Below are 237,169 nucleotides of genomic sequence, written 5' to 3' on the forward strand. Positions count from 1 at the left end.
CGACAGTGGGACCCCTTGAATCAATCAATCGGGAGGCTATGCGCGCCATAACTTATCTTCCTCGTATCACACCCATACCCATTTTGCAAGAGTACGCTCAACTTAATACATTGAGTGAACTTATCGACCAGCGTGAGGCAAACAGAGCACGCAAGATGTCGCTTCAGCTTCATCGTTTACAGACTCTTCCCCCATGGTTATACTGTCAGCTCACAGACAATCGCCCCTCTGCTTCGATGCCGATATCAGCCGCCCATCTTTCTTCAGGGTGCATAATATACACCGATGCATCACACACAGCAGTGCAGGAAGTTACTGCAGTTTACAGTCCCTCACATCCTCATCTCAACTCCCGCGCTACATATAGCACGGATACTTGCTCCCCCCTGGCCTTGGAGCTTCAGGCGCACAAGTGCAGTCCGGAAAAAACCTTCAGTGCAGGCCGCGCTTTATTCAGCGCCGCTCGCGCTGTCGTCGATCCGAGTGATTTTACTCATCATCCTATCATCAGCATCGTCAGGGAATTCGAGCTCTTGCATCCTGTTGTTATGCTGTAAATTCTTCAGGCAAACAGCATGTGCGCAAAAAATATCTGCCGCCGGCACTGAAGTTCACTAGGCTCCCAAGCAGCGCTAGCTAAGACCGCATTCTGTCTCGTCCTCAGCCAGGGTTCGGACGCTGGGAACTGACCGTGCCCTGGTAATCATTCCAGGTGCAATCCTTTCGAACAATCGAATTACGTAGAGTCGCTGTTTCGTTTCGTCCTCGTGACCACTCAGCGCCTTGAAGCTGCAGACCAATACTGTACCAACTAGCCAGTTTTGTAGCCTTGATAACATTAAAATATTGTAGGGCTTTAGCTTAGTTAAACCGAGCACACGTGGAAAGCAGGAGACACTTAAGTTCTGACTTCAACGGCTTTAGTGGGGTAATGCGCATATATGCAGAATGGATCATTTTGTTCTTAATATTCATAGATCACGCCGACTCCTTGTGCAACTACCGCCGCAGTGGGTAAGCGATGCGCTACTGCACTGGCGGGTGGCTGTTTCCCTCACAGCCCCCGGTAGGAATTCTGCGACCCATGTTGCTCTTCCGGAGCGACCTAGCTCTCGCACTCAATCATTAACTTAACTGCCACCTGACTCCTATTGGCTAAAGCTGGCGACACCCTCTTCCAAACTTACCCGAGCTTTCTCTCATGGCTGAAGCTTGCGCGACGTTCCTCAGACGAACCCGACCCTTACAAAAATTTTTAGTAACATTCTTTAGAAAGTCTTTCAACAATTGTTAAAAGAACCTATCAACATTGAACAGAAAGTCTTTTGAACGTCTTTATACATTGTAGTAACAACCTATCAACCGTCTTCCGACAATTGGCCACCGATATCCAAAAGACTCAAGTACATAGAAAGTCTTTACACTTCCTATGATCCCCTTATCGACAGTTTCTACACTTCCTATTGACCCCTTACCGACCATGTCTACCAACACCCTATCAACGGTCTTCCGACAATTGGCCACCGTTATCCAAAAGACTCAAGTACATAGAAAGTCTTTACACTTCTTATCAACCACATACCGACAATGTCTACCAACACCCTATCAACGGTCTTCCGACAATTGGCCACCGTTATTCAAAAGACTCTAGTACGAAGAAAGTATAATTCCTACATCAACGTTTGGAAAAGTGTGTCTGAACTACACAGTACAACACTTTTACCAACATAGTGTTATCACTTCAAAATCATTTTGTGAACACTGTATCCTGGACTGCTTAAAGAATAATAGAAGCAAAATGCAAATTATTACATTTATTGTCCAATTGTCCACAAGTGTACATACGCGCTAGAAGATATGCATGATGCATCAAAATATTTCATGGAGAACAATACAGGAACAGAATATTGCCTTCGCCACAGTTCCTCTCAGTTCCCTCTTAGTAACAATGACTGACACATAGAAATTGAAAAACATAACAGGTTTTAATTCACGATGTTTCGGCTAGAGGACCAGCCTTTTTTCGAGTATAGTACAGCATTCAGAATAAAAGCTGTGTGCTTCAAATGCTATAGTATAGTACACTTGAAAAAGGCTGGCCCTCCAACCAAAACGTTGTGAATTAAATACCGTTAGGTTTTTCTTACATATATACGAGGTGTTTCACGGAAGACTAGGTAATTTTCAAAAAACAGGTATTTTGAGATGAATATATGGCTTTTTCAGCATAGTATTACCAGTGTTGGCAGGCACCAGAAAACTGGTGAATCGTCTTACCTAGTAAGCTGGTTAACTAAGTTTTATTAATGAACCTTTTAACTATCAGAGTTAGGTGTCTAGTTGCAATTAGAAATTTGCAGCAGTTACATGAACTGGACGGGTTGCTCTCCCTGTGTGCTTTCAAAAGCGCATGCATGTATTTTCGCACGATGCAGCCAAATTTTGTCGAGCCACAGCGGCAAAAGTAATCATATTTTGTACATTCTAAAAACTGATATGGCTACTACTAACGACTGGCTAAAAGTCTCTAACTGCAACCATTTGCAAACCTGTGTTAGTTAAAAAGTTAATTATCAGAAATTAGTTAACCAGCTTACTAAATACATCTCACCAGCTTTCTGGTGTCTGCTAACAATGGTAATACTATGCCGCAAAAGCCATATTTTTGAAAACTATTTATTCTTCCCTGAAACACCTGGTGCATATAAATACTGCTCACTTTCCTGTACAACACAGAAATGAAATATTTTCTTCTGTAACATAAAGGTTCCATGAGCCACATAACAAACCCGTGGAAAAAAACTGTGCATGCACACACACACCTCTCCAAAAGAGCTAAAAAATTTAACACTGTGAAACAACGCTTACACTGTCTTAAGACCAACACTAAAGGCTGCAAACACTAGTCAATTAAAAGTCAAACAGGATGCCAAACATATGCTAAATGTCCACATGGATGTATATATCAAGCTATGAGCTGATTTTAATAAACATACATCAGCCCAGAAATGCTTAAGCAACTTTGTTGATGCGCTATCCTGACACTTGTCCTGAATATCAGGCAGCCTGCTTGTTCATCATCATATCAGCCCGACTACACCCACTGCAGGGCAAAGGCCTCTCTCATGTCTCTCCAATTAACCTGTCGTTACTTGTCTGCATCACCAGCGGAAGAGGTAGCGCCCTAGTGATGAGACGTGTGCACCAATTAACAGGCAGCCTCCTCCATGGCGGAATGCAGCAAGAGAACTGCAAAAGAAAACATTCAACGTATACAGTTATAGTAACTTCTAATAGAATCAAACAGAGAGAAGCAATAATCAGTTAAATGTGCACAAAAAATTTCGCACTCCGAGTGAGTTTGATAAGGCTGCTGAGTAATAGCATAAGCAGCAGCCACAAGACTAGAACTAAATGCAATGCTTCCTTGAACAAGAAAAAGCTATAACATGCTGTTGTGTTCAATTCTGCCCCCACATTCAAAGACTGAATGATATTCACAGGAACTGACATTAACGTGTTACGTTTAATTAGGCTACCACAAAGAGCTATTTAGCCATTCCAGTCATGTGAAGATAAGATGCAGGCCATCAAATATGAAAATTGTTTTGTGTTTCTGATTTGTCTGTACCAAAATTCAGGCAGCTTTTGTTTTCAAAAGTGATGGCACAAACACATTGCAATATAACGCATATTTTTCTTTCCCTTAGAGCGGCTAGGAGGGAGTAACTCAACTTTACTTGCTGTTCATTTTATTTACCAGCTTGTAGATAACGTAGCATCATTTGGAGCTATGCCAGGTGTTAGGGGAAAATGTATGAAAAAAGAGTACAGATGTGAGCAAGTTCTCAGGGCAAGAGTGGCACACTCTAAAGCAAATGAATCAAAATATTAAGGCACACACGGCGCCAGATACAACACTTGTAAGTAAAGATGCATAGAACTACAAGCTATAAAAGCCTCAGGAACGTGCCCCTAAGGGAGCAGCTGGACTGGAAGTTTTTTATTTCTCCCACAGTACACCTCTCCAGTGCTCAGGCCTGCTCATATCTGTTTAAGTTAAGAATACAAGGGAAACAAGCAAACAAGTGTTCCAAAGGAGTACTTAGGTTGTTCTTTAGGAAATTACCTGTTACTAATTGCAGCAATAAATACCTCGAGAAAGTAAATTAAGTTATTTACACAGCTTATTACAAACCTTGATGGCACGGGAGAGAGTCAACATCAAAAGCATTGGTTCAAGTACAGCAAGGGGTCATGTTAAGGTCACAGCAATATTTGTTGACTTAGGCTCAGCTAGTGTAATGGAACCAGTAACTGAACTTCGATATGAATAAAAATAACAATGCACCAATACTCAATTCCAAATGCATTTCAACTGTACAGTGCCGTCGGTTGTGACAAAGGGAGTGTGAAAGAAAACCTCAGCAATGCTCATGACATATCGAATAAGCACCTTTCTTCTGTACAGCTTCAATATAAGCTTTACAGGGTTTCATGTAATGCAAGGATAATCTGGTAAGGTATCAATTATTGATGCCAGCAACACCTATGCTTCTAAAGCAGAGTGCTCCACTTGAACGCTAATATTCAATTATGCAATTATGCCCGTTAGGCTATGCCTGGCATACAGTTACCGCACCACTGGTTCACTTCAAATATGCCATACCTTGTAAGAGGTAGGTACTGCTGAAGTAAACCTATAAAATTTATTTGCTGTTTTTAGATTACTGTATAAAGGTCATAAAGCAGATAATTGTTTTAATTTGGTCTATACTATGATCAATATTCCCAAGCACGAGAGGCATGAGGGAAAAAACTATAAAAAAGCATTTCACACAACACCATGCGCTTGACTAGGGGAGTGCTTTTATGACGCCCGCAATATATTTTCCCTTTGTCTTGGTCCTCTTTTAAAAGATGAAAAAAAATGAAAGAAAGAGGGAGCCTGGACCAGAAGATTCTTGTCAGGCTAAAAAAGACAAGGAAAAAATACCCACTCGTGTACCTATCCTTCTACAAGTGGCACATGCTTGATATCCAATGTCAATGGCTGACAGGCTGCACCAGCAGGTATTGATGTCATTTGCCTCCGGTTGAGGTAGCACTGGCTCGATGACAGATTAAAGCTTTTGCAAAAGTAGCGTGATGATACCGGTGGAGCAGCTGTACAGAGCTTGACTGCGGGCACATTTGAAGAAAGGCTGTATTAGAGCCATGCTTTCATAAACATCATCACAGAAGCCACATCCCATTACAACCTCCAGCTGTTCAGTGCAATGTGTTAAGGAGTGGAGGCTAACGATTAATTGCCTACGTCTCCTATAGTTTGCATAAAAATGGTTTACAAAGCTAGTCATACTTTTCTTAGAGCTATTATTCGCGAATCACGTTATAATTTATCACTTAGGGCTGAAAATATGGGAACGACATGAATGTACTGAATGTAATTCAAATAAAATGACAACAAACTTTCCACTGTGAGATTACCTCAGCTGCACTGCAAAGGAATGGTTCTGCTATTCTTAATCGTCGTTACGTTGACCAGAGGTATTAAGAACCACAGCACTTGACGTGACTGAGATGTGGAACGGGCAATGCTCCACATCCAGTAAACACTCAGACAGCAGAATCAAAAGACGCACGCCGATACAAGCACTTTTCGCTCTTATGGTCTCCTTTTCACGCGCTGCTCCTGTTCAGTCGGAATAACGAATCAAGCAGCACCCCATAGTTCTCAGCGTGCAACCAAATTCTATCACATAACTTCTCCGCCGAGGAGCGGACGCAAATAGCGCAAGGCGGCGGGTTAAAAGTTGCATAGTTGGCAAGCGAGCGTGTCAGAACACCTTCTCTCTGCAAACGATCGCGTGGTGCTCGCATTTTGCATCTCACTGCGAATAAGACGTGAAGACCAACCCAAATGCATTCGCAGCCCTCATGCATCCCCCCGACAGATCGCAGAAGTCACTTTCCAGTTCTGTACTTACATTCGTCAACGTTCGCGGCAAGCCGTTTCTTCTATCGGGCATCGGGAGCCGTCCGCTCTCGGCGTGGTTGGGTGCAGTACGTCAGAGCAGTTTTTGAGCACTGCATGCGCGTAAGAACGTCTTCCGCAGCACTGGAGCCATCTGTCACCTTCCGGGTTCAGTCACACTACTACAACACTAACGAGGCCGCATATTCAACGCAAACAAACCGAAGAAAGGCGCCCACAACCTCATAACCACCGCACCCGTCAACGCCGTCAACAAAGAGTCGTTTCAGCGTACTAAAAAAGTAGTGTAGCGCGCGGCCAACATGAGACGCGCAATCCGCCGCCAGCGAACGAAAAGGGGGCGCTAAAATCGCCTAACGTTACACACTTAAAAAAAAAGCACTGGAAAAGCATTTTTTCTCACATACTTGTGCATTAAGTGACAAAATATTTTGTTTCATTTACAAAGTCATCAAATTCATAATGATTTAGCAGAAAAAATGCAACTATTCACAACCATCTGCTTCTGGCGGCGCTGCGAACGAAAGCTCGCAGAGGCGGGTAGCTACAGGCGACGCAGCTGGGCTCATGCGGGAAGCCGCAGCCCCTCCATGCCGCAGCCGCTACATGGCTGCACTAACTACTTATTTCTAAGACTATAACCGAGCTCCCCGCAACTGCGTCGCAGAATCAGGAATGATGATGATGTTGGCGAACGCTAATGGTTTCGGTTTTGATTTTCTCTTATTGTGTCGCTTAGTGTACAGAGCTTGGCTCATGCCATGTAGTGTAAGTACGTCTGTGTGCCTTGGGACCGCGAGCGTTCGCACGCCGCTCTAGCGTGATTGCGAAACTTTCAAGGCCGCGCTGCAGCATCGCCTCTGTTTTGTGTGTGTTTATATCACGCCATTGGACACCTTGCATGCTCTTTGCTCGAGGGAGCCGCGCCGACAGTCGCGCTACCATAGTATTTTTGTGTGCTACCTTGATTGATTTTTGCCTCTGCCTTTCGCGGTCCTCGGCTCGGCCTCACGTCCGCTGATGCCAGTAAGAAAAGGCGAAGAATGAACACGTTTTCGCGCGTCTGCTCGGTATGACTACGTTAAAACCCAACACTTTATTCCAGGGTTTCTTAATCATTGCTAACGGGAAGATAGAAAATACAGCTATCGCCACGTTCTCCCTCGCCACAGCTCCGTACCGTGTTTGTGTTGAAGGAGATGCAAGTGAAGATGCGGAAGAGGCACTTCGCCGGTGCTTTAGCGGTGCTCAAAGCGGGGGCTGCTCTCACTCTAGCTTTTTCCATACTGGAAGCTCCTCTGTGGCTCAGTACTAGTGAAAAATGTAACAAATCAAGAATGAGGGCTTATAGTGCTCCAATTGCCGTGCACCTTCCTCATGCAAAGCCCTTGTTACCGGAGTTGAGTACAGCGGGTCGCTGTTACCTGTTTTGTTTCTCTATACTTCTCTTTATAGTATCGGCCGCCGAACATGAATAAAAATTAATATTGCATTGCGCTAAATTTCGCATGTACAGTCGCTGAGGAACGAAGCAGTTTGAGTTCTCGAAGCTGTAAGCCTGCACACGTTACACAGAATTTACTCAGAGCGCGAAGCGGTGCGGCCCTTTTCGCGCGGGGTTTTCAGTCCCGTGCGATCAGCCATTGCTGGTCGCTCGAGGAGGAGGGTAGTGAGAGGGTTTAAATTGGGCGCTCCCCCGTGGAGTGGCATAAAGTGTACCGGGCACTTTTGCATGGCGGGCAGTGTGCAGGGTATTGTGAGGGGAAGAAAGTGTGCTTGCGGTGGAGGTTCAGGAAGGAGTTCTCCTGAAGATGGTGATATAATTTGGGCGCCTTTTGAGCGAGCGAGAACGTGTCATTCAATGAGTGTGGAAAGGCATCGGTGCAATGCTAAACTTGAATTTTTTTCTAGCTCGCAACAATAATCTCTCTGAAACCTCAGAGCGAAACGCTCTTACCACTAGTGTGTTTTAGCACCGTCGTACGGTACATTACTGTTCGACTGCACGTTAAAATATGACCTATCAAGAATTGCAACAATAGCAACACCATCGACTTATCGAATTGGCAGAGTGGTTGTACAGCTCTGCAGAAACTCTTTGTTAGTTCTGAAATGTTAAATCTGATTAATAACTGCCTGAGAATGTGATTGCAAATTTTTGTTTTCTTTCGTCTTCAAGGTTAGTTTAGTTGCCGCTTTGAAGTTGTCGGCTACAGTACTTGATTATTTTAGGCTTTTATTCGCATCACCAAAATCCTTTCTTGGTTTGTAGTATATTTCTATTCACAGCAGTATATAAGCAGTAAGAAAATTCTATGAACTTTCTATCAACAAATGTTGATAAAATATGCCCGGCTAAGAAAATGTGACTGCAAATGTTTGTTTCGTGTTCAAGGTTGCTTTAGTTGCTTTGACATGTTAGGCTAGAGTGCTTAATTAATTTAGGTATTTATTCCCATGATAAAACGTTCTGTCGGTGTCTAGTATGTTTCTACTGACAGCAGTACATAGAAAGCAGTAAGGAAGTTGTATGAACTTCCTATCATCGAATGTTAATAGAATATTCTCGGCTAAGAGAATGTGACTGTAATGTTTGTTGCGTGTTCAAGTTTGTTTTAATAGCTTTGAAGTGTTCGCCCACGGTACATGATTTGAGGCAACTATTCGCATGACCAAAAATGTTTTGTCAGTTTATAGAGTATTTCTGCTCACAGCAGTCCGTAAAGTACATAAAGTATTAAAATGGAATATATCTTCTGTTTTAAAACGTTTTCCCATATCCTGATTTGATTCCAAACGCATTTGCTGCGAATAATGTTGGTCACTTTTCGATATAGTGAAATTGTTGACTAGGTGCAACAGATTCCACCATGCAATCAGGTAAGATGTCGTCACGATTATGCGAACTAGATAGTGTTAATCACCTCGAACACCATGCAGTTTGTTCATTTATTTCTCTCGATGTGTGAAACTGTACCCAGATTTTCTAGTAACTTTCTATTGACAGGAGTAAATACAAAGAAGTAACAGTCTACCAACTTTGTATTAACAAAGGTGCATAGAATGTAAAAATTATTTTCTAGTAACTTTCTATTGACAGGAGTACATACACAGAAGTAATTTCTACCAACGTTGTATGAACACATTGTTGATAGAATGTAAAAGTTAATACAAGGTTACTAGAGTCAATAGAGTGTTAATACAAATTCTAAAAAAGTTGATATCCATTTTTGTAAGGGCAGCCACGGGCGGCGGTCTTGTTGCATCGGGCCTCGTCGGCAGCACTATCGGGATATGTGTCCGCTCATGCCACAGCGGTAACACACTGGTGCAGGGCTCCAGCGGTCAACGTATGGTGCCTGTCAAGGTGGGTCAAAACGTTGTTTGTACTCGGGTCGAGGCTGCTGTCGCGCGAAGTCACCGCCTGTGTAGGCCCGCCGTCTTCCCACCGACTGGGAGGCGGACCGTAAATCGCAGGGTCTGCGGGCGGCGAAGTTCTGCGCACTGCCAGCTGGAACCCAAGAAGTGGATGGTGTCGCGGGCTCTGCCTGCAATGCGCAACCTTCCTGCTGGGCGTCATCACGGTGCACAGGTTCTTGATGCCGGAGGAGTTCCTCGCGCACACTTTGTCGAATCATGTCAGCCATCGGCACTGGAGCAGCGAAGTCAACGCTGGCGACGGAGGTGACATTGGTCAGGCGTCCAAATCTCGGGACAATACGACGAAGCTTCAGGGCCTCGAACGTTCTGCAGTGCTTGATGACCTCGGCAGTAGACTTCACGCTGTCTTTGCTAATAAGGAAGTTGTAAACATCTTCTGCGATCCCTTTAAGTAAGTGCGCAACCTTATCTTCTTCAGACATCCATGAATTCACTACCCGGCACAGTTTTATGATGCCTTCGATGTACATGGTGCAAGTCTCACCAGGTAATTGGGCCCGTTGAAGCAGCGTTTGTTCAGCTCGTTTCTTTTTGGCAGATCCATCACCGAAACACTCCTTTATCTCTTCTGTAAAACGGTCCCACGTGGTGAGGGAGTCTTCATGATTGTCAAACCAAATCAGGGCTGTCGCTTCCAAGAACAATACGACGTTGGCTAGCTTCCCTGTAGCATCCCATCGGTTGTACCGGCTTACCCGCTCGTAATTAGTGAGCCACTCGTCGACGTCTTCATCGGACCTTCCAGCAAAGGTGCGCGGTTCGCGGTGATGCTGCGAGTGGCCCGCCGCGGGTGCTGCTTGCTCGGTGTCGCCGTCCCGAGGCATATCCAAAGGAAGGGGTGGTAATCCAAGAACTCTGCGGCTGCGTCGAGGAACAGAGGGATCCGTGTTGGTACCCCGCAACGTCCACCACAACTGTTACGTACTCAGTTGTCACTGAGCACGTCTGGGACGTCTTTTCGAGAGGTTTGTGACGGGGCGGAGAGCTCCAACCAGCCAGGCCGACCAGCTTCGTTTTCCTCTACTCTCTGATCTCCTCCGCTTCGTCGTCGACACAAAGCACGTTACATTATGTAGGACAACGGTTAAGCTTCTTGATAACCCGCAAGAAGTCATGCACACTTACCGTGGAACCGCCTAGTTATTACTGCAATTTATAAACTTAGCAAAACTGCAGAAACTATGAGAAAAGTGCAGTTACATTAGAGAAGGAAAAATAAAGCACTGTGTTCCAATGCTCTCCATCGTTTTTTTATGAACGCTCTTCACAAACACTTGGGCAACATAATTTTGACGGACACATCAGCGAACAAGATGGGGACATGCGAGAGATATCGGACAAACCGTTAACTTGCAATTGGATGTTATTGACCACACGGCACATTATAAATACTTAAGCGAGAACAACAAAACAAAGAGAAGAAGAGCCGCCGCGGTGGCTCAGCGGTTATGGTGCTTGGCTGCTGTCCCGAAAGACGCGGGTTCGATCCCGGCCGCGGCGGCTGGAATTTCTTTGGAGGAGAAATTCTAGAGGCCCGTGTACTGTGCGATGTCAGTGCACGTTAAAGAACCCCAGGTGGTCGAAATTTCCGGAGCCCTCCACTACGGCGTCTCTCATAGCCTTAGTCGCTTTGGGACGTTAAACCCCATAAACCAAACCAAACCAAAGAGAAGAAGAACGCAACTCATGCGTGAGCCAATTCCGTACAGGGACTCCATTTGTTATCCGACAGATGAATGGACGATGTACTAACGCACTCCGCTGCCTTTTGGCGAATCATTCTTGCTTCTGCATGTGTCGGTCTTTGCTCTTCGCATCAGCCGTGCTCTCACCGAACAAAGGCTCGCAAGTTTTTCTGAAAGAATCACGGCAGTGCTCCAACAGGCGACCGTTTCCTGCTTGTCCCACATTAGGCTTGTGTTCAGCTTCTCTTTCATTTATGCATCTGCCAGTCTGTCTGATGTGCACCCGACTGCAAGTAAATTGAATGCGATAAACCACACCTTTTGTGCTTTCCGCAAACTTCCTCTAATTGTTCTCTTTGTACCCACTTCGGCTGCTGGGAAAGAGGTTGGTTACCCTACACAATTTCCACTGCTTATCTGGGGCAGAAAGAACCTTACATTTGCTCTATTGGCAACGCTCTTAACCCTGTGCGAAATGTCGTGCACGTACGGGATACCGCCGTCTTTCTTGCTTCGGTGTACTGCTTGGATCTGCTCTTTCTACACTTCAATAGGCCTTCAGCGACTGAAACCAGCACATCCTTACGATAACCAGCCGAACAAAGGAGATTGGCTTGCTCCCTGATGCTGAGGGGGATCAGTAGAGGGCGAACTTTTTCATAGCGTTGGTGAAGCCCATATTCACTATTGCCCTTTTGACAAGCCTCGTATGGAACAAATAACAATGCAGGAGTGGTTTGTTGTCCCTGGGCTGGTAGTACCAACTCGGGTGGGTAACCGAGAATACAGTCGTGTCCCGTTATTAGGACCCCCGGCATTATAGAGAACTTGAATTATCGACATTCTTTCTGAGGACGAAAATTTTCAATGTATTTACGCCTCGTTAATATGGAAACTCGCTGCCCGGACAATGGCCAGGGTGAAAATTTACGAAGCCCATTGGAATCCATGTATTTTTGTCGCGTTAATACGGACAGCGATGAGAAGAAATCCCCATTTCCTCTGCCAGATGTTCTGGCCGTTGTATATTTAGTGCAGAGCACCTGCAAAAGATAGTGCATACGTGCATATGCTGTAGTAACAGCCTTTTTGTCAGTGTGATTTCATGTTTTACAGCAGCAAGGTGCCTGATAGACGCGCCTTATCATTTACCGCATCGCAAGAACGGATGAGAAAAAATTGTTTCTATGCGCTACCTTGAAAACCACAGCCAGCAGCTGTCAACCGAGTGAGTACATAGTTCTTGGGAATTCTACGGTCGCCGCAGGAGATATTGCATCACATCAAAAGGCGCCATAACGCGTCTCATGGATCACTAGGGGCTCCAAACGGGCTAAATCCGCACCGCATGATTTTAACGAGAGTGAGAACCCGAACAATCACCTTTAGCTTCCATTTTTTCCAGATTTTCCCTGCACTACCTGCCAATATGCAGAGAAGCAGTCTGCAGCCGTAAGGCATTTCTACAGAACTTATTTTTCTTGATGATTCTTTATTACGGACACGACTTCCTTTATAGACACTGTTGCTCGGGAACCAAAGTGCCCATTTAACGAGGCACGACTTTATTAACACTAAATTTAAAAACTGCAATCTGCTGTCAACCGGTAGATTGTGGGTGAACTCAATGGACTAAAACACTGGTGGAAAAGCCTTAAAAGAGATGTAACGTACCGTTCAACGCTAGTTGGACTTGTGGGGACTTACCTCCGCGTCTTCCCCTTTGGTTGGGTTCCCCGTGATGCACCCTCCTTAGCTTGGTTAGTTACTTTAACAAAGGAGGGCGCCGGCGTCGCAGCGACACGAGCGCCACGGACGGCGGGATGGCTGCGCGCGCGCTTGTGAGACGGCCTTCTTCGGCTTGGGATTTCGCCGCGTACGGACGTGACGACGCGGTACCGCTCTTCCCCAGTGGGCTGGAGGCCTCGTAGTGGGAACATTCTCCTGCCAGCTCGTCCCATCTGGCTTCGGAGTTTCCCCCTTGCCTTAGCGGAGACGAACATTCGCTGATGACCTCACCAGTGAGTGGGACGTCCTCGATTCCTTGCCATATTTTGTTGCTAGCTGGCGTTATTGCTGTTCTTGTAGCAATAAATGCCTCTTTGAGTCAGCCAGAGTGTCGCTCCTTTGTTCCCTCAGTGCAAGGCCCGCCTTGGTCAGCGTGCGTTCGGTCGCGTACACGCGAACACGGGGTGGGGTTTGGTGGTCTTGAACTGTGTCAGCCGGGGTTAAGCGGGAAAACGTATTTATCTCCCCAATTAAAACCCCATGGACTATTGTGAATGGAAACTAAAAAATCGCCAACATATCTAAAAACCTTTAAAACCTGGAATTTCTGTAGATTCTGTCACAGTCTGCTAAAAACTAATCGTTAAGAACCGGTCTATGCAGGACCCTATACAGACACCACTTTATTGTCACCTCGTCACGTGGTAGCTGGTTGCTGGCTGAGCTTGCTTAGCCGAGTAGAGGGTTTCTGCTCAGAGACAGAGACCGCTACCCGCACACGCTATTAGCGTGCCTGAGAGTGCGCGCTACAATGGCAGAAAGGTGAGATTTCAGGCGTCCGCGCCAGGACGTTCGGTGCTTTGCAAGCGCAGAGGAGGGATGAAGATTTGGAAGAAGTTTACGCAGACGTCGCAAATGAGCGTTTAGCAACTGAGGGATACTGTGGGGTGCCACAGTGAGGAAGTTAGGTGAGGTTAGCAGATCATACCAGATTTTTCAGTAAGGTGGGATTAGGTTTAACGCCGCTTTAAATATTTCTGGCAGGTTACTGCAACTGAAAGCAGACCGACCGATGTAGGTGCCACGGTCACTTTTCTCTATAATTTCTATTGTAGAATGCATATCTTTGATTAAGTAACGAGTGCCCAGCACATGCCAAGTAAAAGAGGAGCCGAGAAAAGATAATAGCGCAGGAGCCTACCTTCCGCGGGCATACCATCCAGTTAATCACCTTACACACTTGCCTTATGCCCATAAAGTGAAGCGCATATCCTGTCAGGGGCCCTGAGCTGGAAAGAAAAATTCGGCAGAGACTCTTCAGGCTGCTTACGAGGGGGAATGCGAAAGCATTACTCTGCCTGGGGACACTGATACCCATTCAGACACACAGCACTCAAGTTTCTGCACCATGTCCCCTTTGGCAGCTCTTTATTTTACTAGCAGCGCGCCAATGGCTGTTGATGCCTATTGCGATACAAAGTACTGCGGCTGAAACAAGAACTGCGCTGCAAAGAGTTTTCAGGTTTTTTTCATAACAGCGTGCGGCGCGTTGGAAACTACCGTGGGAGTAAGGCATATTTATTTCAGCGCAAGGTGAAGATCCTTTAAAAAAAAAGCTCGCACGTGTGCACACAAAAGCTTGGCCCGGAAAGTACAGCGGACGGCCGGGAGATATTGAAATAAGAACCGGCCCATGCGCCCAGAAGAGTAAATATTCCGGGCTAAGTCCGGTTACAGGTTATTGATGTCTACAAGCAGACATCGGCGGGAACTTCGTGGACCAAGAAAAGGTGTCCGGTATGCATCCCATGTGTAAGGCCGCTATCGCGAGCACAAGGTGTTTGTAGCGCGCGCACCTAAAAAGAAGAGAAAAATAACTTTCTCTAACATCCCCGATGGCGCGCGCGGCGGTAAGCGCATCCCATCGCCGGGCTCAGGCCCTGCTCCCGCTGCAACCTTAGCGAAGCGGGACATGCGCGGGCAGAGTTTAGAGAGATTTGCAGCCCTCTCGAGAGGACAGGGGGAGGGAGACGTAGCTTAACGTGTGCTGCGACGCCTGCTCCCTCTCTCTATCAGCGCCCTCCCCCTATGCTGGAAATTTCGAAGTAGATAATTTAGAGCGTGCTGCATCATGTTCTGTGGTTCTAGGTCAGGTTTGCCCAGCGACGCAGACAAGCCCCAGCTATGGGCAAGCCGTCACGAGTGAGCTTGGGGCTCGAGTGTTACTGTTTATTTATTTATTTGTGATACCCTCAGGGTACAAAGTACATTTCAGAGGGGAAGGGCAGTTGATAACAAGAAGAAGTAAACAAAGTCCAATTCATAAAAACTATAGAACAACTGAGGCAAGATAAAAAGAAGTGAGCAAAATTAACTCGGAACAGATTAATAAAATAGTTTAAGAACAATACTAGCAGGTAGAGAACACAAAACTACAATAAAATACAAAAGCGATCATTATGTAATCAGAGTGGTAAGTATTCTAAATTGAGTTGTATCAGTGATGCTAGATAATGATGCGGGTAGGGAATGCCATTCTTTAGAGGTTAGCGGAAAATAGGATTGCTCACATATCACTGTGTTACAATGAGGCACTGTGACCTTTTTTGTTGATGGTCACGACGCTGAGAAATGAACGGTGCCGGTTGAATCCATCGAGAGCGAAGTTGAAAATTAGAGTAGAAAATCTTATGGAATAGGCAGATGCGGAAGTGCTTACGGCGGGTAGCTAGTGGCAGGAAGTTTAAAGACCTTTTCATATGGGTGACCCTAGATGTACGATGGTAATTGCCTAAAATGAATCTAGTTGCACGATTCTCGACAGTTTCCAGAACCTGTGTCAGTGAGACCTGTCCAGGGTCCCATATGGATGAAGCGTATTCCATTTGCGGTCGTACGTAGGTCGTGTATAATAATGATTTTAACGAAGATGGAGCAAGTGTAAAATTTCTTCGAAGATAACCTAGCGTTTTGTTTGCTTTAGATGCTATGTGTTCTATATGAAGTTTCCAGGACAGGGTGTTAGTTATATGTATGCCAAGATACCGGTACGATCTTAAGCTTTGAAGGAGATGACTATGAAGAAAATAAGGAGGACAAGTAGTATTTGACCGTGAAACTCTCATAGATTTGCAGTTTTTAAATATTTCGTTCCGTTTTCCAATTATGACACCAGTCTAGTATGTTATTAAACTCGACCTGGAGAGAGCGAATATCGGAATAGTTAGTTTTTTTACGGTAAATCACGCAGTAGTCGGCAACAAACAAATCCTAGAGTTAACAGTAGCAGGCAGATCATTAATATCAATCAGGAACAGTAAAGGGCCAAGGACAGATCCTTGAGGAACCCCAGAACCAACTGGCACGGTAGAAGAATTAGTGCAATCAACATGCACAAACTGAAGGCGAGAAAAAAGAAACGCGCGAATCCAGTTCAGAACTGAAGGGTTAATATTTAGAATGCTGAGTTTATATAGAAGTAATGGATGGTTAACTTTATCGAATGCCTTAGCGAAGTCGAGAAATATGCAGTCTGTGGAAAACGTGGAGTCTAAGTAGAAGTGCAGATCATTAGTAAAGGGAATTAATTGAGTTTCACAGGAGAAACCTTTCCGAACGCCATGCTGAGTCAGAGAAAAGACGCTATTATCTTCAAGAAAATTAACAAGGTGAGTGAAAATTATATGTTGCATTATTTTGCACGGTATTGATGTGAGAGAGATGGGTCGATAGTTAGATGGGTTCTTTTTGTCTCCGGCTTTATGTACAGGTATGACCTTAGCAGTTTTCCAGTCCTCGGGTAGTACGCCATCATGGTACGGCTGTGAGAATATGCTTTCCAAAATGATATAGCTATATTCAATAGTATGCCAAAGAAATTTGCTTTTAATGCCATCGATTCCGCTACAAGATGTTTGTTTTAAATTGTTGATTATCAGTATAATGCCATGAGAGTCAAACACAATTGGATCCATACAGTAGTAGTTACACGATTGGAGTTTGGGATGGTGGCGATCAACGGATGAGGAAGAAAATGACTGGACAAAAGAGTCATTTAGTGAAGTGGCAAAAAGATGGTCCGGAATGGGATTTCCAGTTGGTAAAAGTAAAGACACTCTGTCTTTAGTGGTAGGTTTCATTATGCTCCAGAACCGTTTAGGATTAGACTTCAAGATGTTCGGGAGGGTTACATTAAAAAAAAGAAAATTTAGTAGTCTTTAGTTCATGGGAATAGGCTAAGGTAGGTGATTTATACGCAGTCCATCGCTCAGGTTTTAATGAACACCTAGCAGTTGGAAAAAGTCTCTTCTTTTTTCTAGAAAGGTGGTTTGGATATCGATTATACCATGGAGCTTGGTTATTCGAGTAGACGCGCCGAAGAGGAATATGTCGGTTAATCAATTCAGATACCTTATTTCGGAACATGCACCAGTTAGTTTCCACCAAGCGCTCGAGGTAATTAGGTAAGATTATGTCTAGAAAAGAGCTCAGTTCGTCATTAATAGCAAGAAAATTAGCCTTCTTGTAGTCTCTTATATTTTTGCAGCGGTTTGATGAAGGTGCGTGTTCCCGAGTTAACGTGAAATGTAAGACATCGTGGTCGCTAAGGCCAGGCATATGTATTACAGGCGATGTGCAATCTTCTGCAGTCGTTAATACAATATCTAGAAGAGAAGATGAATTTTCAGTAACACGTGTGGGTGAAATGACGATTTGTGTCAAGCCAAAGTCTGTGCAGATGGTGATAAATTGGTTAGTTTCTGCGCTCGGTCGGTTAGAAAAAGGGAACGTGTGTGACCAGATAATGTTGGGATAGCTGTGATAGCTTTGGTAGCTGAGTGGCTATAGCTCCTGTTTTTTTGTATTTGTTTCTGTACACTTTTTAAGCGTTATAAAAGTATAGTTCATTTGTTCGTTCGTAGTGTCATCGTGTGTACATCGAGTGGCTGCCTGCCACCAGTCTAACGCCATATAAACGAGCACCTGGAAGGAAGCGAGGTGTGAAGGAAGAACTTATCATCTTTACTTCCAGGACGTCCTGAGCTGGCCACCGACGTTCGCATGTGAACCGAATGTCCCCCGGATATTGGTGGTCTAATGAAATAGGACGTGATTTCTACCCGTCGGCAATGGAAAAGGTCTGCAAAGTGACTTATTTGGGTTGCTCTGCCTTTATATCTCTAGCCACTCTGGGAAATCGATTGCATGTGGGGCAGGCTGGTTTACTTTTTTATTCTAGTTTTGTAGTCTTCAGGCACGCTGAGGCTTTGGCAGGAGAAGATAAAATATGCGCAAAGAACTAGTAAGGACTGTCGGGCAGCGCACGCCCGCTAACCGCGGAGTGACTCAAGGACTTGCCCGTGTTGTGCCGGCGCCCACATTTCGCTGGCTGGCCTCTCTGGAAACCAGCGCCGCGCGCTCGCCGTCCCGCAAAGCAGGCCCAGACTCTCTCGGACATGTCGCGGCTTGCTGCGTGAATCATCCCGCCTCGCCGGCGCCCGACGCGGACCCTTCCTCCTCCCCCTCCTCACCGTCGGTTCGAACACCTACGACGCTTCGCCGGCCGCCCGTTCAGACTGCAAGCCTTCAACGGCCGGGCGCCTCTCGACCATTCGTCCAATTTGAACGGTGGCCAGTGCCGTGACCTGAATGGAGGATTTGAACTGCTGGCTGCCGCAACGGACACCGGCGGCTATAAAAACGGAGCCGCGCTGAACCCGAGCAGGAGACGGGCAGCAGAGGAGCCATCACGCCGGAGCTACGCTCGCCGCCGGGGCCACCCTTCTGCTTTGTGCTAGCCCGTGGTGCTCTTGGCCCTTGTATCGTGTAAAAGCCCTTATACATAAAAGTCCTTTGACTAACTGTCGCCTCGACAGTTTCTTGGCTCGGAGGCCCAGTCCTAATACCCGCCACACCCATCCTTATCGATCCGTGAAGCTCGCATTCTTCGCCGAATACAGTTTAATCTCCTACACACACGAGTGTCACGAAGTGGGATCACGCCTCCAATGGGCTCCACACTCTCTGTTACCAATTCTAGGGGAGGACAGACAAACACCTCCACCCAGGTGCAAGATCTTAAGCCGGACCGAGTGGCTAACCGGCGATAGCTCCAAGCCTGACCAGCCGCTGACCGGCGGCACTACACAGGAGTCGGGAATGAGAGTGAATAGAATTTATTAACAAAGAGAACAACACTGTCACCAATTCATCAACAATAGCACCGCGTAAACACAGGACAGACGGAACAAATTTTAGCTTTGACACACAGTATCAAACATGACAGGCGAGAGTAAATACAAATACAAGGCACTTTTAAAGGAAATAATTTAGGATGTAGTTCGTAAATGTAGGAGTCGCGGGGTCTTAGCTGTTCGGGTGGTTGAGGTCCGGTCCGAGATAGGCGTCGGGCTGTCGATGTCGGGTCCCCGGAGTGGCTACTTGTTGCCCAGACACTTCGCGACGAGCCGACCACCTCTCGGCTGACACTTCACACACACGCGCGGTTAGCCAGCTCACCGCCACATACAAGATCTCCACCTCGACTGCCCTCCGCTACATTCCACAGTCCCCCCGTAGTGTCCCCCTCTCTTCCTTACCATCCACAGACAACCCGGGGCCCGGGACCGACGAATCAGAGGCGGTGACGAAACGTAAACTATCGTGCCGAAAGGTCCCGCGCCGAGCCCCGGCTGGCCCCGCAGACGCCCGAGCCGGAATTCCGCGTACAGGAGGTCACTGGCCAGACAACTGCTTTCTCACCGTCGGAGATCAGACGGCTAGAAGTGTGTGCGTGAGGAAGGGGGGGGGGGTGCGCGTGGGGATGCTTAGGACGGAGTCCCCGCCGACGGGCTCAACCACCGCTGGGGAAAATCGCAACTGGCGCGAATTCTGTTTCACCACCCCCGCGTCAAGAATGTTATTGCTGTTAACATTCAACACTGCAAAAACAGAGGTCGCGCATGCTTCGCCGTATGCGATGCAGGAACATCCCACTGAAATCATAGTACAGACACACCAAGATAATACTACGAAATACAAACATAAACACACTGAGGTAATACTGCGGAATACAGGCGCGCACAAGCAATATGTAGACACACATTGAAGAACTGACTCCACACACCAATAAAAGCGAAAACTTCTTGATCCTTAGTTATCAACATCAACTTGTTGGCGAGCGCTGGGCTCTGAAACCCGGCTGAGGTAATCAGCACCGACATTATCTTTTCCACGTATGTTCTCTACCGCGAAGTCATACACTTGCAGCAAGAGAGCCCAACGGAGCAGTCCCGAGTTCATGAACTGCGCCTCACGGATGTACTTGAGTGGTTGGTGATCGGTTTGGAGGGTGAACTTTCGCCCATACAAAAAAAAATTAAATCGCTTGGTTACCCAAACGATTGCGACACCTTCCTTCTCGACTGCTGAGTTGGCTCGCTCTCTCTGTAGCAACTTCCTACTTGCGTAGGCGACGGGGTGCAGCACCCCCTCCTTGCTCTGGAGGAGCACTGCCCCAAGACCCTGGTCGGAGGCATCTGTGCGAAGCACGAAGTCTTTTTGGAAATAAGCCACCTGTAAGATGGGTGTCTCCGCGAGAAGCCGTTTCAGTTCTATGAAAGCGTGTTCCTCCCGGTCCCCTACTTAACGGTGTTAGGCATTAGCTTCTTAGTCAGGTCCGTCAAGGGAGCCGCCATGGTGGCATAGTTTGATATGAACTCCCGGTACTAACCCGACAGTCCCAAAAACGCTCGAACTTGGCGCTTGGTCGTCGGCCTCGAAGCATCGCGGATCCTGTCCAAAGTGGCCTTCATTGGACCCAGGGTGCCCCGTCCGATGGTGTGTCCGAGGAAAGAAAGTCCCTCAAAACCCAGGTGACACTTCTTCGGATGGATCGTCATTCCGGCTGCCCGTATTCGTTCTAGAACAAGGTTGAGTGCCGTCACGTGCTCCTCCAAGCTTTCCGTCGATACCAAAATGTCGCCGTAATAGTGGTAGACATTGTCAATTCCTTCCAGCACTCTCCTCATTAATTTTGCGAATACTGCCGGTGCCGTTTTGATGCCAAATGGCATGTTCTTGAACTGGTAATGCCCACTTGGTGTTGAAAAGGCGGTCTTTTCTTTTGACTCTTCTTCCAGAGGCACTTGCCAATATCCCTTCGACAAGTCCATTTTAAAAAAGTACTTTCTTGCCCCAACTTCGGCGCTTAGGCAGTCCGCGCGAGGAATAGGTTCCGCGTCGGCTATCAGCACATTATTTAGTCGCCGGAAATCTACACAAAACCGGTAGCCACCGTCCGGTTTCTTGACCAAAACGACCGGGGCGTTGTGCGGGGACCGCGATTTTTCCATCACTCCCATCTGTATCATGCTGGACACCTCCTTCTCGATTGCTTGCTGGACGGCATGAGGTAGTGGATATTGCTTCACATAGATGGGCTTATTCGCCGTCGTCGGCAAGGAGAATTCAGCCCATGTCGTGAAGCGTGGCCTCTCCGTGAAGACATCCCGATAGGTTAACGCAAGACGTCGCAGTTCCTTCACCTGTTGCGGGGTCAGTTGGTCCGACACGGCGACGCTTTGGGGCCCCACCTGGTCATCCAATGGCCACATGAGCTCGGTGCACTCCTCGTCCGCAGCCACCATGGCGACGGTCGCCACTGAGTGTTTCGGTCGCGTCTCGCGGGCATTATATTTCTTTAACATGTTGATATGAAATGTCTTGGTAATGCCTGCGACGTCGACAACGTAATCCACTCCGCTTTTTTTTCCAACGACCGGGTAAGGTCCCTTCCATCTCATGGTTAGTTTGTTGTGCTCAGTGGGCAATAGCAGAAGCACTTGGTCTCCCTCCTGCAGCTGCCGCGGTTTGGCCCGATTTTCGTAGTACGCCTTGTAACGTTCCCTGCTTGGCTCAGTGCTTCGTGAGCGATTTGGCACGTCGTCTCCAACCTTTCTTTAAGGTCGATGACACACTCGTAAGCTGTCTTCACCTCTTCCTCAATCTTACTGCCCGTCCACAGCTCTCGTAAGATGGCGAGCGGCCCTCGGACATACCGCCCATAAAGCAGCTCAAATGGAGAGAAACCCGTGCTCTCCTGGGCCACCTCCCGGCAAGCAAATAGTAAAGGTTCGATGAATCTGTCCGAGTCCTTGGGCTGTTCAGCACACATCCGGCACAGCATCTTCTTCAAGGTGCCATTCATTTTCTCCACCAGACCATTCGACATGGGGTGGTAGGTGTCACAAAATTCAGCGCATTTTAGAAGCAAAGAAAAACCGCCGCGCGCACGGCGTCTCGCCGGCGCGAGCCGAACGGGAGAGAAGGAAAACCCCCGCTTAGCGCCTAGCCTGTGAGCTGGCTCCCTCTCCCTTCCACCACCGCTCACCGACACGGCGTGCGCGGAGGGTATGAGTCATCCATGCCGAAGATTTCTCTGGAACATCCGAGTCCTTTCCACAGCTGACGGGGGGAAAAGGGCGTAGCCTTGCGTGCACTAAGACACGTCCCCCTCGCCCGTCGGCGGCGGCGCCACGCCAGAACTAGCCCGAACCTTCGCGAAACGTTCTCGACTCTGACCAATGGGGACGCGCGGCCAGTGAGAGAAAGGAAGGGAAACTATACGGGAGATACTGCGTGTGTGCGCGCGCCTACTTTGGCGCGTACAGCAAACAGACGGGAGAAGGAGACTATAAAAGAAGGCGTTGACCGCTATCAGATTAGTCCGGACCGCCGTTTAAGCTTCATCGAAGCGCGCCCGATCGACTCCCGGGAAAACACCACTCGGGCCTCGGCCAGCATCGGACCAACGAGGCAACGTTCGCCAGTCTGCGGGACGGCATCGTCGTGGAACTCTGGTCGTCGGACTGCCGCAGTGCCCGGTGAACAAATTGTGTTTTGTTTGTTTACCTCTCTCTCTTGTTTGAGTGCACTCTAGGTGCAATATTGCCTTTGTACGGTAGTCTCTCTCTCGAGTTTAACTTTGTCCGAGTTGCATTGTTTGTTAATCACTTTGTATGTGCTTGTACCAGTGATTGTGTAATCCTCTGTATCGTCTCTTTGCTCCATAAACTTTGTTTTGTTTGTGAACCTTTGGCTCCGACCCATTCTCTGGGTTGCGGCCAGCGGAAGCTGGGCACCGAACGCCCAACAACCTCTTGTCACTTGGTAGCTGGTCTCCGCTGAGCTTGCCACGCTGAGTCGAGGGCATCTCCTTGAGTCCGAGACAGCTACCCCCACATGCTCTAAGGGTGTCTGGGAACTTCCCACGTAAAATTGCGCGAAGTGTGGGCGACAATATATTCTGGCGTCCGCGACAGGACGTTTGGTGTTTGTAAGCGCAGGAACGGCGAAAGAGTCCTAAAGAGTTTGCGAAGAGGTCGTAAACGAGTGGTAGCAGCAGAGCGATATTGTGAGGTGCCGCTCCGAAGCGGTTAGTGAGGTTCACCGTGGAGAGGTATTCGTTGCGTTGAGTACAGAGTTCGGTCTCGAATTTTTAATTTAAAGGAGCTTGTGGAGGCCGGCACCCAGATGGGATTGTCCGGAGCCGGTATGCGTAAATGCGTGGACCACGAAACAGAGAAGGCCGAGAAAGAAAGAGAGAGGGCTCGAGTAGAAGCCAAAAGAGAGAGAGAGAGAATTGAAAAAGAAAAGCAGAAGGCTCGAAAAGAAGCTGAAAAGGAGAGAGAAAGAATCGAAAAGGAAGGACAGAAGGCTCGCGAAGAAGCCCAGAGAGACAAAGAGCGAGAATTTGAACGCGAAATGAAGCTGGTTACCGCGAAGCTGGAACTGCAACGTGGTGCGAACCACTCAGCTGTAGTTCACAGCACTAGAGAGGAAGGTAGTAGCTTGCGTATTGATTGCAGCAGGTTGCTTTCAAGATTTGATGAAAAAAGAGACGATCTCGACGCATTCCTCAAGCGATTCGAAGGGATCGCAGTGAGCCAGAATTGGTCAGACAGTGAACGCGCTACCGTTCTTAGCACGTGTTTGAGCGGCGAGGCACTAGGTGTATTCGGGCGACTGTCTCCTGAAGATGCAGCCAGTTATAGCAAGGTAAAGGCCGCTCTGCTGAAACGATTCCGACTAACCACCGAGGGATTTCGGGAAAAATTCCGGACAGGAAAGCCCGCAGACGGCGAAACCGCAACCCAATATGTGGCGCGATCAAGCCACTATTTCGATCGGTGGACAGGGCTGTCGGAAATAGCCCAGGAGTACAGTGCACTCCGCGAGCTGCTTATCAAGGAACAATTCCTGAGCAGTTGTCACCCGAACCTGGCGCTATACCTTAAGGAGCGAAGGGCCAAGTCTCTCTCCGAAATGCTAGAACTTGCCGACCAATTTCTTGAAGCCCAAGGAGCAACTAACCTGAGTAAAGTTAAGAATGTAAATTCTGAAAGCGCAGAGAAATCCGACAGCCGCGATACTCGATCCAGCCCAAAGCCTCCACCGAAGTGCTACCTGTGTAATAAGACAGGCCACTACGCATCTAACTGCCGCAACAGCGCTGCGAACGGTAGCCCGACAGCTTGTTTTAAGTGGGGCCAGAAGGGGCACAAAGCGGCTTATTCCAACCCGGGCAAGTCCGTCCCCAGGTATCGTGCGTGCGGGCCTCCTCAGGTGATCACCTGGAGGAAGAAGACGAAAACGGCTTTGTTGAGCTGAAGAACGGGAAGAAGGTGCCCGTCGTGAACGCCGTAGCGAACGCGCGGCCCGAAGCCGGAATGCACAGGATGCCTGTCTCGGAAGGGAAAGTAGGGCCGCAAAGAATTTCAGTGCTGCGAGACACAGGAAGCAGCGCGGTCATCATAAAGTGAGGCTTGGTGCAAGATAAGGATCTCACTGGAACGAAGAGTCTCGTGCGGCTAGTAGACGGCTCATTTAAGCGCTTACCGGAAGCAAGAGTGCAGGTGCAGACTCCCTACTACAGCGGAAAACTGACTGCACTTTGCATGGAACGCCCCATATACGACCTCATATTGGTTAACGTCAAGGGGGCAAAATTTCCCAAGGACCCAGACGGTAGCCGCGAGGGAGGAAAATGCGAATCCTGCACGTCGGAGCGTCGCAGTGATCGACAGGAGAAAAAGCGGCTAAGGAAGCGCGAGCGGGCTAGCGCAAGGAAGGAAGCAATACAAGAATCACCCAATAAGGAATGGAAAAATATAGCGCAGGAACGTTCCGCGCAAAAGAAACCCTCTACGCAAGAAACAGACGGGAACGAAGTAAGCAGCTGTGAGAAGATGGCGGATAAGCCAGTAAGTGGCCGCAGCAGACCAGGAATGCCGAAGGAAGGAAGGAAAAGCGAAAGAAGGACACGCGGAAACAACGTGTCTAGAATTTCTGATCAGTTCAGCGCAAGACACACTCTGGAAATGATTCTCGTGCTGATCGGCACATTGCTTCGGCTGTTTTCTTGCCGTACTGTCGAATTCGGGAAGGTGACCAAGAATGTGTTCACACCGGTTCTTATCGTCAGCCCCTGCGTTGTGATGCAAGTGCCTTGGAACCTGTCGATTGTTTTGTTCGCAGTTGCATGCCGCCCCGAGACCTTTTTGTATGCGTGGGATATGAAAGAATTTCCCAGGGCGCAAAGGCTGGAGGCAAACATTGACAGAGCGAAAGAGTCGCGTGGGAAAGAGAGCCAGGAGTGCTCCCGAATTCTGGAACAGGGCCAGTCTGTTCGGCGTGAACTCAGTAAGACGAAATTGGGAGTATAGGCGAAAGTGTGCCTTCTACTTGTTTGCTCCATGTTTGCAATGTTGTGTTAATGTACTGCCCAATCGCGGTGTGTTTTTATGTCCATTGTGAACATTGTACTGTGCTGTGCATGCGCAAACATCATTGTATTGATGTATGTACTTTGTCATTCGCCCTTGACATTGTGAGCGCATGCATGTGCGCGCGAATTGTACCGCCGAAGGGCGGCTTGTTTTGAAGTGCAGTCTGCCCATTGCACTGTGTTATGTATGTGAAAAGCATCATGGTATTGTAGTATGTAATTTGGCATTCGCCACTGACTTTGTGAGCGCATGCATGTGCGCGCGAATTTTGTGTTTTGTGAATATTGTTACACAATATTCTTAAAGGAAGGGGCAGTGTCACAAAATTCGGCGCATTTTAGAAGCAAACAAAGAAAAACCGCCGCGCGCACGGCGTCTCGCCGGCGCGAGCCGAACGGGAGAGAAGGAAAACCCCCGCTTAGCGCCTAGCCTGTGAGCTGGCTCCCTCTCCCCTCCACCACCGCTCACCGACACGGCGTGCGCGGAGGGCATGAGTCATCCACGCCGAAGATTTCTCTGGAACATCCGAGTCCTTTCTACAGCTGGCAGGGGGAAAAGGGCGTAGCCTTGCGTGCACTAAGACACGTCCCCTTCGCCCGTCGGCGGCGGCGCCACGCCAGAATTAGCCCGAACCTTCGCGAAACGTCTCCCGACTCTGACCAATGGGGACGCGCGGCCAGTGAGAGAAAGGAAGGGAAACTATACGGGAGATACTGCGTGTGTGTGCGCGCCTACTTAGGCGCGTACAGCAAACAGACGGGAGAGCGAGACTATAAAAGAAGGACGCTGACCACTGTCAAGTCAGTCCGGACCGCCGTTTAAGCTTCATCGAAGCGCGCCCGTTCGACTTCCGGGAAAACACCACTCGGCCAGCATCGGACCAACGAGGCAACGTTCGCCAGTCTGCGAGACGGCATCGTCGTGGAACTCTGGTCGTCGGACTGCCGCAGTGCCCGGTGAACAAATTGTGTTTTGTTTGTTTACCTCTCTCTCGTGTGTTAGGGCACTTTAGGTGCAATATTGCCTTTGTATTGCATTCTCTCTCGAGTTTAACTTTGCACGAGTTGCATTCTTCTGGTAATCACTTTGTATGTGTCTGTACTAGTGATTGTGAAACCCTCTATATCGTCTCAATTGCTGTATAAACTTTGTTTTGTTTGTGAACCTTTGGCTCGGACCCATTCTCTGGCTTGCGACCAGCGAAAGCTGGCCACCGAACGCCCAAAAACCTCTTGTCACTTGGTAGCTGGTCTCCGCTGAGCTTGCCACGCTGAGTCGAGGGCATCTCCTTTGAGTCCGAGACCGCTACCCCCACACGCTCTAAGGGTGTCTGGGAGCTTCACGCTCAAAGTGCTCGATGTGTGGGTGACAGTAGGGAGTCATCGTTTTCAGCCGCAGTGATAAAAGGCGCCCAACCTCAGCCATTAGCTCGGAAGTAAAGTTGGACCCTCGATCGCTGAGCATCTCTTCCGGAACGCCAACCCGTGCAAATATGTGTGGAAGTGCCTCGGCAACCCGCTCTGTCTGAATACTTGGTAGGGCTACTGCCTCTGGAAATCGGGTAGCGTAATCTACCTGCGTCAGAATGTAGCGGCTGCCTCGGTGTGTGGTGGGCTGAAGGGGCCCTACTATATCGACCATGACTTTGCTGAAGGGGGTGTCAACGAGAGGCACCCGCTCCAAGGGAACCTTCCGCACTGTGCCGCGCGCCACGGTCTTCTGGCATATGTCGCACGATGCGACAAACCTGCCCACCTCCCCATGTAATCCGGGCCAAAAGAAGTCTGCGAGAATGCGATCGGTTGTTTTCTTTCTACCGAGGTGCCCTGCCATCAGGCCCCCGTGTGGCAACTGGAGAACCTTCTCGCGGTGCTTCTGGGGCACTACTAGCAGGGTCGTCTTCGCTCCGGTGTCCTGAACGTACTCTCGGTATAGCAGGCCATCATGAAGACAGAATTTGAACGAACCGCCTCCCTTGCACTGTGTCCTCTTTCGCCGCTCGTACGCCTCGAACGAAACCAGGAGGCTGCTGTCGTCTCGTTGGTCTTGCGTCATTTGGTAGGGGCTGACGTCAGGGAGAGTAGTTGGCACCCGTAGCTTACGGAATCCCTCTTTGGATTGTCGGGCCGCCTGCTGGCGGGTCGTGACCGCCGCCGTGGGCATGGTAACCTGGTCTGGGCCCTTGTCGCGTGGATCATGATGCTGACTTGAAGGAGCCTCAGCCCTTTCCGAGTCCTCGGGTTTAGACTCAGTATCTGGTGCTTCTGGGCATCGTACTCCTTCAATAATTCCGAGAACAAGGTCGAAAAGGTGCTTCTCCATGCAACCCGCTATACCTTCCCCCTTGTAGTATGGGGTGTTGATTTGAATGCCGGCCTCGGGCAGCAGCTTAGCGGAGCGGTCTACCAAATAGAGGACCCGGTGGTCGCCGGTCATTTCTTCTTCCTTCACGAAGCTGCGGTTGACGATCACCAGGTTACAACCTGTATCCCTCAGCACTCGACCCTTTCTTCCACTGATCAGGCCTTCTACGACCGGCAAGTCGGGCGTCTTTGCCAACGCAGTCATATTCACGACTGGGACGCGCTATCAATCCTTTAATTCTAAATAGCCATCCTGGATACATGCAGACATGTTCCTGGAGCTGGGTGGCGTCTGATTCTTTTGCACTGGAGGGCCACGGTTCGCCCTGCACTGGGCCGCAATGTGCCCCGGTCGCGAACAGATGTAGCTCCGTGCAAACGCCCGCGGGCCACGCGGCTGTTCGGCCATCTTGACTGCGACGAGACTCTCTTTCTTGGAGTCTCTTCGGCCGAAGTTGACGGTCCTTCGTGCCATCTAGAGATGTGAAGGCCTGAAAAAAACACTGCAATTTTGGAAAAAAAACCGTTTTTTTTGTTTTTTTCAGACGAGAGAAAATGGAAAGAAACGTCGAAAATTTCACAATGCAATTTCAAGGTTTTATGATTGCATGCTTTCAGTTTAGGGGCTTTTGTTTTGCTTAGAAAGTGTGCATCGTTGACCGATTGGAGAGCAGTCGTCATCGCCGGTGCCAGGTAGTGATTTTAAAACGTTCTGCTGGGAGTACGCGGGTTGAAGGCCAGGCACATCCAGGCTTGACTTAAAACCACACTAATACTTGAACTCACGGCTGAAGTAGAACAAAATGGCTGCAAATGCTACAGCGCGACACACACGGCATAAATACCATATGCTGCTGTGCACGTAAGTGGTTTGTTTTAGCCATATACAAGCCTAGCGAAAGTACATATAAACAGCGCTAAACGACAGGACTAGAAGAGGATAGACAAACACTGCGCTGAACTTACAAGTGAATTTATTGGAAGGAAAAAATTTCAATATATACATACAAAAACGCGCACACGTGCGCACAGTCAATACATCAATGTGGAGATACAATCAACAAGCCACGATGGTCACACGTGTTGTACCTGCCTTCAAGCTACCCTTTGTGCAGCAATGCCATTTCTTTCTTTGACAAAGCTAAAGAAGTATTGCTAACGCAACCTTTTGATTTTCTAGTGATATCGAATGCTTCTGCGACTTCTCTTCTAATCTTGTCAGTATGAAAAAATAACAATTCTGTATCGTCAAAGAACGGCACGCATTTACATACACTGCAATGACTTGACAAGTAAGTATCTTTTTTTTGCAACGAATTGGCATGCTCCATAAGCCTAACATTAATGCATCGGCCTGTCTGGCCTATGTAAGTGCGACCACATGATAATGGAATCTGGTAAACTACCCCCATCTTGCAATTAACGAACTTGTTCACATGGTTAACTTTGCAGACAGACTTACGTTTGGCACCTTCCTGCTTTCTCTGAACTGCTGCTCCTAACCTACCCAGTTTATTAGGAGCAGAAAAAACCACCCTCACGCCATACTTGGCCCCTACCCTTTTAAAACGATGTGACAACGCGTGCACATAAGGCATGACAACTGTTTTCTTCCCCTCAGCATTTTCTTTAGGCTGACCCGAACATTTCAGTGTTCTAAGAACCTTACCTGCACCAGCCACTAGTACGGAATCAGGGTACCCAGCCTCCCTACATCTCTGGGCTTGGACTGCAAGACTAGCAGACATTTGATGCATACAAGATTTTTTGACGGCCATACCAATACATCCTGTCACAATACCGAATTTCACAAGCTTGGAATGGAAAGACGCGTAATTAACAAGAGGCTTTTCACTCCTGGGAGCATATCGCCAGCATACATGGTTCGGCAAGAAGGACAAGCTCAGATCTAGGAACTGCAAGGCGTTCCTTTGAGGGATCTCATGCGTAAACCGCAGTCCGGACCCATGCTGTGAAAAAACATCAAGTACCTCAGACACACACTCAGTACCCAAAGACCTAACTAGAACCAGGAAGTCATCCACATACCGAAAAATTCTAATGCACTTTCCATTTAAGTCACTTTCTACTGCTCTGTCAACATAACTGAGAAAAATGCTGCTAAGGATTGGCGCAATTTTGGCTCCAATACACACTCCCGACTTTTGCTTAAAAACTATACCTTCCCACGTTACATAGGTATTCTCTAAATAAAAGGATAAAAGTTCCAGGAAGGACCCAACGGAAATGCCACAATCATTTTGAAATACGCACTCATCGTTCTGTTCTGAGATGCAATTCCGAACACAATGCAAAAGTTGATTATGGGGAAGAGAATAAAATAAATCAACCACGTCTATGCTAAAACCAGAGCACGAAGCCGGGTTCTCTTTCAAGAGAAAGTTCACAATTTCCTCCGAATTTGGAACAACAAACGGGTCAAGAACGGAGAGTGATGACAAATGCTTATTAAGGTATGACGAAACCTCTACTCGCCCAACTACTCGCCCAACACCAACTCGCCCAATCTACCGTTCTTCTACAAGCCTAGCTTCTTGATTTTCAACGTAGCAGAGTACAGGACATCCGCAGGAATTTGATCCAGGACAGGGGTCTGAGACTCAGCGAAGCACGTGGCCCCATCTACTTGGTGGCAAGGCCTTTGCACCAACCAGCCGCTAACTACTCTGGCTTGTCGAGTGGTGCAGATACCACAATCAACCGCCAGCTGCGAACGAAACTGGTCACGTTTTGGAAACGTGCGAACAAGGATTCGCAACAGGCTTTCAGGCGAACGCGTTCGAAAGCTTGTGTATGTGGAGTCGAACCTAGCTGTGGACACAACTTCAATCCATGCTGCTGCGCGTAGTGCCGCATTCAGCGACAGTTACTCTGAGTTCGATATGGAGTGACTTATAGATCAATTTTTATGTTCTCTTTCTCGGTGCAATAAAACAAGAAGTTCGTTCCAGAAATATGATATTTATATCTCTATATTCGCCTGAAGTGCAAATCATCATTTATCTTCTCGGTGCAACAGAACAAGAAGTTAGTTTCACAATCTGACATCTATAACTGCATATTCGACTGAACTTCGGAGCATTATTATTGATCGTTGTGCTGTTGCAAAGAAATCTGTCTTTAACACGTTTCGCAAAATTTCCAATTTTTCATGAAAAAAACCCTGAAAAGAATGTTTTTTTTTTCATGCCATTCAAAATTTCTTGAAATTTTGCATCTCTAGTGCCATCACGTATTCATCTGCTCGCTGTACCAATTCTTTGAGGTCCGTGGTCCGCTTTTCTCTAATAAACGTGACCATTGCAGGCGCACAGTTTTCTAACAACTCTTCGGCTAAAATTAGCCCCTTCCCTCCCTCGTATGACTTCTCTGTTTTCGACAGTTCTATCCATCTTCCCCAGTAGTTCCCTAGTCGAGATACAAACTGCGAGGGAGTCTCGTGGTCATTAGGCGTTTCGTTCCTAAACTTCTGACGGAATCCCTCTTCTGTCAATCGAAATCTGAGCTTTAACATAGTCATTCGAGTCAGAAGCTGGCATTCGGCCAAACACATTCAGGGCCTCTCCCGTGAGGCAAGTGCTCAGCGCAGTGGCCCACTCCTCCCGTGGCCACTGCTGGGCTTCCGCCACCAGCTCAAACCGCGTCAGATATGCGTCGAGGTCATCACCTTTTTCGTTAAATGGGGCCATCAACTTGTGTGGACTAACTCTGAGAACTCGGGTTGCCATCGTCGACGAGCTCGGTTCGCTGACCAAACTGCTGCTAATATTGGCACCCGCCCTTAATTGAAGGAGTGCCATCTCTTTCTCAATCTCCTGGAGCTTTCGCTAAGAGCGCCCCTTCTCCCGCGCATCGCGCTCCTTCTCACGAGCATCTCGCTCTTTCTCCCGCTGGTCTTCCAGCTTACGCCGCTCGGGTTCCGCTGCTCTCTTTTCCCTCAGTAACTCGTGAAGCTCTGCTCCCTCCAAACCCAACTCCTTACCGAGTATGACTAAGCGCTCGACTTCTGCCATCGTGTCTCACATTGGCAATCAAACTCAAAATGTGCGTATACGGCTGTGTCGTTGTCTCGCGGTCAGAGCAAGTCGGGGTTAGCAGAGGGTCCTGTCGCGGACGCCAGTTTGTCACGAAGTGGGAGCACGCCTCCAATGGGCTCCACACTCTCTGTTACCAATTCTAGGGGAGGAGAGACAAACACCTCCACCCAGGTGCCAGATCTTAAGCAGGACCGAGTGGCTAACGGGCGATAGGTCCACGCCTGTCCAGCTGCTGACCGGAGGCACGACACAGGAGTCGGAAATGAGAGTGAATATAATTTAATTAACAAAGAGAACAACACTTTGACCAATTCATCAAGAATAGCACCGCGTAAACACAGGACAGACAGAAGAAATTTTAGCTTTCACACAGAGTACCAATTGTGACAGGCGAGAGGAAATACAAATACAAGGCACTTTTAAAGGAAAGAATTTAGGGTATCGTTCGTAAATGTGGGAGTGGCGGGGGCTTAGCTGTTCGGGTGGTTGAGGTCCGGTCCGAGATAGGCGTCCGGCTGTCGATGTCGGGTCGCCGGAGTCGTTACTTGTTGCCCAGACACCTCGCGACGAGCCGACCACCTCTCGGCTGACACTTCACACACACGCGCGGTTAGCCAGCACACCGCCACATCCAAGATCTCCACCTCGACTGCCCTCCGCTACATTCCACAGTCCCCCCTAGTGTCCCCCTCTCTTCCTCACCATCCCCAGACAACCCAGAGCCCGGGACTGACGAATCAGAGGCGGCGACGGAACGTAAACTATCGCGCCGAAACGTCCCGCGCCGAGCCCCGGCTGGCCCCGCAGACGCCCGAGCGGGAATTCCGCGTACAGGAGGTCACTGGCCAGACAACTGCTTTCTCACCGTCGGAGACCAGACGGCGAGAAGTGTGTGCGTGAGGAGGGGGGGGGGGGGGGCGTGGGGATGCTTAGGACGGAGTCCCCGCCGCCGTGCGCAACCGCCGCTGGGGAAAATCGCAACTGGCGCGAATTCTTTTTCAACGAGCCAAACTTTATCTACACCGGCACACTTCCACACCTCAGTGCCCAAACTGTCTACACACATATGCAGACATAGAACACTGCCTTACACAGTGCCGCGCAGCCTTCCAGTTCCCCGCCTATCCTTCCCCCCCACCCTCACCGTGGCCCATCTGGCTCGCCTCCCTGAGTCTGAAGCTGCAACGTGTCCTCGTCGCCTTGGCCCAGGATCTACTGAATGCCTAATAGAAAGGATGTTCTAATAAAAGTTTCGCACCACCACCACCACACCAAGGACGAGCAAAACGGCCAGACAGCAAGGGAAAAAGTTTCCCGGGTTTATTCCAGTCGTCATTTGAGCACAGCAGTGATGACATCATACTACAGGTATCGGCGGTTGCTCGTGACTTGCACGTCGACCGACTTCTGTTATCAGTCACGTTTGGACGCATGCCAGCACATCCCCCTATAAGCCAACATCAGAAATGTCTCATATGAGAAGAAACTCTTTAAAAAAATTCTAGAACGGGTGACATCTACAGCTTTAGTTGTACTTAGAAAACAATCAGCATGGCTCATGCGGTATACTTAAAATATTTATTATGCCGCCTGCCAATACGTGGACGCCCCACTTCTCGACCTTGTCACTGTGAGAGTAGTCGAGGTTTGCCGCTGGCTGACGAGGCCCTGACTGAAAAACACAACTCCCGCCGACCGAGTTCAGAAGCAAACTCGTAGCTTCATTCTTGTTTCCGACAATCTTGCAAGTGGTTTAGGATTGGTGGTTTAGGGCGCAGCGTAATACCTCCGCCAGTTCGTACCACGAAGGACCGGGGGGTAGCTGCCGAAGCAGCTACAGTGCCTTGGTTTTTATGCCCGGAACCAAGACACGATCGCTGACCTGAAACTAAAAGAGATTCGTAGAGCGATGATGTGTGTTGCCGGATTGCGTTTGCAATTTCCTATTCGAACGATATATGCCTGCAGCATAAGAAAGCCGTTTCTGTACTTGGGTCGCGTAGCTGTAGTGCCATTGGAACACGTGGTCCAATGCTTCAACTCCTCAGGACTTCAGCAGAGCTGTAGATATAAAAAAAATTTCGCACCTGGTATGAAGCACATTCCTTCAGTTGTGTAAGATCCACACATGTTCTGGCGTTGCAATCCGGCTTTACCACTGATAATATACCAGCGCACTAGCCTGTAGGTCCACCTACCTTGCGAATTACATCATTTTGCTGTATTTTTTCAGGTTTGAGCCTAACGACTTAGCTGAGCGGAATAGAGACTCTACGCGGCATAGTTATGTCCGTACCTGGTTGTAGCAATATCCTCTATTCCTCTGGCATAGTACCGAGATTATGAAAACCTCGGAGCCCGGCACGTTACCAGTAGGCCTATTCTTTTCAACTTAGAGAGAAAAATGCACAGCTCCTAGTGCTGCGAGTGCAGGCCAATCAAGAAGGACATGCCGGAACGGGCTGACCGCGTAGCATGTATGCTGAGAACATTTCCTTTCCAGAATATTTCCGCCTAGAACTCTCCCAGAACTTTAAGACTCCGCGCCTGTGAAAACACCCTCAACTTTTGTAAGGTCTTAAGGAGATCCGGGAAAAATGAAGTTTACCCCTGTATGAACTTCCGCACTGACCACAACAGAGTTCATACACATTTGCTCCCAGGAAACTTTGACCAGTGCCCGCTTCCACAGAAGACAGACCTACTTTCGTATGTTGCCTGACGACATCTTGACGCAAGTTTTAGCAAACTGTCTCTTTACGCCGCATTTGTTGCACTTCTGTGTCCTCGCTGGGCAAACAGTTCTGGAATGCGGGCTGCCTCCGCAGTAGATGCAATGTCGGCCGCGATGAACCGACGAAGATCTGATGCTCTTGCGTTGAGGCTTCTGGTGACGCCGCAGCGTGTCGACCATTGCTGCGGTGTCAATTGGCGCTTTCTCTCACGGCTTAGGTGCCCTGGAGTCTTGGAGCGGAGTTCAATTGCGTTAGAATTCCTGCTGCTGAACGCTTACCTTGAGGCGTCTTTTCGCAAAGGCGGTCGCAAGAGACATCTTGGGGTCCGTTTTCAATGGATATGAAAGTCATTCGTTTCGAAAGCAAACGAAAAATGGCTCTTTGATGAACAGCTGGTTGAATTCGCCAAATTCGCACCAGATCCCCAAGGGGTGGAACGCTATCAAGAATTGACTGGCTGTATCCTAGGATTAGGCGGATGCTGGCTCAGAGAGGGAGTATTTCAACGAATGTTTGGTTTATGCAGAAGAAGAGCCCAATACTCAGAGTGAGAAACCTTATTGGATGCTTGTATTGAACGAGCCCGCTAACATGGAACATTTATGCTACGCAGCGTATATAGAATCTGCTGCTGTTTTCGTTATGCTGCTGTATTGTCCTATTTGATTGTTTCGTTGTTTTGTTTTTGTTCGGAACTAAGCAGCCAAGGAAGAAAAAATTGAAGGAGGCACTTAATCTCTGCCTTGAGAATGTGAGTCGATAGCTTTAATGGGTTAATGCCCATATACAGCGTGTACCAGAAATGAACGCGCGCCGTAGAATGCTTCTTTGGGTTAAATTTGTGAATTGTTCGCGCTCAATTTTCGCACAGAAATGGCACTTCCTCGGCAGAAGCGCTTTATGCTACATTTGTTTGGAATACTTGCCTGAACGAATAAAACATAAATTTCGAATATTCGCATCTCCTGCTGCGACGACAAAACATAAAAAGCCGTTATCTCAGCAATTGCACTGGTAACGCCGTCGCGCTTGTTGGCCATGGCGGTTCAGCAAAAAAGGGGGGTGAGCGGGGGGGGGGGGAGGGATTGAAGACACTTTTTCACGTGCTTAATCAATGATCACAAGAAAATTAGTTGGCCCAAAACTTCACAAAATGGCAAGTCGTTCGTGAAAAGCGTCTGCAAACTTCCAGCAATGCAGCTGCAACCCATCTTTTGCCGAATCTCCACGGCCTACTAACGAAATGGCACTACGGGTGTAATCACTGAGATAACGGCTTGTTTTGTTTCTTCGTCGGTCCGACGACGCGAATATCTGACTATTTTGATTGATTCAAGGAAGTACCCCACACAAATGTTAGGTTGCTGTTTGAGGAAAGGAATTGGCGCAGTGTCTGTTTCACATCTCAGTGGACACCTAAACCGTGCCGTAAGAGAAGGGACAAAGAAGCGAGTAAGAAAGAAGAAAGGGAAAAAGAGGCACCGTAGTGGAGGGCCTCTGGGATAATTTCTTGCACCTGGATATCTTTAATATACACTAACATCGCACAACACACGGGCGGCTTTTTGTTTCGCCTTCATCGAAACGCGGAAGCCGCAGCGAGGTTCGAACCCGGGAACTCCGGTTCAGTAGCCGAGCGCCTTAACCACTGAGCCACCGCTACGGGTCAAACAAATGTAGCATAAAACACTTTTGCTGAACAAATACCATATCTGCGCGAAATTTGAGCTTAAACAATTCACGAATTTAGCTTACAGAAGGAATCCATAGCGCGCGTTTAATTGCGGAGCAGTCTGTATGCGGAATTCGTATTTTTATACTTAACATTCTAGGCTGCGGTGAGTCCTCATAAGCGATGTGCTGGCATTTGCTGGCAGCGGTGGGGCTTGTGAGAACCAGAATGCTCTTTCCAAGAAACCTCGCGCAACCGATCATTAATTGAACTGCCACCTGTCACAGTGAGCGATTTTCTCACAACCTGGTGGGTAGACTAACAAGTTGTATATTTCTGCACATCAAGGCCAGACCAAGGACCACATAAACTGGTAGACAGTGGCTTTTCGACTGAGTGGAAGCCTTAATTCTATTCCTCCTAGCACAGTGGTGCAGCGGTTAAGCGATGCGCCACAGCCCTGCGATGGCAGGTGCTGACACCGGTCGGGCTTGTGCGACCCTGTTTGATCTCCCCAAGTGACCAATCATGAATTTAACGGCCACCTGCCGCACTGCACAGTTTGCTCACAGTCTGGGTGGGGAGGTTTCGATGACGCCACCAGCTTACGTGACATAGGCAGCCCATGTGCCTCCTAGATTGCTTCTGTGGTGCTTTTCGTGGATTTGTCGTTCACGGTCAATGCTGCCAACGTCCATGTCAGATTTTCTGCAACACGACCTCCTCAACGCTATTGCTTTAAAATCAGCTCTTCAGAGCCTTTAGGAGCGCTTTCCTCTGATTAATTTTTCAACCGCTGCCTCTTTAAGGCTGCTGCTCATCTCTGCAGGCTTTTTATTTCCTAGAGTTAAAGTAGTCCGTTACGATGTTTAAGCCTTTGCGGTCCCTTCATCGCCATCCTGGTCACAGAGCTTCGGCGTCCTGCGCCTGCTGTGGACGTCGGCCGTGAGTACCTGGTCCGCCCCGCACGGCCGTGCCCCAGCCCGCCCCACCTGAACCGACCTCGCTGCTCACCCCAGCCCCGTCCCCCGCCCGGTCCACAAGACCCGACGAACTGACGACGTTGCCGCGACCATAATGACCCGACCGACCCAAGACCCTGCGCACACATGAGGACACCGCCCCCCTGCCCCTGCCGTTCGGTGCGTCCAAGGACCTCGGCCGTCAGCTCCTGGCACCCTACGGCCCGGATGCTTCGTAGACCGGGACTCATTCGCCTATCATCTCATCCACCGTGGCGGCCAGCACTTCATCACCTTGCCACTTCTTTTCTGCCCTGGAAGTCATCGCTGAATCACGCATACCTTCGTCCATGTCTTCTTCAGTTTACGATCGGAACGATCGCTCGGTGGCCCCGGGTAAAGTTACGAAGAAGACGAAGCTGTCAGTGGCGCGGGACGGAGCGCTCGCGCTAGGCCAGCGGCCATTAAATCCTCTCTTATACATCGTTCATCACGCCTCATTCTTCGACTGGCAGCCACGTAACAATATTTAGCGCAGAGCTTATAAACTATGCTTAGCTTTAATTCCGAAATTACGAACGGGATGATAATTGCTTTTATTAATAATGTGTATTACCCTTCTAGGTCAGCCCCTGAGGTGCCTATGGGTGTGCATTGTCAGTTGCAGCGGTTCTAGGTATTTCGGCTGTACGGGCTGCAGTTGCGATTGTTGCTTTTTTAGGCTTCATAGAAGCACGAGTTAAAGTTGGCGAGTACGCTCCTGAGTCGAGCTTGAAGTCGTATATAGGTGGTGAGCCTGTCGGCGTTAATTTTGCTTACGCATTTTGTTAGCCTGTTAGTTTGAGGACGCTTCGCTGTCGTCCTCCGCTGACTGGTTTCGCGATAGTGGAGGATTTCTTGTTGAGGTTGCGAGTAAACGCAGTTCCTCAGTCTATAACACGAACTTCTTGGGCGCAGTGACGAAGGAGGATGGTTTCCATAAGGAACACCGCAAGTTAACTGCGCTACCGCGCGTAGCATAGCGTTAGCTCCAACGTTGGACACCAATTACAAATGGCCCCCACCACTATCAACTTGTTACCGGATGTCGACACTGTGAAAGGGCCAAAAACATCGATGGAAATTTAATGGAAAGGCCTCTATTCTGCCTAAATGGGCTTCAGAAAAGCTTTCTGTCTCTTTGGCGGCATTTTATGGCGTTGACTGTCGCAACACGTCTTGGCTTAACGCGCGAATGCAGCTAACATATGTAGACAGTGTTGCTTATCTTGAATTCGGTGAAGGGTGATAGTAAACACCAATATTCTTCTTGCAAAATGTTTGGAATTCCCCCTCGAATGTTTACAGGGGGTAGATGGCACGCAGCTTGAACAGGACTGATATTTTTCTTGACTAGGATGCCATTGCGCAGGCAAAAAGATAATTGGAGAAGATTCTACGCGACAAATGATCTGCGCTCTATGGCCTTTTTTCGCGTTCTGTATGTACACATAATCTGTCAATGGGAACGCTTGAACAGCAATTTTATAGCATAGCTCACACTCTAATTTAGTTATTTATTGATTCGCACTATACAGCTTCTGCTCTGGTACATACGTAAAGCTTTTGTGGCATTTATAACCCTACAGTTGTCTATTCTTGACCCTGCTGGTAAAAAGAAAAGGTACAAAGAAGTCGGTGAACACCGCATTCATTTATTCATTTTTTATGACAGAGAAGAGAAGATTCAAAGATTTACATGAAGTTCAGTAGGTCTCGTTGAATTTGAGCCATATTGATTCGGGCAGTGATGTCGTGATAAATGCGCTGCGCAGTTGGATGAGGTTCTGCGGAATAAAGACATCAGCACACTTTTCGGTTTGGTTTGGTTTATGGGGTTTAACGTCCCAAAGAGACTCAGGCTATGAGAGACGCCGTAGTGAAGGGCTCCGGAAATTTCGACCACTTGGGGTTCTTTAACGTGCACGGACATCGCACACTACACGGGCCTCTAGAATTTTGCCTCAATCGGAATTCAACCGCCGCGGCCGGTATCGAACCCTCGTCTTTAGGGGCAGCAGCCGAGCACCATAACAACTGAGCCACCGCGACAGCTCAGCACACTTTTCATTACGGAATAACATGCACACATGCCCAAGTGTGTGCGCACGTCTTCATGCACCGTTATAGTCGGATGCAAGTCAAGAACAACGCGGTAAACGCCCCTTCAAGGCGATCATCCAGCCAATGGCGCCAACGGATTTTCATGACTTCGTGATTAATCCCATTGAGCCTGCCACTGTGAAGTCATATGGGTGGCAGATGAAATGGGATTAACTATGGCTTGATTGGTTTAACCGCCTTGTCGTGAAAAATTGCTGGCAGGAGGGCCTCATTTGAGGGACATCTGCCACTTCCTATATGAGCTGTTTCCGACTGTAGTTACTTCGATTAAGAAAAAAAAACGGTTCTCCACCAAAATTGTACTGCTAGTATAACGAAAATCATCAGTGGGCAATACCTTAGATCTATGTGCAAAATTTCATAAAAACTGTCATTCGGGATGGTTAGAAGTTGTAAAATACAAGGACCAGGATATGCGGGGCTTTTAATGGGGCTAGCTGGTCACTTAATACACATATAGTAACCAGCGCAAAAAGGCACAAATAGAAGAGACACGCAGAAGCTTTCAGGTAAAAATGCGAGGAATTGTAAAATCGCTTTTTGTTTCTGTGATATAGACAAAACACAAATAAAAATAGATACTGCTGGCAAACCTCTATTAAAGAATATAGCGGAGAATGTGCTGTTGAGCTTGCTGCTTCAAAGAAATAATAACATAGTGCCTTCCCTACTCGGCACAAAAAATTACCCTATTTCCAATATAAATGATGCTAAATTTCTCTGAAACAACGAAAGGGAAAGGAAGAAATGGAGGCAAAGAACTATAAAGGGATCGCGTTTTGTCGTTAAAAAGCTTTACCATACCCAACAATTCTGGACAAAAGCATTATTGAACGGGAAACTGTTCATGAACGCAATTTTATCATACGTAATATTTCACTACAACAGTCAATATATCTGCACGTCATCCGATGGTAGTCTTGCAGTTTTTTCTGTTAGAGTTTTCATATCATTTTAGCGTTAATCATTCATTTTTTATTAGTCTTCACTGTTTGATGCGATCGATGGAAACGCTTCTAAGGAAAGATTGTGCACCATATTAGAAGAATGGACCATTACCTTCAATATTTCAGTAACAGGCCCTTACGATTTTTCAATTTTCAAAATTTTTGGCCGAGAATATTAGACATGTTGGCTCGTTTAACGGCTGACGCTCAGGAGAGACACAAACAGACAACCTGAACAAATCTCTTCCGTCATTTCTTTGGTAAATTCGCTGGCACTTGCTTTCTTCTGGTATTCTTCGAAATATTTTGGTCGTAGGGTCCTCCATTTTAACTACGATAGAAAGACTCGATAGAAGCAGGAACCAAGTAATCATTTCTACGAAAATAGTTCTAAATTAGTCGGACACTGCGATTACAGGAGTCAGTGCACCTACAATGCTTTAATCGGTTATGAACTGCGCACACGAAACCTCTGCAAAAACAACAACAACAAAACACGAGGTCTTGGTTTGTCTTCCGCACGTGAAAGCGTATTATAAGTAAATCTCGCTAAAGAAGGTGACAAATATTTACAGCATGCTGCGTAATGCGGGAATCTAGCAGTTTTTGGTATGATGTGCTGAGTAGCGCCTCCCTCCCCCCCCCTCCCCCCCCCCCCCCCACACACACACACTTCTTGCTTCCGCGACATCTCTGCCTCTCTTGCCGCACCACGATGCAGCTGCGTCCCTATCCCTCCTACCCTTTCTGCGCAGCGCTGGAGCTGCTATACCCCTCGCCATCTACGCAGCGCATCGATGCTGAAGAGCTTCCCACACGCTCTCGCCGCTCAGCGCAGTGCCGCTCTATCACCCGCTGTGCCGTACCAGCTATTTCCACCATCTTCCTACACCTTGTCCAACCACTCATATATCCCTTCTACCACCTCATTCTGTGGACGTCTAGGCTAACGATCTAATTCGATTCGATTAAAAATATTCTGATATGATTCGCTTCCGTAAAATGTGTACGTTGCAGAATACCTTCAAAAGCTGTCTTCGCCGTGACTTCTTCGCTATCTGTCATTAATTGCCCGATTAACTCTCTTGCACCGACTACCCCTTTGTTCTCGCCAAACCACAAGCGATCGATCTCTCGCCACTCGAGAGCACCTGTTATTGTCTAGAAGGGCTCAAAACGCTAGTTTTAAGTATGAGGTTCTATGAATGCAGTACAGCGCGGGTTGAAGTAGCCCATTGTTCTTGGCAAGCAGGCACTGAGAGCCCGTCATCCAATACGATAGACGGTGTCATTGCCATTGTGTCAGTGGAGATAGTGTCATTGCCTGATTCCTGATATTTTAGCAAAATACCTACTGACAGGAAATATTTAAGAGCAGCCTTTAAACTCATTTTGCATTGAACTGAGAGCAACAAATGTGTTAACGGGCGCGAACAGCCAAAAGAGAGCTGATGCCACCCACCTCGTGGCGTTCTTCGTCCACGTGCACCCTGAATCTTGACAGCAAAGTAGCGAGAGCCACTTTGACGTTGAGCGTTGCAAACGCGCGTCCGATACAGGCGCGAGGACCATGTCCGAAAGGCATAAACGAGATCGGGTGGATGTGACACTTGTTCTCTTCGTTAAACCTGGCACGGAGGAAGGACAGGATAGGAAGATGTTTACGATGGAGCCCTAGGGACTCAAATTGCCACCGAACGGTTGCATGACAAAGTGTGGCCGCAAATTGAGTGAACATGAAGAAATATTCTGAGAGGGCGAGGAAGTGGCAGAACCCGCAACTTTCGTCCTTCACTATTCCTATAACCCGTTTCCTATAACCCGTCCTTCACTATTCCTATAACCCGTTTCCTATAATTCCTATAACCCGTTTTGTCAGAATATTACATCCCATCTTTAGAGCGCATCCTTACCGATACTTACGAGGGGTGATCAGGGGAGCCTCACTGGGGCCGCTCCCCTGGCTCTGGGTCGCTATATTAGCTCCCCCCCCCCCCTTTATTCTATTTCTTCTGGTGGCAAAACATAAATCTACCCTAGGGCTTCCTCTTGTATCTTATAAGTGGCTTAAGCCTGTTGTACGTACACATGGTACAGGCAGAGACCATTGTTTTTCATTCTTTTGGTTGCCAAGCCTACTGAATGTCCGATGTGCCTGTGGCGCGACCTGGGAAATTTTATTTTAACCCGAAGTGTAGACATTGTCTTTTCTGTTAATGGGAACCCAATCTCTTACAACGTTTTAGAGCGAAAACACTTAGTCTACGCTCACCAGCACCGACTAAGAATCTTGTCATCGTATGCACTTACGTACGTTCTGTCGACCTTGTGCCATTGCCTAGCAACGGTGCACCTCGCTGCTACCCGAGCTTACACGAGTTACTCGGGTAAGCTCGGGTAAGTTGGGAAGAGCGCCGTACCAGCTGCATGAGAGGTTGCTCGGGAAGAGCAACACGTGTCGCACTATCCCTACGGATGGCTGGGATAGAAACAGCCATCTTCCAGTGCAGTGCGCATCGCTTAACAGCTGCGAAAGGAATCACCGCCAACTATAAAAGGTAAGTAGGATGTCCAATTCTTCATGTATGGACATCAGCCCACCAAACATATTGCGTCATACCCTTAAGGTGGAGCTTAAGTGTTCCCTCAATTTGAAAAACGAACACCTGCTTTCGTACGTCTACTCGCTTCAATTTCAGCTTCAATGATATTGCGGCATACTCTTAAAGTGGAGCTTCAGTGCCCCCTCCATCTGAAGAATGAACAATGGCTTTCGCACGTCTACTCGTTTTAACAACGTGCAACCCGTACTAATTTTTTGTGTCCATTTCATTCTGCAGCTAGCCCCTAGAAATTCGGGGACATCAGCGGACAATGACGTTTGCGCAGGCTATAAGTTCAGTACTTTTTTCGCCGAAATGTAGGTCCACAATTGTGCTGTTAGGTTCACTTTTCTAAAAGCTATGTCCATATAGGGCATTCTGCACATTGTCACTGGCATTATCAAGATGTTTTTTTTTAGAGAGATGCATTTTTTTATCCCGTTCCTGTGTTCCGCGTCGTAGTCGTCGGCGTTGTTGGTGCAGTCGGCGTAACATCCCAACTGACAGTCCCATGCCACCCTCTCGTATGACAGGTGATAGGTAGAAGCAGTGCGAAATGCCACCTGCCACGGTGAAAGCGGAGGGATGGACAACTGGAAGGTGGTGGCCACCGCAATAACCCGGAGAGTGGCTAGCAGCGTGACACGCCACATGCCGGCTATGGAGTGAAAATACATGAAGAGCTACGCTCCAATTTTCCATTACCGGCTATCGTAATCGTCTGTCCATCTTATTCGTCACAACATACCTAGTAGCGGGTTGGTAGCACTACGGCTTTACATTACATAAAGAATGTCCAGTGCGGTACGTTCCATGTGTGTGTAATAAAGGAATGCAAGAAATTGAGGAGCAACCAGAAAAAGGAGCTATTTACAGGGCTATATGCGATGTTCTCAAGGGTTTAAAGAAACCGGCGAAAGCAAGCCACAGCTTTACCTTTATGGTTCGCGTCGACAACACGAGCAGCCGACAACTTCTCTATAACGTTTGAGCCTCATAAACACTTCTTAAAATCTCACTTATTGACTGGGAATAATGCTACAGTTTAAAATCCTAATGTCGTAAGGTGCAGCGCTGTTGCACGAGTACGCTCGTCTTCATCATCAGCCAGACTACACCAAATGCAGGACAAAAACCTCTCCAATATTTCTTCAATTACTTCTGCCCTGTGCCAGCTGCGCCTACCCCATCCAGCAAACTTCTCAATCTCATTCGCCCACCTAACTTTCTACCGCCCTCTTCTATGTTTCCTTTTCCTCAGAATCGAGTCAGCTACTCCTGAAGACCATCGGTTACCTTGCCTTCAAATTACATGCCCTGCGCAAGCCCATTTCTTCACTTGATTTCGACTAAGAGTTCATTATGCCTGACCTAGTCTGCTCTCTTCCTGTCTCTTAACATTAATACTACCACTCTTCTTTCGATAGCTTGCTGCGCTGCCCTTAACTTGAACCCTTTTCGTTAGCTTCCACGTTTCTGTCTCATAGGTGAGTACCGGTAAGATACAGCGGTTGAATACTTTTCGCTTGAGGGATATTGGCAAACTGCCATTCATGATCTGAGAGAGCCTGAAAAACGCACTCCACCCCATTCTTATTGTTCTAGTTATTCCACTCTCGTCATCCGGATCTGCGGTCACTACCTTGCCTAAGCAGCAGTATTCTCATATCACTTCCAGTACCACGCTAACAATTGTAAATAGATGTTCCCTTCCGAGACTGTCGAATATTAAGGCGGAAGCCTTTATTGTCTCATCGTTGTAAGCAGCAGCTGTCGACAGAAAATGTCACGCTTTTCAATTGGTGGAAATGGTCGTGACGTCACAGTGCGCGAATTTCAAACGGGGCCAATTGCACTTTGGCTAGTAACCATACAACCAATTGAAGGGATCGTATAGTGATGCTCCAAGTAAGTGGGACTGAGCTTAGTTAATTACTTAATTACCCAATTAGCCTGATTAGCTTTACTAGTCAGGCCATATAAATAAATAAAAGCGATTAAGAAATTGGTTGAGCTCAGGAATCGAACCCCGGTCTGCGGCGTTATAGACGAGCACGCTATCCACTCCGCCATGCCAGCTCGATGGTTTGGAATGAGCAAAGGCGTGTCTAGTGAATACGGTGTCTTCACATACTGCCATCCTCCTCCCTTCTCTTCCGGCGAGGTTTAGGTATCCACCGAGATATGAGAGACAGATACATTTCCTTTCCTCAAAAACCAATTTACCGACGAGTGAGGCGTACAACCGAATGGGCGATGGCGTTCTATGGACTCCTTGGCAGCGTTGCAAGACGCTGTCGCGTTCCACTCTTAGGGGCGAAGCTTAACATCTTAACCACACATCAGTGACCACACTTTAGGTCAAAAAAATGCCCCCCCCCCCTGAATTTTGACGGGTGTCCACCGAGATATGTGAGACAGTTGCTGCGTAATTTCCTTTCCTCAAATACAATTTTCATTTTCTTCATTACGGCTCCTCTCTATCTATCTTCTTTCACTCCCACCTCCCTTTCTCTACGGTGCGGTTCAGGTTTCCACCGAGATGACAGAGAATTACTGCGCCATTTCGTTTCCTCAAAAAGCGTGGCGTTCAAACGGCAAGGCATCGCGCCGAACGGGTGGTGGCGTTCCGTGGACTCCCTGGCAGCGCTACAACGCGCTGTCGCATCCCACTCCTAAAGGCGCAGCTTAAGCGTCATTAATTAGCAGTTAATTAGTATTCAGGCATTAATCAGTAATTAACAATTAATTAGTGATTTGCCATCACTTAGTAATTAGTACTCAAATATATGTGACGCCACCAGTGCCACAGAAACAGCGAAGGAGGTGCGGAAAACGCTTCCGCCTCTACCCACTTTAGACAGTCAAAGTGCCCCCTGAATTTTTACTTTAGTTTTGTGCATATTAATTTTTAGCCCACAGTACTGCTCTGCCTGTCTGATTGGTCATGTTTTGGAGTTCATCTCTAGAGTGACTTAGCAAGGCAATGTCATCAAGGAATCGCCGAATGCTAAGGTATTCTCCGCGAACCCTTATCCCCAATTGTTGCCAATCCAGGCCTCCTGCAAACAGGCGGTGATTAGCATAGCCGAGATCGTGTGTCCCTGCTTGAAACCCTTTCTTAGTAGAATTTTATTGCTGTACAGCATCTATAGATATAATCCTGTATTTTTACAGAAGGTTACGTGGTATCGTCATGTTATTTTGGGAGCTTATGAAATGCAGCAGTGCGTAGACGCCTGATTGTCGGTAGGACAGGCAGCTCAGGCTCGAACAGTGAGACGATTGGTGTAGACGATTATTGGCTGGGAGCTCGCTGCAGGAAAGGTTGGGAGGTTCTCATGTACACATTAGAAGAATTTATTCACAGCCGTTAAAGGCGAACACACTGAAACTGGTAAGAGTAAACGGCTAAATAACACTTGCAACACATCAAAAAATGGCAGAACAGTAACTAAACTAGAGCTATGCTTACGATGGCTCTAAGGATATCTTGGTCCGCACCAAGTGTGTTCTCTACTTCGCTCTTTTTCGTTTCGAATGTTGCGATCGCGTTCCAGAAAACGCTCCAAGGGCAACGAATATTTCGAACTTCAACACTGAACGCTAATTGCTCCAGAATTCTTTCTTATAACGTCGGGAGGACTGGACCCTACCGCTCCTTGCGTGTTTCAAAGACCAGGCAGCAAGGCGGAATTTAAAAGTTCGCCTAATCGAGACCCAATCGAGCTACTTTATTCCCTAATTGTGTGGGGCCGTATAGTGGTTGTTGATTCCCACAGGCACTCTGTGACCTGTGAGGGCTTTCCTGGAAGGCTGAGTGGCGCCGACCAACAAATAAGTTTAAAAGTTTAAGGGTGGTTTATCCTGGCAACATGGTGTAGATTCTAGTGTCTGCTGTCAGAAGTTGAAAAAAGCTGTGAAAGAGACCGGCTGATTTCTGATCTGATGCCGAATGCATACTTATATAAAATGAAACCTGAGCCATCGGCTCAAATCCGATGTGGCGAAACCGTGTTTCACATGACTCAGGGCCTGAAAAACGTAGCACACGTGTAATATATGATACAGTATAAAGATCTGCCGTGCATGAAGAAACAATGAGGTCGATAAATTGTTGCCACAGGTATCGCTTTATACACTGCAGTACAAAGGTAAAAATTCCCCACCTTTCAGGATCAAACAGGGTCGGATTGGTCCAGATAGTTGGATCTTGGTTTAAGCAACTCGCAGCAGCCATGACACTGACACCCTTAGGTATCTTGACTGATTTGTATTCGAAGTCACGTGTAGCGCGTCTTGTCACAAACCTGCGTCGGTAGGAAGCAGAAATGACCTCAAACTGACAAAGTACGAGAGCAACCCGGGCACTTTGGTTCAGTAGCCCCATGCTCTAACCGGTGAACAACTATGGCCGGTCATAGCTAGAACCCTCCTTCCCCTGCCGAAGCCGCCAAGAGTGCGCGCCACCGTTAATAGTTATTGTAAAAAAAGGCAGTGGAGCACTTACTTTGGGCGTACACCTTGACCGTTATGTGAGAGAAGGCATTAAACAAGTGGCGAAAAGGGTAGATACATAAGAAAGTGACAGCGTTTTCGCAGGCAGTTGTTCATTTACGCAAATAGTGGAAGAAACGTAAATAGAGCATTTTTTTCCGGAAATCTTAGGCAGAACTACAGCTACTTGCCGATTTTTTCGATAGCGCATTCTATTATTTCAGTTTTTGCAGAGTGTTTTTGTGGGTGAAAAAACTTAACTATGAGCGCTCATTTCCTTCAGATGATAACGCGATATATGTTTCGGTTGTTACCCTGACAATTTCAAAATGATGGACTTCACCTAGAATTTTATTCTTTATTCTTTAATTGTATTTATTTATTTGCTTAAATTACCATTTGCATGCGCATCATTCTCGCGTTCGTGCGTAACGGGGCCAGATATCCTACTGCGCTAAGCAAACATTGAAATTGGGAGTGTTTTTTGATACCAACACAACTGGACCTCGTCAGTAAGGTTAGTGCTTGAAACAATGACTTCATCAGAGGATGTTAAGTCAGGACGCGTAGTCTTTTTGCCAAATTTTTGCAGAAATATTACATTGCCCCTTCTTCACGGCACTCCAACAGCAGGGTGTAAATGTAATAACTACGGACTCCGGGCTGCCTGCGGTGAGCTCCTCTTTCATAAGTTGCCGCTATTTCCAGTAGCGGCAACCTCACATTTGAAGCCGCCCACTTTTCCTCTGCTAGTAGAGTGCTTCCAACGGATCGTATAGACGAATTACTTTGCCATTCAGCGGCGCCTAACTGCCGACATCTGCGGTGCGCCTGATACAACTCTGGTAACAACAGCAGAGTTCTCGTCGTCGTGCTTTTTTTCATTGCCTTGCTTCTTTGTGACCTATCAGCAAATAATAAAGCAGCTTTGTTATTGAGCGCAGCGCTCTCTCGGTAGAATTCTGGTTTTTCAAATTTTTTCACGAAAGGTGTACCAGGTGGGATATTGGACAACATCGTGTTCTGCCTGAAAACGAAGGGCCCTACGTATGTGCCAGCTGCGTAGGAACCTTTTGCAGCGTGAGAGCACTAATCTTAACGTTCTTCTTTTCTTCAACGTGAAAGGCTTGAATGCGGAGCGACCAGTGTGCTGAAATGCTATACATCAACAAAAAAAATCTGTCCTGGGCTGGAATCCACGCCTTATTGGCGTCTATTCATTCGCCTTCTTGCGGAGGCATTCGGTGAAACAACGGGTGGTGAATTAACGTTTACTAATTTGAAGTAGAGAAATTCTCCCAGTGTGCAGCCAATACTTTGAGCTCATTCCAAATGGCAACGACACACTACTTCATGGGCCGGATATTGTTGGTCGGTGTGGGCTTAACCGAGAGCCTCTGCACTCAACAGACAATATTACTAATTCAAAAACACTTTGAATAGGGTTAACGTTTTTTAACTAGAAGGTCTCCGTACTGCACAATGAATTTCAAAGAAGGAGCAGATACTCACCCAACGTTGTGGTAATAAAGACGCATAGACTCTTTCATTACCATGTCGAGGTACTTCAGTTGTCCTATTGTGCGATAGTCGAGTTTTCCCTGCTGAAGAACATGAAGAACGGCAGGCCGGCAGTGGGTACCGAGCATCCGCAAAAAAAAAAAGAAAAAATTGCTAGATATGCACGTTTTTTTTTTTTTTTCAATCGCGAAATTAAGCGAGAGCAAGCCTAAGGGTTGCCTGTTTTACAGCGCTAGCTGTTTTTACCTGTTTAATCAGCTTCGCGTCGCGAGCTTCGGCGTCCGCAAGTCCACCGCCAGGCACCCACAGGTGAAAATGCAAGTCCAACTTCCGAGCCTAGCACCTCCCACCAAGCACATCACGCGTACGAGGCGAATTTTCTAACCAAAAGGCCTCCTGCGACTAACCATGCGATGGCCTCCTTAGCCTGATCAAAGGTCACTGCCATCGTTTCAGAGGTTGTATCTTACTTCGTTGAGATCTTGCGGCCCTGGATCCTGATCCATCCTTGTGATGGGGACTAAGATTCAGGCGAGCAATGCCAATTTCATAAATATAGCGCGCGCTTATGTTACAACACCCAATCGACGCGAAAGCAGTCACCACAAACAACCAAGAAAACATGCATAGACCATATGTTTAAAAAAAGGGATCTAATTAAATGTATGCAACATAAAACACAACGCATTTCAGTGAACACGAAACCTCTACGCTACCACAAATGAACAGTGAAAACTCCATCAAATTACAGCTCGTAACAAAAATTGATTCTGTGGCTCTTTTTAGGTACAGCTGCAACGGAAAAAGAATGACACAAGTGAATCATGACCGGAGCGAAAAAATCGCGACACGCGGCGCTATTGTGGCCGAGTACACCGATAGCGAGAGTGCCAGGAACATTCCATTTCCTAAAGCGGGGGTGGCCGGCAGAAAGCAGCCCACCTAGATATTCGCCCATCAGAAATGCAACATCTTAAACGAATGCCTGTAGGTGTCTTATCAGCCAAACCATGTGCTAAGGTGGCTAAGCACATATTCTCGTTTTATTTTTTTTTATTTTTTTGCGCTGGTGTAGCGAGCAACGTTATCTTTATCACCGTTTTCCTTTAAAAATGTGCTGGGGATGCACTGTCAACAGTAATGTGTGGCAGTGCCTGCTTTCGGATGGTGTAAGGAGATAGCGCCACCCAGCGGCGTTCGTGAGGAGAAGACAAAGCACGAGGAGCGCGTGCTGAGGGGTATGCCGGGAGAGGTCGAACAGGATTACGTGGCAGAGAAGAGAAGAGCGCGGTGGACGACGGACGTGGACGAGTTCTGCTGGCTCCCCGAGTTACGGGCTTGGGCCTTAGCCGCAGACGTCCGGGCCACCAGACCTGGACATCCATCGTCGAGAGCCTCAACCACCAGGCCCAGGCGCCACTCTTCTCCGACCCCCCGTCAGCTGCTCCACACAGGCCGCCTCTGGCGCCTACGTGACCTTTTCCGGGATACCAGGCCTGGGAACCGTGCCGGGAGCCCACGAACGCTGACGCTGCGGTAGCGTTTCATCGACGTTGGAACGCCAAGAGACTCCTTGACTGCCCGACACCCAGCCAGTCCTCCCCGCTCGTTGCTCGAATAAGACAAGTAGTGTGAACTTTCCTCTTTGACTCTTTTTCCTGCATTTATCATAAGCACTTTGTTCTGTTCCCCCGTGTGTTTTTCCCGTGTATTGTTGTGTTGTTCTCTTGCTCCTTTCCTTTCTTCTCGCTCATATTGTAATTGGTTTCCTTTCCGTTAAAAGCCGCCTCGTTTATTGTTTGTACTTTGGTGTTTGTTGAAAATAAGACCTGCAATCATCTCACAGAGTCCTCACAAATTTGGCGTCCACTACGACAGGACGAGGTCGGTTTTTATTTATTTGCCTGTTGTGTTAATTTAGGAACAATATGAGCGCTTCAGAGTTGGTTGCTTTAGGCGAGCGCATGGGCTTGTGCGGCGCGGAGTTACGAGCGTGGGTGGAGGACGAGCTTCGTAAGGCACGGGAAGAGAGAGCCGCGGAGCGTGAAGCTGCTAAGCAGAAATTGGAATTAGAGGCACGGAATTTAGAGGCGGAGCGTGAAGCTGCTAAGCAGAAATTGGAATTAGAGGCACGGAATTTAGAGGCGGAGCGTGAGGCTGCGAAGCAGAAGCTGGAGTTAGAGGCACGGAATTTGGAGTTAGAGGCACGGAATTTGGAGACGGGGCGTGAAGCTGCGAAGGAACGTTTGGAGTTAGAGGCGCAGAACTTGCAGCTACAAATAAGGCTCAAGGAGGGTGGCGCAAATCCTCCGAGTGACCGTGGAGAACGTAGCGTCTCATCGGCCAGCTCCATTAACCCGCACAGCCTCATACCACAGTTCAATGAAGCGCGGGATGACCTCGATGCCTACTTAAAGAGATTTGAGCATGTGGCCACGGGGCAGGGTTGGCCAAAAGAAAAGTGGGCAACGGCGTTGAGCTTGTGCCTTGGTGGCGAAGCACTTAGGGTCTTCGGTCGGCTCTCGCCTGAGGATTCCGTGGACTATGACAAAGCGAAGCTTGCCTTGCTTCAGAGGTTTAGGTTCACCGCGGAAGGTTACCGAGAGAAGTTTCGCCAGAGCAAGCCCCAGGATGGAGAAACGGCCTCGCAATATGCTGCCAGGTTGTTTAGCTTCTTTGACCGTTGGGTCGAGATGCGGGGTGAAGGCCGCACTTTTGAGGTGGTTCGCGAGATGGTCGTGAGCGAACAATTTCTGAACAACTGTCATTCTCGTTTAGCCCTTTTCTTACGTGAGCGGGAGGGCAAGACAGTTGCCAAGCTGGCGGAGGCTGCCGATCATTTTCTTGAAGCACAGCGGCAAAATAACTTGTTGTTCTTCAAAGAACAGGGGGAGCATACGATGAATAAAGCCAAGGACGAGGTTCCAGGTTCACAATCTCGCCTGCGGTGTTTTCTTTGCGAGAAGACTGGGCACAAGGCGGCGGATTGTCGGACGAAGCCGAAGCAATCGTATTGCACCTGGTGCCGCGAGGTAGGACATGATGCCCAGTCGTGCAAAGCCAAGAGGCCAGGAGACCGTGAGGAGTCCGCCTGTTGCATGACACCTCGATATTCACATCCCGATAGCACTGCAGTGGTAACGCGCGTAGAGGGCCAGTTGGGGGAGATGGTCTGTCCTTCCAACCCGGTGGAAACTGCTATGCCCGTGGCGCACGGTGAGGTGTTCGGCCAGCATGGTTCGGTATTACGGGATACGGGCAGCACCGGTATTGTTGTGCGTGAGTCTCTTGTACCGCCAGCGGCACTAACAGGGAAAAAGGCTACATTATTCTTGGCCAATGGGACCCGTGTAGAAGTTCCGGAAGCGGAGGTGGTGATTTCTTCTCCATATTTCTCGGGTAAGGCCATCGCGCGCTGTTTATCTACACCCCTGTACGACATCATAATAGGCAATGTCCCTGGCGCTAAACCTCCATTCCCGGTTGACCCGCCAGTTCTCACTGATCAGGCAGTTTCCCTTGCCATGACGGGTGCGGTCGATGTTCCTTCCCTTATGGTGACAGCAAAGGTTTCAGAGAGTAGTAAAAGCCCCACTCTGAACACACTCCACTTGTCACGGCCGGAGTTTCGCCTCAAACAGGAAGAAGACCCGAGCTTAGAGGTGTGTCGCAGGAAGTTGGGGCAAATATTTCGTGGTAAGGGACAGACCGCCCACTCCTTTGATACAGATGACGGTGTTCTTTTCCGGTCGTACCAAGTGTGTCCCGGCCAAGTCGTTGAGCAAGCGGTGGTACCGAAGGGCTTACGCACGCAAGTTCTTAAGTTGGCACATAAGAGTGCATTATCCGTCCATCATGGAATACGGCAAACAATAGCTAGGGTGCTCACTGAGTTTTACTGGCCCGGTGTACAGGCTGACATTAAGAGTTATGTCAGATCGTGTGATATGTGTCAGCAGACTGTGTCGAAGGCAAGGGAGAACAGAGTGAATAACATCATAGGACGGGAACATGTAAAATCATGGTGGAAACCGAGGTCGGTTTGGAGAAAACGGTTTCACAAAGGAAAACGGAAGTACTAGCCGGAAAAGTTCTCGCGACGGTGAGGTGGTTTGATGTGAACAATGGAATACGGAAGAATGTAGCCCACACCTGTTCTTGTTGGAATTGTTTTTGTTTGTTCATGTTTGTTTTTGAGTGTCGGCTATCTACTTTTTATGCCTTCCGTGTTTCTTCGCCCTCTATGGACGCTTTACGTTGACTTTCCATGTGCTCTCTGTGCTGTGTGTGTGAAGGTCTGTGAACGCTTCGAACATTGACGACCGTCGTATTGTGTGTGGTGTGTAGTGTGCGCGCTGTGGTGCGGTGTTCTGTGTTGCGATCGTCGAACGCGTCTGGTGTCGCTCTCCTGAAGTTGAGTTCTTTCCCTTGGAAAAAACTTCCGAAGAGGGGGCCTTCTGTAAGGAGATAGCGCCACCCAGCGGCGTTCGTGAGGAGAAGACAAAGCACGAGGAGCGCGTGCTGAGGGGTATGCCGGGAGAGGTCGAACAGGATTACGTGGCAGAGAAGAGAAGAGCGCGGTGGACGACGGACGTGGACGAGTTCTGCTGGCTCCCCGAGTTACGGGCTTGGGCCTTAGCCGCAGACGTCCGGGCCACCAGACCTGGACATCCATCGTCGAGAGCCTCAACCACCAGGCCCAGGCGCCACTCTTCTCCGACCCCCCGTCAGCTGCTCCACACAGGCCGCCTCTGGCGCCTACGTGACCTTTTCCGGGATACCAGGCCTGGGAACCGTGCCGGGAGCCCACGAACGCTGACGCTGCGGTAGCGTTTCATCGACGTTGGAACGCCAAGAGACTCCTTGACTGCCCGACACCCAGCCAGTCCTCCCCGCTCGTTGCTCGAATAAGACAAGTAGTGTGAACTTTCCTCTTTGACTCTTTTTCCTGCATTTATCATAAGCACTTTGTTCTGTTCCCCCGTGTGTTTTTCCCGTGTATTGTTGTGTTGTTCTCTTGCTCCTTTCCTTTCTTCTCGCTCATATTGTAATTGGTTTCCTTTCCGTTAAAAGCCGCCTCGTTTATTGTTTGTACTTTGGTGTTTGTTGAAAATAAGACCTGCAATCATCTCACAGAGTCCTCACAGATGGGCTGCTTTCTGTCGGCCACCCCCACTTTGGAAAGTGGAATGTGCCAGGCACTCTCGCTATCTGCGCATACGGCTACAATAGCGCCGCATCTCGCAATTTTTCCGCTCCGGTCATGAGTCACTTGTGCTAATCTTTTTCCGTTGCAGCTGTACACTCGAAACAGAAAGGAGTGAAGAGTGAGCAAGTAGTTCTCTAGCGCGCTTCCTTTTATGGAAAGGAAGTCTGCTTTAGGACAGCCCAGTCCCTTTTATAAAAGGTAGCGACCTAGAGGACAGCCTACTTCCCTTTAGACTTTCAGGGATCTAATTAAAGGTATGCAACGATTAAAGGTATGCAACGAAAAGTATGCAAAGGTATGCGATCCCGCCTCACACACAGTAATGAAAAAGGCTGCACTACCCTCCCGAGGCGTTAATCTGATTTTAGGATAAGCCTGCTCTGACTGACTGCACGAAGCGTGAGGTTCCGCGTACATGCAGAGAATAGCCACGTGACCTCGGATGAGAGCCTGCCCCTCTCGAAGACGACGAAGGTAGCGCTTGGTGGCTCTCCTCTTGCGCCGTGTTTTCCCTTACTCTGGGTGCAAAGAAGAGCTGGGAAGTGCTAGGCGTGACTGGCGAAGGAAAGTGCGCCATAAGCAGCAGTCCCTATACTAGGAGAGAGAAGTTACCTCTTTGTCCAAGGCGGCCCGAATTTCCTTTCGAAGGCTCTCTTGCGCGCCCTGATTCAAGGCCAGCATATAGAGAGCCGCCGCTATTGCATGGATTGTGCCATCCAACCTGAAAATTAGGGACTACATTGCAGCTCCAGAAATGACGAAGACTAATTAAGCCAGCGTAAGAAAAAAGAAGCCGCAGCAGGACCGGCGCCCGAACCTTCTTTGTGCCATAAACTACAGGAAATGAAATAGGTGTTTTACTATCGCGTTAACCCGTTACCCATACCCTCAGTGGCTATCCAGGACGGTCGTTGCCACATGCACCGAGGTTATTTGTAAACATAAATTCCCCCTAAAGCAGAAGATCTGACAGCCGTCGCCGTAGCTAAGCGGTAGAGCACCAGACGCCTAATTCGGAGGTCGTGGGTTCGGATCCCACCGACGGCATATGGTCGTTTTTTCTTCTGCTTTTCTAATCAATTAGGTTTAAGCGACAACATATTTAGTAATATTCGAAATCGAACAAATAAATGAATTAAGAAATCCCCTGTGTCCTTTGGTTTCTGTGGCTGTTGGCTTCTTTCATATTGATAACTAGCCCCTCATTCTCCTTCCCTTGTTTGCTATATATATATATATATGCCTAGCAACCTGACCACCGAGGAAGGCGACAGCACATTTAATCACGAGATGCTTTTCGGGAAGAACAATCTGGGCCGCAACACAACCGAAGCAATTCAAGACCCACGGATGGTAGTGCCAGCCATATATGAGCAATGGCAGATCTCTTAACCGCTGCACCACTGCGCTAGGAGTGATAGAAAGACTCCCAGGGAGCTATGAATGGAGATAGTGACAAATTCCGCATATATGGACATTAAGCCATTATCGCTATCCGAACAACTGCTATCCGTCAGCACTGGATCTGAACACCGAAAGTGCCGTCACGATGGCTCAATGGTTATGGCGCTCGGCTGCAGAACCGAAGGACGCGGGTTCGATCCCGGCCGCGACGGTCGAATTTTGATGGAGGCGAAATTCTAGAGGCTCGTGTAATATTCGATGTCAGTGCACGTTAATGAACCCCAGGTGGTCGAAATTTCTGCAGCCCTTCACTACGGCGTCCCTCATCGCCTCAGTAGCGTTGGGACGTGAAATCCGAATAAACCAAACTGAACCCCGAAAGCGAAAGGAAAACCGAACTGCTAGCACACCTAATTCGCATTTCACCTAACTGCGCGCATTGGACATCAGTTTTCTTACCTTTTAACGGTAAAGTTTGTCACTTATGCTAGAACTCCAATTTAAAATAAGTAATACTGATAACATGTTATGCTTTAAAAGAAAATTAATAATTGCAAGCGGGGGCCATGCTCCGCTGAGAAGGTAGAGGGCGTGTTTTCCTCTATTTAGCTTCTCATCTTCTGCCCCAGAGAGTTGTTGCGGGGTGTCGTGGTCTCTAAACTTTACCATCTCTTGTGGCAACCGAGAATCCTCTTTGCCACTGAACTCGGAATCACTGCACCAGATTCTCTGTCGGCCCCGATTGCGACTTTCGTCATTTTAGTATCCGGTCGGTTGCTTTAAGAAATCTCGGTTTTGTGTTCCGCTCGTTTTGTAGCCTGGTCAAACTGGTTCTTCCTTTGAACTATATTCCTCAACACGTGTTGTGAAATCTGCGCGCTGCTTCTCAGGTCTGATGATGTTGATGTAAATACTTGAAGCGCTGACTTCCCATCTGAGTATAAAAGCCATTTGGCACCGCTACGGAAACCATGTTCATAACATTTGTAAAAATGGCGTTCGTACTGGAGCCAAAAACCTCTTTACATTTTATAAAGTGCTGGGGCTTGAGGCCTTTCAGCCGCAATTATGCCCGACAAGAAGGGTTTTCGTTAAGCCCTGGATTTCATTTCTCAACTTTACTCGTAGTATTGTTTCCGTAGCCCGATGTCCTGTCTACACTTTAACCTGCAGACTTTTCGCTAGCCTCCACAATGCAGCTGCATTGGTGAACCATGGCAGAATTCAGTTCCCAATCCTGGGAGGGTTATTTGCGCGGGACCTCCCATGAGCTCTCAGCAGACGCGTCTTTAGATCGGCGTTAGCATGGCGTCAACATCGTGCGCGGCGCAATGGCGGCGGCGTCGACAGCTGAAGCGTCTTCCTTTTGTTTCCGAGAGAAAGGTTCTGGTTTGGTTTTAGGTGATCTGACGTCACAAAACGACTCAGGCTATGCTGGACGCCGCAGTGAAGGGCCTCAGATAATTTCGACCGCCTGGTTACGTCCACTTACATCGCACAGCACACTACCCTCGAGCATATCGCCTCCGTCGATATGCGACCGCCGTGGCAGGGGTGGAATCCGCGTCTTCCGGGTCAGCTGGCGAGCGCCATAACTACACAGCCACCGCGGCGGCTGTCTCCGGCAGAAAGGGTTAGCACACCTGTAGCACTGGCAATGCGGACGCTGCGTTGCGTGACCACTAAGGGCTGATCGCGTCGGTGGGGGAAGAAACCTTATCTGCCTTGCGGAACAGTGGAGGCGAAAGGAGGAAGCCAAAGAATTCCCAGAGAGCAGGCTTAGCCAAAGTCGGTGGCCTATCAGAAAAGCGAACCTCCCTCTTCCCTGAACTAACGACGGCGGCAATCCCCCATCATCTCCGTGAAGAGCCAGGGTCCTGGCCATGGTACTTGTAGTGAACAATGGTCGAAGACAGGCGCAAGAGGTACTGCTATTCATGATGCTGAAGGTCTATCACCAGCAAAGCAGCTGATAAGTTGTGACAGCATCGACATCGCTGCCGGCAAAACGAGCCCTCGCCACCGGAATCGCTTCGAGATGGCAACGGTGCGGCTCCTGTGGTGGGCGGCTCGCCAAGTCGTTTTGAGAGACTCTCATTGGCCATGGTTAAGGTACGGAGCTTCCCCGGCTAGGGATCAGGGGATCTCGGGTTGTATTTAACCAGCCGGAATGCGTGTGCGCTAGTAGAGTTCTTCTCACTCACTGGTGCTTGTTTCTTTCAGAGACTCCTGTAAATAAGTAAAGTAAACCCGTAGTTTACTCCTATCCTCGAAACCCGTCTCTCCTTGTCACACCACAGCAGCCGCCTTTTGAGACGGGACCGTGGACCTCAACCTGGCCGAGACAAAGGCCCACCTATAACAGTTGTTAGAACAGATGTTTGGGGAAGCTGGTGTACCATATTTGTGCAGAACAGCGCCTGTACTCGTGTATTGTCTTCGTAGATTACGTTTTCGTCCCAAATGCCTCCAACAATAAATTTCCGGGATGCCGGTGAGGTACTATAGTCTTAACATTAGCGTGCGCGCCGAGCGCTTTCGAGCCCAACCTCACAATGCTGTTAATTTCGTTGCCATGATTCAGACCAACGATCACTACATGGCTCAAGTAGACGCACTCTATCGCTTCTCGCCATGCACCAATATTTATGGTAATGTGTTCTACCTTTCCTGGAATGACGAAGGTAATTGGTGAATTTTTGTGCCTGTCCCTGATTTTCCTCCCTTTAAAGGGTCCCTGAAACGGTGTCCATGTAGGCAAAGAGAAGTCGAAGTATTGATAGACATTGAACGATCCATCATCCTACCGCAAAAATTTTTGATCTACCTTGTGCGGAACCAGAGGTAATGGATATTAAAAATGACCACCAGCCTTTTCCCTCTCAACTCGTACACCGGAGCGAACCATAAAAAAATAAAGATTACAGGCCGGGACCATGCTCCGCCCACAAATACGTCATCGACGAGATCGGTTTGTTTACTTCCGGTTGACGCGCTCTTTCGCTCGATCGCTCGCTCGCTCGCTTTCCCGCTGTCTAGCTGCTATGTTCACCTGTGTCTCGCAACCGTCGCTGCGGCTTCTCTCGTACTATAGACCCCGAGCAGAAGGAACGACTTTTGCGGATGAGTGCCGAAATGGGATTTCAGCCTTAAGGCGGGGACACATGTGCGAAAAGTGTGTGCGATTCGCTGCGGCGCGCCGTTGTGAACGACGTCGTAACAACCGATCGCAGCTCGTCGCCTGCGTCCAACCTGCTGGATGTCTACGACAAGCCGCGCGCGGAAAACGCAACGACGGGAAGCGGGAGCCAATACGAGTGCGGAGAGCGGCAGCGTCATGATGCCGTACAGCGCGCTGCTCAGGGCGCTCGGGGCCGAGCCACGCCGGACCGGCCTGCCAGCCTTGATGCCGGCCACCGGCGACTGAAAAACGCGCTAGTATTGTTTGTTCTCGTCCATAGCAAGCCCTTGGATAGATGCATGTCAAAAATGCATAATTTCTGACGATCGTTGGCCAATACCGAGTTGCTGGTAAAAGTGATGACTGCGATACAAGCAAATTTCATCCAACAGCCGATTTGGTGCTGCTGCTACTTGGTGCAGTTCGCCTACCGTCTGCTAGCTCCGTTGCTGAAGGCATTGTGGAAATCGAACATATCTTTTATTATGGGACGAGTTCGCAGTAAAGCGATGTGAATAGTAGGCATTTTATTATAGCGCAGGCAACTTCCGAAGCGCCGTCAGCTGCGGTTTCAATGCGAAACCAGATAGGCCTAGCGACGACTAGGGCAGCCTGGGACCAGCGTGCAGTTCGTCGCGCGGCGTTGCCGCAGGCGGTGTCGTTGCCGAAAGATCCACTTTTGCACAGACATATTTTCGTTGCTCGAATCTAGGAAGCATCCTCGCTGGTATCATGGCTGTTTTGCATTTTCTTGTGCGAACGTGATGTACGTCGAGCATGCCGGCCGGCCGGCCAGCCTGGATCCCGTCTGCCGGCGACATAAAAACGAGCTAAAGTGTGTTCTTGACGTAAATAATAAACCCTGGGATAAGAAATGTGAAAAATGTGTCATTTTTGAGGATCGCTGACCGATACTGAGCTGCTGGTAAAGGTAACGACTGTGATACGAGCAAATTTCTTGCCACAACCGTCTCGCAGCTGCCGCTGGCCCGACGTGGGGTCCGGCTCGCCTGGCGCCCGCTCGCTTCGCTGCAGAAGGAGTCGCGGAAAGTGACCATACTATTATTTTATTGTGAGATGATGCTGTTGACTGCAAAGCGATGTGTAGAGTAAGCCTTGTATTATAGCTCAGGCGACTTCCGAAGCGCCGGCCGCTGCAGCTTCGATGCCAAAGAGGCAATAGGCCTAGCGACGACCACGGCAGCCAGGCAGCAGCAGAGCTCGTCGCCCTGAGCGCCCGCGAGCGGTGCCGTTGCCGAAAGCTCGCAACATACGCAGGCGTGCTTTGTCGCTGCTCGAGAAGTATTTCTGATAACAAGGCGATCTTGCCTTGTGATATTTGTACACCATCCCAAGCAGCGCTCAGGCATTGCTGCACGGCGGCGAAGTGCGACACCGGTTGTGAGCGGAGCTTGGGTAGGGCGGCGCAGCGATGTTCACCGCTCCGTGTCTCCCTGCTTGTAGTGGGGCGGCAGTTCGCAAGCGACGATCGGTGCAGCGCGTCGGCCAAGCTTTTAAGGACACGCCGTTCAGAAATCGAGCGCTGAATCCTGACGACGACGACGGCTCGCTCACTTCCATCTTTCGGCAGACAGTGCCGAAGGGCAACACCTTGCCGAACCCTGGCTTTGCAACCAACGACACAGCACGGCCGGTCCATTTCGATTGCGCATGCGACGGAGGTCGCGACAGAAATCAGTAGTGCGGTGACTCCAAATCGCACCTCGATTCGGAATTCGGTTCGACGGCGGCGCCGGCGGAGTGACACAAGCGGCACGAGCAGACGAAAACATTGTAAACCGGAAGTGCAGTACTAATTTCTGACACCGAACACACAGTAACTGCGTAAACATGCATATAAACGACAACTCTGCTTGCTGAAATGCGAAATGTTTCCGAAAAGAGTAAGAGTGTGAAGTATCTAGAGCTTCTAGTTTGTTAAATGCGTGATTTCACGTTGGCACCGCGAACCAATCATAGCGCAGCACTTGTGACGTAAAGAGTACAAACTGACGTAATGAGTACGGATTCGGGCGGAAGTTCACCGCCGCTGGTCGCCGCGAGGCTCGGGAGAGGTAGTTTTTGAAAATGTATTATAAATTATCTACTCGCCTTTGATGTATTGTACGCGGCATGAACGTTCAGTGGCCTACGCTCTACATAATGCAACTATTTGTTTGCCAACCTCAGACACCCCTTTCAGGGACCCTTTAAGTTTCCCAAGCAGAGTTTGAGATTCATCCCTGAATCACTTTAAAGGATGAAATGCTTAAACATCTCATTCTCGGCAAAATTAAGGTTAAAATACCCAGAGCCCGTAGACCCAAGCTTATCTGATGGGTTCCATACTTTTCTGTCAGAATAGTAGGCAGCAGAAAACAAATTAATGGCGACGAACTGTACTGATGCGGAGGAAATGCTTTACAATTCTTCTTTCACTCGCCAATCTATTGCAGTGCTGATTATATTCCAATCGTGAGTCCGCTGTCTTTCACTACATAGTCAACTCCAAATATAATGCCATTCCATCTGTAGCTACGCAACTACGCAAAATGTGTCACCTTGTTAGATGTCGGCGAATCCTCATACCACTCTACCTGAGCAGTGGAGCAGCGGTTAAAGGATGCGCCACTGCACCGGCAGATGGCTGTTTCAAACACCGTCCCCGGCGGGGCTTGTGGGGCACAGGTAGCTCTTCCCGAGCGATGCGAGAAGGAATAACGCGCTCACGGCTCATTCTGGCATACATAGTTCTTCGGGAGGCTGGGTAACATGCACGCAGAGCGGCAGCCAGCTGAGTAATTTTCTGCTTAGTAATTTTCGTATTTGCCGAGTCATTCTTCGTCCGGCGTCTTAATACTCTCCGTCGCAAGTGGAGGGGAGGAGGGTAGAGGAGTGGTGAGAGGATTACGGTTGACAGGTGGCGCGTAAAGAGAGGCAAATTCCCCCAAACGCCGCGTAGCAGGAGGAGGCTTCACACCAAAGCCGACACTCGCGAACTGTTTTCGCTTTCATGGCCCTGCTAATGCTGCCGTATTAAAATATTTTCACCGCTCTCAAAGTTCCGAGTGAGATTCAAAAGACGCAAAGAAGGCAGCTTCGCTTTCCGATGCCTTCGCCGCACTCTATATTCACGGAGGTTCTCGCGCTAAGTGTTTTAACTAGCAACCTCTTGAGCTGCACGTGGGAAACTGTCGTAATCGTGATCTACCATCGTTATTTCGGCGTTTTTGAGTGCTCACTGCATGGCCGCCAACGTCGCCTTGCAACTGGTCAGATTGACTCATAGAGGTTCGAGTATGCCGTCAGAGGCGTGTAGTTTCGGGTATTTCATCTAAGAAGTCCTGAAATTTTTAACAACAGTTTTTTTTTAGTCAGAAGCATGCCTTTATCGGCATAGAATTTCCAGCAGTGTAGCACATTAGAATACAGCTAAAACCTGCTAACTAGTAGGCTGGTTGATGAATGTTGACAAGTTAACTTTTTAACCTCTGGAGTACGGAGTAGTCGGCAAGTTGGTTATGAATTTGCCATACTGAAAAACAGCGCCAAAGACGACGAACTAGAAGAGGCGACAAGATGCGCTGTGTTTGTCTCGCCTCTTTTCGTCCGTCGTCTTTCGAGCTGCTTTTCAATGTGGTAACTTTTGAACTATTACTGTTAGTCACCTTTTTTATTGAGAGCCGTGTAGCCCTACCGCATGTAATATCTATATCAGCTTCTAGAATTTAGAAAATGCAGATGCTCCAGGAAATGTTGGCTACTTCAACGAATTAGTTGTATAGGAGGGGTTGCTATGCTGCAAATTTTTTGAAAGCGCGTATGTATTCTGTTGCGATGTAGCCAAAATTTCATGGGTTGCAGCGCCGAGGTTAACTGGGCTTTTGAAATTCCAAAAACTGATATCGATACTACTTACGACCGGCTCTTGTTACTCAAAACGCTATTTTAAAATTGCAGGACATCCATCTTCGGCGAAACGCGCTGTAAAGGTGCTAACGCAGGTGAGGAATTAATTAACTCGAAGCTAAGGATGAACAAAACTGGACGAGCGCCAGGGTGCACCAAACAGCGAATGCAACAAGAGGGCATAATTTATTACAGGACTGTAGCCAACTCACCCTGCAAAGACGTACATGCAAGCGTTGTACAAGACTTCAGCGCGCGATAGGACAGCCTTAGCCGGGTTTCCTGCGATTAAGGAGACGTGAGCAGACGTAACCTTTTCTTGCTTGCTTTTCCTGACAAATGTGGGCTGGTAAGATTCTGTGCTGCACTGCATAACTTCTTTACAATCGATTTAGAGCTGGTATGGCAGGTGCTGTTTCCTGTGCACACGCACGCGCGTTTTTTTTATAGATTTTTGTGCTAGAAAGTTGTCACAGCTGCTTGTATGCAAAGGCCTTTGAAGTCCTTCGCATAAGCGGAACTAAGTTACTGCGGAACTAAGTTACAAGTGGTTTTGAACTGATTGCGTGAAAGGAATTGTTACGTTATATGAGCCTTTCAAGAAATAGAGGCCAGAATAACAAGCATGAAGCTCTATACAATCACTTGTTGTTAACTTACACGGCACGAAGTTAAACGCCTTTTAACTTGGACCATACGGTGTAGGTAAACGAGAGCAATGACAAGAAAATATTGAAAATGTGAGCATATATACGGTGCCCTCTTGTGCGATAATGCAGAATTTTAAAAGAAGTGGGTACGAGCATAAGAAGGCTACGCCGATTTCGGACCTTCTTTGTTGAGGCCGATTTCTCGGTTCAGAAGGAGCTGCAAGAGATCAGCCGGCTGTCCCTGCAAGGAAGAGGAGAAAAATGTGAGATGAAGTGTTATTTCTGCTAATTTATACGCTGAATAAAGAAAAATGCAGATGTCCAGTTTGGTGCTGTTCAGGCGTTTGTCGGCACGTCCTAATTTCCCATTAGTTCATTTCTTTTTTCTTCAATGTAGCAACATCCAAAACCCAGCCGACTACTGTTAACACATCCTACTGCACGTCCTGATGTTCCGGTTGTGTACATTTGGCTAACAAAATATTAAAGGCGGATTTTCTTCCCTAGAGGATATAAAGGACTAGTTCTCGCTTCAGGACATTTCAGTTTTTTATGTAATGAGCTCTCTTTATAGACTTTTGTGATGGAAAACTCGTTACATCAAGCTCTCCGACTTCCCAATACTATGCTTGATGAGTAGTTGCCAGCATCGCTTGATCACCTCGAGATTCTTAGAGTTCTCCTCTTTAGATAGATTTCTCTTCTTCTGAAGAGTGCAGGTAGGTCGTGAATGGCGGTGGGTGGGAGCGCAGCCTCTATCTAGGTAAACAAGTAGATAGTGCTTTTCTGGAGGAAAGCTGCTTTGCCAAATGAGTCCTTGAATACGATTCCATCGCCACTTTCTTGTCGCACTACTGTGCTGATTTGTGCAGGCCTTACAAAGGACGTATGAGGGTGGTTTGGTGGTGGATCGCGCTGGTGAAGATTGATGGGTGGATGCCGGATGACGTTCTGGTGGGCGGGGCTGCAGTGGAAGCTGGATAAAGCAGCCTTCCAACCTAGCAGCCTTTGAAAATCGAGATGAATATCGAGTATACTTGCTTCTCCACCCCACGTATCCGGAATGCCACTCGCGTAAGGCGGGAGACGACATTCAGCATCGACTGATAGTCTGTCCAGTTTCTAAACCTACAAGAATCCGACTCCTGGCGATCGGATCTTTCGCTGGGCTGTTCTGCATCTTATTATGTTTGAACGAGGGCACCACATTATTGGCCGCTCCAAGACTTCATTCAATCAGCCAACCACTTTTCATTGAACTAACCAACCCCATTGTTTGATTCACGTAACCATTTGAAATTTATTCCCTCCAGCGGTACAGCCCGCTCATAAAATGTACACACATTCTGTCTCTCTCACAGAGCTCTCGTTTTCTTGCTTCCGTTGCAACTACTTTCCTTGTGTTTAGTTCGACACTCACAGTGCATAACAAGTTCTTGGAGTGCGCTGGTTAATAAAATATCTGTCGTTTACAGGAATAAAGTAAATTGCTAATCTTGAAAGTATAATTGCGATTTATCTTCATGTAAACGAATGCTTTCGAATAGACAAGGTCCGTGGTGTATCGACAATTTTATGGCAATAAAAAATACAAAACTGATACTGGAATGGGAGTAATAGAAATTTGAGTTTTAAGGTCATTACTGAGTGAGGCTGAATTCTTATGAAAGGCGCATTTGTGAGTCCACAAATTTTTACTTCCATATTTGTGCCCCTAAAGCACGATTAAAACTTATGACAGCATGCAGCGCGGTACAAACATTAAGCTACTTACGGAATCAGATTTGCGGCGGTTCTCGACGATTGGTGTCACTACTGTCCGGATAAGCTGAATCAAACCATCAGTAAAAAGTGATGCCGTAGACACTAGCCACCTGAATAAAACATTAAGTTCCGGCAGGCAGTCTAGACGCAAAGTGAAGAAAAAAGAAGAGAATTTTTGTTTAAATTCCTGCGCTGAGTGTAGTTTAAATGGAATAGCATTCATGGCATTCTGGACGTTTTATTCTGACGCCGGAGGCCTAGTTACGAGTAAAAACCTGGGAAACGAAGCGAGAAGGAAGAGGGCATCGACGGACATGATAAATTCATGCTATGCTACAGCAGTGAAATTTGACTTTCGAGGTACTACTGCCTATGTCACTCGCTAAAAGCCGGGCTGCCACCTCCTATGTGAGTGCCATTGTAAGCAGGTGCTCAAAGCGGTTTGGTCCTAGCCCTTAGGTCCGCCGGAAAAATAGTACCGAGCTCATTACCATAAGTATCAACAGCCAAACTTCGTTTATTGAAGCACAAAGGCCTCTACCATAATGACCTTATTTATTAAAACTTACGTATTTCCAGTCTCATTAAAGAAAGCTATGATTATACCTACTTCTAAGAAAAGAGATAGGACTTCCGTTTCCAACTATCGTCCCATATCGTCCTTTAGCTAGATAGATTAGAAATATTTTAACCGTGGTTGAGTAAGTACTTGTCAACGTTCAGCATTTTATCACCTCACCATTCAGATTCCTATCAGAATTTTCTGGTAATCTTCCTCTACTGTCTTTTGTTAGTAAAATTAAAACCGCTACGATAAGGGAAGTTTTGCTGGTTCGGTATTTTTTTAGTTAACTGAGGCATTTGACTCAAAAAACAAATTTATTTTATGAACTAACCTTAAATGAATTAACACTGCAGGTCTGGAATTACCTTATTAATAGCCACTTATCTGAACGACAAGAAGCAGCTTGTATCTCTAACGTGCTTTCGGGTTTTTTTTTTATCATGCATAAATGCACTCCTCGAGGTGTGTATACTAGGACCACTTTTATTCCTGGCTTAAGTTAAAGACTTGCCCGACTGCATCGCTTATTCACACGCCCTTTTTTACCCGGCGTTATCGCGATACAAACCATTGACTCAAGACTGAATTCTTTAAACTAGAAATTTATCATTGAGAGTAACAACAGCCTTCTCCTGTGCCGTCGTAACTGTGAACAAATAATTCGTTGTCAATACTGTCAATAGATAATTCGAAAACAACATAAATTGCCTTCACAAAAATCACAAGACTCTGCTACACAATCCTGGAATTAACATGTCTTCTGATCTATACAAGCCGTTAACCAATGAACATTTGTTTAGGTTGTATTCGATTTTCATTTGAACTCACAAAATATATAGCGTACCTAAAACGAAAATGTTCAAATGGCATTCACATGCTACTAAAAGCTGTACATTATTTTTTCAGAAGAAACATTTTTCCCTGAATTTTGCTTTCATACATAGCCCCATTACATATTGAATTGATGGGGTAACACCTATGAAACTCGTTTAGCTTTCTTACAACGCGCAGAAAATCAAGCCAGCTGCACCATAAGTCTCAGCTCAGACCGCAGCAGTGCATTTCTAATTTATGATGATCGCATACTGCCAGATCGCTTTTTGGTGAAATACAAACGTTCAATCATCCTTTTTAAAGCCGTTAAGAATCCTGTGCTATTCAGTTCGTTTGACACTTCCACCTCACAAATAAGACTTTAACAAGATTCTCCGCTAATAACAATTATTTGCTCCCAACAGCAGGTACTAGTTTAGTTGCGGCAAAAAATATGCGTTTTTTTCTGCATTATTTCGGTGGAATCAGCTTCCTACTTACATAAGCGTTCGTCATGTTTGGGTATTTTAAAACATGAACTAAAATATTTTTTTATGGCCTTGCCATGATGAACTTTTGATACTGTGTAACGCATATTGTTGTGGTCTTTCTTTCCTTTATGGCTGTTCGTTTTGATTTTTCCGCCTTTCACTGCGGAATGCTGAGGCTGATGTGACCTACCCGAAGATGATACTTTTGAAAAGAGCCGCAATCAGCAAAATCCAAGAAGGAAGCATAGAGGAGGTTGCTACCGACCTAGGCGCTGCCGACCTAGGCACGAGGGTGGCGCTGCTGAACGCTCTTGAGGTTAGGCTACGTGCAACGTGAATGCACTCGAAAGTAGAAGGGTAGACAGAAGCCACCATTGCTCCGTTGGTTCAGCGCAGTACACGAAATGCGGATCTTGTGGGTTCGGATCCCACTGGAGGTATGTAGCAGTTTTTCCTTCTACTTTCAAATGAAGTATTTCTCAGGTAAGAAGTCATGATACTAATAATTTTTGGCTGATCAACAGCACAAATTAAAACAGGAACAAATATCTCCATAAGCTTTCACAGGTTTTCCTGACTGTTGGCTTCTGTGAAATGCATAAGTACGGATTGAACCTTTCGGTTTCAGCAGAAAAAAAATCGATAAAAGTACGCCGAACTCTATTTTAAAAAGTCGGTCTCAACCTAAAAAGGCCAGTATTGTTTAACATACACTTCATAACAAACTGGCTATTGATAGGAGTCACACTCAGACAAAGGAGACATTAACGGATTTCGGAAGACAGGGCCACGGGGAGGTGGAGGTATGGATTAAGTAGCGCATTTGTGTGTTTCCAGGCATTGCTCCGCTACTTTACACGCGTTAGCAGACCACGAGGCCCCAGCGGCCAAATTGATGGATCCCTGTGCACAGTGTCACAAAACAGCACATACCCGGACGCCGTTAGCTCAGTGCTTCTTGTAGATATTTTTTAGAGCTCATTGTGCAGGCCCCACCCCGGCGCATTCCGAATGGTTTTTTTTTTTAAAACAGACGCTGCAAGCTGCAGGAATGGCGGTTAGCCTAGTGTGAAAAGTCACGGCTCTGGAAGGTCACTCTTCCTTCCCCCAAGGCACAGCCTACACGAGGCCCCTCGTTCTTGGAGAGAGAGGTGAAATGTGAACGCTGACCAGTACATTGCGTGACGAGGACCAGGCGTCTGAGAGACGGGAACCAAGGTGGGAGGGAAGGGGGGGGGGGGGGGCGCGCACGGAGAGTGCAGTACGCGCAGTCCAAGGCTGCGTGCTGGCTCCTGTTCGGTTGTCGCTGTCCTATCGTGTGAGTGCGTTGTAACTGTGGTGAAGCGAATTCGTGGAATGCACATGGTGCTTACGAGTAAAGAACATCTTGGGCGCCGGCGCCCTATTGGTAAGGGATCTTTTGGCGCCGGAAGTGCTCGGTTCTTGGTTATGTGATGGATGATAGTGCGGTCAAGGCCACGCTCGACGCTGGCGCTGCTCCGGAATACAAGGAACCGCTACTCTTTACGCTTCTTAGGTCTGTCACGCGGACAGGGCGACGTGAAGAGCGAGCTCCGGCTTGACGTTCTGATGATAGCGACCACTTTGCCAATTCGTAAAGAAGTTGTGAGTTCATTGTGCTGTATATTACTGTATACTCTCCGACGACGTTGTCTAGGCCGTTCCTGCAGTGTGTCATCGTAGCACCCAATCATCAGAGGCCTCCTTTGGAACATCGAGGACAACATTGTCGATGAACATTGATCAAAATAAAACTCCCGGTCCTCGCAAAACACCGCCTGCTAGCGAAGCCCTGTTAATTGCCATCACCCGCTTAGAGTAGTTGCTTAGTGAAGACGGCTTCTCCACTGCATTAAACCACATTGGCGTTAAGCCATGCATAAGCGGAAAAAAAGTACGTTCTGGCTACCTCGATGGTTATACCGGCACTTTCGTCGGTGGCATCAGTGGGCAGACTAAGGCCCGCCCTCTCGTTCCACCAAGTGCGCAAGACCAACGTTAAACTGAGAACCTAACTTTTAGAAACCAACCTACGTGTTTTTGTCTTTTGGTTCTATCAGTCATCTTCCGTTCATGCTTTTTAAAAGGCTACGGCATTTCTTTCTACAGGCATTGCTCTAACTACTAGAATGTTTGACGTAAGTACTGTTAAATTGAAGGATAGGGCTGACAAAAGGTAAACAGAGATTCTACGTCACTTTTTACAACACAGGAGCACCGCACTATATCACCAGAGAAACAAAATTCAGTAATTCATGCATAGCATATATTAGTGAAATAAAAAACGATAAATGTGTTTCGAAATCAATGACGAAAAAAGTCAGCCGAATTTCCAAAGAGTAAAAGCTGTTAAGTCAAACCCCTATCATAGCAAGCTTCTTGCATCCTCACTCTTGACTGCTTAATTAATGAGCCGAAGAATGTTGAACCGACACCTGCTGCAAATCTTCCTTAGACTTTGATGCCTTTTGCGCACACTTCTACAGGCATGACATGGCTTTCACAGCAGGAAAGCCCCGAATAAAGCTGATAGTATACAAGTGACACAAAAGACAGTATTCTGGCACTCACTGGATATCAGAGTGATTCCCTGTAGACAGAGAGACTGCAGCAGTCGAGGGCTCGCTGCTGTAAGCCTGTCGTAGATACTGCCATGTGCCGCCTTCTGGACGGCCAGGTCAATGCCGAAACCAGCCTTAAGCGTGACGTCCAGGGTGTACCTCCGAAGAAGAAACATGACGTCTGTCGATCTTCCCTCTTCGGAGTCTTTCGCAACAATATCTGCCAGTGTTTCGCTACCAGTCTCAAACACGGGAAATATCTGCGAAATGACAAAGAGTAGGTTGCAGCTGACACGTCAGGTATCTATCGTCATGAGTAACAAATTTAAAGGACAGAGTAGTGAAAGGTTCAGTGGATTACATCCACGGCTTTACTATCTCTTCTACATCATCTGTGTTTCATGTGGAGAAAAATACAATTTTTATTTATTTATGAGCACTAATCTTGAGTTGAGGGCCACTGTATTACGGAAAAAAAATCAGGCATTGATAAGACAGCATCAAAAAAGCGTTACCAGTGGAACAATTCGATTGTTGAAACTGTGGTTCTAATAATCACAGAAGACACGCTTTTAGCGTGTCAGGTGCAAAATGGGTTCTCCTACATAGAAGAGAAACAACACACACTGCGATTTTGTTAATTTTTTGAAGTGTATCTCTCAAATACACAGCTGAAGTTTACTCCAAAAATATGGTTATTAAATGTCATGCAGGCCATTGGCTTCATCTTTCCTGGCGCATGCTTCAATTGTCTTCGCAGATAGCGTAGTTAGCGATCGGTCTTTGTGATGCGCCACCAGCGCTCTTCATCACTAGCGGCGGCCTGACGCTCTCTTAGGAAAGAGACGGAAGGAGAGGAAAAAGAAGAGAGACGCGGCGCGTGACGCAAGCGAAGCGAAGAGACGAGCTTGGGCAACGGACCAGGCGAGGTCACGGCTGAACGGCTGCTTGAACACGGGTGACCAGGCCTGGGGAAGCCATCCTCGCCCAGTTCCGCGCCACCAGGAGCCTGCGGTCTCCTGTCTCCTGCCTGCCTCTCGCTGCCTCGGAGAGCGGACGCCGTGCCGGGCACAGGCAGGTTCTACCTGCCCGGAGTTCCTGCCGGCCTTGCTGTCGGATCGCGCCTGCCGTCCCGTGGCTAGGACCCCCTGCTGAGAAAGGGTGCCTTTCTGGACGTGCCCGGGTGTCCAGACCTGGGCGGCCGTCTCCTCTCTGGTGCGTCGTTAGCGCCACTGGTTCTGGTGCTCCGCGCCCGACTTCCGGCCGCAGGGAGAACAGCCCCGCGGAGGTACTTGGCCCCGGCGCCTTTCTGGCGACGGGCAGCGCAATCTCACACCGGAGCCACTCCTCGACCCTCGGTCGCACAGCTCCATACCCATTAGTGATTGCTCTCCCGTATTAAGTAAAACCATTTTTGTTACATCTACGGACGTGCTCGGTCTGGGACGATTTTTCTGGATCCTCCGGGGCCCCACCTCGGAGGACGCTCGAAACTGCTGGGGGCATTTTCCCTTAACAGTCTTAGAGGAGACCTTATTCCCTTGATGCACCAGCACAGGTCACGACGAAGAATGGCTCTTAAGTACTTAAGAAATAAAAAAACGTGAATTTACAAATGTTTTCACTAACTTTATAGCCAAAGAAAAGCCCAGAATTTCTTGTAGAACAAATAAAGATTAAATTTGCAATTATTTTCCTTCCCCTCTCTATACACCAGTGTTAGTATTCCTGTACGCTGTCATTTGAATATCATGTGATGACTTGTATCTGCTTCTGGAGAATAAATTAAACTGTCGTCGGTGAAAGGTTTTTTTTTACAGTTTTTTAGAGAACACCGGAACTCGTTTTAATTTTTGGTTTTGTGTTTTTCGCTATACATAATATGAAGACAGGCGTGGGAAACACTGCACGAGGCAGTTGCGAATACCGACCACCCCGAGTTACTTATGGCAGCACTGGCGACCATGCAAATGTATTTGCGTGCCCAAGCTAATCTGAAAGACAAATGATTTCCAGGGCATAATGAACAGTTTTTTCAGTGCAGCCAGGAACGAAAGAAGTGGAATGAAGTGAACATAAAGTACCACACAAACCAAGTCATTCACACAGAAACACGCACTGTCCTCGAACAAACAATATTATTTCCAGGAAATGGTTTCGCACAGGTGTTTTATTGATGACACGTGAGCGTTTTGTGCGTCCAGTTTGCTCTGATGATGCGGCAATGTGTTTTTCAATAGCGTGGATGGAGCGTTCCATGAGTTTAGTTTTTAGAGTTTGGTAGGTTATTTGCTTGTGCGACTAGCAAGTTTGTGTAGGTTAGCAAAATTTTTTAAGGATTCTTTCACATACGCCTCTATTTGTAAAAACTCAAAACAGCAAAGCCCCTAACACTGTAGTCGGATACAACTTAAGAACGAAGCGGCTTTTCCCCGTCAAAGAACCCCCCCCCCCCCTCCAGCCAATGGCGTCGGCCGATTCTCGTGAGCCTGCTAGTGTAGACAAAAGGAGGTAGTCCTCTCTTTCCAAAGTAGAGGATAGACCCCTCTCTCCATTGTGGCATCGCTCCCTGCATTGTCACCCTAGCAGGGTCATGAGAACCGGCCGACGCCATTGGCTGGAGGGGGTTTCTTTAACGGGGAAAAGCAGCTTCGTTCTTAAGTTGTGTCCGGCTATAACCCACGAAAAACAGTGGAAAAACTTATACTGAATAATAGAAGCATTACGCAAAACGCACGGGTCGTACACGAGCACTCAGATACTCTGCAATCAAGTTCACAATATCTCAAGCACCTGCTTGCCTAAGCTTAAACAGCAATTTTCAATGTAGAGCCGTGCTAAAGGCATTCTCAGCTTTTATGCAGATGCCGTGAATTCGCTCTCGAGCGTAGAAAGGTAAATAAAAACCATAATCCGCGTCTTGGACCTAAGTACAAATCGCTAAACAACTTTGGAATCCGTGACGAGACGAACAGAAGTGATTCGCTTAAATGAAAGGCTGCATATGCTTTGCTACAGTATGCATTGGTGGAAACTGGACAATATTTACTTATGCCTGATAGCCGGATTTAGGAACTGGGGACACAATAGCGCTGTGACAATTTTGAGGCTTTGCAAAGCAGGTCCGCAAGAAGCTTCTGAAAATTTTTGTAAACTAAATGATACCCACTCTGCATATCGTGGCAAAAATTAGCTAGGAATGCCGTCTGGTACACTTCTATTTTTACAAGTGTATTTTTAAAAGTGTATTTTGACAAGTGTATTTTTAAAAGTGTGTAACTACTCGAAGCCCAACGAGCAATCACATACTTCGACTAACCCGCACAGAAACTGGCCAACAGCTCCTATAGCATCGAAACCTTCCCCCAAGCGCCTGATCACCTGCCCCCAAATGGGAAATCATCCCACGTGACATGCAGGGCCAACTGCGCAGCAAACTTTTTCGTTAAAATATGAACCCGGAGCTCTACAGGGGCAGACGCCAGGTCCGAGCTGAATATTACACCAAACATTACAGAGGAAGAGTCGACACCCTCCACGTGGACGCGCCTCAACACACCCTACCAGGATTTTATACCGCTGTCGCCGCCTACGAGGATGGCACCATCAGGGCCGCAGCCCTCCGCGCCAACAGCCCTACGGAAGCTGAGGGCAAGGCCCACGCCATGACGTTCACACACAGTACACAAGATCGCAACATTACAGAAATATGCGCCAACTAATCTGCGTACCATCACTACCAGAAAAGCATTATCCCACCAACCGCCCGACGTATTCTCGCATCCCTTAATCAAAAAATAACCCTCACATGGCTTCCTGGGAATACCTCGACCCCTGGTAATCAGCGCTTTCATACGGTGACTCGAGAACAGGGCCTCCGGAGGTCGGACACCCAAACCGTCGCAAGAAACATCGCGGGTTCTGCTCATATACTACCAAATCATCACTCAATACAAAAAGAGCCGCTTCACACGGCCACCACCTCACCGTTCACTAGATTCAAAATGCAGCGCGGTCTGGCGGCAACTGCACTTCCTTCATCGCAACCCCCCCCCTCCCCCTTCAATCTCCCACTCTGCTCAACATGTGAAGCAACCAAGGACACCCTCAGACACTACCTGTGGGAATGCGCCTACCGCAGGCAGTGCCCCCCATGCCCAACCTATCTACATCCTCATGGGAGGCCTCTCAGGAAGTTGCTCAAACAGCTGACCAACACAGCCAGTAAGCAGAGCTCCCCGTGAAGCCCAGGCCCTTCGACTCTTGGACAAGCAGGAGCCCATCCTTTACGAGCTTTTGTTGCAATAAAGTTGTTCCTCCCCTGCTCCCCTTCAGCCTATGGTCGGAGGGTAGTTTTTATTTCTGGTACGTACGGGCTACCATAATATGAGACCTTGATATGCCGGCTAAAACAAGCCAAGATTGGATATTTCAGACACTTTTCTTCTTCAGAAAAAGTGTTTATTAAGCGCAAGAAATGAGCTTCGGATGGTGTCATAAAACGGAAAAATTATGAAGCAGGCAACAAAGTTGTAATCTTTTAATTTATTATTCCATTTAGACATCTGTAGCTAGGGGAGTAATACTAGCACCTACTTAAACTCCGTAATGCAAACAGGACAATGATAAGCACGGTCTGACGAGTGATACTAGTTTTCAGAATACTATCACCTTCTTTTCCTTCCTGGTTACTACCGGTTATCGAATCAGTGAAGTCGCTCTCTCGGTCGCTGCTCGCTCTCGAGGGTTCCTAATAATGGAACGCGACGCGCACTTTTCCGATTGAAATGGGCCTCTGGGTGTGCTGCTTGCGTTCCCCGGCCCCATCGTCATTTTTGTGCGCAAGCATTATATGTCGGATTAGCATAAAAGCCGGCGTCCGTCGGCATCCACGGCACGAAATTGCTAGTGACGTCGCCATATTCTCTCATGACGTCAGCATGCAGTAGACCACAGGTTAGAGACGACTAGAGCAAAGAAGAAAAAAAAATCCACCGAAGGTGTGGCGACTTCAACCAAGGATCTTCAGATTATGATTCGAGCACGCCACTTATAGGCCACAAAACCGCGTTACTTCTTGGCGGATAAACGCGAACCTAGTGTATGCGCTTCATTACGACCGTATGCTAGTGAGTGGTGTGTCATTAGAAAGGAAGGAATCTTTAATGAACCTCGCAACAGAGCTCCCGATGAGACAGTGCTTTCGCATTGAAAGCACGTAAGCAGTCTTAAGTGCACTCCGTAATTTTTTCAGACGTCGGGAGAGAGCCTGAATCTTTTGTCGTTCAGCACCTAGGGAAATCAGTTTGCAAATTCAAATGAAGTCGTGGCTATTGTCAAAGCATGAGTTTATTAGTTCTTCAAGTCAAGTACCTGGCATGTTTACAAAAATGTGACGCCTTTAGAACCACAGTGGCAAACAATTCATACTTTAGCACCAAGGAGGGTATCTTTGCACAGTAAACATGTCAGACATCTCATGAAAGGTTACAGCAGACGTAAGAAGACACCGAATCGTTGCTTGGCTGAACACATGTCGCAGCAGAGAAAACTGACAACTGGCCCTTTACCAAGAACTTCTTAGGAATACCTTATTCAGCTTGCTGGTAGTAAACGCCGGGCTGATTGTCTGCCTCAGGTCTCTCCAACGCTCCGCCGTTGCCATAAAAGCCATTGAATCAGGTTTTACTGGAGCTGGGAGGACACTGAAAAGTTCCTGCAGAAACAAAAGGGCGCATTCTTTACCTGTGCTTAGAGCGACAATTCTATCTTTCCAGATCATGGAGCAAGAAAAATGGTTTATGGTTTATTACGGTTTAACGTCTCAAAGAGACTCAGGCTATGAGAGACGCCGTAGTGAGGGGCTCCGGAAAAGGGAGAAATACTCCCGAAACAAAGCCAGAAGGAATCAATGTTTTAGCCTAAATACATACGCGGAGGCTGCCTTTCTTTCTAATCGTAATACAGCTCTAATACAAGAACTACTTAATTAAGCAATCGTTAATAGCCGGGACTTGGGGTTTAGCATCCCTAGGCAACGCATGGGCTATGAGTAGGAGTTTAACTTCTGGGTTTAAAAAAACGATAAAATTATGCCTGATTCAGTTTTCGAAGATCTTTTTCGCGGAAAAAAGTCAGCATTTTTGGCTTGCAAGGCACAGCTAGCTGGCTGCTGAATAGGAGTTACACTCAATTAAAGTTGAAAATTACCTACGTAGGGGAGCCGGAGGCATGATGCGATGATGGTATCGTGGGATAAGCAGCTGAGTTGTACCATTTAAGCTATTGTTCCGCTAGCTTCCACGCCCCTGCAGAACGGGAAGCATCATCCACTCACAGTCTTCTAGCTGACAACTGTTTACTCACTATCATCGCCTGCTATCAGCAGTAAGACGCTTAATTAGATTAATCAAATGCATGCAGGTCATTGGCACGAAACGGGGAATGGACATCACGGAAAGTATGTTTTGGCTACCGCGACGAATGAGCGGCAGATCCACAGCTCTCATCAACACACGCACTTCGTGATGTCCCGCACTCGCGCTCAACGCAGCGTGGCATCCCAACTATAACATGTCAACCTAGTTCTTAGAAGCGAACATCCACTTCCGGTTTTGTTTGGCGGCTATCTCAGTTAAGCTGAGTTACTCTTTTAATGAGGTTAGGAATTTTTTTCTACAAACACAGCTGCAAGCACTACCGTTTGCATGTTAATTACTGGTAAATAAATGGTTCACGATGACAAAAATACCGAGAAAGACTATAAATAACTCTTCACAACTCAAACAGCGACACTAAGTCATAGAAAAAACCGAAGGCAGCGGCCTGAAATAAAAACCATAAAAAGTAAGCCCAGTGTTCAAAAAGAAAAATTGAAAAGTACAGACTCTAGTTATGAGGGACACCGAAGTGGATGGGTAGGGATTTATTTAAACCGAAGGCGCACATGGGCACGTAAACAGGACGCTGCTTATACTGTCTACAGTCGTCATCATCACCATTTTCATGATCAGCCTGACTACGCGCACTGCAGGGCGAAGGCCTCTCCCATGTCCTCACCCTGTCCTTCGCCAGGTACGGCCTCCGAACCCCCGCAAACTTCTTAATCTCGTCTGCCCACAAAACGTTTTGCCGCTCCCTGCTACGCTTGCCTTCTCTTGGAATCCTTACCTTCATCTTGCCTTCGCATTACATGCCCTGTCCAAGCCCACTTCTTCCTCCTGATTTCAAGTAGGATATCATTAACGCGCGTCTCTTCTCTCACCCACTCCGCCCGTGTCCGGTCTCTTAACGCTACACCTATGATATTTCTTTCCATAGCTCCCTGCGCTGTCTTTGACTTAAACGGAACCCTCTTTGTTAGCCTCCACGTTTCTACACCATAGGTGAATACAGTACAGCAAATTAAAGCGGTGTTCCCCCTTGGTCTTGTAGATCGGAAAGGTAACTTCACGGCGAAAGATTTCAGCAATTAAATCTCGAAATTGTGAGTTGGATGGAGGATCGCACTGTTTTCCATTGTTTTCTTTTGTGGGGGTTTGTGCGCTGCCAGAAAACTTAAATGTGCGTACCGTTTGTCTCGTGTGCACCTACGGAGGAGGCGCAGGTTACCCAAATGGTAAGCTGAGTACCATCTATTGCATAATTGTGAAAAAAGACGGCATGCTTACGCAACAAAATGGAATTGTGTGCTGCAGAGGATCTCCTTGAAATATTTAATTTTTTGAAGAGTAGTTCACGTTTGTTTAGACATATCAGTAGGTAAACGCATGTTAAAAAAACAAAATTTTAAATCTAGAATAAACGAGACTGTTTTGTGCGCCAAACACACCGAAGACTGGAGCAGAACGCCCCACAGCTTTCCGAACAGTCACCTCCTTTTTATTATGTACATGTCCAGCTTTCTAACGCGAAAATTTTGAAAATCGGAAAATTGTAAGACACAGTTGTGCAAATACTGAAGATAATGGTCCATTATTCTGATATGTAGCAAAGTCTTTCCTTTAAAGTGTTTCCATCTATAGCCTCCAACAGTTAAGACTTTCATAGGAAACCAATGGGAAACGCTTGTGAAGACAGAAAAAACATGAACAAAAAAAACAAGACTTCCGCCGGGTGATCTGCGGTTATATTAATTGCTATACTGAAATCGTACATTATTTTTAAAAAAATTGTCTTCATAAACGGTTTCCCGCTCTCAAAAATGATTTTGTCCTGAATTACCGGACATGATAACAGGAAGAAACACAAAATAGCGGTATTTGCTACCGTCCCGGCATCGCGCGCTATAAATTAAAAAATACACACCGGGAAAATTATGAATTTTCTATATTAAAACAGTTGCGTTTTGTCTCAGCCCCTGGGGCAAAATGAGAGTGTGCACTGGGCAAAATGTGACGACCTTTCAATATTAATTCTCTTCTCAATCACGCAGTGAATTCACGCCATGTTTTGCTCCATGGGCACCTACTCAATATTTGTGAGCCTAATCAGTTCAACAGCCAGATTTTGCGGGCAGCTTATCTACGAGCATATTTTGAATTTTTCACCTTTTTCGCAACCTTTTTCTGCTTTAATTTCATTGTTGCTGTTTCGGTTATTCATCATAAATAAACCTCATAAATGCCTAATTTTCTGTTGTAAATACTGAAGAACCTCTTCATAACCTTCCTTGCCCTGTCGCGTTGATTCTGCCACGAATGAATTCTACAGTTACTACCCTAATGACACTAAAAATACATTTCAATTCCTAAAAGATTCAACCTCGATAGAAAACGATGACATAAGCACAAAGATGCTCAAACTGACCAAAATATGAGAGTAATAGCTTGCTATCGCTCATATTTGCGGACGGCCTGGCGACCGGATCAGTGCCCCTTGGATGCGGAGCTGGGAATACCGTTACAATCTTGAAAAATGTTGCCGTTACTGCCCAAATAACTACCGCTCATTTCCATAACAAGGCCATGGTTTAAAATCAAGGAGCATAAAGTTCATTCGGACGTTGCCAGAATTTTAGACTCCGAAAGCCACGCGTGGCTTTCAGATAGTTCATTTTTATCACACACAGTTTGCCCTGTTTGCTCGAAGCCTGAAGAGCAGCTCAAGCTGATCGACAGTGCTCGCAAGACTGCAAAGACCACTGGGGCCCTGGACTGAGGGCTCCACCTACACTGGGAGAACCCTTGTAACAATAAAGTTTTTCATTCATTCACTCATTCATTCATTCATTTATTCATCATTTACGCTCCAGCTTCGACCTCAATATTTCCCTCCGTGCCCTTCCTGTCAATTTACAAAAACTCTTTGATCAAGCCTGTAATATCCGCATTTTACTCAACCCTTGTGCACGAAGACAGATCCTTATGTATTCAACTGGGTCCTTTCTTTCCTCCCTGATCAGCAACAATTCGTTTCAGTCAACCCCGATTTATCGGCGCTTATTCCAGTGCTTGCTGGCGTCCCTCAGGGTACAGTACTGGGACCTCTTCTTTTTCTAACCTATATAAATGACTTGCCGATGAACGTCACTTGAAACGTTCGCCTTATTGCTGGATATTTCTTGCTCTACCGCCAAATAAGCACCTCCTCTGATGCTACTGCACTCCCAAATGACCTTCTCGCAGTACAGAGGCGGTACCAAGAAATGAGAACAGCGCGGCGCTTACGCGCTCCACTGTTCGCATTTATTTCCATCGCGCTTGTGCCTGGCTGGCGAGAAGAAGACGCTAGAGTCGTCCATGATACAACCCAAGGTGACTCTAGCGTCTTTTTCTTATAATCAAGGTAAAAGGCCAATGAAAATAAAAGCGCGCAGCAGAGTGGAACGCGACGCGCTTTTCGCATTTATTTATATTGCGGTGGTACAAGAAGGGTGGGAAATACTTTCATTTCTTTATTTATTTATACTGCAATCCCAGTGTCAAAATTATAGAAGGGCGGGGAAGAAAACTAGGCAGTTTAACAAAACAGGCACAGGTAAACAGTAATAATAGCGCAAGTTGCAGCTCTTAATTACAGTGTCGAACACACACACACACACACACACCACACACACACACACACACACACACACAAATATATATATATACATATATATATATATATATATATATATATATATATATATATATATATATATATATATATATATAAGATGCGAAATTGAGAAACGCTTCGTTTATTGGGAGTCGACGTTTCGGACAGAGCCTGTCCTTTTTCAAGACTGAGGTTACATGGTTCTTGCTTCTCTTCTTAAAGGGTCTCCATCTGTACACGTGTTCGACACCTGAGCCAAAACAAGCCGACACTGCAGAGGGAAGAACGGCTCAGGGAAGAGGACAAAAAGAAAAAATTAACAAAAAATACACAAACGTGGCAGGGGGTGGGGAGGGTAAATGTCGTCGCCCGCCACCCACGTATGCGGTCGCGGGGAGAAAAGAAAAAAGGGGAGGAAAAAAAAAAAAAAAAGGAAGAGCGGGAGGGGAATATGGACAGAGAACTGAGTCCTAACACAGCGGACAGCTAGCAAAGTGTATAGAGACAAACAGTGGCCGACGCACAGCATAGATTTGAGGTGCACTCAAATGTTGTCCACTTAAACGAGTAAACAAGATACAATGGAGCAAAAGGGCGGGGAAAAAAAAAAAAAAAAAAAGAAAGACTTCCGCCATGTGCAACTTCTTTGGCAGGATGAGTCAAGGCGGGCAGAGTGGGATTTAACGAGACACACGTGGAGTGTACCTGCACACACCCACACAGGCAACAAAAAAAGGAAAAGAAAAGGCCGGAAACGGAGGCGACTTTGGGGAAGAATCGTCGCGTGGGGCCACTATGAATGGCGGGGGTGCTTAAGTTCTTTGACGGCGCCGCTCTCGTCAAGATGGTCGAACGGGGGAAGGTAAGAACGCTGTGGGCGATGAGGCCATCGGTGTAAGCGTATGGGAGAAAGCTTGCGAGGCCTGTCAGGCCGGAAATCCAAGGTCAGTACTGGATTTGAGGGGGCGTATTGAAGACAAAGCGCCCAGGTTCTCATTAATGCCTTGGGCAATTGTTCCAAACTTATAAATAAAGTACGACTCGCGTTGCTCCCGCTCCCGGGTGTTGTTGAACCCACCCTGTAAGACTGTTAATTTAAGTGCTTCAAATGGGTGTTTTTTGTCATTAATGTGTTTTGACAAGGGGAGGTTAGGTAGAGATAGGGCATGAGCGCGGTGGTTATTAAAGCGAAATCGTAGAGGGTTAACCGTCTGCCCAATGTACTGCATACTGCACACACCACATTCTAGGAGGTAGATAACGTTGGAGGAGTCACAATTAAAGTCGCCATTGATTTTCCATTTAAAGCCTGAGGCTGTGCTTATCGCACAGCTGGTTGTTTGCATATGTTTGCAGACGTGGCATCTACTTTTGGCGCAGGGTCGGCAACCCAACCCAAGGTGGTTATGTGTTTTTGAGTGTACGAGAATGTTTTGAATGTTTTTCGGTCGTCTGTAGACTACGTGAGGGGGAGTAGTGAAAATTTTTGCGAGGCGCTCGCTTTGTTCGAGAATGTTGAAATGTTTTTTAAGGATTTTGTTTACGTTGGGGGGATTACCTGTGTAGGTGAGTACCAAGTTTGCCCGGTGATCTGTTTCTTCGCTGCGTCGACGTCCATCTAGTATTTCATCTCGGTTGAGTTTAGATGCCCTTTCAATTGCATCGTCGACAATGGCGGGGGGATATCTTTGCTTGGTGAGGACCTCTCGCATGCGATTGGAATTTCTCTCGAAGTCTTGATCTTGTGAACAGATTCTTTTAAATCGGTGTGCCTGAGAGTATGGAATACTTGTTTTGGAGTGGCGAGGGTGACAACTTTGAAAGTGTAAGTATTGTTGACGGTCCGTCGGTTTTCTATATACGCTGGTGTTAAGTGAGCCTTCCGTTACCGAAATCTCGACATCTAGGAAGTTAATTGAGGTGTGGGAGTACGCGTGAGTGAATGATATGTTGGGGTGGACAAGGTTGAATTGTTCAATAAAATGTAGGAGTTCTCGCTCTGTGTCAGTCCAAATTAGAAAAATGTCATCCAAATAGCGTTTGTATAGGATGGGCTTGATGAGAGAATCTTGCAAGAATTTAGATTCAATACTATGCATGAAGATGTTGGCGTAGGCGGGGGCCATCCTTGTACCCATGGCTGTGCCATTAATTTGTAAGTAGTGTTGATTGTTGAATTCAAAGTTGTTGTATTCGAGTACGATTTTCGCAAGTATTTCTAGAACACGTGTGGCAGGAGACTCCTCTTTTCTATCTTGTCTGTACGCTTCGGTCAGAGATCTGATGCCATCGGAATGAGGAATATTAGTGTAGAGTGAGATTACATCTAATGTTACCAGAAAGGCACCTTCCGGAAGTTTAAGGCCCTCTATTTCGCGAAGGAAATGGTTTGTGTCTCGTATGTAGGATGGGTGTGTTGTTGGAATATGCCTGATTAGTGTGTCAATGTAACTGGAAATTGGTTCTGTAATCGTGCCAATGCCAGATACTATAGGGCGGCCAGGATTATCCTTTTTGTGGATTTTCGGTAGTAAGTAAAATCGACCTGGCGACGGGTGTGGTGCGAGGAGGGCTTTAGATAACCTTAGGGTTATGTCCCCTTTTTGCGCAAGCTGATCCAGAGTCTCTGCTATATATTGTTGGTATTGTGGAGTTGGGTCTTTTTCAAGAAGCTGGTAGAAGCAAGTGTTAGAGAGTTGTCTCAAGCCTTCCTCAATGTATGCTTCACTATCCATTACTACTATACCGCCTCCTTTATCTGCTGGCTTTATGGTTATATCTGTCCGTCTGCTGAGAGCCTTCAATGCATCCCGTTCTTTTTTGGACAGGTTCGGTCTCCCTGGAGTGTGGCTTTTGTAAGCGTGAATTATGTCGTTCTGGACCGCATTAATATACATATCCAAGTGTTTGTCTCTTCCCATGGTAGGAGTCCAGTGTTGGTTTGTAACGCAGAATTCTCTGCTGTCTGCACTAAGTTGGGGCCTGTCACAAAAGTATTCTTTCAGTCGCAACATTCGTGCAAAATTGTCCAAATCTTTTAAAACTGAGAATTCATTGTATTTACTTGTGGTGGGGCAGAACGTAAGACCTCGAGAAAGAACTGATTTCTCGTCAATTGTTAGGGCGCTGGATGATAGATTAATAATGCTATCCTGGAAACCGGACCCAGAGCTTGTAGCAACGGGTTTATCATTAGTGGCTGCTCCCGTTCCAGAGCGTTCTGCTTGTGTTGTCGGTATTAATGTCGTTTGTGTCGTTGCGTTGAATTTGTTGTTGGGGCTTGCCGTAACAATGGGGTGATTATTAGTAGCTACCTCCGTTTCGGATTCTTCGCGTTCAGCTGGGTTTGTCCACGCGAGGTGTGGAATCCCGTCCCTAATGAATTTTTTGCGTTTTATCTCGCGTACCTCGCGGGTTCTCTTTTCCTCAAAGAGCGTAAGTTCGGCGGCCTCAGGCGCGGTTAGGGGAATGTGTTGACGAGCACGACTCTCTTCTTTTTTCAGAGCCCCCAAGACCCTCTCAAAATGGCCAATCGTAACTCCAAGCAAATCCAAAGAGGCAGATTCTAGTACACGATTCCAATTATCCTTTTCCTCATCACACAGGTTACCCATTGATGGTGTTAGTGAAATTTGTAAACCTTTTGGTGCGATTTTGGATTGCATATAGATCTTTAGGCTATGGATATGGAGTTCGTGCCTTATTCGTTTATCCACGATTTTTCTCAACTTTAAAAATTTGGAATTATTTGAGGGGGGCTGTCGGTAGGGTGAGAAAGAGAGAGTCGGCGTACTCACGCGGCCTGATTGTCAGTGTTGACGAACGCGTTGTGCTGAACCACATCGCTTTCGGAGATCGTAGCGAGACAGAGGGGTGCTTCGGATCTCCGGTCTCGAGCTGGTGTCGGCACCCATGTGGCCTTCCACAGTGGAAGGCGTTTGTCGCTGTGCCTGGTCTGGATGGCCTGAGGCTGCGCCGGGACTTGCTGGAGTCTTCGAGCTGTTTTCGGTGGGTTTCTGTGCTGTGCTTCGGGAGGTTGGTGTATCTTGGTGGTTAGCCTTGGATGGAGGTTGCTGCTGGTGGGGTCCGGAGCGTAGGACTCTTGTTAATTCGGGTCTCTCGGTGGTTCTCTTTCGTGTCGCTTCCCTGGAGGAGGTAGCGGGTATCGTGTTGCTTTCCACATTGGGAAAAGGTGGCCGCGTTGGTGTTGGAAGTAGGGCTCGGCGGTGGGTCACGGATGATGTCGTACTGTCTCCATCGCGCGAAAGCCTTGGGTGCTGTAGTGGCATCTTGGCCCGACACCCAGGTGTTCGGTGCTCCTCCACCTGTCGATGCATCTGAGGTGTGGTTGGGGAGTTTTCACCTTGTCTGTCCTTTTTCGGGCGGCTGGTGAGGACCTCCGAGTAGCTAGGAGCTGCTCGATGCTCCATGGTGGGGTGTGTATACTCATCTGTTGTCATTAGATGGTCCTGCCACTCTGTCAGGCGATGCCGATGGTAGTCGAGGAGCAGGTTGTATATCTGCCACGCCAACACCGAAACCCCACGGAAACTAGGATGCACTCCATCTGCAGCGAGTACACTGATTGGGGGAAAGACCTCCAGAGAGTGGTTAAGAAAAAACACATTGTGTTCTCGATGACAAAGTTCAACCAGTTGGCGATTGAAGCTCTCAGCCCGGCGATTGAGTCGGTCCACTGACCGCCAGTTGCTGGAGCGTCGTCGGCGGTTTGGGGCGCGTGGCAGAACTAATGTTGCGTAGATGACTTGCACTTGAGGCCGTTCCGTGCGGATGATGTTAAAGGCCTCGGCGTACCGCTCAATCGCAGTCCGGATGTCGTCGCTGATCAGGTTATTAGCCCCCAAATGTAGTATAAATCCGCTCACCGATGGAGGCACAAAGTCCAGCAGGTTTCGAATGTCGTTGATCTTCGCACCGGGCTGAGTGATGAATGCCGGGGAGCACCGATTCGAGGGGTCGAAGTGGTTAAACAGGTGTTTCGTCTGGGAGTCTCCAATTACTGCCCATGTTGGCGGATGAAGGGGATATTTCCAAAAAACTGTATTAGAAGCGTTGCTAGCAGCCATCGAAGAGATGTAGCACAATAAGGTAAACGTACTTGGTTGCTAGTTTAAAATAAGATGCGAAATTGAGAAACGCTTCGTTTATTGGGAGTCGACGTTTCGGACAGAGCCTGTCCTTTTTCAAGACTGAGGTTACATGGTTCTTGCTTCTCTTCTTAAAGGGTCTCCATCTGTACACGTGTTCGACACCTGAGCCAAAACAAGCCGACACTGCAGAGGGAAGAACGGCTCAGGGAAGAGAACAAAAAGAAAAAATTAACAAAAAATACACAAACGTGGCAGGGGGTGGGGAGGGTAAATGTCGTCGCCCGCCACCCACGTATGCGGTCGCGGGGAGAAAAGAAAAAAGGGGAGGAAAAAAAAAAAAAAAGGAAGAGCGGGAGGGGAATATGGACAGAGAACTGAGTCCTAACACAGCGGACAGCTAGCAAAGTGTATAGAGACAAACAGTGGCCGACGCACAGCATAGATTTGAGGTGCACTCAAATGTTGTCCACTTAAACGAGTAAACAAGATACAATGGAGCAAAAGGGCGGGGAAAAAAAAAAAAAAAAGAAAGACTTCCGCCATGTGCAACTTCTTTGGCAGGATGAGTCAAGGCGGGCAGAGTGGGATTTAACGAGACACACGTGGAGTGTACCTGCACACACCCACACAGGCAACAAAAAAAGGAAAAGAAAAGGCCGGAAACGGAGGCGACTTTGGGGAAGAATCGTCGCGTGGGGCCACTATGAATGGCGGGGGTGCTTAAGTTCTTTGACGGCGCCGCTCTCGTCAAGATGGTCGAACGGGGGAAGGTAAGAACGCTGTGGGCGATGAGGCCATCGGTGTAAGCGTATGGGAGAAAGCTTGCGAGGCCTGTCAGGCCGGAAATCCAAGGTCAGTACTGGATTTGAGGGGGCGTATTGAAGACAAAGCGCCCAGGTTCTCATTAATGCCTTGGGCAATTGTTCCAAACTTATAAATAAAGTACGACTCGCGTTGCTCCCGCTCCCGGGTGTTGTTGAACCCACCCTGTAAGACTGTTAATTTAAGTGCTTCAAATGGGTGTTTTTTGTCATTAATGTGTTTTGACAAGGGGAGGTTAGGTAGAGATAGGGCATGAGCGCGGTGGTTATTAAAGCGAAATCGTAGAGGGTTAACCGTCTGCCCAATGTACTGCATACTGCACACACCACATTCTAGGAGGTAGATAACGTTGGAGGAGTCACAATTAAAGTCGCCATTGATTTTCCATTTAAAGCCTGAGGCTGTGCTTATCGCACAGCTGGTTGTTTGCATATGTTTGCAGACGTGGCATCTACTTTTGGCGCAGGGTCGGCAACCCAACCCAAGGTGGTTATGTGTTTTTGAGTGTACGAGAATGTTTTGAATGTTTTTCGGTCGTCTGTAGACTACGTGAGGGGGAGTAGTGAAAATTTTTGCGAGGCGCTCGCTTTGTTCGAGAATGTTGAAATGTTTTTTAAGGATTTTGTTTACGTTGGGGGGATTACCTGTGTAGGTGAGTACCAAGTTTGCCCGGTGATCTGTTTCTTCGCTGCGTCGACGTCCATCTAGTATTTCATCTCGGTTGAGTTTAGATGCCCTTTCAATTGCATCGTCGACAATGGCGGGGGGATATCTTTGCTTGGTGAGGACCTCTCGCATGCGATTGGAATTTCTCTCGAAGTCTTGATCTTGTGAACAGATTCTTTTAAATCGGTGTGCCTGAGAGTATGGAATACTTGTTTTGGAGTGGCGAGGGTGACAACTTTGAAAGTGTAAGTATTGTTGACGGTCCGTCGGTTTTCTATATACGCTGGTGTTAAGTGAGCCTTCCGTTACCGAAATCTCGACATCTAGGAAGTTAATTGAGGTGTGGGAGTACGCGTGAGTGAATGATATGTTGGGGTGGACAAGGTTGAATTGTTCAATAAAATGTAGGAGTTCTCGCTCTGTGTCAGTCCAAATTAGAAAAATGTCATCCAAATAGCGTTTGTATAGGATGGGCTTGATGAGAGAATCTTGCAAGAATTTAGATTCAATACTATGCATGAAGATGTTGGCGTAGGCGGGGGCCATCCTTGTACCCATGGCTGTGCCATTAATTTGTAAGTAGTGTTGATTGTTGAATTCAAAGTTGTTGTATTCGAGTACGATTTTCGCAAGTATTTCTAGAACACGTGTGGCAGGAGACTCCTCTTTTCTATCTTGTCTGTACGCTTCGGTCAGAGATCTGATGCCATCGGAATGAGGAATATTAGTGTAGAGTGAGATTACATCTAATTACAGGGAGACCGAACCTGTCCAAAAAAGAACGGGATGCATTGAAGGCTCTCAGCAGACGGACAGATATAACCATAAAGCCAGCAGATAAAGGAGGCGGTATAGTAGTAATGGATAGTGAAGCATACATTGAGGAAGGCTTGAGACAACTCTCTAACACTTGCTTCTACCAGCTTCTTGAAAAAGACCCAACTCCACAATACCAACAATATATAGCAGAGACTCTGGATCAGCTTGCGCAAAAAGGGGACATAACCCTAAGGTTATCTAAAGCCCTCCTCGCACCACACCCGTCGCCAGGTCGATTTTACTTACTACCGAAAATCCACAAAAAGGATAATCCTGGCCGCCCTATAGTATCTGGCATTGGCACGATTACAGAACCAATTTCCAGTTACATTGACACACTAATCAGGCATATTCCAACAACACACCCATCCTACATACGAGACACAAACCATTTCCTTCGCGAAATAGAGGGCCTTAAACTTCCGGAAGGTGCCTTTCTGGTAACATTAGATGTAATCTCACTCTACACTAATATTCCTCATTCCGATGGCATCAGATCTCTGACCGAAGCGTACAGACAAGATAGAAAAGAGGAGTCTCCTGCCACACGTGTTCTAGAAATACTTGCGAAAATCGTACTCGAATACAACAACTTTGAATTCAACAATCAACACTACTTACAAATTAATGGCACAGCCATGGGTACAAGGATGGCCCCCGCCTACGCCAACATCTTCATGCATAGTATTGAATCTAAATTCTTGCAAGATTCTCTCATCAAGCCCATCCTATACAAACGCTATTTGGATGACATTTTTCTAATTTGGACTGACACAGAGCGAGAACTCCTACATTTTATTGAACAATTCAACCTTGTCCACCCCAACATATCATTCACTCACGCGTACTCCCACACCTCAATTAACTTCCTAGATGTCGAGATTTCGGTAACGGAAGGCTCACTTAACACCAGCGTATATAGAAAACCGACGGACCGTCAACAATACTTACACTTTCAAAGTTGTCACCCTCGCCACTCCAAAACAAGTATTCCATACTCTCAGGCACACCGATTTAAAAGAATCTGTTCACAAGATCAAGACTTCGAGAGAAATTCCAATCGCATGCGAGAGGTCCTCACCAAGCAAAGATATCCCCCCGCCATTGTCGACGATGCAATTGAAAGGGCATCTAAACTCAACCGAGATGAAATACTAGATGGACGTCGACGCAGCGAAGAAACAGATCACCGGGCAAACTTGGTACTCACCTACACAGGTAATCCCCCCAACGTAAACAAAATCCTTAAAAAACATTTCAACATTCTCGAACAAAGCGAGCGCCTCGCAAAAATTTTCACTACTCCCCCTCACGTAGTCTACAGACGACCGAAAAACATTCAAAACATTCTCGTACACTCAAAAACACATAACCACCTTGGGTTGGGTTGCCGACCCTGCGCCAAAAGTAGATGCCACGTCTGCAAACATATGCAAACAACCAGCTGTGCGATAAGCACAGCCTCAGGCTTTAAATGGAAAATCAATGGCGACTTTAATTGTGACTCCTCCAACGTTATCTACCTCCTAGAATGTGGTGTGTGCAGTATGCAGTACATTGGGCAGACGGTTAACCCTCTACGATTTCGCTTTAATAACCACCGCGCTCATGCCCTATCTCTACCTAACCTCCCCTTGTCAAAACACATTAATGACAAAAAACACCCATTTGAAGCACTTAAATTAACAGTCTTACAGGGTGGGTTCAACAACACCCGGGAGCGGGAGCAACGCGAGTCGTACTTTATTTATAAGTTTGGAACAATTGCCCAAGGCATTAATGAGAACCTGGGCGCTTTGTCTTCAATACGCCCCCTCAAATCCAGTACTGACCTTGGATTTCCGGCCTGACAGGCCTCGCAAGCTTTCTCCCATACGCTTACACCGATGGCCTCATCGCCCACAGCGTTCTTACCTTCCCCCGTTCGACCATCTTGACGAGAGCGGCGCCGTCAAAGAACTTAAGCACCCCCGCCATTCATAGTGGCCCCACGCGACGATTCTTCCCCAAAGTCGCCTCCGTTTCCGGCCTTTTCTTTTCCTTTTTTTGTTGCCTGTGTGGGTGTGTGCAGGTACACTCCACGTGTGTCTCGTTAAATCCCACTCTGCCCGCCTTGACTCATCCTGCCAAAGAAGTTGCACATGGCGGAAGTCTTTCTTTTTTTTTTTTTTTTTTTCCCCGCCCTTTTGCTCCATTGTATCTTGTTTACTCGTTTAAGTGGACAACATTTGAGTGCACCTCAAATCTATGCTGTGCGTCGGCCACTGTTTGTCTCTATACACTTTGCTAGCTGTCCGCTGTGTTAGGACTCAGTTCTCTGTCCATATTCCCCTCCCGCTCTTCCTTTTTTTTTTTTTTTTTCCTCCCCTTTTTTCTTTTCTCCCCGCGACCGCATACGTGGGTGGCGGGCGACGACATTTACCCTCCCCACCCCCTGCCACGTTTGTGTATTTTTTGTTAATTTTTTCTTTTTGTTCTCTTCCCTGAGCCGTTCTTCCCTCTGCAGTGTCGGCTTGTTTTGGCTCAGGTGTCGAACACGTGTACAGATGGAGACCCTTTAAGAAGAGAAGCAAGAACCATGTAACCTCAGTCTTGAAAAAGGACAGGCTCTGTCCGAAACGTCGACTCCCAATAAACGAAGCGTTTCTCAATTTCGCATCTTATTTTAAACTAGCAACCAAGTACGTTTACCTTATTGTGCTACATCTCTTCGATGGCTGCTAGCAACGCTTCTAATACAGTTTTTTGGAAATATCCCCTTCATCCGCCAACATGGGCAGTAATTGGAGACTCCCAGACGAAACACCTGTTTAACCACTTCGACCCCTCGAATCGGTGCTCCCCGGCATTCATCACTCAGCCCGGTGCGAAGATCAACGACATTCGAAACCTGCTGGACTTTGTGCCTCCATCGGTGAGCGGATTTATACTACATTTGGGGGCTAATAACCTGATCAGCGACGACATCCGGACTGCGATTGAGCGGTACGCCGAGGCCTTTAACATCATCCGCACGGAACGGCCTCAAGTGCAAGTCATCTACGCAACATTAGTTCTGCCACGCGCCCCAAACCGCCGACGACGCTCCAGCAACTGGCGGTCAGTGGACCGACTCAATCGCCGGGCTGAGAGCTTCAATCGCCAACTGGTTGAACTTTGTCATCGAGAACACAATGTGTTTTTTCTTAACCACTCTCTGGAGGTCTTTCCCCCAATCAGTGTACTCGCTGCAGATGGAGTGCATCCTAGTTTCCGTGGGGTTTCGGTGTTGGCGTGGCAGATATACAACCTGCTCCTCGACTACCATCGGCATCGCCTGACAGAGTGGCAGGACCATCTAATGACAACAGATGAGTATACACACCCCACCATGGAGCATCGAGCAGCTCCTAGCTACTCGGAGGTCCTCACCAGCCGCCCGAAAAAGGACAGACAAGGTGAAAACTCCCCAACCACACCTCAGATGCATCGACAGGTGGAGGAGCACCGAACACCTGGGTGTCGGGCCAAGATGCCACTACAGCACCCAAGGCTTTCGCGCGATGGAGACAGTACGACATCATCCGTGACCCACCGCCGAGCCCTACTTCCAACACCAACGCGGCCACCTTTTCCCAATGTGGAAAGCAACACGATACCCGCTACCTCCTCCAGGGAAGCGACACGAAAGAGAACCACCGAGAGACCCGAATTAACAAGAGTCCTACGCTCCGGACCCCACCAGCAGCAACCTCCATCCAAGGCTAACCACCAAGATACACCAACCTCCCGAAGCACAGCACAGAAACCCACCGAAAACAGCTCGAAGACTCCAGCAAGTCCCGGCGCAGCCTCAGGCCATCCAGACCAGGCACAGCGACAAACGCCTTCCACTGTGGAAGGCCACATGGGTGCCGACACCAGCTCGAGACCGGAGATCCGAAGCACCCCTCTGTCTCGCTACGATCTCCGAAAGCGATGTGGTTCAGCACAACGCGTTCGTCAACACTGACAATCAGGCCGCGTGAGTACGCCGACTCTCTCTTTCTCACCCTACCGACAGCCCCCCTCAAATAATTCCAAATTTTTAAAGTTGAGAAAAATCGTGGATAAACGAATAAGGCACGAACTCCATATCCATAGCCTAAAGATCTATATGCAATCCAAAATCGCACCAAAAGGTTTACAAATTTCACTAACACCATCAATGGGTAACCTGTGTGATGAGGAAAAGGATAATTGGAATCGTGTACTAGAATCTGCCTCTTTGGATTTGCTTGGAGTTACGATTGGCCATTTTGAGAGGGTCTTGGGGGCTCTGAAAAAAGAAGAGAGTCGTGCTCGTCAACACATTCCCCTAACCGCGCCTGAGGCCGCCGAACTTACGCTCTTTGAGGAAAAGAGAACCCGCGAGGTACGCGAGATAAAACGCAAAAAATTCATTAGGGACGGGATTCCACACCTCGCGTGGACAAACCCAGCTGAACGCGAAGAATCCGAAACGGAGGTAGCTACTAATAATCACCCCATTGTTACGGCAAGCCCCAACAACAAATTCAACGCAACGACACAAACGACATTAATACCGACAACACAAGCAGAACGCTCTGGAACGGGAGCAGCCACTAATGATAAACCCGTTGCTACAAGCTCTGGGTCCGGTTTCCAGGATAGCATTATTAATCTATCATCCAGCGCCCTAACAATTGACGAGAAATCAGTTCTTTCTCGAGGTCTTACGTTCTGCCCCACCACAAGTAAATACAATGAATTCTCAGTTTTAAAAGATTTGGACAATTTTGCACGAATGTTGCGACTGAAAGAATACTTTTGTGACAGGCCCCAACTTAGTGCAGACAGCAGAGAATTCTGCGTTACAAACCAACACTGGACTCCTACCATGGGAAGAGACAAACACTTGGATATGTATATTAATGCGGTCCAGAACGACATAATTCACGCTTACAAAAGCCACACTCCAGGGAGACCGAACCTGTCCAAAAAAGAACGGGATGCATTGAAGGCTCTCAGCAGACGGACAGATATAACCATAAAGCCAGCAGATAAAGGAGGCGGTATAGTAGTAATGGATAGTGAAGCATACATTGAGGAAGGCTTGAGACAACTCTCTAACACTTGCTTCTACCAGCTTCTTGAAAAAGACCCAACTCCACAATACCAACAATATATAGCAGAGACTCTGGATCAGCTTGCGCAAAAAGGGGACATAACCCTAAGGTTATCTAAAGCCCTCCTCGCACCACACCCGTCGCCAGGTCGATTTTACTTACTACCGAAAATCCACAAAAAGGATAATCCTGGCCGCCCTATAGTATCTGGCATTGGCACGATTACAGAACCAATTTCCAGTTACATTGACACACTAATCAGGCATATTCCAACAACACACCCATCCTACATACGAGACACAAACCATTTCCTTCGCGAAATAGAGGGCCTTAAACTTCCGGAAGGTGCCTTTCTGGTAACATTAGATGTAATCTCACTCTACACTAATATTCCTCATTCCGATGGCATCAGATCTCTGACCGAAGCGTACAGACAAGATAGAAAAGAGGAGTCTCCTGCCACACGTGTTCTAGAAATACTTGCGAAAATCGTACTCGAATACAACAACTTTGAATTCAACAATCAACACTACTTACAAATTAATGGCACAGCCATGGGTACAAGGATGGCCCCCGCCTACGCCAACATCTTCATGCATAGTATTGAATCTAAATTCTTGCAAGATTCTCTCATCAAGCCCATCCTATACAAACGCTATTTGGATGACATTTTTCTAATTTGGACTGACACAGAGCGAGAACTCCTACATTTTATTGAACAATTCAACCTTGTCCACCCCAACATATCATTCACTCACGCGTACTCCCACACCTCAATTAACTTCCTAGATGTCGAGATTTCGGTAACGGAAGGCTCACTTAACACCAGCGTATATAGAAAACCGACGGACCGTCAACAATACTTACACTTTCAAAGTTGTCACCCTCGCCACTCCAAAACAAGTATTCCATACTCTCAGGCACACCGATTTAAAAGAATCTGTTCACAAGATCAAGACTTCGAGAGAAATTCCAATCGCATGCGAGAGGTCCTCACCAAGCAAAGATATCCCCCCGCCATTGTCGACGATGCAATTGAAAGGGCATCTAAACTCAACCGAGATGAAATACTAGATGGACGTCGACGCAGCGAAGAAACAGATCACCGGGCAAACTTGGTACTCACCTACACAGGTAATCCCCCCAACGTAAACAAAATCCTTAAAAAACATTTCAACATTCTCGAACAAAGCGAGCGCCTCGCAAAAATTTTCACTACTCCCCCTCACGTAGTCTACAGACGACCGAAAAACATTCAAAACATTCTCGTACACTCAAAAACACATAACCACCTTGGGTTGGGTTGCCGACCCTGCGCCAAAAGTAGATGCCACGTCTGCAAACATATGCAAACAACCAGCTGTGCGATAAGCACAGCCTCAGGCTTTAAATGGAAAATCAATGGCGACTTTAATTGTGACTCCTCCAACGTTATCTACCTCCTAGAATGTGGTGTGTGCAGTATGCAGTACATTGGGCAGACGGTTAACCCTCTACGATTTCGCTTTAATAACCACCGCGCTCATGCCCTATCTCTACCTAACCTCCCCTTGTCAAAACACATTAATGACAAAAAACACCCATTTGAAGCACTTAAATTAACAGTCTTACAGGGTGGGTTCAACAACACCCGGGAGCGGGAGCAACGCGAGTCGTACTTTATTTATAAGTTTGGAACAATTGCCCAAGGCATTAATGAGAACCTGGGCGCTTTGTCTTCAATACGCCCCCTCAAATCCAGTACTGACCTTGGATTTCCGGCCTGACAGGCCTCGCAAGCTTTCTCCCATACGCTTACACCGATGGCCTCATCGCCCACAGCGTTCTTACCTTCCCCCGTTCGACCATCTTGACGAGAGCGGCGCCGTCAAAGAACTTAAGCACCCCCGCCATTCATAGTGGCCCCACGCGACGATTCTTCCCCAAAGTCGCCTCCGTTTCCGGCCTTTTCTTTTCCTTTTTTTGTTGCCTGTGTGGGTGTGTGCAGGTACACTCCACGTGTGTCTCGTTAAATCCCACTCTGCCCGCCTTGACTCATCCTGCCAAAGAAGTTGCACATGGCGGAAGTCTTTCTTTTTTTTTTTTTTTTTTTCCCCGCCCTTTTGCTCCATTGTATCTTGTTTACTCGTTTAAGTGGACAACATTTGAGTGCACCTCAAATCTATGCTGTGCGTCGGCCACTGTTTGTCTCTATACACTTTGCTAGCTGTCCGCTGTGTTAGGACTCAGTTCTCTGTCCATATTCCCCTCCCGCTCTTCCTTTTTTTTTTTTTTTTTCCTCCCCTTTTTTCTTTTCTCCCCGCGACCGCATACGTGGGTGGCGGGCGACGACATTTACCCTCCCCACCCCCTGCCACGTTTGTGTATTTTTTGTTAATTTTTTCTTTTTGTTCTCTTCCCTGAGCCGTTCTTCCCTCTGCAGTGTCGGCTTGTTTTGGCTCAGGTGTCGAACACGTGTACAGATGGAGACCCTTTAAGAAGAGAAGCAAGAACCATGTAACCTCAGTCTTGAAAAAGGACAGGCTCTGTCCGAAACGTCGACTCCCAATAAACGAAGCGTTTCTCAATTTCGCATCTTATTTTAAACTAGCAACCAAGTACGTTTACCTTATTGTGCTACATCTCTTCGATGGCTGCTAGCAACGCTTCTAATACAGTTTTTTGGAAATATCCCCTTCATCCGCCAACATGGGCAGTAATTGGAGACTCCCAGACGAAACACCTGTTTAACCACTTCGACCCCTCGAATCGGTGCTCCCCGGCATTCATCACTCAGCCCGGTGCGAAGATCAACGACATTCGAAACCTGCTGGACTTTGTGCCTCCATCGGTGAGCGGATTTATACTACATTTGGGGGCTAATAACCTGATCAGCGACGACATCCGGACTGCGATTGAGCGGTACGCCGAGGCCTTTAACATCATCCGCACGGAACGGCCTCAAGTGCAAGTCATCTACGCAACATTAGTTCTGCCACGCGCCCCAAACCGCCGACGACGCTCCAGCAACTGGCGGTCAGTGGACCGACTCAATCGCCGGGCTGAGAGCTTCAATCGCCAACTGGTTGAACTTTGTCATCGAGAACACAATGTGTTTTTTCTTAACCACTCTCTGGAGGTCTTTCCCCCAATCAGTGTACTCGCTGCAGATGGAGTGCATCCTAGTTTCCGTGGGGTTTCGGTGTTGGCGTGGCAGATATACAACCTGCTCCTCGACTACCATCGGCATCGCCTGACAGAGTGGCAGGACCATCTAATGACAACAGATGAGTATACACACCCCACCATGGAGCATCGAGCAGCTCCTAGCTACTCGGAGGTCCTCACCAGCCGCCCGAAAAAGGACAGACAAGGTGAAAACTCCCCAACCACACCTCAGATGCATCGACAGGTGGAGGAGCACCGAACACCTGGGTGTCGGGCCAAGATGCCACTACAGCACCCAAGGCTTTCGCGCGATGGAGACAGTACGACATCATCCGTGACCCACCGCCGAGCCCTACTTCCAACACCAACGCGGCCACCTTTTCCCAATGTGGAAAGCAACACGATACCCGCTACCTCCTCCAGGGAAGCGACACGAAAGAGAACCACCGAGAGACCCGAATTAACAAGAGTCCTACGCTCCGGACCCCACCAGCAGCAACCTCCATCCAAGGCTAACCACCAAGATACACCAACCTCCCGAAGCACAGCACAGAAACCCACCGAAAACAGCTCGAAGACTCCAGCAAGTCCCGGCGCAGCCTCAGGCCATCCAGACCAGGCACAGCGACAAACGCCTTCCACTGTGGAAGGCCACATGGGTGCCGACACCAGCTCGAGACCGGAGATCCGAAGCACCCCTCTGTCTCGCTACGATCTCCGAAAGCGATGTGGTTCAGCACAACGCGTTCGTCAACACTGACAATCAGGCCGCGTGAGTACGCCGACTCTCTCTTTCTCACCCTACCGACAGCCCCCCTCAAATAATTCCAAATTTTTAAAGTTGAGAAAAATCGTGGATAAACGAATAAGGCACGAACTCCATATCCATAGCCTAAAGATCTATATGCAATCCAAAATCGCACCAAAAGGTTTACAAATTTCACTAACACCATCAATGGGTAACCTGTGTGATGAGGAAAAGGATAATTGGAATCGTGTACTAGAATCTGCCTCTTTGGATTTGCTTGGAGTTACGATTGGCCATTTTGAGAGGGTCTTGGGGGCTCTGAAAAAAGAAGAGAGTCGTGCTCGTCAACACATTCCCCTAACCGCGCCTGAGGCCGCCGAACTTACGCTCTTTGAGGAAAAGAGAACCCGCGAGGTACGCGAGATAAAACGCAAAAAATTCATTAGGGACGGGATTCCACACCTCGCGTGGACAAACCCAGCTGAACGCGAAGAATCCGAAACGGAGGTAGCTACTAATAATCACCCCATTGTTACGGCAAGCCCCAACAACAAATTCAACGCAACGACACAAACGACATTAATACCGACAACACAAGCAGAACGCTCTGGAACGGGAGCAGCCACTAATGATAAACCCGTTGCTACAAGCTCTGGGTCCGGTTTCCAGGATAGCATTATTAATCTATCATCCAGCGCCCTAACAATTGACGAGAAATCAGTTCTTTCTCGAGGTCTTACGTTCTGCCCCACCACAAGTAAATACAATGAATTCTCAGTTTTAAAAGATTTGGACAATTTTGCACGAATGTTGCGACTGAAAGAATACTTTTGTGACAGGCCCCAACTTAGTGCAGACAGCAGAGAATTCTGCGTTACAAACCAACACTGGACTCCTACCATGGGAAGAGACAAACACTTGGATATGTATATTAATGCGGTCCAGAACGACATAATTCACGCTTACAAAAGCCACACTCCAGGGAGACCGAACCTGTCCAAAAAAGAACGGGATGCATTGAAGGCTCTCAGCAGACGGACAGATATAACCATAAAGCCAGCAGATAAAGGAGGCGGTATAGTAGTAATGGATAGTGAAGCATACATTGAGGAAGGCTTGAGACAACTCTCTAACACTTGCTTCTACCAGCTTCTTGAAAAAGACCCAACTCCACAATACCAACAATATATAGCAGAGACTCTGGATCAGCTTGCGCAAAAAGGGGACATAACCCTAAGGTTATCTAAAGCCCTCCTCGCACCACACCCGTCGCCAGGTCGATTTTACTTACTACCGAAAATCCACAAAAAGGATAATCCTGGCCGCCCTATAGTATCTGGCATTGGCACGATTACAGAACCAATTTCCAGTTACATTGACACACTAATCAGGCATATTCCAACAACACACCCATCCTACATACGAGACACAAACCATTTCCTTCGCGAAATAGAGGGCCTTAAACTTCCGGAAGGTGCCTTTCTGGTAACATTAGATGTAATCTCACTCTACACTAATATTCCTCATTCCGATGGCATCAGATCTCTGACCGAAGCGTACAGACAAGATAGAAAAGAGGAGTCTCCTGCCACACGTGTTCTAGAAATACTTGCGAAAATCGTACTCGAATACAACAACTTTGAATTCAACAATCAACACTACTTACAAATTAATGGCACAGCCATGGGTACAAGGATGGCCCCCGCCTACGCCAACATCTTCATGCATAGTATTGAATCTAAATTCTTGCAAGATTCTCTCATCAAGCCCATCCTATACAAACGCTATTTGGATGACATTTTTCTAATTTGGACTGACACAGAGCGAGAACTCCTACATTTTATTGAACAATTCAACCTTGTCCACCCCAACATATCATTCACTCACGCGTACTCCCACACCTCAATTAACTTCCTAGATGTCGAGATTTCGGTAACGGAAGGCTCACTTAACACCAGCGTATATAGAAAACCGACGGACCGTCAACAATACTTACACTTTCAAAGTTGTCACCCTCGCCACTCCAAAACAAGTATTCCATACTCTCAGGCACACCGATTTAAAAGAATCTGTTCACAAGATCAAGACTTCGAGAGAAATTCCAATCGCATGCGAGAGGTCCTCACCAAGCAAAGATATCCCCCCGCCATTGTCGACGATGCAATTGAAAGGGCATCTAAACTCAACCGAGATGAAATACTAGATGGACGTCGACGCAGCGAAGAAACAGATCACCGGGCAAACTTGGTACTCACCTACACAGGTAATCCCCCCAACGTAAACAAAATCCTTAAAAAACATTTCAACATTCTCGAACAAAGCGAGCGCCTCGCAAAAATTTTCACTACTCCCCCTCACGTAGTCTACAGACGACCGAAAAACATTCAAAACATTCTCGTACACTCAAAAACACATAACCACCTTGGGTTGGGTTGCCGACCCTGCGCCAAAAGTAGATGCCACGTCTGCAAACATATGCAAACAACCAGCTGTGCGATAAGCACAGCCTCAGGCTTTAAATGGAAAATCAATGGCGACTTTAATTGTGACTCCTCCAACGTTATCTACCTCCTAGAATGTGGTGTGTGCAGTATGCAGTACATTGGGCAGACGGTTAACCCTCTACGATTTCGCTTTAATAACCACCGCGCTCATGCCCTATCTCTACCTAACCTCCCCTTGTCAAAACACATTAATGACAAAAAACACCCATTTGAAGCACTTAAATTAACAGTCTTACAGGGTGGGTTCAACAACACCCGGGAGCGGGAGCAACGCGAGTCGTACTTTATTTATAAGTTTGGAACAATTGCCCAAGGCATTAATGAGAACCTGGGCGCTTTGTCTTCAATACGCCCCCTCAAATCCAGTACTGACCTTGGATTTCCGGCCTGACAGGCCTCGCAAGCTTTCTCCCATACGCTTACACCGATGGCCTCATCGCCCACAGCGTTCTTACCTTCCCCCGTTCGACCATCTTGACGAGAGCGGCGCCGTCAAAGAACTTAAGCACCCCCGCCATTCATAGTGGCCCCACGCGACGATTCTTCCCCAAAGTCGCCTCCGTTTCCGGCCTTTTCTTTTCCTTTTTTTGTTGCCTGTGTGGGTGTGTGCAGGTACACTCCACGTGTGTCTCGTTAAATCCCACTCTGCCCGCCTTGACTCATCCTGCCAAAGAAGTTGCACATGGCGGAAGTCTTTCTTTTTTTTTTTTTTTTTTTTTTCCCCGCCCTTTTGCTCCATTGTATCTTGTTTACTCGTTTAAGTGGACAACATTTGAGTGCACCTCAAATCTATGCTGTGCGTCGGCCACTGTTTGTCTCTATACACTTTGCTAGCTGTCCGCTGTGTTAGGACTCAGTTCTCTGTCCATATTCCCCTCCCGCTCTTCCTTTTTTTTTTTTTTTTCCTCCCCTTTTTTCTTTTCTCCCCGCGACCGCATACGTGGGTGGCGGGCGACGACATTTACCCTCCCCACCCCCTGCCACGTTTGTGTATTTTTTGTTAATTTTTTCTTTTTGTTCTCTTCCCTGAGCCGTTCTTCCCTCTGCAGTGTCGGCTTGTTTTGGCTCAGGTGTCGAACACGTGTACAGATGGAGACCCTTTAAGAAGAGAAGCAAGAACCATGTAACCTCAGTCTTGAAAAAGGACAGGCTCTGTCCGAAACGTCGACTCCCAATAAACGAAGCGTTTCTCAATTTCGCATCTTATTTTAAACTAGCAACCAAGTACGTTTACCTTATTGTGCTATATATATATATATATATATATGTATGATGCGAAATTGAGAAACGCTTCGTTTATTGGGAGTCGACGTTTCGGACAGAGCCTGTCCTTTTTCAAGATATATATATATATATATATATATATATATATCTATATATATATATATATATATATATGCTACTGACGTTCTTCTGGCAGCATATGATATCATTTGCAGTTATAATATTGCAGTGTGTGTGTGTGTGTGTGTGTGTGTGTGTGTGTGTGTGTGTGTGTGTGTGTGTGTGTGTGTGTGTGTGTGTGTGTGTGTGTGTGTGTGTGTGTGTGTGTGTGTGTGTGTGTGTGTGCGTGTGTGTGTGTGTTATAACTGCAAATGATATCATATGCTGCGAGAACAACGTCAGTAGCAGTGGCAACACTTCATTGTTAGTGAGGTTATCGCAATCGGAAATTGTTCGTGGAAGGAATGAGTATTTAATTTGAGCCCATGGGGCGTGACAACGTTTTTAGGCCTGTTTTTGGAGGAGAGTTGGGCCTAGAGCATCTGTATGTGAGACAGTTGGTTGCCCGTTTCTGCTTTTTTCGTGATTGTTCCCATCCGATTATTCGAGCATTCTTGCAGGTTAACTTCGTGACTCTACTTCCGAACTTCATACTTTCTTCCAACTTTACTGAACGCCCCAGTTTACTAGGCTTTGTGCAGGAAGTTTATGCCTCCGTGCGTTTTTTGACAGTTCTTTTTTAAAATGAGTACTGTAAGATGGGTATTGGGATGGTTAGAGTACTGTGCGCCGGCGGTAGACACAGAGACACAGGCCTCGTAGACACAGAGGTCGAGCACCACGAGCACACACACAAAGCGATGGCAATGCCGCTCAACACAACGGTAAGAAGTTCGTCGTCGTCTTCGCTTGAACAGGAACTTCTTCGTCGTTACAACTGCCCCCCGGGCAGAAGAGGAGCCATCCTGGCGACTTACGGCGTAGGTGGGACGGCCGGGTCATAATACGGCTTGAGGCGCTGGACGTGAACAGTCTCGCGTCCGCGCCGGCGAAGATCAGGAGACGGCATCGGCGGTTCCACCACGTAATTAACAGGCGAGGTGCGTTCCACAACTCGGTAGGGTCCGTGAAACTTTGAAAGAAGTTTCGAGGAGAGGCCCGGAGTACTGGATGGAATCCAGAGCCACACGAGGCTACCAGAAGAAAAGTGCGGGGACGTGTGATGGCTGTCGTGGCGGGATTTCCGACGGTATTGGGCCTCAGTTGTGAGAGAACGGGCGATTTGGCGACACTCTTCTGCGTGTCGTGCAGCTTGCGAAATAGGAGTACACTCAGATGCGTCAGGCTGGTATGGGAGAATGGTATCGAGTGGAGCAGAAGGATGACGGCCGTAAAGAAGATAGAACGGTGAGAAGCCGGTAGTCGACTGCGTTGCGGTGTTGTAGGTGTACGTCACATACGGAAGGACGAGATCCCAATTGGAATGGTCTGATGAGACGTATATAGAGAGCATATCACCGAGGGTACGGTTAAATCTTTCTGTAAGGCCGTTAGTTTGCGGGTGATAGGCAGAGCTTGTTCGGTGAATGATGTTGCACTGGCGGAGCAAGGCTTTGACAACTTCCGATAAGAAAACGCGGCCTCTGTCACTCAGCAGTTCGCGCGGTGCGCCGTGGCGAAGAATGAACCGTCGCAAAATGAAGGAGGCTACGTCAGACGCTGAGGCGGATGGAAGGGCGGCGGTTTCTGCATACCTCGTCAAGTGGTCAACGGCGACGATAGCCTAACGGTTACCGGCTGCAGTGTAGGGAAGAGGTCCATACAAATCAATGCCGACACGGTCGAATGGGCGCGGTGGGCAAGGTAGCGGCTGCAACTCGCCTGCAGAACGGTGAGCAGGGGGCTTGCGACGTTGGCAGGGCAGGCATGAGCGGATGTGCTTAAGGATGAAGTTATACATTCCGCGCCAATAGTAACGCAGCCGGATCCGATTGTATGTTTTGAAGACTCCTGCGTGTCCGCATTGTGGGTCAGCGTAGAAATAATCACAGACTTGCGAGCGGAGATGGCGAGGAACAACTAATAACCACTTGCGACCATCTGCGCTGTAGTTGCGGCGGTAAAGGAGATTGTCACGAATGGCGAAGTGAGAAGCTTGGCGACGGAGAGCGCGTGATGGAGAAGCCGCCGTAGGGTTGGAGAGGAAATCAAGCAGAGACGCAATCCAAGGGTCCATGCGCTGCGCTGAAGGCATGTCGTCGATGTGAAGCAACGGAGGGGAGTCTTCGAGTGTTGAGAGGCCGGCGAGCTCAACCGGAAGGGGGCAGCGAGAAAGGGCGTCGGCATCTTGGTGCTTGCGTCCGGAGCGATAAACTACGCGGGCGTCGTATTGCTGCAGACGAAGAGCCCATCTTGCGAGGCGGCCGGAGGGGTCTTTCAGTGAGGATAACCAGCAAAGCCCATGGTGGTTCGTCACGACGTCAAAGGGACGACCATAGAGATAAGGGCGGAATTTGGTAAGAGCCCAAACGATAGCCAAACACTCTTTTTCCGTTACTGAGTAATTGGACTCTGCCTTCGTCAGGGTGCGGCTTGCATAGGCGACAACGTACTCAGCAAAGCCAGGTTTGCGCTGCGCGAGTACAGCCCCGAGGCCAACACCACTGGCGTCGGTGTGGACCTCGGTAGGGGCCGTCGGGTCGAAATGACGCAGGATAGGTGGTGCGGTGAGGATGCGGCGTAAGGTGTAAAACGCGTTGTCGCATGCGGGTGACCACTGTGAAAAGTCGGAGCGGCTGGATAGGAGTTGTGTTAAAGGGGCAGCAATCGAAGCAAAGTCTCGAATAAACCTACGAAAGTAGGAACACAGGCCAAGGAAGCTGCGCAGTTCTTTGACAGATGTAGGCTTGGGAAAAGCAGCGACCGCACGAAGTTTGGCTGGGTCTGGAGAAACGCCTTCCTTGGAGACAACGTGCCCTAAGATAGTGAGTTTACGAGCGGCAAAACGGCATTTCTTCAAGTTTAGCTGCAAACCGGCCTCAGAAAGGCAGTTCAAGACGTGCCTCAGGCGATGGAGGTGGGTGTCAAAGTCCGCAGAAAAGACGACGATGTCGTCGAGGTAGCAGAGGCATACCTTCCATTTTAATCCCCGCAAAATGGTGTCTATCATCCTCTCAAATGTTGCAGGCGCATTACAAAGGCCGAAAGGCATAACTGTAAATTCGTATAAGCCGTCGGGGGTTACAAAAGCGGTTTTGGGGCGATCGGCCGCTTCCATGAGGACCTGCCAATATCCGGAACGAAGATCGAGGGAAGAAAATAGTTCGGCCCCTTGCAAACAGTCCAAAGCGTCATCGATGCGCGGAAGAGGGTAGACATCCTTCCGCGTAATCTTATTAAGGCGGCGGTAGTCGACACAAAATCGGATGGAGCCGTCTTTCTTCTTGACCAGCACAACAGGCGAAGCCCAAGGGCTACTGGAGGGCTGGATCACGCCGTCTTGGAGCATTTTATCAACTTGCTCTTCGATAGCATGGCGCTCGGTGGCAGATACACGATAGGTGCGCTGCCGCACTGGTGCGTGGTTGCCGGTGTCGATACGATGGGTGACCGTTGAAGTTTGACCCAAGGAACTCCGATGACAATCGAAGGAGGAGCGGAACTGGTGAAGGAGGTTAAGAAGCTGCGTCCGTTGCGGGGAAGGAAGATCGGTGGCGATAGAGCGAAGGAAGAGGTCTGTAGCGGAGGAATCAGGCGCAGAAGATGGAAGGCTGAGCGCAGTCATGGCTAGATGAGGCGAATCGGCGGGGTCCTCACAGGTGAGAATGGACGCAATAGATTGTACACTGCCGAGACATTCGCCACGGCGCAAAGCAGTAGGGAAGGAAAACGGGTTAGAGACCCATAGCACGGAGAGGCCAGCAGAAATAGTGAGCACAGCGTAGGGCAGCGGGAGGGACTTGCGGCGCAGGAAAGTGCAGGCCGGCGTGAAGAGAACAACGTCATCACAAACAGAGTCACAAGAGATGCTTACAAGCGCAGTGGAGCTGGGAGGAAGGACGATGTCTTCGGTGACGATGGCTTTAGCGCAGGGAACAGAAGGAGCAGCGTCTGGCGAGACATTAGGCAAAGCGGAGAACCCAACTTCTGCGCGAGCGCAGTCGATGACAGCTTCGTGACGCGACAGGAAATCCCACCCTAAAATTAAAGAATGTGAACAAGAAGGCAGCACGACGAACTCGATGTAGTATAGTGTGTCCTGGATTCGAACTCGAGCGGTGCATGCTGCTAACGGCGTAATCGGCTGTGCGCTGGCCGTGCGCAGCGTTAGTCCCGAAACTGGCGTCCTAACTTTCTTTAAAGAAGTACAGGGTCGTCCACTCTAAGTACGAACACGGCGCAGCGTGGCCGCGCTCCGCGGGGCGCGAGCGCATCCGGCGCGGCCGCGCATCGAAGCTCTGCGGCGCAGGCGCACACGGGCCTGGAGGCGGTGCTTTGTGTCGTCTGCTACAGCGCGGGTGAGCACAGTGCTTGCTCTGCGGTGAAGCGCACCTAACTTTCTGCATGATTACAGCGCTCGTGTGCGCCGAGACAGCACTGCGGGAAAGCGCACCAACTACAGCGCGTTATGGCTGGTTGCGCGTACGACAACCCAGCGGCCTCTCGTCTCAGTGCCACGATCTCGGTGATATGCAGGTATTGCTGAAAACTTGTCATTTCAGGTTTGAATTTATTTGGTTTATGCGGTTTAACTTCCGAACGCGACATAGACTACAATGGAGGTTATAGCCGAGGACCCCAGATTTTTGTCGACCATGTGGGGATTTTTAACGTGCGCAGATATCCCACAGTAAACGGATGCCTTGCGTTTCGCATCCGTTGGAACGGGGCGGCCGCAGTCAGGGTCAGACGAGCGACTTCCATTCCGAACACTTTGGCTTCTGTTAGATATATGTCTTACCCTTACTGCAGCGGCCCTGTTCCAATGGAGGCGAAACGCAAGGCATCCGTTTACTGTGGGATATCTGCGCACGTTAACAACCCCAATGGGGTCGACGATAATCGGGGGTCCTCTATGTCGCTTTCGGACGTTAAACCCCATAAGCCAAATCAATTCAAACCTGAAATGACAAGTTTACAGCAATACCTGCATATCACCGAGATCGTGGCACTGAGACGAGAGGCCGCTGGGTTGTACGCGCAACCAGCCATAACGCGCTGTAGTTGGTGCGCTTTCCCGCAGTGCTGTCTCGGCGCACGCGAGCGCTGTAATCATTCAGAAAGTTAGGTGCGCTTCACCGCACAGCAAGCACTGTGCGCACCCGCGCTGTAGCAGACGACACAAAGCACCGCCTCCAGGCCCGTGTGCGCCTGCGCCGCAGAGCTTCGATGCGCGGCCGCGCCGGATGCGCTCGCGCCCCGCGGAGCGCGGCCACGCTGCGCCGTGTTCGTACTTAGAGTGGACGACCCTGTACATAACTTTTCGTCCATTACCGAAATCGCTGCACCGGTGTCTATCAGAGCCATCACAGACACGCCCTCAACAAAAACATCAATAAGATTCGCAGGTGATCGATGAGGTCTTCGAAATTCAGACGGGGGCGCAGTTCTTGCCTCCGGAACTGCGGCGCCTAGTTTTCCTGCTCAGAAGAATTAGGGCGACGTCGCATGGGGGAGATAGAGCGGCGTCGTGGCGAAGGGGAGCGGCGGCTGGAGAGGGCTGAACGATCAGGGGAGTAAGGACGACTTGGCGTTTGGTCGACAGCCTCAGAATATTGACGGGTTGGAGGCCAGTACCCCGAAGATTGCGCGCGTGGTGCTGGCGCTTGGAGATGGCGACGGCAGTAGCGCGCGACGTGGCCAGGCACTCCGCAAGTGTAGCATACAGGACGGTTGTCACTCGTGCGCCACGGATTGCTTGCTCTTCGAGCTGGTCGCAGGGAAGGTGAACACGCTTGCACAGGCACGTACATTGTAGGATAGGACGACGGCGGGGGCTGTACTAGAACGTCGGCGTAAGTCCGAGGACCGGCTACAGGTCTTGGGGCGACGTCGGCGCAAGGCATGGGACTGGTGACAGACCTTGGAGCAGCATCGGCGTAAATCAAGGGTGCGGTGACAGGTGGCGGAGGATGGAAGGATGGAAGCGCCTCAGTAACCTGGTGTTGTATGGCCTGTCGAAGAGCCGGGGCCAAATGAGGCGGCGCCTGTTGAGGGCTAGGCAGAAGAGAAAGTTGCCGAGCTACCTCTTCACGGACGAAATCTTTGATTTGCTGCAGCATAGAGGTGTTGTCAGCTGCAGGCGCCAGTCCAGAAAGCGATTCAACCTGGGCTTGGTGTTGCCGAGTCAGTAATCGCTGTTTGCGCAGCTCCTCGAAGCTCTGGCAGAGCGTGAACACATCCTTAACGGTGCGCAAGTCGCGGGCCAATAGCATCTGAAAGGCATCATCGTCGATACCTTTCAAGATGTGTTTTATCTTGTCGGCTTCGGACATGTTCGCATTGACACGTTTGCATAAGTCAATGGCTTCTTCTATATAGCTGGTGAAGCTTTCGCCGACGTGCTGCGAGCGCTCACGCAAACGCTGTTCAGCCCGAAGTTTCAGGACAGTGGGGCGACCAAAGACTCCGGCAAGCTTCGTTTTGAAGGCCGCCCATGTTCGGATGTCTCCCTCATGGTTCCGATACCAGAGGTTAGCGACCCCCGTTAGATAAAAAATTACGTTGTTCAGCTTCGTATCGTCGTCCCATCTATTGTACAGGCTCACCCGTTCGTATGACGTGAGCCAGTCTTCCACGTCATTCTCATCGGCTCCGCTGAAGATTGCCGGATCTCGCTGGCGAAGGGAGCCAGCGCAGATGAGAGCTGGTCCCGTTTGCACAGATTGGGTTTGGGCGTCTTCTGGCATTTCAAGAGTGGGAAGAGTGCGGTTACGCAGCTCCACGATGGAGATTTCTACCCCGCACCTCCACCAAATGTAAGATGGGTACTGGGATGTTTAGAGTACTGTGCACCGGCGGTAGACACAGAGACACAGGCCTCGTAGACACAGAGGTCGAGCACCACGAGCACACACACAAAGCGATGGCAATGCCGCTCAACACAACGGTAAGAAGTTCGTCGTCGTCTTCGCTTGAACAGGAACTTCTTCGTCGTTAGAGTACTTATATGCGGTTTCGCGCAAAAATCTGTACAAAGATTTCATATCCACGTTCTGCCGGCCCCCATACTATTGTTCTGTCTACTTTGGGCTCATGGGTCACGATTATTTAAACCGAGTGCGTAAAATGCCAATTTCTCCTTGCACCTAAACATTTTTCTATAAATTACACACCGAAACTCTACCTGTCAACACGTGGCTCGATAGGAAAAACATTTTTGTGTTTTCTGTAAACTGTCGCTTGTGCAATGTGCCTGAAACAATTGAACATTGTTTTATACACTGCAAAGACGTGATTTCGTTCTGGGAAGTTTTGCACAGGACGCTACAGAGAGATATTCTCCTAAATTCCTACAGTGTCCGCTACCTTGTTGTTTCCCAACCTGAATAGAAACCCGATATGATTCTTCAGATTCAACTTCATACCTTTTTGAAAACGTGCCTGCAAGACCGCAACGTTGAACCTCTCGTTTCTCCCAGAATTCATTTTAGCCGAATGTTGCTGCAGGTAACGGACATTTACAAAGAGCTGCACTTTATACCGGATTGGTTTCCTCTCCTGATGCGCTCTATATCCTTACCGGTCTTTTAGTTCTACGTTTCCTATCATGTTTGTGCCACGTAGCGCCTACCGAGGTTCACTGTAAATAGTTTTTTTGTGTGTGTATACACAGACACATATCTATTGTAATAAAGAGAATTGGGGTTTGCTGCCTCAGCGGCTAGCGCTGCCGAAGGAGAGGAAGATGACAGAAGAAGACAGAAGACGAAGCTGACGAAGCTCGGGTGCGCGCTTGCGAACGCCGGCCTGCTGAGCAGCACTGCTGGGTCAAGGACTGTGCCCGACCACAAGAACTGTGCGAGTTTCCACATTACACTTGGTGGAGGTGCTCCTTGTTCTCCCCGTGGAACTACGCCACGATGCCCAGGATACCAGGCTCTACCACGACGTCCGACACCTCGGTCCAACCTGCGCAGGCTGTCATCTGTTCCGGTGCCGTCCGTCAGCGCGACCCGACAGTCTTCAGCGGCACTGACGACACCGACGTAGAAGATTGGCTGGCCTCTTACGAACGCGTGAGCGCCTACAACAAATGGGATGACGTCGTTAAGCTCACGAACGTCATCTTCTACTTGACTGACGTCGCCAACTTGTGGTTCCGCAACCACGAGGCGGATTTTACTACCTGGGCGGCTCTCAAAACCAGCCTGACTGACGTCTTCGGCCGCCCCGCTGTCCGAAAACTTCGCGCCGAACAACGTCTGCGCAGTCGTGCCCAGCAAAATGGCGAGAATTTCACCAGCTACATCGAGGACGTTGTTGACTTGTGTAAACGGCTCAATCCATCTATGAGCGAGGGTGACAAAATCAAGCACATTCTGAAAGGGATTGAGGACGACGCATTTCAAATGCTCGTGTCTAAAGATCCTCAAACCGTCTCAGACGTCGTCTCTTTGTGTCAGAGCTACGACGAGCTCCGAAAACAGCGTCATGCCACCCGGCGTGTCATTTGCACGGACGACAACCTTTCGAGCTTGGCGGTAGGCGGTCCTGCTAACGACCAGCCGACCCTTCTTCAGCACATCAAGCAGTGTGCGAGAGGAGGTCGCCCGTCAGTTATCGATGGTTACCTCCCAACCCGCCACAACGCCATCACTATCGCCTTCGATTCAGCGTGTAATCCAGGAGCAGGTAGCTGAGGTCCTGCCGCCCACTAATTCACCTACTCTGGTCACTGCACCGTTGACATACGCAGAAGCAGTCGTCCGGCCACGACCTCAGCCGGTTCTTCCAACTTATGCGCCGCCTGTCAACGTCTACCCTCAGCAGCAGCTCGCCCCTGCACTGCCACGCACTCACCATCCTTTGCCTCGCACCGGTCCCCGCCCTGTGAATCCGTGGCGCACCCCTGATAACCGCCCCATATGCTATGCCTGCGGTCTCGCTGGTCATGTGGCCCGCTGGTGCCGCACGCGAGGATCCGGTCCTTACGACTACGGGCGCTCGCCAACGTACGGCGCTTCATTTCCCTCCGTCCCTGTCTCTTCTCCTCTGCCGCCTCCGAATCCCTCTCCGCCTCGCTCCGACTCTTACAACCGAAGCCATCGGTCACCGTCTCCTCGACGCCGTTCGCTCTCTCCTATGCGCCGCCGGTCCCCACCTCTTCAAGCGGAAAACTAGGCGCCGCAGTTCCGGAGGCAAGAACTGCGCCGTCAACGACCGTCTCAAGCCCTATGAACGTTATTGAAGTTATCGTTGAAGGTATTCCTGTTGACGCGCTTATTGACACTGGTGCTGCCGTGTCCATCATTAGTCGTAACTTGTGCCGCAAATTAAAAAAAGTGATGACGCCGCTTTCCGACCTTTCGCTTCGCACCGCCAGCGCTGACCCCATTCGCCCTATCGCAGCGTGCACTGCCCGCCTCGTCATCCAAGGCCTCCCATACACCATTGAGTTCTTCGTTCTCGCCCGCTCCTCTCATGACATCATCCTCGGGTGGGATTTTCTGTCCGCGCATCACACCATCATTGACTGTGCACGTGCGGAAATTGATTTGTCGCCGCTGTGTGATGCTCTTGTGGACGCCTCCCCTGTTACCGCCGCGCCTATTCTCGCCGCTGACGACGTCGACGTGCCACCTTTATCTTCTGTTCTCGTGCCGCTGACTTGTGCTGCCCTCTCTGACGCTACTGTCCTTTATTCACCCTCACCTCTTTGTGCGCACCGCAAGTCTGTCTTGCTCCCTCATGCCGTGCTCACACTTGCTGGTGGTTGTGGCGCTCTGTACGTCGCGAACCCGTTGCCTTTCCCCACTACTTTACTTCGGGGAGAATCGCTTGGCACGGTTGATGTCATCGATCTCGACGACGCTTCTCCTGTCCTTGATGACGCTGACGCCCATGACATCAACGCCCTCACTCCTCCCGCCGACGTCGCCGACCCGTCCTCACCGGATATGTTTTCCCGTTCTGTCGATGCCGCTCTACCACCTCACCACCGCGCCCAGCTCATCGCTTTGCTGCAGCGCTTCCGCGCATCCTTCGACTCTCCTCAAGCACCGTTGGGTCGTGCCGCAGCGGTTCGCCACCATATCGACACTGGCACCCATGGGCCCTTGCGCCAACGCCCTTACCGCGTCTCCTCCGCCGAGCGCCGCATCATTGATGAACAGGTGAACGACATGCTACATCGCGGCGTGATCCAGCCCTCTCACAGCCCGTGGGCTTCTCCGGTCGTGCTCGTCAAGAAAAAGGACGGATCCATTAGATTCTGCGTCGACTACCGCCGGCTAAACAAAATTACTCGGAAGGACGTCTACCCCCTGCCTCGTATAGACGACGCGCTGGATTGCCTGCAGGGAGCGGAGTACTTTTCTTCGTTGGATCTGCGCTCTGGGTACTGGCAGGTGCCGATGGCCGACGTCGATCGCCCGAAAACAGCTTTCATCACGCCTGATGGACTGTATGAATTTAATGTGATGCCCTTCGGTCTCTGCAACGCGCCTGCCACTTTTGAGCGTATGATGGACAACATCCTCCGTGGCCTTAAATGGCAGACATGCCTCTGCTACTTGGACGACGTTGTCATCTTCTCCCAAAATTTTGCGTCTCATCTTCTTCGCCTCGAGAGTGTTCTTCGCTGTCTCAGTGACGCTGGCCTGCAGCTGAACTTGAAAAAGTGTCGCTTCGGCGCTCGACAGCTGACTATCCTAGGCCACGTCGTGTCCAAGGATGGTGTACTCCCGGATCCTGCCAAGCTCCGCGCAGTTGCTGATTTCCCCAAGCCCACATCTCTGAAAGAACTCAGAAGCTTTCTTGGCCTTTGCTCCTACTTTCGCCGTTTCATCAAGAATTTTGCTGCCGTTATCGCCCCGCTGACGCAACATCTCGCTGGTAGCCACGACTTGTCGGCTTGGTCCCCTGCATGCGACGAGGCTTTTGGAACGCTGCGCCAGCTCCTCAGCTCTCCTCCGATCTTGCGCCATTTCGACCCTTCCGCGCCAACAGAACTGCACACAGACGCCAGCGGCATTGGTCTCGGTGCCGTTCTAGCCCAGCGGAAACCTGGTTTCAATGAGTACGTCGTTGCTTACGCCAGCCGTGCGCTCACCAAAGCGGAGACTAATTATTCCGTCACAGAAAAAGAATGTTTGGCGATTATTTGGGCGATCACAAAATTTCGTCCTTACTTATACGGGCGCCCGTTCGATGTCATTACCGATCACCATGCCCTTTGTTGGCTGTCGTCACTCAAAGATCCATCTGGCCGCCTCGCTCGTTGGGCTCTGCGTTTACAAGATTACGACATTCGGGTCATTTATCGTTCCGGTCGTAAACACTCCGACGCCGACGCTCTCTCGCGCTCCCCTGTGACCTCTGAGCCTGACCCACCATCTATTTCCGGCCTCACACCTTCTCTCGACACTATTGATATGGCTTCTGAGCAGCGCAAGGATCCTTGGATTGCTTCTCTTCTGGATTTGCTAGCCAACAGCTCAGCGCGCCTCCCTTCTCGAGCGCTCCGACGTCAAGCCCATCACTTTGCCGTGCGCGACCAGCTGCTGTACCGTCGGAACTACCTCCCCGATGGTCGCAAATGGCTGCTCGTGATTCCAAGGCATCTCCGCTCCGCCATTTGTGCCAGTTACCACGATGACCCGCAATGCGCTCATGCCGGTCTCCTGAAAACTTTTACCCGCCTATGCCTTCGGTATTATTGGCGGGGCATGTACCGTTTTGTCCGCCAGTACGTACGCTCTTGCCTGGAATGTCAGCGTCGCAAGAACCCTCCACCGCACTCACCTGCTCCTCTGCAACCTTTACCGTGTCCCGCCCGGCCATTCGACCGTGTTGGAATAGACCTTTATGGCCCTCTTCCCATCACTGCCGCGGGGCACCGCTGGATCATCGTCGCCATGGATCATCTCACGCGCTATGCCGAAACTGCCTCGTTGCCAGCTGCGACGGCCTCTGACGTAGCCGGTTTCATACTTCAGAACCTCATTCTTCGTCACGGTGCGCCTCAGGAATTGCTCAGCGACCGGGGTCGCGTCTTCTTGTCCGGCGTCGTGTAAGCCCTCCTTCGGGAGTGTCATATCGTTCACCGCACGACGTCTTCGTACCATCCGCAGACCAACGGCATGACCGAGCGCTTTAACCGGACCCTCGGAGACATGATGGCCAAGTACATTTCTGCCGATCACTCAGACTGGGACCGCGTTCTACCTTTCGTTACATACGCCTACAACTCTGCAACGCAAGCCACTACTGGTTTTTCCCCGTATTTTCTTCTGTACGGACGCGAGCCTTCCTCCATCATGGACACCATACTCCCTTACCGCCCCGATTCGTCCGAATTTACAACCGTCTCTCAGGCCGCTGCGCATGCCGAAGAATGCCGCCAACTCGCGCGTTCCTTTACCTCACACGACCAGCACCGTCAGAACAGCTCCCGCGCCGCTTCTCCCGGTCTGCCGCCGCATTATCTTCCGGACTCCTTGGTTTGGCTTTGGGTGCCCTCCTCCAGCCCAGGACAGTCTACAAAACTGCTGAGCAAATACCAGGGCCCCTATCGCGTTGTTCAGCAGACATCGCCAGTTAATTATCTTGTGGAGCCCATCACGCCTTCGTCGGACCATCGCCGCCGCGGCCGTGAAATCGTGCACTTAGACCGCCTGAAGCCTTACTACGACCCAGCTCTCGTCTCGTGCCCTTAGGCCGCCAGGATGGCGCCTTTTCACCCCGGGGGTATTGTAATAAAGAGAATTGGGGTTTGCTGCCTCAGCGGCTAGCGCTGCCGAAGGAGAGGAAGATGACAGAAGAAGACAGAAGACGAAGCTGACGAAGCTCGGGTGCGCGCTTGCGAACGCCGGCCTGCTGAGCAGCACTGCTGGGTCAAGGACTGTGCCCGACCACAAGAACTGTGCGAGTTTCCACATTACAGTATATATATCCTTTCTGTACAAAACCATGAAAATAAATACCATGAAAGAAAGAAAAACTAAAGAGCTGGCGTGGCGGAATGGTTAAAAAAAGCAGGTATTGCGGACGCAAGGATTGAAACTTAGTTCATGTCGTTGCGAGGTCGCATATTCAGATGAAAAGCAAGCTAATCGGTGAGTTTAGTTTTGTACTGCCCTTTAATAATTTGATACATGAATTTAAGTCGCGCAAAACAATTTCGCTCAGTTATTGCTGGCAGGCCATCTTTGATTAACTTTTGAACCCTCTCTGATGTTAGTCTGAGCGAACGGGTTTGAAATGATAGCAGCACAACCTAGGGTAGGTAGAACAACACATTTGTAGGCAAGAAGGCGGACAGATGGGGTAGCAAATCGCAATGCTCGTCTTAAGAAACACAACTTACGAAAAGCGTTGCACGTTATGAAATAAATATGTTTATTCCAGCTAAGATTGTTATTAACCCAGAACCCTAGATAATTATATTGTGTTGCTCCTGAAAGTGTCACGCAGTTAGTAGAGTAGTAGTTAGTAGAGATCCTCATTAATGTTTTTCAAAGTTAATGGACATTTTCATTGCACCACACCATGCAGAAAAGTTTTGCAAAGCACTATTAAGTAGTAGTTGATCTGACACGCGTCTTACTTCAGTATATATAACACAGTCATCAGCGTAAAGTCTTCCTTTCACAGGAATGTTAGCGACCATATCATTATTATATGTTAAAAACAACTGAGGCCCAAGAACAGAGCCTTGCGGGGCGCGGGAGAGAAATGTAAGACTATCAGAATAATGATGGTTAAAAACCACTAATTGTTCTCTGTTTGAAAGCATGTTACTAATTTTTTGTTATGAAGTATTGTGTCTAATTTATAAATTAACTTTTCGTGAGTGACCCTGTCAAAAGCTTTTTGAAAAAGCCATAAATACTGCATCAATCTGCGTTCCATTGTTAATAGATGAGGTAAGTAATGAATAGTTTTGACTAGGTCCGTGCAAGTTAAGTAGCCCCTAGTGAATCCATGGTATTTAGTAAAAAAATTGTTAGTTTCGATGAAGTTTTATATTTGATTGTGAATTATGTGTTCCAGTAGTTTATAAGAAGTCGATGTAAGTGAATATTTGGCGGTATTGGTGACTAATCTCTTATCTTTACTACTCTTCGGACCCAAGGTAGTGGAGTCTTACTTAAGGTTAGCAAGAGTCCACTACCTTTTTTCATCGTCACTGCAGCTATGTCACTTCCACTGAGTATTTACAGAGCGATCCCATATGACTCTCTCACTCGTTTAAAAAAATGCCTCTCCCGTAACCGAGAGTAGAGTAAGCATGAAATGTTTACGGGCCTAACACAGGCTCCATTGCTCGGCTTAAGCAGCTGTGACGGTGGCGGCATTGAAATCCAGGACGATGCAGAAGCGTACGCGGCCACGACGAGACGCAGGCCTGACAAGAATGTATATGCAGCGCGTTCGAAACATTGCTCGGCTTAAGCAGCTGTGACGGTGGCGGCATTGAAATCCAGGACGATGCAGAAGCGTATGCGGACACGACGAGACGCAGACCTGACAAGAATGTATATGCAGCGCGTTCGAAACATAGCTCGGCTTAAGCAGCTGTGACGGTGGCGGCATTGAAATCCAGGACGATGCAGAAGCGTACGCGGACACGACGAGACGCAGGCCTGACAAGAATGTATATGCAGCGCGTTCGAAACATTGCTCGGCTTAAGCAGCTGTGACGGTGGCGGCATTGAAATCCAGGACGATGCAGAAGCGTACGCGGACACGACGAGACGCAGGCCTGACAAGAATGTATATGCAGCGCGTTCGAATACTCCGCGTGCGTGTATACATCTGCCTGCCAGAGGGGGAAAGAGCACGAAGGCCCTGCGGCCGGTCTTTTACATGTGTGAGTGTAGGACCGCAGCGCCATCCTTGGGGAGCACGCGAAAGCAGTTTTTGAGCTGAAAGCCGTTCTCGCTCTGGAGCTCCCCTCTTTCTCTAAGCGGCCTTCTCTCAAAGCCCCTAACAGATCACGTATGACAACGATGTGTATTGTGGCGTGTATGTGCTTTTTCCACGCGTTATTAGAAATTGGAAATTGAAATTCCGTGCATTATCAAATGCACAGCTCGACTGATATCTTGATAAACATTGAGAAGGCACTGGCAGCAGTTATTTTTTGTGACTCGTTTGTAGAGCAACCGGCGCTTGTATGCCGGTCCCGTAGGAGGGCTTAGAGAGTCTCGTTGAATCTCGTTAAGTCTCGTACGGTGCCCGGATGTTCTCGTTTCAGAGACCGGTTGAGTGGAATTCAGTGCCCGGATGATGGCTCTCGGTCTCGGCGTGACGTCACCACACTGCCGACAACGGGAGCTAAAAGCATTTCATGCTTAATACCTTGGTCGAAGGTCGCGGTAGTGAAACCCGGCCGCGGTGGTAGTACTTCGCCTGAGGCATAATTCAAACCCACCATTATGCTGTGCTATGTAAACTCATGTTAAAAAGAAATAGGTGGTCTAAATTAGTACAGAACCTCCGACTAGGGCGTCCTTCATAAGCTAAATCTCTTCTCGGTACGTGAAACTTCACATACGAGCATATATCAGTACTAAATATCTTGGTGTTTCCAATGTAGATAGAAATGGCATGTTCATAAAATTTCAAGCTTTGTTAATCGTGCGCTAGTGAGTCTATGCCTTACGCTTTTCCTAGGGTCCTTTTCTAACGAACTACTTGCCTATGCGGCTCTCGTGCGTTAGTAACTTGAAGATGCCTCATCCGCCCCCCCCCCCCCCCCTTTATGTCTAAACTAACAACCTTCTCGAGTTAGCCCGAAACCGGGCAAATAGGCTCATGTTTTATCATTGCTCTTGTAAGAAAATAAACAGTACTCTAATATAAAGTCTTAATATCCCCACAATTGCCGTGGCCTGCAGATATCGCACGTCTGGCTTTACCAAAGATGTTTTTCATAGAGCAGGACTTGCGCAACACTTTTCCCGTCACATCCATCCCAGCGAAATTTATCCTCAGCATGTTCATACTGTCACATTTCAGCGGTCCTTCTACCTATATACTATCAAAGGCTCGAACGACCTTCGGACGAAACTGCAGCGACAACAGACCGCTGTCATTTCAAGCCTCTAAGACGACCATGAACATCCATAATCACGCATTGTTTATCGTCGCTTGTTAAATCTCACCGCCCATGCACTTCCTCTTATAGGAGGAAGCCTTGAAGTATACTAAGTAAATAAATAAATGAAGATCACTGAGTCTTGTAGATTTCCTTTGCATGGCAAGCTTCTTTCTTCAGGAAAAATGTAATCGATGGGACGGAGATTACAGCAGCTGCCTCACAGATATCAAGAGACAATGCAACCTCCAAATAGAACGTTTTTCCTTGGCAGTATTACTGATGAGTGTCGTCCTCAATGCGGCCATACAACTATAAAGAAATTATATACAGCTTTTTCAGCAGCTTAGCAGGTGAAGAAAAATTCGACCGTGCTCTGGGATTGAACTCCAAGCTACCGCCATTCCGAGACAGTTGATCTACTAGCTGAGCCAACCATAACGGCTAGCATATGAAAGGGCCAGGCCGAATCGATAAAAACTTGAAGAGGGAACCGTATTGTGCGATGTCAGTCCACGTTAAAGAACCCCAGGTGGTCGAAATTTCCGGAGCCCTCCACTACGGCGTCTCTCATAGCCTTAGTCGCTTTGGGACGTTAAACCCCATAAACCAAACTAAACCAAACCGTATTGGTCCAAATAATTTAGAGGAAAGCCCTCACTTTAAGTAGTTTTTATTTAAGAAGTAATTACTCTTTATGAATCTCATTGATTCGTTTGTTTGTGAGGCTGATAAAGGAGAAGAATAAACAGGCGAATCACGTGACGATAGCTGTTACCCGTTTTACAGCTTAGGTTGACACTGATTAGACATAGAATGGCGGAATGATATTTCAGATTAGGGACATTGGGTAAAATAATTTCAAGAAAATGCTAAAGAGCACTGACAGAAAAAGCGATAAGTCATGTCAGCATGTCGGAAAACATTAACCGCAGATACTGACTCAAAAAAATATGACATAAATATTATAAATATTAGTTATAATTCTGAACATTACCATTACAACTTTACAACATGATAGCCATACGCAATAGCAAGATTGAAAAGAAATTGTGCAGTCACACGTACACTTACATACGCACACAAATTAAGGATTTAAGTATCAGGAACTTAAGTGAATTCTTTATTATTTTCAATCAACATAGCTCCAATAGTTCTTTTTAGATATCGGCACCGTAGTTGGTAAATTTCTATGTTCGGTTTAGCATGCTACGTGTCTGATATTGAATACGCCGTGGTTTATAATTATTTTGGGCGTTCTTAAATTTTCTTTGTGAAGTGTGTACGCACTATTTGCCCAGAATTGTCGTGCATTATAAATCTTTTTGATTGTTTTTAAGGGATATGAAATAATAAATTTGATTGGCTTTAACATTGGGTGTCTCAGGAAAGTTCGCAGCTTTACGGTGGGCAGTGATATTGCTCAATTATGGTTAACACCTCCTGCTGCAAAATAATAAATTCTTTGTAATTTTGACTTTCGGTGGTGCCCCAGACTAAGGTATAGCAGGAAAGCTTGGAATGAAAACACGAGTACTAAAGACGCTAAACAATCACTAAGGAAAAACCGGAGAAATCTTGAAGAGGCAGCCTACATTTGAAGTGATACGGAGCTTTGAAGAAGAAAATTCCAGGATTAGTTTCTTTCAAACTACCCACCTAAAATTTTTTGCTTTGTCATGAGCTTATCCTTTTTACAGTCAAGCAAGATTTCTATGACACGTTCCTTAAACTTATTTACAGGCACGAAGACTTTCCTTTGGTTTGGTTTATGGGGTTTAACGTTCCAAAGCGACTCAGGCTATGAGGGACGCCGTAGTGAAGGGCTCCGGAAATTTCGACCACCTGGGGTTCTTTAACGTACACTGATATCGCAGAGTACGCGGGCCTCCAGAACTTCGCCTCCTTCCAAATTTGGCCGCCTCGGCCGGGATCGAACCAGCGTCTTTCGGATCAACAGCCGAGCACCGTAACCACTAGGCCAGCACGGCGGGTGGCTCTAAGATTTTTTTTTAATCAACGTCAACACTGCACCATATCTTATTCATGTTAAACCAACAAGACAGGCGGAACAAACAGCTACTAACAGCATGTTCAATTTTAGGCAGTAAATGGCTAAAGAATAGGACGTCGGTGTCATCTGCCGACCTAATTAGTTTTGCTGCACTTAGAAGAGAGCATAAACTATTTATTTGTGTTACGATGTTGAAAGTTCCGAGAATAAATGCTTGTGGAACTTCTTTTTACCTGAAGGAGCCTAGACGCGTATTTATTCATACGAACATAATGATAACGGCTGGATAGATATCTTTTTATTAATTTTAAAGGAATCTGTAGATCATAGACTTATTGAGTTTCACTAGAAGTACCTAGTGGCAGACACAATCAAATGCTTTCCGCAGGTTTAGAAATTGTTGAAGCGTGAACAACCGTTGTTCGAAATTTTTAATCATACCATTAAGCAAGGCTGATTTGACTGGCAAGATTAAAAAAAATCTGTGCTGCCTATATCACTCACTAGATTATATTTATCGAACAGCTTCTAGATCCTGACGCTGATGGCTTTTTAAAGAGTTTGGACAGGACTGCAAGACTGAAATTGGCTGGTAGTTTCTCAATCTGTAGCTGTCACTTTCCTTGAAAACAGTATTTACAAGTGCAGCCTTTAAACGAACTGGAAACTCTTCAGTCTGAAATATGCAATTGATGATATAAGGCACAGAAATAGATATTACATGAGTGACACATTTTACGGCCCAAACGAAATACCGCCGTAGCCAGTTGCTACGTTATTTTTTAGCATAACGATTGTCCAGTTGACTTCGAAAGGTGTCATGGGCGTTAATTCGAATGAATTTACATCAATAGTCCTAGTGGCTCGATTGTATTTTGTTTCTTTTAATGTAGGTAGATTTTGAGCCAGACACAACGAAGCTACTTATGGCGATTGCAGCTGCAAAGCCCGACAAAACGCCATTATGCGTTGCAGTATGCAAACCTGCCCATGGTTTCTTTAACTTTGTTTCATGTCCTTCTGGGAACGGTCGTTATTTTTGCACATTTCTGCCCGTAATGCTGACTATTGTTTTTTACCAACGAGTTTACCATATTTCTATACTTCTTGAATTCATTGAACTTTGTGGCTTCAAGATATTTAACAAATGAATGATACATCTTTTTTCTTTCTATTTAACATTTTAAAAATAGCTCGACTGATACATCCCTACGAAAACTGTTCGTCTTTAATAAGCAAGCCTGATCGTAACATCACATAAGTTTACAGAAAACGCATCATATGCCTTCTTTGGGACTTGTTTGTTCAAAACAGGTCACCAGTCAGAGTCACTGATAAGGGAACAAAATATTTCCAGAATCATAGCGGTCGATTCTGTAAACATATTCACACATGCAAAAAAATTTGTTTTTCATTTGACTTGCCTGTATGTTCTGAGAGTACAAGAACATTCACCTCATCCGTGATTGAAAAGAGACGCACTGAGCTGCCCAGGAAAAGAAGAACGCATTCAAGCCGTTGAAAAAATTGTAATTTGATCCCTGCTGGTGGCCTATGGACTACTATAGTCTCGCCTGCATCTAACTGCACAATAAGACATTCTATATTATTTCTGACCATTGAAAATCTAGATATGACCTCACGCTTTTCTGTCTGCAGTACGCAGACAGCCACGAAACTTCCTCAACCAAACTCAGGCATTATTCCTGTATTGTTCAAAGCGGGGCTCAGACTCCTTCAATGAAATAACCACATAAATAGATTATTTAATATGCCACGATTATTGCGAATATACGAGCATTCATGTGCAACAGTTTCAAGTGGTTTTGCGGGCTGCTTTAGAATGCATTAAAAGAATGCAGATTAAAGTAGTTGCAGTCATTTGCGCGCAGTTCGGACGCCAGATCTGCTTATTAAAGGACAGTTTACCAGTGTTCTGAAACTGCCATATTCTCGAGATCATTCACGCAAGGGATCTTAACGGCACAAGAATCGTCATCGTTTCGGGCCAAATACTTAAACCTCACCGAAGTACAGTCGGGGACAAAAGTCTCCGGACCACGTGTTCCTCTAACGAAGCCGGTAGCTCTGCTATTAGTCGGGGTCTGGAGACTACCTTTGTGGAGGTAAAAGTGAACTTTTTGTTCTTTCATCTGCACAAGTGCGGCCTCCAGCCGCTGTCTGATAGTAGAGCTGTGAGCTTCGTTTGAGGAACACGTGGTCCGGAGGCTTTTGTCCCAGACTGTACTTATATCAACCTTTGCGCAGGTTTACGGCCACAGGGAAAAGCTAGCTGCCTACTAGCTGTTCTGGTTAGGTTAGTTGATAGAGTGATTGCCGCAGAGAGGCGGCGGCTGCAGCTTTGACCCCGGTTCAGGAAGATTTTTGCTTGAACGGCGAAGTTTCTAGGACAGCTGTACAGATTTCATTTGTAGCCATATGACGGCGCTGATGTGGATGCTAAGGGGTAAGTTCTCCTCCTCGTTTGGAATCTACTTCTTTTTTGGAGACTTCGCGTAAATATATTGGACATAAATCGCTTCTTTTATCCTGGAAATCACAGCAGCCTCTAGGCAGAGATAATAATCTAAAGTAATGATCATTGTAAAGCGACAAGGTACGAACCCCTCTGTCTGCAAATACGTGCCATTCTTCGACCAACACCTTTTTCAACAGCTCCAAGTCCTTGACCAACAGGAAAGGCAGCGCTCCGTTGTAGAACCTGCATTGTTTTAGTGCACCGTGATTAGCAGTTTGCGACAGTGAACTATCAATTGCGCTTTCATTTCGCATCAAGGGACTGATCCCAAATGAAAATATTGAGATGATATTTGAGGGGCTAATAAAAGGCCAAAAATACTACGACTGCTGCTTATCATAAGCACGCAGATCGCACCTTTTATTATCATGAAACTGAAGGTAATGTACCGCTTTTTTAAATAAACCAAAATTTGGAAACATTTGATGATCATTTTAGAGCTTTCCCTGTATTGAGCGGGTAATGACATGAAGGCTTTCGAGAAATTCAAGGCCATCACTACTGAAGTTGCGTTTACTGCTGTGCTAATCAAACACGGCCATTTTGAGGCCACCTTATCGACTTCAGTTCCTTATCAGGAACGCAACGTATGGAACGCTCACCCAAACGAGGAGTATAAGACTGCTGGTTCTGCAATCACTCGGGAATATAAGTTGGTGCGACGATCATATTCAGGCCAAAACCTGAACGCAAAACAGTGCTTCGCCATGTGCCCTTTATTACATCGATCCATTTGCGATCGCGTCCTCGTAGTCTCCCTTTGCTGCGTCTACCAGTTTGTGCGGTGTGTTATATGCCGCTTGACAGAGGCACTCGGTGACCACCACCTCCATTGGAGACAACACAATTCTTTTTTCCTTGTTAGTGCATATTACTGATGGCTTTTTTTTTTTTAAAAGCTAGCATTTTATGTATTTCTGGCAGTTCTGAGGTGGCTCAAAAAATGATCTCGACATATGAGCGTAGTGAAGTCTTCTTAGGCTGGTTCGATATTTTGCGGACACAAGGAATCCCTGCCTGCTTTTTTGAGTCTGGGCTTTCGTTCAGGCGCCTTGAATTTCTTATCCTGTTTTGCTTCTAATTTTGTGTTTCCAATACATGCTTGCAACAGCGGCAGAAATAGACTAAAGAAACCCTACGCAAGAGAGCGCGAGGTATTGTTTAGACACGACCGTTAAAGTTTGCTCTGTTCGATGGCACTGTTGCTACCTAAAACTACTACTTCTTTAACGGGAACTTCCGGCTTAGTACTACAGTTTCAATCAATACATCATAATCTACCAGTGTTCCTAAATAAACGCAAACAGAGCCCCCCCCCCCCCCCCCCCCAATGTAAGTAAGAATTTTTATGACTTTCCAAAAGAAGGGTATCGATCGCTACGAAAAATCTTGTTGCAGGTGTCTATTCTTGGCTCATTTTTTCTGCATCGTTTTGTAATTAATTTTGTAACGCTACTCTGGAACCAACATCTACTGCAGCCTTGTAAAGGGCTCTAGAGTCTCGTCAAGTTGGTGACTGCAACTTTTAACCCCACAGACCAACTAGTATTCCAGAAAACAAATAAAATATGGAATTGAATTAATTCAACCCTATTCCTTGCCTAAGAAGACATTAAACATGAGGGTTGGTCGAGATTTATTCACTATGTGTCACTAAAAGAGGGCTGCCTTTTGTGTTTACACTAGAGCTTTTTATTCACAATTTCTGCACACATGCCATAAAAATCACATGAATTCCAGTTCATCCAGACTAAGGAAGGGTTTTTGTTTAAATGAGTATAACTGAAAAGACCGGTGTCACGAATTTTTTCCACTCTCGTCGATGTCGATGTTATTGTTGTCTTGATGCTGACGTGAAGTGGTAGAAGGCGGGTCTTGTGAGTGATGCTGGGGACGTTCTTCGTGACTGGGGAGTTCGTCAAGAAGTTATTTATTACCATATCTACAAAACTGATTTATACATACCGGAAGGTTTCGGCCCCGCCATTTTAACTAAAAATAAACCCCAAACTTCCACGATTCCCGGCAACCACCGGCCACCACACGGCCAACCCGTTGTCACCCAACTTGGTGGACTTTAGCGTGCGTTCCCAGACACCCTTAGGGCGTGTGCAGGTAGCGGTCTCGAATTCAAAAGAGATTCCTTCGACTCAGCGTGGCAAGGTCAGCGGAGACCAGCTGCTAAGTGACAAGAGGTTTTTGGTCGTTTGGTGCACACCTGTCGCCGGTCGCAAGCCAGAGAATGGGCCGGAGCCAAAGGTTCACAAACAAAGCAAAGTTTATACAGCAATGAGACGATACAGAGGATTTCACATTCACTAGTACAAACTCATACAAAGTGATTAACAAAACAATACAACTTGTGCAAAGTTACACTCGAGAGATGTTACAATACAAGAGGGATATTGTACCTAAAGTGCACTAGCACATGACAGAGGTAAACAAACAAAACACAATTTGTTCACCAGGCACGGCGGCTCGGACTAACCGACAGCGGTCAACGTCCTTCTTATATAGGCTTGGTCCGCGTCTCTTTGTTCTACGTGCCAAGACAGGGGCGCAGATACACAGTATCGGCCGTGTAGTCTCCTTCTACTTCTCGCGCCGGGCGCGCGTCGTTATTGGTGAAAAGCCGGGAGTGGCTTTGAGGAACATCGAGAACTTTTTGTCGTGGCGCCGCCGCCCACGCGCGAGTGAAAAGATCGAGGGCATCTCAGCACACGCAAGGCTACGCCCTCTCTGTCGACACCGCATAAAACCGACTGGAACAGTCTAGAACATTCGACGTGATGGCTGATGCAGTCCTCCCGCGCGCCGTGTCGGCAAGCGGTGGTGGAGGGGGCAGCCACGCACACAAGGCTAACTCTCCGGGGTTTCCTTCTCCTGCGTTTTACGACCCGCGCTAGCGAGATGCGTCCGCGCGGAGCTGTTTTTGATTGTTTGTTTCATATATGCACCGAATTTTGTGACACCTGTCTGGCCACGTGTCCAACTCGACGCACGGTCCCGAGCCCATAACCGGCCTCAGACGACCGGTCTGTTCCGCTGCCACACAGCCAACCTCCGGCGCTCTCCTTCGAGCGCACCCATCTCAGTGCATTCGCGCCAAAACTACATCCTCAACCAATAGACTATTCTGCTGCCAAACCTTCCTGTTTAGCCAATATATGACTTGCCCGCCAACTTACTGGTGTAAGACGTCACAACGCAAAAGAGTACGAAAAATCAAACACACGCCTCGCAGTAAACCACCGTAGCTTACTAGAAGATGTTACAATGAGAAGAGAGAAACACAATTTAAAATACACCCGTCGCTGTTAGCCGCTCTGGCTAGCTAGCAACAACGATAAAAAAAACGCACAGCGCCGGTCCACCCGAGATGCCCTGTCGTCGTCTCGTGTTTCGAACAGACTTCGGAAAAAGAACCATTCCTCACTCGCTTAGGCCGAGAAACACGAAAATTACACGCGGCGCCGTTTTCAGCCTTTCATATTTTGTCGGCGCATTCCCGTGTTCCCCTTCGGAGGCACTCCTCAGACTCTTTACCACGACGTACGCTAGCTACGTTGTGACAGCGGGTAATAATTTCAGGCTGCTACTTCTATCTGTATGCTAATCCCATGGATCCTGAAACCGGGGCTGTACGCCAAACAGTAAGACATAAGAGGAAATTGGGATCTAGAAGCCAGGCCAAGTATTTCTTAAGCGTGCACAATAAGGGCAACCGTTGTAACTTGCAACCCTTCCAGGCCCATAGCCTTATGAAGTGTATAACAAGCCAATCATCAGCCTTACTACGTCCACCGCAGGAAGATCGCCTCTCCAATATCGCTCCAAGTAACCCTTTCCTGTGCCAGCTGCGGCCACCTCATCCTCGCAGACTTACATCCTCCACCCACCTAACTTGCTACCGCCCCTGGTACGCTTGTCTTCTCTTGATATCAACTCAGTTACACCTAAGGACCATCAGTTATCTTGACTTAACATTACACGCCATGCCCAAGCCCATTTCATATTGATTCAGACTAGGATGTCATTAACTAGTGTTTGTTCGCGGGCCCACTTTCTCCTCTTATTGTCCCTTAAACTTACCCCGACCATTCCCCTTCCCCTAGCTCGCTGTGTTCTATTAAATTTAAGTTGAATTTTTTTCGTCAGCCTGCACGTTTCAGCCCCATTGGTGACTAGTGGTAAGATACAACTGTTAATAACTTCTCTCTTGAGGGATATTGGTAGACTGCCATTCATGATCCTGGAGAACATGCCATATGCGCTCCACACCATTGTTATTCGTCTGGTTATTTCGCTCTCATGACGCAGTTTTGCGGACCCTACAAGCCCAGGTAGACGTATTTCCTTACGACTTCCAGAGCCTCGCTACTAATCGTAGACTGCTGTTCTCTTGATAGACTGTTGAACTTTACTTAGGTTTTCTGCATATTAATTTTTAGATCAACCGTTCTGCTCTGCCTGTCTAAGTCATTGATCATGCTTCCTCATTCTCCCTTAGTGACATAGCAATTTTATGTCATAATCAAATCACAGATTACTAAGGCATTCTTTAAACCTTCTCCGAAGTGTTCCTAATCTAAACCTCTTGATACCTCTTGCAAATGGGCGGTGAAAACCATTGGCGTGATCGTGCCTCCCTGCCTAATATCCTTTCATATTGAAATTTTATTGCTAACTTTACAGATGACTATGGTAGCTGTGCAGACGTTATAGATATCTTCCAGTGTTTTTGGATAAGACTCTTCTACGACCTGATTCCGGAATACCTGCATGACAGCTGAGGTTTCCTCTGAGTCAAATGCTTTCTCGTAATCAATGAAGGCTATAAATAGGTGTTGGTTATATTATGAGCATTTATCTATCAGCTGCATGATTGATATTGTGAATGTTGTCGATTGTTGGGTATCTTTTACAATAGCCTGCCTGTTCTTGTGGCTGATTAAAGTGTAAGGCAATCCTAACCCTATTGGCGGCTACCTAGCGAATACCTTACAGGCAACAGACAGCAAGCTGATCGGTGTGTAGTTTTTCAGGTCCTTGACATCGCGTTTCTTATGAATTAAGATAATGTTAAGTTCTGGTACGCGCGATGTCCTAAGTCATTTTGTATACAGCGTGGCTAGTTTTTATAGCACATTCTTTACACCATCCTTGAACAGATCTGCTGTTAGCTCACATTAGCCAGCTACATTCTCTCTTTGCATTGATCGTACGACTTTCTGCACTTCCTCTCCGCGGGATTTCCCATTGCTGTGCGCTACTGGCTGTTTCATTGCCTTCCTGATTGTATTGGCAACTGTAAAGATTTTTGTAGAACTCCCCTGCTACATTAACTTTCTTATATGTATTGCTAATGAAATTGCCCTCTGTGTATTTCATTTCATTTATTTCATCCTTAAAGGCCCGAGGGCATTGCATAAGGAGGGGCTACAATTCATATAAAAGAAGCATAAAAAGCACACGCACAATGAACGCACACTACGAACTTCAAAGGCTAAAGAGAAAAAAAATAAAGAAAAATAATAAATGGTTTACATGTGCAGTGAAAGCATACAAAGAAAAAAATTCGCTTGCGGCAGCGAGCACAGATGAAAGTCAGTGATCAATACGTGGTAAAAATGATAAGGAATTCACTTATTCTGAAGATGACGGGCGAGTTCTGTACGAAAGGATTTTCAATCGTTGCATAAAACTATGTCGTTAGGTATGGCATTCCACCATATTATTGCATTGGGGAAAAATGAACTATTCATTGCTAATATACGGGTCTTGGTACCGGCTATGGGGTGGCTATAGCTAAGGCGACTTGAAGTTCTCATCGGGAATTTTAGAAGTGGGTGTCTTGAAGCTGGATAGTGGAAGAAATGGTGAAGCAGGCAAAGACGTGAGATTATGCGGCGTGATTCAAGTGATGGGAGGGAAAGAGAGCGTTTGAGTGCAGTGATATTAACTTCTTTGGAATATTCTGAGGCCATCCAAAATTGAGGCCATCCGAAATCGAGGCCATCCAAAATGGCCTCGATTTCGGCGGAAAGGTATGCTTGAGATGGATGCCAGATAGATGATGCGAATTCAAGTTTAGGGCAGACGAATGTTTGATAAGCCAGTTTTTAACATCTGTAGATGATGATTTCAGGTTTCGCCGGAGATAACCTAAGACACGAGAGGAATCGGAACATATCGTTTGGACGTGAGTTACCCAAGAGAGTGACGATGTCACATGTAAACCAAAGTACTTGTAGGATGTTGTTGGATCAATCGGAACCGTGTTAATGCTGAAAGTGTGCTGGATTACAGTGCGCTTGCGAGAGAATGACAAAAGTTGGCATTTTGCAAGGTTTAAAGGCATGATCCATCGGTCGCACCATGTAGCTATTGCATCAATCTCTTTTTGCAGGAGGTGACTGTCGGTGCTATGACGAATGGGGCTGTATATGACACAGTCGTCTGCAAATAGTCTTAGCTTGGCGTGTATGTTAACTAAAAGATCGTGTATGTAAATTAGCAATAGCAATGGTGATAAGCCTGGGCCCTGGGGGACGCCTGATGTAACATTAGTGATGGGTGAGCGGTAACCATTGCTTGAGGTAAACTGCATGCGTTCGTTAAGAAATGTCTCAATCCACGTGATAAGTTTGTTAGGAATGCCTAGGCAAGAAAGTTTTGTGAGCAGGTGTGAGTGCGGAACAACGTCGAAGGCCTTTGAAAAATCTAAAAAGATGGCGTCGATTTGAAGGTTGTCGTCCATTAAGCGAAAGATGTCATGTGTGAATTCAGCCAGTTGCGCTTAACAGGAGTAGTGTTTACGGAAACCGTGTTGGTGAGGATAAAAGAAGTTAACTGAATCCAGATGGTTCATTAGATTGGATGCTATAACATGTTCAAGTAATTTCGAAGGAATGCTCGTTAAATAAATAGGGCGATAGTCAGAATGACTTGTGCGGTCACGTTTTTTAAAGATTGGTATGCTTTCGGCTATCTTCCAGTCGTGGGGGATTTGTCCGGATTCTAATTATTGTGTAAATATTAGGTGCAATATCTGGCTTGAGACTAGATTAGTGTTTTTCAGGAGTTTACTGTTTATGAGGTCGCAGCCACATGATGAAGAAGTCTTAAGAGAACTGATTAGATTTTCTATTCATGTCGCGGTGACTGTGATTTGAGACATGGGCATTGTTGAGGTGGTTGGGGAAATATTTGGGCCGCAAGCAGCAGAGGAGAAGACTGAACAAAATATTCAATTAGAATTGTTGCGCACTCTTTACTGTCCATTGGATCACGATCAGCGTCTAAGAGTTCAATTCGGTTCGTTCGTAATTTAGGGGAAAGAATGCGTTAGAATTTATTCGGGTTGGATTTGAGGATAGAATGTAGATCGGCAGAAAAAAACTTCTTTTTGGCGGAGGCTAATTTTTACTTATATTCATTCGCGCATTGGTGGTACTGTTCCCACGCTGCGGGCCGGTTATGCAAGTTAGCAGTTCTATAAAGCCGTTTTTTCTTATTAACAAGCCTTTTCAGTTCTCTGTTAAACCATTGTTAGAATCGGATTTTAAGCAAAACGACGGAATGTGCCAATTTTCCAACGAAAGGACAGTGGTCTTAAAAAGTTCCCAGTTGGTATTAACCGAGCGAGTTTGATAAGCAGTCTGGAAAGAGCTGTAAAGTTCAGATAAAGCACGATTGGTGGCATCGAAATTAGCTCTTTTGTAGTAGGTGATTAGTTTTTTTGATCAGGACTGTTTTATAATGGGTAAAGAAAGACGGATGTGAAGTAGATTGTGGTCGCTAATGCCTGGTAGAACGGTTATACCTTTTACGTCGCCGGGGGAAGTTGTCAGGAGTAGGTCAAGAATGTTGTTTTCTCTTGTTGGGCATGTAATGACTTGGTATAGGTTGAGGTTAAGTGTTAAATCAATGAATTGTTTTGAGTCATTGGAAGATGACCTATTGAGCACTGACAGTAAGGGCCAGCTAATGTTCGGGAAGTTGAAATCTCCATATAAAAAGATAGGGGAGTTAGGAAATTTTTTTTGTTGTTGTTTAAGGCACGGCCAAGCGTGTCACAGAAGGATGAGTCGCTATCCGGTGGCCTGTAGCAAATGCCGAAAACAATTTTCCTTGCCTTGTCGTTCTAGCATACCCACATGAGTTCGAGAGTGTCGTCGGTGCTGATGTGAGACGATGATAATATGTTCTTAATAGCTATGAGGACGCCACCACCTTTTCTATTTTTCATATCGTGCCATTATATTGTGTAGTGAAGATTAGGGGAAAAGATTTCGCTGTCTTTGATATCCTATTTCAGCCAGGTTTCCGTTAGGAGCACAGAATCAGCGTCGATATCAGTAATGAAGCTCTCAAGTGCGTCACGTTTTGGGACGACGCTCCAGATATTCGTGAATGCAATATTAAGATCAAGGCATAGCGAAGGACGCCGGATGGGGACGGATGACGGTACCTGTTTTTTAGTCGGTCATGTCGTGGTTCCTGAAGCGCTCTCGGTGGGTGGTCCTATGTTACGTCGCGCGCTAGCTGCTGAGTTAGGGGTTTCCAATACGCTAGCAGTGGCAGGGTTGTAAAAATAACCTTTATTGCCAACATAAAGCTTGTCAAAAGCAAGTTAAAACGCGCACTTTGTGGCCGGATGAACTGAAGTAGCTTTGAACGTGCTTGGCGAGTAGGAAATTCAAAGTCTTCTCTGATGGCGTTGTTTGTCCCCCTAAGTTTTCCCCCGCAGGACAGTATGTTCTCTTTGGTTTTGAACTGTGCGAATTTTACAACGATGGGGCGTTTCTTGTCATCGGAGTCACTTCCTATTCGGTGAGCACGTTCAATGCTGTTGCTGTCGAGATGAAAATTGAGGTGATCAGCTCATAGGGTCACAATTGTTTCCTCCGATTCTGGCCATCATTCGTTGTTTGTGTCATCGAGGCTTAAAAAAAAGCAAGTTGCTGCAGCGCATTCGGTTCTTGGTGTCAATGTTAGCAGCTTTCAAGACAGCGATTTCGCGGTGTATTTTGTCTGTTTCGTTTGAGGGTTTGCCAGGGTTCGGATGATGGTCTTTTGATTCAAGCTTCTCTAGACGGTTACTTAAAGGGGCCATTTGTTTTTCGTGCAAGGTTAGAGGGACCTTGAGGTGATCAACTACAGAGCCGATTGCTTCAAAACTTTCTTCTAGCTGTTGTATGCGAGTCTCAACGGATAAGGGGTCGTTATTTGAGCCAGGACCGGGGTTTAGTTCAACGCCACTGGATAGTAACAGCTTCAAATGCGACAAGCAATTGAACGCTAGTGCGTCACTGAAGTTGCGAAAAACACCGCGCCACTTCGAGTCGTAGGGGCACGACACCAATACCAAAAAACGGTTGCTACTTCGATATGCTTTAGAACGGTTTAGGTAACCAACCTGAAACGTCAGGAGTGCGGTGAACATTCTGCGTGGACCGGTGTCGTGCCCCGTATCGGCCAAGTGGGTCCGCTGTTTAAGTAGGGCAGCATCACGTCCCGTGGTCGGTGACGTAACGAACAGGGGTAGTTGCCAGATGGGATTGGTGACTGTCGCCGAGACTGGCGTTCCGAGGGGAGGATGGGCATACATAGCGCATACATCTGATTTTTTGTTTATGCCTAGCTTCCTCTCCACCGCTTTGGTCTGCCTCTGTTCTTTAGAGAATGCTCGATTCCCTCCGTATTAAATTTCCTAATGTCGGTTACCTTGCGCTTATTGATAAGCTTTGGCAGTTCTGCCAATTCTATTCTACCCGTGGAGTTTGATGCCTTCATGCTTTGGTGTTTCTAAATCATACTTTTCGTCTCCTGAGAGAATTTGCAGGTATCCTGCCTAACCATCCTTACTGCCTACTTCCACGGCGCACTCCTTAATTATAGCTGTGAAACTATCGTTCATTGCTTGAACATTAAGGTCGGCTTCGTCAGTTAAAGCTGGATATGTATTCTGCAGCGAGGCCCTCAATTCATCTATTTTCCCTGTTAACGCTAAATCGTGAGAGGGCTTCGGGCTCATACTTTCTTCCATTCCCTCTTCCAAGTCAAGGCTAGTTCGACATGTTATCATCCTCTGGTCGCTAAAACACTGCTTTTCGAGGACTTCCACTTCTTGCACGATTCCAGGGTGAGCGCACAGTATGAAGTCAATTTCATTTACAGGATCACCATTGTGACTCTTCTACGTCCACTTTCTGTTTCCCTATTTGCGAAAGAAGGCATTCATGGTCCGTAAATTGTTCCCCTGTGCAAGCTCTATTAATTACACCCCCCCCCCCCTGCTATTTCTAAAGCCCATGCCATAGTCGCCCACTGCCTGGTCTCCATCCTGTGCCTTGCCAACCTTGGCATTGAAGTCACTCATCAGTACAGTGTACTGTGTTTTTACTGTACTTATTACCGGTCCCTTGTCTTCGTAGAAACATTCGACGATCTGGTCATCATGATTGGATGCAGGTGCGTAGGCCTGTACAACCTTCAGTTTGTACCTCTTATTAAGCTTAATTACGATAAGTGCCACCCTATCGTTAATACTGTAGAACTCCTCTATGTTGCCAGTTACATCCTTATTGATGAGGAGTCTCACACCTAGTTCTCGCCTGTCGGTTAATCGACGATAACAGAGTTCGTGCCCGCCCTTTAGCACTGTATACGCTTCATCTGTCCTCCTATAGCTCAGAAAGCCCTATGACATTCCATTTCATACTCGCTGGTTCCTGTCAGCGCACTGCTAAACTTGCGCCACAGGTTAGGGTTCTAGGGCTAAACGTTGCCGAGTCCAGTTTCCAATTGCAGCCTGTCAGCAGCCAATGATTCTTAGCCCCCTCCGCTGCGTCACTGGTCTGACCGCCACCTTGGTCAATTGCTCCGCAGCCGCGAGGGCCGAGGGTAAATGGCGAATTCATATAGGAGGTTTTGGCCAAGTACTTTACCAGAGTGGCCGAATCCTATTCTGCAGAGGAAGTGCGTTGTAGGTTCTGGTCACCGAGATCAGGCCGGACCCTGTGCGCAGACCTCTTCCATCCGAGGTGGATGCTCTGCCTTTACGTCATCGCTGCAGGATTTACATCGCTGCAGGTTTTACGAGCCAAAACGACGCTAATAAAAAGATACCCCATTTCTCGTGGTAGAGAGCCGACACAACCGTGAAACGCTTTGCAGTTTGAGCGTAGCACATTATAGAGAGCGAGCCTCGTTTGAAGGCAAAGTCTCGTATCGGCCAAATGCAACCATTAGTCCGCACCGTCGCTCGGGTGGCAGGGTGCAAGGTAGAGGACCACAACCTTCTCCTGCCTTCATTGTTCACGATGGGTTCATCGTCGCTTCGAAGGATCGTGCCATGGCTCCGCACCATATCGGGTGCCCCAGGGCCCGTGCCTCTGCTCGAGGTGAGGTGGCCGCGGGTGCGCAGATTATGTAACACATGCGGAGCTGTCGTTTGATTGACATGTACGAGGACAGCTTGTGCGTCGCATGGGCTGTAGGAAGGAGTGTAAGATGCTCCGCGACGTGCGCTGGCTTCAGAGGCGGTTGTTGGCACATGCGCTGTTCCGTTGGAAGCACAGCAAGTAGACTCCAGGGGGTGACTGGAAGCTTCGTCAAGATGCGTTTAGGTTCGCGTCCGGCCACCCTTCGGTTCTCCGACCGTTCCGGAGCCAAGGTCACCCTCGAGCGCCGACATCAAGAGCTAAAAGCATTTCATGATTAAAAAGTCTCTCGTGGTCGAGTGTAGACGCAAGATTTGCAGTAACGCTGTACCACATTCCAGAGACTGAACACCATTTCAAGGCACGACGTAGTTTTGACAAAACACATTTATCCGTGCGAAGCGGCACCTGGCGGGCAGATTGTAATAGAGCACTGCACGGGCCACAATCTGAGGCCCAAGCCCGGCCCGGGCCCGAGACCTGAAGCCCGAGCCCGGCCCAGGCCCGCGGCTTCAAGCCCGGGCCCGGCCCAGGCCCGCTAAATTATCGCTCTAGCGAGCCCGGCCCGGTCCGTGAATCCCGGAGTGAGGCCCCGCCCGGGCCCGGCCCGGCCCGTATCACAGTAACGCTTGAGGTATACTGCTCACTCTGGGCAAGCACACTGCGACTAGACCGATAAGGAACTCGCCGACAAAGGTTCTGAAACCACAGTTTGGCTTGAAGAAAGTTGGTTCTTTTTAACCCAGAAGGAAGTGATGAAGAGTAGCGCTCGCCAGGCCCGTCTTTTGGACAGTGATCTCGTGTACGTGCGCAAAGATAAACTCCGAAGTTCCGAGAGCCAAATAAAAAGGGCTGCATACGAGCGTAATAGACTTTTCATTCCCCCATGATTTTAATCAGTTATACTTTGCCGCCCGCGAAATATAAACATTAAACCTGCCTAGCAAGCAGTGGAATGACATTTTTTTAGTGAACGCGATCTCTCAGGTTGAACTCATAGCCGAACTATTCGCCTTTCAGCAGAAACGAAAAGCTAAAAGGCTTGTGTATTTCGCGGTGTGTATCTGAAGACTATAAGCGTCCTAAACTTATATGTTCTTCCCGAATGCATTCTAAGTGTATAGATATGTTTTGGGATGACGAACGATCAATGGCCATTTAAGGCAGGTTGAATTTTACTCTTACTGGTGGAGAAGAAGATAACGCGCGAACCACGTGATAACTTATAGGGCAGAACACTTGTCATGACAACCAGGCTGAAGAAGCGAGGGGCGATAGATATGGTTATGAGATGAGATTTAGGAACTCTCGCGAGCTTTTGTGGCTATTTAATTTACGAGATGTTCCGGTCACCTGATCAAAGAAAACCAAACGCGCTTTAGTTTGTAAATTTTCTCTCATGAGAAAAATATAGCTATAAAATAAAAGCTATGTTTTGGGGCTGTGAGAGACACCGAAGCAAAGGGCTCCGGATCATTTCGACCGCCTGGGTTTTTTCAACGAGCAATGATACTACAAAGTGCATGGCTGTCATGCTTGCCGCCTAAATAGAAATGCGGCCGCGAGGCTAGGAGCAAACCCTGGTTCACCGGCTCAGTAGTCAAGAAACTTGGCCGCTAAGCCACCGCGGCGCGGAAATAGGGAAATAAATAAGTCAGTGAATAAAGCTTAGTTTTTTCTCAGCGCGTAGTATAACCAAAGCTCATCCGTGTCGCTGCTCCAATGCTGCAGTTGTGTACTTCACTCTGCAATAGTGAATGAATAGTCAGACACCAGCCGTTTCTGTACGGACCGAAGGCCGGCTCACGTCCGCAACTTTAAGCCCGAGCCCGGCCCGGGCCCGCAACTTCAGGCCCGGGCCCGGCCCAGGCCCGGCAAAACAAATCATGTCCCGGCCCGGCCCGGCCCGCGGGCCGGGCCGGGCCCGGGCTTTCGGGCCGGCCCGAGCCCGTGCAGTGCACTAGATTGTAATGTCCTCACCATTATAAAGCATTCCGTGCTTCTCCGAGCGATGGCGCCACTGATCCGTGCGAGATTATGTGAGACCGCAGCTGTGCGGATAGCGCACCGCTATATACTCCCTGAGTAACCCCTATACAGAGCGCTCGAGCGGTGCACTTCCCTGTATAGAATTGGACACATCGTCGCTACTTCTGACTTTAAGAGGCAACGTATTCTTGGAAGTACAGACGCATATATCTGCAAGACGGACACAAGCACTGTGCCCACCGACCATGGGCTGCTTTCTACTGCCATGATGACACTCTAAAGATTGTTAGGAAATTATGGAAATAGTTTGCCGCACAGTTCAGCTTCATCTACGCTTTGCAAGCCGTGATCGGTTCCCTAAAAGAATTATTAGTTCTTATGGGTATTTATCGTATTCAGCCCCACTGACGAAGCATAAAGCAGCATGTGTTTTTACTGCTTTGTGCGCTTAGAAATGCTTAACTGCGATCGTTTCCAGCGCATATTTCTCCCGCAAACACTGCGCACCTAGCAGCTGCAGGCAGGCAGCAGGTCTGGCGCTCCATGAGAAAGTTACGTAAGCGGCCGCGAGGCGGCCTACAGGAACGGCCTCGATAGTGACGTACTGAGCATTATATGCACCGCAATGTACTACTTAGATTGGCAAGCATCTCTTAAAAAAAAAGCAAACCCCAAACAAGAGCTCGGCATTGAGAAGCATACCGCACAGGACGAAAAAGGAAGTGAGGTTACTAGAAGAGTGTGCCAACTGGTGGAAAGAGAAGAGGATCAAAAAGGAAAACGGGAAAAGAGGGAAGGGATGAGCAGCAAGAGAACCAAGGCAACTCACAATCCGGCACGCAGAAGCATATTGCCGCGAATCTTTGTAGCGTTTTGTAGTGTTTGTTTGTTTATGCTTGAAGGCTGCCGACACGCCGCTTTATTGCTTCGTTTGTGATGCAAGACGCGCCTAGATTTATCTCGATTGATCGCATCCAGGCGGAGCCGATTCTACTTTGCGCCAGAATGTTCTAGTAACTTTCCAAGCTTTATCTCGAATGTTCGCTATCAGCTTTAAAAAGAGCACGGCCGACAGCGGCGGGCATTGTGTTCGACGACCGAAGAGCACTCTTGTTGCGCCGCCGAGTGATTCAGTTCTTTGCGGGCGCAAGCCAGCCCAAATAAAGAGTTTCGTTTCGAAGACGCTCTCGCTGTTTTCCTGTTCGCCGTACTGCAGTCATCACTACGTGACATCTGTTGGAGGTGCTAACGGATGTCCCTGTCACCCTCACCCCCTGGGAGCCGTCAGAGCAGCACGAGCCGTCTCGAAGAAGATCACGCGAAAGCCGCCGGAGCCGTCCCCCGCGAAGGCGAAGGGCAAAGCTGCCGTCGTCTCCAGAGGAGCCCACCAGAATTCGGACTGCTACCGGAGCGCACGCGAGCGAAGAAGGACCCATCAGGTTTGACTTCAGCCATGACTACGACACAAGCCCCCATTATTTTACACAAGCTGCCGTCCACGTTCCACGCTACACCGGACGAGGATTCCGAGGAATGGCTGGGACAGTTTGAGCGTGTCGCCGTGTTCAACAGTTGGGACGACCAGAATAAAATGAGCCATGTTTTCTTCGCCTTGGAAGGACCAGCGACAATATGGTTCGAAAACCACGAAGCTTCTCTAGCGACGCGGGAATTATTCAAGCGTGAGTTCCTGTAGGCCTTCACGAGCATCATCAGGAAAGAAAGAGCTCAGATGCTTCTGCAGTAACGCATCCAACACCCGAACGAGTCAGTGACCGCATACGTGGGAGATACGAAACGCCTTTTCCGAAGAGTCGATCCTGACATGACAGAAGATAAGAAAGTGGAGCTTTTGATGCGTGGTGCTAAAGAGGCACTTTTCGACGGTCTCACCCGCAATCCACCCACGACGGTCGCGGAATTCACGACTGAAGCAGCCGCCATTGAGAAAATCTTCCACGCACGAGCCCGTCATTTTCCTCGACAGCCCCAAGTGACCTCAACTGCCCTCCCGGATGGCACATTATTCGGAGGCAACCTGCGGGATGTTATCCGCGAAATTGTACGGGAAAGGCTGCGTCGCCTGCTACCATCTCCCAACCAGCCTCAAGTAGCGACCCTTGAGGAAATTGTACGCGAAGTGCAGCATGCGCTTAGCACCCCGTCATCTTCGCCTCCTGCTGAAGCGCCAGCCTTAACCTACGCCTCTGCACTATGCAGTCCTCAGCACCAACGCGAGAGCCGAAGTCCGCTTCTTCAACGTGAACCAGCTGTTCCCGAACGCCGCCCCCGTGCCCCCGCCCGCCCAGCCTACGAACGACGCCCAAGCCCCAGGAAGTGCGATGCCTGGAGGACTTCCAACAACCGCCCGCTGTGCTTCCATTGCGGCGAATTCGGTCATATACTTCGCCACTGCCCGTACAGACGCCTCGGGCTGCGAGGTTTTGCCATCGACGCGCCGCGACCATTCCCTGGCCAGCGACCACGGGAAATCGACGACTACCTTCAAAGAGGGGTGTACGCGTCGTCAAGCCGTCTTTCCCGCTCCCCGTCACCGTCCACCGCACGTTTTGCATCACCGGGTCGCAACTACGCCGCGACTGTCCGAGGAAGGTCCCCTCGACCCCGTAGGGAAAACTAAACAAAGCAACCTGTAGAGTTCAGGTTGCTTGCCGTGGAAACGACGAAGATCCTCCAGCGACCACGCTGTATGAAGACGTCGAACCCGCTACGACGACGCCGCCGCATACATTGACAACCTCGACCACGACGCGAACCATCTTCAAAACGACGCCGTCATCAGGAAAAGCTTCGACTACACGCCCCACCCACAATTCACATACCCGACGAAGCCGTGACCCGACGCGAAAGACGACGTGCAACTCCAGAGCCAGGACATCCGACTTAGGAGTTGTTATCGACGGCCGGAAAGTCACCGCTCTAGTCGACACAGGAGCCGACTATTCGGTGATGAATGGTCCATTCGCTGCGCAGCTGAGGAAAGTAACGACCGCTTGGGACGTCCCACAAATTCGCACCGCAGGGGGCCACCTCATTGCGCCATCAGGACGATGCACAGCGCGAGTGACTCTCAAGGGACATGCCTATCCCGCGACCTTCATAGGAATCGGCATCGCACATTTCCGCAAAGGACAAGCCGAAGTACTCCTGACTAACTTTAGCGAAGAATACCGGCACGTTAACAGAGGAACGACGATTGCATTCCTCGACGAAATATCCGACGTACGAGACTTCTTCTCCCTCTTCGACCAATTCGAAGGAGATTCACCTGACCATGAGAACTCGCCCTCTTTCAACATAAACCCAGCCCTGCCCCGGAACAGACAAGACCAGATCCGCAATCTCCTTCGAAGCTACAGTGAGTGCTTTTCGTCATCGCCGAAGGTCCGACAAACGCCGATTGTCAAACATCGCATTATTACCGACCTGCACGCCCGACCACTCCGCCAAAGGCCCTACTGAGTGTCGCCGCAAGAACGACAAGCCATCCGGGACCGAGTGGCAGAAATGCTTCGCGACGACGTCATCCAAGCTTCAAAGAGCCCGTGGGCCGCACCGGTTGTTCTAGCGAGAAAGAAAAACAGCACGCTTCGATTCTGCGTTGATTACCGCCGCTTGAACAACATCACAAAGAAGGACGTCTACCCCCGCCCCGGCATCGATGACACACTGGACAGGCTCTGCAACGCTAAGTGTTTCTCATCTATGTACCTCTAGAGCGGCTACTGGCAAATTGAGGTCGATGAAAGAGATCGCGAGAAGACCGCATTCATCACTCCAGATGGCCCCTTCGAATTCAAGGTGATGCCGTTTAGTCTCTGTTCCGCACCAGCGACATTTAAGCGAGTAATGGATACAGGGCTCGCAGGCCTGAAGCGGCAGGTTTGTCTGGTATATTTAGATGACGTCGTTGTCTTGCCTCGAACTTTGAGGAGCACCTAAAAATGCTTGGCACAGTGCTAGACGCAATCAATTGTCCGGCCTAACGTTGAAAGCAGAGAAGTGCCACTTTGCCTATGAAGAGCTGCTTTTTCTAAGCCACATTGTTAGCAAGGAGGGAGTACACCCACACCCGCAGAAAACAGCTGCTATCGCAACGTTTCCGCCACCGGCCGATAAGAGAGCTGTGCGCAGATTCCTCGGTCTGTGCGCGTATTACCGACGATTTGTTAGGAACTTCTCGCGCATCGCCAAGCCACTGAACCACCTGACAAAGGAAGACGTGCCATTTAATTTGGAGGCGCCGCAAGTGGAAGCCTTCAAGGAACTTCAGCGTCGTTTACAGTCCCCACCGATCCTCGCGCACTTCGATGAAAACGCCGAGACTGAAATTCATACCTAAGCAAGCAGTGTGGGCCTAGGCGCTGTCCTCGTTTATAAAGTTGATGGAGTGGAGAAGGTCATCGCGTGCGCTAGCCGTTCCTTATCGAAAGGCGAAGCTAATTATTCGACAACTGAGAAGGAGTGCCTTGCCATCATCTGGGCTACGTCGAAATTCCGCCCCTACCTATACGGACGACCGTTCAAGGTGGTCAGCGATCACCACGCACTGTGCTGGCTCGCCAGTTTGAAGGACCCCTCCGGCCGCCTCACTCGATGGAGCCTGCGGCTCACGAAGTTTGATGTAACCGTCGTTTACAAGTCCGGACGCAATCACTGTGACGCCGACTGCCTGTCACGAGCCCCTGTAGATGCACCACCGCCGGCCGACGATGAGGACGCCTTCCTGGGACCCATCTGCTCCAGCTCTTTTGTACAACAGCAACGCGCACACCCCGACATAAAATGCCTCATCGAATACTTGGAAGGCAAGGTTTCTTCACCCCCCCCCCCCCCCCCCGATTCGTTCAAGCGAGGATTGTCTTCTTTCTGTTTATAGAACGATGTCCTTGTGCAGAAGAATTTTGCAGCGAACAAGACAGCCTACCTCCTTGTTGTACCTTTAAGTCTGCGTGCAGAAGTTCTTCAGGCCTCAAACGACGAGCCGACAGCTAGACCTCTCGGGTTGCCTTGAGAAGTATTACTTGAGAAGTATTCCTGAGAAGTATTACTGGCCCCGACTGTCTGCCGATGTCGCACATTATGTGAAAACCTGCCGAGATTATCAGCGACGAAAGACCCCTCCAACCCGACCAGCAGGATTTCTGAACCCCATTGAACCCCCCTCAAGGCCCTTTCAGCAGATCGGCATGGACTTGCTTGGCCCTTTCAAGAAATGAACATCTGGAAATAAGTGAATCATTATAGCGACCGATTACATGACCCGCTACGCCGAGGCAAAAGCCCTACCGAACAGAACAGCAGCAGAAGTCGCCAAATTTTTCGTGCAGAACATTCTTCTGCGACACGGCGCCCCCGATGTGCTCATCACTGACAGAGGAACAGCATACACAGGGGAACTGATGCAAGTCATCCTCCATTACAGCCAAACCAACCACCGGAGAACAACTGCATACCACCCGCAGACCAACGGACTGACCGAGCGCCTCAACAAAACCATCGCCGATATGCTCGCCATGTATGTCGACGCCGAACACAAGACCTGGGACGTGATCTTACCCTACGTAGTCTTCACCTACAACACCGCAGTGCAGGAGACCACTCAGATGACGCCTTTTAGGCTCGTCCATGCAGAAAGTCCATGGCCACGCTAGACGCCATGCTACCGAACGTTACCGAGTAAGATAACGTCGACGTCGCCGCCTACCTTCTACGCGCAGAAGAAGCCCGAAGACTTGCCCGATTAAGGATCAAGGACGAGCAGCGGACCGACGCCACACGCTACAACCTACGAAGACGCAACGCGGAATACAAGCCATGACGCCGAGTCTGGGTTTGGACGCCAATTTGCCGCCGAGGATTGAGTGAAAAGCTTTTGCGCCGCTATTTCGGCCCCTACAAGGTTCTTCGTCGGCTAGGTAAAATAGACTGTGAAGTCGTCCCTGACCATATGAGTAAAGTTCGGGTTCCCTTTCCTTGCACCAGAGGTGCCCCGCCAGAGACGGTTTGTTCCAACTGGAAGACTGAAGCGTTCCTTCGCACCAGGGGTGCCCCGTCAGAGACGGTCTCGTGAGGAGTGACGATGCAGGGATAAAGCGAATACTTGACGTTTATGTACAGGAATTTACATTACATACAAGTTAAGGCACTGAGACAAATTAAACGGCAAAAAGATACAAAACAACAAAAAGGTGGATCTGGCTAACACTAGGGGAGGCCCCTTATCGGCGTAGCCGAAGATGCATAGCATCTCACCTTAGCTCAGAACCCCGCTTCCAGCTCAGGGTCCGGTTTTAAAGCCCTAAAGGCCCGGCCCACAATTGGTGGCTTCCAATCATGTTACAATGTTCACATGATTGGTTTATCGAGAGCCTGGCCAGCCCTCCAGCTACCGTAAGGTGAAGCACCCTCTCCACGACAAAATAAAAATAAAAACAAACACAAATACACGTTCGTGCCAGCACGTGCGCGAATCGGTACCGCGGGGCGGGGGACACCCTACTTCCCGGCGCGTTCGCGAGCGGCCGCGTTCCGAAAAAGGAGACGCTTTGCTTTGAGCGCCCCAGCCGCGTTTCTATTACCCCGCGTACACTAACGATCCCTTACACGCCCTTCCCAAGATTCTACAAGGGCTCAAATGCCACTTTTAGAATTATAACAAAGGGATCGGTACGGGTCACAAAACCACCCTGTGGGTGACATGCCGCAGCTACACCAGCACTGGCACCAACAAAACCAAAAACAAAAAAAATGCACACGGGCACCAACACAACATTACGCAAAATGCACACTTAAATACACACAGTGGCATTCCTGCCGTGCGCCGTAACATGGCGTCCAAGTTTGTGGGTTGCACCCAGTTCACCACCTCCAAGTACACACCCTCGTCCTCGCGAATGGGCACACATGCACACGGACACTTGCAACCGGAGCGTTCATTGGCACTCATATAGGGTCCGTAAGCGGCCACGTGAGCCTCCTTGGTCGCACCGAGCGTCCCCGTGTGCGTTCGAGCCACTACGTGTTAATCAACACGATTAACGCCTGACGGTCAGTCACTGATTAGGCTGGTGCCACAACGGGGCGATAAATATAAAGTTGCTGCCCTCCAGGATCGAAAACGTTGTGTTACTCGATGGGTCCAAATCCCTGATCACGCGACGCCCTTGAGGGCACGCTCTCTTCGGCGCACCAATACGAGACGCGTTCTGCGTAAGGACCATAGCCCCTGTCCAGTGTAATCATATCAGTGCGGCCGCTTCTGCCTCACGGGATTTGGCGTACTGCAGCACGGAACGTACTGCTCCACGCACTGACTTTCAACGTGAAGGCCACGCACCTGCCTCCAGCTACTCTGCCTCGCTTGGAGCCATTTGTCCCGTTCCTGCACGGGCAAACCTTGACGTTGCCGTTCCCTGCTTGATAGGCATTTGCCGGCTTCGTGGCATCGTCTAACTCTGAGGCTCCATGAGCTCCCTCGCAGTCACTTGACCCGAGCTTGCCTTGCGGCAAGTGGCCACTCATTTCCGGGTCCTCAAATCACCTGGCTGGACACACACCGGGTGCGTTCAACAACTTCACGGCGCTCTGCCCGGTCGGCCCAGCAGGCCCACCTCCGCTCTCTGCCTCGGATGAAGGGCTCTTGCCACCAGCAACGCTACGGGGCACTTCATGCCCTATGGCCGACACAGCGTGTGTTTGCAGCAACGCCAGATTTTCACCTGTTACTAGCTCCGTGTCGGAGGTCACAATCATAGTCATAGAGCCTGCAGGAATTCCACCGCTGCCCTGTTTGTTATCGGACACCTTGGTCTCGATTGGCTCTAGACCATCAGAATTGGGCTGCTCTTTTTCTTTGTTAGTCGCCCGCAGTGGCGGAAAAGCTGTGATCCCCTCAGAAATCTCGTTTTCGCTCTCTGCGGCATTTCCTAACAAAGAGGCGACCGCGCATATCGGCTGATTGCCTACAGCGACCTGACTGCTCTTTCCTCCACCTGTGCTTGAGCAGCATAAGTCTTTGTCTTCCAGCACAGGCGGTCTCACCTCTCGGGACTCGGAGCAGTTCTCCCTGGCTGATTCACCGGATCTTCTACTCTTCTTGAGCTTAGAGATCTCGAGCTCTACCTGCTGGCGTCTTGCTTCTATTGCCTTCAAGACATACTTGACATCCTGAGGTTCTTCCTCGCGAAGCAGCGCCTTTCCGCCATTTACTTTCGCAAGTTGAGCCTGAAGGTCCGCTAAGCGCGCCTTCGCTAACTCAACCTGGTACCTCACATCGAGTGAGGGCCGGCATTGATAACTCCCCATACCGCCGTCTGTGTCCCTCAACTGTCCTACCGGCTCGAACACATGCACAGGGACGCTAACAATGCGACGAAGGAAACTCATAGTTTCGATGCGTCGATCCGCATTGCCAGCTCCTTGGCGTCGCAGTCCACCGCCACTTTCACCGGACGCTGCGATGAGCTGTCGCACGCCGCTGGTCCTGTGCACGTTGTCGTCACTTGCTGCGACCCGCCGGTGACCGTCGAGTTCTCGACGCGCTGCTTCTTTGACCGGACGCAGTCCCGCGTCGCTGGACTACTGCCGTGGTCCTTGCGTCCTTGCCGCCGTCTCTCTGCAGGTCCTTTCTCGAACGCTGCTGTTGCCTGATCGTCGCCTTTCTCCCTGCCTTCAGTCTTCTTCCTGCGCCGTCTTCCGATGGCCGCAGGATCCTCGTCGACTGCGCCAGTAAAGTTCACAGGTTCTCTTTCCTTGCACCAGAGCTGCCCCGCTAGAGACGGTTTGTTCCAACTGGAAGACTGAAGCGTTCCTTCGCACCAGGGGTGCCCCGTCAGAGACGGTCTCGTCATGAGTTACGATGCAGGGATAAAGCGAATACTTGACGTTTATGTACAGGAATTTACATTACATACAAGTTAAGGCACTGAGACAAATTAAACGGCAAAAAGATACAAAACAACAAAAAGGTGGATCTGGCTAACACTAGGGGAGGCCCCTACTCGGCGTAGCCGAAGATGCATAGCATCTCACCTTAGCGCAGAACCCCGCTTCCAGCTCAGGGGCTCGCTTTTAAAGCCCTAAAGGCCCGGCCCACAATTGGTGGCTTCCAATCATGTTACAATGTTCACATGATTGGTTTATCGAGAGCCTGGCCAGCCCTCCAGCTACCGTAAGGTGAACCACCCTCTCCACGACAAAATAAAAATAAAAACAAACACAAATACACGTTCGTGTCAGCACGTGCGCGAATCGGTACCGCGGGGCGGGCGACACCCTACTTCCCGGCGCGTTCGCGAGCGGCCGCGTTCTGAAAAAGGAGACGCTTTGCTTTGAGCGCCCCAGCCGCGTTCCTATTACCCCGCGTACACTAACGATCCCTTACAATATGCATCCCAGTTACGCGGCGTACGACCTGAAGTAGATCATGTCTTACGCATAAAGCCCTATCATACACGCTAAAGGACGACGTGTTTCCACATTAGGTGTTTATTTTTGCACAATCCGTTTTTCATTGTTTATAGTTGCATTATGTTCTAAAGCATCAGGTCGATGCTTTTTAGAGAGGGGAGTAATGCCGCGAATCTTTGTAGCGTTTTGTAGTGTTTGTTTGTTCATGCTTGAAGGCTGCCGACACGCCGCTTTATCGCTTCGTTTGTGATGCAAGACGCGCCTAGATTTATCTCGATTGATCGCATCCAGGCGGAGCCGATTCTACTTTGCGCCAGAATGTTCTAGTAACTTTCCAAGCTTTATCTCGAATGTTCGCTATCAGCTTTAAAAAGAGCACGGCCGACAGCGGCGGGCATTCTGTTCGACGACCGAAGAGCACCCTTGTTGCCACGCCGCCGCTTAGTGGTTCAGTTCTTTGCGGGCGCAAGTCAGCCCAAATAAAGAGTTTCGTTTCGAAGACGTTCTCGCTGTTTTCCTGCTCGCCGTACTGTAGTCACTACGTGACAATATGATGCCTCCGGAATTTAGGAACCTGCCATAGGCCAGCGGAAAGAGATTTTCGTTCTTATCTGACTTCCGTCCAATATGACCGCAGGACGGCACATTGATCAGTTCTCTGATCTTTTGGTATTTGACGTAATAAAATGCCGCCCAATTCCTCACAGCGCCGGGAAGATGCGGTTACTAACAGTTTGTGAAATTAATCTCCTCGGTCAAGGAGGCCATTCAAAAACATGCAATCTAACATGCCCTCTACACGACGATAGTGCACAGCGGATGAAAGTAGACTGGCCCTTGAGCTTGAGAGCATGGTGTTGTGACGTTCCCCTCCACTGGTTTCTGAATGCAATTCCAGAGCGGCGGCAGTGCATCTGCAGCGCGGCGTGGGAAAGTATAGAGGGCGCAGCCGGTGCTGACGCATGCTCCAAAAACCGAAAGTGTTTACGCCACACGTCTGCAGAGCCTTCTAGTTTTGGTGCTGTGCTGATTATACTCACCCTACTATGTTGCCGTACGCCTTGGTCCAGTCAGAAAAGGCAGCCGCTGAACCCTGCGTGAGGAGGACGGTCAACATCCCGAAACATTTGCGCAGTTGTGGAAAAAACAAGGCAAGTTTCCTGAGGCATGTGCCGACCAGTTGCAGAGAAAAGAAGCTTGTATTCTATCTAGAGAAGTGTAAATAGTCAAACTACAGCTGCAGTGGAGAAAACGATGGCGTAATGTAGTTGGAGATAAATGAAAACTAGGTACATGTTGCTAGCTGTAGAAAGGTTGCTCTACAAAGGAGCCACATTTTTTTAAAGCAGTTATTTTTGGAGCGTTACCGCTACCTGTATTTGTCCAGCTTAACATAGACCACAAGGTTCACACTAAGAACAAATTACATTAGTGCGGGTATTGCGGTGCGGGCCATGTTATTCGCGACAATTTTTTCTGTGCTTAGCTTTTGGGGACTTCTAGAACAGAGGATTAGCAGGAGCCGTACCACTTACAGGCAATAAGAAGAATATGGTTGTACGTCTACCAAACTAGAGACAAGAAATGTTATTATGGACTACGCGATAATGAAAATTCTGGCTGCTAGAAGCAGGAAGACTTAAAAAGGACCTGTGCGACAGCTGAAATTTGATAAGAGTGACTTCGGAGCGCCCGGTAAAATCCGGGACTACATGATGAAAAAATTTCACTTTCTGCCTGCGGTGGCTCCTAAAGGAAAGTGCTAGGAGAATAAAAAATTCTAGCATGTTTTTATCATACAGAAAATCGACGGCTCGAAAACTAGAAAAACTAAAAATAGCGCCCAGCTGGATGACGTGGTCCAGTCTAGGAAAATAACGTGACACACACGACGAGAAAGGGGGGAACACCAGTGCCGACGATTTGCTCCTCTGATATCTCATTGGAAAGAAATATCGCATGAAGATATTTAAAAAAAAGCTTTCAAAGCATATGGAGACACCTGCCTTTCTTTGGTCCGGACATGGGAATGTAAAGTCTACAGCAAATGTTTATGAAATTCGTGTGTTCAGGAATAAAGTTATTGTAGCACTACCTGCCTACCCGGTCGCCTGGTGTCGAAGCCAGTAAATTAAATATGCTCGTTCCAATGCACTTGCCGGCATTTCAGCCCATTGGCTCGCATGACGCAAATTTTAGGCGCCAATTACAGTTCATTGTTTTTTCAGTTACTAGAGCTCTCATGCTGCTATTTCTTAAAAAAGATTCGTAAAGGCAGCTTGGATACTCAAGGAAACAGGCAGTTTACCCAGCGCAGCAATCTTTTGGTGCCATTTCTCTATTAAAGTTGAAAATTTCTCGTGGTTATTATACCTGCGTCTAAGTAAATTTACTTGTAAAACACGAAGTGCAGTTGTCAGTCATACTTTTTTTTTATTCGAGATGTTTGCCATTAGGCATAATGTAAAAGGGAAGAAAATTTATAAGAAGGAGTGTAAACAAGCCTACCACGGATTTAAGGATCATGGCGCACTGCCGTTCAGGTTGCACCAACCTGAACGTTGAGATAGCTCTTCCACTGTCGCCACACTTAAGTTGTGCACCAGCTGTGACACGCTGGCCACGAAAATCACCGAATTGCAGTGGAAATGGCCTTAGCCTTCCTTGGACTATCGTTTGTGAGATTTTGAAACTGAATTGAAGCTTGAAATATGTAGCGGAAAATTGAATCTTTTTCTGTCGAGCTTTCGTAGAAGAGCAGTTCCAATTTTTTTACCGGACATGCCTTTTGGAAGGTGTTAGTCGTCATAAGGAGGTAGATTGAATCGGCGTGGGGGCGCAAAAGCATTTGCGTTCGGCTGCTTAGGAATCAAGCTGCTTAGGAAGCAACTGAAAGCAAGGCTGGTTTGACTGGGTGAGCTCGCAAAAATGGGAGTGCCCTGTGGAGGTGTATGTCAGCGCTCCAGGATGCTAAAATGTTTTTTGACGCAAAACATGTGATCTTTTTTACTGCGAAGAGCGTTATAGAGCTGTTATAAACTGACGTATAATGCCTACACACAGGTTTAGGAAGCCTTACGGCCAACAGTAAAGGAATTTGAGTGACAGAACACGGCATGCGAAGCGGTTGAAATGAAAAGGAACTACTTTTAATGTGAAAAGGGAGAAGAGCGGCAATAAACAAACATCAGTTTATGATGTAGTTAAAATGAAGAGGAATAAATGCACCATACAGGAAATGCACGGCGCAGAATCGACGGCCACTGGCGAGCATCAGTAGAGTTAAGGACACGTAGAAGCGGAATGCTTGGTTTCAGGCTCCCAGAACAAAAAAAAAAGTATTACTGCGCGAAAATTCGGCTTCACCGCTAGATGATGACGTGTATAGTGCATGAAGCCGTCAGTAAAGACTCACGAAAATTTGAAATAAGAGTATTCAGTTTGTTCCACGTATTGTGTGCAACACGAAGATAAAACAATAAGTAAAATTTTACTGAGTGCTTTACAAAATTACTCTGTAGCCAAGATCACATTTTTGATTTCTCTTGGCTGGTATGGGTGCAGGAGAATAAGCTCGTTAAGATGCTCATGAGGGGCAGATACTTCGTCGACCAGATTTTTTTTAAAGCGATGTTGATTGCCTCAGGGCATAAAACGATATGTAATGATAGATGGAACTTTTGTTTTGTAGACACGTTGAAGTTCTCTTACTTTCTAATTTGATTATAAGAGCCTTTTACATTTCGAGCCCCTACGACGCTTGTGGGGACCTTCCCCGCTCGTTCTCTGTGGTTTGCTCCCCCGCAATGCGTCTTCCATAGTTACCTTAACTAACAAGGGTGAGCGCCGGGGTCGCAGCGACACGAGCGACATGGACGGCGTGATTGCTGCACGCGCGGGGAAGGGGGGGGGGGGGGGGGGGGGGGCGACGACCCTTTCTTCGGCTCGGGATCTCGGCGCCTACGGACTGTTCGGTGCGGTTCTCCGCGCTCCGCCACCTGGGCGAGGCCTCGTGGTTGGAACATTCTCCCGCCAGCTCATCCCGTCCGGCCTCAGAGTTCCCCCTTTGCTACAGCATGGGCAAACGTTCGCTCATAACCTTGCTGGTGGCTTGGACGACGTCCAACCCTTAGTGTATTTGATTGCCTGGTGGCATTACTGTTGTTGTAGCAATAAATTCCTGTCTGCGCCAGCCACAGTGTCGTTCTTTTTGTTCCCTCAGAGCAAGGCCCGCCGTGGTCGGCGTGCGCTCTGTAGCGTACGCGCTCACGGGGTAGGATCTGGGCGGTTTTGATATATATCAGCCGCCATTAACCAGGGGAGAACGTATTTATTGTAACATGGATTGTGGTGTACTGAACTTGCCTTTGCTTTAATTTCCTGGATGTTTCCCCATATAAGACTCGGCTCCGGGCCAGGAATCCCAAGTCTTTTGAACAGCGAGAGTTTTCTTTGGCGCCAGCTGAAATAAGGCATTGCAACAATTGGAAGTTTCTGACATTGCGAAATATAATATTTTTAATGTTAAGCGAGAAATCATACTGCACTGACGGTGTCTTACAATGCACAAATCAAAAGGCAGTCTCTGTGTCAAGCACCTTGCCGCAAACCGATGGGTAAAGTTTTGATACACAAATAACGGGACGTAAAATACGCTACGTTCGTCTTGCGCCGGGGCATTTGGCACATACATAGATAGTTTCACTAATCAATAGACGAGTTAGAAATTCGTCATTTTTCAAGGTTTCACGACAAGCATTACCAATGTAAACGTAGCAGGACAGAACGCACTTGCTAGAAAGGCTGTGCAATCACGCGAAACGGTTGCCGGCGGCAGCGGATAGCACAGCGTGCGTTAGAGCGATTCCATCTCATTGCACGAGCCGTGACACCCACCGGCATGCAAATGACTAAAACATTAAGGTTATGCTTTTACGCGCCTCAGCTTTGGCCTAAACAAAAATAATGGCCGATTTGCGTAGTTAGGCCAAATGCAAATTCCATGCGCAGTTACAACGAGAGCGTGGTTCGTAGGCTGCCTTTTCAAAGCGAGGCTTGTTTACACTCTTTTTTATAACTTTCTTTCCCTTTTTCATTATGCCTAATGGCAAACAGCTCGAATAAAAAAAATGCGCTCGCAGTTTGATTTTCACTTCGGTTCCGGTATTGAGATCCAGCGTTCACGGATGGCATTTGTTCGGATAACAATGAGGGGTTAATGTTCATATATGCGGAATTGGCCATCCTCTACATTCATAGATTCCTGGAAGCCTTCTTAATTCTGCTGGGGCAACCGTAAAGCGATGCGCCACAGTGCGCGACGGCTGCTTTTTCTGTGCTCCTGCGCTTTGGGATGAAGCAACCTTGCAGAAAGCTCAATATTAAGCACAGGCTTAGTGAGCCTGTGTTTAATTTGATATTTTCGCAAGTTTGCTCTGTAATAAGCTGCAGGAGCACGAAAAACGCGGCCGTCACGCACGCCAGCTAGAGATTTGGCCGGCTCCAGAGGCCGATAAGCTTTCTGTCCGTTAATGTACAAGTTATTTACTATGTTAAGCGCAAATAAAGCATAAAAACATTAATATTTAATCAATGAAACAACCAGGCAGGTTTTCGTAAATACTACTCTAGAGTTGAACAAATCCTGATTATCAAATGATAGAGAATTGCGCACAGTATAACCAGCCCCTATAGAAAGCCTTCACAGATTGCGAGAAAGTATCCCTATAAGTCAAAACTTCAGCAGTCATGCAGGCATTAGGAAATCAAGGTTTAGTAGAAGAAAATATCTTTAACAGTTACAGAGCGACCATTTTTCAAATTCATATTGTTTTATACAGCACGTGACATGATAGCTGGAGCGGGCGGAAAAGCCGGCAGAAAAGGCAGCTTACGAACCACGCTCTCGTTATAATGGCATCTGCAACGGACGTCGCTCCAGAAAAACAGGGTCTGTTCTGAAAGTAGTAGGACTCATTTTTTTTTTCATAAAATTTATTCAAGAGAATAGTACAAACGATTAGAATTTTTCCGCACCTATGCGCTGCTGCCAATGAGTTTCTGAGTTTTCGTACGCCTCCAGGAAAGCCTGGACCAGACGCTCTTTAGCTCACTCGTCACGGCCTGTTGAACCACCTCTTCCGATCCATGATGTTTCCCCTTGAGCGTCGATTTTATTTTCGGGAATAGAAAAAAGTCTGGCGGGGCCAAGTCGGGGCTGTAGGCTCCTGAGGCAGCGTTGCCGCCATGTGCTGGGCGAAAAATCGGGGTCCTCATTCACATGATGAAGAAGATCCTGGCAGATCGCTTTCCGGTTGGCCTTTTACTCCTTTGAAAACACTCCCGGCACAAACGTCGCGCACACTTTCCTCATGGCTAAGTTTTCTGTCACGATCTCAAGAACTTGGGATTGAGGAATGCTCAAGTTATCTCCAATCATTCTGATACTCATCCTACAGTCACTGTTCAGTAAATGTTTCTCTTGCTACACATTTTCTTTGGTATTGCTGGTCGAAGGGCGTCAGGAGCGGTCGTCGTCTTCCACTCTTTCCTGACCTTCTCGGAACAGCTTGTACCACTCAAAAAACATCTGATCTACCCATGGCAGCGTCACCGTAGGCCTCCTTAGTCATGTTGTGAGACTCTTTGCCCGTTTTACCAAGATTTACACAAAATTTCATCGCGTATCGCTGATCCAGTAAACGCACTATGATTCTGCGTGACGTGACGTTTCGACAGAGGTTCACAGTACAAGCGACCTGCTCTCTTCGACAGCCCAAAGCCGACTGCCGATTTTTCCCAGCATTCCTAATATCCCCCTTCAACGATCCTGCACGCGCAGACCGCCTCTAGTCCGCTAGTTCGCCCAGGAAAAAAAAACCAGTCCTACTACTTTCAGAACAGACCCTGTAACTACGCAAGCAAGTTCGTTGCAAAAAGAAACCTAAAATACAGCATTGTTTATACTCCCAGTTAGCGTTGTTTATGTTTATAGCTGTCTATATTCAGAAAGTATTGTGGATATTCAGAGATATACAGCACTACAACCTATGGAAATAACACACTTCGTAAATCAGCATGAAGATTCAGTAAGTGTAAGTTGTTCTACATATCAGGTAAGAAGTGCTTTAATCTCTGCTCTCAATAAGAGGGTCTGCTGGATGGAACCTGGCGTGGTGGCATGTATCGCAGCGGTCTTATTTCCGTATTTGTCGTTAGTGTTGCAATGATCTCTACTAATATTCTAGGGGCCTTTCTTGCTTGATGTATTAATATATCTGAGTATATTCGTATTAGCTGTTTGCGGGAATTCCTTTGAGTTGAAGGAAGAAGCGTGCACTTGACCGAACGTAGGGCATGTTATGAATGATAAGCAAAACTTTTCATTGCAAGATCTTAATCTTGTTTAGGTTGGCTTGTGTAGTGGTGTCCCATATTAAATTACCGCATGTGAGACAGCTACAGCAGATTGAGTCATGGACGAGCAATTAGATGTTTTGAGGCAAGAGGTGGCTTAATTTGTTTATTATAACGCATCCTTTGAACAGCCTTATTGTAATGAATCTAAATGCACGTTCCATGGTAAGTGTTTGTTAAAAAAATGCGCGAAGGGTTTTTACATTACGTAAGGTGTGTAACTGCTATGGATATACAGGCTTTGGGTAGTGTGTAGCGCGATATTTATAGTTCGAAATACAACAGCCTTCGTCCATTCTCAATTTATTACCAATGCGTTGTTTAAGCGCCATTCAGGAATATTTTTCAGTGTAAGATGCTAGTGTCATCCGCATATATACATAAATATGCAGGCTATTTAAAAATTATATCGCAGTTTGTAAGCATATATTGCTAAGTAGCGGACCCAAGACGCTGCCCTGAGGTACTACAACATCAATAAGCATAGAACTGGATTTATTTTGTTTAATTCTGCACCTTGAACGTGAAATTTTAAGCAGCTTTTGAATGAAGTTCTATGCTGCACCGCGGTTAAGCTTAGTGGGTAATACCCTGTGCTCAAGTCAGTCGAATGCTTTAGAGAAATCGACAGATATTGCGAGAGTAATTTTGATATAAAGTTGTCCAATATTGTTTTCTTTTGTTAGAGGCCTGCATGAGTGGCTGACTTTTTGCGCAGAAACCCATATTGCGCTTCTGAGAAGGTGTGATATTTATTGCAGAATTCCATGATTCTTGATTAAAATATCTTTTCTATCTCTTTAAATAACTATGTAAGCAATGATATAGGTGTAAAGTTAGAGCAATTATTCTCGTCTTCGTTTTTATATATTATGCGCTCTTCAGCAACTCGCAGCTTTTTGACATCTGGTAGACAGGCAGAGATTAGAAATATGCGTAAGAAGGGGCATCAAGTCATCCTGAGCAAATTTAAAACTTCCAAGTAGGAGGCCATCTTTATCGTTAATGTCCTACGCAAGGAATGGAGACATAAAAACACTTATGCCTCGGCAGATTGATCAAAGCAAAAGTGTTGCGAAGTTTGCCTCTCGGATGTCAATACCCAGAAGACCCTGCCGTTCATCACTATTTCGACTTCTGCGTCCCGCCATTGCGTACGGCTCATGAGCGCCTTTAGTTGCTTCCAAGTTTCGTCTGGCCTAGCAGCGTTTCTATCAGACGAAGGATCATTTAGGTAGCGTCGCTTTGGTTTGCAAATTTTTTTCAAAAATTTGTTCCTGAGCTTCTTGGAGCTTTCCACATCACTTATAATCCACGTACGTATGAATTTCGCAAGACGTTTGTCTCTCTTACGCATCATGTTCAGTCTTTCTTTTGTCGTCCATGGTTTCATGGATCCTGAGTTATGGTTTTTGATAGTTAGGGACAGCATTCGTCGGAGATAGCTTTAACTCTTTCTAGGAACTCTTTGTGTCACTTTTGAGTGGTACTTGTTTGGTAAAAATCCATGAAGTCTCGGTTGCTCTCTCCTGACGAAAACTTTCGAGTATCCTTTGATCGATGTTTCGTAAAGAAGAAAGAGACTGTTGTCTGCACTGTAGCGAGGCTCTTTGAAAAATCCTATAGTATATCGGTAAATGGTCACTTATGCAGTGGTTTACCACTCCTGCTGGTAGGGTTCCGGCGTCGAGATTTGTAGTGAACGGATCGAGTATGGATGGTAATGATGATCTTCGCATACGTGTTGACGCTATCTTTGGCTTGTGCGTTAAAGAATACATTCCTTAGAATAGATGTTATGAGAAGGCTGTTAATAATGCTGCCCGCTTATGAGGATGTGCCAATAGCCGAAAACACAGTAAAACACTCCTTGTAAACATTCGAAGAAATTCTCTACACAACAGTGCTGTGGGCGATAAACAACAGAGATTACATAGGCTGCATGCTGAATTGCCAGCATTTCAAAATCAGATGTTGTGCTCTATAGCTCTGGTATAACGTTACTGGAAAGCACATAACCAACTGAATTTAAAACACCTCCGCCTGTTTTCCCAGAGCGGTTGAGGTAAAATTAATTATAACCAGCCATTATTATTACAGCACCATCATCTCCAAACAAAGCATCTCTTAGTGTAACAATGGCCAAAACTTGAACCTTCCTTACAATTATGTTAACACGCATACTTTTTGTGAGCTGACTACGTTTGATGTGGAAAGCTGTCAGTGCAAGGTGACCCATTTATGCTTTAACATCAAAAAGTACCTTAAGGCATTCATCCAAGTTGAGCCGTGTTATGAAGTAATCGTGGTCATGATATTCTTCATTTGAAGGCTATACAAGCAGATTCGCCGGGTCATCTGGGCTTCTCATTACGATAGCTGAGTCACCATCTTCCTGATGTAAAAACAAACCTCCAGTTTTTGTGGCAAGGTACGAGCAGCCGTTTTCCTTTGCCCATTTCTTCACGGGTGAAAGCATATTTCCAGTGATGTAGAGCCGCTGGCTTTCTTAAAAGTATCGTGCGAACCCTGACCGACCGGGTAGTTCTTGCCTTATCACTGCACGGAGGGGCGAAATAGACGAGCTTTGATCTTCAAGTAAAATGCACTGCGCACACGCCAAAAATGGTAACACCCTTTTTATTGTGTAAATATGGCATTTCCCTGGCTTGCTGCTCCTTTGTAGCTGCCGAGCGGTAAGCGCAATATCTCCTCGCATACCGCAAGGGACGAGACACCGTGTAATTGGATTGTCGCTGGCAGGCAAATCGCAGAGAGAAATATCTAAAAAAATCGCATCAGGCAGGCGGCAATTAATAGCGTTATTCAGGCGTACCGCGATGAAGACCTCATTAGTGACGCGGGTTTAAACTTAAGCCGGAAAAGAACAGAACTGCAGGACATGACCATCGTTGCTACCGCCACATAGAATCCTTTCAGCACGGCGAGCCGTATAAAACCCGTAATTGGCTTGAGCACAAGTAACGAGCTTGGGCGACGGCGACTGCCTGAGGCAGGTCTTAAGAAAAGAAATGTGGCCCAAGAAACTCTTCTCACGACAGGCAACTAGGCGAGGAGACTGGAGTTTGCGCAGTACCATCTTTAATGGACTGTACCCGGCTGGGGTAGCGTGACATCCACAGACAAGTAAACCTTCTGCACTGACTGTGCTTGATAGCAAAGAGCATGCTGCCCAGCTCTCGCAGGGCTTCTTCTCTTTTACTCCGTACTTTCCCTTCTTTTCTAAAGAAAATGTATTGCTCGGCCTATGCAAAAATGCCCTTATTTTGATGCAATGTCGTCATTGCTTTCGGGCGCAGGCAACTGACAATTTTAATGTGCATTAAAAATGCATTTCGCATTCGCATTCCTTTCGATATATTCAGGAAAAGTTTGTACACGTTAATATAGGTCGGGAGGGAGAAACACGCACACACACACGAGCGCAAACTTGCAACTTTATTCTCAGAAACAATACATCGCATTAAGAAGCAGAAAGGGCGCAAGCGTACGAAGACATTTTTCAAGTCGTCCTGAAAAAAAGGCCTTTTCAAGACCTCCTATGTATCCACATGCTGTCGCACAAAGTCAAAGGGATGGCTAATGAGTTCGGACCTGATGTTGGTTTTAAAGCCCGCTTGAAATTGTCCCGCCTGTGTGCCATTACCAGCAGGTGCCAAGGTAAAAAAGCAAAGAAGAGGAAATTTGTCACCAAACACCAAACTCAGTTTGTGCCTTGCACTGTTAGTGTGGTGTATAAGGTTCCACTGAGCTGTCGGTCAGTGTACATAGGTCAGACAGGGCGCTGTCTAAATGATAGGCCCAGAGAGCATGCCAATTCCCTGGGCTTGCCCCATGTGCTCGCTGCATTTCCCCCACGTGTTGAACTGGTTATTTTACGCTCGCACCCTTTCTGCTTCTTAAGGCGGTGCATCTTTTCTGAGAATACAGTTGGAAGTTTGTGCTCGTGTTGTGTGCCTGTTTCTCCCTCCCGTGTTAACCTGCGCAATGTTTTCCTGAATATGACGCTACTCCAACTGGCCCAGCGTTCTGCTCTATTAGTTCCTTTCGATGTTTGTTTGAGAAATGCCCCTTATATCTGCATGAACCCTTTGAGTTTCATCGCTAAGTGATACCAAGAATGTGGCTATGAATTTAACACCTTCTCTTTGTGCTGTTGCAGGTATGATCCTTACCATGCTCAGGACGTGGCGGAAAACGGCCGCCGCAGCGTGAACGTCTGGAGCGTGATCACATGGGGCGGCCGGACTTATCGTTCGGATTCCAGGCCAATATTGTTCCGCCATTTACGTTGACAATGTTGATCACACTATTCTTCCCCATTTTCTCGATGGTGCCTTTAAGGACGGTTGTATTTATCTGCAGCAGGGCATTTCACCCATCCACACCTGACGCGGACAATGAAACTGCCACGGTCGCCGCAAGGAGCCGATCTTAAGATCATAGAGAATGTTTGGGGGATCATGAAGGAAAATCTTTCGAGGCTCGACCTCCACAATGTGCCGAGCGACGAGCTGTGGGAGGCCGTGAAGGCTGAATGGGAGAGGCTGAAGTCCGACTACGGCTTCGTTCCCGCTCTCTATACTTCTCTCTTTCACGCTGCATGACTGCAGTTGTGCACTTTGCTAGAAGCTTGCTGCCTTAATGAATCGTTAAGCCTGTTAATATAGTGCTATTATTCATCGATGCTCCGTCATGCTACAGAGCGGTTTCTTTCTGCCACGAGTGCACGCCGTGGGCGGTGTAAGAATTTTTTGTGTTGGAATGAAAGGCGCTCTCTCTTATGCTATTCACCGCCTGTTTACAGGAAGTATTCCGTGCCATGCAATGGGAACGGTCGGGGATAAGAGTTAATGAGAATACCTAAGTAATCTGCGATTCGCTGATGACGTTGCCTTGGCAAGTCACTCAGGACTTGAACTGCAAAGCATGATCAATGAGTTAGACCGGAAGAGCAGAACGGTGGGGCTAAAAATTAACATGCAGAAAACCAAAGTAATATATAGTCGTTATGATCGTGATTTTTTGTACTTTTCTGCACTTCCTTCCTTGATTTTATGCCCAATATTTTGATATCGCCACATTGAATCATTAAAATTCTTACATTGCATTGTCAGTTCTTCGATTACGCTCTCAAATAGCATGTACATTAACTTGGCGCCAGAGTCATCAAAAAGAGGGCGGTATGAAGTATACCTGGTATCACACTACGTTCCTACTAGTATGTCTAGATTGTTATTCTTTCCCGCTTTATTAAAGACTGAAGAACATTATCTTGCTTCATTCGTTCACGACCATCCACAAGGTTTGCATCCGCTATCCTAGACGCATGATTTGTTCCTGGTGGCTGCTTTGAATGTTCTTGGTGATTAATAATTCCCTTTATACATTGCATTTTTTGTATAAAGGTGCTCATTTGTGCCTATATAACTGCAAGTTTTATTGCGATGTGTGTCTTGTACTTATTCCTTGCCCGCTACTGCCGTAGCGTACATGTGGGCTGCAGTTCGTTAAATAAATAAATAAATAAATAAATAAATAAATAAATAAATAAATAAATAAATAAATAAATAAATAAATAAATAAATAAATAAATAAATAAATAAATAAATAAATAAATAAATAAATGTTGTCATCCTCAACTGCATTCCGGATAATTCTATGGCACCCCGTTCTTTCTTTAACTCCCACTTTCTCGCTTCCCTTACGGCGCGGTCTCATTTCTCGGAGTCTCAGGGAGAACAGAAATGGTTATTGAGTCATTTCCTTTCCTCAAAAATCGCTTATTATTTAAATTATTTTCAACAGTCTAGGAAAGGAACAATAGTTTTGTATAACAGCGAAGCATTAGGAGTGGCAAGGGAATACATGAGCTTAGGGCAGGTAGATCCGGACCACGACCGTGGAAAACTAGGGAAATAAGAATGTGGTGAAGTACAATTTGCAAATCGTGTCAGATGATCAACAGCAGTTTAGCACTATTTCTGATGCTGAAAATGTATAACAGCTTTATATTAGCGTAGCAACACATCGGGCAGAAAGTAACAAAAACTCACGAAGAATGCTGACAAGAAGTGTTGCACTTAAAGCTAGGACTGCGCAGCTATTGAGAGAAAGGAAAATATAGTCTGTGTAAAGTCAGAGGGCACAAAAAGAGGACCACACAACAGTTATGATATCCTAGTCAAGCCCCTGCAGCTTCGAACGAAAAAAATTATTCTTGTATGTGCTCTGTTCTGTTCCGAAATGAAATGATGAGACGAGGATGGGCAAAGACGCATGCAATGTGGAGGCAGGTTAGCGGAAGATCCTTCAAAGTAGCCGAGGGAATTCAAAGATAGGGTAAACGTAGCATGAGGCAACAGAGATTGTGGGGAGGGGGGGGGGGGGGCTGGTGAGATCAGAAAGTTTGCAGGAATAAGATGACCGCAGCTGGTACATAACAGGGTGAATAAGAGGATGTTGGAGATGCCTTTTTCCTGCTGTGTACACAGATAAACTGATGACAATGACTAATTAACATGCAAATGAGAGCAGCCACTGGGGATTTTCCACACCTAGAGAAGGTATCTCAAATAATCGATTATACTTTGTCTTTCTTCATTACCATTCCAGTCAGTACATGAAATGTTGACTTACTTCCACTGCAGTGCATTTGACAATGAAAATGTTTGTTTTTGGCAAACTCATGCTCTTTCACGGAAGTCGAACATCGCATAGTTACAAATGATCAGAGACGGTTGCTACGTCCCGGCCTGTTCGGGTTGGTTTGACTTTTCACGCTTCTAGAAATCAGGTGACAGGTGTAGCATGACATCTATTCCTTTATCAAATATCCATAATAATATGTGTCTTGCGCACCTCACGCCCAGCGGTTGCTATGATGAGGAGCTAATTGTATTTCGTGCTGCGTGCATTATTATGCTTTCTAAATAATTATTCACCATTGCGAGAACTGTAATGTGGTACGCTCATTCTGCTGCGCATTCTTTTAGGTTGAAAAACATGAACATATTTTACTTCGCCTGCTTGCGAGTTTCTCAACATCGACGTCGTTAAAAGCCTGAAAATACTCACACGTAAAGTACCAAGAGAAGCAACACAGGCACAAGTATGGTCAGCATTATCCCAGCAACTGTAGAGCTTGCTTGACTCCAGTCTCCTGATGGGGTTATCGGCGAGCAATGCGTGCCTAGCCGTCAGGACAAGCGCTCTGACGGTGTGCACAGATTATATGCGAAAATCAGACCTTGAAAACAAGCAGGTGCTTGCTTTAATATCAAGGCGAGAAAAACAGGATGACTGCTTTAGTTTGCACGGCTGCCGCAATGAGCCTCACGGAGCTGAGAATAAAAATAAGCGCGGGAATTTTGAACCCTTCCACAAGCCACAAGTGGGTTTTTCCCACACGAGACAAATTTAGGTTGTTTGATGGCGGAAAGAATGACTGATTTGTCAACGCAGCGGTATGATCTAAAAGCCTCTTCCCAAGCATTTCACCCCAGACAACCCGAGCATCAGACCTGAAGAAATTTTGTATCCGTAAAAAAAAACGTATACAAAACAAAACCAGCTCTTTGGATCAAAAGTAGCACCTCCAGAATGCAAGATGAATATTCTACCAAAAGGCCACCACGAAGCGGCCGACATAGTAGGCAATGTGTGTGTTAGCTTCGAGCACCATTTACGAATTTTTTGTTCATAACCATAGTTCAAGTACTTGAAAATTATCGGTGTAGGAGACATCGCAAAGACACGGTTTTGGCTACAAGGAATGTAATAATGATAATAATAATATTAATAGTTCGTTGGAAAGTGAATATACAACATATCCATTTTAATTAATAATGCGTATGAGCATGGCTGTGCGGTACAGCGTCTTTGCACTAGTGCAGAGTTGTACACAGAATAACCCGAACTGAAGTACTAAGCGTTCATAACAGTAAACAAGGCCATTAACCATGAAACCGAAAATGTGTATGCCATGAATGAGCGAGACTTTTCTACAAGATTTTCTCTCGTCGTTTTCAACAAGCCTTTTCAACAATTTTTACTTCTTCCTCGGCAGTTTGGGAGCTATAGCCACGCGCTTTGAGCTCGTTTGAGTTTTCTTAACTCTTTATGGGGAAGCCGCCGCGGTGGCTCAGTGGCTATGGTGCTCGGCTGCTGGCCCGAAAGACGTGGGTTCGATCCCGGCCGCGGCGGCTGAATTTCTTTGGAGGAGAAATTCGAGGCCCGTGTACTGTGCGATGTCAGTGCACGTTAAAGAACCCCAGGTGGTCGAAATTTCCGGAGCCCTCCACTACGGCGTCTCTCATAGCCTTAGTCGCTTTGGGACGTTAAACCCCATAAACCAAACCAAACCTTTATGGGGGAAGTTCTTTTTGTAGACAGAAGAAAATGTCTCTAGGAAAAGGAAAACTTTATTTACACTAATGGTCTTTCCTGCTGTTTGGGGGCATCTTCAGAGACGTCTTGGTTCTACCCCCAGGAGCCTTCTCTGTCGAAGTCGTCCGCCTCTAATCAGTGGTCGGTTGCCCTCAGCCCAGGGCTCCGCTGGCCACTGCCGCCCGTTGAGCTCGCTGTACCAGACCTTGTTGGTCTTCACAGCGGTCGCTGGACAGCAGAGTCTCCCACTGCTCCGCACTTGGGTTTTGTATTTTGGGGACCACGTCTGTGTTTTGGCAGGCCCATGTGATGTGGTATAGAGTAGGTGTTTCGTCGCACCAGGGACATTTGTTCGTGTATATCGCAGGGTGCATTTTGTTTAGTATATGTAGGTTTGGGAAAGAGGCTGTTTGTAATTGTCTCGAAGTGACAGCTTTCTCTCTGCTGAGAGATTTGTGCGGTGGGGGATATCGCATTCTTCTGCCTCTATAGTTTTGTAGTATGGCCGAGTATACCCTGGGTGCTGGCGTGAGTTCCGCGGGCTCGTCGGATGCTCGGAAAGTAATGTATCCTCGAGCTATCCTGTCGGCCTCTCGGTTCCCTGCCATCCCCGTGTCGGCAGGCTGTTTGAGAGTCCGTGAGTATTGTTAGTGACCGCCCGGTTCTATAGCCCTCCGCCACCGCTAGAGCAACGGCTACTTCCTCGGACTCTGCAACTGTGCAGCCTCGGAGAGAGGCGCTGGTCATTTCGCGTAAAGTCGAATCGACCAGAAAATAATCGTAAGCCCTATCGGCTGAAATTTCACTGATATCTTCTGGAAAGAGTTTAAGTGTGCTTGAATTTATCTCCTGAACTGTTTTAACTGGCGCCACCTTATGCTCGACATCATTCTGTCTGTAGCCAGAAAAATTTGCGTGTGGTCACCCTGTGGAGCATTAATTGTACCGGACAATATACATTCCTCCGACGTGTTGGTCATAAACAGATCAATCACTGTTGCACCGACAACAGTAACGCGGGTGAGAACAGATATTCAATTAAGAAATGTGAACTCATCAGTGTTGACAATTCAATCTTTTTCGAGGTTTCTAACATGTAAATGTTGTGGTCACCCCCGAGTATGAGCGTGTAATGGTGGTTGTTGACAAACGAGAAAAGGCAATATAAATACGAAAAACTCTTCCAAATTACCATCAGCGACCTATACATGGCAGTAAAGAAATAAGTAGCACACTTCACACAAACAGCCTCAACAGCAGGTGTGCATTGAGAAAAGTCATCTATATATTCGTAGCTCATGTGATCTTCTAAGAAAAGACAAGCGCCTCCTCCTCTCACGTTTATGTCCCTCAAAATGTATTGTATCCATATAGGGTGAGAACATCATGGTCAGAAAACCAAGTCTTAGTAAGCATAATTGCTGGAAATGAAAAACTGACATCAGCAAGTAAAACACAAAGCTCGTCAAGTTTCTTTCGTGGAGAGTGCATATTTAAATGTAGAGAACTTAACAGGACGGGACTCTTTCTCTGAAGCAGTGAATTAAGTATTGACGGGTTTGTAGATCAAGAAGCCATTGTTATGCAATCCTGAAGCCCGCATCGTAAAAAAGCCACTAATCCTACTTCTCTAGATCATCTGGCTCTCTTATGACAGAGGCAGAACCTTCCCATTCTTGTACAAGACGTATGCTTTTATGCATTCTCCTGGGCCCAGCTCTTAGCTCGAAAATTTAATTCCTTCTCTGCTTGCGTCCGGTTATCAGCAAAATATGGAGGGTCAAGCACTTCTTTTAAGTAAGACATGATGTTGGGCTATTCGGTTCATGGTTAGAGTGAAACAGAACTGCGCGAAGACGACGGGACAAAAGAAGTCACGTGTGTGTATTCGGGCATTCTTTTGTTCCGTCGTCTTCGCGCAGTTATGTTTCGCTCTAACCACTTCTTTTATTATCTTACCTTTGGAGAGACAGAGATCTCGCTCACCCTGTTGAAGAAATCGAACGATGAGAGCTGGCACTTTTCCTCTTTGAGAAGGAAACCTCAGCAATGTCTGCAAAGAGCTCATGGCCAGCTCAGGTTCCTGAACTGCTTTTTGCAACTTCATTGATTTTGCTCATGAGAGGCCATGCATTTCTATGCATTGACGTCTTCCTCGTCGTTCCAGTTCATTTACCGTGGCTCTTAGTTTTGCCGCACGCTTAATTTCACCTTTCTCGAACTTTTCGATATGCTTGTTCATTTGCTTCAAATGATCATCTTGTCTCCTCAAAGTATTAAGGATTTCATCATATTTGGATAACAGAAAGTCAATACAACACTAATTTCAGTCTTGCCCTCACCTCTTTATTTTCACTCATACATGCTGCCTGCTCTCCTTTATTTCCGCTGCCCCAGCTCATGTGTTTCCAGTAGCAATAGCAGATGCCGGGGTAGCAAAAATTCTTTTTTCTTCTATATTCAATGCATAATAAAACCATTTCTAGTACTTCTTGACAGGTATTTCAAATTCAAGCTGAAACTCGCCAAGACAGCTTGCATGTCGAACTTCTCACTGGTCTTTCTATCTCTTCCGCTTCGCCGTGTGGTTGTGCAGCAAGTTTGGCGTTTCCACGACTTTTGGAATGATTTTTCCCTGCCTTAAAATTCACTTTTGAAGCACCTGAGCCTTTTCCGGAGTGGAATTCGTTTTCGCACTCTATGCGTTTCAGAAAACAAGTCGATGACGGTTCTTGGATGCAAACGAGACATAGGTCACCATTGTCCTCAGACATAATTTGCAGGTCTGCAGAAAGAGAATGAGATGAAAGCGAAGGAACGCACTGTACAGAAAAACCAACACTGGTGGTTGCATGGTAGGGAACAGGCGTGGGTAGAGGAGGAAAGGCTCACAAGAGTGAAAAAAAATGTGCCTACCTGCAAACAGACGAAAAAGTTGCTTAGAAGTTAGGCCACCTCCTTTCGCAGCCAAAGTGAAAGGCTTTCCCAGGACACTACCAGTCGAGAATTCCCGCACAGTCCTTCCGTTGACAAAAGGGCGGGGAAAACCGCGATGACATGTGATGAAATCAAGTAGAGCCGTGCGTAGAAATCCTTGGTGATATCGGCGATGTCATACTCGGCATAACTGCGCTAAAACTAATTTTTTGCAGCCCCTTTTGGTATAGTTAATGATAAAGAGTTGCCGCTAGGTACTTTTTAATTGCGCGTGTGGTTCGTGAAGTTATAGGCATTAAAATCATTCCGCATCTGTTTGCTGTGTTGATCTATATGGAAATTGTGGTGTGCTACACTGCGTGCCGCAGAATAGTTTGGAGACCCATGAATAAACGAGTATGCTGTATAGATGATAAATATTCAACAAATTATATAAATACATTGAGTAGCATTTCACTAGCGGAGCTTGTGCTGTAAATACGCATAGAATTTTCGTGCTGTGCTCGACGTTTGCGCACGACTAGGCTCTAGGGTACGGTATAAACAGTAGTTGCAAGCAGATGCGTTGGCCTGAACTTGACTGTTTCAAAGGAGAAGCAGTCACATAGTTGCTTCAACGCAATTAAGAATTTGCGGAGAAAACAACGCGTATACCGATGCACCCTAGAAATGAAATCATGACCGCCTATTAAGCCGTGAAGCGTTTTGAGTCGTAATGTTCTCAAGGCGGTCTCTGTTGTGGAGACAGAGCAGGGGCGTTTTAAAGCCCCGAACAAAATATAGAAAAACTAAAAAGGCTAGATGGTGGGGCGCTGTCCCAGTATGAAGAGTTTTCTACACAGTCAACAAGGGGATTTTCAGTGTTTCGAGTGTAATGCGGCTGTCACGCCAGTCCTAAATCTTCACCCGCTAGTCTTGTGCTCGGGCTTCTCATTTGCCAATGATAATTTTTAAAGGTAGAAAAGCGTCCAGCACTGAAGAAAGATGCGTAGTCTAGTATCTATATTGAAGATCGAAGGTTCATCACCAGATTTGTTGTGGACGCTGCACAGCAGAGAAATATGTGCCGAACAGCTAGTGGGTCGAACACATTGGAGAGCAGCCCTCGTTTGTATTTCAACATCACACGTCACGTTTAAACCAAAGAGAAATTGCCAAGAAGGGAAGAAATCCTTACAGGCAGCGTCGGTTTGCCTCCGAGATTGATAATTCGTCATCTGTCTGATCTGGGCTCAGTGAACAGCGGATCTTTTACTCTCACCATTCCCCCGCCGAACTGCGAGCGTGATGTAGTGAATAAAGAAAGCGACTCCTATCGCCAAACACTGCATGCAGTCAGCTAGTCCACTGCAAGCAAGAAAAAATGAGCCGATTCTGAGGTAGCGGCAAAATATCGAGCGGTAACACACCTAACATCGGTCGCTGGTTCGAATTCCTGCCGCGAGCTAGACTGTAATTTAACACAATAAGTTTACGCTGTACTAAGCGCTGAATCGTATGACACCATCCGGAACATTTGACTGAAAACGATTGGCCCACGAATTTTACACGAGTGTCGGGACTAAGTGGTACGACTTTGACGCCTGCCAGAGAAGAGATATATATACCTGATCTGTTTAATTAGTTCTGTTTAATCAATCAACTTTTTAAATGTTGGCTGCAGACCACACGTGTGATAGGCAAATTTGTAGACGACCTTCAGAAAAATCTCAATAAATTATTTCCTACACGATATATTTCACGTAATTGTTTTTACTGCGTTACAAAGAAAGACCACAAAATATGAAAAAATACTGCGTGACGGGGCGCTGGCTTCGTAAAAAAACTGCCGACGATTACGTTACTTCCTAATGCGAATTTTGAGCGCCACTCATCAGCTGTTTCAGCTTTTCGATAGATTGAGGCAAACAATTCGAGCAAGGCATGTATGTACAATTAGACTATTTGTTTTCCACACATAATCCTTCTTCAAGAAACACTCCCCTAACAGTTCTTGATTGTCAAGAAGGAAGCTTTGTGGACGGAGAAGTAGATGAATATATGCTCGACTTGCTTAACCAATGCCTGGTTCTTAAAAACGAGCTGCCACCGCCGAAGCGCGCGCGCTCGTTCTACCGCTACTGTGTGACATAACGGCTGCTATGCACAGCACTGGCGTAGCGGTTGCTAAAGAGGGGAGGAGGTTGCGCTTTTACTATCTCCTTTCGAAGCTCCCGCTTCATTGCTTTCAGAGCTTAAAGGGTGCCCACTGCTGGTTACAACGTACAACGGCGACGGCTACACCGCGAAACGCTGGAACGGGCGCCTAAGAGCTGCGCTCTAAAAAATTCGTCATGCGCTAATCAAGGATATCGTTGACGCATCTTCCGCCTGCAATCCTATAATTAAAAAAACACGGAGCTAGCCATAGTTGCCCTGTAAATTCTACGCCAGAGATTAACCGACCACTGATACGGTTGTTAAGTCTTCAAACCCCACTCTGAGGGTTTTCGTCACTGCGATTGTGAGCGTCGCGGATCTTCATTCGGGCATTCCGTGAGGAGGCGGCTTCATCGGTCCACAGTATTTGGTTGCAAAGCCTGGGCCCTCCTCCCTTCTGACTACAATCTAGTTTGCAAAGTCCTTTAAGTTTTGGAACATGCGGCGCTTTATTATCTGGTTCAGCTGCACGTGGTATAGATGAAGTCTCTTCTTCAGTATTCTCTGCACTGAAGACTGACAATCCAGCCTCAACACCCACACTACGAACACTTGCATATGGGTCTGAAGAAACGGGCTATGGTTTATGGGGGACTCCGTCTTTGCGACGCACTGCAAAAGTGACTGTGAAAGCACAGCATACCTGCCAGTGGAGCGTTACGCCCAGCTTTGCGACCGCGATGCAAAAATAGTGACAGGAATAAAGTGCGTACAAACTGAATGACGACGCGATTTGTAGCAAGCTCGCTGTGTAATATAGATATATGATGAAACAGCAATCAGGATCGATCCTATTATCACCCAACTCGCCAAACAACTTACCGTGACGAAAAGAAAGAAAGCAGCTAAACTAACGACAGAAGAGACGGCAGTCTTCTTTGACAACAGCCACCCAAGGAATGCTAAGAACCTGCCCGCCAATGTGTTAAATGGGCTTATAGAGGAGTACCTAGATAATTTTCCTAACCATATTGCCGTTTAAACAGATGCCTCCCAGCAAAATGAAAAGGCAGCTATTGGCGTTTACTCAGGGGCTCTTGATTGGAGCTACTACTTTCTAGCCCCCTATATTTGTCGTTGAGTTTCTGGCCATTGCGTTGCCCTTAATAAGGATCCCCTGCAGTATCACTCGGGTTATTATACTCTCCGACAACTTTTCGGTTTTGACAGCGCTCAAGCACTCGAGGGATACTCCTATGAGACCTTCTCTTCAATTTTTTATTCCTCCACATGTTACAGAAGTACGCTTTCACTGGGTCCCTGGGCACTGTGGCATTGTTTCTAATGAGAGGGCTGATTTTTTAGCGAAGTCTGCCCTTGATGGTCCTATTGTCCCTTTCGTCCCAAATACTATTTACTTGACTCTAGCACGCTTTCAGCGATTCCAGAGTCTCCACTCCTTGAGCCATGAGCCTCTCCTTGCTGCAGCGGATTTTCCACACCTGGCATTTCCTTGGAGTGTGCGGATGTGCAGCTCGAGGCAGTGTGAGGCGTCTATGACCCTTTTGCGCTGCAGGATACCGCGGCTAAATCTTTATTTATGCCGATCGAGGTTTTTGATAACGAACCTTTGTGAGTCGTGTGGCGAAATTGAGTCCATAGAACACTTTTTCCTCTCCTGCCGGCGGTTCGCTGCACTCCGTGGAATTTACTTGGAGATCCCCTTCGCTCGACTCGGGCTTCCTCTATCTATTCCGATTCTCCGCTCCTTCGGGCCAAGCGCCGAGGCATATGCCCTGAAACTATTGTGCGATTATATTCACTATTATATAATCTCATATGGTAGATTCTTCTGTTAGAATGTGAATTCACTACTTTTGCTTTTCCGTATTTTTTGTTTTTTTACAAATTCTAGCTCTACGTCCCAAAATTATCAAAATACTCCATTCCTTGTACATGAGTGCGTTTGTATCCGCAATACACCCTGGCCACTCCCCCGACGTGGGTATGTGCCATTAAGCCTGAGGACATCATCATCAGCAGCAGCAGCAGCAATAAGAAGCGCGTGAAAGCGTTCCGAACGTGTACAGCCGTGGAAAAATTTCAAGCCCGTCCACTGCCTCCTTTTGGACCGCGAATCCGATCCGCAAGCCGTACCAACAATGCTTACACTTATGCTTCGAACTGGTTGTGCGGGTTAATAAACCCGTTCAATTGGCAGACCGAGAAACCCACAATTGTTGGATTCCTTGTGGTGCATGTTATTTCAGCATATTTCAACAACTAAACTCAATGCTTAGGATTCATTTCACTTTATTTGCGCCATCTTGCAACGGTCTTCGTGTTTATTCTCGTGGCCTCTGTTATTCGAGGTTTCGACCTTCACGCAGCATTTATTCCAGAATTCTTTCAGAGAAGTATTTGAGCACACGTCCGGTGGTGCACTGCACGCCACCTGACGACCGCATGTGTGATATATAGCCGGCCAAATCTTTTGCTGGCGTCCGCGACGGCCGCGTTTTCCGTGCTCCTGCAGCTTATGACGGCGCAAACTTGCTAAGATACCAAATTTAAGCAGATGTTCACTCAACCGCTGCTTGATATTGAGCTTTCTCCTAGTTTGCTTCGTCACAAAGCGCACGAGCGTAGAAAAAGGGGGCATCGCGCACGCCAGCTAAAGATGTGACCGGCTGTACCTTCGATGCTGCGTCTTTTAGAAATCTAAATATCGTTTTTCGTCGGACGTCCTATATTTTTCCTGAGAAAGAAACGATGCTTGTTGTATGCTCTGAGTGCGCAGGAGATATTTTAAACGCTAGGCCAAGTTTGGCGTTATTGGAAAAGATGAGAAACGAACACTACCGTTCAGCCATCGACGGCCTATACTTGGCGCCATTGTCGTAACGGCACACGTGTACGTTTACGGATTTCAAGTTTAAATCAGCACGTCTTTAATACTGCTGAGACTACTTCATAAGCTTACTGGATGTTATGCACAACTCGAAGATCAGCGCAGCGGATTCGTGTCCGCATTTCTTCGCTGCGGCTAGGACCTCGATATATCGGAAGGGCCTCAGCGCTGCGTACCAGCGCACTGCCGATAAGGATGCGCCTTCGGATTTGAAAAACATTAATACCGCATGTACATTCGTTCATTTCTTTGCAGACTTTAGTGAACAGTCAGCTACGTCTCGCTAGAAGTTTTAGTGAATACCGCGTCTGCACATGTTTTTTTTTTCCGCGTTTCAGTGGCCATCACCCATTCGTGAAGTGCTCGCTTCTATGCTCGCAGCCGAACAAATACCTGCTGTGGAAATTTTATAGCATGCTATGCAGCTCTGCTCTGGCGAAGCTGCCAGGCGTCTGTCTCTTTTGAAAAACAACTTGTTCAGAAATGCACTTTAGTTCAGACGACGAGGTTAAAATGGCAGCGTCTGCTCGACACAGGCTGATGTGTGTCACGTTTTCATGCTGCTTAATCAGCGCGCGTTTATCCAATGTCGCAGGGCGCTTATTGTTTTCCACGGGGTTGGCAGCCATGCGGTACATGTGCGCTTGGAATGTCTAATCGCATAGGCACTGGGGAGTTGACGCTCTGCGTTGCTCTCTGAAGGTTTTTCGGTTTTGTATCACCTAGTTACAGCTTTCAGACTTGAGAGTGCTAAAGTGAGAGTGAGAAAAAGCCCACTTCAGTTAAAAGTCGCGTTTTATTTGCGGCGTGTGTTTATGAAGGGCACAAAAGCGCAGGTTGGCGAGAAGTCCGATGTTTTGGAACTTTGCAACAAAAAGAGCACTCGATCGCGAGAGCCGTGAGGGAAAATTTAATGAACCGAAAGGTTCGCTCTTGCTGCGACACCACAAAAAAATATTTAGCAGAAAACACAAATTGTGCTGAAAATGCGATTAATGAAACAAAAATACAAGTGCTACTTCAAATCAATTTTATTCAAAAGATCTGTTAAAATATAGAGGAACGTGTAGGGAAATGACCTAGAAGCTAAAAAAAATGTTTTCCTTAACGCAGCAACGCTTCCTGCACCCGTTCGTACCGTCTTTCAATTCGCGCCTAATAGCTGTGTAAGTTTCAAGACTCAAGATGGCACTGCAGCTTTAATAGCTCGCGATCGAAGCACTGGGTCTTTCCGGTGTAGCAGGAAAAAACTGCGGAGCTAAGATCGCCGCAGTAGAATTATGCAGTGAGCAGATAATGAAATCTAAAGCATTCCCCACGACATGCGGAGATCGTGCGTTTGAGTCCGACCGGCATCTTGCTTTTTATTTCAACGCGGTAGTGTTAAAGGCCCCGTTGCCCAGAAAATCCGGTGTCGGCGTTGTGAGTGACAAATAGGGTGCCGTAGGGTGGCCACCCGCTGGAGAAGCAACCTAGGTGGGCAACCTGGGCCACGTGATCTTGTGGATCATCACAACCTTCCCACTGGACTGTGAGCAAACTAGCCACCCTGGCAGATGGCTGATAAATTAGTGGTTGATCACGAGAGGTTGCTCGGGAAGAGAAACTTTGGTCGCTCGCACAATCCGCACCGGTGGCAGCGCCTGCCATCGCAGGGCTGCGGCGCATCCCTTAAGCGCTGCACCACTGCGGAAGGAGTGGCGTGAGTGAGGCCTCCAGAGAACTATGAACGCCAAGTTGAGAATGACCAGTTCCACACGTATGAGCATTCACTGACGCCATCGTGTCATATCATTAATGCGGCGGTTGTGTGTCCCCTTCAATTTTTTCTTTCTTCTACGTACGATGAAATTGCGTTCTATCTCAGCGATTACGCAACTGATTACACAAGCTGTAACGAACAGGACGGTAAATTTTTTTTTTTCATTTTATTTCGGACAACAATACAGGGTGTCCGCGGGGAGAGGCTAAAGGAGACTATAGTGTCTCCTGACGAGGCCTAACAGCCGCTTTACACGTCGGCGCAGATGGTGCAGAGTGACATATCAGTGAGAACAGTGGTACATAAAACACAGTGGGACAGGAATTCAACATAAGCAATTACACAAACACTGATCAGGCAGAAAATAATACTCAAGAAGTCATCAACAATGAGCGATAGTAATTGGAGTAGAAAATAAAAACACATTCGCACAGAACAAAAAAGAACAGTACAGAACAGTTGGTGTAAACATGAATGCAGCAGGTATGCATAACAAAATTTCACACGCGGGTGTTCAAAAGATTGCTCATTTTCTTCTTGAATTGGTGAATGGTGACACTCTCCTTGGCACAAGCAATTAGTGTTGGATATGTGTTGCATAAAATTTATTTGGTGATCCGCAGTCTGGGTTCCGTAATTAGTGCGAGGCCTAGAAGCAATCAAGGGAATTGTGCGCAAGTTATGTGGGACTTCCCTATTCAAATAGGAACGAGAAAATGATTTAAAGTCATGTTTTAATTTTTGGTAGATTAGGAGTGCTAAGTAGTGCTTATAGCATAGAAAAAACGGTAACACCTTACAAGAGGTAAACATGTCATTAGTACTAGCAGGATAACTACCCAATATGCGCAAGGCTCTTTTTTGCAGAGAGAACAACCTATCCGAGTCAGTTTTATTACATGTTCCCTACACTAAGATACTATACGCAATATGGGAATGAATAAGAGAAAAATATAACTATTTTTTTACATGGAATGGAAGAAGATAACGAAGTCGTTGAATTAACTCAACTGATCTTGATATTCGTATCCGCAGACTGTTGATGTGATCAGTCCAGCCCAAGTCACTGCGGAAACGAACTGCTAGGAACTTATGAGAATTCACCTGTTCAATTTCTGTGTTATTAAAATATAGTCGGATATTATGATCAAGAGGCTTATTTTTGGCACGGAAAAGCACATATTTAGTTTTTTTTATGTTTAGTTCAAGCTCATTGGGATCAAGCCATGTTCGCAGTTCATTGAGCCAGGTATTGGATTGATATTCAAGCATGCTAAGGTTGGCACCAGAAAAGAAGACAGTGTCATCAGCGTAGAGGACCATATTTGAAGTTGAGTGTATATTTACAATATCATTAATATATAAAATGAAAAGTAGAGCGCCGAGGATAGACCCTTGTGGTACACCGAATTTTATTACGCCTGTGTCGGATTTAAGCTCCTGTAGCCACGTAGACTGCCTGCGTCCTGTAAGATATCTTTCCAACAATTTGTATGCAATACCGCGAATTCCATATTTTTCTAGTTTTAATAATAAGATACCTTGTTTAATTGAATCGAAAGCTTTGCGAAAGTCTAGAAATATTCCAATGGTGAAAAGCTTTTGTTCGAAGTTAGAAAGAAGGCGATCTTTTATGTACAGTAGAGCAGTCTGTGTGGATTTACCAGCCTGGAATCCATACTGTTCTTTGCATATTATGTCTTTTTTATCAAGGAAATTTTGTAATCTTTTATGTACCACACGTTCTGAGATGTTAGAAAACAGTGGCAATATCGAGATAGGGCGATAGTTGCTCATATCATTTTTGTCGCCTCCCTTGTAGATTACTGTAACTCGAGCTGATTTCATCTTATCAGGGAAAATACCAGTCAGGATCATCCTGTTGCATATATGCGATAAAGGTGGACTAATGCTTCTGATAGCGGCTTTTACTGGTACCGTACTTATATCGTCATCACCTGGAGAACATTTTTTTAAGGGAATTAACGATAACTACGATTTCTTCTTCAGACGCGGGGATCAGAAATAGGGACTCACAGCAACTAGTTCTCATATAAAGCTCTACAGGTGATGGGCGACTCACGCCTGCTGTGGTATGATAAGCGCCTGCTTTAAGAAAATGTGCATTAAATGTATTAGCAAGTGTTACAGGAAGCTCCATCAATCAGTAGCTCGGAAGGCAGACGAGGTTTCCCACTAGATATCATGCCATTTACAACGTTCCAAACTTGTTTGGGTTTGTCCGCTATTGAAGCAAATTTGTTTTCATAATAGGCAGTTTTGGCCTTTCTTAGATCCAGATTTAATTTGTTTCTGAATTTCTTAAATTCTTCGGAATCGGCTGGGTCTCTTGTTTCTAAGAAATGAGCAAATAACGAGTTTTTGTATCAAATGCGCCTGAGAAGAACCGGCGTAATCCATTCTTTCTTAGCTTTTTCGTGCTTACGTACGGCAACCATAGGAGAGGCAATGTTGTAATTGTGTTGTACCTTTTCTAAAAATATATCATACGCAACGGATGGATCATTTTCCAGATATACTTCTGCCCAACAAGTTTCAGCCATAAGTGAACAAAAATGGGCAACTGTATCATCATTCACTGTTCGTTGCTTGTACTTAGCTTTAGCATAGTTTAGCCTATTTGAAAATAGGCCAAAAAATGGCATCTCATCACTTATAGCTGATGAAAAAACACCTGCGGCAACTGTCTGTGGGGAAAAATTTGTAAAACAGTGATCGATGAGTGTTTCTGTTTGTTGGCTTATTCTGGTAGGTAGGTCGATAACATTTTGGCAACCATGTAAGAACATCAATTCAAGTAGTTTAGTCTGCATCGAGTTTTTCGTAAGCAAATCAACGTCCATATCACCAAACATAATGGCACGCCACCTGTTTTGATTAGCTAAATTAAGGAAATTATCAGAGAAATCAAGGAATGCATCAAGATTACCATGAGGGGGTGGTATACTAAAAGTAAAGCAATGTCGCGATGCAATAAACTAACAACTTCAAAGTTTTCATTTACAACACATGAGTCTGTAAGAACGTCATAGGGCAAATGTTCGTGTACATATAGAGATATACCACCTCCACGTTTGCCTTGTCAGAACATAGAAATGTGATTGTACCATGGAAACTGCACAACTTCTGCATCAGAGCTATACCAAGTTTCCGTGAAACCAATGACATCAAAACTACGATGCAGTTCCTCCAATTCAGCTTCAATTTCTTCGACCTTATTCTTCAAACTGCGTACATTTAGGTGATACAAGGAGAGGACCTCTTGAGGAGCATAAGAGCTGACACTGAACAAACGATTAAAAAGGTCAGGGTTATAGTAAGCCATCATTCCAAACAGAGATTTAGCAAGGTTCCAAGGTTACGATGCCTATACAATCTTACTTAGGTCCTCCTCTGACGCAATCCTTATTGCTGGAGGGCCGCTCTCCTTCCTCACGAAAATCTTTCCCTCTGTTGACCACACAAAAGAGTAGTTCTGCTCGCGAGCTTTCGTTTTAGCTAGCCATCGAAGTTTCTTGTTAGTGGCAGTCAAATTATCAAAAAATTGTATCTTGTCCTCCTGTTCATTGAGAGTTGTGCGCTTTGCAAGCCATGCATCTTTAAGAGCCCGCCTAGAAAACCTTATCAGTGCCACCGGTACCTTCTTTTGGCGTGATGGGAGACGATGCAGGCCTTCAATATCGGATTCTGATAGGCAAGGTAGATCGAGCGTCACCGCAAGATCATTTATCTTAGATAGCAAGTCTTCTTTTTCTTCAAAGGGCAAACCATGGATTTCCATGTTCTGTCTTCTGCTGTATTGTTGCAGATCATTTAGCTCTTTCTTTAGCTCGTTTTGATCTTTTTCAGTGCCTTCGAGCTTAGTGCGTAGGCTTTCAATCTCTCCATCATGCCTCTCAGAAGTTGTGAGTAGCGTGTCGTATGTTTCAGAAATATACGTGACAGATTTTTCAATGTTTGCTACGGTCTCATTTAATGGTGTCAGACCATCCAGCTTGATAGTAAGTGCAGCCAAATTCTTCTTCATTTCAGAAAGTTCTTTACCCAAAGCAGGTGGGAGCACGAACGTTTGCCCACTTCACGACAAAGGGAAACGGCAGGTTGGGCATTTTAATGTTTTCTTATCTGCCTCACTTTTTGCTTTGTATACTCGCTCGCTAATGGACGCGCATTTACCAAGGTGGTAGGGCTGATGACATTCTGCACATGTCACGAAATCTTGGCCATCAGAAAAATCCTCAAAACATGTAAGACAAGTATCCGTCGGCACAGTACTCATATTGTACACAAGCTAGGGCAGCAGCGGCAGCGGGACAAATGGTTACTTATAAATACGCTGAAATAAACCAACCTGCGTAAAGCAAAGACGATGGTCCGGCGCCACACGATTGTTCCTGCCGCTGCCTCTGCTGCCCGAGGTGTAAAGCATCCGCCAGCAAGTTGGGCTTTTATAACAGGCTTGAAGGGGGGCGTTGTCTGGTGTCCGTCCAAAATACCGCCAGGGCGAGAGAGGCAGCAGTGTAGATAATCGATGTCGCTGGGTAGATAGCCGGCACTATGCTGGTTCTGCGTAAAGCAAAGACGATGGTCAGGCGCCACACGATTGTTCCTGCCGCTGCCTCTGCTGCCCGAGGTGTGAAGCATCCGCAAGCAAGTTGGGCTTTTATAACAGGCTCGAAGGGGGGCGTTGTCTGGTGTCCGTCCAAAATACCGCCAGGGCGAGAGATGCAGCAGTGTAGATAATTGATGTCGCTGGGTAGATAGCCGGCACTATGCTGGTTCTGCGTAAAGCAAAGACGATGGTCAGGCGCCACACGATTGTTCCTGCCGCTGCCTCTGCTGCCCGAGGTGTGAAGCATCCGCAAGCAAGTTGGGCTTTCATAACAGGCTCGAAGGGGGGCGTTGTCTGGTGTCCGTTCAAAATACCGCCAGGGCGAGAGATGCAGCAGTGTAGATAATCGATGTCGGTCGGCAGATAGCCGAACTATGCTGGTTCTGCGTAAAGCAAAGACAATGATCAGGCGCCACACGATTGTTCCTGCCGCTGCCTCTGCTGCCTGAGGTGTTATTTCCGCCCGAGTACTTTTATTTCAGTATTTAATTTTATTTTTCTAGTTCTTTCGCACTAAGAAAACTTCACTTTGCTTTTTAGTACAAAAGCACTGCTTGACAAGATGCCAAGAAAATTTCGTATGTGAAGCTTGACCCTGAGGGTGACCTTAATTAAACCGTTCCAAGCAAGAGTCTTCGTGAAGTTTGACCTTGAGGGTGACCTCTGTCAACCTGGAGAAATAAAATAAATGCAGGTATTCCAGCGACTGGGTTTCGACTTCGCTGCGGCGCGAACAGATCTGCTTTGCTGGTCACTACACGAGAGCACTATGTGCTATCGCCGCAGCTGATCACGCCTTGTGTTAACCTAGACGAAAGCTTAACATAAAGCAAAGCCAGGAGCCAACCAGGCTAAACGCATTCTTTCGGACATCTACTCGGGTTCACTCCGTTAAAGCCCTACCACTTTTTTTTTTGGCCTTAGGGATTATTGGTTTCTTATCATATATTATCGCGCCTTAGTATCAGCTACACCGGGCGACTGCCCGGGCGGGCGCAAGCACGGTGTAGCTCATACTGAGCGCGGTAGTATAGTGGCGGTGTACCTGAAACTCCAGACGCTCCAGACGAAAGTGCGAGGACTTTCTTATTCTGCACCTATGCCAGGTTCAGCAGTTGTAATTACGGCATTTTCTTGCTACCCTCAGTTTCTGTGAGGAAAACTGTAATCAAATGAATTGAATTGATAGAAAAAGCTGTCACCTGGAAAAAATTTCCATTTTTTTTGTTTCAACTGCGCGAAGGAACGAGGACAGAGCGGAAGAAAATACACGACACAGGCGTAGTGTGTTTTCTTCCGTTGTGTCCTCGTTTCTTCGCGCAGCTTAAACCATGAATCCCCACCGACTCGCGCGGTTCTCCGTTCTTATTATATAATTTTTTTTTCGGCTGTGCGCAAGCGGTAGGGCCACTTGTGCTCACGGTTTTTACTTCCTACTCCCATCCTTCGGCCCCAGATCTAATGACCCTCGTCTGCTCAATGCTCACTTTCTGTCATGTACTATATTTACGCTGGTTAGCTTAAAAAATGCACTCTCGGGACTCTCTCTTACGTGGTGGTGTGGTCCTGGTTGGTGTGGCCAATGACTGCACGGTGCCATGGAGTGTAGAGAAAAGGGAAGGGATGCATTCAAGTAAATTCGGGTTTCTGTGTTTTAGCAGGTCCTTTCTTTTTGGGAAAAAAAGACCACGCGTTGTCAATCTAGACACATGCAGGAGATTTGTATGCGAAACGAGGAACTTTAGCGGCTAAAGTGGTGAAAGGCGATAGCCTGAGTAATGCATTGTGCTACGCTATTGTTCACTTCACATTCGGTTGGTGCTTTAAATAACTGCCAATTAATGACGCTTAATCTTTGCCTTTAGGAGTGGAACGCGACAGCGTGTTGTAGCGCTGCCAGGGAGTCCACGGAACGCCACCACCCGTTCGGCGCGATGCGTTGCCCTTTGAACGTAACGATTTTCGAGGATAGGAAATGGCGCTGTAATTCTCTGTCATCTCAGTGGACACCTGAACCGCACGATACAGGAAGGGAGGAAGTGGAATGAAAGAAGAAAGAGAAAGAGGGGCCGTAATGAAGAAAATAAAAATTGTATTTAAGGAAAGGAAATTATACATTAACTGTCTCACATATTTGGGTAGACACCCGTCAAAATTCGCGCGCAGTGACGTCACGACCATTTCGACCAATCTGAAACGCGGAGAAATTTGTTAACACGTCTTGGTCACGACAGTATGAGCCATTAAAGGCTGTTGCCTTAAAATTTTTCTCGCAGCCCTTTACCACCACCGCTCCCTGTCCACTCCCCCGCTATGACTAAGCGAAAATATAGAGGCGGAAGACGAACTCGCTCAGCACGCCCTTTAAATGAGAAGCGCAGAGAAAGAAGAACTCCCGACGTTCTGTTCTCAGGCCTAGAGATAACATTCTCTCCTGAATCTTTCCGCCGAGCAGCACAAGTATGGCAAACCAAGAAGAGGACACCAAAGGCTTTTCCGTCTCAACCTCCCCATCCGATCCACCGTCTGAGCTAAGTCCTCTTCGTTCGAAGACGCTCAGAAAGAAACATCGCCGCCGCTTTCTCGGCGATGGGCTTCTGAACGCGACCGGAGGTAAAGTGCGGTCGGTCCATCCGGCTCCACCTTTAGAAGCCACCTCAGCTCAGCATGCAAACACCGACTCGTCGGCTCGCGCCAGAAATGGCGCCTCCTCAACAGGCTTCCAGCTCCAGACGCAAGGTACGTGGCAATGCTGCCTCCCCAAAATATCAACACTAACTTGTAACGGTGGCTGGGGGCATTTGACACGGATGCCTTGAGCAAAGGCCGGACTTATCTTCATTGAAGTATGCTACCTCGTGGCAACTATTCCAGCCTCTTCATTCTGGGCGCGGGGAAGACCTGTTGGAAATGTACTGCATGCAGTTGTAACAGCTTGTTCTGCCCTTTGCATATTCCTAAAGCTATCACCCAAATTCTCTCCCTGAGCTTGAATATGAGCGTTTGTTGGGCGGCCAAGACGCACCGTGATGACTGTTACTTTCAGAATAATGATGGTGTCCTCTAGCAGCGATGGAAGGCCAGAGAGGAGTCTGAGTCAATGTGGTCTTTAGCTGTCGGACGCAGTCTAACTTTTTTGAGGTTCTTTCATTTCGTTCCAGCCTCCGACTTTCCTCATCATTTCGATGCACCTTTTTTGGTCGTGATAGCCACAAAATAGCCATGTACTGCCTCCTCCGTGTATTGAAAGAATGTGTCGTCAAGGGTTTATTTCTACTACTTGCGCGGGTAATGAAGCTCTCTGAAAAATTTCGTTGTGAATGACAACGTATGTAGAGCAATATGCAGCAGTCACACTTAATCAAACTGGCACTGCCACGTGCAGGTGCTCAACATAAAAAAAAAAAACAAAGCACAGTGAAACCGCTGCAGTGCATAGCCTTTATTCGTTCTTTGTAGATAACATAACGTTGTTTTTTACGAGTTCTTCAGCTTCTTACTGAGGTTCGTGCAAATCCTGAAGTGGAAATTCTCAAAGAAAATTCTTTAAAGCCCCTATATCAGCGCTTTCACCGATGAGGCTGTTCTTAATTTTTGTTTTTAAACTCATGGGCTGGTGTGTGCTCCCGTTTCCAATTTTAGGTGGCACCATGTGCCTTCAGATGTATCGTGAAAAACCTATACTCAATACAATACTATCTCAATGCATTTGAAGCAAGGACATAATTTTTTTCTATCATTGCGGCGTGCCCCCCCCCCCCCCCCACCAATAAATGCCACAATGAATTGTCTATTTTCTTTCCAAATGGATCACGTTCGTTTTTGCGCTGCTAGAAACCATGCTATTTTTTAGAGACTTCCAAAGCTAGAAAGTTTGCTTTACGTCCGATTACTGCGTCACCCTATAACGAGTTACGTTTGGAGAAAACGTTTTGGCATAGTCTGAAGCTAAATGATCTAAACTATGACTATGAGAGACGCCGGAGCCCTTCACTACGGCGTCTCTCATAGTCTCAGTCGCTTTGGGACGTTAAACCCCAATAAACAAACAAACATAAACTTAATTGCTTGGCAATGTGCTCAGCAAATGGTCGATGGGACAGTGCAGTATACGGTCCATTGTTGTGATGTCCATCGCTGTCACGGGCTCGCACCGGAGAAGGGCTAGAAGTAGTCGAGTCTACCACCACAGCGTATCAAACCGACACGCAAGTCGCCTGTTGTGCTCCTTTCCTTGTGCTTTCTTTCATTGCAGGAATAATTCCGTATGTCGTCACAGCGAGCAACAACGCTCAAAGCTGGACAGAAATTACATAGCGCTTGTATTAGTGCAATGGAACTAGATGGGTTACTAGCGAAGAAGCCAGGAGGCGTGATTCTGAGGCCTCGCAGTTACTCGAGAAAGCTCAGTAAAGCTCGGAGGAGCATCGCTCCAGCTACAGCCAATGGGAGGAAGCTCGGGTAAGCTCAAAGGAGCCTCGTGGAAGCTGCAGCGGATTGGAGGAGGTCGTTGCGCCAGCTGCAGCCTAGTGGAGAGAAGGTGCGAAGACGAAGAGCAAGAAACGCGGTTGCGTGCACATGCAGATGCAAGAAACAAGAGCTGAAGTACGAGGGGGTACCCAAAAGAAACCGGACTAAATTTTTTGGTCGGCAAAGCTTCTGTGGTACCGCGTTTTGCCACTAGGAGCGCATAGAACGAACATTCCAGAGTCAGTAAGCCGAGTGCCATCGTTGAAGGAGGTCAGACTAGTTTAGGCAGAGCTTTAGAGTGACGACTGTTTTCTATGAATGTCGTTTTTGCAATGGCTGATTTTCGTGAACAGCGTGCGCCGGTGAAATTCTGATTTTTGCTCGGAAAAAGTTGAATGGAAACTCTTGAAATATTAAGAAAGACGTACAAGGACGATGCTATGGGTACAACTCAAGTGTTCCTGAATCGAATCCTGAATCAGCGCAACAATCACGCCAATGGAAAACTTAAAATTCACCTCGCCTCAAGAAAGCTCGTCAGGTGAAACCAAGCCTCAAAACAATGCTGATTTGTTTTTTCGACGTGAGAGAAGTCCTCCATTGAGAATTTGTTCCGCAGGGTCATACAGTTAGCCAGGCTTTCTACTTGGATGTTTTGAAAAGATTGGGCAACAGTGTTCGGTGGAAGCGGTCAGATTTGTGGTGGTCGGGTGACTGGTTTTTCCATCATGGCAATGCCCCTGCTCACACAGCCCTGTTTCTACGACAATTTTGGACCAAAAATGGCATGACCCCTATTCCTCAACCCTCATATTCTCCCGAACTTGCCCCATGCTACTTTCTTTGTTTCCTAGAATGAAAAAATAGGTGAATGGAAAGCGTTTCGCTGATGTTGCTTAGGTGAAGAAAAAAACGACGGAGGCACTGTCAAGCATCACAAAAGATGAATTTAAACAATGTTTTCAAAAATGGAATGAAAGATTCGACAAGCGTATCATTGCAAGTGGGGAATACTTTGAAGGAGATTGAAGGTCTGTGCTTAAAATGTGAACAAATAAGTTCAAACCCCCTCGTATGAAGTCGCCGGAGGAACGTGCAGTAGAGAGGCGTATGCAATTGGCTTCAGACAAGTGGCTTCGGACAAAGGGAGTGGTGAATTGAACCGCATATGCAGTTCAGGTGGCTTATCGCAAGAGGAAAGCTGAGGAAAGACTGCATGACCATTTTGGTGGAACTCAAACTTTTAAGCTTACAAAAAAAAACTGAACCAAGACGAACCAAGCTAGGGAAGAGAAAGCGTTCTAGGGCATCAGATAGATAAGCGGTGATCAAAAAGGAATAGCAGACAACGCAAACATGTAATGCAAAGAGCGGCCACATAAAACACTATAGATTGGTTTAGAAGCACACCTTTGCATCTTTGTGCGCTTTCATGCTGTCTTTGAAGAAGTGATGACGTGATCTACTTACAAATCATGCCTCAGCGCTGCAGCTGCTAGCCACTTCGTTATTATGCGCACTTAAAGAAGTAGGGCTGTATGAGTAAACTTGAGACATAAATTGAAAGTCGGCTGTAAGCCCCTTCGCCCGGCAGCGACGGCCATATTGAAGCAGTCTGAGTTACGTCATGACCCGACAATGCCGTCATCTGCTGTAAAACTGTCGCGAGCACGGTGTGTGCGAAGCAGGGCACGCGCTTATTGCGTCCGGCTGTCGCACATAGTACTGAAGTTGCCGAGACCTGGCACAAGCAAGACAAAAGCGAAGGACGCAGGTCTTTTGTTGTACTTGTCTCCTTGGCCCCCTTCACACCTACCCATCCCTAGCCTGGACAGAGTACAACCCACCCCCGGACGATCACCACGCGCAGTACGCAGTTCAGTCGATCAGTTGCGAGCAAGCACGTGACTGTCAGCTAAAGTGACGGACCGCGAGGGCGCCATTGTTGCCTGACTGCCGGACGCTTCAAGAGAATTTTTAAAAATTCAAATACACTTTACTGACTGCAAAAATGAGCTCATACTTTGCCCAGTTGTTCCGAGATGCATAGCGAATATCATGCAATAAACAGATAGAGTTTGAAAAAATGGTCTCATGACGACTTTAATATCTTCACTGTACTTTGCTGTTCACCGCGTACATACCGTGCGGTCGTGCGGTCCGTGCCGCAACGGTTGCCGCTGTAGAAATATTTTGTGGCAACGTGATGAGAGCGTCGGGTAATTTATGGTCGCCTATGCGAATTTCAGGTAAAAACACCGAAGGGATCGTGGCTGCAGTGGAACAAGGCCGGCCTCTGCCAGAATCGAAAACTGCTCCGTCGGCTCCCATTCAGTCGAACCGCAGCACCAATGGAGGCAAAAGTCTGCTGCTCGCCGACACGACTACGCCCTTCAGTGAACAGGCTACACGAAGCCCACAGCACTTCCGAGACGCTGATTCTCATCCCAAAAGCTGGAAAGTGTCCCTTTTGGACACGCATATCAAGCCAGGATCAGCGGCTCCCAAAGCGACGGAAGGCGATACTTCAACGAAAGAGGTACCGCTGAATATTGCTTCTTCCCTTATAAAAATTTCTATAGAAAGTCCATAGACTGTCTATAGACTTTAGTCTATGAAGTCTATAGACTGTCTATAGACAAATCCTTTAGACTGGTCTATAGACAATCTATAGATTTATGGCCATACACTTTTAGTAGACTTTTGTCTATAGACAAATGTCTACTGAAAGACTATAGGTCTATAGGAAGTCTATAGACATATGTCTATAGACAGTCTATAGACGATCTATAGACTTATGGTCATACATTTCCTATAGAGTTGTCTATAGACCGTCTATAGACACTTGTCTATAGACGGACTATAGACGACCTATAGACTTATGGCCATGGACTTCCTGTAGATTACTGTCTATAGACAGTCTACAGACAAAAGTCTACTGGTCCAGTAGACATATGTCTATAGACTGTCTATAGACATTCCATAGGTGTGTGGCCTGGCAGTGCTATAGACCTTTGTCTATAGACAGTCTATAGACCTCTGTCTACTAAACTATTAGTAGACCATTATCTATAAACTGCCTATGGACAGTCTACAACCACTGAAAAAAGTCACCAGAGTTCACAAATGACACAATCAATATACTTACAAATTTAGTTTTATTTCCAAGCTATCCAGGCCGGGAATATGCAATACATGGACCATAAGAATGCACAATAACATAAATGTTGAAAGTAACAGTCCCGCTAGTTTCCTCAGAAGCATTCTTGCGGCCTGTTGTCTGCAGTCAATCATCCGGGCATGTTCACCTGTACAGCACAAAGGAAAAAAATAACAGAGGAACTGAAAAAAAAATTCCCATACCATCTCTACACATGTGCTTTACAATGAAAGGCATATCCTGGCTATGCCATTCTAGAAAGGCAATCTTGATCTTTTGGTTTGGTTTTATGGGGTTCAAAGACCCAAGGCGACACAGGCTACAAGACGCTGAAGTGAAAGGCTGCGGAATAATTTCGGCCAACTCTGCAGAGTACACAAGCCTTTAGCATTTTGCCTCTATTAAAATGCGACCGCATAGGCCGGAATCGAACCTGCATCTTTCAGGTCGCCAGACGAACATGATAGCCACTGAGCTATCACGCCGGCGCAATCATTTCAGTAAATACACGACAGATTATAAGTGTCTTCGTAAAACATTGTAACAAAGACCCGTAATCCCTGGAGCACTCTACTCTGAATCCAGTACTGATACTGATTTCTGTATAGCAATCCTTTTACATTATTTGTAACAGAAGACATTGAACAATTGTGCCACATATCTGCATTGACTCGCAAGGAGGTGTTAAGAATGCCACCTCCATAAAATACAGATTCAGCGCACCTTACACAGGGATCCAAAAAGAAGAATATTGCAGCATTTATTCTTCTAACCGCTATAGAAGAAGCGCTTCAAAATACCCTGCGTGAAGCCTGGTATACCCGGCCAAATTTTTAACTGGCTCTGGTGTTGCATCGCTAAATGCACCTTGTAAAAAAGGTGCCCTTTAGCTACACTGCTGGCATATTCATGCTGTAATTTGACGAGTGAAATGTCATTTCGTGGTTCCTTTTTGTTCATATATTGTTTGAGTGCAGCACTTGCGTGTTTAGATCAACGTTATCAGAAATATTCGTCTGCCACTACAACAGCTGAAACAAGCGGCAGAAGCAGCAATGAATCTGGTCCATATGGCCTTATCCTCTGGGTAAACTACCACTCCTTTCATGGCGGACAAGTCGTTTACCTAGAGTAAGTGCAAATGCGCCACCAGAACCATTGGTGCGTATTCCGCTTTTTTCGGCTGTTCGTAGCAGCAGACGATGAATATTTCTGATAACTTTGATCGAAACACGCAAGTACTCCACTCAAACGTTATATTAACAAAAAGAAACTATGAAATGCCATCTCACGTGTCAAATTACAACATGAATATGCCAGCAGTGTAGCCAAAAGGCACCTTTTTTACAAGGTTCATTTATCGATGCAACACCAGAGCCAGTTAAAGATTTGGCCGGGTGTACGTAAGCCGATACTCAAACGGGCACAAGCTATACAAAACCGGCAGGCAGAAGCGACCAGTTCACCACAGATTTGCGCCTATAACTTTAAGCACAAAGATGGAACAGCATACTCATACATCTGCGCGTGCTCTTAGAAACAAGCGGGTTGCAGCGCTTCCATGCCGCGCTCATTATTCAGAAAACCCATACTGCACACAGAGGCTGCAGCTGCGCCGTTTCAAAAGCAGTCGCGAGTTTAAGACAACAAATTACTGTCACGATAAAATACCGTCTGAAATTCAATTAGTCTTTCCTTCAAGTGCAGCCCCAACAGCGCCGTAAAGAGGTGTGTTTCTTGCATGGAGGTAGCCTAACCCAACGCTGCTAGAAAAATCAACGAAAGCATTGAACGCGCTCAAAGTACGAAGTATTTAAATGAAGCAATTAACGCTTTCAAGAGGTGCAGCTATAGTAACACGAGAGCTTAATTTAATTTTAGGCGCAAATAAGCGGCGAATTACATCGGTGCTTTCGTAAGTTAGCAGTCTGAAATCAGAAACACATACTTTGCCTCTCGCGCAAATGGTATTAGAGAAATCTGTGCACGCGTGAGCGGGATTCATGAACGAACCACTCGGAAAGAAATGTAAGCCACCTCTTGTCGAGCCGACCTTTACCCAGCTTTCAAAATGAAGTGCCCGCAGGCGAGCGGGGGCGGCCAACGGCTCTGATGACAGACATGGAGGAATCAGTACGTGTGCAACGACGGGGAGACGGGATGGAGCTCGTGGGTTCTTCGCGGTGTTTGAGCACGCCGGCCAATCGCGCGGGCAATGAATTTTATACCATCACACTAAAAGAATTCCTTCAGCGCTGCTTAACTACAACTTTGACAAACGTCTCGCGCTCCAGTCTGTAGCGTTACAAGACACCTTTGCTGAAACGTCGGCGCCCACGACGCGCACCGAGCGAGCGTCCATATACGTAGGAAGGAAATGCACACCTCAAAAAGAACAGCACTCCAAGGTCCAGAAAAGGGATAACACAAAGATTAGAAAATAAATGTAATCCACCACAGAACGAGAGTGTATGTAAGTACGTTTTCGGAGGTGCAAAGTAAATTGAGCTCACACGGCGCTAACTACCGCACAGTTCCATTTCGGCCGTCATTCACAGGCTAAACGACATTTCTGGCCGCGCGTCTACCTTGAAACACGAAAACTCTAGTAGACAGCTCGCGAGGAGCGGCTTATCATCAAGGGCATCGCACAGACTGCCTTTCCGCGCGTTAGTAAAGACAGCGGCACAGAGATAAGCGGCATTAGTCGAGAACCCGATGGCTTCCGCCTTAGAAACGAAGATAGGACGTTTGTCACTGCGCACATAATCTGTTCTGCACACACAGCTCTGCTTAGAGTGGTTTAGGAGACCAAATGAATAAAATATAAACGTATAGACGTACCGTAAGCGGACGATGCAGCTGGATTTTGAAGAAAACGTAATCCGCGAAAAAAACGCCGACTCCACCGATGCAGCCACGCACAGGGTTGTTTGCAGCCCGAATGATTTTCCGCCGTCTCGTGGTAAAACGGTAAAACGTGAAACAGAAACCCATTTCACGGTCGTATCTTTATCGCTCGCACTCTTTCCGTGTGGAGCTTGATCTGATATCCAAGACCACAGAATGTAACTGGTTTATAAGCGTGAATTCTTCGCATACCCTCTAAAAACCTTATTGTTTTCGTGAAAAGAGAACCGAAATCTAACTGCTTGACTGTATACGCGCCGCATCTCCCACCGAATAGTATGTGGTACAATTCTCAAATAATAATTATAATGTTGCATAGCATAACGTCTTTTTTGCGTGTGTTCGTGTTTAGAAAACTGATATGCTCGACATCAGCGTGTCATCGGCTCCGAAGCAACAGGTGCAAGGGTAGGAACGAAAAAATACTGGCTTTCTGATTGTTGCGTCGGTGAACTTATTCACGAGAATACAAACTGCAAAGGTATAAATGGGAGATGTTAATCGCACAGAGGACCAGGCTCTTTGAGACTATTCTGAGGTGTTTCTAAGCGATGGGCGCTTCCTTGAATTCTCACACCCGTCTTTCCCCCTTTATTTTCAGGACGTTTTAAAGAGAAATGTAGAAGCGTTGATGAAATGTGTCTGATTTCAGCGCGTTGGACAGTAACGATCGAAAGATGGAATGGAACTGTGTCGAGCGATTCCTTTAAGGGACAGCGTATTCATTCGATGTAGTACAGTTTGCGGCGCCTTTACTTCAATAACGGCTGCCTTTCCGCGGCTTACTTGTTAGCATTAAATATTTAACTGTATTGACAATATACGTCACGATATAACGAAAAGGAGCTTGTCAAGGCTCCTGAAAATATACAGGTGGGTGTTGTAATGTCCTCACGCAATACTTTTTTAATTTCCGTAATAGCGAAGGAGGTGGAGGACTCCCGACATAGTTGCGGTCACCAGATGCAGGTCCCCGCAGCATGCAGTGCAAAAATAAATTGGCATTGTTCTATACTTAGTCGAAAGTCAGTGTATCGAACATTGTTAGATAAAATTAGGATTGTTATAGACTGGTCTATAGACAGCAGACTATCTCTAGTGTACAGTGCATAGACGAAAGGAAATTGAGGTATTTGTAGACTGTAGTCTATAGAGAGTCTATAGACCGACTATAGACGAAAGGAAATTGAAGCAGCTATAGACCGTAGTCTATAGAGAGTCTATAGACCGTCTACAGACGAAAGCAAATTGAGGCAATAGACCTTAGTCAATAGACAGTCTATAGACCATCTATAGACGAAAGAAAATTGAGCCAGCTATAGACTTTAGTCTATAGAACGTCTATAGACAAAAAGAAATTGAGGCAACTACAGACCTTGGTCTTAGAGAGTCTATAGACCGTCTATAGACAAAAGGAGATTGTGACAGCTATAGACCTTAGTCTATATCGAGTCTATAGACCGTCTATAGACAAAAGGAAATTGAAGCAATTATAGACTTTTGTCTGTAGAGAGTCTATAGACAAAAAGAAATTGAGGCAGCTATAAACCTTAGGTTATAGCGAGTCTATAGACTGTCTATAGACGAAAGGAAATTGAGGTAGTTATAGACCTAAGTCTATAGGGAGTCTATAGACCGTCTATAGACGAAAGGAAATTGAGACAGCTATAGACATTAGTCTATAGGGAGTCTATAGACCGTCTATAGACGAAAGGAAATTGAGACAGCTATAGACCTTAGTCTATAGATAGTCTATAGACCGTCTATAGACAAAAGAAAATTGAGGTAGTTATAGACTTAAGTCTATAGAGAATCTATAGACCGTCTATAGACTAAAGGAAATTGAGGCTGCTATAGACTTTAGTCTATAGAGAGTCTATAGATAGTCTATGGACAAAAGGAAATTGAGACAGCTATAGACTTTAGTCTATAGATTTTCTATAGACTGTCTATAGGCAAAAGTAAAAGTCTATAGGATGTCTATAGAGTCTATAAAAAGTCTATAGAAAGTCTATAGACCATTTTTATAAGGGTTAGGCGTTAAAACTTTATACGGCAGATTGATGTATTGTGCGGGTATTCCTTGGAAGCAAAATTCCTGAGGAAATTTAAGCACAGGGCCACGTAGAGCATCACTGTGTGCCGATTGCGCTCTAGTGGGCAATATAATATGAAGGCGTTGTGATGTCAAGCAAAACATGCCGTGAGCAAGACGTGAAGACTAGCCGCGGTTTCAGCTGTGGTGTATATTTCTCAAAAGTATTAATTTGCTAGTGTTGCTATCCTCTCTACACCCTTGTAGTCAAATCCATTCAGTTACGTTGAGATTCACGTATTATACATCGTACGCTTTTTGTCTGCACGTTTTCTTTTTTTAATGGAATGAGAGATATTTTACAGCTCAATGTCCAAGTAACTTGTATAGCAAGGCAGGTATTAGTTTTATTACAGCGAAAATAAAAAGCAACCAACCCAATAAGCGTAACTACTGAAAATTTAAATTTTTGGCTTTCGGACGGAAGGTTTTATTCGCAACGCGAAGGCCGTCAACATGATCCGTTTATTTTTCTTTCGGTATTCGAAATGCTGCTCGAGCAATGAAATGAGAAAAGGTCATTTCTGAAAATTCAAGTTGTCTTTGGTGCATTGGAGATTGATAATAATAATAATAATAATAATAATAATACTTTATTGCGCCAAATATTTAAAAAAATGTACAGAAATGCGGCCTGCCAAAGCCTCATAGGGCTTGAGCGGCAGAGCCCGACAGGCAGCGGAACCGCGCAGACATACACACAGGCAAAAAAAAAACAGACTCAAAATAACGGACATCAAATTAGTATGACGGTGAGAACAAAATAGACACAAGACTCATGTTACATGAAGGAAAAAAAAATCCTCATCAGATTAAATCGCAAGGAAGAAAAACCAAAGTGGCATGACAATACCTCAGATCAGTGCAATAAATACAGCAGTAACCAATGAAATCACAAGATTTACTTGACAGGTGGTAAAGCACATGCATGATGTCGTAAACCCTCTAATTAATGTATCGCAGCATCTTTTTTATTTTGTATTTAGTTTTTGCCCGGCGAACACTTGGAGGTAACCTGTTAAAGTGAAAGGGAACGTAATAATCTCTTACACGCCTTCCATATCTTGTAGACCGTCGGGGAATACAAAAAGGTTCCTTCGGTCGAAGAGACCGTGTGGAAACATACGGAATCTTATAGTCACTAAGCCAAAAATGTTTCAGGACGATCGTTTCCATCAAAAGGCGATCAGAATCAGGTAGAGAAAATACCTTAAAGAGATCAGAATTGGAGGGAAGGCCTAAATCATAACCGATATTTTTTAATAAAGATCGTAGGAGAGAATTAATCCTGCACTTCCAGCGAACTGCACAGTGACCATAAATCGTTATGCCATAGCGCAGTATGCTATAACCAAGGGCGGTTACGATAACTTTGCGTATTGAAAGCGGCATGTAGTACCTGATGTTGTAAAGCACACAGGAGACGGTTCGGAGCTTTTTACAAACGTGGGACAAGTCATCATTCCATGAAAGAGCACTGTCAAAGTATAATCCTAGGTATTTCACTGTATTTGTATAGCTCAAGGGTACACATTGACATTGGGAACAATCAGATCCGTGCAAGAAAAGGTGATGGTTTAAATCTACCTTCTTCATCGGGCTGTGAAAGCATATAAGCTGAGTCTTAGAGCTGTTAACTTTAATTAGGTTGTTTGAGAACCAGTCCATAGAAATTATTGCTGCAGCTTGAAGAGAAGAAATTGAGTCAGAGTAGTTCGGTGACTGGGTTGCAAGTACAGTATCGTCAGCGTACTGGTACAGGCCTACAGGAACAAAGTTTGAAAGGTCATTCATGTAGACGTTAAATAACAGGGGACTAATTATACAACCTTGCGGGACGCCAGCTTTAATTAACAAAGAAGCGCTCTTTGCCCGGCCAATGGAGATATATTGCGTTCTCTGCAGTAAAAAATTTTCCAAAAGCGAAAGAAACGCTCCACGGAAGCCTGACTTGGACAGTTTACACAATAACACACTGTGACACACGCTGTCAAAAGCCTTGCTGACATCCAGAAACAGTGCACACACCACTTGGTTATGTTCAAAAGATCGATTTAACATGTCAGAAAAATCCTTCAAAAGCATTTCCGTCCCTTTACCTTGTACAAAACCATATTGACACGGTGACAGGATTTTGTGCTTATCTAAAAAACTTGTCATTGTAAACAGCAGATGTTTTTATAATATTTGAGTCAAACAGGGCAAGACTGAAATAGGACGATAATTCTCATACCTATTACGTGCACCACCTTTGTGAATTGGGGCAACTATAGCCGCTTTCATGTTCACCGGGATCATGCCGCTTGAGATAATGCTGTTGAACAGCGACAGCAACACGCCTTTAAGTATGTCGAACAAGGTTCGCAAATCATCAACTGAAATGCCATCTATTCCCACAGATCTATTGCGTTTAAGACCAAAAATAATTGAACAGAGGTCATCCTCACTTAGCAAAGGTAGGTGTGCAGATTCAACTGTGCTGTTCTTCAGAGTACAAAATAAGGGATTCTGTTGCGCACTGCCTGAAACTTGCGAGAAGAACCTGCTGAATTCATTAGCTATTTTTTCTTCATCAGTGCCGAAATACGACACAAAATCTTTGCCATCATTGCCACGCCTTTTGACACCTCGTAGATTGTTAATCAAAGACCACGTTTTTCTAGTATCAGAGCCTGCATTCTTGAACTTGTTACGAAAATGTACTCTTTTAGCCTGACGAATCATTGCGTTTACTTTATTTCTTGCAACCTTAAACTTGGACCGTAGCAGGATAGATGCAGGTGCCCTTTTCGACTGGGTCTTTTATAGCTGATAGTATATTTAAGGTCATCCATGAGTTTTCTTTATTGCGCTGCCTGATTTCAACCACGCGAGTAGCCGCTTTCTTAAACTCTTGTAATAGCTCAACAAGCTTATCATAAATGTCTTTCGGGGGCACGTTTTCCAAGAACACTTCCCAATCGTATTCCGATGCCAGTCGGTAAAAGATTTTGGGATCGCAGATGGAAATTTCTTTTTTACCGCTATCTGCTGTTGGAGGGTTCGATTTCCGGGCTAAAGAACAATAGACAAAGTAGTGGTCTGACAGCTTTGCTTCGACGATAGCAGATTGTAGGGCACAATTCGGAGCTCTTATATTTATGTGGTCGATGCAAGAGACGACAAGTTGCCCTGTCAGAAATTCTTCTCGCGTAGCTTTCTGGATAGTTGGTTGCAGTCCCCATTTTGACAACAGATCAAGATAATCTGAGACCAGAGCCCTAGAAGGGCGAAAGGTATCTATGTTAACATCGCCTATAACACAGATATAATCTTCATGCGAGTGGGCTGAGAGGGCGTTGTCAAGTTCGGCCAAAAAGAGCCTGCCATTGAAGCAGGGGGGTCGGTATACTGAAAAGAGTATCAGAGAGAGAGCTGGCGTGCTCAAACGCAATGCTACTACTTCTGCTTGCTGGAAGTCAGAATTTAGCTCTGTGACAGTCCAACTGTCTCTCACAAAAACTGCGACGCCACCCCCTTTTCTAGCAGGTCGGGTACAGGAAATTGCTTGGTAACCTGGTATTGCATACTGATTGAAAATATCGGCTGAAATATTGATTTCCGTCAGTATAAATACGTCAAATGTAGAACGAGAAGGTGAAGTTAGTGCCATGAATTCATCCCAGTGCTTTCGGATACTGCGGATATTAACGTGCGTCGCGCAAAAAGCAGGTTGTGCGTCACTTGTGAAAAATTTTGTTACTTCGGAAAATGTTGTACATGCAAGGAATTCGAGATCACCCATGCTCAGCAGATCTTATCCAGGTCAGACATCTTCTCAATGCGGATAACAGTCTTGACTTCTTCTGATTGCTTGGCCAGAACTTTGCCGTTACGTGTCCAAACAAATTTGTACTGCTTTTTTTTTCCCTTAGACCTGGCCAATCGGAAAAGCTCCTTGTTTGTCCGTGTCAAATTTTCGTTGAAATACAGCCGAGGGTGAGACTCATCCGTAGGTAAATCGCGAAGCTTTTTCCTTAGAGCAAGCCATACTTCTTTAGACGCCACGTCACGCATCTGAACAAGGATAGGAGGAGACGAACTGTCCTTTTTCGGCAGTCTGTGTATTGAAGCGACTGTATTCGCTTCAAATTCTGGAAACTCTAGTGTCTGAGCTAGATCGCCCATGAAAGAAACCAAATTCTCATTAGGGTTGGTTGGGAGGCCATGTATTTCAAAGTTGCATCGCCTGCTGTACTGTTCAAGATCATTAACTGCGCGAAATGAAATGCCGTCCTTGAATAGTTTATGCACCGAACAGAAACGTAGTTGATGTTTTTTGTGGCGTAGATGATATCGTGGTTCTCTTGACGACAGCACACACAGCGGCGCCGTTGCGCGAATATGCAACGTGGGAAAGTAAACGTAGGAAGTTGCCAAAAGCGCCTTCTTGTCTTCACTATGTCGAACCACGAAGCTGATTATGGAAGTTGGAAAACTGGGCTCGGCTTTTTGTAAATTATTTCGAAAATAAAAACATGCTAGACAGGAAACTGGCCCAAAAAAATCAATCTAGCTGGCAGCTTTCCCATACCGCGCGCAAATTATGGCATTTCAACCTAAATCAGACTTCGGCAAATATGCCGCTGAGATGGTAGAGTTGACATATAAGAGAGGCGAGCCAGTACATTATCCCACCGGTGGACTAGTGGTTTCCGCTTCCGCCTGATATTCAGGTGCTGCTGGGTTCGTGTGGTGGCGCTCTGCAGTTTTAATTTGTATCGATGGGTACACAAAGGTACAGTTCAACTCATGGATGCTTGGCTCGAAGAGGGAAGATGTATTTTCACCGACGAACGTCGGGAGGCCCATTTAAGCCTTGAGCATTGCGGACGGCACCCCATCGGAAATTCCCGCCTGGCCGTGACACTTGAGCGCCACTCATCAGTGCTTGATTTTATCTACTCCATCGCAGCGATCGCGACGAAGGGGAGACATCTTCATCATCATCATCGTCATCAGCCTGGCTTGGAAGGCAAACGCCTCTCCGATGTCTCTCGAATTAACCTTCTCTTTTGCCAGCTGCGGCCGCCGTATCCTTTCAAACCTCTTAATCTCACAGGCCTACTTAACTCGCAGCCGCCTCCTGCTACGTTTGCCTTCTTTTAGAATCCACTCAGTCACCCTTAAGGACGAGCGGTTATCTTGCCTTCACATTGCCTGTCCTGCCAAAGCCCATTTTTTCCTCTTGATTTCGATTAGGATGCCATTAACCCGCGTTTGTTCCCTCACCAACTCAGCTAGCTGCCAGCTCTGCCAGTTATGCCACCTGTATCCCATCTATGGGGTCAGCAACTTTCATACTCCAGTGCTTTGTTATCGACATTAATCGCTAATTGAATTAGATGAAACTCTGACTTCAGTCAACCAAAGGAGAAGGCTGGCTTTCGAAAAGGCTACTCAACAGTAGAGTATATTCACACAATCAATTAGCAAATAAGAAATCCGCACATTATAATCAACCTCTACGTTATTTCTTTAATCTCCATAGATGATGAGAAAGTACTTTAGTCAGTGAAACCCTCAGCAGACGAGAAGACAATACGAAATAAAGGTGTAGAAAAGGCATATGTGCAGTTATTGGAAAACATGCATGGCTGTTACACAGCTAAAATTGCCTTTCTCGGGCAAAATATAAAATATCACCGATGGAGAGTGTCCGTCATGAACACACACATCTCTATAACCCTGTAAAATATGTGAATCCTCCGGGCACTAACCGATTTAAAAGAAAAGTGGTGGCGAAGGAAAGGATAAAGTTAAAATCAGGACACCGCAACTAGCTATGGAAAGAAAAGTGGTAGCGTGTGTAAGGTTAATCTATCGGAAATCAGCCGAATGAGTCAAGAAACAGGCGCGTTAATGACATCCTAATCGAAATTTAAAAGAAATGGGCATGAGACGTCGCACAAAGGCAAGATAACCAATGATCCTTTAAGGTAAGGGAATGGATTCCAGAGAAAGGCAAGCGTAAAAGGGGTGTGAAAAGGTGAGTTGTGTCGATGAGATTACGAAGTCTTCCGGGATATCGCAGCCGCTGCTGGAGCAGAACAAGGTTAATACGAAGAACATCGTAGAGGCGTTTGTCTTGCAGTGTACTTAGTTGGCTGAGGATAACGACGATTACCTTGGATGCGCTAGCCACTCGGCTGCCACACCGCAGGCCTAGGGGCTTCGGAAGCTATTCGAGAGGTATTCAAGAGGTATTGGGAGGTGAGGGAGACACTGGGTGCCTGTGGGGTGTCCCGGCGTGTGCAACTGGCGAGTGGCTGTCCGGTTCACTACCCACCTGGCTTTGGGTGCCACGACACCCCATATTTTAGATATGAGCTAGTAACAGCTAACTCTGAAACATGCAATCAATCAATCAATCAATCAATTTTATTTCCTTAAAGACCCCTTTTCAGGGGCATTACATAAGGGGTGGGTACAACGTTTGGTGCGACAAGGTAATCATGCGTTATGATGATGACAAAAAGGTGTTAGCTCTGCGTGCGAAGTTCGCGGGACAGCTTATTGTTGCAATGTCAGCGGGAAGGCCATTCCAGTCCGCGGCGGTGCGTGAAAAAAATGAAGCTGCGAAGGTGACTGTGCGTGCACGTGGACGGCTGATCTGGAGTTGATGGAGAGTGCGGTGAGATATGCGTGCCGGAGGGACCATGTAGGGTGCAGTTCGTAGATGGCTGTAAAAGAACTTGTGAAATAATAAAAGACTGGCTGTGCGGCGGCGCAGCTCGAGTGGCTGTATGCCTGAAAGCGATTTCAGATATGAAACACTCGTGCTGTAACGATATGAAGAATGAATAAATCTGACTGCGCGGTTTTGCAAAATTTCTAATGCATTGGTTAGATAAGCTTGATGTCGATGCCAAATGGGTGATGCGTATTCTAATTTCGATTTCACAAGTGTTTCGTAAGCTAATAACCTAACATGCATTGGCGCATCGTGTAGATGACGTTTTAGAAAACCAAGGGATTTGTTAGCTGAAGAAATGATGTTAGTTATATGCGTTTTCCAGGAGAGGCCAGCGCACAAGGTTACGCCTAAATATTTGTATGATTCTACTGGCAGCACGGGAACGGAGTCTATGTGATAGAAGGGCACGAGTGGGTTACGGCGGCGATGAAAAGAGAGTACGTTGCATTTGTGAGGGTTAAGCTCCATTAGCCAAATTTTACACCAATCCTGAATATTGTTAAGGTTGTTTTGGAGAGATAATTGATCAGAATTGTTATTAACTGCTTCATAAATAACACAATCGTCAGCAAACATGCGAATTTTACAAGACACATGCGAGGGCAAATCATTTATGTATATTAAAAACAAAAGGGGACCTAGTACGGAACCTTGAGGGACTCCAGATGTTACAGGAAGGAAGCTGGAAGTGTGTTCATTTACAAAGACGGACTGAGTGCGGTTAGTTAGGAATTCTTTAATCCATGCAACAACATTAGGATCGATATTAAGGTTAGATAACTTGTAAAACAGGCGTTTGTGGGGAACTTTATCGAAGGCTTTTTTTAAAATCAAGAAATATAGCGTCAGTTTGCAGGTTAAGATCTAGGTTGGCATGCAAGTCATGAATAAAAAGGGCTAGTTGAGTGTCGCAAGAAAAGCCTTTCCGGAACCCGTGCTGCGCAGGATGAAAAAAATTGTTCGAATCCAAGAAGGCAATGACATGGGAGAATATGACGTGTTCCATTAGCTTGCAAGGCACGCTTGTTAAAGAAATGGGGCGATAATTTAATGGAGAATTTGTGTTACCGGATTTGAAGACTGGAATGACCTTCCCATTTTTCCAGTCACGAGGAAGTTGGCCAGAAGAGAGTGACTGCTGGAATAGCAAACATAAGTAACTGGCACTGGTGAGTTCCGTATTCTTAAGAAATTTGGCGTTGACATTATCGAAACCGGCCGAAGATGAAAGTTTCATTTTATCGATTAGTGACAGAATTCCCGATGCGTTAAATTCAACAGGTGACATAACATTATAAATAAAAGTGTTTGGCACAGAAAAGGGGGCATCATATTCATTAGTGAACACTGATTGAAATGCGACATTGAACATGTGAGCACACTCTGCATGACTAAGCACGTCTCCTGCTTCATTTGTGACACTGATATCGCCTTTGTGTTTTGGGTTGATGGTGTCCCAGAATTTTCGAGGATTAGTGTGTAGTATTCGGGGCAAGTCTTTGTTAAAAAAGGAACGTTTGGCGTTCCGAGCAGATGAATTATATGCCTTTTCGGCTGCGTAATACTTGTCCCAGGCCGCCTGGTTAGTTTTTGCTTTGGCTGCGCGAAATAGACGCTTCTTTCTATTCTCCAAACGTTTTAGCGTTTTAGTGAACCATGGTTTCTGTGAACTCTCTCGGAAGGTGAACTTAGGAATGAACTGATCAGTTAGTTCAGTAATTTTCTTCTTAAATATAGTCCAATTTTCTTCGATAGACCGAATATGAAAATTAGTTCGGAAAGATTGAAAGAAAGCGTCTAGTTCACGATTAATCTCTGCGTAGTCACCCTTATCGTACAAACGGATCGTCTTTTTAAAAGTTTGGTTCCGAAGCGGGGTTAAGGCTATATCGGTATGAATTACTTCGTGATCGCTTATTCCAGGAAGAATCGTGACTGATTTAACACTTTCGGGATGACTGACGAGTAGTAGGTCTAATATGTTAGCGCTCGTTTGTGTTATTCTTGTTGGCGCCAAGATAACTTGTGTAAGGCCAAAGTTCAGGCACACTTCTATAAAATTTTTGGCTTCCACCGTGCCTGATGCTGAAGCAGTGTTAGTACTCCAGTCAATATCCGGGAAATTAAAATCACCAAAGAGAAGTATATGCGACTTTTGATATTTAGCAGTAAGTTCACACAGCAAGTTAGTAAGTTTCTCTGAAAAGTCCGGAGTACAATGCGGGGGCCTGTAACAAACACCGAGAAGAACCGACTGAGGAGGACAACGGCAGAAAAGCCACATTATTTCTAGATCAGACGAAATGGAAATGATTGAAAATGGTAAATCATTAGAAAAACCAATGAGCACTCCTCCGCCACGAGACCCCTGACGGTCCTTACGAAAAAGCTTAAAGTTAGGTAAGTCTGCCAGGACCTCATTGTCGTTAATTTCGCTAGTCAGCCATGTTTCAGTTAGTACGAAGATGTTGCTATTGGACGAACGAACAAGACTCGAGATTTCTTCCCGCTTAGAAATGAAACTGCGGACATTAGTTAAAAGTACGGAAAAAGAAAGAGTAGACTGAGGCGACTGCCTGGACGCGGGCGTGGGGTGAGGCTGTGGGGTGCTTTTTCTAGATGGCTGCTATGATATTTCCTTAACAGTTTCCGAGGATTCGTCATAAACGTACCGTGCGCGACCGATAAACAAGGTTTTATAGCTCAGTTTATAAGCTGTAGATTTGGTTTTTGCAAAAGTGATAAGCTGTTTTCGGGCCTTCGTAACGGCAGGCGAGAAGTCTTCGCCGGCGCTATATACAGTATCTTTGAATTTTTTTCCATTAGACAGAATTTCCAGCTTAGTTTTGTGGGAGTGAAATTTTGCGATTATTGGTCTGGTTTTTCCAGCTGTGTGACGGCCGAGGCGATGGGCGCGCTCGATATCGTTTGAAGCGGACTCTATATTGTCACAAAATGCAAAGAAGCAACGATAGAATGGCACGGATGGCACTATAAGCTGGAAAGCTGTGAAATGTCTGCAGCCGCCCTTTCGCATCACTTTGTCCCGCCTTTGCGCCGGGCTTCGTGGGAGACGCTCACTGATCGGCCCCCATGACGGCTCTCGTGAAGGGAAACCCCAAGAGAAAATTTTGGGATGGAAAGGAAAATTATGGGATTATGCCAAACAAAGTGGCGAAAAAGGCGCGAAAGTAGTTCTGAAATATGATACGCTTCATTTGGGTAGTAGGCGTTTCTAATGGGAGGGTGAAGCCGGCACCGTAAGGGAACATTGACAAACTACTGTTCATTCTGCGATGTGCCCAGTCAGCAGTTTGTGAATCAATTGCCGCAGTGTAAAAAATAAAGTTGATGACTTTCATTTTCTTCGTGGCTCGATCCGACTATCTCAAACGCTGAAATATTTCCTGACACGTACGAGTGTTTTCGTCGTAACCATTGTGCACGTGGCGGAGCAGTCTTTATTCTGGTCCGTAAAAGTGTCCCATGCGCACAAATGGCATTCTTTGATAGTGAAACTGAATTGATTGTTTGCAAAGTAAGACTGCCGAACGGGAAAGCAATGGTTCTTGGGTCATTTTATAGGCCTCCTGGTCCTTCTCTAAAGCCGCTAGTTGGCTTATCTAATTTTCTTGAAACCATTAATAATGAATGCCTTGTTTTAGCGGGGGTCTTTAACCTTCCGGAAATTGACTGGTCAGCTGACGAACCAAGAGATATAGCTCGAGGGAATCTATACTCAACTTTTTTGACATTTTAGATTCCAACACCTTTTGTCAGTATGTGCATGAGACATCACGAACGGATGGAACTGGTCACGTACTCGACCTCTTGCTGTGTAACGTGCCTGATGTTGTATGCAATGTACAAGTGTTGCCTGGTTTGAGCAACCACAATATTATTCTAAAAGATTTATTAGTTCACTATGTGAAGGTTGCAAAACAACCTAGGCGAAATATTTATGTCTAAATCAGGGCCAATTACGAGGCGATTAGCGCTGCTTTCGATTCGTTCTTTCCAACTTTTGATGAACTCGCGGATAACTTAAATATCGAACAGCTATGGAATACTTTCAAACAGAAACTGTTTGAATTACGTGAAGCTTTTATTCCATCAAGCGTTATATCAAGTAGGAGAGCTCGAGATAAACCCTGGTTTAACACCGAGTTACGTGCCCTTGTTCGCAGACAGCGACGAATGTATCGAGGATACAACTCGTCTAATTCGCCAGAGTGTTTGGCCTTGCTGAAAACAATAAAAAATGAATTCAGACAGAAGTCTCACATCGCTAAGGACTTGTATTTTTCGAATATAGGAAAAATGATGAGATAATCATCCATGATGATGAGTCTAAATTTGAAATTTTAGCCGTTTGCTGGGACCCACACACATCTGAGTGTGTAGGAAAATTAGAGAAAATTCAGAATAGGGCTGTTAGATTTGTTCTTGGTAATTATAATCGGCAAGTTAGTATGACGGAAAGCAAACTAAAACTTAACTGGCAAGAGTTGAAGGACCGTAGAAGGTACATCAGATTGAAATTTTTCCATGAGATTTATTATTCAAAAACTAGCAAAAACCGCAAACAATATATCCAGGCACCTCATTATATCTCAAAGCGACTGGACCACTGCTTGAAGGTCAGGAAATTTTCTTGCAAGGGTGACGTCTAGCGTTATTCTTTTTTTGTTAGAACTGTTCGGGACTGGAACAGTTTGCCATCGAGAATTGTATGTATTACACCTAATGAAGCATTTTTCCATGCACTGCAATAATTGTTTTACACCTATAATGAAGCCTGTGCCCCCCTGCTGTAATGCCCTGCGGGGCGATGCAGGTAACTAATAAATAAATAAACAAAGTTATTTTTCATCGGTGTTTTTGCCACCTAGTTCACGTTCAGTCTGTTTTGCATTACCTCTTGAAATGGATTGCATGCCGGAAGTTAGTTTTTGTGATGACGGTGTGCGTAAATTATTAAAGGATTTGAACCAGGCTAAGGCTTGTGGCCCTGATGACATTCCTGCCGCAATTTTAAGGAATTGTGCAGATATATTATGTCTGTGTTTCAGCCGGCTGTTCCAGAAGTCCCTTAATGAAACCGACTTGCCTTCTGATCGGAAGGTAGCGCGTGTCGTGCCCATACATAAGAGTGGTATGCGAAACTACTCCGTTCAGAACTACAGGCCCGTTTCCTTAACCAGCATAACCTGTAAAATTATGGAGCATGTAATATATAGTTGCGTTATGGCCCATCTCACCAAACACAGTCTCCTATGCACTATTCAACATGGTTTCACGCGTGGATTTTCCTGCAGTACGCAGTTGGTAGAGTTTGTTCATGATTTAGCATCGGCAATTGGTTAGCAACAAGTTGTGGACTGTGTTTTCTTGGATTTCCGTAAAGCATTTGATGCTGTCGCGCACAGTCTTCTTCTCTCAAAATTGAAAGCGTATAACTTGGATTGTAAAGTATTGCGTGGATTGCAGAATATCTGTCGTTACGAAAACAGGCTGTTGTTCTGAACGGTATTTCTTCACAGTATGCACCAGTTACATCGGGAGTTCCCCAAGGCTCAGTATTGGGACCACTTTTGTTTTTGCTGTATATTAATGATATTTCAATTGACATACAGTCTTCATTCAGGATGTTTGCCGATGATTGTGTTGTTTACAGAGTAGTAAATTCCACTTCTGATTCGCAAATCCTGCTAACTGATTTAGATACTGTAGCAGACTGGTGTGTGCGTTGGGACACGTCCTTAAATATAAACAAAACTGTTCACGTCACCTTCACAAGAAAACGTGCTAATCATCCGTATAGGTATAGAATTCATGATTTTACTCTTAACATAAGCAAGCCATTTGAATATCTAGGCGTCTTTTTTACATCGGACTTACGATGGAATAAGCACATTAATTATATTGCTAATAAGGCAGCATCACGTTTAGGTTTCCTACGGCGGAATTTTAGCCATTTACCAAGGAACTTAAAAACACAGCTGTATTTCAGTCATGTACGCTCCATACTTGAATATGGATGTGTTTGCTGACACCCACACAGATCTGAGTGTGTGGGCAAATTAGAGAAAATTTAGAATAGGGCAGCTAGATTTGTTCTTGGTAATTATAATCGGCAAGGTGGTATGTCGGAAAGCAAACAAAAACTTCACTGGCAAGAGTTGAAGGACCGTAGAAGGTACATCAGACTGAAATTTTTTCATGAGATTTATTATTCGAAAACTGGCATAAACCACGAACAATATATCCAGGCACCTCATTATATCTCAAAGCGACTGGACCACTGCTTGAAGGTCAGGGAATTTTCTTGCAAGGGTGACGTCTTGCGTTTTTTTTTTTGTTAGAACTGTTCGGGACTGGAACAGTTTGCCATCGAGCATTGTATGTATCGCATCTAATGATGCATTTTTCCATGCACTGCAATAATTGTTTTATACCTATAATGAAGTCTGTACTCCCCCCCCCCCCCCCCCCCCTGCGGGGCGATGCAGTTAACTAATAAATAAATAAACAGCTGCTCAACATGCAAGCTACGGAGTTTAGGTAGTTTTGATGCAAAGGACCAACGGTTAATGCTATTAGGGCTAGAGGCTGCTTATGGTGCGAATACATGTAGTGTTCTAAATAAATTGTGTATCATTCCCATCTTCAGGCAGACTGTCCGATGTCGGCTTCTGCCTTCTATTCACACATCATTCAAAGTACGCACGGAAGCTTTTTCAGTGTCAGAAGAGGATCCCTCAACGTTTGAAAATATGATACATCTAGCTCCATTGCACTAATTTGCTTGTCCATTTTATATATGAAAGCGCCCGTTTCCTGGTATAACTTGCGGAAGCATGCACTGGAAATCTAAGCTCTCTTCGGTGATTCATTGTCCTTTTGTTATGATCGGATTGAAAACCTAGACAATCACAAAACTAGCTCTTACTCTCAAAGCTATGTAATGCCGTGGCGGGAGCTCAGGCCTGCACGAGTGAGGTAAAAAAATCGCCGCAGCAAATATTTTCACTCTCCACTACGAAAGTCTACAGCCAAATAATTTTGTGTTGAACTCTCGCCACGCACTTCATATTTCGCTTTCCACGGCAGAGTGTGTTGAGCGTGCCCGTGTGTCGGTACGGAAACTTTTGAAAAGTGTTCGAAATGGGTACGCAGTTTCTCCTTGCGAGGGGTGTTCTTCAAGAGTGATTTCGCTGCCATAGGGCGATCAGTACATTTACTATGAACAGACAGAGGCCCATGTACATAGTTACGACCCGAGCACTTTTCTGCGCTTTTTTTCGGGCGAAGACGAGCCGCAGCCAAATTCTCCAAATTTAGTATCATCATACGTGCATGTCTGCAAGCAGGTGCACACGCGTTGCTACGGAATTCCTAAGAACACATGTCGGAGCCAACATAAAAGGAAGAGCTGCTGCATGACGCCGATTTGTGACCGCAGCCTAGAGGGTCAATCAAAGATGTGCCTCGCAAGATGCCCTCATGGGGCGAGACTTACGGCCCAGCCACTGTCTTCCCTTGGGGCGTTATCCGCGACTACTTTAGAAGGAACAGAGACGAGTGTACTCCGCTAATAATTCTCTTGTTCAACCTTTCTCTGCGGCAGATGTTGAGCGACGTGTTTGCGGAAAACCAAGACCGGGCATTCGGCAACGAAAGCACCGTGTTGCTCAGCCGCAAGACAACCGTCAGATGTGAGTGCAACAATCTAAGCGCAACATAAAATGTTTAACACTAGTGGTACGATTTCTGGTGGTGGTGCTGTTGGTGGCATTGTCATCAATAACACTAGTAACTTTATTAAGAAAGAGCAAAAATAATTATTTGGTTGCCTGATTCCTGGGCCTCAAAGGTGTGACGTCGTTCGGCCTTATTTTTGTTTCCTTGGAGACTTAAAAAGAATTACTTATGGTTTGGGTGCGTCGGAAGGACCAGCAGTGCGGAGTAGTGTTGAGCGAGCACAACAGCGGAGACTCCGTCGCAGTCGAAGAGAAGGTTGGAAAAATAAAAAGCCTAGATTTTAAAAAGGATTTGCGCTGTAGCCAGAGCCTTCACCTAAGTTGTCACCAAAACATTTCAGGTGATAATAACGAAAAGTAAGCGCACAAGAACGCGGATAAACGTGGGAGAGAGACAGGACAAAGTGCAAACTTGCAAGTGCAAAGTGCTAACTGAAGTTTATTGACGACACTGAAGCATATAAGTACTGAAGAAAATACAAAAACAAAGAAGAACTCAATCCATGCGCAATCAAATTCTATGCAGCAACGCCATTTCCTTCCCTGAGAGATTAACTGATGATGTGCTTACGCACTCGGCTGTCTACTTGCGTATCATTATAGCTTCTGAAATCTCACGCATGTGTCGGCCCTTGCTCTTCGCTTCAACCGTGCACGCACCGAACAAAGGCTCGCATGTTTTGCTGGGACAATCATGGCAGTCCTCTAAAAGGTGACCGCTTCTCAGTTGTGCCACATTGGGCTTGTGTTCCGCTAGCCTTTCATTTTGTCAGCTGTCAGTCCACTATTCATTGGAATACTATAAACCACGCCTGTTTCGCACCCCATAAACTTACCCTGATGCTTTTTCTTGCATCACATTGGGCTGCTGGGAAGCCGTTGGTCCTCCTGCACAATTTTGACAGCTTATCTGGGGCAGAGAAAACCAACCTCACATTTGCTCTATTAGCAAACCTATTGAGCCTGGTCGGCGCATGGCGACACCACCTAGCTCCTACCCACACCCTTTTCTTGTAGTGATGGCGCGAGAACTTCTGGCTACTAAATCCTGACAGACACAACACTCTTTGTGGTGTGATCCACAGCGTCAAGATAGACCCCTAGTTGACATCGGCCCCACTTGTAATTTACACATGCCACGAAATTTAGATCGACGTGACCGTTATTGCCTACACCGAATGCGTCTGGACATTGCCTTCTCTAGATTCTATCTTTATAAAATTTATGTATGAAGTAGCCCTCTGTGCTCGACGTGTATTGTGCGCGAGGACCTTGATCAGCGCGAGGACCTTGATCAGTTGACCAGCCGGTGCCAAATCTTTAATCCCTATCGCAAGGCACTGTTAAGTGCTTTAGGACTCCGTCAGGACAGCCCCGTGCCACTCGAGCATGTCCTTGGACCCTGGAGTGATGCGATTTAGGCTGCACGAGAGAAAAAAAAAACATTCTTAGTTTTTCTTAGGGACTAGGGTTTAATGGACTTACTTTTGGTAATCATGTGTGTTGGTGAGTGCGTTAGCGTTGAGTATTCTTGATTCCACCTTTATTTTTTCTCTTTTTCTCTCTTTTTCGCCCTCTTCTTTCACCCTTATCTGGAGTAGCATGCAAGGCTTATAACCAAGTAGACCTCATTAAAGTCTCTCTTTTTCTTTATTAAGCCTGTGGCAAATGCCATGAATGTACGGGATTTCACACAGGCTCAAGAGATTTGCGAATAGAGCAAATTGTGAGGTTGGTTTTTCTGCCCCATATAGACTGTCAAAATTGTGTAGGATGACCAACCGCTTCCCAGCAGCCCAAGGAGATGCAAAAAGAAGCATCAAAATAAGTTTGTCGGGTGCCAGACGGGAATGGTTTGTAGTATTCCAATGACTAGTGGACTGGCAGATGCCTAAACGAAAGGCTAGCGGAACACAAGAGCATTATGGCACAACCAAGAAAAAAAAGTACCACCTAGAGCACTGCCATGATTGTCCCAGCAAAACTTTCGAGCCACTGTCCAGTGAGTCTACGGGTGAAGCGAAGAGAAAGGACCGACACATACGTGAGATCATAGAAACAAGAATGATTTACAAGAATTCAGCCGAGTGCGTCAGCACATCAGTTAATCTCTCATGTCAGGAAATGGCCATATATGCCGAGTTTTCAATCTCCCGGGAGGGGGAAGGTGCCCAGGTAGCACCCTTTCTCTTTTTCATTCGCCCTCCCTCCCCTCCTCCTGCGGGCCTGCTACTTGGCAAGATATATTTGTTTATTTTACTCCCAGGATGCAGATTACATTACAGAGGGGAACGGCGATTCACAGCAATATGGAAGATAAAGAAAAGGTAAGGGGGCCAAGCACTGATCCTTGAGGAATCCCAGAACCAAGTAGTATCATTTAGTACAGTACACTAGTATCATTTAGTACAGTAGCGCAGAGGTGGTCGGAAGCAGGTTCGCCGGTGGGTGCAATAACGACACTTTATTGGTGTTTGTAGGTTTTATTATGTTCTAGAAGCGTTTAGGATTAGTTCTCGGAATGTTTAGGAGGGTAAGCTTAAAGAATGGGGATTTAGTAGTATTCAGTGCTCGTTAATATGCTGAAGCAGCGGTCTTGCACGCCGTCCATGGGCAGGTTTTATTCAATACTTTGAATACTATCGAGCTTGTCCCATTCCTGACCCTGACATACGTTTCGACGCGACGGAAGCACAATAACGATCTCTCAGATGTGCATGGCGTGACTAGAATAGTCAAAGCATTTTTGACAAGCTTAGACATATCGGGTAAAAGATGTGCCTGTCCGTAGCAGAATATATACTGCTCCCTGACCCTACCGCTCAGTCTACAGCAGGGGTGGGGGCAAAACCTTCCGGAATTTTTTAAGGGGGGGGGGGGGGTGGTAGGGCTCGAGCACTCCAGCCCCTCCTCAGTGGGCGCCTATGGAAATAGTGTTCCTGGATGTTATATTTTAGTACATGCGTTGAGTTCTTTTTTTTTGTATTTTATTCAGTACTAGTATGCTTCCATGTAAGCAACAAAATTCAGTTCCACGTTTGCGCTTCTTCCTGTCTGTCTCCCGCTTGCAGCCGTCTTCTTGTGCGCTTACTTTTCGGCAAAATCACGAGCAACCAACTATTCCAAGAAACAGCCTTGTTAAGGGATAGTCTTATCTTAATAAGAATCGTCGAGTGCAGTTTCGCCTGAAGTGTCCAAGTCAAGGGAAATATGTAGCCTAACAGAAGGTGGATGGTCGGGCCAACGCCCAATCATCATCTGCAGGCTGACGCAACGTTTACTTGGCTAGCGTATGAGGGCGCTGATTCGGGGAGATGACAGAATTCCAAAGCACTCATCGTATTCGAAATGGTCATCCGGAGGAGGAGACCAAAATACTCAAGCAGTCTAGATTTCGTAACGTGGAGATTGCTTTAAAATTGGATTCTGCAGACACCCTGTGAATCGGTGAGCACACGCTGGGAGAGAACTCCTCTAGCAAATGCATGCACCTCAGTAGCCAGTTATAAATTCAGAATGCAGAAGCCCTGCCCCCAGATGTCCCCGTGAGAGGTATATATTTCCAGCAGCCAACGGCGTCAGCCATTACGCGAATCTCGCTTAACAGTAACTAACTGTAGAAAAGCCGCTCGCCTCCCGGTGTAGCCTCAGCTGCGGGCATGCGCGGTTGCGGCGTCTCGAACCCGCGTCTTTCGGGTAGCAGCCGAGCGCCGTAACCACTGAGCCACCGCGGCGGGATATGATTTCACTTGAGATAAATGGCACAAACCTTCTTTGATTTTAAGTGTCTGTTTCATGCAATGTTAAAACATAGGCGAGCGTTACACCAGAGGTGTGAAAGCAAAAATGTTCAGAAGTAAACTAGATCTCACCCATCAACATCATCATCGTGACTACACCCACCCTGTCCTTTGCCAGCTGCGGCTCCCGTATTCCCGAAAACTTCTTCATCTCATCCGGCCACCTAATTTTCTGCCGCCCCCTGCTACGTTTGCCTTCTCTAGGAATCCGCTCTGCTGCCTTCAAGGACCAGCGGTTACCTGGCCTTCTCATTACATGCCCTGCCCAAGCCCGTTCCTTCCTCTTGATTTCGACTAGGATGTCATTAATACATGTTTGTTCCCTCACGAGCTCTGCCCACTTCCCGTCTCTTAACCTCCCATCTATCATTTTTCTTTCCACAGCTCGCTGCGTTGTCCTTAGGCTGAACCCTTCTCCTTAGCCTCCCTGGTTCTGCTCCGTAGGTGTGTACTGGTAAGATACAGCTCTTCCATACTTTTTTCTTTCTCGAGGTCATAAGGCATTGCATATACAGGGTAGCCATTTTGTCTAGCACAATCTCCTCTATGTCCTTCAACAGACCTGCTGTTATCTGATCCTCGCCAGCCGCTTTCCCCCTTTGCATTGCTGCTAAGGCTTTGCTTTCCATCCTCTTTGTCTCTCTCTCTGCTAAGGCTTTCTTCCTTTTTCATTACCGGCAGAATCCCACTGCTCTGCGCTCCTGTCTCTTACATTAATATTCATATTGCATTGGCTACTGTACAGATTTGTGTAGAATTTTTCGGCTACTTTAGCTGTCTTATCCATATTGCTAATGACATTGCCGTCTTTGTCTCTTAACACATATATCTGGTTTTTGCTTCTGCCTTCCTCTTACCACTCTTAGGCAACCGCCTTTCTTTAGAGCACGCTCTATTCTCTCCATTGTAAAGTTCTTTATGTCGGCTACGTTGCGCTTGTTGATTAACTTTGAAAGCGCTTCTAGTGCCATTCTGTCTGTGTCATTTTGTCTGTATAAACGCCAAACCCTCATGGTTTGGCGTTTATTAATCAGACCTTTCGCCTCCTTAGATAGCTTGCAGGTATCCTGTCGAAGCGTCCTACGTACTGAGCACTCCCTGACAGCCGAGAAATTATCGTTCACTGTTTGAACATTAAGGTTGTCTTCCTCATTTAACGCCGAATGTCTGTTTGCAGCGAAATTGTGAATACCAGTACTTCTTTTTACCGCTAAGTCTGTAATGGGCTTGCGCTTCGCTAGCTTCTTCAGTTCCATTTTCAAATCTAGGCCAATTTGAGACCTTAGCATTCTGTGGTCTCTACAACGCACCTTTCCGAGGACCTCGGCATTCTGCATACTGTCAGGCTGACCGCATAGAATGCAGTTATACGTCATCCGGCCGTACAGCTGCTAAGTATGTTCGACATGCAGATTTACGACTACTAAGTTTCATTACATCTCTCCTCGCCTGCCATCGCGAGCTTATGTCAAAGCCCTGATCGCTGTACTGTCGGCTTAGCGTATCTGTTCCAGCTTCTGTTTGTTTCCTCTCGCAGTCGGTGGGACAACGGTCCGGGAGATCTCATTAGCCACGTTCTCAATGATCGAGCGGAACAGGTCCAAGTTGACCACGTGTACGTCCACCGCCATTGTGTTCGCCGTGCTGACAGCCGGAGTCCTGCTGCTTGTGATGCGCAACGACCAGAAGCGGCCACTCCTCGGTAGCTGCACTGTGCCTGCCTGCGACCGCGCGCGCGAAGACCTCGAGCAGCTGTTGGACCGAACCATTCACCCGTGCCACGACCTATACCGTCATGTGTGCCACAAGTGGCGCGAAACGGCGGACGCGGGGCTCGATTTTCTCGACCAGGCAACGCGGCGGATGCTGCTACGAGTCAACGACAGCCTATTACACTACAGCAGTGAAGCCGACAATACTGTCCCGTATGACGCGGCGCTTTTGGCACAATTCTACAACACTTGCTGGCGCTTCGTGTATCAATATCGAGGGGATGCAAGGCAAATGCTCGAGCTCGAGGAACTGCGCGAGTATGCCGCATTAGCTGAAATGTCGAACTTCGCAGATGTCCTGGAGCGTTTGGTAATAATTTCACTTGCGCATGGCATAGACACCGTACTCTGCCTTTGGCTCGTTCGGTCGGCAAGCGGCGCCAACTATTTGCGCCTTCGTGCTGGCCAAACTCTGGCTCAAAAACTTCGTGAACCCGCGCTCTCCGGCGTGATACTAGGCTACCTGAAAGAGTTGCTTGCGCGGCCAAGCTTTGCAGGACGGTTCAATGAAAATGCCATCACGGACCAGGAGCAATGTATGCAGAGCTTCTTGTCATCCCCAATGAGAAAGCAGAACTTCAAGATAGTAGTCTTGGGCTCCCTCAGTCGGCAGTTCGGAACAAACAGGTGGATCTCAACTCTTAATTCCATTCTTCCCGAAAATGAGAGGATTTCCACACTGTCCACAATCATTGTGAACGGGCTGGACTCAATCAGAAGCGCTGTGGCTTTCTTTGAGAAGCTTACGGACTACGGGGTCTTGTATTTCTACCTCCAGATCCTGGTCGATGCTTTCCGATTCAACTACATGAGGACGTCGGGGCCCTTGAAAAGCAACGACGTGATCAAAATCTGTCTGAAGGCAACGCAGGACGCGGCGAGACATGCGCCCTTCACGCTGGAGACCCGAGTGCTCGGGTGGACCGCAGGGAGAGAGGGCGACGTCTCGGCAGACATTCTTAGAGCAGTGGTCGCGACTTCCATGGCGCATAAAAGCACACACTGGATGGGCGAGAAGCAGCAGCGCTGGGTGAGTTCTCTGCTCGCCGGCGCACGTGTTAAATCGCAAGCTACCTTGGTTCCCGGTGGCCTGGCACTGCGCGCGGAAGACCTCAGCCGCGCTTCAGCCATGTCCACGATTCCGACACTCTACTTGCGTCTGCGCTCAAGGGAGCGTGAAGCGCTACTCGCTAATCCGCCATAGGAATTGGAAAACTTGTACGCTTCGCATTTTCTAGAGAGCCGCATTTTCAACGACCACGAAACCAACGCAGTAGTGTTACCGGCTTCCGGGCGGCTAGAGCCTGTGTTGTACTCGACCGACGTCCCCTACGAGTTCTCGATGGCCACACTGGGAGCTCTCATGTCCAAGGAGCTGATGAGCCGTGTGTTTTCAGGCGACACTCCAGGCGGCCATTTGGGGAACGATGAAACAACACGCATCTCCCGCTTTCGGGAATGTGTGTTTGCACGGGCCAGTGCATTCTTCAACGTAAGTTTGAAGGAACTACACGACGACAGTGCGGACCTCTTCGTTTGGGTCTAAGCGGCACGCTTGGCGCACGGTGCGCTGCGGTCTATACTGGAGCCTCTCAGCGGGGCACCCAATTGGAACGAATACTGGACAAGCGCCCAGATGACATTTTTCCGCCGTTTCTGCCTTCTGTCTTGCACTTCAGAAAGTGCGCGACACCTACTTGCTGCCTGAATCCGGTGTCTTTCGCCTTTAGCGAACCTGCAGCAGTTTTAAAATGTCTTCAGCTGCCCCGATGATTCGCCCCTGCGGACGCCCTCTATATGCACGCTGTAGAAAATGCGGTGAATTTAGCACACTTATGGTGCCCGACTTTCCATCATTGTGTTTAGTAGCGTGCATATTATGACATCGTGTGGAATGTGACTGGACAAGATATGGTTTACGAACCTTCATTTTCGCGTCTTGAACTGTTGTTTTTAAGAAAATCGTCGTCGTCTTTATTTTTTTGGAGAACATTGCCTTATGAAGTGAGCTTGAAAGTGGACAGAAACCTCACTTTTAGTTGTCATGAATGTGTTTAGATTTGTGCCTACTTTTCATTGAAAGCCGCCGCGGTGGCTCAGTGGCTATGGTGCTCGGCTGCTGGCCCGAAAGACGCGGGTTCGATCCCGGCCGCGGCGGCTGAATTTCTTTGGAGGAGAAATTCGAGGCCCGTGTACTGTGCGATGTCAGTGCACGTTAAAGAACCCCAGGTGGTCGAAATTTCCGGAGCCCTCCACTACGGCGTCTCTCATAGCCTTAGTCGCTTTGGGACGTTAAACCCTAATAAACCTAAACCTAAACTTTTCATTGAAATGTCGGCAGCCTTATCTATAACCAAGTTGATCAAGATGAAAAGCTTACAGAAATACACATTATTCTTACGCTGCAGCCATTTTGTATTCCTGGCGTTTTATCTGTTTGTCTAATCCTCTTAGGGTAATGCTTTATTCAGAAACTTTTATATATCGGCAAATTTTAACATATTAGCCCCCAGGATGTTAATGTCCCTGCGACACAGAGCTTTCCCGCTTATCGCATCTAAATGTATGCGTCCGCAGCTCGAATTTGTCGCGATTGCAGAAATTGTGTTCATTGGTTGATGTCATCGTCATTTTTGTAACGCGGCTAGGCGACATCAAGTACAAAATTTTACGGTTAGATATTGAAAGTGTGGAAAGCACCAATATGCATATTTCATGGAAGCGTTCCACGCATTGGTTAAAATCGCTCCCGCAGTCAATGCGTTCGACAGCCAGTATAGGGAGGAGCAGGCACAATGGCAACTGTCAGCGATTCTGAAATGTCTCTACAGCGAAAGGAGAAATGGTGATGTTCAAAAAGGGTTGTGCACACTTTATTCACGCCACGATGTCAAATATATGCCGGAAGTCAGGAGGACCAAATATTTAGGGGAATCCCCCAAGGTGGAGTAGATTTTTAATAAAGGAGTAATTACTCATTGACGTCCACCCGAGCGCAGCCATACGGCCACAAGGGAAAGCTATACAGCTTTCACAGAAACTTCGTAGTTAAAGAAAAATTCGTCCTGGTCCGGGGTTCGAACCCGGGACCACCGCCACACCGGAGCAGTCGCTCTACCAATTGAGCTAACCGGGACGGTAAGCTTATGATAGGGCGAGAGCGAATTGATCTATAACTCGAAGTGGGAACAGTGTTGACGAAATATTTAGGGGAATCCCCCAAGGTGGAGTAGATTTTTAATAAAGGAGTAATTACTCATTGACGTCCACCCGAGCGCAGCCATACGGCCACAAGGGAAAGCTATACAGCTTTCACAGAAACTTCGTAGTTAAAGAAAAATTCGTCCTGGTCCTGGAGTGGTCAAACACGTGCCCTCCCCAACAATCCGGTGCGCAATCAAAAGTCTGTGCAGAGGAAGCCCAAAATGCCCACAAAAAAATTTACGGCCACAGATAGCTGGGATGCAGAAGGCGTTTTATTACTAAAATTTATGCCACAGAAGAAGATCCATTTGTATCAGCAGCGCGAACACAAAACAGGAAGGAGATGAAGAAGTACGCTGAGTGCAGAATAGATGAATGACGAGATTACGTGAAGAATGAAAGCGAAACGCTGTGGGTGAACTGCATTTCTACTTTACGACAATACGCCAAATAACAGAGCTCGGAAATTGTAAGTTGATTTCCATTAACTCTATTTCATATATAAGTCACGCCGATTACTTCGTCTTTGATGCCGAGAAGAAATTTTGGCATGGGCTGCGATTTCCTGAAGATACAGCTGTCAAAGAAACAGTAAAAGACTTCCTGCAGCAAGAAAAAGTTGCCTTCGATTGTGATGACAACCTCAAACAAGAAGTGGAATTACTGCGCTCATTTCAATAGTATTATACATTCGGGCATGCTGCAATTAGATCCAAATTACATCAAAACTGGAAGTTTGGCGACAATGAAGACAAGACGAACTCCACCACCTTGGTGAGCAAGTTTGATGCTTATTGCGCAGAACTTAGCAATGAAGTACCTGAAAGATACGTATTCCGTTCAAGAAAGCAAGCGGAGGGAGAACCTTTTGAAAAATTTGTTCGTGACTTGAAAAATCAAGCAGCACAGTGTAACTTTGGCACGCTTCAAGAATCGATGATAAGGGACCAGACTGTATTTGGCACGTGTAATCGTCGACTACGTGAGAAGATGCTGCGGGACAACCAGCTGACGTTGACAAAAGCAGAGGAAATGTGCAGAGCACCAGAGACGCTAGCACAGCGGAATGAAGTTTGGCACAGAGGGGACGACAGTGTCGACGCGATTTCGAGGCGAACGGCTCCCTCGAAAGAGGGGAAAGAAGCAAAAAAAAAACAATTTCATTGTCGTAAGTGCAACCGCTGGCACAAACCTAAGCAATGCCCAGCTTTTGGAAAGAAGCGTCGTTTTGTCACAAGCTGAACCATTTCGCAAGTGCCTGTGTGTCAGCCGGGGTCAGTGAAGTGCGAAAACAGCAAGACGCGGACTTTGACATCCTAGAAGTCACCACGGCAAAGCGCGAGAGGGATTGGATGGTCAAGGCTCAAGTTCGTAACTGTGCGATCCGTTTTAAAGTGGACACCGGATCGCCAGCAAGCTTGTTTCCCATGTCCATTTACCAAAAACTGAGGGGAGCAGAGGAGCTGAAGCACACTAATTCGGTCCTGCGGGCGTGTAACGGAGGCATCATAACGTGTTTTGGAACTTGTACGCTTGAAGTCCGTCTTGGGAACACTTCTGCCACAGTGAAGTTCTTTGTGGTGAAAAATGGGCGTCAAGCCATACTTGGGCTAGAAGCGAGTGAAGCTCTGGGTCTAGTCCAGCGTAGGGTATGTGCCGTAGACAAGACCGCAACTGATGACCTTCTGAAAAATTTCGGGCACATCTTCCAGGGCCTCGGTTGCTTGCAGCAGGCGTACAGTATGGTCTTGTCACCTGAAGCGATACCAGTAGTGCAACCAGCGCGACGAGTTCCCGTGGCGCTAGAAGAACCCCTTAAAAAAGAACTCGACAGAATGGTACGTGCTGGCATCATTGTTAGGGTGAACGAGCCTACCGACTGGGTCAGCCCTTTAGTTTTGGCAAAGAAGAAAGATGGCACGCTAAGGGGGTGTATGGATCCCAGGGCTATCAACAAGTACATAAAGAGGCAGCATTTCCCGCTTCCTAGGCGAGAAGATTTGGAAGCCCGTTTAACAAATGCCCAGTACTTCAGCTGCCTCGATGCCAACTCGGGCTATCATCAGATACCACTTGATGAGCGGACTTCGAGGATCTGCACTTTTTCTTCGCCGTTCGGGAGATACCGTTTTCTCCGGATGCCCTTTGGCATTTCTTCCGCACCAGAGGTATTTCAACAAAGTATGAGCTAAGTCTTTGATGGCCTACCCGGCGTACTGGTATATGTTGACGATATTTTAGTATGGGGTTCCAGTAGACAAGAACACGATGAGCGGTTGATAGCAGCGCTAAAAGCCGCCGAGAAAGCCGGCTTGACTTTAAACATCCAGAAGTGCAAGTTTAGGGTAAAAGAAGTCAGATTCATTGGCGATATCATAGGCCGAACAGGCATAACGCCTGACCCTAAGCTGATCAAAAACTTGGTGAATATACCAACACCAACGTCGAAGAGTGACGTCCAGCGACTGCTGGGTGTACTCAATTACTTTAGTAAGTTTGTGCCACGCCTGTCCGAGCGAACAACGCTTCTACGTGAGCTTATCAAGACACGCTCAGAATTCCAATGGACAGAAAACCATGCGCAGGAGTGGAAAAAACTAACACAAATCCTAACCACCGCCCCCCTTCTCGCAATCTTTGATCCGCAGCGAAAAACCAAGATTACCTGTGACGCATCAAAAGACGGCGTTGGTGCAGCATTACTGCAAGACTACAGTGGTGAGTGGAGGCCCGTAGCATACGCATCTCGTGTTTTAACGCAAGCCGAGAAGAATTATGCCCAAATTGAGAAAGAGGCACTTGGGATATGTTTTGGCTGCGAAAGGTTTCACGAGTTCGCTTACGGTAGAACCATGCTTATCGAAACGGACCACAAACAGCTGGTAGCGATAGCACGAAAAGAAATTGCTGACATGCCACCACGAGTGCAACGATTCTTTTTGCGTATATGACTTTGTCTTGCAGTACATTCCAGGAAAACATCTGGTTCTCGCTGACATGTTGTCACGGTCAACAAAGGATCAGGGCGAAGAAAAAGGTGGCACAACACACGACGTTGAGGTTCACGCCGTCGAGTCCTTGGGCTACATGGTCACCTCCAAAACGCTGCGGTCGCTACAGCTGGAAACTACACGGGACTGCTACCTCCAGACTGTGATGGCATGCTTGTTGGGCGGGAAGCCAGTGACAGGTGAACTCAAGCCTATTTCGCACGAACTCTCTGTCGTTAATGGAGTAGTGCTGAAAGGCACCAAAGTCGTCATACTGAAAAGTATGCGACGAATAATGCTGGAGAGAATTCATGCGGGCCACCTCGGGATGCAGAAATGTAAGGAGAGGGCGCGGAAACTTATTTTTTGGCCTGGTATGAATGGCGACATCACTGCCCATGCGGAAAGCTGCGCGACGTGCAGAAAGTACGCGTACAGGCAGCCACAAGAACCCTTGCTAATGCGACCCGTTCCAAAATGTGCTTGGTACAGGGTTGGAGTAGATGCCTGTCAGTGGCTCGCTGTCAGTAGTAGAGATGCCTTTTAACTCACGGTTATTTCTGCGAGGAAATCCTCCGGATGATACATCGTATCCGAAATAAACACCATGGCATGAAGGAAAGGGACACCATGCGCTTAGTGCAAGCTTTCGTGATCTCTCGGATAGTGTACGGGACGGCATTCCTTAACCTCTCCAGGTCAGAAATTGAAAAGGTGGAGACACTCATCAGGAAAGCCTACAAGACGGCACTTGGGCTACCGAACTCCACGCCAACGGCAAAGCTCATGGCTCTAGGAGTACATAATACCCTAAAAGAGATGTGGGAAGCATAATGGCTCTCACAGCTCAATAGGCTCGCACTTGCAAAACCCGGCAGAGAACTACTCGAGAAGATCCATGTTAATCAGCCCTATACAATTGACCAAAGGGAAGAGGTCCCACGCGATGTGAGAAGACGCATCAGCGTGCACCCCATTCCGCGGAATATGCATCTTGCATATAACATCGAGAGGAGGAAAGCAAAAGGGGAAGCCCTGCAGAAGAAATGGGCGGGCAGTATTCTTCGTCGTGCTCTTCGTATTCTTCGTGCTGCCCAGTAAAACGTGACCTCGTTGTCCCGACTGTCTAGTCGTGACATATTTGGTGCAGCCGACTGGGTAACATCCCATGTACAGTGAGTCTGAAGACACCTTTGAAGCCAGCTCTCAGTGCGTGGACACAACCCCCGTCCACAAAGCGAGCTGCCGCCTGCGAGGTCTACAGCCAGAATTCAGCGGCCTGACAAAACCGCCACGAGATATGACATCAACCACTGGTAGCAAGACCACTCAACATTTTGGAGCTAACGCTCCGTTCGTACTCCACGCGCCCAGGTCACCGCCGACGTTCCACAGTGACAGGTTCGAGGACGTTGAAGATTGGTTGGCCAGTTTTGACCGTGTGGCAGCCTTCAACCAGTGGGACGGTGAGCGCAAGTTGAAGAACGTTCACATCGCGCTAGAGGACTCGGCAATGATCTGGTTCGAGAACCACGAGACCTCTTTTGCCACCTGGGAGGTTTCTCGCCGCGAGCTGCTGGCGACACTCGAATCCAGTGAACGAAAAGAGAACGAAAAGGCGCAAGTCGCTCTGCACTCGAGGTCGCAGCAGCCAAATGAGAGCGTCACCATGTTCGTTGAGGACATGATGCGCCTCTTCAGTCGAGCCGACCCTGCTATGGCGGAGGCAAAGAAAGTGCGGCACCTAATGCGGAATGTTAAAGAGCAGCTGTTGGCTGGACTTGTTCGCGACACTCCAAGGACAGTGGCCGATTTTACGAGGCAGGCAGTGAGCATGGACCGTTCCTTGCAGGAACGCGGTGCGCAGTACAGCCGGCAGGCTAGTATGGCAGCCGCTCAAATCTGCCCGCCTACGACGCTGCCCCCTGAAAGTTCTTCGAGAGCTTGTAAGGAGCATCGTTCGCGAAGAACTCGCGAGACTCCGCTTCGAAGCTCCACAGGCCAGCGTCACCGCACTGTCGGACGTGGTACGGGATGAAATCCGTCGTGGTGCAGCTAGCACCAGTTGTTGCGGAGCCGAAACCCTATATCATGACCTAGAGCGAGGCACTTCGGCGGCCTGCGGCAGTGGCACAAGCTTTATCACCTGTGCCGGCTGTGCAGTACGCACGCCCAACTGTGCCCACCACCGTGCCGCAGAAATGACGGCCCGCCATGCATAAAGCGGACGTCTGGCGAACGCCGAGGAACCGGCCACTCTGCTGCCACTGCGGTGAGCCCGGCCACATCCTGCGCCACTGCCTGTAAGGAGATAGCGCCACCCAGCGGCGTTCGTGAGGAGAAGAAGACAAAGCACGAGGAGCGCGTGCGGAGGGGAACGCGGGGCAGATCGAAGAGGATTACGTGGCAGAGAAGAGAAGAGCGCGGTGGACGACGGACGTGGACGAGTTCTGCTGGCTCCCCGAGTTCCGGGCTTGGGCCTTAGCCGTAGACGTCCGGGCCACCAGACCTGGACATCCATCGTCGAGAGCCTCAACCACCAGGCCCAGGCGCCACTCTTCTCCGTCCATCCGTCAGCTGCTCCACACAGGCCGCTTCTGGCGCCTACGTGACTTTTCCGGGATACCAGACCTGGGAACCGTGCTGGGAGCCCACAGACGCCGACGCTGCGGTAGCGTCGCATCAACATTGGAACGCCCAGAGACTCCCTGACTGACCGACACCCAGCCAGTCCTCCCCGCTCGTTGCTCGAATAAGAGACAAGTAGTGTGACTTTCCTCTTTGACTTTCTTTTTCATGTATTTTCCGTAAGCGCTTTGTTCTGTTGCCCCGTGTGTTTTTCCCGTGTGTTGCTGCCTTGCTCTCTTGTTCCTTTCCTTTTTTCACTCTCATACTGAAATTGGTTTCCTTTCCGTTAAAAGCCGCCTCGTTTATTGTTTGTACTTTTGTGTTTGTTTAAAATAAGACCTGCAATCTCACAGATCCTCACACTGCCTCTACCGTCAGATGGGTTTAAGGGGTTTTACTTCAGACGCTCCTCGACCACGCTAAGGCGAGCGACCCCAAAAGACTGAGCAGTAACTGACGTCCAACTTGCAGGCTCAGACCGTGCCGCCACGCCAGTCCCGATCCCCATCGCCAAGGAGATTCTCTTCTCCCAGCCGCCCGTCGACCTCTGGCGAATTCATAGACAGGTCCCCACCGCGGGAAAACATAAGACGGCGTCCTCCGGGGGTAGGGCCGCCGCAGTTATGAAGAGGCAAAAGCCTCCACTCGACTATTTGCAGCGACGACGAGACCAACGACAACCTGACCCGGCGAGCCCACCGACGAAGAGCCAGCAGTTGGCTTCTACGGAAACACCAATAACCGCCGATAACTGTGAAGTAACCGCACTGGTGGATACCGGCGCTGATTTCTCTGTGATAAGCAGCCGGCTAGCCACGACCCTCAGAAAGGTTTTGACACCTTGGACTGGGCCTCAGATCCGCACAGCCGGCGGCCATCTTGTGACGCCGACCGGCGTCTGCACCTTGCGAATTCAGATCCGCGGCGTCACTTTCCCCGGCTTCTTTGCTGTGTTTCTGAGTGCTCTAAAGACCTGATTCTCGGTTTGTATTTCCTCCAGGAATATGGGGCTGTCATCGACTTTAAGGAGCTGATCGTCTCGTTTGCCGCACACCGTACTGTTGACGACGAACCCCAGCAACGCAGGACTGTCTGCGATAATGACGTGGTGATTCCGTAGGGAACCACCATGTTAGTAACTGTGGAGTGCGATGACAGCGCCGGCACTCATGGCATCGCTGAAGCCAACATGTCACTGCTCCTCTATCGACAAATGTGTGTAGCTCGCGGGCTTATAGAACTGAACAACAAGCGAGCCGAGCTACTGATAACAAATTTCGGTTGTGAACCCCAACGGTTAGCGGCCAACACAACGATTGCTTAATTTGAGAAACTCGGGGAATGCGCCGGAGAGTACGCGTTGACGGGGACTACGAAATCAGTAGAATCAACGAATGCTCCGGTTAAACTCAACGTGAACCCGAATCTCCTGCCTAGTCAAACACGCAACCTGCAGACTGTCATTGACTCTTTCCGGGACTGTTTTCCGTCAACCTCCAGAGTTAGACAAACGCCGCTAACAAAACATCGAATTATAGTTGATGACAGCCAGTGACCTTTACGCCAGTCGCCGTACCGGCTATCTTCAAAGGAACGGGATGCAATTCGAAGGCAAGTTCAAGAAATGCTCCAGGACGACGTGATACAGCCATCGAAGAGCCCATGGGCGTCGCCTGTGGTCCTAGTTGCAAAGAAAGATGGGACCCTACGGTTTTGTGTTGATTACCGACATCTGAACAAAGTAACTAAGAAAGACGTTTATCCTTTGCCGCGCACTGATGACTCCCTAGACTGTCTGGGTCACGCCAAATACTTTTCATCACTCGATTTACGCAGCGGCTACTGGCAACTAGAGGTGGACGAACGTGACCGGGAGAAGACCGCATTTATTACCCCGGACGGTTTGTACGAATTCAGGGTGCTCCCCTTCGGTCTGCAGCTCCGGCAACTTTCCAACGGATGATGGACACTGTGCTTTCTGACCTCAAATGGCAGTCCTGTCTCGTATACCTGGATACCTGGAGTATACCTGGAGTCCTGTCTCGTATGCTTACGCGTTTTTTTTTTTTAGCTATCCGTACATCTGGTCTCTCCCTTAAGCCCGAAAAATGTCACTTCGCTTTCCAGGAGCTGATGTTTTTGGGCCACATTGTGAGCGCAAAGGGCGTTAGCCCAGACCCCGACAAGACTGCCGCCGTCGCTTGTATTCCCATTCCTGCTGACAAGCGAAGTGTGCGCCGTTTTCTGGGTCTCTGCGACTATTATCGGCGCTTTGTGAAGAACTCCCGAATAGCTCATCCCCGTACCCGCCTCACTAAATATAACGAACCGTTCTTCTGGGGTCGGGAGCAACAACATGCCTCCTAAGAGCTACGCACGCGTCTTCAAAGCACACCGATACTTGGGCACATCGATGAGGCAGCTGACACAGAACTGCACACAGACGCGAGTAACGTTGGCCTTGGTGCGGTACTTGTACAGTGGAAGGATGGTGTCGAACGCGTAATCGCTTACGTAAGCCGCACGTTATCACTTTCTGAGGTGAACTATTCCACCACCGAAAAAGAATGTCTAGCTATTGTGCGGGCAGTAATGAAATTTCGAGCCTATCTGTATGGCCACCCTTTGCGAGAGGTGAGTGACCACCACTCGCTGTGTTGGTTGGCAAATCTCAAGGATCCCTCAGGGCGACTCGCACGCTGGAGCCTCCGACTGCAAGAATTTGATGTCACCATCGTGTATAAATCAGGGCAAAAGCACAGTGATGCAGATTGTTTGTCCCCTGCCCCACTTCCAGCCAACACCGCGGACCTCGACGGCGATTCCCTTTTCCCTGGGGTCATCTCCGCGTCCGCCCTGGCTCAACGCCAACGAGACGACATTTAATTACGGTCCCTGATTGACTATCTCGAAAAAAGTGCTCAGACTCCGCTCCGCATCTTTTCACGCGGCCTGTCATCATTCTGTTTACGGAGGGCATCCTGTACAAAAAGAACTATAGGTCGACGGAGGCAATCTATCTGCTCGTTATACCTGATGCCTTTCGCGATAAAGTCTTGTAGGCGTGCCACGATGACCCTTCCTCTGGTCACCTTGGTTTCTCCCGAACGTTGGCACGCATACGGCAAAAGTATTACTGGCCCAAGCTCACGGAGGTTGTGAACCGCTACGTCCGAACTTGCCGCGAGTGTCAACATCGCAAGACGTCGTCTACTAAGCCGGCCGGACTATTGCAGCCTATTGATCCACCACAAGTTCCTTTCTACCAAGTCGGCATGGATTTACCCGGCCCCTTTCCGGAGTCTTCGCTGAGTAACCGGTACATTGTGGTCGCCACCGACTTCCTAAGTCGATACTGTGAGACGAAAGCTCTTCCTCGTGGAACAGCTGCGGAAATTGCCACCGTCTTCATGCACAACATCGGGATTCGTCATGGCGCACCCACGGTCGTTATATATGACAGAGGAACGGCCTTTTCCTCGGCGCTGACACAGGAAGTTATGCGACTCAGCGGCACGAGTCACCGACGAACAGCAGCTTACCACCCCCAAACTAATGAACTCGCTGAGCGCCTAAATAAGACGATCGCCGACATGATTCCCATGTATGTCGACGACGACCACCGCAACTCGGATGCAGTACTCCCTTACGTTACATTCGCATATAACACTGCGCTGCAAGAGACTACTCACTTCACAACGTTTCGCTTAGTCCATGGTCGCGAGGCCATGACTATGCTCGACGCAATGCTGCTTCCTGGTAGTGAAAACTCCACTGTCGTGGGGGCCGACCGCTTTGTTCACGAAGCCGAGGCCGCCCGCCAACTTGCTGGGCAGCATACCCGGCATCAACAAGAAAAAGACGCTCGCCGTTACAACCATCGCCACAGGGATGTCACTTAGCAGCACGGAGAACATGTTTGGGTGTCGAGTCCAGTCCGTCAACGAGGGCGCTCTGAAAAGCTGCTTCGCCGGTAGTTTGGCCACTATAAAGTTTTACGCCAACTCGGGGACGTAAACTATGAAGTTCTGCCTCAAGGAACTGTTCGTTCCTCTAGACGACCAACGTCCGATGTTGTGCATCTCGCACGAATGAAGCCTTACCACGCTCGCTAGCAGCTCACTCATCTTATGGGGGTTATTCCTGTGATAACGCTCAAAGGGTTAGAAGCAGTTGTCGCTCTTTAGCACCAGCGTGCCAGCCCTAGCAGTCAGAGCTGTGATCCCCAACCCGCGGTGCGGTAAGTCGCAACCACGGCGGGTTCGGGCCAGAGGGGACAAACACGAGTATGCTACTCGGATGAGCGTTTATTGCTCCCGAGCAATACAAGGCAGCAGCAACAATACAACCGCCGTAACGAGGGAGAGTGTTCCGCTCGCGTACGGGGGTGAAAAACACAAAGGAAAGAACGCACGCAAAAATGGGGGGGAAGAAGGTTCCGCTCACCTCGCGTGGTTCCTCGCTCACGGCCCGCGGCGGTCAAGTCACACGCGGTGGCCGGGCGATAAGGGCAGCGGTCTCCGTGGCAGATCTCTGATTCGTTCGTATGCACGGCTCCCGCCAAAAGACAAGCGAGCCTCGGAAGAAACCCGCCTTCTCCCGGGCTGTGGAGAGGAGGTCTCTCCGTTCGAAGAGGGAAAGAGGGAAATTCTCCGAGGCGGCGTCGCGGCGGGGAGCGAAAGGAAGCGGAGGCGGCGTGAGTGCCCGCCTCGCAAACCTCCAGAACGGCGCGCGCATAACATCGCGTGATAATTACGCGCTGCCGTTACAATGGGGCAGGGGTTTCATGTGTATCTCCACAGTCTCTACTTTCTCTCTCTCTACTAAGCTCTTCACCGTGTTAACCCGTCGAGATGGCGATCGGCCAGAACCGCCTCATAGAATTCGGCAACGTCAACGTCCATGCCACACTTGCCGTGCTGTTCAACCACAACACGCGGCAGCTTGAATATTTCGTCGGACAGAGTACGCACGCTTCAGTTTCGGGAACACTGAACGACCGCGTGCTGCTCGCACTGGAAGTAGCCAATGTCCAGACGACTGGGAGAGCAAAGGTTATGGCTTTCTCCATCCTGACCGCCCATATGCTCCAGCTATCCGCATCTATCATGATTGCCTTTGTGCCTCTCCCTCCTCGCGCACGAGAGCAAGAAGGCCGAGACAGTGGATTCCACACCCGTCGCCGATAACTACTATATCATCATCATCATCGTCATCAGCCTGACTGCGCCCACTACCACCAGGACTACTGCGCCTCTGCAAGGGCACTCCATGATCAGCTGATGTTCCTTCCCCAAAAGTCTGTGCCCGGCGAAGCGGCTGTCGGTCCACACGCCCTGCCGCGCCGAAGCCGGCGCTTTCCAGAGGGGGGGAGCAATGCCACATTCCTGGACATTCTCGTGGCGCCGTCTCCCAGCCGAACTGCCTTAACCGCTATCCTGGCTAGCCTTAGCCATGGATGATGATGATGTCCTCGGGCTGACCTTAGCCATGGTGGCGGGCAGTGCTTCTCGTCGTCGCTTCTTCGGGTTCCGCTCGGGAGTTCGCTGCTGCCTAGCGCTGCCTAGTAAAACGTGACCTCGCTGTCACGATCGTCTAGTCGTGATAATATTACAAGACGAAAGTAGGCATATATAATTTAAAATATTGTAAACAAAAACGCAACACTTTTTCCAGCCTTCGCGAGGAGCTCCCACAAAAGGACTAACAGCTGCTGCCACCTGGTATCGATAAAGTGAACTCTAATCTGTGAAATGGCACGTCTGTGGCGATTTTGGCGCCGTTTTGTTAATCTTAATTAATTGAAATCCACTGTACAGACTAACGTCACCATATGGTCACGCTGGTCTTTAGCACTGCTTACGACTTCTGTGTTGCGCTTCTGTACACAAAATGACAGAACACACGAGGACACAGGCTCACCGTTGGGGTAGAAACAACACGCCTCCACCCGATTTTGAGCTGCGTTGGTTCTTAACGGTAATGACAAGTCCACCATCATGCTCATGAGCTTGCAAATCACTTGCTGTTTAATTTGTCCGCACGCGGGTCAATGGTGTCATCAGCACCTGCAGCGCCAAGTGCAGCGTCAGTCGACGCACCCCCGCCCCCCCCCCCCCCCCCCCCCCTCGTTTGACCGGAGCCTGGACCTGTGGTAGAGCACATTCCAGAGTCCTCGTTGTCTCCTCTAGTCCTCGTCTCCTTGCGCTGCTATTTATTTGTTAGAGCATCCGCCTCGCATTCCGGAGGTGCTGGGATCGATCCCCAGTGCTGCCGGGTACCCACCGCTTTTCTAAGGGGTTCAAGGTTTCCCCCGGTCTGGTGCTCGGCTCTTCTGGGGTGAAATGCTTAGGAAAAGGGTCTTAGACCAAACCGTTGCGTTGACGGGCCAGTGATTCGTCCCGCCGTCAAGCAACCCTAAATCCGCCTCATGTGGTAGAAGCCAACTTGCGGCCCTTTTATCTTTCGGTGCGTCTCTTCAAGCCCACAGTGCAGGGATGTGAAGGCGCAGGTTCCTTTCCCGAACAATGCAACACTAGGAAGCCGAGCACCAGGCCGGGGCATAGCTTGTACCCATTTTGAAACAACCGGTGGGTACCCGGCCGGTAGCGGGAGTCGAACCCACCACCTCCCGAAGCCGAGGCCGGTGCTCTACCTCGAGGCCACGGCTCCGGTGGTTGGTTGCACGCACTCTTTCGTCTGTAGAAGAAGGCTATACTTGAACGCAGCAATATGAAATTTATTTTCAGTTTTACAGAAAGACTGCATACTCCCTGCTTTGCTTATTTTCAGAAGTTGCGAAAATTGGGACTTGCCTTCAACCTCTTCTGTTGAGTCCTTAATAACGAGACGTTTCGAATAAACGACCACTTTATAATCAGGCAGTCAATTTCGCATTCTCGCTTTGGCATTCTCAAGTGTAACGCATGCAGCGTTCCGAGGGCGGTACAGAGCACAGGAAGGTTAGAGGCATTTGTACTTGCTAATCAAGTGCAGTTTTAAACAGCTACGCCGAGTCCCCCCCTCTCGCCGATTCTTCCGGGCGTTCGAAGAGCAGGTGTGCCCCACTGCTGCTATCCACGAAGAAAACAAAAAAAAAGCGCCCAGCAACATTGCAGAGACGGCCCCTGCCTATGAAATCTGAAGTTTTGCGCACATGTGACTTTCCAGCCAGATGTAAAGCGATTATCTGTCGCTTTAACCCTGCCGTCTGAAGTACGGTGCGTTGCTGAGCGGTTGAGTTGTTTTTGAAAAGAGACTGACGCCTGGCAGCTGTGTTGAGACAGAGCTTCGTAGCAGCCTATGGCGGCTTTGGAGCAGATATTTAGCAGTCAGCCTAGAATCAGGCGCCTCATGAAGTGGGTCATGGGCACTGCGATGCGAGAATCGCACGTATTTGCTGTCCAAGTATTCATTAAAACTGCAGCGTTAAGATGCAGCTGGCTGTTGTCTTCAAAGTCCGCGCTGGGCAAGTGTGGTGTTTTAAGGGGCGGTGGCTGCTCAAAAATCTGGTGGCGCTCCCTGTTCCCCAGCCCGCGTGCCCGCTCCTACCCATCGCTTTGGCCCCGCCCACAGCGGAGTGTGCACTGCCACGAAGACGCGTGCTGACGGCAGCACTCCACTCGTCTCCGATGTCCGCATGCCATGCAGCGGGCATATGATGTCTTATTTCTGAAGCACTGAAGAGGCACTGAGCGTTCGGCTCCTGATCCCACGCTCGCAGGTTATATCCCGGCCGCAGAGGCCGAATTTCGGTGGAGGCTAAATACAAAATCACCGTGCCTTGTGCGACGTCAGAGCACATTAAAGAACCCCCGGTGTTCTAAATTAATCCGGAGTCCTTCACTGCGCTACCCGCCACGAACCCTACTGGAAAACACTTCACTAATTGCGAAGAGATACTTAAAGGATTCGTACTCAACTCTTCTTCTCTGGAATTTTAATTTATTTTCAATTCTCATAAAATCAAGAACCTTCCAATTGATCGAGAGTACATGGGACTAGAAACTCAAAATAATTTCATTTCCTAGCTCTATTACCATGGCGATTCTCCTAGTTCCTGTGAGGCGCTACATAGAGATTTCTGTGCACTCATCGCTGCTTCATAATACATAAAGTACTTGTTTGCGCACAATTTAAAAGTCCATGGACCTTCAAAATTCTTTTGCCATTACAAAAACGCCCGCTATTCGATCAGGTACAACGCAGCTTTACTTAAACACAGTGACTTATTTAAATTGTTTCTGGTGACTGAGACTTCAGCTGAATGAGTTACACGTGGCGTTAGTGAACAACTTCAGCTGAGGTGCCACATCAGTCGCAAATTTCCTCGGCTTCGGGAGTTGGTGGGTTCGACTCCCGCAGCCAGCCGGGTACCCACCGGTTTTCTCAAAATGGGTACAAGCTATGCCCCGGTCTGGTGCTCGGCTTCCTAGGGTTGCATTTCTTGGGAAAGGAGCCTGCGCCTTCAAATCCCGTCATAGTGGGCTTCAAGACAGGGACAACCTTGATACATCTATCGGGCTCTTAAGTGCCAGGACATACCGAAAAAGAGCAGACCCTGTGGCCTGGGAACTTCTGACCAACCCTGTACACCTTCACCCGCTTCACTCGATCATTTCATGGAGTTTTCGGTACTGTTTCTTTTGTTGTTGTTTTTTTCTCATTCTTGATTCCCAAGAAAGCTGCACATCCCTCAAATATGCGGCTGTGATCTTAAGGAATCCCTGTAGAGGACACATTACTGGTACAGGTACAGTATATCGCAAACGACGAACGAATCTCTAGTCTTCTCTGTTACTGCGAGCGCAACAAACCTGTGGCTATCTTATGAAAGACCACAAAATAAGGACAAGGTTTTCCTTCTACACCACTTGACGGTAGTGACATGCTAGCCGGGTTCGTCCAGACTGTTGTCCGTCTACACTTGCGTTTGCAGTCATGCGATCGCCACGCATAGAACATGCTTCGCCGATTATGCGTTATGGGGGAGGGGGTGGGGGGGACGCTTCGCTTGCGATAGAATCGGCTGCAGCCCTGTAAAAAAGACATGCCGGGATCAACTACCCGAGCACTAACATTCGCCACCACATACCGTCAATGTCAGATTCTTGTGGCTTCTGCGGGACGACATCGTCCTTAACCATATTGGGCGATGCAGGAAAAATCAGTGGATGCCATCTCATTGCTTGCTGACTCGAAGAAACGGCCGGTTGTATAGAAACGAGCGCATCGGCGACTCCAAAGAGAGGACGCAGCTTTATGCCGATCTACTTATCGCCCTTTCTTGTTTTATCAATTAACAGCCCTGATTGTTCTCAGCATTACACACTTTTCAGGAGTGCATGATGCCTCATTGCGTGATAATACTTTCTGGGCTTCGCGCAAAACGCTTTCATTAAGCTCAGCTTGTTCAGTGCACTTTCTGCAAGGAATGGATGGTTTGAATAAACACCCATTGCTCGTGCAACTTTCTGGTGAAACACGATACTTTTTTCCACTTTATCTCGAAGGCTGCTCATGACAACAATAGGCGGGTAATAACCCCCAGCGCAGCTGACCACTACGGTCAGCTAGGGTGCACTGCATTGAACAAAAATCCAGTTTTCCTTCCAGTAATTACATTTGCGATGGTGGTGTTTTCTTATCATGATTTCCATTCATTATACAGGAAGGAAAAACTACACGTTCAGCGGGTATTGACCGCGGATTTCGACTACTAGAATGAAATCAATAGGAAAATAAGAATGAGGCAGAGCGCACTTGGCAGGCTGACTCTCAGATCATGAATTGCAGCTTACCATTTTCCCTCAAGAGAAAAAAATACAACAGCTGTGTCCTACCGGTACTTTCATCTGGGGCACAGACGTGGAGGCTAACGACAAGGTTCAACTTAAATTGAGGACAACGCAACGAGCTATGGAAAGCACAATGGCATATGTAACGATAAGAGTCAGGAAAAGGGCAGAGTGGGTCAGGGAACCAACGCGAGTTAATGACAACCTCATCGAAATCAAGAAGAAAAAAATTGGCAGTGGCTTAGCTCTGGTTAAGCCTGGATATACAAGCGAAAAGCAGCGGTTGTGCTTTGTTTGACGTCATGGTTGCCGCAGTTCGCGCACAATGCACTGGGAGCACCACGATAGCGGAGTAGATTTTGAGCCAGCTCCCTCGCTACCACTTCTGGGTCTTCTTTTCTTCCTTCCACGGCGAATGTCTGCGCCTCTTCTACGGCCGCCGCTCACGCGTGCGTTCTCCCACGTCTTGCGAAAGAACCTTCTTTTGGGACGGCGGCGGAGCCCGAGCAGCAGCGGCAAGGGGTAAACCAGTGGCGAGGAGGAGAAGTGGCGATGGAGCGCGCCGCCGCCGCCGCTCACGCGTTATCGCAACGCCTAGCAAAAAAATCTCCTCCTCTTGGGACGGCGGCGGAGACCACGCGGAAGCGGCGGAGGGTAAAACGTGGTCGAAATTTCCGGAGCCCTCCAATACGGCGTCTCTCATAGCCTTAGTCGCTTTGGGACGTTAAACCCTATAAACCAAACCAAACTAAACCGGTGGCGAGGAGGGGAAGGGAGGGGGTGGCGAGGAGGAGGAAGGGCGCGCAGCGGCGGCGCCCAGGGGTTGCCCACGCGAAGTGCGGTGTTGACGAGCCTAGTGAAGCTTTTCGCTTGAGAAATGAGCTTGGGCAGGGCACGTACTGCTAAATCATGATAACCGATGGTTTTTAGAGCCTACGAAGTGGATTCTAAGAAAAGGCAAGTGTACCAGATCGTTGCGGAAAGTTAGGCGGAGGGATGAGATTAGCAAGTTTGCGGCGATAAAGTGGCCACAACTGGCACAAGACGGGGTTACCTGGAGGAATACTGGAGAGGCCTTTGTCCTATAGTGGGCATAGTTGGGCCGATGAGGAGGATCAGTGTTGAATAATTGGTTGAGCTGAACAATGAAGACTGTCTATGGCGGCGGGCTTCTGAAGTGAGGGGCCTGCTTCTAGCACGGAGAATTCCAACGAGGGGCGGCTTCGACCAATATGCCTTTGGCAGGTTAGGAACGCTTTATGTAGCATAATGTTAAATTTCTCCAAACGGCGCAGTTCTCTGCAATAATTTTTTTTTACCGACAATGGGAAAGCTGCACAGTCGCAGTGCTTCCAAGTTATTGTCTTACTTTGAACAAAACTCCACATTTTTTGAAAAAGGATCGTACGATAACGGGCTAGTTTTTACGATATCACTATAAAACAAACTGGGCAACGGACAGGACACAGAAGAGATGTGACAACACGATCACAGACGTTTAGCTTCTTTATTGACACGACGCCTTCATTGTCACCCAAAATACGCATGCGCCACTAACTTACGGTGCTGAAACGCAACGCCATAGTAAGTCACTGAACACGTAAATTTGATTTCTTTATCATATGAAAATATCAACACCTCACTACCCCGCTTATCAGGACCATATCTGCCTATCTTCGAAGCCTCGAGAATTTCAAGCGTGTTTCGAAGCGAAAAGCCTCACTAGGTTAGTCAGCACCGGGTCTGGCGTGCGCCGTGATTAATTTTAGCCACAGCAGCGCATGCGCGAAACCTAGCGACATCGCGCGGAGCGCAGGTGGCCGCTGCTGCCGCAGCCGTCGTCGCCGCCGCGCGCTCACTCCGTCGTTTCAGCATCGCCGCTTCTCCTTCTCGCCACCGTTTTACCCTTCGCCGCTGCCGCGCGGTCGCCGCCGCCGTCCCAAGAGGAGAAGGTTCTTTCGCAAGGCGATGCGAGAACGCGCGTTAGTGGCGGCGGTGGCATAGAAGAGGCCGCCATCCTCGCCACCGTTTGACCTTTCGCCGCCGCCGTGCACAGCACACATTTGAAAGGAGGGTATATAAGGCGCGTTTGCCCATAGAACAGGCGCAGACACTCGCCATGGAAGGAGAAGAAGCAACAGTCGGACGGCGCAGAAACACCGATCCAGAAGTGGTAGCTTGGTAGTTGGCTGAAAAGCAGCGAGAGCTTTTCACTTATCCAGGCTTAACCTTTTCTAAGCCACAACCAATTTTTTTAGTCCTTTGCATAGCCGATTATCTTTTTCCGCTTGAAACGAGGTGTGCACTTGCAGTCGCAATAATCAGTGTTTTACCGAATCATTTCAACAAAACGTGCTAAAATACACCACGCGCTCCAGTATACACAGCTGAGTGGAAGCTTGTAAACTATACCCGCCATCAGCTTGAGTTCGTCCACTGCAGAACAAACGCCGCTCCCATATCGCTTACAAAAATTTCTTTAGACAGTCCATAGACTCTCTATAGACTTTGGTCTATGAAGTCTAGGAACAGTCTCTTGACAAATCCTATAGGCTGGTCTATAGACAATCTATAGATTTACGGCCATACACTTCTAGTAGACTTTTGTCTGTAGACAGTCTATAGACAAATGTCTACTGAAAGTCTATAGGTCTGTAGGAAGTTTATAGAAACAGGTCTATCGAGTGTTTATAGACGATCTATAGACTTATGGCCATACATTTCCTATAGAGTTGTCTATAGACATTCTATACACACTTGTCTATAGACGGACTATAGACGACCTATAGACTTATGACCATAGACTTCCTCTATATTAATGTCTATAGACAGTCTACAGACAAGTCTACTGGTCCAGTAGACGTATGTCTATAGACTGTCTATAGACATTCCGTAGGTGTGTGGCCTGGCAGTTCTATAGACCTTTGTCTATAGACAGTCTATAGACCTCTGTCTACTAAACCATTAGTAGACCGTTATCCATAGACTGCCTAAAGGCAGACAGTCTACAACTGTTGAAAAAGGTCCCCAGACAGAGTTCACAAATGACACCATCAATATACTTACAAATTTAGTTTATTTCCAAGCTATCCAGGCAGTCTTGAATAAACAGCGCGAACGAAGACGAGCACAAAAGACAAGGGAACGGACGACACAGGTCCGTTCCCTTGTCTTTTGTGCTTGTCTTCGTTCGCGCTGTTTATTTAAGATGCTTAACTAACTAGCCCGCCAAAACGTGTTATCCAGGCTGGGAGTATGCAATACATGAACCATAAGAAAGCACCACAGTAAAATAAATATTGAAAGTAACAGTCCGGCTAGTTTCCTCAAGCATTCTTGCGGCCTGTAGTCTTCAGTCAGTCATCCGGGCATGTTTACCTGTACAGCACAAAGGAAAAAATAATATAAGAGGAACCGAAAAACATTCCGATTCCATCTCTACATATGTGCTTTACATTGCAAGGAATATCCTGGCTATCCCATTCTAGAAAGACAATCTTGATCTTTTGGATTGGATATATGGGGTTCAAAGACCCAAGGCGACACAGGCTATGAGACTCTGTAGTGAAAGGCTGCGGAATAGTTTCTGCCACCTGTGCAGAGTACACAGGCTTTTAGCATTTCGCCTCTATTAAAATGCGACTGCCTAGACAGGGATCGAACCTGCATCTTCCAGGTCGCCAGACGAACATGGTAACCACTGAGCTACCACGCCGGCTCAATCATTTCAGTAAATACGCATGACAGATTATAAGTGCCTTCCTAAAACATTGTAACAAAGACCCATAATCCCTGGAGCACTCTACTCTGAATCCAGTACTGATACTGATTTTTGTATGGAAATACTTTTACAGCCAATACTGATTTCTGTATGGCATTCCTTTTACATTATTTGTAACAGAAGACTTCGAAGAATTGTGCCACATATACGCATGACTCGCTACGAGCTGTTGAGAATGCCACCTCCATAAAACACAGATTCATTCCGCCTACACAGGAATCCAAAAAGGACAATATTGCAGCATTTATTCTTATACCCGCTATAGAACAAGCGCTTTAAAATACCCTGCGTGAAGCCTGGTACACCCGGTCAAACCTTTAACTGACTCGGGTGTTGCATCCCTAAATGCACCTTGTGAAAAAGGTGCCTTTCGGCTACACCTCGGGCATATTCATGCAGTAATTTGACGCGTGAGATGACATTTCGTGGTCCCTTTTTTAGAGCGCAGCTCTTTGGCGTCCGTTCCTGGGCTTCGCGTCGTCGTCGGCGTTGTCGTCGGCCTCGTAACCAGCTCCGCCCCCCTTTCAACCCCCCAGCGCTAGCAGCGACCGACTGATACCGCTGGATGCCGCTGACGCCGCTAGAGAGTCAAGATAACGTGACTGCATAGAACACCGTCGCCGCCATGCAGAAAGAGGAGGAAAGGGTCCCCCCCCCCCCCCCTGTTCTTGTGTGGCGGATAGGGTGCTCTTCAGTTGCCGACGCGCCGGTTATTTCACGTAGGCCCCGGCACGTCGACGAATACGTGACCACCTTCCCACGGCTAGACCTGGTTCTTAGCGCAGCGGAAGCGAGGGTATCATATTGTTTGTGTCGGCATCGGCGGCGTTGTCCCTGAAACCAACTCCGCAGCTGGGGTTGACTCACTATCGAAAAGGTGAAATAGCTTATTTGCTGCGCTCAAATTTCGCATTAGGAAGTAACGTAATCGTCGGTAATTTTGTTCATATAGCGTTTCAGTGGAGTACTTGCGTGTTTAGATCAACTTTATCAGAAATATTCATCGTCTGCCACTACGAAGAGCCGAAACAAGCGGCATACGCAGCAATGGTTCTGGTCGATATGGCCTCCTCCTCTGGGTAAACTACCAATCCTTTCATGGCGGACAAGTCGTTTACCCAGAGTAAGCGCAAATGCGCTACCAGAATCACTGCTGCGTATTCCGCTTCTTTCGGCTCTTCGTAGTGGCAGGCGATGAATATTTCTGGTAACTTTGATCTAAACACGCAAGTACTCCACTCAAACATTATATGAACAAAAAGGAAACACGAAATGCCATCTCACGCGTACAATTACAGCATGAATATTCCAGCAGTGTAGCCGACAGGCACCTTTTTGCAAGGTGCTTTTAGCGATGCAACACCCGAGCCAGTTAAAAGATTTGGCCGGATGTACGTAAGCCGATACTCAAAAGGGTACAAGCTATACAAAACCAGCAGGCAGAAGCAACCAGTTCACCACAGATTTGCGCCTATAACTTGAAGCACAAAGACGGAACAGCATACTCATACATCAGCGCGCGCTGTAAGGAATAAGCAGGTTGCAGCGCTTCCATGCCGCGCTCATAATTCAGAAAACTCATACAGCGCACAGTGGCTGCAGCTGCGCCGTTTCAAAAGCAGTCGTGAGCTTGAGACAACAAATTACTGTCACAATAAAATACCTTCTGAAATTCACTTAGTTTTTCCTTGAAGTGCAGCCCCAACAACGCAGTAAAGAGGTGTTTCTTGCATGGAGGTAACCTAACCTAACGCTGCTAGAAAAATCAGCGAAAGCATTGACCGCGCTCAAAGTAGGAAGCATTTCAATGAAACAATTAACGCCTTCAACAGGCGCAGCTATAATAACACTGCGAGAGCTGAATTGCATTTGAGGCGCAAATAAGCGGCGAGTTATATCGGCGCTTTCGTAATGTAGCAGTCTGAAATCATAAACACATACTTTGCCTCTCGCGCCAATGCTATTCGAGAAATCGGTGCACGCGTGAGCGGGGTTCATGAGCGAACCACTCGAAACGAAATATAAGCCATCTCTTGTCGAGCCGACCTTTACCCAGCTTTCAAAATGAAGTGCCCGCAGGCCAGCGGCGGCGGCCAACGGCTCTGATGACAGACATGGACGAATCCATACGTGTGCAACGAAGGGGAGACGGGATGCAGCTCGTGGGTTCTTCGCGGTGTTTGTGCACGCTGGCCATTCGCACCGGCAACGAATTTTATTCACCCATCACACTATAAGCATTCCTTCGATACAACTTTGACAAACGTCCTGTGCTCCAGCCTATACTGTTACAAAACACCTTTGCTGAAACGTCGACGTCCATTACACGCACCGAGCGAGCGTCCACACTTAGCAAGCAATGCACACCTCACAAAAAACAGCACACGATGGTCCAGATAGGCGATAACACAAAGATTAAAAAATAAATGTAATCCACTTCAGAACGAGATTGTATGTAAGTACGTTTTCAGAGGAGCCAAGTAAACTGAGCTCACATGGCGCCAACTAACACATAGTTAAAATTCGGCCGTCATTCACAGGCTAAACGACATTTCTGGAAGCGCATCCTCGAAACCCCAAAAATCTAGTAGACAGCTCGCTGAGAGCGGCTTACCATCAAGGGCATCACACCGACCGCCTTTCCGCGCGTTAGTAAGGACAGCGGCACAGACATATACGGTATTAGTCGAGAACCCTTACAAACGAAGATAGACGTTTGTCGCTGCGCACATAATCTGGTCTGCACACACAGCTGTGCTTAGAGTAGTTTAGGAGGCCAAATTAATAAAATATAATCGTGTAGACTTACCGTAAGCAGATGATGAAGTTGGATTTTGATGAAAATGTAATCCGCAAGAGAACACGCCGATGCCACCGATGCATCCACGCACAGGGTTGTTTGCAGCCCGAATGATTTTCCGCCGTCTCGCGGTAAAACAGGTAAAACGTGAAACGGAAACTCATTTTACGATAGTTTCTTTATTGCAAGCACTCTTGCCGTGTACAGCTTGATCTGGTATCCAAGACCACAGAAGGCAATTGGTTTATAAGCTTAAATTCTTCGCTTGCCCTCTAAAATCCTTACTGTTTCTGTGAAAACAGAACCCAAATCTAAGTTCGTGTCCATACGCGCCACATCTCCCACCCAATAGTTTGTGTTACACTTCTCAAATAATAATTATAATGTTCCATAGCATAACGTCTTTTTTGCGTGTGTTCGTGTTTAGAAAACTGATATGCGCGACATCAGCGTGTCATCGGCTCCGAAGCAACAGGTGCAAGAGTAGGAGCGAAAAAATACTGGCTTTGTGATTGTTGCATCGCAGCCCTTTTTTACCTGAATACAAACTGCAAAGGTAGTTTAGAAGAACTTCTTTTTGGGTAAGTTGGTGCATTGCTTTGAAGGAACCAAGTTGCGCTATAAAAAAGACAGCCGCAGGAAAAAGCCAAGGAGACAGACAATGCGCTCTGTCTGTCTCCTTGGCTTTTTCCTGTGGCTGTCTTTTTTATTGCGCAACTCGGTTCCCTCAAAAACTGCAAAGGTATAATGGCTGATGTTAATCGCACCGAGGACTATGCTCTTTGAGGCTATTCTAAGGTGTTTCTAAGGGATGGCTGCATCCTTGAATTCTCACACCCGTCTTTCCGCCTTTATTTTCATTACGTTTTAAAGAGAAATGTAGAACCGCTGATGAAATGTTTCTGATTCAGCGCGTTGGACAGTAACGATCGGATGATGTAATGGAATTACCTCGAGCGATTCCTTTAAGGGAAAGCGTATTCGTTCGATGTAATACAGTTTGCGGGCGCCCTTACTTCAAGAACGGCTGCCTTTCCTCGGCTTACTTGGCAGTATTAAATATTTAATTAGTAGTAGTAGTAGTACAAGACCTTTATTCGGCCATAATTTACCGGCCGAGCATGTCGACCGTCTGGGCGACCAGAAGTCGCTGTTCTTCCTCCCCTTCAGCGCCAAGCCAGTCGAGCCAGGTGGTGGTCGATAAAGAACGTGGGGGGTAGGAACCCGACTGCTTGAGCAGCCGGGCAATAGAAGAGGCAATGGGCCAGGTCTGCATACATAAAGGGGCAGTTGGGACAGGAAGGGTAGAGGCGAGACGGGGTGCTAACTGCATTCATTTGGATGTGCCGAAGAAGGCGAGCCTCCGGAACCGTGAGCGATGGATGAGGGGGACGGTAAAGGCGTTTGTCTAGGCGGAGCTCGAGGTACACCTTGTTGAGGTATTAGCGGGGTCGCAGCGGAGCACCAGACAGAGACGACCAGCGTGGCAGGCTTCTAGTTCCGAACTGCGCGTGCCGGGCGTGCGCTCCGAGCACGCGCTGTCGTTCTTTATTTTCTTCTGTCGCGGGAACGCCGATCGCAGCGCCTGCGCTTTATAGCGTCGCCGGGCGCTACAGGGCCCCCCGCCTAGACGGAACGTCGAAATATACGCGCCGACGGGGCAGAGATGGAGTAGCCACGGCAGGCAAGCAGGCAGCTGGAGTAACAGTGTCCCCACTGGGTCGCTACAAGGTCCGGTAAGTTCAGGTCAGGGGCCGGGAAGAGCAGTCGGGTGGAGTGCGCCGGGTCAGGTGGACGAGCCTGGCTGCTGCGCAAGGGGCGAAGGATGCAGGGTCCCGAGCTGACAACGGACATGGGAGCAGGGGAGGCCATGGTCGGGCCGTCACCGACTGTAGTGCTGCCCGCGGACACAAGTGTCGGCGGTGTGGGGACGTTGGAGCTGGTGTCGGTGGGAATCTGGCGCGCCGCGTACGTCGTCACAAGCGCTGTAGTGGGCGAAACGGCTCCGTGGACAGATGTGGTCTTTATCGTGGTGTCGTGGCGCTGCTGTAGCGCCAGCTTCAAGTCGTCCAAATAGGTGGAAATGGCTGGCTTACATGGCTCAGGTGCCCCTGATGTAGGGCGCGAGCAGTGCGGTCCGGCCACTAGGGTTGGCACAGGTGTGACCGACGAGACAATGGTGACAGCTGTGGTGATGACGGAGGAAGTTGCTGGGTGCAATTCCAGGTGCTGGGGTAAAGCGGGAGTGGCCGTCCGGAGCGACTGGCCAGTGCTGATGCGCGTGTGGGCATGGTCGGGCTTGAGAGCAAGCGCTGACACTGGGTCAGGAACTGTTTCAGGCAAAGTGGGGCTGGAGGCGATCGCCGTGCTTGTTACTGCTGTCATCGGGTTGGCTTTCTCATCCTGCTCCTGATGACGAGTAGTGCTCTGCGGACCTTCTGAGGGGCTGGGAGTGTGACAAGCAGGCTTGGTCGTTGTCGAGGGCTCTTTAGCATCAGCGGGCAACGGCTTCAACCTCACAGAAGAGGCCTGCAGAGCTGTTGGCGGTAGTGACGAGGTAGATGTAGATGCCGGAAGCCTCGGCACGGCTGCTGCCGCAGAGTCGTCCTTGGCTGCAGGAGGCTCTGGCGACAACGCCACTGAAGCGCACGGAGGCAGAGCCAGAGACGCGGGTCGGATAGTAGTGGGAGCAGGACGCGAGGCGGAGCTCGTGCGGATCCCACCTGGTATGGCGTCGAGAGAGACAGCCGGGCTGGAGACGCTGGACGGGAGTGGCGGCGATGCGGCGAGGGGCTGCTGAGGCGGGCCGGGTTCTGATGAAGGCTGCGTAGGCGCGGGCGAGGCCGGTGCAGGGGCAGAGGCTGGCGGCGGCGAAAACGGGTCCGCTGCGTCGTAGAGCGGCGGCGGAACGTAGTAGGCGCCGAAGTCCGCCAAGACGGCCGCACGCAGCTCATCGTATGGCCGGCCGCCGAAGGCAGAGTAGGTGAGCCGACGCAGGAGGTCGGGCGGGAGGATGTCACAAAGGACTTCGTGTTTGAACGGCTGGATGGTGATGCCGTTCAGGTACATCGCAGCCTCCAGTTGGGCGAACCACCCGCCGACGCCTGCAGGCCGGAACGCCGGGAGCGGCGGGTCGAAACTTGGGTGCTGCCAGTACGCCATGCTGGAACGCCGCTGGGAAAGAAGGCACGGTTCGCCGGGTCACCACTGTTGAGGGTTTTGCGGGGTCGCAGCGGAGCACCAGACAGAGACGACCAGCGTGGCAGGCTTCTAGTTCCGAACTGCGCGTGCCGGGCGTGCGCTCCGAGCACGCGCTGTCGTTCTTTATTTTCTTCTGTTGCGGGAACGCCGATCGCAGCGCCTGCGCTTTATAGCGTCGCCGGGCGCTACAACCTCTTTTGTGGTGCGGCGAAGGGTGAGTCTCCCACCGTCCTCCGAGGGCTTGGGTCAGGGGATGAACGGTGGCCGGAAAAGTGTGTCGCGGGCGAGTTGATGGGCCAGCTCATTGCCGTCAATCCCTGAATGCCCAGAAACCCAGCGGAGGAAAATGATGGAAGGCTGCAATATACTTCACGGTATGACGAAAAGGACCTTGTCAAGGCTTCTGAAAACAATATACAGCAGGGTGTTGTAACGTCTCCACGCAATACTTTTTAATTTCCGTAATAGCGAGGGAGGTGGAGGACTCCAGACATAGTTGCGGTCACCAGATGCATGTCCCCTCAGCATGCAGTGCAAAAAGAAATTGACATTTTTCAGGACTTAGTCGAAAGTCAGTGTACAGAACATTTTTAGATAAAATTGGAATTGTTATAGACTGGGCTATAGACAGTAGTCTATCTACAGTGTATAGTCTATAGAGAGTCTATAGATGGTCTATCGACGAAAGGAAACTGAGGTAGTTATAGACTTTAGTCTATAGAGAGTCTATAGGCCGTCTATAGACGAAATGAAATTGCGGCAGCTATAGACCTTAGTCTATAGGGAGTCTACAGACAATAACTGATGGGCACGTTATCTGACATGATTTCTTGTGAAACAGCGCAACGGCACAAGGCCAGAGGACAAGAAAGGACGATACACAGCCTTTCTTGTCCTCTGGCCTTGTGCCATTGCGCTGTTTCACAAGAAATCATGTCAGATAACGTGCCCAACAGTTATTGTCTGTAGACTCCCTATAGACTAAGGTCTATAGCTGCCGCAATTTCATTTCGTCTATAGGCGGTCTATAGACTCTTTATAGACTCTCTATAGAGAAGAAAGGACGATACACAGCCTTTCTTGTCCTCTGGCCTTGTGCCGTTGCGCTGTTTCACAAGAAGTCTACAGACCGTCTATAGACGAAAGGAAATTGAGGCAGCTATAGACCTTAGTCTATAGAGAGTCTATAGACGGTCTATATACGAAAGGAAATTGAAGCATCTGTCGACTTTACTCTACAGAGAGTCTATAGACGAAAGGAACTTGAGGCACCTATAGATATCAGTCTATAGAGAGTTTACAGACCATCTATGGACAAAAGAAAAATTAGACGACACAATCGGGCGGACAAGTTTTGACGGCGTGATACAGCCATCTAATGCTTTCGCACTAACAATTCAGCGACTATCAGGCAGCCCTCCTGAAATAAAAAAAAAGTTGCGTCGGGCCTTCCCATGGATGCGCCGTGGTAAGACCTTGCGGGAGTGGTCCCTTCGTATCTCGTACCAATGTGCGGAAGGTCCCAGCCCGTACTCATTCTTGGCTCCATCCGTGAGCCGTGCAGGGCGCCCACGCTAGCATACCGGTAGCATGCCACTCCGAGTGGAAGTGGCGAGGAGTCGAGAACCACCGGAAGCTCAGCGTTGCTAACCATCTCGGGAGAGCCTCGGCAGGGGTCTGTGGTCAGCCTGGTTGCCTGACTTCTCCTCTGTGATGATCCGGGCCAGAAATCGCGTATTAGACTACCCCCGTAGCCTTTTCGCGACATCTGTTGCGGAGCGGTCCGACCTGCCTAGTGGCCTGGACGCGCTGTACTTGTCTCGGCGCACCCAGGCTCACCGGCTTTCGAAGCGCTCCCTCTCGCCGCCATTCGCTCCTCAGGCGAAGGTGGCGGCAGCCGCAAACCTCTATATCGTATATATTTTGCGCTGCCCTGCATCCCACTTGTGGGGTTGGTCAACCTGGGCCGCAACTGTTCCGGTGGTGGATTGCATCCTGCCACCTCCCGTGCCAACAGCAGGTACAAGTTTGCTATTGTACGGTGATGTATCGTAGGGTTCAGCGGCCTTATATTACTGCGCCGATCGCTGTCCGAGAAAAGGGTGAAGTTTACTACGCTCTAGTTTGCTGAAGCTAAACTTTTGAAGACGTTGGAATATTCGTAAGAATGGTGTCTGAGATCAACAACAGATATTCAACACTCCTCACTCGCCACACAGGCACAAGAAGCTGAGGTGCCTAAATGCCCCCTCCC

At 47.6% G+C, this 237,169-nt stretch overlaps 1 protein-coding gene and 1 long non-coding RNA gene across 2 annotated transcripts; both read right to left on the reverse strand.

The window, feature by feature from the left end:
• Window positions 1–39,081: 39,081 nt before the first annotated feature.
• On the reverse strand, window positions 39,082–158,231 carry LOC149344173 (cytochrome P450 3A9-like). The gene is made up of 14 exons (XM_089546194.1): window positions 158,116–158,231; window positions 147,967–148,063; window positions 144,642–144,694; window positions 120,820–120,916; window positions 75,320–75,445; window positions 69,740–69,989; window positions 65,289–65,419; window positions 63,695–63,755; window positions 63,077–63,146; window positions 54,983–55,091; window positions 49,153–49,244; window positions 47,313–47,453; window positions 42,003–42,168; window positions 39,082–39,256 (listed from the first exon to the last, which is right to left on the reverse strand). Exons 1-14 carry the CDS (start codon window positions 158,160–158,162, stop codon window positions 39,176–39,178), a joined length of 1,521 nt encoding a protein of 506 aa, XP_089402320.1. The 5' UTR covers window positions 158,163–158,231; the 3' UTR covers window positions 39,082–39,175.
• A 23,188-nt stretch (window positions 158,232–181,419) lies between these two features.
• On the reverse strand, window positions 181,420–184,490 carry LOC149344174 (uncharacterized). The gene is made up of 2 exons (XR_016283177.1): window positions 184,283–184,490; window positions 181,420–181,586 (listed from the first exon to the last, which is right to left on the reverse strand). It is a non-coding gene; the product is annotated as an uncharacterized LOC149344174 (long non-coding RNA).
• Between the last annotated feature and the right edge of the window lie 52,679 nt (window positions 184,491–237,169).

This window comes from Amblyomma mixtum, chromosome 5 (assembly GCF_055824585.1).
Source record: "Amblyomma mixtum isolate Tamu chromosome 5, ASM5582458v1, whole genome shotgun sequence".
Lineage (NCBI taxonomy): Eukaryota > Metazoa > Arthropoda > Arachnida > Ixodida > Ixodidae > Amblyomma > Amblyomma mixtum.

Excerpts from the sequence above, each read along its gene's own strand:
- LOC149344173 (XM_089546194.1), bottom strand. The coding sequence starts at position 158,162 with ATGCTGACCATACTTGTGCCTGTGTTGCTTCTCTTGGTACTTTACGT. Across the intron at positions 144,695-147,966 it reads TCCAGGAAATTAAAGCAAAG|GGTTCAGCGGCTGCCTTTTC; the intron begins GCAAGTTCAGTA and ends CTCCTCACGCAG. Across the intron at positions 75,446-120,819 it reads ACGTATTTGCAGACAGAGGG|GAACTTTTCAGTGTCCTCCC; the intron begins GTTCGTACCTTG and ends TTGTTTCTGCAG.